Below are 228,461 nucleotides of genomic sequence, written 5' to 3'. Positions count from 1 at the left end.
ACTGCGGCCAATGGGAGTAGAAAATGTCCCAGCATCAGTGGGAGCAAACAATGTCCCATCTTTGGTATTGGGGGAATTATTAGTGGCCCTTTGTTGGTTTCAGTGGGAATAATAGTGCCCTATCACTGGGGTCAGTGGGAATAATAGTATCCTATTCTAGTGTCAGTGGGAGGAATAGTGCCATTTCATTGGTGTCAGTGGGAGGAATAGTGTCCCATCATTGATGTCAGTGGAAAGAATAGTGTCCCATAGTTGGTGTCTGTGGGAGGAATAGTGCCACAAGGGCTGGATAAAGGCAAACAAAGGGCCGCACTTTGGAGACCACTGCCTTAAAGGTACACTTCAGTTGAGCTTGTCTCTATAACACAGAAATGTATAAATGATTCAGTCTACCTGCCCGTGGTCTTTATTTCCTCTTTGATCACTGATCTAAAGTCTTTAGGTTTAAGTGCCAGGCATACACAACTCCTTCAGAAGTCTCTGCAAATTAATCACAGTCCCTTTAAAGTACTCACCCTTGGATGTTTTCATGCAATATTGTTATGGAACAAAGTTTTTTTTTTTTTTAAATATAGAGTATATTTCTTTTGATCAGTATATAAAAATGTAAGTGTGTTCTATGACAATAAACCTAAAACCTTCCAAGAGCCTGAACAATTTACATAGTTACTGTCTACACAAATCAAATCTCTTCTTCAGTCTCGAGAAAGCATTTCATATAGAAATGGTTCCTGAGAAAGGGGAACACATAATGGGTGGTTGGTGCTATTCTTCCCAGAGGGGTTGTGAAAAGCCAGCATAATGGAATGCACAATAACGTAAACTGGATTAATTTTTTTTTATTGGCTCCGTTTCAGTGTTTTCTTGGTTTACAGTTATGTATATAAAATATCTTGCATATTTAGATGAAGTTTTAAGCATCATTGTTGTTTTCCTCCTTCGCATACATAGATGTATACAAAACCTCAATGTGTGAATTAAACCAATATTGCCTAAATATGTTAGAATATGTTATACTGACAAATCAGGTCCATATTATTACCTACTTAAATTAAGTGGAGAAATTGAAAGTGCATATAAAATACACAGAACTCTATTAGGAGAGTGCCATTAAAACCATTAAAGGATAAGTTCACCCTTGTGTTTTTTTTTTTTTTTTTTTTTTTTTTTTTATTCCAGCTTTCTATTTATTTTACACACACTTCACTGTCTCCATGGATGTTTCCCAAACGTATCTATTACTTCTACCTTACTGGGCAGACTATCGGCCATGACACAGGAAGGAGTTGACCAGCTGACATCATTAGCACATACACAACCTGCATCAGCTACACTCCTACCCACCCATCTCCAGGTGCATGTTTTTTTAATGAGATGCAATCAATCAGTGATCACCCTTCTCAATAAATACACAGGCATCAATCCCCCCCCCCCCCCCACCTTAACTTTAATCTTGCATAGATCATTCATTTTGGCATTTTGAAGTGTGCAGGAAATGAGAGATGAAATAACAGCCTGTGTTGGGCAGAGCCTGTAGTATTGAAAACAGGAGAAGTGTGCCCTGGGTTCTGTAAAGCTCAACATACACTATACAATCTGATTGTACAATCTCCTTTTAGATCTACCATCAACTATGTAGTGTAAGGGACTGCCTGATTGGATAGAGAGTGATTGGCTAGAGCAGTGATCCTCAAACTACGGCCCTCCAGCTGTTGCAGAACTACACATCCCATGAGGCATTGTAAAACTCTGACATTCACAGACATGACTAGGCATTATGGGAACTGAAGTTCCTGAACAACTGGAGGGCCGAAGTTTGAAGACCCCTGGGCTAGAGGGGCGTTTCCTCCTATTATATACATTTGGTAAATCTAAAGGAGATTGTACAATCAGATTGTATAGTGTTTGGCCACCTTTATGCACCTAAAATGACCTAGTTGTGCTTTCAGTGCCATTAATTGTTGACTGCACTCCGAACACAGAAGCAAATGCACATTTTCACGTGAAATAACGAATGACAAATGCTGCAAAAAAACCACACAACTCACAACACCAAAATGTCAAATGAGCCATGTAGCCCAGCCCAATGAAATCAACAGGCTCCCCTATGTGTGTCACAGGAAAAACGAGCCACAAAACATATACTTCCACTACACTAGATAGGGTGAATGGGATGTGTTAACACAAAAACAAAATCTATTCACATCGGTGTGTTTCCTTGCATTTCAGAAATGTTCTGCACCAAAAATCACATAAAAAACACACGCACAAAGCTCTGCTCTAAAAAAAAATCTGTAGTTCTGTAGCTTCTTTGGGGCGATTGGAGCCCATTCAAGTGTATATGCTGCCCTATATGTGATAAGTGTAACATGCTAACAAAAAAAAAACTTTTTTGATTTAGTTACAGCACTGTCTTTTTGGGTTTGTGTCTATCTGCATGGGGCATCTTGACTTGGCAATATTTGGCCATTCTTCTTTGCAAAAACACTCTAAATCTGTCAGATTGCGAGGGCATCTCCTGTGCACAGCCCTCTTCAGAACACCCCACAGATTTTCAATCGGATTCAGGTCTGGGATCTGACTGGGCCATTCCAAAACTTTAATCTTCTTCTGGTGAAGTCATTCCTTTGTTGATTTGGATGTATGCTTTGGGTTGGTGTCATGCTGAAAGATGAAGCTAGCTCCTCTTCATGTTCAGCTTTCTAGCAGAAGCCCGAAGGATTTGTGCCAATATTGACTGGTATTTGGAACTGTTCACAAATTCCCTCTACCTTGACTAAGGCCCCTGTTCCAGCTGAAGAAGAACAGCCCCAAAGCATAATGCTGCCACAACCATGCTTCACTGTGTGTATGGTGTTCTTTTGGTGATGTACAGTGTTGTTTTTGCACCAAACATATTTTTTGTAATTATTATGGCCAAAAAGTTCAACCTTGGTTTCATCAGACCATAACACATTTTCCCACATGCTTTTAGGAGACTTCAGATGTGGTTTTGCAAAATTTAGCCGCGCTTGAATGTTTCTTTTTTGTAAGAAAAGGCTTCTGTCTTGCCACTCTACACCATAGCCCAGACATATAAAGAATACGGGAGATTGTTGTCACATGTACCACACAGCCAGTACTTGCCAGATATTTCTGCAGCTCCTTTAATGTTGCAGGAGGCCTCTTGGCAGCCTCCCTGACCTGTTTTCTTCTCGTCTTTTCATCAGTTTTGGAGGGACGTCCAGTTCTTGGTAATGTCACTGCTGTGCCATATTTTCTCCACTTGATGATAATTGTCTTCACTGTGTTCCATGGTACATCTAATGCCTTGGAAATTCTTTTGTACCCTTCTCCTGACTGATACCTTTTAACAAGGAGATCCCTCTGAAAGCTCTCTGCGGACCATGGCTTTTGCTGTAGGGTGCGACTAAGAAAATGTTAGGAAAGACCTACAAAACAGTTGAACTTTATTTGGGGTTAATCAGAGGAACTTTAAATGATGGCAGGTGTGTACTGACTCCTATTTAACTGCTTGCTGACCAGCCAGCGCAGTTGTACTGCGGCAACATGGCTCGGCTGCGCGAATCTCCACCATCTTACGTCGGTAACATGGACAGCCACTAGGGGGCGCGTTCACGTACCCCCTGCTCGCCCACAGAGCCGATGCGAGTGCCCGGCGATCGCTCGGGGCACACCGAGAACCGGGATCTGTGTGTGTGGAAACACACAGTTTACGTTTCTCTGAGTGGAGAATAGACAGATCGTCTGTTCATACAGAGTATGAACAGCGATCTATCACCTCCCCTGCACAGTCCCATCCCCCTTTCAGTTAGAACACACACTAGGACACACTTAACCCCTTCACTGCCCCCTAGTGGTTAACCCTTCACTGCCAGTGACATTTTTACAGTAATCAATGCAATTTTATAGCATTGATCGCTGTAAAAATGCCAATGGTCCCAAAAAGGTGTCAGAATTGTCCGACGTGTCCGCCATAATGTCGCAGTCCCGATAAAAATCGCAGATCGCCGCCATTACTAGTAAAAAAAAAAAAAAATATTAAAAAGCCATAAAACTATCACCCATTATGTAGACGCTATAACCTTTGCGTAAACCAACCAATATACGCTTATTGTGATTTTTTTTTTTTTTTTACCAAAAATATGTAGAAGAATACATATCGGCCTAAACAGGAATATTTTTGGGGGATATTTATTATAGCAAACAGTAAAAAATATTGTGTTTTTTTTTTTTTTCAAAATTGTCGCTCTTCTTTCGTTTACAGCGCAAAAAATAAAAACCGCAGAGGCGATCAAATACCACCAAAAGAAAGCTCTATTTGTGGGAAAAAAATTGTCAATTTTGTTTGGGTGCAACTTCGCACGACCGCGCAATAGTCAGTTAAAGCGACGCAGTGCCGAATCGCAAAAAGTGCTCTGGTCAGGAAGGGGGTAAAATCTTCCGGGGCTGAAGCGGTTAATAGGAGTTTGAATGTGATTGCTTAATTCTGAACACAAGTACATCTCCAGCGCGAGGGTGTGCACGCTTATGCAACCACATTATTTTATTTTTACCCCCCCCCCGCCTAATAAGATTTCAGTTTTGTTTTTCAATTGAGTTGTACAGTTTATAGGTCACATTCCCCCTGTTTTCAATACTACAGCTCTGCTCCACATAAGCTGTTATCTTATCTCTCATTTCCTGCACACTTCAAAATGAATGATCTATGCAAGATTAGAGTTAAGGTAGGGGGAAATAAATTGTCTATTTAGTGACAAGGGTGATCGCTGATTGCATTTCATTTAAAAAAAATATGCACCTGGAAATGGGTGTGCAGGTAGGAGGGTAGATGATGCAGGTTGTGTGCTAATAAGGTCAGCTGGTCAACTCCTTACTATGTCTTGACCTATAGTCTGCCCAGGAAGTAAGGCAAAAGTAATGAATACATTTGGGAAACATCCATGAAGACAGTGAAGTGTCTGTAGAATTAATGGAAAGCTTTGATATTTTTGCAAAAGAAGTACATTAATGCTATATTGGTACATAAATGCAAAAAAAATCCAGCTGCCCTAAGTGTAAACGTGAGATCTGAGGTCTTTTTGACCCCAGATCTCACATTAAAGAGGTCCTGTAATGCTTTTATTCAATTACAAGGGATGTTTACATTCCTTGTAATAGGAATAAAAGTGATCCAAAAAATATTTTCAAAGGGACAGTGTAAAAAAAAAAAAAAAAAAAAAAAAAAAAAAGTAAAATAAATAAGAAAAAAAACACTTTAAGTGCCCCGTTCCACCGTGAAGTCAGCGTATACGTAAGTCACGCCCGCTTATGTAAACTATGCTCAAACCACACATGTGAGGTATCGCTGCGATCATTAGAGCGAGAGCAATAATTCTAGCAAAAGACCACCTCTATAACTCAAAACTGGTAACCTGTAGAAATGTTTAAACATCACCTGTGGAGATTTTTAAGGGTCAAAGTTTGTCGCCATTCCACGAGCGGGCGCAATTTTGAAGCATGACCTGTTGGGTATCAGTTTACTTGGCGTAACATTATTTTTCACAGTATAAAAAAAAGAAAATGGGATAACTTTACTGTTTTCTTATTTTTTAATTCAAACAAGTGTATCTTTTCCCAAAAAATTGTGTTTGCAATGACCGCCATTTTATTCTCTAGGGTGTCTGGAAAAAAAAAATGTTTGGCATTTCTAAGTAATTTTTCTAGTAAAAAAAATTATTTTAACTTGTAAACAAGTTTAAAAAGTTAGGCCTGGACCTTAAATGGTAAAAGTAGAAGGAAAGAAAGGCTTGATGTGTAATTACTGCTAATGAAACATAATCCACCATAGCATGTTTTCTGCATTGTTATATTTGTAAAAATAGGCTTCCTATAACTTTTCTTGGAGAAAGGTGGTCTGCCTGTCATGTGACTTTTGCTTTGGGTCTTTTCTCAACATTGCAGCTCTTGGGCATGTCCCCTGCTGCCTTAGCTACGTCCTTTCCAGAAGTGACGCAGCTAGCCTGCGGCCGTTGACATTGAGGGCTTCTGGAAGTGATGTACACATGTTGCTGATGGCTGGGAGGGATGGGGCTGGTGCTGGGCAAGACAGAAACTGGTTTACCGAAAACCCTGCTGGATGTCTTACGCAGAGACTGACCATGGTTTCAGGAAGTGCCTGTGAAGTGCCTGCGAGCTGCCAAATTGAGCTCAACAGGCAAACCATTGTCGGTACAGATGAGAAGACTGCTGGTTTCAGGAAGTGCCTGTGAAGTGCCTGCGAGCTGCCAAATTGAGCTCAACAGGCAAACCATTGTCGGTACAGATGAGAAGACTGCTGATTTTCTAGCTTAAGACTAGACAATCAACAAGTCTCCAAAATGCATAATATTAAAGGTAATGTTATTTAACATAGTAATCGGGGCAAATTTTGAGTGGAATTACACTTTAAGAACACTTATTACACAGATCTGGCTATTAGAATGTATTCACGATAAGCACCACCGCAACTACTCAAATTGTCAATTCTTAACAAGTCTATCTGGACCTCTTTGATGATCTTAATGTAGAAGAGTCGGTGCATCAAATTATTTAAAATTTTAGAATAATGGCTTCTAATACCAGATATATTTGGCCTGATCAGTGGAAGGTTGCGAACACACTGGTATGATTTAATACATTGACCCAAAGATTATCAAACTGATAAATAGTGTACCTTTGATAAAGGAATCTCATTCAGCACTCCTTAGAACGGAACACACACAAAAGGCCATTTTGCTGTTAAAAACATGAAAACTATTGGTCATTCCATCTGCTAAATGGCAGTGTAAATGTCTTTTTATTGCCCTCCAATCAACCAGAGAAGGAAATGATAGCAGTCCTAATTAAGTTATTTAAAGCAGAGTTCCACCCAAAAATGGAACATCTGCCCCCCCCCCCCCCATTGTCACACTTGCCACCTTTCGGGGGGGGGGGGGGGAGAGGGCAGATACCTGTCTAATACAGGTACTTGCTCCCACTTCTGGCGATAGATCGCCGCAGAATCTGCATCTACGCCATGTCCCCGGCCCCTCCTCCGCCCCCCCCCCCCCCCACTGTCTTCTGGGAGACACACAGGTCCCAGAAGACAGCAGGGACCAGTCAGGACGCGCAGCGCGACTCACGCATGCGCAGTAGGGAACCAGGCTGTGAAGCCGCAAGGCTTCCCTTCCTGATTCCCTTACTGAAGATGCCGGCACTTCGGGTGAGGACATTGCGGGCGCCCTGGACAGGTGGGTGTCTTTATTTTAAAAGTCAGCAGCTGCAGTATTTGTAGCTGTTGACTTTTAATCTTATTTTCTTTTTAGGCGGAACTCTGCTTTAAGCCTTAAAGTGATGCTAAACACTATTTATTTTGATAGGAAAAAGGTACTTGGATTTTTAAAATTTTTTTATTGATATACAGCGGGGGAAGTGGGCTGTGATTTACCACTGTGTATACGCCCACATGTATGACTCAATACACCGGGGGTCTCAAACTGGTGGCCCTACAGCTGTTGCGGAACTGCAAGTCCCATCATGCCACTGCCTGAGGGAGTCATGCTTGTAACTGTCAGCCTTGCAATGCCTCATGAGACTTGTAGTTTTGCAACAGCTGGAGGGCTGCCAGTTTGAGACCCCTGCTATATAGACACATGGGCTCCTCAGATGTGATAGGGAGGAAATGCTCTGCAAAGAAACTCACTGAAAACAGAGCATGTGCGGAGTTACCACCACAGCTGCAAAATCTCTAGGTGAATTGGGGGACGTGAACAGAAATCGGCCAGATGGATTTTCTGTTTGCCCTGTGCTCGGGTCCTCCCAAGAAATACCCTTCTGCAAAGTTGATAATTGCGCAATGGATACAGAATCTGATTGCAAAAGTTTACATTCTTAAAGAGAAATTGCCTTTAGCACTTTTATTTGCCCATTCCGGTTGGACTTTCAGCACCAAGCCTCTGTAGCCCAGTTGTGTAAAACTGCCTTGTGGTCTTTTGCGAATACTTTTTCAAAGTTTTTCCAGGTGCACATCAAGTCTTTTGGCTCACAAGGTTCTTACAGTGGCATTCTGAGTTGGGTGTTCTGTTTGGGCCTGTTAGCACAGTTATGTTTGCCTCATTGTTGCCTGCCCTTCTTATTCACTGCTTGGGGACAGCCCGTGGTGTATAAATAATCTGCCTGTGCTGTGTACTGTAAGATGAAGATAAAAGGAATTTTGACTTGCCTGAAAGTTCCATATTTTGAAGTACAGTGCAAGACACAATCCACCTTCCATTCTATTCCTTGGTTTAGTGGGGTAGGGTTATAGGGGAGGTGAACAGGAGCATGTCCTCAAACGTCTTGCCAATGTCCAGTCACCTGAAGATACACACCTTTTAACCCATGATGTATGAATATTCTGCCTGTGTCCTGTACTCTAACATCTATATTTCAAAGGTCAAAATTCTCTATTTCAGTCAGTGAGGAGATTCCTTTGAGATCATGATACTGTCATATATCTGTACATGAAAAATAAGTACATTTGAAAGTTTCAGTACTGTACTTTACCCTTACTGATATAGCGAAATTAATTGAAATGATTATGCATTTTCCTGGATTGTTGAATGGCAAAAAAAATATGTTTATGTCATTGACCATTGTTTAGTGGAGACTAAACTCCTCTGTTTGCTGCTGTGTGTTTTAATGAAGACCTGAAATACAAGTCAGTCACATAAGAAGCTACGATCAAAGTGTTTTATAGAAGGAACTTACAACATGTTTAAATGTTGTATACACCATTTTTTATCAACCAATACACCTTCAAATGCATAAAATGTACAGCGGTTAAGGCTGTTTGCACACTACTCTGATCTGTTACCACAACCTTTTATGGGTTGACTTGCATTGTGATAAGGCAAGCCATTAATAAAATGTAATACTTAAAATTTTAAAATGGCCTGACATTACACCCCTATGCAGGTTATAGAAAAATATTCACGTTTGTTTACCACTTCAGCCCCGGAAAGAATTTACCCCCTTAATGACCAGGCCATTTTTTGCGATATGTCACTGCATTACAACAATTGCGCGGTTGTGCGATGCTGTAACCAAATAAAATTGATGTCCTTTTTTTCCACAAATAGAGCTTTCTTTTGGTTGTATTTGATCACCTCTGTGGTTTTTGTTGCGCTATAAACAAAAAAAGACCGACAATCTTGAAAAAAAAAAAAACTATTTTTTACTTTTTGCTATAATACATATCCCAAAAAAAAATTTATTCATCAGTTTAGGCCAATATGTATTCTACATATTTTTGCTAAAAAAAAAGTCGTGCATATATTGATTGGTTTGAGCAAAAGTTATAGCGTCTACAAAAGCGGGGATAGTTTTATGGCTTTTTTTTTTTTTTTTTTTTTTTTTTGCGGTACTGCAACATTGCAGCAGATCGGACACTTTTGACGCTTTTTTTGGGACCAGTGACATTATTGCAGGGATCAGTGCTAAAGATACCCACTGATTACTGTATAAATGGCACTTGCAGGGAAGGGGTTAACACTAGGGGGTGATCAAGGGGTTAAGTGTTCCCTAGGGAGGTGTTTCTAACTGGGGGGGGGGGGGTGTGGACTGACTGGGAGTACCGAGAGATTGCTGTTCCTGATCACTAGGAACAGCAATCTCACTGTACTCTCCTTTTAGAACAAAGATCTGCTTTGTTTACACAGATCCCAGCTCTGCCTCTGAGGAGCGATCGTGGGTGGCTGCCGAGCATCGTGGCTGCCGGTCCCACGCATTGGCTCCCCTGTTGTGCAGTGGGCGCTCGCAGTCTCTCATGCATGAAACAGCGTACGGGTACATTGTTTCGCGCAATAGGACTGCCCTGCCTCAGTATATATGTGGTGGGCGGTCCTCAAGTGGTTATAGTCAACATAGCTAATCAGTCAAAGATACAGGCATAAAACTGCTGCAGACACAAAAGGTCATACCTAAGGCCTGGTTCACATGTGTGTGACCTTTTAACTCTATATATAGCATGTGTTTTAATGAAAGCTCTTCAAAGATGCAGCAAACGTGTTTTTGCATGTTTAGAAATAAAAATAAATGTACAGGTGTGAACCGGGTCTTATTGCCCTATGTGGGAGGGCATTTTGCAGTATTTTGTTAGTGCAGGCAAAACGCATGGACCAGAGAAAATCTACCATTAGAGCCCTTTCACACTGAGGCGCTGGAAAACTGCCCATAAAACGCTGAGCGCTTTTCAACCGATTTTACAGCGCTTTTCAAGCATTAGTGTGCTTTTTTTTTGAAGGTCACGTGACTAAAAATGGCTTCAAGAACCATTTTTGAGGCCCTTCCCATTCATTTTAATAGGGAGGGCCGCTTTTGAGGTGCTTTTTTTTTAGCACTCCAAACATGCTGCTTGCAGGAGTTTTTTCACCTCCCCGCCAGCGCACTGCTCCAGTGTGAAAGCATTCATTGATTTTAATGGAAATAGGTTTTTGTGAGCTTTTCAGGCGCTTTTTTTTGGCGCCAAAACGCTTGAAAAGAGCCTCAATGTGAAAGAGCTCTTAGTGTTGTTGCCAATGCATTGCATTGATTTAAAATAAAAATAATAATCCTGCAATGCTATAGGATGTGTTGATCTGTATGATACAAGTCAAAAGAAAAATACATGTTGATGTCTATGCATATGTAATGAGGAAAAGGTTCAGTAAGGAATAAAAAAATAGTGTTTTATATGCATGTTGCTGTCCATCATTACATGTACTATGGTGTGTATGTACCCAAAATAAACAAACCTGAGTTGTTGATCTAATATATTTGTAACCTAAAAACAGAAATAGGATATTTAAAATAAGACTTACTAATAAAATAGATATAGTAGTTGATTGTTTAAAAAAATAATTAGGTTACTTTTTATATAGTATGAGAAAGCAATACCATTTTCTTATAAAATGGAATAATATTATAGCAAACATTCTTGTTCATATCAGCATTGTTAAAACAGGTAGGCACACACCAGAAATAGTATAAAGGTATTTTTTTATTAAAATGAGAGAAGGTAATTTTGGCAATGAGAAAACCAATTTCTATTAGTAAAGTAAGGAGTGCCTTGAGTATGACTGTGTAAGGAGCATGGAAATGGAGCTCTGCTAATTACATCTCATTTTGCAAACTTACATTAGCAAACATACCTGTTAATCACCACAGCAAATGGCATGCCCAGGCCATAGAAAGTTCGCTAAGTATCACAGACAAACACAGATTTGCATCGTATTTGCTACCCCTGGCTGGAGAAAGCTTCAAGATAGTGCTTGCTTTTGCATTACAGAGCAGCAGATACTCCTCGCCAGCTCTCAGTGTACCACACTGGTGTTCACAGTCTCTGCACATGTACGAAGACTCAGTGGATACTAATCCTCTGAGGTGACTGACATATCAGCTGAGATTTTGATAAATCTAAAGTTGATTGTACAAAATTAAGGGTCATACCTGTTTGATTTTATTTTCCAATTGATATGCCCAATATGTGTGTAAACGGTTGAATCTGCAAACAATCAAATAGCAAAATTCCGTCTGGATTTTTGCATTGTTCCACAGGACTGAGATAATTTTGTCTATAGATACGATCGTATTTTGATTGTTGAGATTACATATTAGAAACAGATGCGATCAGTAACTTACTATGTTAAAGTGATTGTAAATTGTGTGTTTTTTTTTTTCTAATAAAATAACACGCAGGGCCGTCTTTAATATTGATTGGACCCTGGGGGCGTGGCCTGCGCAGCATGGAGTGGGACGTGTATGCCCTGAGCTCCGTCCAGTACTCCTGAATTAAATCATCCTGCACTGGACTAAACATCCAGCATCTACCTAAAAACCTACCTGGGGTCTCCCCCTACACCCTGACTAACCCCCAACGGTCTTCAGCTGCACGGCGGCTTGAACGGAGCGGCGATCTCCTGCGAGGTGACCGCCACATTCAGGAAAGTCCCCGCCTTCGGCCTACTCCTGGAGCCGGCGGCCATCTTGATACACCCAAATCTCCGGACGGCACTGTATTCAGGCCTTGCGGCCCACAGGATCACCCCATACAGCAGTGACAACCTCTATAAAGACACCCCAGACCCCTGAGGTATGTCACCGTCAAAATCGCAGAAAGCTGCAGCGGCAAAACTTGAACAGTACCGCAGACAGGAAAAGGAGGACATGGAGGAAGATGGTGCTCCTGAGAAGGTGGGGGGAGAATGAACGGCAAGCGACACTGACAGACTGCTTGAAGCGATCACTTTATGCAGAACTTCCCTTACAGCGCAAATTGAGGAAGTAAAGATGGACATTTCCCTTATTAGGCAAGACTTCCAAAAGCTCAGAGACCGGGTGAAGGAGACAGAGACCAGGCTGAGCACAGTGGAGGACGCCATTCCGCCCCTACAGACATCCTCAGACCGCATGCAACAGCAAATACACCAACTCACTAAGCAAGATGACATGGAGAACAGGCTAAGAAGATGTAATTTACGCCTTCTAGGCCTGCCAGAGGGGACCGAAGGAAAGGACACTACCACGTTCTTAGAACAACTCATTACCACCTATGGGAGAGAGGCCTTTTCCCCCATGTTCGTGGTGGAGCGAGCGCACCGCATGCCAGCCAGACACCCCCCCACAGGGAGCTCCTCCCTGCACATTTATAGCTAAACTCCTTAGCCATAAAGACCGAGATGCAGCTCTGAGAATGGCGAGAAAGAAAGGCAACATCCCAGTGGGGAATGTTAAAGTGGCCATCTTCCCAGACTTCTCAGCAGAGGTACAACGCTGCCGCCAGAACTTTATGGAGGCCAAATGCAGGCTGAGGAATCAACATTATAAATATTCCATGCTCTTCCCCGCCCGCCTTAGAGTGGAACATGATGGCCGTGCGTTATTTCCTGGTTGGAGCGCCGTGCCATCCCTGAAAGAGACGAATGATCAAGTCCCACGTATACAATTTAGACTTTTTTTGTACTCAAAATCATTTCTAGTGCAGTTCCCCCTTTTTTTTTTTTTTCTCAGAATCGCATAACTGTTCTATTCCCCGAAATCGCATGGAACTCTACTACCCACTTATGGCCATGGAACATTCCACGCCAAACACAGCAAGATTCTGCATGCGACATAGAACCAGCAATACCGCAATGTGAGTAGAGAACACAAACCTCAGATGCTTGCTATACAGGAGTCCTATTACCCCTACCCATTACATTACCAAAATCTTACATACTACCCAAGAACATGCTGACCAAAGGAGCTACGGAGATGCAGAGTCCTACCAGTTACATGCAGGGTGCAGCGAGAATTTGCCCCACACACCACTGGGAGTCGCTATTATGTTGACTGGAGCTTGATCATTATCCTTTGTAGAATACAGGGGTATCGAAGAACTTTGGTTCACCTTAACCTATTGATATGGGAGTCAGCCGTAGACTGATTCAGAATCCAGAGACTTAGCCAGTTATACTACCTTTTCTACATAACTTGGAAGATAGTGTATTTCCCAGCTGGAAAACACAAGTTAAGGGAACAAGCCCGCACCAGTTGGGAAGGGTGCAGGGCAGGGAGGGGGGTCGGAGTTAATTCAGTTACAGTTTTGTTGAACCCGATTGTGCATACAAAATTCAGAAAACCGGTAACACCTCGTGAAATATGTACATGTGAATGTTTATATATGTTATGTAAAACAACGTTACTAAATCCATGTCTGTGTATAGAGATCCTAAGTGCCACACACTCAGGGGAAACAATGCCAAATTTGACTGTGTTATTTGAGTCCAAAAAATCCCGTCCATGGCTTTTTTTAAATTTCTTACGTGGAATGTGAGGGGCATACGCGAGAAAGTAAAGCGTGCGGCAGTCTTCACATTCCTTAAGAAACAATATGCAGATGTGATAGCATTGACGGAGTCACATGTTGAGAGGAGCATTCAGATGTCCATGGGTCGGGTGGGCATTTCATTCTACACACACATCCCATGCTAGAGGTGTCTCAATTTTGATTGCTAAATCAGTACATTTTGAATTATGTGAGCTGTTCACTGACCCGCAGGGGCGATACGTATTCCTGGCTAAACTGTACGGTGAACCCCTACTCTTACTGGCTTATTATGTGCCACCCCCGTTTGATATCACCATAATTAAAGAGGGATTGTCCTTTATGGCCCATCACCCTACAATATCTGCAGTCTGGCTGGGTGATTTTAATACCACGCTAAAGCCAACCCTGGACAGGCTACAACCGTCTTCACCTACCCCGAACATACCCAACGAAACAAAATTTTCTAAGCTCATCTCCACCTGTTATTTAACAGACACATGGCACCACAAATTCCCATATGCATAGTCATACTCTTGTTTCTCGTCCACACATCTTCGTGTCCCGTATAGATTTCATACTCCTATCCCACAGTCTAACACCACGACTGCTAGAGGCTGTATTTTGCCCCAGAATACTTTCGGATCATAGTCCCTACTGGATAACTCTGAGCATCCCTATTAATAAACCACCAAGATCTTGGCGTTTAAACCCATTCTGGCTCTCACTCCTACCAGAAGATGATAAGCTGGCGAATAAATTGAAACTTTACGGAGAATGACAATTCAGCATCACCCTTTGCAGTATGGGAATCCTTTAAGTTATTCGCTCACTCAACGTTAATTACAAGCATCAATGGGATTAAGGCGATGACGGATTTGTCCTCCTGAGCGAGACTTTGCCACCACCCCGACCCCCACAAAGGCCAACATGCTTAAACTACAAACTTGAGTAGTCACCCAACTCCAATTTCAAAAAGCAAGACAAACTATTCTTCTCTAAACAAAAAATGTTTGAACATGGGGAGAAAGTGGGCAAGTTATTGGCGTACTTGGTACATAGCGAAGATAGACCCCCGGTGGTAATCACATTACATGGCCTTGGAGGACAACAAATTGCAGACCCACCTACGGTAACTTCTATGTTCAGAGACTTCTTTGCTGATTTATACAAAACAACAGCTCCCACTGAGACAGAATTGATGTCCCTCTTTCTTGAGGGGATCACTTTCCCCCAGCTGACAAAAGAACAAATTGACCTCTTGGAAGCACCCCTCACCACAGACGAAATTGCAACAGCCATAGCTAGTTTCGCCAGGTCTAAATCCCCGGGATCAGACGGACTCCCAATTGAATTCTATTCCCAGTATAGCGAAATGCTCACCCATAAATTACTAGCTCTATACAATCATCTCTTTGAGTCCTGTGCATTACCCCCATCCATGACGGAGGCAACAATAGTCCTCATACCTAAACCAGGAAAAGACCCGGGATATCCAGAATCTTACCGCCCCAAATCCCTGTTACAGGTGGACATCAAAATACTAGCTAAAGTTCTATCCATCAGGCTTAATCAGGTCATCTTATCATTAATACACACAGACCAAGCAGGCTTCATGCCTGGTCGTAACACCTCATTTAATCTCAGGAAACTATACATAAATATACAAGCCACCCATGAGGAAGTTGGATCGCGAGTCGTAGTGACTCTAGACACAGCAAAAGCTTTCGACTCGGTGGAGTGGAGAAATCCCTGGAGATGCTTGGAGGGCTATGGCTTCAGTCCCAAATACATTAAGTGGGTCCAATTACTGTATCAGGCACCCACAGCCAGGGTGGTAGCCAACGGGTGGCCGTCTTGAATGTTTGACCTCAGTAGAGGCACGAGACAGGGCTGCCCCCTATCCCCACTGCTATATGCCCTAGCGGCAGAACCCCTTGCGATATCCATCCGAGCAAACCCGGAGATCAGAGGACTGAGAAGGGGCTCCCTGATTGAAAAAATCAGTATGTATGCAGATGACACGTTACTATATCTGGCAGATTCAGGCCCATCTCTACATACTGCACTCCACACGATCGAACAATTTGCAATATTTTCAGGGTTGAAAATCAATTGGGATAAGTCTCAAATTCTACCAATTGACAGCTTCCCACCCCCGGCAGCCCAAGCCAGACTACCATTACAATGAGTCAATGTCATCAAATACCTAGGAATACATATATCTAGATCCCCTGCAGATTACATTTCCCTAAACATAGAATCTCCTCTCCCTGGTTAAAGCTAAAGTAAGGATATGGTCCCGACTCCCATCTGGGGACGCATAAATCTAATTAAAATGGTCCTACTCCCTAAGATACTATATGTACTATGGCATACCCCAATATACCTTCCCCTGAAACATTTGAAATCTTTAGAGGCCCTTTTAAAGCCCTTTGTGTGGGGAGCCAATAGACACAAACTAGCGTGGCAAACTCTTAAGAATCCAACTGACTTGGGAGGCACAGCTCTCCATGACTTCAATTTATATTACATTGCATCACAGTTGTCATAGCTATTCCACAAAGATAAGACGGATGGTGAGAGATTTCTTGCTCTCCTATGTCCAAAGTGGGCACAACACAACAAAGACTCGATATACGCAATAGCATCGGGCTCAGGAGGGGTGGAACAAGGGGAAAATAGGCACCACACTATCATTATAGGAAAATATGGGACTTAGCCTCTTCTAAACTCGAAATTCCACGACACAATGATTACACACCGATATGGCATAACAAAAATGTACCAGAATTTACCAAAATACAGGACACAAGTGTATGGTCCAAGCAGGGAGTATTTTATCTACAGCACATCCTAAAAGATGGACACCTCAAAACCTTCAATTCACTCAGAGAAGAATTTCCAATTCAAAACTGAATGTTTTTTAGATTGTTACAACTCCACCATGCGACACAATCTCAGTTTCCTGAATCCGTCCCACACCCTACACCCAATGTCATTATGGCAGTGATTAAGAATATTGATTGCACCCTGGGCAAACATTTTCTCCCCCCACCCCATCCCATGCAATTTTACTCTCCACCTACTCTGAGACATACAATAAATAGCAGCTAGACTCAAAATCTGTTTACTGAATCAGATCAGGCAGCGATTGTGATTGGTTGCCAAAGGTTACAGTGTATCATTACCGCTCACTGATTGGCTGCTAGAGGTTACAGCACACATAATGACTCACTGATTATTTGCTAGAGGTTACAGCACATGACTTCTGCTTGTTGATTGGTTGCTAGAGATTACTGTACATCAATACTGCTCACTGGTTGCTAGAGGTTACTGGACATCCTTACCACTCACCAATTGGTTGCTTGAGGTTACTGCATATCCTTACCGCTCAATGATTGGTTGCATGAGGTTAGTGCACATCATTACTGCTCACTGATTGGTTGCCAAAGGTTATAACCCATTATTTACTCACTGCCTGCACACCTTGGACTGGGGAGGTGAGGGGACCCATCAATAGACAGAAAACTCCTAGGGATCCCAGGACTCCTGGAATCGGTGGCAATGCTAGGGGGATTGATGGGATATTCTATACTGACCAGCAATGTAATGGGCAATTTTAAATGACCACCAATGTGAAGGGGGATTTAAACTGACCACCAATGTGAGGGGGAATTTGCACTAACCACTATGTAACATAGTCATAGGTTGGACTTGTCTTTTTTCAACCTCGCCTACTATGTAAAGGGGGATTTTACGCCACCCACCAATATAAAGAGGAATTTCTACACTGACACCAATGTAATAGCATTTACACCAACCACCAGTGTAAGGAGGAATATACAATGACCACCACTGTTAGGGGGGGATTTACACTGACCACCAATATAAAGGGGGATTTACACTGACCACCAGTGTAAGGGCAATTCTGCACTTACCACTAAGTTCCGTTTATGAAAAAACAAGTTCTTTCTGGAGTATTTTGTAGTGTTCAATCTTTGAGGGTCAAATATCTGTAGGAAAGCTTCTTATCCAGGTGCTGGTTTCTTTCTGGATAAGAAGCTTTCCTACAGATATTTGACCCTCAAAGATTGAACACTACAAAATACTCCAAAAAGAACTTGTTTTTTCATAAACTGAACTTTTCCTATCCAACTAATACTGGTCACAGCACAAGAGTCACTATTTATGATGGATAATTTGCACAATGTTGTATGGATTTGTATGATTTAACACTGGTCACTTTAGTGATGCTGCACTATGCACTTTTGTTGAATAATTGAAGCACCTTAGGTTGCAATTGTATTTTTAACAGTAAGGACTTGGCACCAGTCACATATTTATTCATTTTTGGCACACACACTTTAGGAATTATAAAGTCATAATAAAGAGAGTTTTTTTTTTTGTCTCCATAAGGGCAGCGCCATATTATTCCTGTTCTCCTTTTTTTCATTTTTTTCCTTTTTTTCTTTTTTTCTTTTTAACACTTTCCACCTAGATGATATTGTATCCATATCCATAACTACTTTATTACTTAATTTAAAGGGCACAATGCACCTTTGTTGAACAATTGGAGCACCAGTTGTTGTATTTTCACTTCTAATAGAAATATTCGCCACCAGTCACATTTTTATTCAATTTTTGAACACATACAGGTTTTAGAAGCAATTCTATAAGGACACTAGGCAATACATTCACTACAAAGAAGAAAATATCTTTTTGTCTCCATAATGGCAGCGCCATACTACTCCTGCTTTTTTACCATTTTCTAATACTTTCCACTTAGGTGGTATTGTATTGTTTTTAACACTTTCCACCTAGATGACATTGTATCCATATCCACAACTACTTTATTACCTAATTTAAAGGGCACTATGCATCTTTGTTGAACAATTGGAGCACCAATTGTTGTATTTTCATTTTTAACCACTTGACCACTGGGCACTTAAACCCCCTTCCTAACCAGACCAATTTTCAGCTTTCGGTGCTCTCACACTTTGAATGACAATTACTCAGTCATGCAACACTGTACCCAAATTAATTTTTTGTCCTTTTTTTCACACAAATAGAGCTTTCTTTTGGTGGTATTTAATCACCGTTGGGTTCTTTATTTTTTGCGCTATAAGCCCTCATGCACACAGGCTGTTAAAAAAACGTTATGAAAACGCCAGTATCTTTGCAGTGATTTTTTTAAACTTTTTTCAGCGTTTTTGCAATAGCGTTTTTGAGCGTTTTTGAGCGTTTTTCCGCGTTAGCGTTTTTGAGCGTTCTTTTTTTCAAATTTTTTTTTTTTTTTTTCACTGGATCAAAAACGCTAAAAAACGTTGGTGAATGACGTTTTTGAGCGTTTTTGAGTGTTTTTGAGCGTTTTTCAGCATTAGAGCGTTTTTACAGCTGAAAAACGTCTTTCAGAACCCACTGGTCCTGGGTTTTTTTTACAGCTTAAAAACGCCTATGCCACTTGCAGCTCAAAAACGCCTAGGTGGGCATGAAGCCATAGACTAACATAGACAGGCCTTTTTAAGCTGCAAAAAAAGCTCAAAAAAGCAGCTGTAAAAACGTCCGAAAATTCTGTAAAAAAATGCATTTTTCTTCGTTTCTGCTATAAAATTTTGCAAATTAGTAATTTTTTCTTCATATATTTTGGCCAAAATGTATACTGCTACATATCTTTGGTAAAAATAACCCAAATCGGTGTATATTATTTGGTCTTTGTGAAAGTTATAGAGTCCACAAGCTATGGTGCCAATCTCTGAAAATTTATCACACCTGAAGTACTGACGGCCTATCTCATTTCTTGAGACCTTAACATGCCAGAAAAGTACAAATACCCCCCAAATGACCCCTTTTTGGAAAGAAGACATTCCAAGGTATTTAGAAAGATGCATGATGAGTTTTTTGAAGTTGTCATTTTTTCCCACAATTCTTTGCAAAATCAAGATTTTTTTTTTCTTTTTTTTTTTCACAAAATTGTCATATTAGCAGGTTATTTCTCACACACCGCATATGCATACCACAAATTACACCCCAAAACATATTCTGCTATTACTCCCGAGTACGGTGATACCACATGTGAGACTTTTACACAGCGTGGCCACATACAGAGGCCCAACATGCAGGGGAGCACCTTCAGGCGTTCTGGAGCACCCAGGCCAATTCTGACATTTCTCTCCTACATGTAAAAATCATCATTTATTTGCTAGAAAATTACATAGAACCCCAAAACATTATATATATATTTTTTAGCAAAGACCCTAGAGAATACAATGGCAGTCGTTGCAACTTTTTATCTCGCACTGTATTTGCGCAGCAATTTTTCGAACACGTTTTGTTTGAAAAAAAAACAGTTTTGTGCTTTCAAAAAAAACAAAACAGTAAAGTTAGCCCAATGTTTTTACATAATGTGAATAATGAAGTTATGCCGAGTAAATAGATACCTAACATGTCACCCTTCAAAATTGCACACGCTCGTGGAATGGCGCCAAACTTCGCTACTTAAAAATCCCCATAGGAGACGCTTTAAAAAATTTTACTGGTTACATGTTGTGAGTGACAGAGGAGGTCTAGGGCCAAAATTATTGCTCTCGCTCTACCGATCGCAGCAATACTTCGCATGTGTGGTTTGAACACCATTTTCATATGTGGGCGCAACTTACGTATGCGTTCGCTTCTGACTGCGAGCACACGGGGACACGGGGACATTTTTTTTTTTTTTATTGTTCATTTTACGTTATTTATTTTAGTTTGAGGCTTTTTTCCAAAAAATAAATTTTTTGATCACTTTTATTTCTATTACAAGGAATGTAAACATCCCCTGTAATAGGAATATGGCATGACAGGTCCTCTTTACAGTGAGATATGGGGTCAATAAGACCCCACATCTCACCTCTAGGCTGGGAAGCCTGAAATAAAAAAAAAAAAAAATGATCCTGGCTCCGATCATAGCGGTGAGTCGGTAGAAGGGCGGCGAGAGGGGGGGGGGCGTCCCCTCTCGCCTCCCGTAAGAACAGCCGCTATGATCGTTCTTATGGTGTAGGGAATCGCCGGCTGAAAAAGATGATATCTGAATGATGCCTGTAGCTGCACCCATCATTCAGATATCCCCACACAAGGTCAAGGACGTCGTATGACGACATACCAAAAATGACACCCCAAAATAGATTCTCCTGCTCCTCCTGAGTACGGCGATACCACATGTGTGAGACTTCCACAGCCTGGCCACATACAGAGGCCGAGTACAGACGAGCATGGCCGAGCATGGCGGGGCATGGCGGGTATGGCGGAGTATGGCGGAGTATTGCACAGGATCATTGCAGAGTATTGCACAGGGTTGCAGAGTATTGCACAGGATCATTGCAGAGTATTGCACAGGGTTGCAGAGTATTGCACAGGATCATTGCAGAGTATTTCACAGAGTTGCAGAGTATTTCACAGGGTTGCAGAGTATTTCACAGGGTTGCAGAGTGTTGCACAGGATCATTGCAGAGTATTGCACAGGGTTGCAGAGTACTGCACAGGGTTGCACAGGATCATTGCAGAGTATTGCACAGGGTTGCAGAGTATTGCACAGGGTTATAGGGGGGGGATGGCTGAGCATGGATGGATGGATGTGACTGGACATGTCACTGAGCAGCGCTGTGGGCACTACACATCCAGCCCACAGCGCGGCTCCCATCCGATCCCTCCCCCTCTGTACCGATCGGTACAGAAAGGGAGGGAGGAACCGGCGTCATGACATGACGCCGGTTTGTTTACATGTGATCGCTCTGTCATTTGACGGAGCGATCACATGGTAAACGGCCGCGATCAGCGGCCGTTTACCGTGATCCGTGTCACGGATGTTCCCGTGTGCGCGCCCCAGGGGGCGCGCGGGAGCACTTTTCTGGAATCACGTCATATGACGTGATCCCAGAGTTATCCAGCTGCCCTGCAGCCGTCATTTGGCTATAGGGCGGTTGGCAAGTGGTTAATAGAAATTTTCATTTTTAATAGAAATATTCACCACCAGTCACCGTTTTATTCAACTTTTGAACACATACAGGTTTTAGAAGCAATTCTATAAGGACACTAGGCAATACATTCACTACAAAGAGGAAAAAAAATGTTTTGTCTCCATAAGGGCAGCGCCATACTACTCCTGCTTTTTTACCATTTTCTAATACTTTCCACTTAGGTGGTATTGTATGTGTAGAGGCAGCAGCCATATCTATAACTAAAACATTCAATTCATAGCGCGGATTTACCCCATAACCTACTAATGAAGAATTAACACTGACAACCAATGCAATTGGGGATTTTACATCAACAACCAATAAAGGATTTCTACACTGGCCACCGATGTAAGGGGGGGATATACGCTCCCCACCAATTTAAAGGGGGCTTCTACATGGACCACCAATGTAAGAGAGGATTTAAACCTGACCACACATGTAAGTTTGGATTTTTTTTACCGATTACCAATATAACGAGGAGTTTCTACACTGACCACTAATGTAATGGGGATTTATACTGACCACTAATGTAATGGGGATTTATACTGACCAATAATGTAATAGGAGCATTCACAGTAACCACCAATGTAAAGAGGGATTTACACTGACCACCAATGTAAGGGGACCTTCACACTGGCCACTAGTGTGAATGAAAGGATTGTACACCAAGCCCCAATGTAATTAGATTTACTGACCACCAATGTAACTGAGACATTTAGCCTGTGTTCACATTTGTGTCGGGAATGCATGCAAAATTGCTTTCCTGACACCACAGACATGTGCTGCCCTTTAGCAGATACACCGCAGTGCCATTAATTGTTAATGATACCTTCATGCATCTGCTGAGATGTGCACCAAAATTCAGGGTGCATTGGCACCGTTATTTTCAAAAAGTGTTCCACCTCCAATTTTCTTACCTTTGCAGAACAAGCTGTTAGGCTTAATGACCACAGTTCATTCCAGCATGCCCATGCCCCTTTACCTCCCCAGTGGGCAGCATTCAGCAGAAGTAATAGTGAATATGACCTCAGGGGGGCATGATATACATATTAATGTTGCCTCTATTTACATATCATTGCCATCGATCCACGGCTATTTACATATCAATGTTACCTCTATTTACATATTAATGCAGGTTCTTTACACAGGGTTCTTTACAGGGTCTGCAGGTGTCATCTTACACAGCAATAGGACAGAATTGAGCAGCATTAGTAACAACTTCACACTGAGATATTGGGACACAGCACGGGACTAAAACTTCAAGGGACAAGGGAATTTAAAGGGATAATTGGCAAGTATGAGGCAGCTGCTTTGGGCCCCACAGCAATGATGGGGCCCAGGGCAACTGCGCCTTTTGCCCTGCCTTAAAACGGTCCAGCAAACATGTCATACTTACCTGCTCTATACAGTGGTTTTGCACAGAACAGCCTGTATCCTCTTCATATAGGGTCCCCGGCTAGAGCCCCGGGCCCCTCCCTCCTGTTGAGTGCCCCCACAGCAAGCAGCTTGCTATGGGGGGCACCTGAGCCGAGCTGTAGCTCCATGTATCCACTCAAACATGGAGCTGTGGTTTGGCCCCACCTCCTCTCTCCTGATTGGCTAACTGAGTTTGACAGCAGCGGGAGCCAATTGGGAGGGAGAGTCCCGTACATTGCTGGATAAGAGGGGGCTCATGTACAGAGAAGGCTTTTTATCTTAATGCATGGACCAGCTGTGTGTAGGAAGGTGCTTAGCTAAGAATGGAGAGTGAGAAAAACACTAGCTGAAGCTGCACTCTGTAGCTGCCGCCTTGCAATATAGACCTGGTTAACTGCTATATCGGCAACAAGAGGGAGCTGCTGAGAAGGAAGATTTCAGTAGGCTGAGTTAGGCAGAACTGCACTGTGAGAACTGTTGTCCAGAGGAGAGAGACTACTGTAATCAAGAACTTTTGAGCTGCCTTTCCCAGAGAGAGATTACCTGGAGGACGGGAAAAAGCTGCATTTTCTCACACTGTACAGGACACAGCTTCCACTTGCCATGAGGGAGACCAGAGAGTGCACATCGCTGTCCAGTGTGCTGAGTCACCTGGGTGCAAAGTAGAGAGTGGACTAATCACAGTGTGTAACTGGCTGTGATATCACTGGCACTGGTGAGCTGCTGCTTTGGGGATTTACTCTCTGCTACTAGAGAGACTGAGCCATTAAGGAACTGACCATACAACCATCTACTAGTCTTATTGCTGCCTGCAGGCTTGAGTTGGACTATTCTCATGTGCACCAATGGTACAACTGGGTGCCAACGCTAGCCAGCTGAAGAGTTAGGACTAAAGACTGTCCTATTAAAACTGCTACACAGGGACCTTCACCGATTGCTTATGTTAAGAGGTACCCCTCCGGGAATATTGCAACATATCCTAGCCATTCTCCTAGAGTGCACTCAAGACTAGTATTAGTATAGTATTATTCACCTTGGCATAGTGATTTTACTGTCTAGTGGACTATTGTTGAATCGACCTCCTATGTGTTCATTTATGCTCAAACCACCATTTATTATAACCAGTACCAATACATCAAGTTCATTTACTGCTAAATGGTCTTGTGTCTATTTCCTGGTGCTAATTCACAGCCCAGTTAAAGGTATCTATGTTCATGTTCTTAGAAGTACTTGCGGTAACTATCATTGAAACAGGTGTGTCAGGAGCTGAAGGTGTTCTGGGGCAAAGAACCTAAATTACTAAGCTCCTTCGAGGGTAGCACTACATGTGCATGACAACCAATCAGCTTCTATCTTTCATTTTCAAAGCTTTACTGAACAAGCTGAAGATAGAAGCTCATTGGTTGCCATGCACAATTGCTCCAGATTCTGTTTTCTCTAGTTTTGATAAATTGCCACCTTTTTTGTCCTCAATGCAGCTGAGCTCCCTCCCTGCTGCTGCAACTGTCCCACAAACTCTGCGATGCCAGGGATTTTGTAGCTGTGTGGGTAGAGCCTGATGGGATTCTTAGACACTAGTTTCCAATCCAGTCTGCAACCCCTGTGATTGACAGCAGGCAGAGGGCGGATCTATAGTCAATACACATGCTTTTGTCTAAAGAATCTGCATACTGTGAATCATAAAGAGAGAGTGGACCTGACCGGGAACTAGCATCTCCGGTTCCCCATCAAGCTTCACCCACTGTCGGCACTACTGGTTGCTAAGAGGCTACCAGCTGTTAAGACTATGGCACCCTTAACAACTAGATGGGGAGGGTGTAGTGTGTAAGCTCCAGATCCCATTCATGTTCCATACTTACCTGAGCCCAATCTCAATCAAACAATGTGCACGAGAGCAGCGGCTCTCTCCCTCCTCATAGGCTGAGCCAGCAGTGGGAGCCATTGGCTCCCTCTGCTGTCAATCACAGCCAGTGAGGAGGGATCCGGGGACTCAGTCAAGCTGCACTCTGTGTCTCTATGGCCACACAGAGCAGGCTTAGGAACGAGCCCACGCGAGAAGGGGCTTGCTATGGTGGGCACTCAGTGGGGGAGGGGTGCAGCCAGGAGCTCCGGTGGGTGACATAAAAGAGGAGGATCGGGGCTGCTCTGTGCAAAACCATTGTACAGAAATGGTAAGTATAGCATGTTTGTTTACAATTATTTCCACACATTATGTTCACACAGATACCCTTTCTCCACACAGCCCCTCCCCTTTCTTTTATTTCCCCTCTTTTTCTTACTCCCCATGCCTGGGCTTTTCTACACCCTCCCTTCCCCCTATTTTTGCATATGTTGCCCAACCCCCTCTCTTTGGAAGAGTGTTCTGTATCCCTTGGTACCCCACTCAAACTGTCTTCCTTCCTGCAGGATCTTAACCCTTTTTTTAATGCCCTGAAAAGATGTGTGTTGTATTGCACTGAAACTGTATTTACTACATCATTAATTTAGTTACCTAGTGTATGGTCGCGTCTTTGTATGTATGCACCACTTTAATGTCCAATCACTTAGATGTATCTTCACTATCCACTGTACCAACTACAGTGAGCTGAAAAAAGTATTCATACCCCTTGAAATTTTCCACATTTTGTCATGTTACAGCCAAAAACGTAAATGTATTTTTTGGGGATTTTATGTGATAGACCAACACAAAGTGGCACATAATTGTGAAGTGGAAGGAAAATGATAAATGGTTTCCAAAATTATTTACAAATAAATATCTGAAAAGTGTGGCCATTCTTCTTTGCAAAATAGCGCAAGGTCTGTCAGATTGGATGGAGAGCGTCTCTGAACAGCAAATTTCAAGTCTTGCCACAGATTATCAATTAGATTTAGGTCTGGACTTTGACAGGGCCATTCTAACACATAAACATGCTTTAATCTAAACCAGGGATCCTCAAAGTACGGCCCTCCAGCTGTTGCGTAACTACACATCCCTTGAGGCATTGTAAAACTCTGACATTCAAAGACATGAGTAGGCATGATGGGAATTGTAGTTCCTGAACAACTGGAGGGCCATAGTTTGAAGACCCCTGATCTAAACCATGCCATTGTAAATCTGGCTGTATGTTTAGGGTCCTTGTCCTGCTGGAAGGTGAACCTCTGCCCCAGTGCCAAGTTTTTTGCTGACTCAAACAGGTTTTCTTCCAAGATTGCCCTGTATTTGGCTCTATCCATCTTCCCATCAACTCTGACCAGCTTCCCTGTCCCTGCTGAAGAAAAGCAACCCCACAACATGATGCTGCCACCACCATGTTTCACATTGGGTATGGTGTGTTCAGGGTGATGTGCAGTGTCACTTTTCTGCCACACATAGCGTTTTGCTTTTAGGCCAAAAAAGTTCAATTTTGGTCTCATCTGACCAGAGCACCTTCTTCCACATGTTTGCTGTGTCCCCCACATGGCTTCTTGCAAACGGGACTTCTTATGGCTTTCTTTCAATAATGGCTTTCTTCTTGCCACTCTTCCATAAAGGCCAGATTTGGGGAGTGCACGACTAAGGCCTCATGCACACAGGGCGTTTTGACGCTTTTAGCAGCATCAGACTTTTTTTTGCCAGCTTAGAAACACCTCTCCATGTTAATCTATGTGTCCATGCACACACAGACTTTTAGGAGCTGTAAGTTGCATAGGCTTTTTCTCAATATGTAAAAAAAAACCCAGGGCCAGCGCGTTCTGAGGACTGGTGTTAGAGCTGTAAAAACGCCTGACCCTGGTAAAGGCAGCTAAACGCTACCTTTCACATAGGATCATTCACGTTCACTAATTTTTGCCTTATCTTGTCGACTAGATTTCAGCCGAACAACTTTTTTAGGCCCCATTCGGCACTTTCTTATGTGTAATATCCAGTGACGTTTTTTTCCGATTTGACACGGAGTCACAGGACAGAGATCGTCATATGGGTGAGCGATTAATGATGGGCATGGTATTCGACAGCCTAGTGTACCGTACTATTACTACTCTTGTTTCTTATAACTGTTTTGTTCTGTATCGCAAGTTAATGCAATGTTTTTAATTCTGTCTTGTTCCGTTCTATGCAGTGTTACATCTAATTGTGTCTAAAACATCCCCTGATGAGCCCAAAGTGGCGAAACATGTTGGGACAATCACTCCAATGCTACTGCTGAGTGATCAAATTTTATCAACTGTTTAGAACTCTAGATGTATCCTTTTACATGTGCACATAACTTATATCTTAAAAAGTTTTTCTTAACTATGTCCTGTATGTAATAAAAAAATCTTGTTATTTTTTTATACATTTTGTGCAGTATTGAAATGACTTTTTCTCTGGCACCCCCAAAAATCCAGCCAAAAATCCCTCCCCTGTTCATACTTATTTACAGGGATGTTGGTGCCATTTCTTTATCACTGTCACCCACCCATATTGCCACTTTCCAATGCCTGTCCTAGAAGACAGAGAAAACTCTTTCTTTTCTGCAACAGAGGTACAATAATGGTATATTGGTACATAGGAAAGCTAGAATTTAGGAAAAGAATAAAAAGGTGAACTTAGCCAGTTAATACTGCTGTATTTAAATGTTAGAGGGAGTTCTTTAAAAACCGTATAAAGTATTTGCTGATCCTAACATAATTGCATGCATGCTGACCCTTTCCAGACATATTGCAATGAAAACTGGTATCTTTTATCACAGATTCCATTCTTTTTCCACTACTGAGAAATTAGGACTTTGTTATTGTGTATTGTGTAATACAAGAGTAATACACAGTACAGCAATGTATAGTGCATTCATAAATTACTTTGACCCCCTTCACTTTTTTGCAATTTTATGTTGCAGCCTGATACTACAGTTAAAAATAAAAAAATGTTCTCATTAATCTACATTCAGTACTCCATAATCACAAAGTGAAAACCGAATTTTAGAAACGTCTGTGAATTTATTAACCACTTGAGGACCAGGCCTATTTTTCAAACTTGTTTACAACTTAAAATCAGTTTGGTTTTTTTTGCTAGAAAATTACTTAGAACCCTCAAACATTATATATATTTTTTTCAGACACCCTACAAATGGCCGTTGTTTCAATACTTTATCACACCATATTTGCGCAGCAGTCTTACAAGCGCAATTTTTTGGGAAAAAAATACATTTTTTGAATGAAAAAAATAAGACAACAGTAAAGTTAGCCCATTTTTTTTTATATTGTGAAAGATAATGTTACGCCAAGTAAATTGATACCCAACTTGTCATGCTTCAAAATTGCGCTCGCTCGTGGAGTGGCGACAAACTTTGACCCTTAACTCCATAGGCGACGTTTAAAAATGTCTACAGGTTACCAGTTTTGAGTTAGAGGAGGTCCTTTGCTAGAACCATTGCTCTCATTCTAACAATTGTGGCGATACGTCACGTGTGGTTTGAACACCATTTTCATATGAGGACGTGACTTACGTATGCGTTCGCTTTTGCGCGTGAGCTCCGAGCTCGGCTGGACGGGGTGCTTTTAAATTTTATTTTTTTCCTAGTTTTTTCTGTACTTTATTTTTATTTTTACACTGTTCTTTTTAAAAAAAAAGCAGGGGAAAAAATTCCTTCCTGATCCCCCGAGAGGCAATCGGATTTTCCCTAGATCAACTTTACCTATAAAGGTTAGTACCCAGTTATATTATGTACATTTAGGAAAGAATTCAGGCCTTTGGAGGGAGTCTATTCCACATTTTCACAGCTCTTACTGTGGAGAAACCTTTCCGTATGGCGATGAAATCTTTTTTCCTCTAGACGTAAAGAGTGCCCCCTTGTCCTCTGTCATGACCTTAAAGTGAATAACGCAACACCAAGTTCACTATATGGACCACTTATGTATTTGTACATGTTGATCATATCCCCCCTTAATCTCCTTTTCTCAAGAGGAAATAGATTCAGTTCCTCTAATCTTTCCACATAGCTGATCTCCTCCATGCCACTTATCAGTTTGGTTACCCTCCTCTGCACTTACTCTAGTTCCCCGATATCCTTTTTGAGAACTGGTGCCCAAAACTGAACTGCATTTTCCAGATGCGGTCTTCCTAATGATCTGTACAGGGGAAAAATTATATCTCTTTCTGGAGTCCATACCTCTCTTAATACAAGAAAGGACTTTCCTCGCTTTGGAAACCGCAGCTTGGCATTGCATGCTATTATTTAGCTTGTGATCTACCAAAACCCCCAGATCCTTCTCCACCATTGATTCCCCCAGTTGTACTTCCCCTAGTATGTATGATGCATGCATATTCTTAGCTCCTAAGTGCATAACTTTACATTTATCAACATTAAACCTCATTTGCCACATAGTTGCCCAATTAGTGCATTGAGGTTGGCTTGTAAATTGGAGACATCCTGTAAGGACGTTATTCCACTGCATAGCTTAGTCTCATCTTTTAGCCAGTTTTCTATCCATTTACAAATTGATCTTTCCAAGCTTGTAGACTTTAACTTTGACACAGTTTGCCACACACGGTTCAAGTGTAAACGCTTTTGCAAAATCCAGGTATACCACGTCCACAGCCACCCCTTTGTCCAAGGTTTTACTTACCTCCTCATAAAAAGAAATCAGGTTTGTTTGACAACTTCTGTCTTTCATAAATCCATGCTTTGTTGCTTAAAATATTTTTTCCAGCAAGAACTCATCTATGTGGTCTTTTATTAAACTCTCCAGTATTTAGTATCTTCCCAAATATAGAAGTTAAACTAACAGGTCTATAGTTACTTGATTACTTTGATCCCTTTTTAAATATGGGCACCACATTGGCCCTGCGCCAATCCAGTGGTACCATTCCAGTCATTAACAAGTCCCTAAATATTAGAAACAATGGCCTTGAAATGACAGAGCTCAATTCTTTTAGAATCTGTGGGTGGATGCCATCTGGTCCAGGTGCTTTATCCACCTTTATTTTGTCTAAATATTTCTGGATCATATCACTTTTGAGCCATTGTGGATCATTTGGGGCTGTGTCACTACCACCCCCATTATGGACATGAGCTCCCCCATGCTCCTTTGTATACACAGAGCTGAAGAAAGTGTTTAATAAATTTGCTTTCTCTTTGTCCCCAGTCACCCACTCCAGATTATTTGGTAAAGGGCCTACATGCTCAGACCTGACCTTTTTACTTTTAATATATTTGAAGAATGTTTTGGGGTTTGTCCTACTATCTTTTGCAATCTGTTTGTTTTTTGAATTTTTGTGTCCTTGATTTCCTTTTTACATATTCTGTTATATTTTTTGTAACATTTAAATGATGATAGCGTTCCTTCATTTTAATATTTTTTAAAAGTTCTTTTTTTTATTATTTATAGCCATTTTAACTTTGGCTGTGAGCCATATAGGTTTTATTTTTAGTCTTTTAAACTTATTGCCCATGGGAATACACTTTGCATTGGGTGTACATACAGTCACTTTGAAGAATTCCCATTTCTGTTCTGTGTCCATTGATGCCAATATTTCCTCCCAAGTCCTGGAGAGCAGCCCTCATCCTGGGAAAATTTGCTCTCTTAAAGTTAAGTGTTTTTATCTTACCCGTATGTGTTTGTTGCTTACAGCTAACATTAAATGAAATCATGTTATGGTCACTGCTACCCAGCTGTTCTTTTATATGAATATTGGTAATAAGCTCTGCATGGTTTGAGATTATCAGGTCCAGCAGAGCGTCATTCCTAGTCGGGGCCTCAATAAACTGGACCATAAAATTGTCTTGTAATAGGTTTATAAATTTATGCTCTTTAACTATCCCAGCAGTGCCATTACTCCAGTCAAGTTCCGGGTAGTTAAAATCCCCCATTATTATTACTTTCCCAGCCCTTGCAGCCCTTTCCATCTGTGCAAGGAGCTGAGTGTCTCCACCTCCTCAAACACTGGGAGGTCTATAACACGCTCCAATGACAACCTTTATAGTACGCACACCCATGTACAGTTCCACCCATAATGATTTAGACTCCTCACACTCTCCATAAATTAGGTCCTCTTTCACACTCGCTTTTGAGATCACTTCTCACATAGAGACAGACACCACCATACCTCCGTTTTACCCTGTCTTTCCGAAAGAGAGCATAGCCAGAAATTTTAGGAGCCCAGTCATGAGAAGAATGAAGCCAAGATTCAGCAATACCAATTAGATCATAGTCCTCCTCATGCACCAGAGCCTTCAACTCACCTATTTTGCTTGGCAGACTTCTGGCATTGGTGAACAAACACTTTAATTCATTGTCACATTTTGCAAACGTATGTTGCATTTTTTTTATTTTAGTACAAATAGTAACGTTTCCAATGGATGTTTCTAACATAGGCACCTTCATATCATCTGCCATAGCCCTTCCCCCCCATCTTTCCACATTCGACTCACAAATAGGGGGTGACCCCTGTCTGCCCTGTTTATAACCTAATTCACCCCCCCCCCCACAATCCTAGTTTAAATACTCCTCCAGCCTTCCCAAAAACTTCTCATGAAAAAAATATCCCAAGCGTTGAACATCTCACGGAGCACTGTTCAATCCATCATCTGAAAATGGAAAGAGTATGGCAGAACTGCAAACCTACCAAGACGTGGCTGTCCACCTAAATTTACAGGCTGGGCAAGGAGAGCGTTATTTAGACAAGCAGCCAAGAGGCTCATGGTAACTCTGGGGAAGCTGCAGAGATCCACAGCTCAGTTGGGAGAATCTGTCCACAGGACAAGTATTAGCTGTGCACTCCACAAATCTGGCCTTTATGTAAGAGTGGCAAGAAGAAAGCCATTGTTGAAACAAAGCCATAAGAAGTCCTGCTTGCAGTTAGCGAGAGGGGGACACAGCAAACATGTGGAAGAAGGTGCTCTAATCAGATGAAACCAAAATTGAACTTTTTGGCCTAAAAGCAAAACGCTATGTGTGGCAGAAAACTAACACTGCATGTCACCTTGAACACACCGTCCCCACTGTGAAACAATGTGGTGGCAGCATCATGTTGTGGGGATGCTTCAGTTCAGGGACAGGGAAGCTGGTCAGAGTTGATGGGAAGATGGATGGAGCCAAATACTGGGCAATCTTAGAAGAAAACCTGTTAGATTCTGCAAAAGACTTGAGACTGGGGTGCAGGTTCACCTTTCAGCAGGACAACAACCCTAAACATACAGCCAGAGCTACAATGGAATGGTTTAGATCAAATCATATTCATGTGTTAGAAGGGCTAGTCAAAGTCCAGACCTAAACCCAATTGAGAATCTGTGGCTTGAAAATTGCTGTTCACAGACGCCCTCCATCCAATCTGACAGAGCTTGAGCTATTTTGCAAAGAACAATGGACAACAATTCCACTCTCTAGATGTGCAAAGCTGGTAGAGACATACCCCAAAAGACTTGCAGCTGTAATTGCAGCAAAAGGTGGTTCTACAAAGTATACGCCACACTTTTGAAAACCGTTTATCATTTTCCTTTACACTTCACAATTATGGGTCACTTTGTGTTGGTCTATCACATAAAATCCCAATAAAATACATTTACGTTTTTGGTTGTAACATGACAAAATATGGAAAATTTCAAGGAGTATGAATAATTTTTCAAGGCAATGTATATCCCAAAAAAAAATTAAAAAAGTTCTGGCAGGGGTTTGTTTCCTGTATCTCTCAAGTACTCTGGTGGTGATATCTATTGCTCAAGAATTGCAGCAGCAATTAAATACATTTCTACTTTTACTGATGTATTTTAATTCATTTTGCATTAATGGAAAATAAAACAGGAAAATTGGGTACATCCATGCTGTAAGAAAAGAAGTGATGCTCCAAGTTGGTGGTGGTGGGAGGGAAGTACATTCAGGAAGCCAGTGTGTGACTTCAGCCACTAGACTCTATATATAACTGAAACATAGCTATTGGGTAGACTGTAACTTATAGCACTCCAGGGCATTGAGTCAAGATTTCCCCTATTGGCAGTTTTTATACTATCTCTATAGTCAGGTATGTTGGGAAACAACATACTGTAGTAATTTTATTATATTACATGGCTCCCCCCATCCTATCTGCCACTTGGCCATTGTCATTAAGCAAGCCAAATGCATCACATTTCTTCCTCCAATGCCATCACCCTTATCCTCATTACTTCTTTCTGTAAAATCTTAACCTCAGTTTAAATACTAAATATTGGGCATCCTTACTAAGCTACTCTTCAGATTTGAAGTTTTAATCTTAAAAAATAAACTGTGAAGTTGAACTCCTATATACTGTACAATGGTTGCATTCGTAAGGCCCCTTTCACACGGCTTCCCGACCGGGTCGGCCGGTCAGTTTTTCAGGCAGACCTGATTGGATGCTCCATTCAGCCCTAAGGAACAGCAGATGTCAGCGATGCCATGTCCACGGACATGTGCTGCTATCCGATCCAAACCTGAACGCAAAATCCAGACAGATGGAGACCCTATGTTCCATCCATCTGGTGGATCGGATGGGGTCAGATAAAAACGGACAGGTGGTCCATTTTAATCCCATCTCCCCATAGAGGACAGCAGGGCTCTGACAGGTCTGTCTCAGCACAGTGAGCGGAGACGGACCCGTCATCTGCCTGCTCAGCGGGGACCAGCAGATCGATCCCCCGCTAAGCAAAGTCGAGTCTGTCAGGCGGACTGCTTGTTTGAAAGAGCCCTTAAAGTCTTACTAAACCCACAACAGTAAAATCAGTCTGTATATGCAGTAAAGCATGCTTGTTATACTCACTGTGGAACCTAAGGGGTAATCTTCTGCATTGTGTAAAAAGGCTGCTTGATCATGTATGCCCAGATCCTCCCACTGACTCCAGAACAGGTCCGGATGAGACAGTATACAAGTAAAGGCGCAAAGAACTGGAAAGTTATAAAACCATCATAATTGGCAAGCAGGTACTATATATATAGTGTTATCTTGGGAGAAATGGAATGGTGTATTTAGTCCATGACAGTCTATGTTGGAGACATGGGGAAAACAACCTAATGGTATGGGATTCCCCTTGTGTTTTTTCCGGATGAGACAGTTACTGGAGTCAGGCTGCACATGCTCAGTTTGGTGTGTATTGCTAGAGAGTTTTTTTTCTTGAGAGAGTGCATGTGATCAGCACAGGGCCAATCAGCCCTGTCCAAACAGAGGGTTAGTGGTCCTGGATCCTGATGGGACAGCTCCGTATGAAAACTCCTCCTACAAGCTTTACCAGGAACTGATAGAAGTCACAAGACTGCTATATATTGCTGATGAGAAAACTTATTTAGCAGTTTATATTTACTAAAATGATTCAATTTCCATGTTCTGTGAACTGTGGGAGATCAGATATAGTGAATGCAGGGTCCTGGGTTTAGTAACACTTTAGGAGGCAAAGGACTGAGTATGGGCTACAATTCATAGCATTATGTCCACCATCTTCTGGCTGAGCTAGCAAAAAAGGAACATGCTATCCAGTTGACAGTGTGAGATGCCTTGCTAAGATAAAACCGTCCTGCTGGTACTTTCCTATATCTTACAAAACTGCACAATTCTTCTGCTGATGCTAACTTTCCTCTTGATTACCTTTCTTTCTACTTTTGATGTATTTTGGGTACAAATGAAGCACAGTGGACTTCCGCTGCCAACTAAGGTGTGCCTTCAAATACAGTCAATGCTTTAGATTAGCTTTGTTTTCTGTGTTTTTTTTTGTTTTATTTATACTAGTTGAAACAGTATATATGGGAGAACACATAGTCAAACACAGTGGAATTGAATAACCAAAGGAGTACTGTAGAGGAATATATAAATATATATTCCTCTACAGTACATCTTTGGTATATATATATATATATATATATATATATATATATATATATATATATATATATATATATATATATATATATATATATATATATATATAAAATAAACATTTTAAAACTCTTTAGAAATATACCTAACACATAGTAAAGATTATTAGAAGAATGATGGTAAGTAATTGGTATTGGAATATCAGTGGTTTTGGTGGTTTCTATTGGCACCTCTACAGAAAGAGCCTCAGATTCTCAACAAAAAATAACTATTCAACACGACTATGCCCAAAGACTAAAACAGATTGGAAAAAAAATCAGTACGATTTTGAATGAAAATGTAAATAATGTATATATAATATCAAATTATCTATGAATTTCAAGCTCACACAAAGTCTTTAATGATTGGCTTCAAGTAGAATAAAATTTAGGCGCCATGCCATGCCATGCACAATGCCTATCATTTCTCTTTCACACATTAATTTCATTTTGTGTCTCAGCTAATTGCTCACTTTGATTTTAGCCTCTACTACAGAGTTGCAAATGGGAAAAAAATGACACAAGCAAATTTGATGATTAAATATCCTTTTGTTTACAGTTTTCCAAGGCATACAAGCCACAATTACGTTTGCATATGAATCTGCATGAAGTAATTTGTTTATAAAAAAATATCAAATTTCCACTTTTTGTTGTAAAAGTGTTACATATAAAGAAAAGAAAAAAGAACAATACTTGAACAAAACACAGACTTTTATAAAATTACACTACACAAAAAGGCTTTGGCAAAATGACAAAAGTGATATACTCATGTAAATATGTTGTCAGATTTGATATTCCATCAAGTGCATGTGCTTGCACAAATGTGGTTTTATCAAAAAGTTCAATACTTGTGAAATTTCTAATAACGGCATTTGTCATAGCAATGGGGGTTATTTACTAAAGGCAAATCCACTCTTTACTACAAGTGTACTGGAAGTGCAGTCACTGTAGATCTGAGGGAAAGATCTGAAATTGAGGGGAAGCTCTGCTGATTTTATCATCCAATCGTGTGCAAGCTAAAGTTCTGTTTTTTATTTTCCTAGCATGTCCCCTTCAGATCTACAGCGACTGCACTTCCAAGTGCACTTGTAGTGCAAAGTGGAATTGCCTTTAGTAAATGAAGTAACAGTAAATAACCCCCAATGTATTTTAGAATTAAAATAAATATTGCAAATGTTTCAGTAGTAACAAACCAATTTTGAGGTTGATATATTCAAATCTCTGGAGGCAGTGAACTGTTGTATGTCTCTGGATGGAAGCAAATACTTTGGGAAGTACTAGATAAACTGTAGGCAAAATAAGCTACAGCTGACCCAAGCATTAGTCCAGTCATGTACGACACAGTCATAGTGTTTCCTGCAGAATAAAAGAGAAAATAAATAACTAAAAGCAAACAAACCATGCACACAATGCAGCTGCACAATAAAAAGAGTCCAAAGTTCATCTTCGTATTGCCAAAACATTCTGCTTTAGTATTGGATAGTCAAACAGGTTAAAGTGGTAGTAAACTCTCCTCTGTGATTTTTACCTACAGGTAAGCTTATAATAAAGTTTACCTGTAGGTAAAATTAATATCTCCTAAACGTGCACTGTTTAGGAGATATTCCGATGAGCAGCAGCCGGTGATGTCACCGGTGCACATACTCTGAAGCAACAACATACCCATGCCGTTGCTTCAGAGCTGTGTACCATGGCCGAGACTCCTGCGTGCAGACACATTCTGTGGTAGTGACGTCATCAAGGCATGGCCAATTGAGTGGCTGCAGTCCGTGAACCTGAAAGTAAGACTTTAAAGTTTACTACCGCTTTAATCAAACAAAAGCAACATTATTTTGTTGAATAAGTATTCATATTTCTAAGTCAAGACTTGTTAGAACCACCTTGTTGGCTGCAAATTCTCTTGCTTATGGGCAAGGTGTCATCGAACTCTGGAGAGGTTTTAAACAATATCTGAATCTTGCAATTTAGGGCATGTGCAAAAGTAATTAAAATATGTTTTTGAAAATTGCAGAAGGCATGGGATTTGCTGCTGAGTGCACAGCTCACTCAGTGTGTGGACTAATTCCTCTAGGTCCATAATGTTGGGTAAGCAGGTTAGAAGTTCATGTAGCACTGAACATGGAGGGGGGTGGTCAGCAGTTAGCTTTATCAGGAATGTAGAGGTCTTTAAAGGAGGACATGGAAATAACAGACACACACACACAAACTTTCATAATGAGAGATTTGTGGAAAAATGTGTTTGCTGTAACTCTTGCAATACCCTATACAGCAGCACCAAAGACAATGGGGGGGGGGGGGGGCAGGAATGGAAGCTAATCAACTGAGATGCATGCAAATGTGCTGACAAAGAAGAAACTGGGGAGAAGAAGAGAACAGAGTAAGCAGAGCCTCCTCAGCCTGCTGCTGCTCCTTCACAGTCCAATCAGCAGTAGCCATGAATTTCAATGTTTGCTTGGGGTTTAGTGTTAAATCTGTTACTACGAATTTTACCTTTTTTTTTTTTTGAATGAACCCTTTCAGGTTTATAACACAATGTGCTAGTATGCACTGCAGGCTACCACATTATGACAGATTCAGCTTTTTTTTTCGAAAACTGACAATTTTTATTAATTTTCAGAAATTTCCAACAGAAAATATAAGAAAACGCACACTGTTGTATATAGAATATATCTGACAAGTTATCAATATAGTCAGTGATAAAGCTTGGTCAGGACATGCAAATTATATATCCATAGACAGTCTGTGATATCATCAGGTTGGTTGTATAGGATTTGGAATTGCTGTAGCACAACAGAGTTCAACCTGCAGAAGTACTTGTGGGCGTGTGGAGGAGATAAAGGGCATAGTGAGAAGGTTAGAAAAGGTCAGAAAAGCGAAAGGGAGAGGAGATAACCAGATGGAAGTGGGGAAGGACAACCAACCGCTCCAGTTTTAGCTATTAAATGGTGCCCTCCAGCACTTAGTTGTCACTGCTTCCTATGCTTCCATCTTTACCCAATATTTCTTCCACGTTCATACTCTCCAGCTGTTTGAATGGCCGGCCGCAATTATGTCACTCCCACGCAAGTGCACAGGATGCTATGCATTTAGGGCACCCTTAGTGTGGATGCTACTGCGCATGCACCGGTGATGTCATCAGCCGTAGATTACATTATTATCTTCTAAACAGTGCAAGTTTAGAAGATACAGTACCTAAAGGTAAGCCTTAGTTTACCTGTGGGTACAACTTTATAATAAGAGTTTACTACCATTTTAAGAATATGTTATCTATATAAAATTTGGGTTACATCTACATTTTTTATTTCAATATTTTTTTTTTTAAGTATTTCAAAATATACAGTAGAGTATGACCAGAAACATTTGGACAAAAGCAAAGCATTGTTAATTTCTGAAGCTGTCATCAACAGCATAAGTCCATTGTTCACTATTGGTTTACATCTGCGTTTTCAATAAAACAGCATCCAAGCTTCCATAGGTTAAATGAAACCAATTCATACCTGCTAGCTCTCTTTGTTCTGGCACTACTTGTCCTGATGCCAGTATCATAGGTACACTGCCAAAATACCCATTGGTGATTCCCATAAGCAGGGAAAAAATGCATGGCCAAGCAGGGTGACTAAAGGTTGGCTTCCCACTTGGATACACACACATTATGAAAAGTGGAATAAATACAGCACGAGTGCTAGAACATATGAGGAGATTAACACCGCTCCAGTTGTATGGCACAGCTGCCAGTATCTAAAAAGAACAAAACAAAGGGAGAGTTATTGAATCTATAGCATTTATTCCTTTGTGTACATATGGGTAGTGATGAATAGTATCTATACTGGTAAATACTGTAATTGTACTGTAAAACAATAAAAACTAAACTAACATATTCTGTTACTATTGTACCATACTAATGAAAGTACTTTTAAAAATATTCAATTTAGATATAAAATATAATTATCTTAAACTGATATAAAATATAATTATCTTAAACTATGCTGTTAGAGATAAGACTTTACACAATCTCCAGCTTATCATATAAATAAACAGTATACACACTGAGTTATACTGATAGGATCACCAATTAAAAGAGTTAATAAAATTGAATATCTGATTTAATCTTCAACATGCATAGTCAAAATATTGTTACCATTTACAATTTCTGCTTTTTTATGCTGTTTGTTGTAGTATATATCCTGAACTTTTCTTTTTATTACAATCACCTTGTCCTTGACATTGACAGGAATGTATGTTTCAGAATGGGCATGCATATAAGCTTTTAGTACAATATGATTTTATATACAGTTGTGCTCATAAGTTTACATACCCTGGCAGAATTTATGATTTCTTGGCCATTTTTCAGAGAATATGAATGATAACACAAAAACATTTCTTTCACTCATGGTTAGTGATTGGCTGAAGCCATTTATTATCAATCAACTGTGTTTACTCTTTTTAAATCATAATCACAACAGAAACTACCCAAATGACCCTGATCAAAAGTTTACATACCCCAATTCCTAATACTGTGTATTGCCCCCTTTAACACCAATGACAGCTTTAAGGTATTTGTGGATGAGGCTCTTTATCTTCTCAGATGGTAAAGCTGCCCATTCCTCTTGGCAAAAAGCCTCCAGTTCCTGTAAATTCTTAGGCTGTCTTGCATGAACTGCACGTTTGAGATCTCCCCAGAGTGGCTCAATGATATTGAGGTCAGGAGACTGAGATGGCCACTCCAGAACCTTCACTTTATTCTGCTGTAGCCAATGACAGGTCGACTTGGCCTTGTGTTTTGGATCATTGTCATGTTGGAATGTCCAAGTACACCCCAAGCGCAGCTAAATGGCTGATGAATGCAAATGTTCCTCCAGTATTTACTCTTTTTAAATCATAATTACAACAGAAACTACCCAAATGACCCTGATTAACATTTTACATACCCCGGTGATTTTGGCCTAATAACATGCACACAAATTGATACAAAGGGGTTTGAATGGCTATTAAAGGTAACCATCCTCACTTGTGATCTGTTTGCCTGTAATTACTGTGTGTGCATAAAAGGTCAAAAGCCTTGTACACACGATCGGATTTTCTGCAGACAAAACCTCAGACTTTTGTCCGAGGGCGTGTGCCTGGATTTTGTCTTGCATTCAAATGGCAAGGAATTGTCGGCCAACAAACACGAACGTAGTGACGTACTATGTGGTTTTTCAGCTCTTTAGCGCCACTCTTTGGGCTCCTTCTGTGAGTAGAAGTTTGGTGAGTGTTGATTCGAGCTTTTCATTTCGTGCTTTTTAGTTCGTTTCTGAACGGCCGTTCATCAACCTGGCATGTTGCGGAATCGGAGGAGATAACGTGTTATTTATTATTGGCCTTGGAGTTATTGCTTTGACCCAAGTCCAGTCCAGGAACAGGAGGAGGAGGATTTCTTGGACCAAAAATTGGTTGCTTTATTATTGGGGCCAATTATGTCATATACCTTTGCTGCAGGAGCTCCAGGAGAATAATCCGGATGATTTTCGGAATTATTTCCGGTTGACGGACCCCTGCTTTCACCAACTCTTGGCATTGCTGACCCCCTATATTAAGAAGCAGGACACGTGCATGAGGCTTTTATTTTATTTTTTGGTTGAATAATAATGATTTGATTTGTTATATTTTCTTTATTTTTGGATGCATAGAATGCACTTTTTGGTTAGGTTCTATTGGCAGATAGCATGTCTAATTTGATTTGTTTTCTTTTTTTAATGCACAATAAAAAAATTGTGGAGAATAATACTTGGCTATGTGTTTTACTTCAAATGACAGTTTGGGAGTAAGCAGTTACATTTAAAAAAATACAATGTAAAATTGACAAGGGACACCAACATAGTTGTATCTTTGATCTTAAAAACTACAGGAAAATGGTGTTGTGGTAACGTGCCCAAAAAAAAAAAGCATAATAATATTATTCTTGATATCACTAGAAAAAAAAGCCTTTGAAAATTTGTTTGCAATAACTCAATCAGCAGCAAAGAAGCTTCATTATTATCCATTAAAGAAGAAGAGAGTGTGCGCTGCATTTTGAGATTTCATAATTTGCCACGTCACGAATGTTAATTCTCCATTATGATCGCTAGTTTACAAGACCAACCACTTCTGGCTCGTCCTTGCTTCCGAGAATGCGTGTTTGTACTTTGGACTTTTGTCCAACGGACTTGTGTACACACGCTTGGAAAATCCGACAACAGACATTTGTCCGTGGAAAATTTTAAAGCCTGCCATCCATTTGTCCTCGGAACATCCGACAACAATTGTCCGATGGAGCATACAAACGGTTGGATTTTCCACCCACAACCTGTCATCACACATTTCCTGTTGGAAAATCCGATTGTGTGTACGTAGCTAAAGAGTTTCTGGACTCCTGACAGATCCTTGCATCTTTCATCCAGTGCTGCACTTACGTTTCTGGATTCTGAGTCATGGGGAAAGCAAAATAATTGTCAAAGATCTGTGGGAAAAGGTAGTTGAACTGTATAAAACAGGAAAGGGATATAAAAAGATATCCAAGGAATTGAGAATACCAATCAGCAGTGTTCAAACCAAACCACGGGCAGGTAGACCAACTAAAACTTCAGCCACAACTGCCAAGAAAATTGTTCGGGATGCAAAGAAAAACCCACAAATAACTTCAGGTGAAATACAGGACTCTCTGAAAACATGTGGTGTGGCTGTTTCAAGATGCACAATAAGGAGGCACTTGAAGAAAGATGGGCTGCATGATCGAGTCGCCAGAAGAAAGCCATTGCTACGCAAATGCCACAAAGTATCCTGCTTACAATACATCAAACAGCACAGAGACAAGCCTCAAACCTTCTGACACAAAGTCATTTGGAGTGATGAGACCAAAGTTGAAGTTTTTGGTCACATCCATAAACACTACATTTGGAGAGGAGTCAACAAGGCCTATGATGAAAGGTACACTATTCCTATTGTGAAACACAAAGGTCGATCGCTAATGTTTTGGGGATGTGTGAGCTACAAAGGCACTGAAAATTTGGTCAGAATTGATAGCAAGATGAATGCAGTATGTTATCAAAAATACTGGAGGAACATTTGCATTCATCAGCCAGGAAGCTGCGATTGGGGCATACTTGGATATTCCAACATGACAATGATCCAAAACACAAGGCCAAGTCGACCTGTCATTGGCTACAGCAGAATAAAGTGAAGGTTCTTGAGTGGCCATCTCAGTCTCCTGACCTCAATATCATTGAGCCACTCTGGGGAGATCTCAAACATGCAGTTCATGCAAGACAGCCCAAGAATTTACAGGAACTGGAGGCTTTTTGCCAAGAGGAATGGACAGCTTTACCATCTGAGAAGATAAAGAGCCTCATCCACAAATGCCACAAAAGACTTAAAGCTGTCATTGATGTTAAAGGGGGCAATACACAGTATCACAGTATTAAGAATTGGGGTACGTAAACTTTTGATCGGGGTCATTTGGGTAGTTTCTGTTGTGATGAAATTATGATTTAAAAAGAGTAAACACAGTTGATTGAAAATAAATGGCTTCAGCCAAAGACTAACCATGAGTGAAAGAAAAGTTTTTGTGTTATTCAAATTCTCTGAAAAATGACCAAGAAATCATAAATTCTGCCAGGGTATGTAAACTTCACAAGTGTACCATTTGAATTATGAATACTTTTATATTTTCAGTTTTGTTTACTCTATGATCTATTTTATTGTATTTGATGTTACCCATTCGGTAACTTATTACAACTAACTATTTTGATTATTTAACTTTTAGGGCTTGCTCACAGTGGAACGCAGCGCAAGAAACCAGCTTCCGCGTTTCCCAAACCGTGTCCAAAATGCACTGGGTGTGCAATCTGCTGCGGGTGTCAATATAATCCTAATGACACCCCAAACGCAGTGCATTTGCCTGCACCAGATCGCACGGTACCCTGCAGTACCATGCAATCCACTGCAGTGCATTTTTGAAAAGTGGTACATTCACTACTTTTGGAGCAATCCAGTGCGATTTCAGCTGAAAATTGAACTGCACTGAATTGCATGGAAATTACACAGGAAAGCAGACCGCATTCTTGTGTGATTCAGGTGTAAATTGGCCCTTATCATTTAACAGTGTACTTTGGCTTTTAATATTCCATAAATGCACTCTATTGAATCATTGTATGTATGTTTCCAGAAGAGCCACTAAACTAAGAAAGGCATTGCAAAATTGTCAAAGAGCAATTCTAGGCATTTTCAACAAATGAAAGTATTTAGTAAGCTACTAAAGCAGCCCATAGATTAGTCATTTTTTTGTCGTTCAACCAGCGGGCTGAGCAGAAAAAAATTACCCAATTCCCCCATCTACACATTTGAGGTAGATGGGAGAATCCTCCCCTCTAAGTCATTGTATTCTGACAGCGGGGAGACTTCCTCACCATCAGAATACGCTGCAGGCTATAGCTGGTGGGTGGCACTAATCTAGTGGAAATTTTTTAACGGGATGGTTGTACCCTGCTCATAAATGGATCAAAATTTGGCAAATTCCTGTCTATTGCTGGACCCTGAAAGAGCTGAAGCCCATATCTCATAATGACAAAAGAAACTATCATGTTTCCTGGACTTGTATTTTTCATTCTCATATTGTCTGCCGAATATACTCATGTTTTTGTATACCGTATTTATCGGTGTATAACACGCACCCCAATTTAAGGGGGAAGTTTCAGGAAAAAAACGTTTTTTTCAAATAAACCACTTTGAAGCAAAATAATGGTCAGTGCCAATCAATGCAGCCTGATTAGTGCCCATCTGCAACCTCAATGCAGCCAAATGCCCATCTGCAGCCTCAGTGCAGCCTCTGTGCCCATCTGCAGCCTGATCTGTGCCCATCCAATGCAGCCTGATGCCAATCTGCAGCCTCAATGCAGCCTCTGTGCCCATCTGCAGCCTGATCTGCACCCATCCAATGCAGCCTGATGCCTCTATGCAGCCTCTGTGCTCATCTGCAGCCTGATCTGCACCCATCCAATGCAGCCTGGTGCCTCTATGCAGCCTCTATGCCCATCTGCAGCCTGATCTGCACCCATCCAATGCAGCCTGATGCCTATTCACAGCCTCACCATCTTTCATGCAGTGCAGGAATTTAGGAGGGGGACGAGCGCCGCCGGAATCACTGAGCCGTCATCTTGTGTTTACAGTACTCGGCTCTCACACACACGTTCCGCCTCTGCCATCGCCATTGGACCAGCTCCTGTGATTGACAGAACACTGGTCCAATTCCAGAGACGGGACGTGTGTGTGACGTCAGAGCCGAGTAAACAAGACATGACGGCTCGGTGATTCCGGCGGCGATCGTGAACAATGACGGCTCTGTGATTTCGGCAGCTATCTTGAACAATGACAGCTCAGTGATTCCGGCGGCAATCGTGAACAAACAATGACGGCTCGGTGATTGCGGCGGCGCTCGTCCCCCTCCTTCTCCGAGGTACGCTATCGGTGTATAACACGCACTCCTGATTTTCCCCCTATTTTCAGGGGGAAAAAGTGCTTGTTATACGCCGATAAATACGGTAATTATCACTACTTTGCTGTCACTGTTTGTGAACTGCGTTCAGCCTTGACACCAGTGATGCTAACTTAGATTAGATGTCAAAAACCTTGTACTTCAAGTAGAACTATAGGCAATTTTTTTTTTTCATTTTGGATAGAGTTATGCCCAGTAGACAAGATCAGACTTTCCGACAACAAAACCGTGGAATTTAGTTCGAAGGTTGTTGGCTCCAACTTGTCTTGTATTCACACGGTCACACAAATGTTGGCCAACAATTACGAACGTGGGAACGTGGTGACGTATGAGACCTATGACGAGCTGAGAAAAAGGAAGTGCTAAAGCCAGCACCTTCTGCTTGATTCCGAGCATGCGTGAACTTTTGTGCATTGGACTTGTGTACACACGATCGGAAATTCCGACAACAAAGTTTTGTTGGCAGAAAATTTGAGAACCTGCTAGCCAACATTTGTTGGCAGAAAGTCCGACAACAAAAGTTCGGTGGAGCATACACATGGTCAGACTTTCAGCCAACAAGCTCACATCCAACATTTGTTATTGGAAAATCCGATCGTGTGCACGGGGCATAAGGGAGGGTTATAACCCTTTTTTTGACATCTGTGTCCCATTTAAGTGATTTACCTTCACTTCCTGTCCCATACCCCAAAACAGAAAATGAAAGAATATCCCTGCAAACTAAGGGAATTCTTTGGGCCCCCCTAGGTCAACAAAACTGGGGTCCCCACTGCAAGATTTCCCCTCTATTACTTTTCTAGGGACAGTCCACAATTGGGAATTTTCTTTTACTTTCATTTTCAATGATAATGGTACCTTCACTGTCTGTCTCATACCCCAAAACAGGAAATGAGAGAAAATCCCTGCAAACGAAGGGAATTCTTTGGGCCCCTAGATCAACAAAACTGGGGTCCCCACTGCAAGATTTCCCCTCTATTACTTTTCTGGGGACAGCCCACAATTGGGAATTTTCTTTTACTTTCATTTTCAATGATAACGGTAAACAGGACAAATAGAGAGAGTGAATCTCCCTAACGAGGGCACAGACAGCAATAAAGATAGACATATGTTCAAATCCATCTCCACTCTATCCAAAACAGGAAAAAAAATTGTGTTTAGTTATACTTTCAGTGCTTCTAATTTGCATACCATCTCCACAATACAATTGCACTAAAATATTGGTAAATGGAAGTTAAACACTGCAAAGAAGGATCAACTTTGTCATAGAGTATGTGAAGAGGAAGAGATGCCACAAAAATAGGCAAGAATGATTTTTGGCCATTTAACCACTTGCTTCCCCTCCCATAGTCAAATGACGTCCACAGGAGGGCTCTCCCATCCTGGGCGGGCGTCATATGACGTCCTCAGCTTCCCGGTCGTCTAGAGGGCACACGCGCGCCATGTCGCTCGGGAGCCGATACGCATTCCCGCGATTGCCGGTAACAGAGCAGGGACGTGGATCTGTGTGTGTTAGCACACAGATCCACGTCCTGTCAGGGGAGAGGAGACCAATTGTGTGTTCCCAGTACAGAGGAACACTGATCGGTCTCCTCCCCTTGTGAGTCCCCTTCCCCTACAGTTAGAATCACTCCCTAGGTAACACATTTAACCCCTTGATCATCCCCTATTGTTTACCCCTTCCCTGCCAGTGACATTTTTACAGTAATCAGTGCATTTTTATAGCACTGATTGCTGTATAAATGTGAATGGTCCCAAAATAATGTCAAAAGTGTCCGATATGTCTGCCGCAATGTCACAGTCATGATAAAAAACGCAGATCGCCGCCATTACTAGTAAATAAATAAATACATAAAAATGCCATAAATCTATTTTTTTTTACCAAAAATATGTCGAAGAATACATATCGGCCTAAACTGAGGAAAAATTTTTTTTTTTTTTTTTTAATTGGGATAATTATTATAGCAAAAAGTAAAAAATTTTGTGTTTTTTTAAAACTTGTTACTCTTCTTTTGTTTATAGCGCAAGAAATAAAAAATGCAGAGGTGATCTAATACCACCAAAAGAAAGCTCTATTTGTGGGGGAAAAAATTATACATTTTGGGTACAGTGTTGCATGACCGCGTGATTGTCATTCAAATTGCGACAGCGCTGAAAACTAAAAATTGGCCTGGGCAGGAAGGGGGTGAAAATGCCCTGTATTGAAGTGGTTTAAACTAAAAGGTGGGAACACAGTATATACCAATTACCAGTCTATAGCTGTGTTAGGGATAATATACAAGTGTATGCACAGAAAATGAGTAGCTATTGAATTGATTTAGCAAGAACAAAGGGACAGTTTAAGCATGATAATTGCATTATATAATTATATAATATGGAACACCAATTTGGGGGACTGGTGAACATTTGACCTCGATGACACCCTTGTTGCCCTAAACAGCATGAGTTTATTGTAACACACCTTTTCACTTACATTTGCTAAAAACAAGGGGTTGTAGGAAATAATTTGTAAAAAAAAAATTAAGTACTTTATTAGCTAAACAGGAGGACTGCTGCTATGTGAAAATCATATGGACTTACTCAAAAAAAAAAAAAACTAAATATAAAAACAAAAAAATATATATGTTATCATCAGAAATAATTATCAGCTCCCTTTAACAAATGAGAACAATACTTTTCACAGTTTTGTATTTTTCCTGGATCAACTTTCTTTACAGCTCTCTGAACAAGGGTGATGGGTATATGGGTGGTTATAGATCGCCCAGCAACCGTCATTGCCTGTGGGTTTCAACATACATTATTTGTTCAGGGGAAATAGAAAAGGACAAATAAAAAATGATGTATCTATGAACTGTCATCAACAGTTGAGAACATTAGAAGCCAGTGTCTTGGGGGCTCAGACATGGTGTTTGATTAGGAAGAACTCTGAAGATTTCTGAAAGAAATGCAGGATGAAGAAAAAGGTGAAGATCAAAAGGGATGGATTAATGATATGTAAGAGAATGTAACAAAGCTTGTAGACAGAAGACTGAGACTGAAAGCAGTGGGCAGAGAGGAATTAACTAATTGCAGGAGACCAGGGTTCTTCAATAACTCTACAACCCCCACAAATAGGGAAGTGAGAGGGGAAAGAGGGATTAGTTATGTATGTATGCCATACTCATTTCTGCTCATCTTATTTTACCTCCTTTGTTATCTCATGGTTTCTACTATCTGCTGTTTCATCCTTTAGATCCTCCCACTTCTTTGATTTGACATAAAACTGTACTTGTCTTATTTCTGCCATCGTAGTCTGGTTTTTACTTAAAATAACATTTACTGTTGCTAACAATCTGCCACCTTGAACTCCACAATCCTTTTGAAGGATAATGTTTCATTAATTTAAACCTCAAAGTCACTTCTTAACCACTTTAAGACCGTGCCTATTTTTCAAACTTGTTATTTACAAGTTAAAATCATTTTTTTTTTTTGCTAGAAAATTACTTAGAACTCCCAAACATTACATATATATTTTTTTCTAACACCCTAGAGAATAAAATGCCAGTCGTTACTGACATATAATCACACACATAGGTTGGACTTGATAGATTTGTGTCTTTTTTCAACCTCACCTACTATGTAACTATGTATATATTGTTAGTTAGGTTGGTTGTTTTGATTTCCATGCATTCTCATGTTTATTGCTTGCTGATGTGTGATTATCTTCCATTCACTTTAAATAATTCTCACTTTAAAGATATATACATATGGTCTGGTCCCAGTTTCTTGGTGCAGCAACATATATCTGGTCATCCCAGCTGCTGACTCCTGACAGCTCAGTACTGAGCACTCCCGTGTTAATTTATGACTGAAGGGATCAGGAAACAAGATTGACATGTTTACATCTCCTCTGTGAATAAACATGGAAGCGATCAGTGCTGGGCAGTAGGGGAGAAGGAGATTGAGTATCCTATCAACTGTCCTCAAACTTTTTCTCTATCTCAAAAGCGAAACATCCGATCTGTTTAGACCCTCTAATATTTCCCCAAAGACCCCGGTAACAGTACTGGTTAAAACAATAAATAAATAAGTAAACACCCCTCACAAGTATTACACATGCACATGTGCCTGTGCACTACACCCATTGTGGTAATGCATTTCAAGTGGGTTGTATACTGGTGCCGGAACACACAAACTAAGGGCCCATTCACAACTATGAACACACGATTATAATGCACATAACCTGTGCGCTGGGGTGCAATGTGCACATGCACTGCAGTGCATTGTTACAACACTTTGCAGTGCTCGTTTTCCTTCTCTTCTTTTAGCTTTTGTTTAAATTCTCATTTATTCAACTCTATGCCCAGCAGCACACTGTTATTGCGCTCTGTGATGCATTGCGTTGCCATAAAATATATGCATGCGTCATGTTATCGCAACACACACCAATGCAGCACACGCACAGCACTGTGGATCTAGTGTTGTTATAACAGGGTGTAAAGACAATTTCCAGATTTTAAGCATACATCACTTATTTATAGTTTTAACATTGCCTTAGATTTTCACCATTTTGCAAAACTGAAAATGTACAAATATTTGTTATTTATTAACTCAATACAGTTGTATTTCTTTATCGTACATCATGGGACACAGGGCCTTAAGTAATTACTTAATGGGTTATGGGCCTCCTTCAGGTGATGGACACTGGTATACCCAATACAGAAAGTTCACTCCCTATATAACCCCTCCTCCTTCCAGGAGCACATCAGTTTTTTTGCCAGTGTCTAAGGTGTTGGTCACGAGTGAAGATGTGCTCTGAGGAGCTCCAGGAGGGATCCATGCTGGATTTAAAAAACCTCCACAACTGGATCCATCCAAGCTACTGAGGCCACAGGATGGTACCTGGGCCTTGCATAGAGGAACAAGGTTTTTCCTGTAAGCCTCTCTTTTGAGGGCTGGACCCCAGGACCCAGGACTCTTTTTGGTCATGCTACATTTCCTAAAGTTGCTCCTGAGGGGTGCTATACAGGTCCAAAGGAGTGGAACCCCTATTAAGGAACCCGGGCTTTGAAGGTTTACTAACGCTGCCTGCCATGATGGGTGAAATTTGGATCTGTCTGTTTTCAGCAGTATCCTGCAGCGAGGAAAAGGTAAGGGAAAAAGCTTAGGAACTGTAAAAAGTCCACCTATGCCTTTTTCCTCCATATGAAAAACATTGTAATGCCTTAAAATGTCAGCAGCTCTGTGTCCAGCTTTAAACAGCATGTGTGTGTCCCAGCAGCAGGAGGGGGTTCTTAATTGTTCTTAATTGTCCTCTCCCCCCTGGGGTAACTAAGGGGCTGGGGGTACAGCAGATTGTTATCTATAATGGCTAATGGCTCCTGTGTAAAACACGAATTGCCTCATACTGCTGAGAAAACACTACCCCCCCTCCTCGGAGGGGTGCGGTGGCGGCTTCCTATGGCTATTACTTTAAAGACTCACATTTTGTTGTCAGACTGCCGTTTAATAAGCCTTGTTGCACCCCAGCCTGTATATTTCAAAGACTGCTTGCATACAGAAAGCATAGAGATTCTGAAGCGCCAGCGGCGATCACAGACCCTCCTCTTCATCGGGTCTGCATTGCAGACCTGAATGCCGTGCCGCCCGTGCGCGCACGGACTAAGGTTCATTAAAAAACAACAAGGAGGAGGGCAGGTACTGGAAGGGGCGTGGCTTAAGGCAGGCAGCGCCGTATGCAGGAATCAGCTTCAACGTGGCACATGGCGCACAGCTGAGGATGCCTATCAGGTTTACACCTGCAGTGTGTTATAAACATACGCCCTCATTGTCAAAAAATCTCTTAAGAGCAACTGAAGAGAAGAAGTCTGTCACACGGGACACAGGAGCGCTGGGGCATGTAAGGGATTATACAGGCATTTCCAGTACAGGAAATACATTGTTACTCAGCATCAAGCTGATCTTTATGGTGAAATTGTTTTTTTAGACTATTGCTCAGCAAGTAGTACATTTTTACTAGAGTGCCTCTGCTTTTGTGCTTAGCACTATGGCTTCTAGAGTTACCACAAAGGTACCACAAATTCCACCCCCAGGCGCTGGGAACTCCAGTCATGCCTCCACACTGTCATCCTCTCTGGAGATACCAGTTATGGCAAGCCAGGGTGAGTCATTGGAACCAATTGGTGGTGCAACTACTTTTCACACTTCAGCCCCTGTATACGTGACTGAAGATGCATTTTCCTCTGCCCTGCTGGGCCTAGAAGGAAGATTAGCGGCTTTAATCGCATCCTCCATCCAAACGGATAGGAACCGTGCCAGATCTCCCTCCCCACCTCAAACCCTCTACCAAGGGAACAGTGGGCACAGGATGAGGTATTACCCTCAGGCGATCACGTAGAAAAACAAGGCGATTATTCCTCTGCAGAGGAAACAGTTGATGAACCTTTTTCACTCTCGCAATCTGAGAGATTGCTGGTACAAACTCTTACGGAGATGGTTCGTTCCACTTTCATGCTACCCCTAACAGAGTCAGCTGAAAGTTTGGTTTCTTCCTTGGGTTCTTTGAAACCCTTACAGCCTTTTCATGTGTTTCCGGTCCATGCATTACTAGAAAAGCTTATGCTGAATGGGATCACCCAGATAAGTATTTTTCTCCCTCCAAAGAGATTCTCAGTGCTCTATCCCATGGAGGAGAAATTCACCAAAGAATGGAAAGTACCAGTAGTTGACGCTGCGATTTCCAGTATGAACAAAAGTTTAACTTGTCTAGTAGACAATGCACAAATGCTTAAAGATCCAACAGATAAGAAGTTGTAATTCCTGTTAAAATCCTCTTTTTCCTTGGCAGGTGCAGTTGCTCAGCCTGCAGTTTCAGCACTAGGCATCTGTCAGTCCCTAAGGGACCAGTTTAGACAGGCCCTTAAAGAGGTCCCTGCACACAGGCTCACGATTTGGCCGAACTATCAAGGGCGCTATGTTTTGTCTTAGACGCCATGAAGGACTCTATTCACCAGGTGTCCCGCCTTGCGCTTGTGCTGGTCCAGGATATATATATATTTTTTTTTTTGGTCAGCCGAAGCACCTTGCAAAAGGCTTCTGACTAGTTTCCCTTTTCATAGGGATCGACTATTTGGGGAGGATTTGGTCAAACATCCAAATGATTTCTAGTGAGAAAGGTACTCTTTTGCCCAAAAAGAAAGTATAAACGTCCTTCATTTAAACTCACTCCTTCCCTTGCGTCGGGGGCATCCGCCTCTAGGCAGTGGCAACGGCTTCCACTGTCAGACTCTAGAGGAAAGCCTCAGGGTCAGGCTCAGGCACAGAAAATTCACCCCCTGTATACATGACTGAAAATGCGTTTTCCTCTGCCCTACAGGGCCAAGAAGGAAAATTAGCGACTTTAATCGCATCCGCTATCCAAAAGGATAGGAAGCTTGTTAGATCCCCCTTCCCCACCTTAGACCCCTTATCAAGGGAACAGTGGGTAGATGATGAGGGGTTACCCTCAGGTGATAAGGAAGAAAGGTATACCGATTACTCCTCTGCGGAGGAAACAACAGTAGATGATCTTTTTTCAGTCTCGCAATCTAAGAGATTGCTGGTACAATCTCTTACAGAGATGGTTCGTGCCTCTTTCAAGCTACCTCTAGCAGAGTCAGCTGATAGTTCTGTTTCTTCTTTAGGTTCCTTAAAACCTTCACAGCCTTTTCAGGCATTTCCTGTACATGCACAGAACAGCAAGGTTTGGGGTTTTATTCAACAGACCCATTCTAGATCTAAAGAATCTAAATCAGTTCCTGAAGATCTGCTCCTTTCAATGGAGCCAATCAGGTCAGTAGTTTCTATCCTACAAGGATGAGAACTTCTGGCATCTATCGACATCAGGGATGCATATCTGCATGTCCCTACATTTTCCGCTCACCAAAAGGTCTTTGCGGTTCAAAGTAGAACAACAGCATTTCAGTTTGTAGCCTTGCCCTTTGGGCCAGCTACAGCATCTCGAGTGTTCACAAAAGTGCTAGCCCCACCTCTAGCCAGCTTAAGGGCATAACAGTCTTGGTATAACTAGAGGATATATTGCTAATAGACCAATCAATGGCTCGTTTGGAGCATTACAACCAATTACCTGATAAATCTAAGTTGGATTCTCAACCTAGAGAAGTCTTCCTTAATACCGCTAAATAAGCTAGAGTATTTGGGTCTGATCATAGATACAGCCCAGAAAAAAGGTGTTCTTGCCTCAGGCAAAAATTAACTCCATACGAGAGCTGGTACTGATGGTCAGGTCGAAAGGAAATCCCTCAATTCGCCTTTGGATGAGGTTGTTAGGAAAGATGGTGGCTTAATTCGAAGCAGTCCCTATGCCCAGTTCCATTTGAGACTGTTGCAAAACAGTATCCTGTCTGCTTGGAACAAAACGATCCAAGCTTTGGACTTGCCAATACGGCTGTCCCCAAGGGTGTTCCAAAGCCTCAGTTGGTGGTTACTAACCAGAATCTGCTGAAAGGAAAATCCTTCAGACAAATTATCTGGGAAGTAGTAACGACAGATACCAGCCTTTCAGGCTGGGGTGTAGTACTAGAGAAGACGACTGTCCAGGGACAGTGGTCAAGAACCAAAAGAACCTTACATAGTTACATAGTAGGTGAGGTTGAAAAAAGGCGCAAGTCCATCAAGTCCAACCCATGTGTGTGATTATATGTCAGTATTACAATGTATATCCCTGTATGCTGCGGTCGTTCAGGTGCTTATCTAATAGTTTTTTGAAACTATGAATGCCCCCCCCGCTGAGACCATCGCCTGTGGAAGGGAATTCCACATCCTTGTCGCTCTTACAGTAAAGAACCCTCTACGTAGTTTAAGGTTAAACCTCTTTTCTTCTAATTTTAATGAGTGGCCACGAGTCTTGTTAAACTCCCATCTGCGAAAAAGTTTTATCCCTATTGTGGGGTCACCTGTATGGTATTTGTATATTGAAATCATATCCCCTCTCAAGCGTCTCTTCTCCAGACAGAATAAGTTCAGTGCTCGCAACCTTTCCTCATAACTAATATGCTTCAGACCCTTTATTAGCTTTGTTGCCCTTCTTTGTACTCGCTCCATTTCCAGCACATCCTTCCTGAGGACTGGTGCCCAGAACTGGACAGCATACTCTAGGTGCGGCCGGACCAGAGTCTTGTAGAGCGAGAGAACTATTTTATCTCTGATATTGATCCCCTTTTTAATGCATGCCAATATTATGTTTGCTGTGTTAGCAGCAGCTTGGCATTGCATGCCATTGCTGAGCCTATCATCTACTAGGACCCCCAGGTCCTTTTCCATCCTAGATTCCCCCAGAGGTTCTCCCCCCAGTGTATAGATTGCATTCATATTTTTGCCACCCAAATGCATTATTTTACATTTTTCTACATTGAACCTCATTTGCAATGTAGTTGCCCACCCCATTAATTTGTTCACATCTTTTTGCAAGGTTTCCACATCCTGGGGAGAAGTTATTGCCCTGCTTAGCTTACTATCGTCCGCAAATACAGAGATGGAACTGTTTACCCCATCCTCCAGGTCATTTATGAACAAATTAAATGGGATTGGTCCCAGCACAGAACCCTGGGGGACCCCACTAGTCCCTTATCATCCCCTCCAAGAGTTTACATAATATTGATGTTAGGCTAACTGGTCTGTAATTCCCAGGGATGTATTTTGGGCCCTTTTTAAATACTGGTGCTACATTGGCTTTTCTCCAATCAGCTGGTACCATTCCAGTCAGTAGACTATCAGTAAAAATTAGGAACAATGGTCTGGCAATTACTTGGCTGAGTTCCCTAAGTACCCTTGGGTGCAAGCCATCTGGTCCCGGTGATTTATTAATGTGAAGTATCCTAAGTCTAATTTTAATTCTGTCCTCTGTTAACCATGGAGGTGCTTCCTGTGATGTGTCATGAGGATAAACACTGCAGTTTTGGTTACTGAAGCCCCCCGATTCCCTTGTGAAGACTAAGGAGAAGAATAAATTCAATACCGTCACCATCTCCCCATCCTTTGTAACCAGATGTCCTTCCTCATTTTTTATGGGGCCAATATGGTCTGTCCTCCCTTTTTTACTGTTTACATACTTAAAGAATTTCTTGGGATTTTTTTTTGCTTTCCTCCGCTATGTGTCTTTCATGTTCTATCTTAGCCGTCCTTATTGCACCCTCACATTTCTTGTTGCATTCTTTATAAAGTGTGAATGCTGATGATGATCCCTCAACCTTGTATTTTTTGAAGGCCTTCTCCTTTGCTTTTATATGCATTTTTACATTGGGGTTAAGTCATCGAGGACTTTTGTTCGCTCTTTTAAATTTATTACCCAATGGGATGCATTGGCCCTTATTTAATATGCTCTTAAAGCAAACCCATCCCTCCTCCGTGTTCTGTGTTCCTAAGATTCTATCCCAATTTATGCCTTCTAGCAAGGCACAGAGTTTAGGGAAGTTGTCCATCAACACCCTAGAGATTCGGGCAGTGCGTCTGGCTCTGAAGGCCTGGACTTCCAGGTTAAGGGACTGTCCTGTCAGGATCCAATCCAACAATACCACGGCTGTGGCCTATATCAATCACCAAGGGAGCACCAAGAGTCTCACAGCGCAGAGAGAGGTGAACCATATTCTAACTTGGGCAGAAAGGAATGTTCTGTGCCTATCAGCAGTCTTCATTTCGGGAGTAGAGAATTGGCTCCTGGACTACTTAAGTCACCAGCAGTTATTCCCAGGGGAATGGTCTCTTCACCCCGACATTTTTTGGGCTGTTTGCCAAAGATGGGGGACTTCGGACATAGATCTTCTAGCGTCCAGATTCAACATGAAGTTTGTCAACTTTGTGTCCAGGACAAGGGATCCGCTCGCATGTAGAACATATGCGTTGGTGACCCTGTGGGATCAGTTCTCACTGATCTATGCATTTCCCCCTATTCAGTTGCTACCACAACTTCTTCAGAAAGACGGTAATTCTGGTAGCACCAGCATGGCCCAGAAGGTCATGGTATGCAGAAATCATAAAGATGGCAGTGGAGGATCCATGGTTCCTTCCACTAAGGCCAGACCTGCTCTCACAGGGGCCGATATTCCATAATACTTTACGAACGGGAAATTTAACGGCCTGGCTATTGAAACCCACATTCTGAAGAAACGTGGGCTTTCCGGGTCAGCTATTTCTAATTTGAATAATGCAAGGAAGCCAGCTTCCAGAACTATATATTATAGAGTCTGGAGGGCTCATGTTTCCTGGTGTGAATCCAAGGGTTGGCGCCCTCGGAGATAAATCATAGGCAGAATTCCTGCCTTTCTACAATTTGGCGTAGAGATGAAATTGGCCTTGAGTACTATTAAGGGCCAAGTCTCAGCCTTATCGATCTTATTTCAAAGACCGCTGGCTATGCATTCTTTAGTCCGGGGTTTTATGCAAGGGGTGATGCGGATTAATTCACCAGTTAAATCACCTTTGAGCCCTTGGGACTTGAACTTAGTTTTGTCAGTGTTACAAAAACAGCCATTTGAACCGATACAGCATATTCCCTTAGTCCTTCTGACAAGGAAGCTGGTGTTCTTGGTTGCTATATCCTCAGCAAGGAGGGTTTCGGAATTGGCTGCTCTTTCGTGTAAAGAGCCATATTTGATTATTCATGAGGACAGAGTGGTGTTACGCCCTTGTCCAGACTTTTTACCAAAAGTGGTTTCAGGTTTTCACCTGAACCAAGATATTGCCCTGCCTTTGTTTTTTCCAAAATCATGTTCCAGGGAAGAGAAGTCACTACATTATCTTGATGTGGTGAGAGCAGTGAAAATCTATTTAAAGACAACTGCTCAGATTCGTAAGACTGATGTCTTATTTATTCTGCCAGAGGGTCCTAAGAAAGGACAGGCAGCGTGAAATCCACTGTCGCTAAGTGGATTCGGCAAGTTATAAATCAAACTTATAATTTATGGGGTAAAATTCCCCTTTTTCAAGTTAAGATGCACTCTACCAGGGCGTTTAGTGCTTCTTGGGCAGTGCGTCACCAGGCTTCCATAGCTCAGATCTGTAAGGCCACAACTTGGTCTTCAGTACACACATTCACAAAATTTTATCAGATGGATGTAAGGAGGTATGAGGGTATCGCCTTCGGGCGCAGTGTGCTGCAGGCAGCAGTATAAGTCCTCAAGCCTGGGTGTACCCTGTGGGTTATGTCTCCCTCCCCTCAAGTAGCATTGCTATGGGACGTCCCATTAAGTAATTACTTAAGGCTCTGTGTCCCATGATGTACAATAAAGAAAATAGGATTTTTATAACAGCTTACCTGTAAAATCCTTTTCTTGGAGTACATCATGGGACACAGAGGTCCCTCCCCTCTTTGGGATTTAAGTATGTTGTTTTGCTACAAAAACTGATGTGCTCCTGGAAGGAGGAGGGGTTATATAGGGAGTGAACTTCCTGTATTGGGTATACCAGTTTCCATCACCTGAAGGTGGCGCATAACCCATAAAGTAATTACTTAAGGCTCTGTGTCCCATGATGTACTCCAAGAAAAGGCTTTTACAGGTAAGCTGTAAAAAAAAAAAAAAAAAAATCCTATTTTTTTAGATTTATTAAGATCATTGTGTGTCATGTTGTCTTTGTGTGTGCTAATAATAATTTTAGTGTATTTTTATAAAAAATATTATTTTGATAAACATCACGTGATGTAAGTCAGCAGTACCAGCAAAGTTCAATATTAAACATCCTATGGGTCCTGTATATGGTTTGAGGGGTATTTTAAAGGACTTTCAGAGCTGTAGATAAAATGTAATGAAACATAATAGAAAAATGAAAAATGGAAAAAATGGTCTGGCCACCTGAGTTTAAAGTGGAGAGCAGTGCCTGGCATCAAAAGGGTTATTTTTTTCTAAGGTAGTGGCCTGATATAAGTGTGCAGATCAGGTGTTCTTATTCAACTTGCTTTCTGTATGCTGCTTTTTCCAAATCAGTGACTCAGGAAGCACTGAAAACAGAGAGCCAGGCAACTAAAGTCAGCAATGGCAGTCTCCATATTTCTCTCACATTTTTTTAAAATTAAAACCACTTTCTGCATTGCTGCCATTGTAATAAGGGGGTTATTTATATTGAATTAATTTAATGATAAAGGAAGGAAATTAACAATTCTGTTCAATCAAGTTAAATATTCTTAAACATTCAGAAAATATAGCTGCAAAGTAGTCTACAAAGTTTTATACAGTTTTAACTACTAAGAAAGCTAATGTTATCAAGCAATAATTTAGCTTCAGCAAGATGATGTATGATGGTACCAGGTCACTATATGTGGCCTTGCGTGCCTCCTCTCTAGTGAAAGGTATTACAGTGGCCAATTTAGTGGAGAAGAAGGCTCAATACGCCGACAATGTGGTTCTGTTTTGAGATGACTCCGCCACGTCTCCCAGGCCTTGTCCATTTTAGATCATATCTCTACCTTCTCTGGGCTGCATGTCAATTGGCACAAATCCACAATTCTGCCCCTGGGCAAGAATGTATGCCAAGCTGTCTTCGCCTCCACGCCTCTTCAGAGGGTGTCTAGGGTCAAGTATTTGGGACTCACCATTACTAACTCAGTTTCAGACTACTTCCGGCTGAACATGGCACCTGTTATATCAATTACTAAGCAAAAAATTGGCATCTGGCGGAACTTGCCTCTCTCCTTGATAGGAAGAGTGAACCTACTCAAAATGAAACTATTGCCATTATTACTATATACATTGAGAAATATTACATTACAAATATTTTCTGGTAGGACAGTTGGTGATGGTTAATAGGTGGCTCATTGGTCCGTATGATGACGCTGCAGTTGCTGTAGAGGTGGCAGTGTTGAGTTATTATGAAGCACTGGCCCATTTGGTTTTTCGATGACCCAGATCACCCTATGATTTAACCACTTCAACGAGGTCAGTTCTTCCGTGCCTGGGTAGTTGCTCAGAGTGAGGAATTCGGGGGCCCCTTTCCACCATGGCCCCATGCCCGTCTGTGGAGGAATCTCAATTTGCCCCAATTTTTTGCTTTTGAAGATCCAGTGGTCTGAACAAAATTTGGGATTAAAAAGCTTGGTGATGTCTCCACAAATAGGCAACTGAAAACCTTTGACAAACTGAAATCTCTCTACCACTTGCCAAACACCCATTTCTTTTGTTATATACAGTTAAGACACGCATACCAGAAGCAATTTAAACATGTCAGTGCTCCCTTTTTGGAGTCTGCCATCAAATTCATGTTGAGGGATTATGACCTTCAAAAACTGTTATCTAACATTTATAAATTCCTCTTCCCTGAGGCTAATTGACTTTTAACTGTGTGTAAATCTAAGTGGGAGTTGGTGGTTCCCGATCTGGACACAGAAGACTTGGAGGGTGTCATGGATTCACACTTTACCAGGCTAATCTCAGCCCGTGATCAGCTGATCCACTATAAATTTCTGTATCGTTTGTACCTGACCCCAGCAAAGATAGCCAGAATTTTTAACTCGGTCACCTCTGCTTGCTGGCAAGGTTCTGCAAGTGGAGCTGACTTCATGCACATCTTCTGGGATTATCCTGGTATACAGAACTATTAGAGGGCTGTTTTGCTGTGCGTGCAGGAGGTGACCACTATCCCTTTAAATCCCTCTGTAAAACACTGCTCGGGTTGGAAGATGATCTGGCCCCTACTATGGCTATACGAACCTTAATCACTTTATTATGTTTTTATTCTAGGAAATGCATAGTTTTGTCTTGGAAGAGCACTACGCCCCTGTCCATAGAGTCCTGGAAGGCTTCAGTGAACAAGACTCTGCCCTTTTAAAAAGCCACATATTTGAACAGGGGGGCGCTTCTTAAATTTGATAAGATCTGGGGGGATGGATGGCTTCACCTCTCACTGTAACATTAAATTTCATCTTTGTTTGAAGTTATCCTTTCTCTCCTATTAGCGGTTACGATATGTATCTCATTACCTTTGAAGGAACGGGTACACAGTCGCTCTGTGCTAAATGTATGGTGGGTTTCGTATCTCATATCCCCTAGACAGAGCGGGTGTTTTTTTCACATGGATCCTTATATTTTGGTTATGTATGTAATGAGGGGTTGAGGGAGTGGTGTAAGTTGAGTTGACAAGCTTCCTGGGCAATGTTCATACTGGTGCGTGGCTCTGCTTATTAGTAACATGGGATGAAGGACAAGCTGAGTTGCTCTAAACAGATAGTCAAAAAGAATGAGCATTTGCCAAGTTGAAATTACTTATAGGTAGGCACAATCTGATCCACTATCTGACACTACAAAACAGGACAGTTTCAGTTTCCTTGTAAATGTTTGGCTTTCTTACAAAAAAGGCTTGATTGGTAGGTTTTAATTTTCACCTAGCCTTCCTTTCACTTTTTTCAACTGCCTCGCGCTACTTTTTTCAACTGCCTCGCTTTCTACAGTCAGCAGCTTCTCTTACAGCTAAAACCAGCCATAGATGGTTTGAATCTTAGGCGGTTCAGCAAGGAACAGGTGAGATTCGATCCATTTAGGAGCAGGCTGATTTTACCCAAGGCGATCCATTGATAGACTTGGGTACAACCAGCATGTCCGATTTCTATCATGTCAGATTGCCAGCGGCTATAGCCACTAGTAGCAATCACCGTGTTCTCCTAGCAGGGATTACCCCCCCCCACGTCGCTGAGAGTCTGATGGTCTATACACACGATCCGAAAATCGGACGACAGATGGTCCGACTTTTTTTGCTTAATAGTCGCAAGTAGAAATTGAATAGGTTACTAACGTCACAAAAATTCTCGTACGACAGAAAAAAAAATCGGAAGTGATGTCATGTGTTGTAATGTATTCGTATTGTATTTTTGGACGACAACTGTACTGACGAAACAAAAACCGTACGATCTGATATCATATGAGGAAAATTTTCGTGCTTGTCCGATTGAATAACATCGGATGAATTGTCGTGAACTGGATGAATTGCTCTCGAAAGCTCTGTACTAACGATCCGATTATCGTACGATTGCGTCAAAATCTGTATTTTTTGTCCGATTTTCGGATTGTGTGTACGAGCCATGAGCCAGCAACTACCTGCACAGCCCAGCGCTCCAATGAGTGGTGGAGGGGTAGAGCAGAGAGCCAATGACTGACAGTCACCAGCTCTCAGGAACCTGAAGTGAGTGATTAGCAGTGTTTGACTGCTCAGTTCTCGGTCTTAGAGTCAGCGGGGGACAGATGCTGCATCCACCTAGGTGAGTAGAGTTTTATTTTTTTATGAATCCCGAACTTCCCTTTAATGATAATATGTTCTGTAGATGATGATATGTTTAAAGTCTTTGCAATTTTATGTTGAGCTAAGCAGTGAGGCTGCGTGGAAGTGCAAAGATATATGAGGTAACGCTGCACCTCCTTTAGTTTAAGGCAGCGATAAGAAAGTTAGTTTCATTCTAGATTTTTAAATTTGCTCTATAAAGTTGTATATAGCTTTGTTAATAGAAGAGAAAAAGCCTGCGAGGTTCTCCTTTGTCATTTCCATCCATACTTATGAGGTGCATTCATGCATGAGACGTCATTTCAACAGGCTCCCTAGGGGTATCCCTACATGCCTAAAAGACCATACTAGCAATAGTTGGTCAACATCCAGGGTGAGTGTACATCTATGTGGGACACCCAGCTTGAACACCATTGCACAGGAGATGTCACTTTGTTTCATCACCTAATGGGACTTTATAAATTTTTTGTGTGTTCTGCATGTTTACATGAATGTGATCAACCCTAAGAGCCGGTTCACACTGAGGCAGCATGACTTGCAGCGTAACTGCCTCAGGCGACCTGCACACGACAGCAGCAGCGACTTGCAAAACGACTTCAGTATAGAAGTCAATGCAAGTCACCTCAAGTCACCCCCAAAGTAATACAGGAACCTTTTCCTAAGTCGGAGCGACTTGCGTCGCTCCTATTAGAACGGTTCCATTGTACAGAACGGGACACGACTTGTCAGGCAGCTAGGTCGCCTGACAAGTCGTCCCAGTGTGAACCGGCTCTAAGTGCAGTGCTTATTAGCGAGTTTTTTACTGCAGCTGGAGTCTGATGATCAGTTCTTTTATCCAAAGGCGCTAAGGTTTATATTTTTCTATGCTATTGTCTTGCAGGTTTTTTTTGGGGGGGGGGGGGTTGGGGGTTTGCTACCGCTTTAATGACCTCACAGAGGCAGGAGATTCAAACTTTTGAAAAAGCTCAAATATATAAAGTGGTTTCCTGTATCCATTTATATTCGAGAAGGCACTGAACTGAAATTTTAGTGTCATACATATATATGAAACAGCAGAAACATACAATGAATTATCAGGTTGTAAACAGAGGAAATGCTAAAGACACTTACCTTTCCTACAAAGTCTGACAGGTTGAATACTGCCATTATGAGAATAGGAAGCCACTCTCCCATTGTACAATTCCTAATTTCTGACTCCAAACCAGGAAAAAGGCACAGGGTGATGAAGTACGTCACAGATATAGACAGCATGTATGCCCAGATTACCTGTAACACCTGATAGCGGTGAAATAGCATATCTGCAAAACAAGTGTGATACTTTATTATTATTTTATATCTATTAATGGCATCATGTATATGGACTAAAGCAATTTAAGTTTATTTTGCAAATAATAAAACTGACTTGTCGGAGCTGTTTCGAAGTGGCACATTAGTTTTGTTAAGGGATAACATCATCTCTTTATTAATTGTGTACATTGAACAGACCAAGCAAATTGTGATATTAATCACAAAACCACCAAAACAATCTTATCCTTCACAATAAATACGTGGGACTGTGGGAGATTTTCTTCCGGGCTTGCATCCCTGTTTTTTTCTCTACTAAAGTGCTTTCACTGCCCAATATTTCTTCTAGGTTGGGAAGGGTCCACCCAATTCAGATGGTGGTCTGAACATAACCTTTGCGACATCCACTCTCTCCTTAGTCAGGTACCAGAGCTTGCATTACTTTCCCAAATATTTGTGGCTACCAGAATATTTTTTACTGAAACTGGGCTATATATGTATAAGTTGTAAGCTGCACTCAGCTATCAGAGAAAAGATGCAACATAAAGGGAAAGATGTCTAAAAAGATTTTGTCTAAGACTATAGGGGGGCTTTTTTGCTGAACAACCAGACCTCATAGAGCATTTGGCATCATGCACACTGGTCGCTTTTTCTGCTGCTCCTAGAGGCATTTGGCTTTTTTTTTTCTCTGCCTATAGACATCCCTGCATGTTTGCCTAAGTGTCCATGCACATATAGGTGTTCAGAGGAGTTTACGGGCAGGGACATTTAGAGGCAGAAAAAAAAACAGCCAGTACATCTAGGAGCAGCAGAGTTTTGGCAGAAAAAACACTTGATGCGCTTAAATGTGTCTAAACGCTAGATGCATCTAAACCTAAAAACAAAAATGTAACATTTAGCAGATTTCCTGTCTTTAGATATGGTTGCTGGATTAGCTTTCAGGCTGACCTAAAGGCAATGGCTGCTTAGGGTGCTGCAAGCTTAAGCGGGGGGGGGAGGGCACATAAAACTCCACCAACTCCGCTGTAGCTAAATTCCTTGTCTGCAACCACATTTAGTGTATTCTGTTGTAACATGTAAATAATCAGATGCCTGAAACTGCAGCCAATTAGGAAGTTTTGATACATCCATGTGACAGTGTCAGACCTTTCCTGATTGGCTACAGTTCCAGAACGTCTGAATAGGTGCTATTTACAATAATAGAGTACACTTACTGTACTGCAGGACCCCCCTGCTGTTTAATTCACTTCAGCTGTCATGTATCTAAATGTTGTCTAGATAAAGTGCAGCTGCACACTCAGATTCTGAGGTCATTTGCACCTTTTGCATGGCTAGTACAGTTCATGCACCTGAAAAACAGAGGCTGTAAAGTGTTTGAGACAAACCGCCCCTTGTCATAGATAGATTTGTCCAGCCAGTAATACAGGCTGGTGTGAAATGATTATTTCTACTGGCTTTAGTAATGGAGGGCTGCAAGGCAGGATAGCAGAGAAGGGGCTTCTACTGCATTTTTATGGTTTTGCCCATACCCGCCATCAAGTTTTACCAGAGCCCAACAAACAATCAGTGAAGAATGTAAGAGAATGCTGTGGTAAAGAAGTAGAAAACTATTATATGCAGTGTCACACATACATTTTTAAATGCAGGGAAGACAGATTCCACGAACAAAAGGTGACAGTCCTAGAACCAGTGGACAGCAGCTGTCATAATCTACACCTAGCGCTGGCCTGGAAGGCAGGCATGACCCGTCTCATCTTAAAAAGTAGGGAGAAGTGCACTTTGGCATCACCACCTTGGGATGTGGATTAGTTTACTTTTGTTTTTCTAGGCTACAAACATTTGTAGCAAGTACAGAAAATACCAGTCGATCTTGCCAGAAATGCAGCATAAACAATGTTATCTCTCTTTTTTTAAACTACTAGTCCTATCGATCTACCATGCAATGGAGATAAACAAAGGCAGACATGTTTGAAGTCCAGCCTATGTCCTTCCATAAATACCATTGAGAAATGAGTATACACACATAGGGAAATGAAGTATGTTTTTTGCAGTATTAACAGGTAGGCATGCTGCAATATATTAAGTGTTTGTTTTGAATTTTACCTATGTATTAAAAATTCAAATAACAGTACAGTGATTTGATGTCAGGAGATTAACGATAAAATTCATATATTAGAAATACAGTATAACAGATGGGATGCTTGGGAACCAGCACTTGCATGAACTTACTGGCTTGCCTATAAATTATTGATGTGCTGATAGTACAGGATGAAAGAAAGGATTTGATGTTTTCCTTAATTTCAAGTCACAAATTGATTTCAAATATCCATGGTTTTGTGAATTACCTGATGCCTGGCAATTGTCAAAAATATGTCCATAAGCTTGGATCGTACTGATCGTACAAAAGTCTTCTGGGGGCATCTAATTCAGCTAAAGTGTCAGAAAACAGTTAAGCCAGACTAATTACAGTGAATTTGACTAAAATGAGGGGCATAGCAACTGAGAGCAACTCTTGCTATAATAGACTCCATGCATTAGACAGTAACACAATGGGAGTTATGTACGAAAGGCAAATCCACTTTGCACTACAAGTGCACCTGGAAGTGCAGTTACTGCACTTGAAAGTGCACAATGTAAAGACTAAAATGTACATTTGTAAGGCTCACATGTACTGGATGTCAAAAGTCCGTGATAATTTCTATCAAAATGCTGCAGATGGTTTCTTAGCATTGACTGTTCAAGAACTACACACTCAAAAGCCCACAAAACCATCAGTGTCTAGCTGGCAAGATTCTAATCTTTGACAAAAGAGACAAGACATGGTTGAATGCTTTTGTGCTTAAATGAACAGTACAATGAATTTCTCTGTCAAAACATGCATTAGACTAAAACAATCTTGACTTTAAGTGCTAGTTCAAACCAGATGCAGTTCCGTGAGCTTTTTTCTGCGCTAAAAATGCATGCAGTGTTTTCCATGTATTTCAGTGGCTCTAGTTCACACCATTGCAGTCAGTTTCCGGTGCAGAAAAAAAAGTAGAGCGTGCTGCATTTTTTTTCTGCACAGAACTGTACTGGAACCTAGCAAATAGTATCAAAAACGCACTGGAACTGCACTGAAACTGCATGTGGTGTGAACTGTAAGTAAAAACTGATCCAGAACGTATGAGTGCATTTTTGTGGTGTGAACTGGCCCTAAAAATGCATGCACAGTGTTTTCCATGTATTCCAATAGCTCTAGTTCACACCATTGCAGTCAGTTCCAGTCAGTTTCCACTGCAGAAACTGACTGGAACTGACTGCATTGGCGTGAACTAGAGCCATTGGAATACATGGAAAACACTGTGCATGCATTTTTAGTGCAGGAAAAAAGCATACGGAACTGCATCTGTTGTGAACTAGCCCTAAGGCTGGATTCACACCTATGCAGTTTTAGTGCTTTTTACATTTTGCAGATTTGCACTACAGAACGTGTTCCATAGGAAACCATGGTAAATGGACTGTAGTTCAAATCTGCAAAATGCAAAAAGCACTAAAAATGCATAGGTGTGAATCCAGCCTTAAGGCTGGATTCACATCTATGCATGTTGCTTTTGAGCGTTTCTGCAGTGTTTTTTGCGGTGCTTGCCACGTTTTTGCACAGCTTTTTTACAGCGTTTTTGCACAGCTTTTTTACAGCGTTTTTGCGTTTTTTTTTTTTTTTTTTTTTTTTAGTTTTTTTTTTTATACTGTATACAGTGTAAAAAAAAAAAAGCGCAGCAAAAACATTGTAAAAACGCTGTACTTGCGTTTTTGATGCTGGTCCATTGAATTCTATTACATGCAGAACGCTGTATTTTACATGAAAAAAAGTCCCCAACCCTTTCAAAAAACGCAGAGACATAGGAACCCATATTAAAAAATTCCCATGCATTTCTGCAAAATGCAAAATGCATCAAAAAACGCATTAGTGTGAATGGAGCCTAAGGATTAAGGCTGGATTCACACCTATGCATTTTTAGTGCTTTTTGCATTTTGCAGATTTGCACTACAGAATGTGTTCCATAGGAAATCATGTTAAATGGACTGTAGTGCAAATCTGCAAAATGCAAAAAGCGCTAAAACTGCATAGGTGTGAATCCAGCCTTAGAAAAGCAGTGTTGCTTTGTAAATCTACAAATTTATAACTTAGAATCCATTTAATATTTGTAAAGTTGTATAAATAAAGTTTAAAATGACCCTTGCTATTCCTTTTGCTACTCCATCTAACAGTGTCAGCATACAGAGGCTGTTGCAAGCCTGCTATTGTTCCCTTTTTCATGTCACAGCTCTCTAGCTATTCTTTGATAGCAGCTTTGAAATGTAAAAATCCACTTTACCTCTAGGGGGTTGACATATCATGTGCCAGTGTTATAAGCCTGCCTGGATATACCCCGCACCCATGTAGAGGGTGTGTGGCCATCAGAAACACTGTATAAATCCAAAAAAGCACAAATGGCAAGCACATCAAAGATAGCTGATCTCAAGTATTTACTAAGCTTAGTTGATACAACAAAAAGTGTAAAACCACCAATGTTTTGGAAGTGACAGAGAATGTGCTAACAAACCAGACACACATACTGAACTATACTGTATACACTATATTACCAAAAGTATTGGGACACCTGTCTTTACACGCACATGAACTTTAATGGCATCCCAGTCTTAGTCCGTAGGGTTCAATATTGAGTTGAAGGTTGTCCACAAGGTTTAGGAGTGTGTCTATGGCAATGACTGACCATTCTTCCAGAAGTGCATATGTGAGGTTAGGCACTGATGTGCACGAGAAGGCCTGGCTCTCAGTCTCCTCTCTAATTCATTCCAAAGGTGTTCTATCGGGTTGAGGTCAGGATTCTATGCAGGCCAGTCAAGTTCTCCACCCCAAACTCGCTCATCCATGTCTTTCCATGAACTAAACTGCAACTTAATTTATAGCATTTGCTTTATGTGTTTTTCTGGATTTGTGGTTGATATTCTGTCTCTATCATTTAAAATAAACCTATGATAAAAATTATAGATCCTTAATTTCTTTGTAAGTGGGCAAATGTACAAAATCTGCAGGGGATCAAATAATTATTTTCCCCACTGTATATATACACACATACCAATAATTGAAACGCAACACACATGTGTACCAAGGAATTTAAATGCAAATCACCAGAAAGGACCAAAATTCACAGTAGATTGTTTAAATTTGTTTACAAAAAGGGGAACCTCAGACAACAAAGAACTATAAACTTTTCAAATAAGCATTTAGTTCATTTAAATAAGCATTTAAGGACATATTATTTACATGTGGCTTTCCTTATGTCAAAAGTTATATTGGGGTATTTGCTGTCTGGTCTGTTGGTTGCCACTACAATGTTACTACAAGACATGTGCATTCGTTTTCGTCCGAATTTCAGGTATTTTCGTTATCGTTTTAACAAACGATAATGAAAGTGCAGAATCAGAAAAACGAAAGATCCGACATAAACAAATGCATTATTGTCCTTTTCGTTGCTATAACAGTTCGATATAGATAGGAGATTCGACATGATGATGACAATAACAATCTGTGTCCATCAAACCCGTGGTTGAATGTGCCTAACCTTAACTCTATTAGTCCAAGATTATTCTACATAGAGAGAAAAGATTCAACATATAGAGAAAAGATTCGACGTAGGGAAGAAAAGATTTGACGTAGGGAAGAAAAGATAAATAAAAATAATGATGATGATGATGATGAATGTTATTGGGTGATTGTAACCAAAGAGGAGGAGCAGTAAAATAGCTAGAACTAAGTACACACGTACTTTGGCTTATGGTGTCTGTTGTAAGCTCTAAGAAGATTCGACGAAGCAGGTAAACTATACGGCATCGTACAGTTTAGCTGCTCCGTCGAATCTTCTTTGAACATTCAACAGACACCATAAGCCTTCAATGACAGATTCAACCTTAATTTGGATTTTCGGACGAATGCAATTTTTAACGAAAAACAAAATAAATAAAAACGAATTTCGGGAGTAACTAAATAAATTTATTTTTCGGACGAAAACGAAATTCCAAAACAAAATATTTCAGCGTGCACATGTCTAGTTACTACAGCTAAATGAAGGCTGTAAAACTGGAAATTTCATGGGAAGGAGCAGGAATATCACACATAAAAAAAAGTATATAAATAAAACAGGGGGACATGTTTATATGCCTTAATTTTACCAATGCCCAATTTTTAAAAGATTTAGATAACAATGACACGGAGAAGCTTGATTATGTGATGGCCCACATAAAATGGATGGTATTCAAAATCGGATGGAATTGAATGAAGTAACCTCTAATATCAGCTATACACATAGTCATTTTCAGACAATATCAACAAACTTTTAATCACAGAAAAACAAAACAAACTGCTGCCACATGGATGACCTGACCCACCTTCTCTCTGAACCAGCTTTAGAACTCATTCCTTGTCCAACTGCAACATAATTAAAAAAAAAAAAAAGATCCTTTACAGCCAGGTTGAGAAATCAGAAAGACTTTATTCAACATAACAGCAATAAACCAATAGTATGCTACAAAAAGTTTATTTTTAAGCATACTGTTGGTTTATTGCTGTTACTTTGACTAAAGGCTGTCTGGTTTCCGGACCTAGTTGTTAAGAATCTCTTTTGTACTTGAAAGTTTCAATCACAGAACTTAGTAAACAATACAAATCACAACTACAGTATGAAAATGAGCAACAATATAAACTGTTGTGTTAATCTATTTAGTGTGATCTTACTAAGGTAGAAAAAATAATTAGATTTCTGGTAAAATACCATTGTATATCTGATAAAACATAAAGTATGGTATCGCTTACCTTTGAACTTGGGCCAGCTGCTTTTTACTTTGGGCACTGGAACATCGAACCTGACATACGTTCTTCTAGCTGTTACATCTGACTGAAGCTCTATGCTATTTTCAGCTGCAGCACTTTTACTCTCCTAAAAGACAGTAAAGCACTTAATTATGAATTATAATATTTATAATGCATACCATGTGTAGAAGATCATCAATGAAACAATACAAGGTTTCTAAAATGGTGAAAAGTGAAAAATAAGGATTTTCTACACTTCAGGGTCTATTTATTAAGTTTTTCACATGTTTCACACCTTTTTCTGATTGGATTCATTTGGAAAAATGCGTGAATGCTAAGTGGAGATTTTGTGTAATTTATTTTAAACAAAGTGTTTACTTTCTATGTTATCTACAGTACACACCTCTTGTTTATTCAACCTTGTATAGTAACAAATTAGCAGTGCTACATATTTATAATTAGCATGCAGAAGCTGTCAGTTTTTTTAGCCTGCACAAATTATCTTCACTTTTAAGTAGGGCGGGAGGGTATGGCAAGCTGCATCATTTTCATCACAAGTCTCTGCACAACTTTTGCAGAGTAGTAGTGGAGTATCTGGTGCTGAAAGAACACCTGTATCTGGTACTGTCAGGTTGAGTGATCTGAGCCCAACAGTACAAGTATAGTCCCGACTGGATGATGGAAAGAAAGAGCAGGGTGGAAGCATGTGATCAAGTAAGAATCACCACTGCAGGGGGGTGTCACTGACCAGTGCCGGGGAAAATGTGCTGCAACCTGTAGTTGGGACCTTGTGTAAAAGGGTTTACCAGTGGGATGCCTTCCTGTAGCATTTGCACACTACTGTAGAGAAACAAGTCTACAATTTAAATGACAGGTAACCTGGAACTGTTTTCAACACCTACCATGTGACTGGTTGATGTTGCCAGCAACCCTTATAACCTTTTGCCTACAATTCATGATTTATAAAAGGGAAGCCCACTTAAGTCACAGTCAAGTCTGCTGACCAGAACTTTTAGCACCATGATTAGGCTTAGTAGATCACAATGCTTGTGTTCATTCTGTTTGATCATTTAAGATATAGTTGTTAGCCACTTACAGACCTGCCATTAAATTAGTATTTATTTCTAAACCATTTTACCTTTAAATATGATACTTTATGCATATTTTCTCTGGATTATTATAAAAGAGATCTCAAATGTTTAGGTACCTTTAGAACTACGCTGCTTTTGATGTTGTCTGTAAATATTAATGCAAACACTTACCTCTTCTACATAAGTATTTTGATGCACTTGGTAACGGAAACTTGGTTCCATTGGGTTCTTCAACATGTTTTTAGCTAAGCTTTTATTTGTATAATATTGAACAAATCTCGTTCTTCTCACTAGAACATGCAAAACAAAGCAGATAAGCTCCAGGGCAATTGAAATTAAAAAGAAGATGATGGTACTCTCTTTTTCATCCGGTAACAGCAGCTTGGTGAAGATCCGGCTGAGTGAGATGATAACTCCTGCAGTACCTGTAATAAGAAATTAAATATCTGTTATCTTTAGTTAGAGTGTTGACAATCTACAACAGAAAATATGAATTTTGATACTGTAGAAATGTCCATTTTGCTCATCTTTTTCCTTGCACTGACCATTGTAAATATCTGTAAAATGCATGAAAGTATGTCTTTTGCTTGTGAATTCTTCATAACTGGAGGTGAGGTAAGGGTGTCTCTTTTGCGTAAGCATATTTGCACAAAAAGATCTCCCTCTGCCTATTTCCAATCTCAGAGATTTGGAAGGTATTAGGCAGTGGAGCTGAATACAAACAGCACAAACAAGGGTGCACTCACCGGAGTTTGTCCCACTGTTAAGCAAACCCTGCCCCGTACACTCCTAAATAAGCCCGGACAGACCCAGGATAAAGCTCCATAAGCACCACATGGCTCCACATACCTTATTATGTGTGGAGGAATACCGGTCTGTCAGATGCCACAGCCACTCTGAGAAAGAGACAGAGTCTAGAAACATGTCAGTGATGATGTTTGAACTGTTAAGCTGTCAGATTGAGCTATTGTGTAAGTTGTACTCACCCTTTCACCCACAAGTGGTTGTGACCAGAAAACAATTGTATCCAGGCTGGAGCAATTTTCACTTCCTTCTATAAGCTAGCTACCATGGGCAGCACAGTGGCTAAGTGGTTAGCTCTTCTGCCTGGCAGCACTAGGGTCATCGGCTCAATTGCCAACCACTGCACTAGTTGCCTGGAGTTTGCATGTTCATGATTCCTCGCAGATTCCAAAGACATGCTGCTAGCAGCTTAGGCTCCTGTTTAAACTGACTACTATGTGAGTTAGGGACCTTAGATTGCAAGCTCCTTGAGGGCAGGATCTGATGTAAATGTACAATATATATGTAAAGCAATTGTTGGTGTTATATAAATACCTGAATTAAATAAATGCCAGTTTTTTTTTATTAATACAAATTCCATCATACAATACAACAGTTATGATAATTGTAACACATCTTCTTAAACACCCACCCCCCCCACCCCCCCAACCACATACATGAAAAAAAAACAGATTGAGGAAATATACAATATTTTTGTCCATCTATCTTTTGGATGGATTGAAAAAAAAAGGGGGTGCCATTCTGTTGAAATTCATTACCAACATTATATTCGTGCAACACTTCAATAATAAAGAAGGGAGCCTCTCGGTACCCTATTAAGTGCATAGGATCCATTACCAGCTTTACATCATCGTGAGTTTACCAAACACACACAAAAAATTTCAATATATTAATCTCTTATACCACCATATTTAAGTGTCTAATTTATGTGTTTCCAGCAACATTTTTATTCTCCCTCCCCTTAGTTATTCCATTCTTCATATCCATAAGGTACCCATGTCTTAATCAACTTATTAAGTGCTTTAATCATGTGCTTTCCAACTAATATATATTCCATCTTTATAAATTAATCCAATCCTCTCGTGATATTCAAACCTTCCATCCAATATTCCATCCCCCAAAGAAAAAAAAAAGAAAAGAAAAAACAACCCCACCAAAATTAAAAAAAAAAAAAAAATAATAATAATAATAAATATAAACAAGTTTCACCTACCAGGTGCATCTATCGAGTGGCCTTATCCAGAATAAGGCCAAGTCCCATGCGGGGGATTTTAATCCATACCAATTTCTGAGGAGTAGTGTAACCAACCTGCCCATGTGTCTTTAAATCTATCAAATTGATCTTTAACCGTATGTACCCATCTCTCTGCTTCTATTATTTTTTCCACCTCCCCTTCCAGTCCATTATAGTGGGACATCTTGACTGTTTCCAAAACCTAGTTATCAGCTACAAACATCATTCAGATATTGTCTTTTTCAGCCGGCGATCCCCTACACCATAAGAACAATCATAGCTGCTGTTTCGCCGCTTGAACGTTCTTATGTGCGGCGAGAGGGGATGTCCCCCCCTCCTGCCACCCTCTGGTGCTTCTACCGCTTCCATCCGTGAGTCGGAAGGCAGGATCCGCCGGAGTCTCTATGATCGTTCGGAGGCAGGCACGATGTTATGATGTCACGCCCAGCCTCTGCATTCAAACAAATGGCGCCGCCTTGGCTGGGAAGCTGAGATCTTTTTTTTTTTTTTTATTTCAGGCTTTCCAGCCTAGAGGTGAGATGTGGGATCTTATTGACCCCACATCTCACTGTAAAGAGGACGGATCATGCCATATTCCTATTATGTTTACATTCCTTGTAATAGGAATAGAAGTGATAAAAAAAAATAATTTTCTTTAAAAAAGTTTTAAACTAAAAAAAAAGTAAAATTAACAATAAAAATGTTTTTTTTTTTTAAAGAACTCCTGTCCCTGTGTGCTCGCACGCAGAAGCGAACGCATACTTAAGTAACGCCCACATATGAATACGGTGTTCAAACCACACATGTAAGGTGTCGCCGCGAACGTTAGAGCGAGAGCAATAATTCTAGCCTTAGACCTCCTCTGTAACTCAAAACATGTAACCAGTAAAAAAATTAAAAGCATCGCCTATAGGGATTTTTAAGTACCGAAGTATGGCGCCATTCCACGAGCGTGTGCATTATGCAAAAAAAATGGGCTAACTTTACTGTTTTGTTTTTTTTAAAGCACAAAACAGTTTAAAAAAAAAAAAAAAAAGCGTTCAAAAAATTGCTGCACAAATACCGTGCAAAATAAAAAGTTGCAACAACCACCATTGTATTCTCTAGGGTCTTTGCTAAAAAAATACATCTATATAATGTTTGGGGGTTCTATGTAATTTTCTAGCAAAAAAAATATGATTTTTACATGTAGGAGAGAAATGTCAGAATTGGCCTGGGTGGCAAGTGGTTAAAAAGCATCTGTGGAAGTGCCATGGGTACTGTATATAAGTACCCATTAACTGTATATATATATGGTTGCTGAAATGGCGTTAAAGTACCTACAGAGGGGGGTTATTAGAGTTGATGAGAACTTTTTATAATACATATTCGTAAAGCCATCAGGCCCCAGACATTTGCCAGACATTGGCAAGGCTGCAATGACTCTACCCAACTTTTCAATGGAAATAGTTTTTTCCAGGGCCGCAGACGGGATGGCCTGTAGGTCTGAGGCCTTAAGGTATTCCTGAATCCTACCTACCCATTCCCCCTCCGTGGCTCCTGCAGAAAGTGAATCTATGTTATATAAAGATCTGTAAAAACTATGAAATTCAGCTGCTATTGTATGAGTGTCTATCTGTTTATTGTGAACCATTAAAGAATGGACATGGCGAGAGTCTTGTTGCTGTCTTAATTGTCTAGCCAGCAACTTACTCCCCTTATTCCCCTGTTCATAGAAGCGATGAGCAAAATACCTATGTTTGTTTATTTCAACTTTCTGATCTAAAAGTTGAGTTAAATCAAACTGGAGGCTCTCCAGTCTCTGCGCATCGGCGGAGTTCAGTTGAGCTTTATGTTTAATTTCAAGCTTATGAATTTCTTCTAATAGGTCTACCATTAGGTCTGTCTTTCCTTTTTAATATGTGCACCCTGTAAAATCAATTCCCCTCTAATAATCGCAATGTGGGCTTCCCACACCACCTGATTGGACACCTCCTCAGGAGTATTGAATTCAAAGTATGAAGCCAATGTATGAGACAGAGACTCCATAGCCAACTTATCATCTAAAACAGATTCATTCAATCACCACGTTCTCTCCACACTACCGGCCAACACCAAGCCAATGGTTAAGCTTATGGGTGCATGATCTGAGGAACGAACATGGTTCAAATAGAACTGGTCCACCAATAACAAATCAATCCTTGAATATGTTTTCCTTTGACAATTATTTTGCTTTCCCCATTACTCAGAATCCAGAAACATCAGTGCAGCACTGTATGAAAGATGTAAGGGTCTGTCAGGAGTCCAGAAACTCATTGACCTTTTATATACACACACTAATTACAAGCAAACAGATCACAGGTGAGGATGGTTACCTTTAATAGCCATTCAAACCCCTTTGTGTCAACTTGTGTGCATGTTATCAGGCCAAAATCACCAGGGTATGTAAACTTTTGATCAGGGTCATTTGGGTAGTTTCTGTTGTCATTATGATTTAAAAAAAGTAAACACAGTTGATTGATAATAAATGGCTTCAGCCAAACACTAACCATTAGTGAAAGAAACGTTTTTGTGTTATCATTCATATTCTCTGAAAAATGGCCAACAAATCATAAATTCTGCCAGGGTATGTAAAATTATGAGCACAACTGTACTTCTACTGTGTCAGCAGAAATATTTCCAATAGGTCTAACTGGTATACTGCAATTGAGGTACAAATCTTTGTATATTTTCATGTGTGGTCTCACTTTTGTCTGTAGAAATAAAATCCCACATGTCTCATTGGTATTTATGTATGTCTGAAGAATGAAAAGCCCAAGCTTGTCCCAATATTTTTCTCATGTATCGGTCAATGCAGAAAGCTTGAGCATTATTACTCACAGCACTGATGGTCATATTACATGACACACTTCCTAAACTAATAGTTGCCGAATGATACATCACAGAAATCAAACCGCACTCACTAAGTAATGTATACTATATTTATTACAGTGGATTACCATAGTAAGGCCTTAGGAAGGTATTAAACAATGTACTTACTTTCTCCTGTCATCACACCTTGTGTGTACCGCTTCGGTAACATTCCAGCATAGCCATAAAAGCTGGATTGCTGCACTTAGAAAAACATAAAATAGTTATAAGATATTGTGCATATGAAAACAGAAAGCTTTCGTACTTTTAAATCTTGTTTTTGCATATGTTTAGCGTTTTTGGTCAAATTAAAAAATATTTTTTTAATAAAAAATCAAGAAAATCAGTTTGCGTGTTTGACACCCTTACATGCTATGTTTCAGTTTACAACCCCTGTACTTTATCATACCCAGGTATTGCCAAAACCAGGGGTGCACCAGAATACAAATAATGACTTCAGCTTACAAATTAAGCTCTGGTTCGCTCCTTTAACACTTCCCACACCTCATTTTTGATCAGAGATGGGGTCTAGTGTCTGCTCCAACTCTACTTCGTAAATTAATTGCAGATCTGGAACTTGTATACCTAAAGAATGCTTAATGTTTAAACTTTTGTCTAGTCCTGCTGGATAATGAACACCTCCCACAACTTCTCTCAGGCCACTTTCGCTGTAAACCTAATCTATCAACTAGATCATGCATTTTGCACTAAAAACTAATAACACTCTGTTTTTATCACATTAAGTAAAACTATTGATATATCCATGTCCATGAATTTCCAAACCTCTGCATCTAAAAGCTGCTGTCTAGTAGATAATTTAAGCCTCGTACACACGATCGGATTTTTGGCAGGGAATTGTGTGATGACAGACTGTTTGCCTAAAATCCGACTGTTAGTACGCTTCATCAGACAATTGTTGTCCAACTTTCCGCCAACGAATGTTGGATGGCAGGCAAGTAAATTTTCGGCGGACAGCGGTCTGTTGGCAGATTTTTGTATCGCGTGTACACAAGTCCATCACATAAAAAGTCCAAAGTACAAACACGCATGCTCGGAATCAATGCTCACCAAACACAAAATTAGTAGAAGGTGCCCAAAGGGTGGCTCTCAAGAGCTGAAATTCCACATAGTACATCACTATGTTCGTGTTTGTTGGCCGACAATTGTGTACCGGTTGTATGCAAGACAAGTTCCTGGCACACGCCCTTCGGACAAAAGTCTGACTCTCTGTTGGCCAACAATCGTATCGTGTGTATGAGGCTTAAAGCTGCATTCCAGCTGAAGTTTTTTTGTTTTTTTAAGAGGCAGTAAGCTATATATTTATTTCTACTGTGAATTGTTTTTGTATTTAATTTTGTGATGTTCACATATGACCATTAGAATTAAAAACAATTTGAGTAGTGCTGAAGAATAAATATGAATTATACAGAATATTATTAAAGCATTTTTTTGCCCTGTTTGAAAAAAATAAAACCTGTAAAATACTGTAGCTGCTGACTTTTAATAAAAGGACACCCACCTGTTCAGGGGTCCGGCACTGTGCTCAGCCAAAGTGGTTCTTTGGGTCTCCGGCATGTGGACAGCCAACTGTGATTCCTTGTGGCTTCATTGTGCATGCCTGAGCCTTCTGGGAACTGTGACTAGTTCCAGAGGGTTGTGGTTGGCGGGGGGGAGGGAGGTGAAAGGAGAGCTTCCTGTCAAAACCAGGTACCCGCTCCCCCCTTAATAAAAAAAACAGCAAGAGGGAGGGAGGAGGGCATAATGCAGAACTTCCCCTTTATGCCCTGTACACACGGTCGGACATTGATCGGACATTCCGACAACAAAATCCATGGATTTTTTCCGACGGATGTTGGCTCAAACTTGTCTTGCATACACACGGTCACACAAAGTTGTCGGAAAATCTGATCATTCTAAACGCGGTGACGTAAAACACGTACATCGGGACTATAAATGGGGCAGTAGCCAATAGCTTTCGTCTCTTAATTTATTCTGAGCATGCGTGGCACTTTGTGCGTCCGATTTGTGTACACACGATTGGAATTTCCGACAACGGATTTTGTTGTCGGAAAATTTTATAGCAAGCTCTCAAACTTTGTGTGTCGGAAATTCCGATGGAAAATGTGTGATGGAGCCCACACACGGTCGGAATTTCCGACAACAAGGTCCTATCACACATTTTCCATCGGAAAATCCGACCATGTGTACGGGGCATTAGAGTGAAGTTCTGCTTTAAGGCAACATTGATTTATCTCTACAGTGAGGGGAAAAAGTATTTATCTCTACAGCAGGGATCCCCTGCTGATTTTGTATGTTTGCCCACTGACAAAGAAATGATTAGTCTATAATTCTAATGTTAGGTTTATTTTAACAGTGAGAGACAGAATAACAACAAAAAAATCCAGAAAAACGTATTTCAAAAAACGTATAAATTGATTATAAGCACTTCAGCCCCGGAAGGTTTTACTCCCTTAATGTACAGAGCATTTTTTGTGATACGGCACTGTCGTGCGACGCTGTACCCAAATCAAATAGAGCTTTCTTTTGGTGGTGTTTGATCACCTCTGCGGTTTTTATTTTTTGCGCTATAAACAAAAATAGACCAACAATTTTGAAAACAAAACAATTTTTTTTACTTTCTGCTATAATACAGATCCAAAAAAAATATATAAAAAAACAAATTTATTCATCAGTTTAGGGCCATATATTTTCTTCTACATATTTTTGGTTAAAAAAAAAAAAAAAATTGCAATTGGCGTATATTGATTGGTTTGCACAAAAGTTATCAGGTCTACAAACTGTGGGATAGATTTAGGGACTTTTATTTTTAGTTTTTTTTACTAGTAATGGCGGAGATCTGCGATTTTTAGAGGGACTGCGACATTGCGGCGGACAAATCTGACCCCAAATTACACTTTTTGGGGACCAGTGATATTATTACATTGATCAGTGCTAAAAAAATGACACTGGCAGGGAAGGGGTTAACACTAAGGGGCGATCAAGGGGTTAAGTGTGTTCCTTCAGCAAGTTCTAACTGTAGGGGGGATGGGCTTACTGAAACATGACAGAGATCACTGTTCCCGATCTCCCGAAGATCTCTGTCATGTCACTAGGCAGAACAGGAAAATGCCTTGTTTACATAGGCAGTTCCCCCTTCTGCCTCTCCTCGCCGCGATTGCGGGCCGCCGGTGGACAGCGAGTTTGCGGGACCCACGGGCACGCTCCCATGGCGTCTGCCGGCTAACCTGCTTTTGACGTACAGGTACGTCAATTTGCGAAAGAGAGCCGACCTACTGCAGTATATCCACATGAGCAGGTCGGCAAGTGGTTAATGAGTGAAATAAGTATTTGACCCCTTCGCAAAACATTACTTAGTACTTGGCAAAACCCTTGTTGGCAATCACAGAGGTCAGACGTTTCTTGTAGTTGGCCACCAGGTTTGCACACATCTCAGGAGGGATTTTGTCCCACTCCTCTTTGCAGCTTTTCTCCAAGTCATAAGGGTGTCAAGGCTAACGTTTAGTAAATCGAACCTTCAGCTCCCTCCACATATTTTCTATGGGATTAAGGTCTGGCTAGGCCACTCAGGACCTTAATGTGCCTCTTCTTGAGCCACTCCTTTGTCGCCTTGGCTTTGTTGCCTTGGCCGTGTGTTTTGGGTCATTGTCATGCTGGAATACCCATCCACGACCCATTCTCAATGCCCTGGCTGAGGGAAGGAGGTTCTCACCCAAGTTTTGATGGTACATGGCCCTGTCCATCGTGCCTTTGATGGGGAGTCCTGTCCCCTTAGCAGAAAAAAAACCCCAAAGCATAGTGTTTCCACCTCCATGTTTGACGGTGGGGATGGTGTTCTTGAGGTCATAGGTAGCATTCCTCCTCCAAACTTGGCGAGTCGAGTTGATGCCGATTTTGGTCTCACTGGACCACAACACTTTCACTCACTTCTACTCTGAATCATTCAGATGTTCAGTAGCAAACTTCAGACAGGCCTGTACATGTGCTTTCTTGAGCAGGGGGACCTTGCGGGCGCTGCAGGATTTCAGTCCTTCATGGCGTAGTGTGTTACCAATTGTTTTCTCGGTGACTATGGTCCCAGGGGCCTTGAGATCATTGACAAGATTCTTCCGTGTAGTTCTGGGCTGATTACTCACCGTTCTCATGATCATTAAAACTCCACGAAGTGAGATCTTGCATGGAGCCCCAGACCGAGGGAGATTGACAGTTATTTTGTGTTTCTTCCATTTGCGAATAATCGCACAAACTCTTGTCACCCTCTCGCCAAGCTGCTTGACGATGTTCTTGTAGCCCATTTCAGCCTTGTGTAGGTCTACAACCTTGTCCCAGACATCCTTGGACAGATCTTTGGTCTAGGACATGCTGGAGAGATTGGAATTGGATTGATTGCTTCTGTGGACAGGTGTCTTTTATACAGATAACAAACTGAGATTAGGAGCACTCCCTTTAAGAGAGTGCACCTAATCTCAGCTTGGTACTTGTATAGAAGACACCTGGGAGACAGAAATCTTGCTGATTGATAGAGGATCAAATACTTATTTCACTCATTAAAATGCAAATCAGTTTATAACATTTTTTAAATGCGTTTTTCTGGATATTTTTGTTGTTATTCTGTCTCTCACTATTAAAATAAACCTACCATAGACATTATAGACTGATCATTTCTTTGTCAGTGGGCAAACGTACAAAAATAAGCAGGGTAATAAACACTTTTTCCCCCTCACTGTAAGCATTACAAAATAATAGTAACTGTAGGGGCTTTGGCAATCTAACTGCTCAGAAACCCATACAAAACAAACTAATCTATTCTGTTTTTACAACTTTTCTGCACCAGAGCCGACCAAACCCCCCACCCCATCCCCAATTATTTACGGTTTTCTGTCAGCCCATGACCTTACCTACATACACTTTATTTTATCTTCATTTTTTTCTGAGGCCATGGTAAAGCATATAGTAGCATTTTGCATAGCAAAGCCCCTTTGGCGGGAGATTTTTTTTAAAGGGTATATAAACAATGAACACAATTAAAAAAGTTTTGGTATTCCTATTTGATAAGTGCAAAAAAATTACCTGTTGATCTTGCCCAAAATCTTGAGAGCTGCAAACATCTGCTCTCTGCCTGTGCAGACTGCTATTACAGTGCCTTGAAAACGTATTTATACCCCTTGACATTTTCCACATTTTGTCATGTTACAACCAAAAACGTAAATGTATTTTATTAGGATTTTATGTGATAGACCAATACAAAGTGGCAAATAATTGTGAAGTGTTAGGAAAAATTATAAATCGTTTTCAAATTTTTTTACAAATAAATATGTGAAGTGTCAATACTTTGTAGAACCACATTTTGCTGCAATTACAGCTGCAAGTCTTTTTGGGTATGTCTACCAGCTTTGCACATCTAGAGTTATATGTTTGCCCATTCTTCTTTGCAAAATAGCTCAAGCTCTGTCAGATTGGATGGAGAGCATCTGTGAACAGCAATTTTGAAGTCTTGCCACAGATTCTCAATTGGATTTAGGTCTGGACTTTCACTGGGCCATTTTAACACATGAATATGATTTTACCTAAACCATTTCATTGTACCTCTGGCTGTATGTTTAGGGTCCTTGTCCTACTGGAAGGTGAACCTCCACCCCAGTCTCAAGTCTTTTGCAGACTATAACAGGTTTTCTTTTAAGATTGCCCCGTATTTGGCTTCATCCAGCTTTCCATTAACTCTGACCAGCTTCCCTGTCCTTGCTGAAGAAAAGCATCCCCACAACATAATGCTGCCACCACCATGTTTCACAGTTGTAATGGTGTGTTCAGGGTGATGTACAGTGTTAGTTTTCCGCCACATATAGTGTTTTGCTTTTAGACCAAAAAGTTCAATTTTGGTCTCATCTGACCCAAGCACCTTCTTTCACATGTTTGCTGTGTCCCCCACATGGCTTCTCGGAAACTACAAATGGGACTTCCTATGGCTTTCTTTCACAAATGTCTTTCTTCTTGTCACTCTTCCATAAAGGCCAGATTTGTGAAGTGCACGACTAATAGTTGTCCTGTGGACAGATTCTCCCACCTGAGCTGAGGATCTGTGCAGCTCCTCCAGAGTTACCATGGGCCTCTTGGCTGCTTCTCTGATTAATGCTCTCCATGACCAGCCTGTCAGTTTAGGTGGGCGGCCATGTCTTGGTAGGTCTGCAGTTGTGCCATACTCTTTCCATTTTCGGATGATTGCTTGAACAGTGCTCCCTGAGATGTTCAAAGCTTGGGATATTTTTTTATAACCTAACCCTGCTTTAAACTTCTCCACAACGTTCCCCCTGACCTGTCTGGTGTGTTCCTTGACCTTCATGATGCTGTTTATTCACTAAGGTTCTCTAACAAACCTCTAAGGGCTTCACAGAACAGCTGTATTCATACTGAGATTAAATTAAACATAGGTGGACTCTCTTTATTAATTAACTTCTGAAAGCAATTGGTTCCACTAGATTTTAGTTAGGGGTATCAGAGTAAAGGGGGCTAAATACAAATGCACGCCACACTTTTCAGATATTTATTTGTAAAAGAAATTGAAAACAATTTATCATTTTCCTTCCACAATACAATTATGTGCCACTTTGTGTTGGTCTATCACATAAAATCCCAATAAAATACACTTAAGTTTTTGGTTGTAACATGACAAAAGGGGGGTGAATACTTTTTCAAGTCACTGTAGGTCCATTATTCTCAGTTATCTCTGAGGACTACAGATCTATGCTCCTCCATGTTATAAAAGGAGGAGAAGGTCAGAGTCATGTAGTCCTGCATTGATTTGTTGTCCTGAGTAACCAAGATGTAACCCCTATCCACCATAAGACAACTTTTAGTTTGTCTAACCCACGTTCTAGAGATCATTACCAAAAGTGTTGATAGTCAGGCTACCCATTAATGTTGCCCTATAAGATAATGCACATTTACAAATAATAACATTCAAATTAATTTATATCATTTACCTGTGCATCCAAAGGCCACCACACCAACAGCAAAAAGGTTAACTGCATAAGACTGCTTGAATGTAAAGAGTTCCAGCCAAATATCACAGATGCCAATAAATATTAACGGGCTCAAAGCAAAAATATAGCCTGTGATTTAAATACAATAAATAAAGTGTCATGATAGAATAAATGCATCAACATTTATGAGCAAAATATACTAGTTAAAGTGATTTGTCAAAATCACCAGCAGCCATTTGTAAAAGTAAACAGTCTATTTGTTTCTCCAAAACAAGTAATCATAAATAGCGTCCTTCAGCAAAAAGTTAAACAGCTCACAGTTCTAGCATAAAAGGAACCACACAAGTGGCTCACTGCTGATCTCTTGGTCCCATAACTGGGGTAGGATTCCTCAGTGTTTCAGGGTGTTGGACAGGCCACGGGGGTTCAGCAACAAGAGCCCGGGTTCCAAGAACATTTACCCTTACTCACAGCTTGTGATCTACTCCACTCTGCCTCTTTGACACAGGTGCCACTTCCATCCTGCTGCTTTTCAAGCCTCCCTTGCCTGTGGCTTATCCCCTTCAGCAGTCCTGGTAGTCAGGGTTTGAAGGTTTTTTCACATCCAAAACTCTTCGAACCTCTGAGATTTTGGGTCCCTAATATGGACTTATCAATCCAGAGAGTACAGAAAATCAGTCCTCTCTAGCCAAACGTCCCTCGGAATACCTCATCTTGCATGGGTGACAACCCCTGAGTACCCAGCAATATCTCAGAAGCTGTCCTCCTTAAAGGGACCACAACTCAAATATTGGGAAAAAATACCTGCCGTCCAAGACACATTCCCATTGTCCTGTACAGATTGTAAGGTTAGAGGTTATTTACCTTAAAACATTCTCTGCATTAAGGTAATAAACCTTCCAAGATTACCTCCCCCAAGCCCTCCGACAATACTTACCTGAGCCCAATCTCGATCCAGAGCTGTGCCTGAGAGCAGCATCGCTGCTCTCTCTCTCTCCTCACTGGACATAGAGGCAGCAGCGGAAGCCATTGGCTCCTGCTGTTGTCAATCAAATCCAATGGGGAGGGAGTGGGGCTGAGACACACTTTGTGTGTCTATAGACACACACAGCCCAGCTGAGGAGTGAGCCCACATGTCTGCCTCCATATGAAGCGCTTGCTATGGGGGTAAACATTTAAGAGGAGGAGCCGGCAGGGGACCTGAGAAGAGAGGGTTCAGGGCCGCTCTGTGCAATACCATTGCACAGAGCAGGCAAGAATAACTTGTTTGTTATTTTAATTATTTCTTAACATTCATTCTTAAAATAGCCACTTACTCTTTATCAGTATCAAAAAAATTCTATGTTCAGGGCCTGGTTTACCAATAGACACAGTAGGTTTTTGCCTACACACTTCAGAGGCAAGGAGGCTGCATTTCTCTGTATAGTTATCAGCCATGCATTTTGTGCCATCAGCAGCAGAATTACAACCTCAGTTACAAAAAAGTTGGTACGACGAGTAAAATCTACATAAAACAGAATGCAATGATTTGCAAATCTCATAAACCCAAATTTTATTCACAATAGAAAATAGAAAACATATCAACTATTGGGAGAGGAATGTTGTCTCATTCTTGCCCAGTTCCCTCCTCAGCTGTAAAAACGTTTTGATGTCACCCGCATCATATAGTTGGTGGAGGTAAATAAGTTCAAATTTAGACCATTTATAGCCATCCTCGAGATGAAAAAATTCTTTCAGACACAGGATGAACCATAATGGAGTATTGGGGGATAAGTGAAGGGGGCCATTTGTTATATGTTTCAGACAGATCCCTAAGATACGTTTAGCAGATTTAAGCATCACTCTACCTCCCTCTGTAAGGACGGACCTTCCCCCGGAAGAAAAAGTTTAGCAGGGTTTCCTAGGAAGTAACAAAGGTCGCTTCCATCGCCACAGTTGCATTGTTTAATTGCGGAAACATTCGCCAATGTATATACACCAGCTGTGATGCAAGATAGTAGAGGCGAAGGTCAGGTAACGCCAGTCCTCCCCTTTCCACCGGTAATTTCAAGGTCTCCAAGAAGACTCTGACTGCCTTCGAACCTCACAGAAAGGAGCTCAGCAGTGAATTAATATATCGAAATGTTTTTTTCAGACTACAGGCATACCCCACTTTTAAGTACACAATGGAGTTTATTTACTAAAGCTGGAAAGTGCAAAATCAGGCTCACTTCTGCATAGAAACCAATGAGCTTCCAGGTTTTATTACCAAAGCTTAATTGAACAAGCTGGGGTTAGAAGCTGATTGGTTTTTATGCAGACGTGAGCCTGATTTTGCACTTTCCAGCTTTAGTAAATAAACCCCATTGTGTACTTAAAAGTGGGGTATGCCTGTATAGATCAGGGCATTGGAGAGCTCATATAAGAACTTAGGCAAGAAAATTATTTTGAATAAGTTAGCTCTACCCAACAGTGTGAGTGGTAAATCCTTCCATTTTTGCACACTGTCACTAAAAGTTCTAATTATGGGCCACAGATTTACGTCTACAACCGAATCCACCGGTAGTTGAATGTTTATCCCCAGATACTTAAACTGGAATGTGCCAGCAAGTGGATATTGGGCGGGGAGTATTAAATATGGTTGTGGGTCTAAGAGAAATAGCGTTGACTTGGACCAGTTGATGCGGAAGACTGTGAAGTCTCCAAATTCCTGTATTGCCGAGAATGCGGTGGATAAGGATGTATCAGGGTTTCCCAGATATAAAAGCATATCATCCGCGTACAATGATACACGTATACAATGATACAAGTTCCTCCAACCCCCCAACTACCAGACCTTTAAGACCATCATGAGTCCTAAGTTTAGCAGCCAGCGGCTCGATAGCTAGTGCAAATAGAAGAGTAGACAGGGGGAACCCCTGTCTCATTCCTCTATGTATCTGGAAAGTGTTCGATATGAGTCCATTCACTCTAATACTGGCCTTAGGGCCATTATATAGTAGTTTAACCCAAGAGATACATTTTGGCCTGAATCCTAACCTAGTTTGAAGGGAGAAAAGGTAACCCCATTCAACCGAGTCAAACTCTTTTTTAGTGTCCAGAGATGCTATTGGGGTGTGTAATGATAGGGGACGCTATGGATAATGTGACTTAATGGGTTAAACTAAATCTTGTGCATATACAAAATAAAGTGCATAGTACTGATTTAAATGCTATAACCTTTCATGATTAATAATCCAGTACACCATAAATCACCAGGCTAGTGAAAGGTATGGCCGTCCCGCTTGCACTGTGTTGATTGGCGTGCGTTCCACTGCCGTGGTGAGACAAAAACCTGGAAGTGGCTGGAAATGACATGAACGGGATGCGCCTCAACGTACGTTTCGTTATCACAACGTCATCAGGAAGCGCTTCCTGATGACGGTTTTTGTCTCATCACAGTGGTGGAAAGCACGGCGATCAACACAGCGCGAGCGGGATGGCCACGCCTTCCACTAGCCTGGTAATTTATGCTGTATACTTCCAGTGCTGAGGGAAGGCACCTACTAATGCAAGGGGCCATTTGGCACATTTTTAAGTAAATTTTTATCTAAACTGTATTACGCTATGGTCCTTTTTTTTCATTTTTTAACTGTCATTGCGGTGAAGTATTAACAAGATTCCAGCCACATCTCCTCTGATATACCAGCAAGACCACAGACCCACACTGACAAGCCTGATCTGACCTTCTTTTTAGTTAAAGAGGTCACGGTGGTCCGGTGAGTAGGAATTTCACTCACATCCACCGGGTGATTTTCATGAGGTTTTGCCACTGGTGATGGTGTAAGGATTGAAGTTGTATCACAAAAGATTTATGGTGTAACAAATTAAAAAGAAAGAATTGCGCTAGGTGCGTTATGTATATGAAAAAAATTATTAAAAAGAAGGGGAACCGTGAAGGATATCCTGCAGCTAAGCACTATAACCCAGATATAGGACAGGAAAGATATACATAAAAATAGGAGTGCAGCACCGGATAATAAACCAATAATAAAAAAGTGTATAATGTGTATCATTACAATGTATACAATAAATCTATAATGTATCATATGTGAACATAATCAAATTCATAAACCATCCAGTAAAAAATAGTCCATATGTGATTACTCCATAAACAAAATGCGTGCATTTAAACACAAAATGTGACAATAAAAAGTTCATGAGTGAAAGTATCCAAACAAAGAAATTCCCAGTACAAAACCCTGGGTTTATGTTTTCCACCACTCGTGCTGCCCGTCACCTTACAATAAACAATGGAGGCTTACCAGAAAGCCTGCGACCTCCCTTATTCAGGGGGGTCAAATCAGGCTTAGTAAAAACAACAGGAACACTGCTGAGATCTCACGGACTTCCCTCACAGGTGACCGGCTGGCATGAGTGAAGAGCACCTTCCATGGCACGTTCACAGGAGACAAATGCTGTACACCGATGGATAAACACGACACTGGACCAGATCAAACCAGCAGGGCATCTACAGGCCCCCAAGGAGGCAATATTCCGGCCGAGTGTGGGAGCCAGGTCACAGTAGAACGATTGGACAAAAACTTTTGTTATTCTGAAGAAATCACTGTTTGTGATTTTGTTGTTCCTTCTTTGGAGTTGTTCCTTCTTTGGCGGTCTTCCATGTCTCCTAATTTGTCAGTGTGGGCATTGACTTCTCTCTGTATAGTTTTCACCGTGCCTTCTAATGGGCGGACTACATCTTCCAGATCACTGATTCTTTGCTCAGCTTCTGTGGCCCGCTCCCTAATGTTCTGCACATCTTGCTTTAGGAAAGACATTTCAGCCCTCATGCCATCTATGTGTTCAGTCAGGGTAGACTGGAAGGTGTGTATAGCCTCCATAATTTGTTTCAGAGAGGGCTCTGAGTTCCCCGCTATCAGTGCTATTTCCCCCCAGGTCTTTTTGGGATAGTCTGTCCAGTGAGAAGCCCCTTCTCAGCTCCTGAGCCCCGCAGGGCAGCGGGCTTACCTTGCTGGGGTCAGTGGGTGAACAATCAGCTCCATTCGGCTGTGCGCTGCTGGGACCCTGAGCCTCCTCCTCGTGGTCGCCACCATCTTGAGATCACCAGGCATAAGGGGACAGACGGATTCCATGGGTGCTGGTCCGTATTTCACCATATCAATTAGAACTGCCAGCTATGTGAAGTGTTAGGCGTCCGGTGTGGTGCAGGATCGGTGTCTCTGACACTCAGGATATTAGAAGGAGATTTTGTTCCTTCACAGCGCTGCTCACATGTCGGCCGCTGGCTCCGCCCCCCGCATTATAGGACTTTAACTTGCATTTTTGCATGGCATGGCGAACTGTTTATTTCTGAGCCCATGCAGTGATGTCCATCACAGAATCATGTCTGTTTTTAATGCAGTGCTTTCTGAGGGCCACAAGATCACAGGCATCCAATATTGTGTTTCGGCCTTGTCCCTAGCGCATAGAGATTTCTCTGGATTCTCTGAATCTTTTGATTTTATTATGTACTGTAGATGATGATATACAGTATCTCACAAAAGTGAGTATACCCCTCACATTTTTGTAATATTTTATTATATCTTTTCATGTGACAACACTGATAAAAAATTACACTTTGCTACAATGTAAAGTAGTGAGTGTACAGCTTGTATAACAGTGTAAATTTGCTGTCCCCTCAAAATAACTCAACACACAGCCATTAATGTCTAAACCACTGGCAACAGAAGTGAGTACACCCCTAAGTGAAAATGTCCAAGTTGGGCCAAAAAGTGTCAATATTTTGTGTGGCCACCATTATTTTCCAGCACTGCCTTAACCCTTTTGGTCATTGAGTTCACCAGAGCTTCACAGGTTGCCACTGGAGTCCTCATTCATCCCTCCATGACAACATCACGGAGCTGGTGGATGTTAGAGACCTTGCACTCCCCCACCTTCCCTTTGAAGATGCCCCACAGATGCTCAATAGGGTTGAGGTCTGGAGAAATGCTCCACCCTCAGCTTCTTTAACAAGCCAGTGGTCGTCTTGGAGGTGTGTTTGGGGTTATGTTGAAATACTGCCCTGCAGCCCAGTCTCCAAAGGGAGGGGATCATGCTCTGCTTCAGTATGTCACAGTACGTGTTGGCATTCACGGTTCCCTCAATGAACTGTAGCTCCCCAGTGCCGGCAGAACTCATGCAAATCCAGACCATGACACTCCCAGCACCATGCTTGACTGTAGGCAAGACACACTTGTCTTTGTACTCCTCACCTGGTTATCACCACACATTCTTGACATCATCTGAACCAGATAAGTTTATCTTGGTCTCATCAGACCACAGGACATGGTTCCAATAATCCATGTCCTTAGTCTGCTTCAGCAAACTGTTTGCAGGCTTTATTGCATCATCTTTAAAAGAGACTTCTTTGTGGGATGACAGCCATGCAGACCAATTTGATGCAGTGTGCGGCGTATAGTCTGAGCACTGACAGGCTGACCCCCACCCCTTCAACCTCTGCAGCAATGCTGGCAGCACTCATACATCCATTTCCCAAAGACAACCTCTGGATATGACGCTGAGAACGTGCACTCAACTGCTTTGGTTGATCATGGCAAGGCCTGTTCTGAGTGGAACCTGTCCTGTTATACCGCTGTATGGTCTTGGTCACCGTGCTGCAGCTCAGTTTCAGGGTCTTGGCAATCTTCTTATAGCCTAGGCCATCTTTATGTAGAGCAACAATTCTTTTTTTCAGACCCTCAGAGAGTTCTTTGCCATGAGGTGGCATGTTGAACTTCCAGTGACCAGTATGAGAGAGTGAGAGCGATAATACCAAATTTAACACACCTGCTCCCCATTCACACCTGAGACCTTGTAATATTAACGAGTCACATGACGCAGTGGAGGAAAAATGGCTAATTGGGCCCAACTTGGACATTTTCATTTAGGGGTGTACTCACTTAACTTGTAAACACAGAGTCTGAAAAAAAGGGGCAAAGTCCTTAAGTGGTTAACCGCTTCAATACAGGGCACTTTTACCGCATTTCTGCCCAGGCCAATTTTCAGCTTTCAGCGCTGTCACACTTTGAATTGCCTGGTCATGCAACACTGTACCCAAATGAAATTTTTTCCTTTTTTTCACACAAATATAGCTTTCTTTTGGTGGGATTTAGTCACCGCTGGGTTTTTTTTTTTTTTTGCTTACAAAAAAACTAAAAAAGATTGAAAATTTTGAGAAAAAAAAAGTTTTTATCAGTTTCGGTCAGAAAATGTTGTAAATAAGTAATTTTTCTCCTTCACTGATATGCGCTGATGAGGTTGCACTCATGGGCACTGATGAGGAGGCACTAATATGCAGCACTAATGGGCACCAATAGGCAAAACTTATGAGCAATGATAGGTGGCACAGATAGGTGGCACTGATGGGCAACACTGATGGGTGGCACTAATGGGCGCTGAAAAGCAGCACTGACTTGCATCACTGATGAGCACAGATTGGCCTCACTGATGGGCACAAATTGGCATCACTATTGGGCACGGATTTTTTGTCACTGATGGGCATGGATTGGTGTAACTGATGAGCACAGACTGGTATTACTGCTTGGCACTGTTGGGGCTGCATTTTTAATCAGGGCACTGATGATTAGTGCCCTGAGTATCGGTACAGGTCTCCCCTGTGAGATGCCGCTGATCGTCTCTCCTCGCCTCACACTCGGTCAGTGTGAGGCGAGGAGAGCCTATAACCGGCATTTCCTTGTTTACATGCGATCTGCTGTGATTGGACACAGCTGATCACATGGGTAAAGAGCCTTGTCATTGGCTCTTTACTGAAATCGGGGTTGCACAGTGTCCCATATGACATCATCCAAAAACAACAGAGCATCCCTCCCGCTGGCGAGCAGGAGGTAGTTAAACATTTGATATTTTTTCTATTGTGATTAAAATGTGGGTCTATGAGATTTGCAAATCATTGCATTCTGTTTTTATGTAGATTTTTCACATAGTCACAGTATTCAAAGCCAGGTTAGAATTAGCAAGAAAAATATAATAAATAAATAATATATAAATAAATGCTTTGGTTACGTAATCATTTATAAAAGGGGTCTTCAAACAGCGGCCCTCCAGGTGTTCAGGAACTACAATTCCCATCATGCCTAGTCATGTCTGTGAATGTCAGAGTTTTACAATGCCTCATGGGGTGTGTAGTTCTGCAACACCTGGAGGGCCGTAGTTTGAGGATCCCTGATTTATACTGCCGACGTACCCTCCCTTCCTGAGGCCAGTCACAGGAGTGGCCCTTACCAGGAGAATTTCCAGCATTTAGATAGAGTGGCGAAAGGAAGATAACCATGTCCAGTTTTCATGCGGACTCTGTCCCCCCTAAGGGAGATTTACTCTATTCACAACTTAAAAATTAGCTTGGGCTTTACATATTAACAATAAATTCAATCTTTTAATGCCTTGCTAAACTAATTAAGATGCTACAGTTTAAAATAATCAGTGATTAACCTATAAATTACATTTTGAAACATAATCTGCAGTGCTATAAGTGAGATAATACAAATACAAAAAATAAAAAGCAGTGCTCATAAACAAAAATCACCCAGTGATAAACAAATCAAAGTGATCCCCCCTCCCCAAGATATCACAATTATCACATGTCAATCAATCAACCAAAACGTCTATAACATCTTCTTTTTAACTATCAACTATCTCTGTGCTGTGCTCCCCACCAACATTTCTTTCTTCACCATAACTCTGAAATCAGACTCAACATTTCAGAAAAGTAACTGTGCGCATTATCATTTTATTTAAAAGGCATGTCTCCTAAAATACCACAGTTAACCATAAATTATAAAGTATTCATGATGCATTTATTATTTAAATTGATTTAACTTCCTTAACCACCTAAGTCCCAGAGCCGTTTTCTCTCTATATCATCCTTGAGTCACAAAGCAATTTGTATGTTTTGTAAAAGTATTAGTTTTGCATCTTGTACCTTTTGGCTGACCCTAATGTGCTTAAAACTGTTTCTTTTTTTTGGACAGGCAGGGCTTTAATTCAGTGTTAGATTTGCATACATCTTTTTTTCATTTCACAGGTTTTAATTTGGAAGAATTGTTGAAAATGTTGAGAAAATGCATTTTATGCATCCAAAGTGTTATAGGCGGTCTGCCAACCATTGAGAAAGTGCACATTGGAGACAAAATAGTTCATATTGTTATGAACTCCTAATCACAGATAGATGATAAAAGGTGGGATTGTAAATATATGTCTGAAGAAAATGCAGAACCCATTGTGGCCATAGTAATTTATTGGTTTTATTAAAGTAGAATTATAGGCAATACTTTTTTTTCATTATGGATAGGGTAAGGGTGGGTTTTAACACTTGTCACATTGGAAAGATTTACCTTTACTTCCTGTCCCATAGCCAAAAAAGGAGTTGAGAGGAAATTCCTGCACTTTAGGAGAATCCTGTGGGGGCCCCAGGTTAGCGGAACTAGGGTCCCCTTGGAAGATTTCCCCTCTATTACTGTTCTGGGGACAACTCAAAATCAGAAATGTTCTTTTACTTTCAATGATACTGGTAAACAGGACAAATAGAGAGAGTGAATCTCCCTAATGGGGGCAGGGGTAGCAATAATAACCTACCAAATAGGTGTTCTAATCAATCTCCACTCTGTCTAGAATAAAAAAAAATACAATAAATTGCCTTTAGTTATACTCTAAGATTTTTCTTTTAGTAAGCTGCTAATGATTTATATATGGAGTGATGTAACATAGCTATATACAGGCAGCCCTGGGGCTACAAACAAGGTTCTGTAAGTATGTTCTGAAATTGAATTTGTATGTAAGTTGGAACAGGTACATTTTTAAGTGTAACTCCAGCCAAAAAAAATAATTTTTATGTTTTTAGCATAGGGAAGGGTTAACACCCCCGTATTATTTGTTTAGCTGTCTGTGCCCATGTTCATAAGATTTCACCTCAGTTTCTATCCCTGTGACAATTAGATTTGAAAATTTTGGGTTGTTGTGGAAACAAGCATTGGTGATAAAGCTTCTGTGGAGACACCTTTTTCTCATGATAACTCTTACAGGAGTAAATTCCCTTCCTAGGGGTAGATTTCCTCTCACTTTTAGTCTCCCTCCGTTTGTAAGTACGAGTTGTATGTAAGTCAGATTTTTGTAACTCGGGGGCCTGTAGTGTATATGCAGTGATATAGTTTAAATATATATAGTTAGTCTGGTTGAAAAAAGACACAATTTCATCTAGTTCAACCAATAAAGGGGAAAAAAAATCATACAATCCCATATACACAATCCTATACCCACAGTTGATCCAGAGGAAGGCAAAATGGAGGAAGAGGATGAAAGGCTAGGTGAACAGAGTGTGTGGAAGAACATGAGGAGAAAGAAGTTATGACTGGTAGGCTCCCAGATGAAATCACATGGCAAAGTGCATTTAGGTCTTGCCTCAGCCACACATATGACGATTACCCTTTCTTCATGAACTATAAGGATTGTTTCCTAAATCATGTGTTTCATAGTCTTTGTATGCACTTAAAGCAGTACTAAACTCAAAAACAAACATTTTATATACTGCAGCTTACCAATCCAATACCAATGGCATAGTTCACACCAGTGCAGTCAGTTCCAGGGCTTTTTAGTTCCAAAAAAAAAAAGTAGAACATGCTGCATTTTTCCTGCACTGGACTGTACTGGAACGCAGTAAAACGCATCAAAAACACACTGGAATGCAACGGAATGCACCTAAACACACCAAAAATGCATAAAAAATGCACTGGACCCTAGTATAGTGGAAAAAAAAAACAGGAAAAAAGAAGAAAAAAAGCACCTGGAATGCATCCGGAAATGCATCAAAAACGCACCAAAAACTCACCGGAACGCATCAAAAACGCTTTAAAAATGCGCATGGAGAAACGCACCCGGAACAGATCTGGAGTGCATTTTTGTGGTGTGAACTGGCCCTTAGGCTTTTTATCTTTTATTTTCACCTGGTGATCTGGCCAGTTCCACACTTTCTATCTTAGGGTGTCTCCAATATGTATGAAGGAGCAACAGACACCTCTGGACAGTAGGTGGTAAGGAATCAATTGGAGATGGAATCCATGTGAAATTTAAAACAATAGTAACAATATATAACAAATATAAAAATTATAAAAACAAAAAAAAAAGTTATCATCAACCTGCTGGTCCCCTGTTTGCATCTGTTTCTGTGTTTGAGGATTGTATCTGGTGGTTTATGAGTTGTGTCTGTGTATATGAGTCCAATCACTTTTTTCAGTACTGAATGGATTTGTGCATGTATGTGTTTGTGTATGTATGGATGTACTATATATATATATATATATATATATATATATATATATATATATATATATATATGTTTATATATATATATATGTTTATATATATAATTCTATATATAATTTTCTTTTTTTTTCTTTTTTTTTAATAATTTTTATATTTGTTATATATTGTTACTATTCATTTGATAAACAGTGTTTTTAATCCCTTGTACGATAATGAATTAACATTAATATTTATTTTTATTTTTGTTTTTAAATGTTTTTCCATGATATTCGTTACGATATCCAGGTTTTGGATGATTGGTGGTGGATCGATTGGTTGTCCCGCCTTGTGTCTATAAAATCCCTGTTCTATGCTGGACCTTGAGCGTGTTATCTGAGGAAGGGGTTAAACCCCAAAACATGTAATCGTATACTACTCAAGCTCCGGCACATGCTGTGATACTCATCACATGCCCTGCTCTGATTCATTTGATCCATTAGGAATTACCAATGTCTGCCTGCGGTCAGAGCGTGTGACGTGGCCGGGGAGGTGTCCTGAGGTGTCTGGACACCTTGCAGCTCAGCCTCGTTCCCGCTGCCCCTCCAGCATCCACCTCTGGTCTCACCGGCCGCTGAAGCCATTCTGCCATCATCCACTCTGGTCATACAGTGATCGTGATTCCTGAATCTGTGCCCAGCCTTTCCCATCCCTGATGTAGCCTGGCTTTGGTTATGGTCACCACTCCCAGCTTTGGAAAATTGTTTTCAGGCTTCCCATTTTTTGGTCTGCAGCCCCCTCTGCCCACAGCCCTCACGGAAGCCTGACAGCAATTTCTCCACCACCTTTGGCTCCATTGCTGGCACTATCACAGAGAGTTTGGCCATTCTGATGATTTTTCCCATTTGTACTGTATTGGTTACATATTTTATCAGCAATAAACTGTTTTAAATTTCACATGGATTCCATCTCCAATTGATTCCTTGCCACCTCCTGGATCTGCGCTTCCCAATTCTGTTGTTTTTGTCTGTTTATCATTTGGTCATCTGATTGCAGTAGCAGCAGTCCAGTGTGACTTTTATAATTACTTTGGCTCCTTGGTTTACTTTTCTGCGCTTGGTGGATAACTCTGGATAGTAGCATTGTCCATCCAGGATGAGAGTAGTAGTAGTTTGCTACATGAACAGGATTTTGCTTATACATAACCCAACATTTGCTGCTCTCTAGAACTTTTATTATTATTATTATACAATATTTATATAGCGCCAACAGTTTACGTAGCGCTTTACAACTTGAGGGTAGACAGTACAAATACAATACAATTTGATACAGTAGGAATCAGAGGGCCCTGCTCACTTAGAGCTTACAATCTAAGAGGGAAGGTTAAGAGATACAAGAGGTAATAGCTGTGGGTGATGTGCTGATTGAGAAGATAAATGTACAGTTGTTAGGTGGGGGCCAGATAGGCTTCTCTGAAGAGATGAGTTTTCAGGGATCGTCTGAAAGTGGATAAGGTAGGAGAAAATCGGACGGATTGGGGAAGAGCATTCCAGAGGATGGGGGAGGCTCTGGAGAAGTCCTGAAGGCGAGCATGGGATGAGGTGACAAGGGAGTTTGAGAGCAGGAGGTCTTGGGAGGAGCGAAGAGAACGATTAGGTTGGTATTTTGTGACTAGGTTAGAGATGTAGCTAGGGGCCAGGTTGTGGATGGCTTTGTAAGTTATAGTTAGTATCTTGAATTTAATTCGGTGACTGAGTGGCAGCCAATGGAGGGATTGGCAGAGGGGTGTAGCAGACGCTGAGCGGTTTGTGTGGTGGATGAGCCTGGCCGCAGCGTTCATGATGGACTGAAGTGGGGATAGCCTATTTAGAGGTAAACCAATGAGGAGGGAGTTGCAGTAGTCAAGGCGGGAGATGACCAGGGAGTGGATTAGAAGCTTTGTGGTGTCATTGGTTAGGAAGGGGCGTATCTTGGAGATGTTGCGAAGACATAGGCGGCAAGCTTTGGATAGTGATAGAATGTGGGGTCGAAAGGTTAGTTCAGAGTCCAGGATTACACCTAGGACCTTGGCGTGGGGAGATGGGTTGATAGTTGAGCCGTTGATCTTGACAGGGAGATCAGGGGAAGTGGCACCTGAGGGAGGAAATATCATGAGCTCGGTTTTGGATAGGTTGAGTTTGAGAAAGTGATGTGACATCCAGGCTGATATGTCTGCTAATAAGTTGGTAATGCGTGAGGAGACAGATGGAGAGAGCTGGGGGGTGGAGAAATAGATTTGGGTGTCATCAGCGTAGAGATGATATTTAAAGCCGTGGGAGGCAATCAATTGACCCAGGGAGGTGGTGTAGATTGAGAAAAGGAGAGGTCCGAGAACAGAACCTTGGGGGACCCCGACGGAAAAAGGAAGAGGAGAAGAGGAAGTAGAGTTGTAAGTGACACTGAAGGAGCGGTGGGATAGGTAGGATGAGAACCAGCGAAGAGTACAGTCACGGAGACCAAAGGAGTGGAGTTTTTTGAGGAGGAGGGGGTGGTCCACTGTGTCAAAGGCAGCAGAGAGGTCCAGGAGAAGTAGTACAGAATAGTGTCCATTGGCTTTAGCCATTAGTAGGTCATTTGAGAGTTTAAGGAGAGCAGTTTCCGTGGAGTGTTGAGGGCGAAAACCGGACTGAAGGGGATCAAGAAGTTTATTCATGGTCAGATGGTCGCTTAATCGGTTGTAGACCAGTCTTTCAAGAAGTTTGGAGGAGAAGGAGAGTAAGGAGATGGGACGTAAGTTGTTGAGATTGGTGGGATCCAGTGAGGGCTTTTTTAGTATGGGGGTGACTAGCGCATGTTTTAGAGAGTTTGGGAAGATGCCACAAGAGAGGGAGAGGTTGAAAATGTGAGTTAGGGAGCGTAGAATCGAGTCAGAGGGTGAGCGTAGCATTTGCGAGGGAACAGGATCCAGGGGGCAAGTGGTTAGATGAGTGCTAGATAAAAGTTTAGCAACCTCAGTAGTAGTAGCAGGGTTGAATGAGGGAAGTAATGATTGTATCTGTGGACATGGAGTGTTGCATGGGGGAGGTTTTTGCGCATTGGCGATCTCCTCATGAATTGTATCAATCTTAGTTTTGAAGTGATTGGCAATCTCCTGGGCAGTGAGTGAGTTGGTGGGTGGAGGCAGTGGAGGACAGAGTAGAGTGTTGAAGGTGGAGAAGAGTTGACGTGGACTGGATGAGAAGGTGTTAATGAGTGTGATAAAGTAGGTCTGTTTGGCAGTGTGAAGGCAGGAGTAGTATTTTAGGAGGGCAGATTTATATTGTGTGAAGTCTTCCTGGGTCTTAGTCTTATGCCACAGGCGCTCAAGAGCGCGGCTACGTTTTCTGAGACTTCTGGTGTCATCTGTTTGCCAGGGTTGTAGCAGTCGGGGCCTAATTCTGCGTGTAGTGAGGGGGGCCAGCTTGTCTAGGGAGGAAGACAGTGAGCTGTTGTAAGCGAAAGTAGCTAGGTTGGGACAGGACAGGGGGGAGATTTTGTCATAGAGGTGATCAGTAGCAGAGTAGAGAAGAGAAGGGTTGAGGTGGCGAAGGTTTCTGCGTGTAACTGTTAGGCGGTTGGAGGGAGAAGAGGTGGAAGACAAGGAGAGAGCAAAACTAATAAGGTGGTGATCAGAGAGTGGGAGTGGATTGTTGGAAAGGTTGCACGGAGTGCACAGATAGGAGAAGGCAAGGTCAAGGGTGTTGCCATTGGAGTGGGTAGGAGCCTGTATCCATTGCTTCAGGTCAAGCGATGAGGTTAGACTGAGAAGTTTAGAAGTAATAGTAGTGTTAGTGTTGACAGGGATGTTGAAGTCCCCAAGAATAATTGTGGGGATTTCAGAAGAGAGAAAGTAGGGTAGCCAGGCAGAGAAGTCATCAAGAAAGGCTGATACCGGTCCAGGGGGCCGGTAGATGACAGCAATTCTTAGAGAAATGGGAGAGAAAAGACGAATGCAGTGTGCCTCAAAAGAGGAGAGTATCAGAGAGGGAGGTGGGTGAAGAACCTGATAGGTGCTGCATGGAGCTAGAAGGATTCCCACTCCACCTCCCTTCCGTCCACTTGGTCTGGGGGAGTGAGTCCAGAGAAGGCCCCCATGGGAGAGGGAAGCAGGAGAAATAGTATCCGATTCATGAAGCCAGGTTTCAGTAATGGCAAGTAGGTTAAAGGAATTTGTGATGAAGAGGTCGTGGAGGGCGGTGAGTTTGTTGCAGACAGAACGTGCATTCCACAGGACACAGGAAAAGGGGGGGCTGGTATTGGAAAGAGGAATAGAGACCAAGTTCTGTGGGTTGCGGCTCCTGCCAGAGGGTGTAGGGGGATGGGAGCAATGGGCAATGACAGATGATGGTGGCCCAGGGTTTGGGGATATGTCACCAGAGATTAGGAGAAGCAGGAGGGTGAGGGAGGTAATGTGGGACTGTGATTTATGTGAAGGGGCATGTTTCAGAGTACTGGAGGTTTTATCAGTGTATGGATGTAGAATGAGCGAGAGTTGGTAAGAGCAGTAGTAGGGGGAAGACAGAAGGCAGGGTGATATGTATAAGCAGGCGGGTGGAGAGGGGGGGTGAAGGTAAGAGAGTTTGAGGAGAGAGGTCAGGAGTGTCAGAAGTAGTGGTAGAGAGTGCATGTTACAGAGTGGAAGGAGAGCTTAAGAGAGAGACAGGGTCACCTGTAGTCTGTTAGCTGCTTTCCAGTGCAGATTGCTGTAATTGTTTGCTTCGTGCAATCGCTGAAGTGCAGAGAATGAAGTGCATATCACTTGTAGAAAGAATCACTTAGAGATAGAAGCCTTAAGGATAGAAGCCCCTGCAATGTGCACCCCCCAGCAATGTGCTGACCCCTTAAGGATGCTCAAATATATACTGTTATAGGGGTGGGGTTGAAGTTCGTTAATTAATCATGAGTGACTATAAGAGTGCCTGGCAATCAAAGTGAACTTTTTGCTTCAAAAGTCAGAATAGCAAGAGGCCAAGACAAGATCAACACATAAAACTTAGGTAAGACAGTCCAGAAAAACAAATAATGTCATGGTTGTTCGCACAGGGCAACAGATAGAGAAGGCCACATACCAGAGACACACACACACAGAGACAGCAGGCAGATTCCAATTTCAGTTAACGGTGGAAGATGTGGATGAGCTGACACATACCAGAGACACACACACACAGAGACAGCAGGCAGATTCCAATTTCAGTTAACGGTGGAAGATGTGGATGAGCTGACACATACCAGAGACACACACACACAGAGACAGCAGGCAGATTCCAATTTCAGTTAACGGTGGAAGATGTGGATGAGCTGACACATACCAGAGACACACACACACAGAGACAGCAGGCAGATTCCAATTTCAGTTAACGGTGGAAGATGTGGATGAGCTGAACTACAGGTTTCTATGACTGCAGTGTTATTACCCCTTGATTAATATAGTGTATTTATTTATTTTTCTTTCTAATGGCTTACATAAGAAATCTGCTATGATTAAAAACAAAGGGAGACTTTTTTTTATATTTTGCTAATTGCAAACGTTCTAAAAATCCAGGCCTACATATGGATCGTAAAACCTGCCTGACTATGCAGTGTGGCAATTCAAGCCTATGTATGTAAAATGTGAAATTACTGGTACTTGTAATTAGTCCCACCTTAGCAGCCAAGACCAACAATATTTCATCTGAGTGAACTCCGGCCCTTGAAATGTGGCCATTTGTGTTCACATGTCTATTGATTTTTAAATAATTGCTTCACTGACTGAAAGCAAAGATATGTTTTTGTTACTTACCAGCGGTGATCCTCGTGTGAGTAGTAAGAAGCTCCACCGTAGCATTATTAAGGACAACAGCAGCTAAAGCCACAATGATATAAGTCAGACTCATATCAAACACAATAGATGTGCCTGAAAGCAAATGACAAAAAAGTAAATCAAATATTTAAATAATAACCCATAATTCTTATTTATTTATGCCTAAGAAAGTATTGACAAATTGTAAAATCTAAAAATAGAAACAAAATGCATACCCCTAAAATCTTATGCCCCGTACACACAGTCGGACATTGATCGGACATTCCGACAACAAAATCCATGGATTTTTTCCGACGGATGTTGGCTCAATTTTGTCTTGCATACACACAGTCAAACAAAGTTGTCCGAAAATCTGATCGTTATAAACGCGGTGACATAAAACATGTACGTCGGGACTATAAACGGGCAGTAGCCAATAGCTTTCGTCTCTTAAAGCGGGGTTCCACCCAAATTTTGAACAATATCTGTATGTATTCTCTTCCTTGCCTAGATGCTGACATGCCATTTAAAAAAAATTAAATCGCCGTAATTACCTTTTATTTTTCTATTCTTCTTTGCACTTCCTGGTTCTCCTCCCGTGGGAGTAGGCGTGTTTCTAGCCTCTCCCAGTCTCCTGGGAGCTAGTCTCAGGCTTCCCAGGATGCCACTGAGCATGTGCGGGAACGAGCAGTGAATGCTGGGAGCACAGCATTCACCATATCCAGGAAATAAATGCTTGTGGGCTTCAAATGCCCACAATGAAGATGGAAACCGCCTGCAGTGAATAATATAAGTTATTCTTTCCGACGAAATCTGACACAGGCGGACATATTACACACAATATGTGAGTATGTAATGCTGAGAAGAAAATTTGTGAATGAACTCAAAAAAAAAAAAAACGATAGATAGGTGGACCCCTGCTTTAATTTATTCTGAGCATGCGTGGCACTTTGTGCGTCGGATTTGTGTACACACGATCGGAATTTCCGACAAAGGATTTCGTTGTCGGAAAATTTTATAGCCTGCTCTCAAACTTTGTGTGTCGGAAATTCCAGTGGAAAATGTGTGATGGAGCCCACACACAGTCGGAATTTCCGACAACAAGCTTCGATTGCACATTTTCCGTTGGAAAATCCGACCGTGTGTACAGGGCATAACTATTCACATATTTTTTCAGGCAAGTAAACCTGTAACATGACTTCCCCTTTTCCTTTTCTTTGTTTCTGAGGATTTTGAAATAGACGCTACCCACAATATACAGTATGTATATCAAGTACTGAAAACATGATACTGAACCCAATAAGAGCTCACTTACTTAAAGTATACCTAAAAGCAAATCTTTTTTTTAAGTTTTGGATAGAGTGGAGAGGGATTAGCACCCCTGTCAGTTTGTATTGCTTTCTGTGCTCCAGTTAAGGAGATCCACCCTCTCTATTTGTCCTGTTTACCATTATCATCAAAAGTGAAAATAAATAAAATACCCAATTTTGGGTTATCCCCAGAAAAGTAATAGAGGGGAAATCTTCCAATGGGGACATAGATCTGACAGAGGTTATAACCTTCCCCTAGGCTGGGTTCACACTTATGCAAATTGGATGCAGGTTTCCCCGTATCCAATTTGCATGACAGGAGACTGTGCCCATCTCTCAATGGAGCCGGATCATACATCTCTGGGGTGGCCGCGGTCCGTATTGGAAAAGGGTCCCGTGCGTCTTTGGCTCTGTTTCAGGCGCAAATTCAGGCCAAAATTCGGACCTGATTTGCACCTGAATCAGTGTACAGGGACGCACCGGACCCCCTGCTAGGACCTGCGGAGGCATTAGTGTGAACCCAGCCTTACTCTATCCAAAATGAAAATCAAGTTTTGCCTATAGTTCTACTTTAAAATATGGGACAGTATGAAAGCTGCGGATGTCTCTTGTTCCTACTTACACCCTTATGCCGCGTACACACGATCGGAAATTCCGCCAGCAAAACTCCGATGAGAGCTTTTTGTCGGAAAATGCGACCGTGTGTATGCTCCAGCGGAATTCCAGCCAGAAAAAGATTGAGAGCATGTTCTCTATTTTTTGGTCAGGAAAAGTTTCTATCGGAAAATGCGATCGTCTGTACAAATTCACACAAAATTCCTACACATGCTCAGAAACAATTTGACACATGCTCAGAAGCACTGAACTTCATTTTCTCGGCTCGTCGTAGTGTTATACGTCACCGCGTTCTTGACAGTCGAAAGTTCAGAGAACTTTTGTATGACCGGGTGTATGCAAGGCAAGCTTGAGCGGAATTCCGTCGGAAAAACCATCCAAGTTTTTTCCGACGGAAAATCCGCTCGTGTGTACGGGGCATTAGAATTATTTTTGAGAAGTCCATCTTTTTTACAAGGTCTGGAAAGTTTCTCTCTTTGTCCTTTGTCAATATTATGCAACTCTATATATTTTTCACCACAGATCAGTTCAAATACAATACAATACAGAAATATTTTGATATTATAAGATCAAGAACTATACGAGGGGTCTTCAAAAAGTTTCCACACTTTATTATATTTAAGAGTTAAAAAAGTGCAGAAACATTTTGAAGAACCCTCGTATATTGCAAATCTTAGGAAAAACCTCTGATTTCTGCCAGTGTTTCACATTGTCTTAGCTGAAGTACCAAAAGCACACATAATGCAGGCCTAGGCTTAAGGTTCTACTCCACCCTTGTAAATGCCCTGTACCAGCCCTGCCAGTGTATGTGAGACTGTAGGAACTATAGTCAGGAAAAACAATAAAATAGGAAGAAAAGAAAAAAAATATGTAAAGTCAGACACAGCCAGTGGGAGAAGAAGGGATCAGGGGAGCAACTGCTCTGTGTCATTTACGTATCTGAAGATTGCATGTTGAAATAATACCCATTAATGTTTTGGGATAAAAAAAAAAACATTTATTTCCAAAAAAATAAAAAAACTATTAATTTTCTGTTTCAATCCAATGTAATTAACAATGTAATTAGAGAGGTAACTAGAACAACAAGAATGAAAAAGAAAGTGGTTAGCCTGAGCGCAGACATCATTTATAAGATAATATATGATAATAATAATTTACAATTATACAGTAAGATCAGACATTTAATCCATGGGTCATCAATTCTTTGGGTCTTTCATTCTGAAAGCTAAAAACCTTCAAAAATTCTGTAGAAGTTTCTCCTTGTGTCCCATGTATTGTGATTCAAAGTCTGTCAGTTGCACTGTGTAAATTCCTACAGGAACATTATATGATCTGTCTTATTAAACCAAGTCTTAATAGATGGTGCTAATGGTGTTTTCCAATGCAAAGATACATTATTATTTGCCAAATTGAATAAATGTGGAATTAAACTGTTACATTAGTCTTTATATGAAACATTAGAGCCAATAAATAAATAGGCCCTGAGGTCCAGGAGCCACCAGAGGTCCTAAATATAACTTTCATTACAATATGTTAGAATAACCATACAGAACCACCACATATGTGCAGTTGTTCTTCTATATTACACCCCCTCCAATTATGCTTTGATGCATAAGCTATAGAGATAGATGTTATACAAGGTACCAGCATACAGCCAGTTTAAAATTCAATTGCTCATACTTTATGCTCCAAGGCCTGTGTAATTTGCTATGGTCTATTGTATGTGAATACTGCTTTCTCTGTCTTAAAGTGATTGTAAACCCTCACCTCAGTTTAAAATAGAAATGAAAGGCAAAATATTTGTGTATTTGTGTATAGATATAAAAAAAAAAATTTTAAATACTCTTTATTCCCTTTTTTATAAGTGATCACGTCCCCTCTGTTTTCAGCTGCATAAAAAAAATGAAAAAGAGGGGGGGAGGTTGGGACTTTGAATGAGGTGCGCAAGATGCAGCCCAATCACACTCACAGAGGTGCAAACATATGTATGTTTATTAAGAACCAATGATCAACATGGCATAAAAACGCATTGCATGCATTAGACATAAAATAATCGCATATAGACAATAAATCTATGTATATACAACCATGGGACATGGGTAGGTACAATTATGCATCTTATTCCCCCAAACAAGATAAAAGTCATGTGAAGTAAAAAACATCTGAAAATTGGTCAATGTGTGTTTGATGCATCAAAGGTAGGCCCGACGCTGTGTTTCATGGACTTCAATCCACTCTTCAGGAGCCAGATGCATCTAAATTCTATAACAGATGTATAAAAAGCAATATAGTTTCATGGGTCTAACAAAATCAGCAGAAAAAGGAGGAAATTTCGGCATAATGGGCTATGCCAAATAAGGTTACTCACATGACAGCCAAAACTGGGACCGTGCGACAAAACAAAGCCAGGGGTAAGCCATGTAAGCCAGCTGCATAAGAGCTGGGGGAGGAGAAACAGCAGCACACTGAAATTCCCAGAGAATGGCTGTGCAGAGGGAGCATGTCAGGACAAGTCTGATCATTGGAGGAGAGTAGGCTCCGTTCCCAGCATAGCTAGAGAACTGAACACACTGTTCTCTCCTTCTTAGTGTGGTCAGTTTTTAATAGAAAAGCAGAGGGACTGGCAGAAACACCAAGGATGTCTCACAAAGGAAGCAATAAAAAGAGAACAGGATACTTTTTCACATTTCCATACAAGTACATGGTACAGCAGGCACACATCTGGAATATGAAATGTTGGGTTTACATACTCTTTAAGCCCCTGTTTGGGTGTTTCGCTTCTTATGCCACTATAAAGTCAACAGAAGTATTGAAACTGATATTTTATGCTTATAGAGGACGTGTGACGTAACTCAGCCTGGAAAGTTTGAATTTCAAAACATCATCTTGAAATATTGAGCTCTGTAAACAACAGGCTTTTTAAAACAATGGCACTAACAGAGGAAAGCATGTGAAAAAGTGCCTAAAGCTCCATCTGCTGGTTAAGAGTAAGAATACAAAATATTAATATCTAGTATTTTAGATTTACCTAACTCAAAATATTGATAAATATTTAAAACATTTTATTGTTTTTGTCCTGATCATAATAAATAAAGACATAAAATATGTACATGGCTGTATACATTCCCTTTAAGTTGTTAAGAGAAGGAAAAATATTTGTCATGAAAGGGAAAACATATACAAACACATTCAATGCAACATTTAACACACCTGGGAACTTGTGGTGCAGATAGTCCACATCTGTAATAAAGCTGTTATATGGAAGGAGGAAGCCAACCCCAGCAAGTAACATAGCAAAGTATATTCCATGATATCGGTCCGCAGGCTCCGGATTTGAATCTTAATGAAGAAGAACCACAGTATAAAAAAGTAAGAGAAAGTATTTTTCTGTGAGCGTGTTCACCTATTAGTATGAAATCATTTAGTGTTTTATATCCAACATACAAAAAACAGAAATTGCTACTTAACCTAATTTAATAATCTTTTTGAATGTTTGATCTTTGTGTGTCAAAATAAAACATGCATGCTTTCCCACCGCAGACTTGTAGTCTGTAATGGAACATGAGCGTAGTCATTACCACACTTGTAGTTCTTTGACACTTGCTCCAGATCTCCAACTGAAAGTGCATACCTTTGTAGAGAAATACAGCTGGAGAAAGAGCCTGCAGGAGCCTGGAAATGATCCACTGATAGCGAGTGAAATTCTTTGTTGGCTCGTATGCAAAAAATATATAAATGCACATTCTTTTCCTGCAAATATGTGTACATTTATTATTTTTCTGTAAAAGGTGAACGTAGCAATTAAACCCAAATTCAAGGCAAATCTAAAATATACAGATGAAATATACAGTCAGGTCCATAAATACTGGGACATCGACACAATTCTAATCTTTTTGGCTCTATACACCAACACAATGGATTTGAAATGAAATGAACAAGATGTGCTTTAACTCCAGACTTTCAGCTTTAATTTGAGGGTATTTACATCCAAATCAGGTGAACGGTATAGGAATTACAACAGTTTGTATATGTGCCTCCCACTTTTTAAGGGACCAAAAGTAATGGGACAGATTAACAATCATCCATCAAACTTTCACTTTTTAATACTTGGTTGCAAATCCTTTGCAGTCAATTACAGCCTAAAGTCTGGAACGCATAGACATCACCAGACGCTGGGTTTCATCCCCGGTGATGCTCTGCCAGGCCTCTACTGCAACTGTTCCTGCTTGTTCTTGGGGCATTTTCCCTTCAGTTTTGTCTTTAGCAAGTGAAATGCATGCTCAATGGGATTCAGGTCAGGTGATTGACTTGGCCTTTGCATAACATTCCACTTCTTTCCCTTAAAAAACTCTTTGGTTGCTTTCGCAGTATGCTTTGGGTCATTGTCCATCTGCACTGTATAGCGCCATCCAATGAGTTCTGAAGCATTTTGCTGAATATGAGCAGATAATATTGCCCAAAACACTTCAGAATTCATCCTGCTGCGTTTGTCAGCAGTCATATCATCAATAAATACAAGAGAACCAGTTCCATTGGCAGCCATACATGCCCACGCCATGACACTACCACCACCATGCTTCACTGATGAGGTGGTATGCTTTGGATCATGAGCAGTTCCTTTCCTTCTCCATACTCTTCTCTTTCCATCACTCTGGTACAAGTTGACCTTGGTCTCATCTGTCCATAAGATGTTGTTCCAGAACTGTGAAGGCTTTTTTAGATGTTGTTTGGCAAACTCTAATCTGGCCTTCCTGTTTTTGAGGCTCACCAATGGTTTACATCTTGTGGTGAACCCTCTGTATGCACTCTGGTGAAGTCTTCTCTTGATTGTTGACTTTGACACACATACACTTTCCTCCTGGAGAGTGTTCTTGATCTGGCCATTTGTTGTGAAGGGTGTTTTCTTCACCAGGGAAAGAATTCTTCGGTCATCCACCACAGTTGTTTTCTGTGGTCTTCCGGGTCTTTTGGTGTTGCTGAGCTCACTGGTGCGTTCTTTCTTTTTAAGGATGTTCCAAACAGTTGATTTGGCCACACCTAATGTTTTTGCTATCTCTCTGATGGGTTTGTGTTGTTTTTTCAGCCTAATGATACCTTGCTTCACTGATAGTGACAGCTCTTTGGATCTCATATTGAGAGTTGACAGCAACAGATTCCAAATGCAAATAGCACACTTGAAATGAACTCTGGACCTTTTATCTGCTCCTTGTAAATGGGATAATGAGGGAATAACACACACCTGGCCATGGAAAAGCTGAGCAGCCAATTGTCCCATTACTTATGGTCCCTTAAAAAGTGGGAGGCACATATACAAACTGTTGTAATTCTTACACCGTTCACCTGATTTAGATGTAAATACCCTCACATTAAAACAGAAAGTCTGCAGTTAAAGCACATCTTGTTTGTTTCATTTCAAATCCATTGTGGTGGTGTATAGAGCCAAAAAGATTAGAATTGTGTCAATGTTCCAATATTTATGGACCTGACTGTACATATGGGAGCTGTTTTATATGACAAAGAATGTGTATTTCTGTCCATCCAGTATAGAAAAGAAACAAAATTTCCGCGCTCACAGACCAAAGGCTTGCAGCCTCCCCTTACTCACCCCCCACAGGGATGAGGTAAGCAAGAAAAGTAATATATGAATAGGGGCAGGTGGCGCTACCTAAATTGGATACGTAAAGTTAAGTGTTAGCTGAAAAGCTATATATACTGTGTACTCTCCTAAAAGTGGGCTAAACAGTGCATTTGTTCAGAAAAAACATATTTAAAAAGTGTATATGTGCCCAATGGGATTAGTATCCCGTACCTAAGGGTGCAGACAAATATATACAGGTATAGCAAAAAAAATATATATATATATGTAAAACAGGTATGCCAGAAAATTCATCAGTGGTGGTGACACCAATTGTAAATACTAAGTGTAGCAGTAACACAGCCCCCCTACTGATGTGTAAGGGGTTACCATAGACCAAATCGTCCTTCCGACTGTTATACTGGCTGGAGATGAGTCTATATTCAGTCCACAGCCAGTGCCATAAACTGGTTGAATATTCACACTATATCTCCACTGTGCACAATATGTTAAGCTGGTGAAGCAAACACAGCCCCCTTCTTCACCATAAAAACAACCAAGTGTAAATTGTGACAGCATATAAAAAAACCAAAAATGTGCCAAAGATATATCAAACGTGGCAAAAATGTAAAAAATACAAAAAAATTAATTAAATGATAAAAGTCAGTATTGTGAAAGTCCTAATTTGCAACCAATTCATTCAGGAGTTCCTGCGTAGAGTGACTTTAGTGATGGCAGCGATAAATATCCAGTGACTTAGGTGCTCCCCCTCAAGGGTCCCCACTCACCAGCTCCCCGCACCCCTGCAGGGGTAATAGGCATCTAATATCACCGATGTTGTCTTGGAATCCAATGGGGTTGTCCCTAGGGGGCTTCCGCTCCGGGTGTGGGTGTCCTTCAGGGTTTAGTTTTCTCTTTTTAAGTTCTCTAAGGGGCGATGACGATAGATTGAGAAAGACATGTCTTGCTTCCTGAAATGTGTTCAAACACATCGTCCTTCCGACGACACATTGCAGGAAGCAAGACATGGAAGCAAGACATGTCTTTCTCAATCTATCGTCATCGCCCCTTAGAGAACTTAAAAAGAGAAAACTAAACCCTGAAGGACACCCACACCCGGAGCAGAAGCCCCCTAGGGACAACCCCATTGGATTCCAAGACAACATCGGTGATATTAGATGCATATTACCCCTGCAGGGGTGGGGAGAGCTGGTGAGTGGGGACCCTTGAGGGGGAGCACCTAAGTCACTGGATATTTACCGCTGCCATCACTAAAGTCACTCTACGCAGGAACTCCTGAATGAATTGGTTGCAAATTAGGACTTTCACAATACTGACTTTTATCATTTAATTAATTTTTTTGTATCTTTTACATTTTTGCCACGTTTGATATATCTTTGGCACATTTTTGGTTTTTTTATATGCTGTCACAATTTACACTTGGTTGTTTTTATGGTGAAGAAGGGGGCTGTGTTTGCTTCACCAGCTTAACATATTGTGCACAGTGGAGATATAGTGTGAATATTCAACCAGTTTATGGCACTGGCTGTGGACTGAATATAGACTCATCTCCAGCCAGTATAACAGTCGGAAGGACGATTTGGTCTATGGTAACCCCTTACACATCAGTAGGGGGGCTGTGTTACTGCTACACTTAGTATTTACAATTGGTGTCACCACCACTGATGAATTTTCTGGCATACCTGTTTTACATATATATATATTTTTTTTTTTGCTATACCTGTATATATTTGTCTGCACCCTTAGGTACGGGATACTAATCCCATTGGGCACATATACACTTTTTAAATATGTTTTTTCTGAACAAATGCACTGTTTAGCCCACTTTTAGGAAAGTACACAGTATATATAGCTTTTCAGCTAACACTTAACTTTACGTATCCAATTTAGGTAGCGCCACCTGCCCGTATTCATATATTACTCTGTCCATCCAGTCCTAGGATTTACAGTGGAAGAAGAAACAGCAGCATAGTGATGAACTCGTCTCTCTTTCTCTCTCTCTCTCATTCTGCTCTCACCTTGGCTTTTTGTGCTGCTTCTCTCTTTCCCACTCAGAGCTTTGCTGTACAGTAGATTCCAAGATTCTGATACCAAGTAAGTCAAATTAAAGTCTTACATTGCTTGCATTTAAAAAAATACATTAATGTATTTTGTTTTGGATAGAGTAGAGAAGGATTATAACAACTGTCAGGTATTGCTATCTTTGCATCTGTTTACCATTATCACCGTAAGTGAAAGTGAAGGAAAATCCCAAATTTTGGGTTGTCACCAGAACAGAACTAACGAGAAATCTTCCAATGGGGACACTAGCTCTGGTTACCCTATCAACAACCAGGGGTTCCCTCACTTTGGAGGGATTTCCTCTCACTTCCTGTTTTGTCCATGGAACAGGAAGTGAAGAGAAATCTCCCCAATGAGACACAGATGACAAAAAATAAATTGAACATGGGGTCATAACCACCCATTAGGCTACCCAAAATAGTTTTGCATTTAGTTCTACTTTAGAGGATGACTATACCCACAAATTAAAATGCATTATATTGCAGTTTACAATCCTTGGAGTGATGGCCTCCTTAGTTTCCTTTTTTTTTCAAGCTAAGAACATTTACAGCAAATGCAGAAAATACTTGTTGGTCTTGACAGAAATGTCCTTGTCACTTCCTGCGAGCTGCTTCCTTTCTAGCTATCATCTGTAAACTACCAATTGCCCCGACCTTTATGTAATGTAGATGAAGAGATACAAACAATTTTCTAATTCATATCAGAAGAGCAGCCTAGGGTGACAACCATGACATCTTCCATAGATCAGTTGAGGAGTAATGCAGGTGACAACCATGGCTCCCTCCATAGAACAGTGGAGTAGTGACACAGGCACCCAGGGACAGGAAGGGTGTTATTTGCAAGACTACCAGGGGAAAATAAAGCAAAAGAAACTTGAAATAAGAAAATTATTGCAGCCACACACCAAGGACTAACACGCTGCAATATATCATGTTTTTTAATTTTGTGTTTAGATATATTTTAAGGGTGTGTTACAGAATACAGGCTGCATTAGTCTGTCACATCTGACTGGAGTTCAGCTTGAAAGGATTCAGTCCTCGTTTCAGAATAATGAGCGGAATATTCCATAATGTACTCTGAAGTCAGCCCTGCACCCAAAACAGCTGGGTTGTAACTGAAACAAAGACTTATTGTCCATCATTGATGCAAGATATAGAAATCAAAGCTTTATGATACAGCGCTCAGGAAGAACTAAAGTAGGGAAACACATTTTTGCCTGAGCTATAATCAACAGTTTTGGATGCAAATTTGTCTACATGAATAATTTGCATATCTCTGACCAATAGCTTATTCTCTTGTTTCTTAAACTGTTGTTGGAAGTGATAACATACAATATCTGTAAATTTTATTATGGCAATGCTGTACTTTACAGCTTTATAGCCTTATGGTTCTGGCCCACCCTTGGCGGACTGAATATCAAATTATTTTATATTACATTTTCAATTTCATAGGCAGAAATCCATTTGCTGCTCAACATACCAACAGATACTTACATGAATGAGTCATTACATTATGACAATCCACTATAATATGACCAGCCACCTAACATCGCGTATGTCTCCCCTTTGCCGCCAACACAGCTCTGACCCATCAAGGCATGAACTCCACTAGACCTCTGAAGGTATGCTGTGTTATATGGAACCAGGCCATCAGTAGCAGATCATTTAAGTTTTAAAAGCTGTGAGGTGGGGTCTCCATGGATCAGACTTGTTTTTCCAGCACATGCCACATATGTTTGATTGGATTGAGATCTTAAAAATTTGGAGGCAACGTGAACACCTCAAAGACACCTCCTTCCATTGTTCCTGTGGTCCAGTTCTGAAGTTCACGTGCCCAATGTAGACATTTTTGTACTGTGGACACAGGTCAGCATGAGCACCCTAATCGGTCTGCAACTATGCAGCCCTCTACACAACAAACTGCGATGCACTATGTGTGCTGACACATTTCTATCAGAACCAGCTTTAACTTTTTCAGTAATTTGTGCTACAGTTGCTCTTCTATTGGACTACATGGGCCAGCTTTTGCTTCCCACATGCATCAATGAGCCTTGGCCGGTCATGACCCTGTCTTTGGTTCACCGGTTTTCTTTCCTTGGACCACTTTTGGTAGGTCCTGACTACTGCAGACTGAGAACATCCCAAGAGCTACTGTTTTGGAGTTGCTCTGACCCAGTTGTCTAGCTATTAAAATCTGACCCTTCTCAAAGACACTCAAATCATTACATTTGCCCATTTTTTCTCATTTCAACACATCAACTTCAGGGACAATGTGCTTCAGGGACAATGTGTTTATTTGCTGCCTAATATATCCCACCCACTTCCAAGTGTCATTGTAACAAGATAATCAATGTTATGGTTGATTGTGTATTTATTCAATTATATACCTCTAACTAATTTCAGGGCGGCACAGTGGTGTAGTGGTAGCACTCTTGCCTAGCAGTAAGAAGGGTCACTGGTTCGAATCCCAACCACTACCTGCTTGGAGTTTGCATGTTCTCCCTGTGCCTGCGTGGGTTTCCTCTGGGTACTCCGGTTTCCTCCCACACTCCAAAGACATGCTGGTAGGTTAATTGGATCCTGTCTAAATTGTCCCTAGTATGTATGAATGAGAGTTAGGGACCTTAGATTGTAAGCCCCTTGAGGGTAGGGACTGATGTGAATGTACAATGTATATGTAAAGGGCTGCGTAAGTTGACGGCGCTATACAAGTACCTGAAATAAATAAATAAATAAAACAAATTTCAAGTATATAGAACCATATTATCATATCATATCATATCATTCCCTATCTGCTAACTCAGTCTGCCACAGTCATAGAATTTTAAAACAAAGCAAAACAGCTTTCCAGTTTGTTTTCCGAACCACTTGAAGACCAAGCCTTTTCTGGCACTTTTTTGTTTACATGTAAAAACAGTATTTTTTGCTAGAAAATTACTTAATTACCCCCAAACATTATATATATATTTTTTTTAAAGTAGAGGCCCTAGAGACTAAAATGGTGGATGTTGCAACTTATACCAATATCACAATTTTATTCGCACAGTGGTTTTTCAAACGCAATTCTTGGGGAAAAAATACATGTTTTCGAATTTTAATGCACAAAAACACAATATAATACCCAATTGTTTGGTAAAATCTAAAATATGATGTTACACCGAGAAAATAGACTCCACGCATGTCAAGCTTTAAAATTGCGCATGCCCATGCAACGGTGACAAACTATATACATTTTATCATCCACTGGCGAAGCTTTAAAAGCCTTTACAGGTTAAAACTTTAGATTTCCACAGTAAGTCTGGTGCTAGAATTACTGTCCTCGATCTGATGTTTGTGGTGATACCTCACATGTGTGTTATTATTATTATACTTATTTATTTATTTATTTTACTATGTCCCTTTTTTTTGTTGGAAATCTTTTTATTAGCGTATAAAAACATACAAAGGTACACAAATGAACACTGACATAAAGACAGTTTTGACACAGCTCCAGCATTAGACCCACACAGGGGTCCCAGTAAAGCATTACAGTGCAATAAAACATCAGGGAATGCAGAGGCGCTGTGGCAAGGTAAAACAAATAATGAATATGGCTCGTGCTCAAGAGATAGACCGTCAGTGCGATAGCCCTCAAATGAGATGGAACACAATGAAGGTTAATCAAAAATTTACCCTAAAAGGGGGTATATGGAATGCCTGGTTGACCTCTTAGTCAGCTATTGCAGTAGAAGGTTCTGCCAACCATTTAGCCCAAACTATCATATTATTTTGGGCAGCCTCTATGTAAATAAGTGTCCTTATAAAGAGGTAATACATTATGTACATGCTTTCCAAAGGGAGAGAGATGGCGGAGTCTGTTTCTTCCAACACAAGGTGATCGTTTTCCAAGCATAAAACAAAAGGAGGCCAATCGGGATTCTTTCGGCCACTCTGAGTACCAGCTCTTCCACCAATCCCAGCAGACACATTTTTGGAGATGGACCGATGGAGATACCTAGTATTTCATTCACCACAGAGAGTACTTGTGTTCAGTAGACACTGATTACAGGACAGGATCAAAAGATATGAATAAAATCTTCCGGGACATGGTTACAGCGCCAGCACTCTGAGGAAAGGGAAGTCCTCATTTTATGCAACCGGTAAGGGGTAAGATATGCCCTGTGAATGATCTTATACTGTATGAGGCGGTCTCTTAGGGAGACAAGAATTTTAAATGGAAAATCCCACATGTCCTCCCAATCCTCTGAGTCAAGTTTCGGGACATCATGGAACCAATGCTGACGAAGCGCAGATAATTTAGGGGAGGAGACCAGAAGGAGATGTGCATAAAGGACAGAAGTAGGTTTCTCTAAACATTCATAACGTAAAACCCTTTCCAAATTTGGTTGTACCAATTGTGTCACGCTAGGAGAGAGCTGACTTCTGAAAGCATGGGTCAACTGTAAATATCTAAAGAGATGTGAGGACGGGACATTATGGTGAGACATTAGATGGCCGAATGAGTATACGGAATTATCGAAAATGATATCCGAGATCAGTTTAATGCTGAATTTGGTCCACATTTTGGATTCAGGGAGTTTAGGGAAGTGAGGTAAGGTAGGGTTATTCCATAGGGGGGGTATTTGGGGAAACCGTAGATATTTTTCATAAGCTATCCCTGCTTTCCAGGCCCGAAGGGTTGTAAGCATGGAAGGGGTTAAATCATAGGGAGTTTTGGATCCACGGAGAGGCAGGTTTGACAGTGTCTCCACAGAGCGTAGCACCGCGGCTTTCAAAATCATAGCAGGTTTGGACTTAATCTGGAATTAGCCACTAAACCGCAGTGACCAACTGAGAAAATATTTATGGCAATCCAGAAATGCCAATCCCCCCTGCAAAGTGGCACGCATAAGGATAGACAATTTGTAACTAGGGGGACGTAGGCCCTAGAGGAAGGAAAAATTTTTTATTTAATTTAGGGAGGATCTTCATTTTAATAAGGTTAATACGGCCTAGGAGGGACAAGGGAAGGTTCTCCCATGTTTTCAGTTTAGCCTTGACAGTTTGAACAACTGGTTACAAATTTAATGGAATAAAACTTGCAGCATCCCTCGAGACACACACACCCCTAAATAAGTGAACTTGTCCACCCATTGCAACTGGAGAGCCAGCAGAGCAACACGCTGAACTTCTGGGTCAATGGCAAGCAATTGAGACTTGAACCAGTTGACCCTAAGCCCTGTTACTTTGGAGAACTCATTTAGGACAAGTAACCCTCCTTGCAGGGAGGAGTTAGCATCATTCAAAAAAAGCAGGAGGTCATCCAGGGCTACCCTCTCCTCTAGCCAAGCCAGTCTAAGTCCTCTTATATGCGGTGAGACGTGAAGCGCCTCAGCCACAGATTTCATGGCTATGGGAAAAAGCGCCAGGGACAGAGGGCAGCCCTGTCGAGTACCCAGCGATAGCGTAAAAGTAGGAGACAAGCGACCCCCCCAAACGAATGGTGGCTGTTGGAGAATGATATACTGTATTATTTGTAGCCACTGGATAAATACCAGAGGAAATCCCACCCTTCGAAGAATCTCCCACAGGAAAGGAATACTCTGTTCCTTTAATTATTTATTTTTTTTAATTACTTTTATTTTTATCACAGGGAATGTAAATGTCCCCTGTGATAGCAATAATCAGTTACAGGTACCTTTTACTAAGAAATCTAGGGTTCGCGGTGATTTGTGTGGTGTGATCGCTATTTGTACGCATGTGGGACCGGCGCGTGTGTTTGCCTTTGCGCGTGAATATGGGCGGGAAGGGGGCACTTTCACATTTTTTAAAGCAAAGGCCCTAGAGAATAAAATGGTGGGTATTGCAACTTTTTTATATCACATATTTGCACAAAGGTTTTTCAAACGCAATTTTGTTTGGAAAAAATACACTTTTTCTCATTTTAATGCACAAAAAACACTATATAATAACCAATTGTTTGGTAAAATATAAAAGATGATGCTACATCAAGTAAATAGATAACAAACATATCATGCTTTAAAATTGCATGCCTGTGCAACTGTGACAAAGTATGTAAATTTTATTATCCTTAGGCGACACTTTAAAAGCCTTTACAGGTTATCCCTTTAGATTTCCACAAGAGGTCTGGTGCTAGAATTACTGCCCTCGATCTGATGTTCATGGTGATATCTCACATGTGTAGTGTTATCGTTGTTTGCGCATGTGTGGGACCGAAGTGTGCGTTCGCCTTTGTGCGTGAACACAGGGGGTCAGGGGCGCTTCAAAATTTTTCTTTAAATTAGTAATTTTATTATACTTATTTTTTTACTCTGTCCATTTAAGTTTTTTTTTTATCACTTATTTTGTTATCATAGGGAATATAAATATCCCCTGTGATAGCAATATACAGGGACAGGTACTCTTTACTGAGAGATCTAGGGTCTCTCCTCTGTTCTCAAGAGATTCGGATCATACCAAGATTGATGTGATCTGATGCTTTTTTCAAACCACTAAGGATTTGTTTATATCCGGCCAAACTGGAAGTGATGAAATGCTCATCGCTACCGGTCTCTTAGACCATGGAGATGATCGGAACTGTTCCCCACTGTCGAGTTTCCCTGTGTATATTCTATACAAAATGTACTTATTTACTAGTAAAAGTGGTATGTATGCTGCCCTAAAATTTTTATCCAACCTCTATATTACTGCATTTGTCATTTTGAAGAGCCAATATAAAGGAAAATAGAGGTAAAAAAATCATGGGTAGTATGACCAACCTTGTTTAAATTCATACATATTATACACATACAGGTTAGTTACAAAAGCAATTCATAGTTTTTACTGATTGTGTTAAACTACAAAAATAATATCAATATAATAAAATTATATTTTATTATATAGGAGGCATCTAGCTATACCTGGCTCCATTAAGGTAAGGACTCCCTGTGTTTGGGCGTTTCCAGTTGTCTGTAGTTCTTCTTCTTCGAGCTGATAACTGTCAAAGCTAAAGCTCATAACAACATTGCCCTCTGGAGTCAGGGCTGGACTAAGTTCTTTATAGCGATCCCTTGCAACTGGCTGCATTTTTTTTTTGTAACCTGTGATACACAAAACAAAAAGATGAAGATTGTGATTGATGAAAATAAACATACATGCTAGAAGAATAATGTCAACAAGTATTCTTGTTATTTATCGATGACTAAAATCTTTACTATGACCAACCCCATAAATAAACAGTAAGACCTCATCTGGAATATACAGTTCAGTTTTGGGCACCAGTTCACAAAAAGGATATCGGGGAACTTAAAGTGGATGTAAACTCCACATATAGTCCAAATTAAAGTTGCTCTTTGTTTTGAACAAAAGATAAAAAATAAATGTAGACACACTGCAACAAGGGAGTCCATATAGTGAGAAAAAAAGGTTGGGAGGAGAGACTAAGAAGAGAAGCCTCAATGGTTGGACAACAATGGTCTGGTACCTCATCGTAAAATTGATTACACAAAAAACCCTACCACTAAGATTAAAAGGACTATAACGGGACCAATATGTATATAAAAATATCAAAGTATTTATTTTACTAAATTTTAAATATGTTAAACATGAGATATGTATACATATACTACAAACAAAACAAAACATCAAATTAGCAGTAAGATGCAAATTTTTAGTGTTGATTCTCACCAGCCCTACTACAGTAGGGAATGGGAGGTTCGCTTCGACGCAGGTTGTGTTTCATGAGACCTAGCCCGCTTCTTTAGGAAAGTATGTCAAACACTAAAATAAGAGATATTGTATACATCAATTCCATTTGATCAATCAGTATAGTGGCTAAATCATTTTGTTGCCACCTACCTAGAGCCTATACAGAAACATATCAATAGAGTCACAAGGGTCAAAAACAGATGATCTTCATATGGTCATCTGCTGCCACCTTTTGGTCCACGATATATGGCACATGTAAATCATGAGAACACAGAGCTCCCATAGAGCCTTTCATATAAATATCTGAAAAGATATATTACATGAAATGACTGATTATGTATATATCAACGCCCATAGAAACAGCATTCTATGTAGCTTGGCAAGGCAGAGGGACAAAGTGGTGTGGGGCCCCTTATGGTTACAAGCTACGGCCCTAGTCCCTATTTTAGAACTTTATATCTAATGAGGTCACTTATACTACCTACAGTTGTTTAACAGAAAAAAGGGGAAAAAACACCCACCCACCATAACATATCCTCATATAGACAGTCAAAGTATATTCAAGACATAACGTAACCAGAATGCTATAGGGTTGAAACACTTACCCAGTATTAGGTTATGATCAATGCATAGCGACACATAGAATTAAGTGTGATTGATTTAGCCACTATACCGATTGTCAAATGGAATTGTAATTGATGTATACAATATCTTTTATTTTAGTGTGCGACATACTTTCCTGAAGAAGCGGGCTAGGTTCCGTAAAACGCTACCTGCGTCAAAGAAAACCTCCCATTCTCTACCGTAGTAGGGCTGGTGAGAATCAACACTAATTCCGCATACACACAAGCGGACTTTTCGACCGGACTGGTCTGACGAGCTGAGTCCGGCGGACAATTCGACCGTGTGTGGGCTTTATCGGATCTGCAGCGGACTTTTTCAGTCAAAAATCTGACGGACTTTACATTTGAAACATGTTTCAAATCTTTCAGACGGACTCGAGTCCGATCGAAAAGTCCACTCGTCTGTATGCTAGTCCGACTGACGAAAACCGACGCTAGGGCAGCTATTGGCTACTGGCTATCAACTTCCTAATTTTAGTCCGGTCGTACGTCATCACGTACGAATCTGTCCGACTTTGGTGTGATCGTGTGTAGGCAAGTCCGTTTGTTCGGAAAGTCCATCGGAAGTACGCCGAAAGTCCATTGGCTAGACCGTCGGACCAGTCCGGTCGAAAAGTCTGCTCGTGTGTACGCGACATAAGAAGAAGCATCTTACTGCTTATTTGATGTTTCGTTTTGTAAAGTATAATGTATACATATCTCATGTCTAACATATTTAAAATTTTGTAAAATAAATACTTTGATATTTTTTATATACCTATTGGTACCGTTATAGTCCTTGCAATCTCAGTGGTTAGGGTTTTTTTTGTGCAATCAATTTTAGGATGAGGTACCAGACCATTGTTGTCCAATCTTATGAGACTCTCCTACCAACAGTTTCTTTCTCATTTTATATATATATATATATATATATATATATATATATATATATATATATATATATATATATATATACATATACACAGTATCTCACACAAAAGTGAGTACACCCCTCACATTTTTGTAAATATTTTATTATATCTTTTCATGTGACAACACTGAAGAAATGACACTTTGCTACAATGTAAAGTAGTTGTAGCAGCTTGTATAACAATGTAAATGTGCTGTCCCCTCAAAATAGCTCAACACACAGCCATTAATGTCTAAACCGCTGGCAACAAAAGTGAGTACACCCCTGTCAGAAACCATGAATCAGACCGAGACAGAAGTACAGTTAAATCACACTTGTTTAATAAGAAAAGTAAATAGAACAAACATAGTCAAAACGTGGCTAAAGTTCGGTAACCGGAACAGATAGTCAAACAAGCCAGAAAGTCAGGAAGCCAGAGAACAGCGTAGTGGAACAGCAAGCAGGATCTGGTGCCAGAAGGAATGTCAGCCAAGCAAGTCTTTAACAGGAACGCAGGAGATAGTCTCTGTGATGTTGACCAAGGTGAAGGCAGAGACCATCTGGGCTGGACGGCTTAAGTAGGCAGGACTGACGAGCAGGATATCATCAACAGGTGAGTCACTTTGGAGAGATGGGAGCTGGCAATTAGCCGACACCTGAGCGGCCAGAAAATGTCCAAATTGGGACCAAAGTGTCACTATTTTGTGTGGCCACCATTATTTTTCAGCACTGTCTTAACCCTCTTGGGCATGAAATTCACCAGAGCTTCACAGGTTGCCACTGGAGTCCTCTTCCACTCCTCCATGCCCACATCACAGAGCTGGTGGATGTTAGAGACCTTATGCTCCACCACCTTCCATTTGAGGATGCCCCACAGATGCTCAATAGGGTTTAGGTCTGGAGACATGCTTGGCCAGTCCATCACCTTTACCCTCAGCTTCTTTAGCAAGGCAGTGGTCGTCTTGGAGGTGTATTTGGGGTCGTTATGTTGGAATACTGCCCTGTGGTCCAGTCTTTGAAGGGAGGGGATCATGCTCTGCTTCAGTATGTCACAGTACATGTTGGCATTTATGATTCCCTTAATGAACTGTAGCTCCTCAGTGCCGGCAGCACTCATGCAGCCCCAGACCATGATATTCCCACCACCATGCTTGACTGTACGCAAGACACACTTGTCCTTGTACTCCTCACCTGGTTGCTGCCACACACGCTTGACACCATCTGAACTAAATACGTTTATCTTGGTCTCATCAGACCACAGGACATGGTACACGTAATCCATGTCCTTAGTCTGCTTGTCTTCAGCTAACTGTTTGCAGACTTTTTTGTGCATCATCTTTAGGAGAGGCTTCCTTCTAGGACGACAGTCATGCAGACCAATTTGATGCACTGTGCGGCGTATGGTCTGAGCACTGACAGCCTGACCCCCCACCCCTTCAAACTCTGTAGCAATGCTGACAGCACTCATACGTCTATTTCCTAAAGACAACCTCTGGATATGATGCTAAGCAGATGCACTCAACTTCTTTGGTCGACCATAGCAAGGCCTGTTCTGAGTGGAACATGTCCTGTTAAACCGCTGTATGGTCTTGGCCAACGTGCTGCAGCTCAGTTTCAAGGTCTTGGCAATCTTCCTATAACCTAGGCCATCTTTATGTAGAGCAACAATTCTTTTTTTCAGATCCTCAGAGATTTCTTTTCCATGAGGTGCCATGTTGAACCTCCAGTATGAGAGAGTGAGAGCGATAACACCAAAATTAACATATCTGCTCCCCATTCACACATGAGACCTTGGCTAATGGCTAATTGGGCACAATTTGGACATTTTCACTTGGGGTGTACTCACTTTTTTTGTCAGTGGTTTAGGCATTAATGTCTGTGTGTGCGAAGCTATTTTGAGGGGACAGCAAATTTACACTGTTATACAAGCTGTACACTCACTACTTTACATTGTAAAAAAGTGTCATTTCTTCAGTGTTGTCACATGAAAAGATATAATAGAATATTTACAAAAATGTGAGGGTGTACTCACTTTTGTGAGATACTGTATATGGTTCATATAGGGGGTTATTTCCGAAAGGCAAATCCACTTTGCACTGCAAGTGCACTTATAAGTGCTCTGAAAGTGCACTTGGAATTGCAGTTACTGTAGATCTGAGCGAGACATGCAAGGAAAATAAAAAACAGCATTTTAGCTTGCACATGATTGGATGATAAAATCAGCAGAGCTTCCCCTCATTTTAGATCTTCCCCTCAGATCTACAGCGACTGCATTTCCAAGTGCACATGTAGTGCAAAGTGGATTTGCCTTTAGTAAATCAACCCCATAGTGAACTTAGTGTAGAGTTATTTACTTTAAGGACAAGGGGCCACTCTTTACGCCTGGAGGAAAAGAGATTTATCCTCCACATACAGTACAGAAAGACTTCTTCACAGAAAGAGCTATGAAAGTATAGAATAGACTCTCAAGAACTATTTTGGGCCAGCTCAGTAGATCTTCAAAATAGAGCTGGATGGATTCCTAAATGCTCAAAATACAACTGAATATTAACATTTATAGGTAACACTAGAGACTGTTAATCCTGGCAACATCCAATAGCCTTCTGTGGGATCAGGAAAGAATTTATGTTTTTTTCCGCTGGAGCAAATTGGACAATGTTTTACAGTTGTTTTTTTTGCCTTTCTCTGGATCAACTATGGGTACAAAGTTCTGTACTTGAAGGTTCTCAATTTAGTCTATTATTTTCTGTTGGTTGAGCTAGATGGGGTTATGTTTTTTTTCAACCTAACGATGCACTACTACATAGAACTATGTAGAACTTTTTGCCTGCATACTTGTTCGGGGCAATAACTTGCAGTTATTGAAACCATTGGCCTCTACTGCCCACTAAGGTTTTGGTATTTGACAGTGGATTGGCATTAGGTAAGACTTAGTGCCAGGATAGGCTCTATGTACAGCTTAGGCTTGGGAACAAAAGAGTTTCACAAGGACATGGGAAGCAATTAGGTAATGCCCGCACTTATCACATTTATCACTTTTTAAGTCAGGTCAGGTTCACTTGAAATTTGAGACAAAGCAGAACTGGATTTTAATTAATTTTTATAGAAGACATAAATAAAGGCAGACATTCTTCCTCATTAGTATAGTAGTATATGCTCAGAATGCAGCATTAAAGGGGTTGTAAAGTTAGAAGGTTTTTTATCTTAATGCTTTCTAGCATTAAGATAAAAAACCTTCTGTGTGCAGCAGCTGCCCCAGCACCCACTAATACTTACCTGAGCCCCATCTCTCTCCAGCGATGTCCACGAGTTCTTCGGCCGTCCGGGACTCTCCTCCTGTTTGGCTGAGGCGAAGCAGAAGTGCTGCTGTCAATCAAATTTGGTCAGCCAATCAAGAGAGAAAAGGGCAGGGCCAAACCGGGGCTCCGTGTCTGAATGGGCACACTGAATCTGTGACTCAGGTTGGGTGCCCCCATAGCAAGCTGTTTGCTATGGGGCCACTCTACAAGAAGGAGGGGCTAGAAGAGCCGAAGAGGGACCCGAAGAGAGGAGGATCTGGGCTGCTCTGTGCAAAATCCCTGCATAAAGCAGGTAAGTATAACATGTTTGTTATTTTTAGAGAAAAAAAAAAACAAGACTTTATAATCACTTTAACCACTTCATGAAAAATCACATACCTGTACTTCATTTTGTGGTTATACCGTTATTGTGGTTATACCGGGGTGATGCCTGCAGCCAGAGGCATCACTACAGTACCATATTTTAGAGCAGACGGTCGACTTTCAAGCGATAACAACTGATGCGGCAAATTGCTGCACGGCCGTTATCACAAGCAGTGGGAGGGGATGCCCCCCCTTCCTGCCACCTTCCACCCAGGTCTCCTGTCCCGCCGGGAGACCTGAGTGACCAGCTGGGATGTCCGCCGGCTGGCCGGAGTCCCGAACAAAGCCAGAAGTTTTTTCACCATTCCATGAGTGCGTGCAATTTTAAAGCGTAACATGTTAGGTATCTATCTATTCGACGTAACATTATCTTTCGGGGGGGCGTGGCCAAGATGGCGGTGTGAGCGGTGGCTTTTCTAGAGAGCTCCGCTCATCCGATTGCTAAATCCGGATCCATCCACCCTAATTGTCCTTGAATTTCACCCCAGCTGATTGGGGGGGCACCCTGGGACTCCCTATCAAGTGAGGAGCGAGGAGGATTTTTGTTCCCGGGCCACGATCGCCACCGCCGTTCGCTCCCAGCCTGCCGTGGACGACTAGGCCGAAGCCGCGGCCTTTCCTGATGGGCCGCGCGGCGAACCGGGAGCCCCCTGACACAATCGGTCCTGCTGGCGGAGCTAATCGGCTGCTGTGGACTGCGGATGAGGGCGGGTGAGGTGATTCTGGACTCTATATAGGCCGTGCTCTGGGCCTGGACTCTCCTTCCCCTCCACGTGTAACTAGGCTGCAACCACGGCCTTCCCTGAAGGTTCGGAACCGTCGGACTGCCTGGAGGAGACCCTGATCCTGGTGGCCTGGAGGAGGGGGCCCTGTGACGGTTGGGGACATCTCCCTGTGAGGAGGAACATTTCCTGGAGCGCCTTCACCCCCTGTCCTCCTGAGTGTGGGGGGCACCGGCTGGGCTGACTATTCCGATAAGCCTGTGGAGGCCTAAGGCGGACAGCTGCTGCACTATACAGCTGCAGGTGAGAGGAAGACTGTTAAGGGGACACACACTGCACCATACCTATTGCTTGACTACCCCCTGACCCTGCTGACAGGCTCCCACAGTCAGTTGCTGACTACTGCCCGGCTTGGGCCCCCTAACACCTGAATGAGACGTAGGAACTCCAGCGCTAAATATAGTAAAGGGGGTAAGAGGTTGACTTTTCCACCACAGTTGGACTCCCCTCAGACGCCCGCCTGCCCCTCTCCGGAGGATTTTACTACGCGCAGCGCCCACAGAGCCTCGCAGACGAACACTATGGAATCGGATGACTCTTGGCCCCCCTGGCTGGCGGACGTCATGGCGGCCATCGCCACTTCCCAATCCACATTAACAACTAAAATTGAAGCTGTCAAGCTGGATATGGGTCTAATCTGCCAAGATATAGATAAAATCAGATTGCGAGTCACTGAGACGGAGCAAAGACTGAGTACCACCAAAGACACCGTTGCGGAACATGGGGTATCACTCCGTACGCTTCAAACCAAAGTAAAGGCCCTTGAATACAGAGCCGAGGACGCGGAGAACAGAAACCAGCGTAATAATCTTCGCATTGTTGGTTTACCAGAGGGGGTGGAGGGGAACAACCCTACCTCCTTCATAGAGGGTCTGTTGCGTGACCTGTTACCTGAGGCCCGCTGGTCACCTTATTACACGGTAGAGAGGGCCTCCTGGATCCCCTCCCCGCACCTTCATTCTCCGTCTCCTCAACTTCAGAGACAGAGACGAAGTTCTCCGCGCTTCTAGAAATGTCGGGGACCTCAGATTCCAGAACACTAAGCTGATGATCTTCCCGGACTATTCGGTAGAGACCCAGAAACTCAGGAAATCTTTTGACCAAGTTAAAGCGGCCTTGCGATCACGCAGCATTCGCTACAGTGTACTCTTCACTGCTCGCCTCAGAGTCCAGGACGGCGAGACAACTCGTTTCTTTACTACACCGAGAGAGGCCTCTGCCTGGCTGGACTCCCTACCACAGATTCGATGAAGGTCTACCTGGTAGGTGTGATATGACCCTTTTCACTGTTTACCCACCATAACCTGGGCCCAGGTCTGAGTTACCACACGAACTACCACATCGATGATTTAGTTTTGTTGCACAGGTTATGCCCAGTTCAATCTATGCTCTGTGCGGATTTGAAGAGGGATGCTCACTATCCCTATCAGTGAAATTTTAAGTTAATGCCCCTGCCAAAGAACTTGGTCAGGTGACCGTTGAGATATGCAGTTCCTTTACACTTGCTTGTTCTCTTGAGGACTGTTGGAGTTCTTGTTTTGTTTATCCTCCTAAAGACGGATCGACTTCACTGTGAGGCTGCATTATGGACTAATTCCCTTCGTCTAACCTTCTAGGTCCTCACAGCCTGCTGTATCATAAGCGGAGATCTCATGTGTGGAAGGCCGCTTGAACTGCTGCTTCCTCCCCCCGTGTGAAGTCTCAGGGGAGGCAGGCTTGCCTCTTTCACAGACCCCCTGTTGCAGCCAGCGAGCTGAATAAGTTTGGGATTGAAACCCGCCTCAGTTTTGGGGGGTTGGGCGGGGTGGGGGGTGGGGAAAGTTCCCCTAATGGGGCAAGTTTCATCTACTTTAGATATTGGTATCCTCTACTGTTTTTTTTTAGTTTGGTTTTGTTTTTGTTTGATAATTGTACCAAAATATTTGACTTATCAGCATTGCACTGTTTCCAGGTGTGTCCGTTTCGGGTCCCGGGGTCCAGTCCGGGAGCCGTGACCTGTACTACTCCTAACACTCTTATTATTCTTGGTAGACATGTCCTCCTTTAACATCATCTCCTGGAACACCAGGGGACTGAACTCCCCGGTCAAGCGTTCCCTGGTGTTCCAATTCACTAAAACTTATAACCCACATATATGTGTGCTCCAAGAGACACACCTAACAGGACGTAGGGTTCTGGCCCTTAAAAAACCTTGGGTGGGTCACCATTACCACTCTACGCACTCCACTTTCTCTAGGGGTGTTACTATTCTGGTATTGAAATCACTCCCCTTTCAGCTTCTGGACTTGGCCCTGGACCCTGACGGTCGGTATGTTATTATTCATGCTAAAATATACTCTCTAACGTGGACTATTGTCGGCTTACATTTGCCTCCTCCGGCTTCCTTGCTGGTGCTCAATCAGATCACCGGCAAGATGGCTGAATTTGCATCTGACAATAATGTTATATTGGGTGATTTCAATCTGGTCCCTGACCCGGACTTTGACAGGCTAACTCCTGCGGGACATCATTGCCCTGGGTTGGCTGAGTGGGCGGATACCTATGGCCTGACGGATGTCTGGAGGTGGCGTCACCCCCAGACCAGGGCATACACATGCCACTCGGCCTCTCACAGAACGTTTTACCGCATAGACTTGGTCTTCGCAGGGAGCCCGGTCCTCCCACGGGTCACGGACATACAAATACTCCCTAGGAGAATCTCCGACCACGCACCCTTATTGTTGTCCTTGGACCTTTCCCTGGGCACAGTAGAAAGGATGTGGAGGCTCTCCAGATTTTGGATTTCAGACACTGCAGTAGATTCCCAATTTAGAACGGAACTGTTTGACTTCTGGGCCGTAAATGTGGGCTCAGCTGACCCCACAGTTGTGTGGGATGCCTTCAAGGCCACGACGAGGGAACATTACCAGACCATCATTGCCAGAGTCCGTCGGGAGCGTAGGGTGGACTTGGTTAAGGCTGAGAGGGAGGCGAGTAGGGCAGAGGCTCTTTTTGTTAGTACTCGGGACCCTGTGCACTATTCGCATCTACAACTTATGACGAAGGAGGTGGTTCGTCTCCATACCTCTCTCACTCAGAGGAAAATGTTGGCTCAATCCCAACGGATTTTTGAGCAGGGAGAGAGGTCAGGCCATTTGTTGGCCTGGCTTTCCAGGGAACAGGCGGGAGGGATGAGCATTTCACATATTAGGGACTCCTCGGGACAGCTGATCCACACACCGGAAGGGATCAATGGCTGCTTTGTGCAATTTTATGAATCTCTCTACAGGTCCAGGGTAGACTACAGAAGGGAGGATCTTGTGGCATACCTAAAAGACGTAACAGTAATGTATCGTGACAAGCTTGACGCCCCAATTACGTCCTTGGAGATACTCCGGGCACTTAAATAGATGCAGACAGGGAAAACACCAGGACCTGGCGGCATCCCTGTGGAGTTTTATAAACAATATGCTTCAGAACTAGTGCTGATAGACTTCAGGGCCTTTTCTCAGCATCGACACGTCTCGAGAAACTCCCGGACACGATGAGCGAAGCGATCATAGTGGTGATCCCTAAGCCAGGGAAAGACCCCACGTTATGCTCCTCGTATCGGCCCATATCCCTTCTGAACGTGGATGCAAAGGTACTGGCAAAGGTATTGGCCAATAGGCTTAACTTAGTCATTACTGCCCTCATCCACAGGGATCAAACGGGCTTCATGCCTGGGAAGGGAACTGACATTAACATCAGACGCCTTCACACTCACATAGACAGGGCAGACGAGGTGACTAAAGGAACGGTGGCCTCACTCGACGCGGAGAAGGAGTTTGACTCCGTCGAGTGGGGCTACCTATGGGAAGTGCTGTCACGATTCGGGTTTGGCCCGGGTTTCATGGGATGGCTCCGTATGTTATACCATGGCCCCTCAGCTAGAATACGTACCAACGGATGCCTATCGGGAAAGTTCCAACTATTTCAAGCACAAGACAAGGATGCCCCCTCTCCCCGGGCCTATTCGCCCTGGCTCTGCTCTATTTAGCGGATGCCTCGTCCTCTTTGCAGACTGCACTGGATCTGATTAACCGATTTGGTGGATACTCAGGGATTCGCATTAATTGGGACAAGTCAGTTCTCTTCCCGCTCCATCCCTCAACCCCTAGGGTACCACACCCGCAGCTTAAATGGGTGGATGACTTCAGATACTTGGGGATTAAGATTAGCGCTAAAGTCCAGGACTACATGGACAATAATTTGCGACCACTCATGACGCAGCTTATGGCTAGGTGCGCTGCTTGGCGTTCCCTTCCACTGACAGGTTCATACAATTTAAGTTCCTACACAGGGCATATTTCACCCCACAGAGACTGGCGCGCATTTACCATCAAAGAGATCCCAACTGTCAGAGATGCAGGCAGGAGGTGGGCACGTTCTGGCACATGGTCTGGTCTTGTCCCAAAATCCGACCCTTTTGGTCAGCAGTTGCCTCCACACTGAGCAAAGTCATAGGCTGAAACTTACCGGTGGACCCCCAAATACTACTGCTCAGTCATCTGGAAGATGTTGAGGGAGATAGGTATAGTAAACTGTGTCTAACCTTCACACTGTACTACGCTAGGCGAGAAATTTTGCTGAGATGGAATATGGTAGAGCCTCCTACCCTGGCCTCGTGGAGAAGGTCGGTGAATATGGTACTCCCCCTATATAGATTGACGTATGAAAGTAGGCAATGCCCGGGGAAGTTCGACAAAATTTGGTCCTCCTGGGTGGACGCCTCCGGGGACCCTGAACCCCCTACCCCATAATTAGGACGTAAAGCACAGTGGAGGACATCCTACATTTCAGGTCTATTCTCCTTATGCCCGTTCCCCTTCATCCCCTTCCTTCCCATCCCTTCCCCCCCCCTCCTCCCCTCCCCCCCTTCTTCTCCCCCCCCCGTCCCCCCCACCAGGCTTGATTGAATATTGCTTTTTTACTTTACATTATCTAAGAGTTTATAAGGATGTAATGCCATAGGAGTATTGTTAAGCGAAACTTCTGACATGTACACAACTGGAATAGCTCATAAATAGTGGCTATCGGCTGAAGATAGATCTTACTATCATTATTATCACCACAATGATTGTACTAATTTTTTTTTTTTTTTTTTTTTATATTGTAATGCTGATTTGTTTAATAAAAATTTTCTGTTAAAAAAAAAAAACATTATCTTTCACAATCAGTGTTAATTTTGACATCAAATTTTGATTTAGTTTTAGTTATAGACTTTTGACTAAAATGCCATTTTAGTTTTAGTAGTATTTTAGTCATCTGGGATGTTTTCGTTTTAGTCGTATTTTAATCGACTAAAATCTCCAGTACATTTTAGTCAACTAAAATCGAATTTTAGTTAAATTTTAATGCATTATTTCTATAGAACTGCCAAACATTTACTCCTGGAGTAAAAATCTAATAGCATGTTTATTATTTATGGTATTAAGGTTTGAACATGCACTACAGATGCAGATTTAGCCGTTGTGATATAAATTTAATTTAGATTTAGTCTTTTGACTAAAATATAATTTTAGTTTTAGTCGTATTTTAGTCATCTGAATTGTTTTAGTTTTAGTAGACTAAAATAGTATTAATTTAGTCGCCGAAAATATTTTAGTAGATGAAATTAACACTGTTCACAATATACAAGAAAATTGGGCTAACTTTACTGTTTAGTTTTTTTTTTTAGTTTTTTTAAAAAGCAGTAAAGTGTATTTTTTAAAAAAATGCGTTTGAAAGACTGCTGCGCAAATACTGTGACATAAAATATTGCAATGCCTGCCATGTTATTCTCTAGGGCAGGGGTCTCAAACTGGCGGCCCTCAAGCTGTTGTGAAACTACAAGTCCCATCAGGCATTGTAAGGCTGGCAGTTACAAGCATGACTCCCTCAGGCAGGGGCATGATGGGACTTGTAGTTCCGCAACAGCTGGAGGGCCACCAGTTTGAGACCCCTGCTATAGGGTCTTTCCTAAAAAATGATATATAATGTTTTGGGGTTCTAAGTAATTTTCTAGCAAAAAATACTGATTTTAACTTGTAAACAAGTGTCAGAACTATGCTTGATCTTGAAGAGGTTAATGTCTCCAACAGCAGCGTAAAGAAAGTGTTATGAAGTATCTACAAAATTAAACTTGAACAAAGAACATTAACTGATAATGTAGATATGGCCAAGATCGACCCAAAAATGTACAAGGTTGAAGGTCTGATGAAAAATGTCTTTATTGCAGAAGCTGCTGTGGTGGAGGGGCAATCTTTAGAGTAGTATTTCCCAAGAGAATCTGTAACACATTACAGCAGTGGTCCCCAAACTTTTTGACACCAGGGAGCGGCTGCGTGGAATAAAATTATGCCAAGGCCCTGGGAGTGGGGGTGGGGGGTTAGTATGCGTTTTTTGTGTGGGCAATTTGTTGGTGTTAGTGCTTCAATCATCATGACACCATGGCTGATATGGTGTCAGGATGACTGAAGTGCATTATTTTCATTATTACATTGTAATAAAAAATGCAATAGTTCAACTCACCATAATGCAGAATCAGTGGGAGCCCTAAGTGTCACTTGTCACTGTCACCTGCCACCAGCTTGTCACTTGCCACCGTCGCCTGCCAACAGATGCAGCTTGTCACTTGCCCTGTCACCTGCCACCAGATGCAGCTTGTTACTTGCCACCGTCGCCTGCCACCAGATGCAGCTTGTCACGTGCCACCGTCACCTGCCTCCAGATGCCGCTTGCCACGTCGCCTGCCACCAGATGCAGCTTGTCACTTGCCACATCGCCTGCCAGAAGATGCAGCTTGTCACTTGCCATCGTTGCCTACCTCCAGATGCAGTGTGTCACTTGCCACGTCACCTGCCACCAGATGCAGCTTGTCACTTGCCACAACACCTGCCATAAGATGCAGCTAGTCACTTGCCACCGTCGCCTGCCACCAGATTCAGCTTGTCACTTGCCACCGTCGCCTGCAAACAGATGCAGCTTGTTACTTGCCACGTCACTTGCCACAAGATGCAGCTTTTCACTTGCCACCATTGCCTACCTCCAGATGCAGCATGTCACTTGCCATGTCACCTGCCTCCAGATGCAGCTTGTTACTTGCCACCGTTTCCTGCCACCAGATTCAGCTTGTCACTTGCCACCGTCGCCTGCAAACAGATGCAGCTTGTTACTTGCCACATCACTTGCCACAAGATGCAGCTTTTCACTTGCCACGTTACTTGCCACCGCATGCAGCTTGTCACTTGCTACCATCGCCTGCCTCCAGATGCAGCATGTCACTTTCCACCGTCGCCTGCCACCAGATGCAGTGTGTCACTTGCCACTGTCACCTGCCACCAGATGCAGCTTGTCACTTGCCGCCGTCACCTGCCTTCAGATGCAGCTTGTCATTTGCCACTGTCACCTGCCACCAGATTCAGCTTGTCACTTGCCATTGTTGCTTGCCACCAGATTCAGCTTGTCACTTGCCACCTTTGCATGCCAACAGATGCAGCTTGTCACTTGCCACCAGATGCAGCTTGTCACTTGTTACCATCGTCTGCTTCCAGATGCAGCTTGTCACTTGCCACCGTTGCCTGCCACCAGATGCACCTTTTCACTTTCCACCGTCGCCTGCCTCCAAATGCAGCCTGTCACTTGCCATGTTGCCTGCCACCAGATGCAGCTTGTCTCTTGTTACGTCGCCTACCACCAGATGCAGCTTTTCACTTGCCACATCGCTTGCCACCAGGTGCAGCTTGTCACTTGCCACAGTCGCCTACCTCCAGATGCAGCATGTCACTTACCTACCACCAAATGCAGCTTGTCACTTGCCACATCACCTGCCACCAGATGCAGCTTGTTACTTGCCACTATTGACTGCCTTCAGATGCAGCTTGTCACCTGCCACCGTCACCTGCCTCCAGATGCAGCGTGTCACTTGCCAAGTCACCTGCCACCAGATGCAGCTTGTTACTTGCCACCATCGTCTGCCACCAGGTACCGCTTGTAACTTGCCACATCACCTGCCACCAGTTGCAGCTTGTCACTTGCTACCATCGTCTGCCTCCAGATGCAGCTTGTCATTTGCCACCGTCACCTACCACCAGATGCAGCTTGTCACTTGCCACAGTTGCCTGCCTCCAGATGCAACCCCATCTCTTGCCACGTTGCCTGCCACCAGATGCAGCTTGTCTCTTGTTACGTCGCCCACCACCAGATGCAGCTTGTCACTTGCCACGTCGCCTGCCACCAGATGCAGCTTGTCACTTGCCACCGTCGCCTACTTCCAGATGCAGCGTGTCACTTGCCACCGTCGCCTGCCACCAGATGCAGATTGTGACTTGCCACATTGCCTGCCACCAGATGCAGCCTGTCACTTTCCACATCACCTGCCACCAGATGCAGCTTGTCACTTGCCACCGTCACCTGCCACCAGATGCAGCTTGCACTTGCCACCGTCGCCTACCAAAAGATGCAGCTTGTCACTTGCCGTCACTGGCCACCAGGTGCAGCTTATCACTTGCCACATCGCCTGCCACCAAATGCAGATTGTGACTTGCCACATTGCCTGCCAACAGATGCAGCTTGTCACTTGCCACATCGCCTGCCACCAGATGCAGCTTGTCACTTGCCACCGTCACCTACCTCCCGACGCAGCGTATCACTTGCCATAGTCGCCTGCCACCAGATGCAGATTGTGACTTGCCACATTGCCTGCCACCAGATGTGCATTGTCACTTGCCACCAGATGGAGACTGTCCCTTGCCACCAGATGTGGATTGTCACTTGCCACCAGATGCGGATTGTCACTTGTCAGATGCAGATGGTCACTTGCCAAGTGAGGGTGGAACAGCGCTGATGTGGGACGGGCAGTAAGAGATGTCATCTCTCTACTCAATGAACCTCAGTGTAATATTCGTGGTCAGCTGTGAGGGTGGAACAGCAGTGATGCGGGGTGGGCAGTGAGAGATGACGTCAACTCTCTGCTCATCCGCAGCACCTCAGACAGTGTTGTGTTCGCAGCCGGCTGTGGGGGCAGAACAGCTGTGATGCAGGGTGGGTGGTGAGAGATGATGTCACTTGCCACCAGATGCAGCTTGTTACTAGCTACCGTCGCCTGCCTCCAGATGCAGCTTGTTACATGCTACGTTGCCTTCCACCAAGTGCAGCTTGTCACTTGCCACGTCGCCTGCCACCAGATGCAGCGTGTCACTTGCCACCGTCGCCTGCCACCAGATGCAGCTTGTCACTTGCCACGTTACTTGCCACCGTCGCCTGCCTCCAGATGCAGCTTGTCACTTGCCACGTCACCTACCACCAGATGCAGTTTGTCACTTGCCATGTGACTTGCCAGCAGATGCGGATTGTCACTTGCCACCCCTTGCGGATTGTCACTTGCCACCAGATGCAGATTGTCACTTGCCACATCACTTGCCAGCAGATGCACATTGTCGCTTGCCACATTGCCTGCCACCAGATGCGCATTGTCACTTGCCACCAGATCCAGATTGTTACTTTCCACATTGCCTGCAACCAGATGCACATTGTCACTTGCCACCAGATGCGGATTGTCACTTGCCACCAGATGCGGATTGTCACTTGCCACATTACCTGCCATCAGATGCTCATTGTCACTTGCCACGTCACTTTCCCCCAGATGTGGATTGCCACTTGCCACCAGATGTGGATTGTTACTTGCCATGTCATTTGCCACCAGATGGACATTGTAACTTGCCACGTCACTTGCCACCACATGCGGATTGTCACTAGCCAGATGCGGATTGTCCCTTTCCAAGTGAGGGTGGAACAGCAGTGATGGGGGGTGGGCGGTAAGAGATGCCATCTCTCTGTTTGCTCACCGCACCTCAGTGTAATGTATGCAGCCAGGCTGTGAGGGCGGAACAGCGGTAATAGATTATGTCATCTCTCTGCTCGCCCGCAACACCTCAGACAGTGTTGTGTTCGTGGCCGGCTGTGAGGGCGGAACAGCTGTGGGTGGTGAGAGATGATGTCACTTACCACCAGATGTGGACTGCCACATCGCTTGCCAGCTTTGTTCGGCTCGTTTGCTGGATGGTTGCTCGGGTCTCCTGGTGGGATGGGAGAACCCCAGCAAGCCATAGAAGGTGGTGGGAGGGGGCACATCCCCTCCTGCTGCTTTTAATAGCAATCGAACAGCTAGTTAGACTTTCCAATTGCTATTGCAAGAGAGCTGACTGCCAGCTCTAAAAAACAGTATCGGGGTGATGCATGCAGCTGCAGGCATTATCCTGGTAGAAATACTTGAAGAACGATGACATACCAGGTGCATGACTGGTCGGCAAGTAGATACCTAGAGCTCCCTCTTGTAGGTGGGAAAAGAGTATTTCAGGATTTAAACAGTGAAAGAAAACCTAAATGTAGGCTACAAGCTGTAACTAACAGCAACAGACAGCAATACAAATGAAGTACTGTGGACTACATATATTGTCTAAAACAATGCTTCTCAACAACCAGGCTATGGCCAAGACCAGATCGCAGTTTCTCTACATCTGGGGCACCACCACCTTCTCTCTGCTGTGACAGTTATTGCATCAGGAATGGGGGTAGGGGAAATTACAATGAGTGGGGTTTAACAACAATGACCAGCAATGGGGTGGGAGTTCACTGACCAGCAATACAGAATGGGTGGGTTAAGGGGTTAATAGCACTAATCAGAAATACAAGGTGTGGGGGTGTGGGGGCATGGAGGGAGGGTTAACAGCACTGCCCAGCAATGAAGGTGGTGATAGTATTGTTGGTGGTGGGGGGTTAACACTGACCAGCAATACAAGCAATACAAGGTGGGGGAAAAGAAAAGGGATTGACAGCATTGACAAGGCGTAGGGAAGGGAGGTTAACAGCACTGCTACTGACCATCAGTGAAGGGGAAGAGGTTAATAGTACTGCTACTGACACCAATGCTGGGAGTTATTATTGCAGCCACTGACACCATTGCCTGGGGCTATTTTTACAGCTACTGACTGTGGGGTCAATTTAGTAAGAAATAAATACTGTAATGTGATATTTACCTCAAAAGTCATGTCCCCAAAAAACATGCAATATTTAACGAATGCAGTAAATATTTATGATTTCCATAAATATTTTATTTTGCACATACATTTAGTGTTATTTTTTATATTGTTTTATTAAACATTTTATTTCACAGGCTAACACTGCACCAGCAGGGGAATTTTCTGCGAATGAGGACAATATTGTGAAACTATGAAAACATTCTTCTAAAACTGTCCATAGATGGATTCCTCCATCCACACAAGTGAGTAGGATGGAGGAGTCCTCCCTGCTGTGCCATTGTATTCTGACAGCGATACTCCTCTGTCAGAATGCACTGATCAGCGACTGCAGCCAGCCGATCAAGAAATGTTTTCCAACATTCCTGTTCTAATGATTGACTTCTGTCGAACAGGAATGACCATAGATGGATTGAAATTCATCCAGTCCTTCCCAAGTCACCGAATATCAAGCCATTTATGGCCAGGATAGGTTTAAACTTTTGTGTAAACTGTCACACCTCTGAAAAGTGGTCTGATTTGGATTGCTTTTGAGAAGCGTTTGACAGGCAGTGAGGAGGTGATGTGACACCTCCTCACCACCTGTTTTAAAAGAAAAACATTTACTGAATTTATACAGGAAAATATACAGACAATACTGCATGTCAAGTACAGCAAAATACGAGACATATCGGAGAGAAGAATGAATAGGTACATTCCATTAAGAATGTAGCCCATGATGGAGGCCAAGGTACATTCATTGTAAATTGTACAGTAAAGCAAAACATAGACAAATTCCCGAGGGGTTGATCACAAAAGAGATCTTGAGCAGTCAAAAATTAAATAACCTCTAACTCAATTCACAGAGGTGAAAGAGAGGATGATCTCCTTCAGATAGTAACCTCCACATAGTAGGTAGAGGCACACAAAGAGAGGGAATGGAAGGAAAAGAAAAGAGGGAGCTTAAGGGAGAGAAGGAATAAGAAGAAAGCATAAGAGGCAAGAAGGGGGAATCCAAAAGCATCAACCAGAATGAAAGGAAAAAAAAGTGTGTGTGTGTGGGGGCTGGTTTGTTGGAGTTAGGGGGCTGATGGACGCCGTGTAGAGTCTATACCTCATGTCTGATTGCCCTGGGCATTTATTCAGGCTAACCAAATTTTGTAAAAATGTCTGGGCAATTCCTACCCTCATAAATCAGGAGAAAAAAAAATCCTATTGGCTCACTGGCCCCTTTTGCAGGTATAGCTATGTAAAACATTAAAAATAAGTGCCTATACTGTTTAAAATCCAGTAATACACTGTCTCACCCTGCTCTGCACATGCTCTCTATTCTCAGTACTGGACCTAAAATCAGTGGGTCACTAGAGACCGATCTGCTGACAGTCCTGCTGCTGAGGGAGGGAAGCAAAGTCAGGAATGACACAGACTGTGCAGAGGGAAAACAGGTTAGGGAGGGAGAAAAGTAAAGCAGGAGAGGTGAAAGGACAAACTCTGCTGCCAGGAAGACTCAAAAGAGTCAAACCTACAAGGATAGTGTCTTATTTCCCTGGTATTCTCTCCTTTCGCCCTCAGCAGTGGCAGCACTAGCACTGTAATTCTTCTGTCAGCCTTCCCCTGAGCCCAGACATATAATTAAGGCTAGAAATGCACACATTTGCAGAAAGTGACATATAGTTTTTGAGACTAAGGAGAGGGGGAGAGTTTTCAATAAGGAAGTGAGTGCTCTGGGCTTTAACAAAATAGCAGCCTCCAGCAAGAAGAAACAGGATCAATTCTGAAGGCAATTTACAGCACACACTAGTTTTGGCAACATGTTTATTAGTGTGGAGTGTATGTTCATTTGTTATGCCGCGTACACACGGTCGGACTTTTCGACCCGACTGGTCCGACGGACGCTGACGGACCAAATCCGGCGGACAATCCGATCGTGTGTGGGCTTCAGCAGACTTTTCCCGTCGCAAATCTGACAGACTTTAGATTTGGATCTTGCTTCAAATCTTTACGTCGTAACTCCGCCGGACCCAGAAATCCGCTCGTCTGTATATTAGTCCGACAGACAAAAACCGATGCTAGGGCAGCTATTGGCTACTGGCTATCAACGTCCTTATTTTAGTCTGGTGTACGTCATCACGTACGAATCCATCGGACTTTGGTGTGATCCTGTGTAGGCAAGTCCGTTCGTTAGAAAGTCCGTGGCAAGTCCGTCAAAAGTCCGTCGAAAGTACGCTGGAAAGTCTGTCGGACCTGTCCGGTCGAAAAGTCCGACCGTGTGTACGCAGCATTAAAAAACATTAATTGTTATCAAACTGTTATGGGTAAAGTTCAACTTTAATGAGGACTTTCCAGGTGGTTATGGTAAGAGGGGGAAAGCCAGCCAGCTTCCAGTGAAGCAAGATTTCCCACTGTGCACATAACACAAAACAGAAAACAAACAGTTTAATACAGCAGCTCGCCCCTTAATCATCAATCTTTTCTAGCAATAGCACTAGGGGGTCTAGTCCCAACTGCAGGTCGCACACTAAATGAATGACTCCCAGAAGAGTCACAGAGAAGGACAAGCCCACACCATATGGAGGAATGTACTAAAGGAAAGTAATTAGTTGAAAATTAGGAAGATCAAGTCCACCCTGGGTGAACGTAGTATACATATTCATAAGAAGATTTATTTGTTTTTTGCTATATTTTCTAATCGCTGTGATAACATAAGACTGAGAGAATTGGTGCAGCAATTTCTCTCTCTTTCAGGGATTTCTCTTAGTTTGCACTTCAGTCTACTGAACTTTGGTATTAAGAAGTTCATTATCTGGGAAACAAGGAAGTGAGAGTGAGGCTAAACTACTCACAAAGACACAGCATAAACTTAAAGTGTTACTAAACCCAGTAATATGAAAATAGTTCATCTCCCCCCCCCCCACAGTGTCCACAGCTTATAAATCTTCTTTTTATATTAAAATAATGCCACTATATACCCTTTTGGATGATCTGTATACCACGGTTACATCATAAACTGCACAGTTTCTCCAGTGCTGAGAGCTCAGGTAGGAGATTTCCACTACAGCCTGTACACACGCCCGTGGTTGAAGGAAAGAAAAGCGAATCATCTATGGCTTGGCTTAGCTGTGTTCTGAGATAAGGATTTCCCTGCTTTGACTACAGAACAAGATGAGCTCTTGGTTTTCCCTGTATTTAGACCAGGATTTGGCAACCCCCAGCATGTGTGCCAGACGTGGCACGCAGCCACATATAAGATGGCATGCGAGGGAAGCCTGGGACACCTCTCACACATCAGTAAAGCCAACTGGCACTTGCGGCTACAAAGAAGAAAGCACGGCTGTCTCTTTATTACTTTTATCCACTGATGCCTCTGTTCCTGCCCACCTCACTCGGCTTGCCTGCAGCCAAAAATGAAGCTGTGTTGAGGATGGCTGGATGTAGTGGGTGGTGCACTGACCTCCCCCCGTGGATGTTGTGCCCGGGTTGGTGAGTTCCTCCCCCCACCTTGAACTGTACTTAGCCTTGACAAAGGACATGCAGGAGAGCTGCTCCTCCCCACACTGCACACAGCCAGCTACACACTGTGCAGATTGGGGTTGTGTCTATAAAAGAAGTCGACCTCAGCTGTGTGCAGTGTGTGGAGGAACACCTCTGATAAGTGCCCTGCCAGCAATCACTCTATCCTCTGCCCTGCTGACCCCCTGCTGACACCATGCTTTGCCCTGCTACCCCATTCTATGCCCTGCTGGTGCCATTCTATGCCCTGCTGGCGCCATCCTATGCCCTGCTGGTGCCATCCTATGCCCTGCAGGCCTCATCTTATCTCCAGCTGACCCCATCTTTTGCCCCGTTGACCCCACCCTCTGCCCCGTTGACCTTGTCCTCTGACCCGCTGATGACTGTCCTATGTCCTGCTGACCCCATCCTATGCCCCCCTGACCCCTTCTTCCCTGCTCCTTTCTTCTTCCCTGCTCACCCTACCCTCTGCCCTGCTGACCCCACCCTCTGCCCCGCTGATCCTGTCCTTTGCCTCACTGATCCTGTCTTCTGCCCCATTGACCCCCTTTCCTATGCCACACTGACCCCATTCTCTGCCTCGTTGACCCCTATCCTCTACCTTGCCAACCCCGTCCTCTTCCCTGCTGACCCTGTCCACCTCCCTGCTGACCTGTTCCTCTTCCCAATGTCACGGAACGTCCCACACTCCGCTTGAGTGCTTCCGTCATATACCACTTCCTCCCAGTCTGTATACAGATATCAGATATTCCAACCTCTCTGAGTATAAAACAAGGCGACACTTGCTTGTTGCTAACATGAACTGTTTTATTTAGAATCAAAATTACAAGACTTTATATGCCGTTGGAACCTCCTCTAACAATACAACTGTAACCCAATTAACATAATTAACCACTTGAGCCCCGGACCATTATGCTGCCTAAGGACCAGAGGTCTTTTTCCAATTTGGCACTGCGTCGCTTTAACTGCTAATTGCGCGGTCATGCAATGCTGTACCCAAACGAAATTTGCGTCCTTTTCTTCCCACAAATAGAGCTTTCTTTTGATGGTATTTGATCACCTCTGCAGTTTTTATTTTTTGCGCTATAAACGGAAAAACCGAAAATTTTGAAAAAAAATGATATTTTCTAATTTTTGTTATAAAAAAAAATCCAATAAACGAAATTTTAGTCATACATTTAGGCCAAAATGTATTCGGCCACATGTCTTTGGTAAAAAAAATGTCAATAAGCGTATATTTATTGGTTTGCGGAAAAGTTATAGCGTCTACAAACTAGGGTACATTTTCTGTAATTTACACAGCTTTTAGTTTATGACTGCCTATGTCATTTCTTGAGGTGCTAAAATGGCAGGGCAGTACAAACCCCCCCCAAATGACCCCATTTTGGAAAGTAGACACCCCAAGGAAATTGCTGAGAGGCATGTTGAACCCATTGAATATTTATTTTTTTTGTCCCAAGTGATTGAATAATGACAAAAAAAAAAAAAAAATATTTACAAAAAGTTGTCACTAAATGATATATTGCTCACACAGGCCATGGGCATATGTGGAATTGCACCCCAAAATATATTCAGCTGCTTCTCCTGAGTATGGGGATACCACATGTGTGGGACATTTTGGGAGCCTAGCCGCGTACGGGGCCCCGAAAACCAAGCACCGCCTTCAGGATTTCTAAGGGTGTAAATTTTTGATTTCACTCTTCACTGCCTATCACAGTTTCGGAGGCCATGGAATGCCCAGGTGGCACAAAACCCCCCAAATGACCCCATTTTGGAAAGTAGACACCCCAAGCTATTTGCTGAGAGGCATATTGAGTCCATGGAATATTTTATATTTTGACACAAGTTGCGGGAAAGTGACACTTTTTTTTTTTTTTTTTTGCACAAAGTTGTCACTAAATGATATATTGCTCACACAGGCCATGGGCATATGTGGAATTGCACCCCAAAATACATTTAGCTGCTTCTCCTGAGTATGGGGATACCACATGTGTGGGACTTTTTGGGAGCCTAGCCGCGTACGGGGCCCCGAAATCCAATCACCGCCTTCAGGATTTCTAAGGGTGAAAATTTTTGATTTCACTCTTCACTGCCTATCACAGTTTCGGAGGCCATGGAATGCCCAGGTGGCACAAACCCCCCCAAATGACCCCATTTTGGAAAGTAGACACCCCAAGCTATTTGCTGAGAGGCATGGTGAGTATTTTGCAGCTCTCATTTGTTTTTTAAAATGAAGAAAGACAAGAAAAAACATTTTTTTTTTTCTTTTTTCAATTTTCAAAACTTTGTGACAAAACGTGAGGTCTGCAAAATACTCACTATACCTCTCAGCAAATAGCTTTGGGTGTCTACTTTCCAAAATGGGGTCATTTGGGGGGGGGGGGGGGTTGTGCCACCTGGGCTTTCCATGGCCTCCGAAACTGTGATAGGCAGTGAAGAGTGAAATCAAAAATTCACGCCCTTAGAAAGCCTGAAGGCGGTGCTTGGTTTTCGGGGTCCCGTACGCGGCTAGGCTCCCAAAAAGTCTCACACATGTGGTATCCCCGTACTCAGGAGAAGCAGCAGAATGTATTTTGGGGTGTAATTTCACATATTCCCATGACATGTTTGAGCAATATATCATTTAGTGACAACTTTGTGCAAAAAAAAAAAAATAAATTTTTCTCTTTCCCGCAACTTGTGTCGCAATATAAAATATTCCATGGACTCGACATGCCTCTCAGCAAATAGCTTGGGGTGTCTACTTTCCAAAATGGGGTCATTTGGGGGGGTTTTGAACTGTCCTGGCATTTTATGCACAACATTTAGAAGCTTATGTCACACATCACTCACTCTTCTAACCACTTGAAGACAAAGCCCTTTCTGACACTCATTGTTTACATGAAAAAGTTATTTTTTTTTGCAAAAAAATTACTTTGAACCCCCAAACATTATATATTTTTTTTAAAGCAAATGCCCTACAGATTAAAATGGTGGGTGTTTCATTTTTTTTTTTTCACACAGTATTTGCGCAGCGATTTTTCAAACGCATTTTTTGGGGAAAAAACACACTTTTTAAAATTTTAATGCACTAAAACACACTATATTGCCCAAATGTTTGATGAAATAAAAAAGATGATCTTAGGCCGAGTACATGGATACCAAACATGACATGCTTTAAAATTGCGCACAAACGTGCAGTGGCAACAAAATAAATACATTTTTAAAAGCCTTTAAAAGCCTTTACAGGTTACCACTTTAGATTTACAGAGGAGGTCTACTGCAAAAATTACTGCCCTCGATCTGACCTTCGCGGTGATACCTCACATGCATGGTGCAATTGCTGTTTACGTTTGACGACAGACCGCCGCTTGTGTTCGCCTTAGCGCGAGAGCAGGGGGCGATAGGGGTGCTTTTTTTTTTTTTGCTTTTTTATATTATTTTTAAACTGTTCCTTTCATTTTTTTTTTTAATCATTTTTATTGTTATCTCGGGGAATGTAAATATCCCCTATGATAGCAATAGGTTGTGACAGGTACTCTTTTTTGAAAAAATTGGGGTCTATTAGACCCTAGATCTCTCCTCTGCCCTCAAAGCATCTGACGACACCAAGATCGGTGTGATAAAATGCTTCCCCAATTTCCCAATGGTGCTATTTACATCCGGCGAAATCTAAGTCATAAAATGCTCGTAGCTTCCGGTTTCTTAGGCCATAGAGATGTTTGGAGCCACTCTGGTCTCTGATCAGCTCTATGGTCAGCTGGCTGAATCACCGGCTGCATTCTCAGGTTCCCTGTTGAGACAGGAGAGCCAGAGAAAAACACGGAAGACGGTGGGGGGGGGGCATTCCCTCCCACGGCTTGTAAAAGCAGTCTAGAGGCTAATTAGCCACTAGGATTGCTTTTACATGAAAGCCGACCGCTGGCTGAAAAGAATGATACCAAGATGATACCTAAACCTGCAGGCATCATTCTGGTATAACCATTCAAAGTCGTGAATGGCGTACCTGAAGACAAAAAAATGGTTAACAATAAAGCACAGTAAACGGTAAAGTATAAAAAAATTGCATACCTGAAAAGCAAACATGATAAAACATAATAACAATAAAACATTGCAGAATAGAATACAGTAAAAAAGAGCAGAACAATAGAGAGAATAGAGAGAGAGAGAACAATGAAACGACAACTATTTTTTTTTATTTTATATATTTTTTTTTTTTTTTACACTTTTTTTGTAACTAACTTTTATAACGGTAACTGGTTCCAGGTTCGGGTCTCTCAAAATGCGATGGCATCTTGGGAGACCCTGTGAAAGTGTGCCTAGTCTGTGCAATGCTGTACCCTACGCTAATACTTAACTAGTGAATGGTAGCGTTCAAAACATTCACCAATGCAAAGACCAGGATTGTCAGGACAGGAGGGACAATAATAGCGGGTGTCACGCCTATATCCGCGCTTGCTGCAGACACAACATCTTTTTTGGGGGGGTTCGTTGGGTAGGGGTACTCGGGAGGACATAAAGAAAATGCCTCTCATGCAGCCGACTGCATTTGGTTGGGGATGTGAATGGGGGAAGTACGGGCGCTGCAGAAGTGGTGGGTTCCCAATTAGGATTGGCGAATGCAGCAGGAAGGGCACTATGGGCACGACGGGCCTGTGTTTGTCTTCTTCTTGGTGGCAGCGGGACACTACTTGTGCTTGCCACCTCACCAGCTTGAACTGCACTTATGGGACTCGCCACGTCACCAAGTGTTACTGCAGTGCTGGTTTGACTACGACCGGGGTTTACTAGGCCGCTGGTGCTTGCCAGTTCAATAAAAAGCTACCAAAAAAACTGTTAGCGATCGCAGGGATCAGGCCTGACTCTGCGAACGCTGCAGTTATGCGTTAAGTGTTTTGTAAGTGACAGTGATCGATCGATACTGCACTTGAGTGGGCTGAGCTGGGCCGGGCGGAGGGGCAAAATGCAGGTGCTAGCAGGTATCTGGGCTGATCCTACTAACACTGCGTTTTTGGGAACCCTAAACTGCTGGGGACGCTAGTATAGATCTGATCGGATCAGATATTGATCCGTTCAGATACTATACCACTAAGGGAGGTGTATGCTGCGTGCGTGGGTGTTAGCGGTACTGGCGCTAACCTGACGCTGCTTGGGGCTGGTGCTTGCCAGTTCACCAAAATACTACCAAAAAAACTGTTAGCGATCGCAGGGATCAGGCCTGACTCTGCGAACGCTGCAGTTATGCATTTAGTGTTTTGTAAGTGTCAGTGATCGATCGATACTGCACTTGGGTGGGCTGGGCTAGGCCGGGCGGAGGGGCAAAACGCAGGTGCTAGCAGGTATCTGGGCTGATCCCACTAACACTGCGTTTTTGGGAACCCTAAACTGCTGGGGACGCTAGTATAGATCTGATTGGATCAGATATTGATCCGATCAGATACTATACCACTAAGGGAGGTGTACGGTGCGTGCGTGGGTGTTAGCGCTACTGGCGCTAACCTGACGCTGCCTGGGGCTGGTGCTTGCTTGCCAGTTCACCAAAATGCTACCAAAAAAACTGTTAGCAATCGTAGGGATCAGGCCTGACTCTGCGAACGCTGCAGTTATGCGTTTAGTGTTTTGTGACAGTGATCGATCGATACTGCATTTGGGTGGGCCGGGCTGGGCCGGGCGGAGGGGCAAAACGCAGGTGCTAGCAGGTATCTGGGCTGATCCCGCTAACACTGCGTTTTTGGGAACCCTAAACTGCTGGGGACGCTAGTATAGATCTGATCGGATCAGATATTGATCCGATCAGATACTATACCACTAAGGGAGGCGTATGCTGCGTGCGTGGGTGTTAGCGATACTGGCGCTAATCTGACGCTGCCTGGGGCGACGCATATCACCGCCGGGCGATCAGGGGGCTAAACCTTTATTCGGTAATAAACGGCGGGTGACACTATAAAAAATAAACGAACTAACCAGCGTCACCCATAACACTTATACGGTGATCAGTGGTGAAAGGGTTAACTAGGGGGCAATCAAGGGGTTAAAACATTTATTCGGTAGTATATGGGGGTCCCTGTCGCTATAAAACGCTGACGGCGAACCTAAATATTTACGTCCCTAACTAGCGTCACCAGCGACACTAATACAGCGATCATAAAAATGATCGCTTAGCGACACTGGTGACGGGGGGTGATCAAGGGGTTAAAACTTTATTAGGGGGTGTTAGGGGGGTATCCTAGACCTAAAGGGGGCTAACAGTAACTGACCTAACACTGTAACTGTCACAAACTGACACCAATACAGTAATCAGAAAAAAAAAAAAAAACCTGCTTGGTGTCAGTTTGTGACGGGGGGGGGTGATCGGGGGGCGATTGGGGGGGGGATCGGGGTGCTTTGTGTGCCTGGCATGTTCTACTGTGTTGTGTAGTGTGTTTTCACTCACAGTGATGTCTTCTCTCCTCGGCGCTGGAATGGAAACTACCGAGCCGAGGAGAGATGACATCATTTCCTTTGCTGCTGTTTAGCATACAGCAGCAAAGGAATGTTCCCATTGGCCGGCGGCGATCACGAGGGGGGGGCCACGAATGGATGGCCTCCCCCTCACCTCCGATCGCCGGGGAACAAAAGACGACCGCCTCGGGCACCGGGGGGGGGGGCGATCGGACCCCCCACCCGCGGAAGGCAAATCACGTACATGTACGTGATTTTGCCTGTCCGTGCCGCCTTGCCGACGTACATCGGCGTGAGGCGGTCGTCAAGTGGTTAACATGAGCTAATTAACTAAAAAATTTACCCAGACCAGATGACAGACTTGGCACCGAGCTTCACACAGTAGTATAAACACAATAGCTGGAGCTAATTACAATTAACAATACAAACAACAATCTCCCCCCCCCCACCTCAGCCTATTCATCAACAGTTCGTCTCCTAGCCAGTCCTGGAGGCTAATGTGATCAGCCCACTCAATTAACAGGTTGAGTTCAGAATCAACCAAACCAATAATAGTCTCTACATACATCCTGGGAGATATTGTGGACAAATATTACTGTCCCATTTTAAGTAGTCCAAGATATATTTTCTCATCCTGGCACAGGGTGACTTAGACATAAGATGTATTCTGAGTTCCACGGGCCCTCCTGTCACATCTCTCCCCTTTCGGCAGAAGACTAACACAGGAGGAGCCAGACGGGTTGACTCCGAAGTTAGTAAGTAGCTCCAGTCCTCTAATGCCTGTACCCACACAGTACCCCAAATAAATTGTTGCAAACAAAGCATTACTCACCCAGCCAACCTCTGCCTCTCTCAGAGAACATATCTGCCGCTGGGGAGAGGCCTGGACTGGCCCTTCTCCCTGGAGCCCTTTCTGCCGCTGGAGAGAAGACAGGGTGTCTGGGCTCACTCTGTCATGCTGTTGGGGATCTGGGCCCACTGCCCAGCATCCCTGGGGTATACAGGTGGAGACCGAAGTCCCATCCACCTTCACAGGAAATCCATCCTCTGTTAGTTGAGGGCAGAGTCCAGCAGTCCTCGGCCCTGTTGCCAGCCCTTCTGCTGGAAACCCCACACCATCTGTTCCGGCTAACTGTTGGGGAGGGAGGCCGACTGCCCCGCCTCCCTGGAACTCTGTAGTTGTTGCCGGTGCTGGGCAGAGGTTGGTAACACTCTGCCCTGTTGCCAGCACTTCTGCTGGGGACTCCGCATCCTCTGCTCCGGCTAACCGTTGGGGCAGGAGGCTGGCTTCCTCCACTCCCAAACTGTGTAGCTGCCATTGGGGAGGTGAACCGGCTGCTTCCTTTTCCATTCCCTCATCTGGTTGCTTGGACGACATGTCTATGGTACTGTCTCCCAGGTGCACTGATCTTTGCTGGGGAGGGAAGGCTGCTTCCTCCACCCTGGCCAACTGTTGGGGAGGACAACACACACCTCCTCTCCCTTCTCCCCCTGTATCTGCTGCTGGGAAGTGATTGCCACCTTCTCACCCTGGGCCTCCGAAACTGCCACAGGTGTGGGGCAGAGGTCTTGGACCCTCTGTCCGGTTGCCAGATCTTCAGCTGGAGAAGTTTGTTGTAACTCCACAGATACTGCTGTTGGTGCTGGGCAGAGCACAGTGAAGTTTTGCCCCAATAGCAGCTCTTCTGCTGGAGGCTCATCAGGTTGTTCTTCCTCAGCAGAAAAGTCTATTAAATCCCCTACCTCTATAACTGGTGTCTGTGGATAGAGGTTCACCATCTCCTGTCCGTGGAACTCAGAAGATGCCATCAGTGCTGAGCAGAGCGCAATGAAGTTTGGCCCTAATCCCAACTCTTCTGCTGGGGGCTCACCCGATGGTTCTTCCTCAGCAGAAAAGTCTATCAAATCCCCTGTCTCTGCAACTGGTTTCTGGGGATGGAGGTTCACCATCTCCTGTCCATGGAATCCAGAAGATGCTATCAGTGCTGGGCAGAGGTTAGCAGAGCTCTGCCCAGTTGTCAGCACTTCAGGTTTGGGGATGGCAATCTCCAGATTTTCCGCTGCAGATTCTCTGGCATGCTGCTGGACAGGCACATTCCTCCATCCAAGATCATCCCATGCAGAAACAGGATCATCAAGGTCAGTCAGCACTTGCTGCATCCGCCATAAGACCTCCGCCTCCATAGCTGCGGGGGCAGGTTGGCAAAGCACACTATTGCTCTGCCACATTGCCGACTCTTCAGCCAGGATTTCAGGGTTGTCAGCTGGTATTTCCTGATAGTCCCAGGCAAAGGGAGCCCAGCCCTGGCACTCAGCAATGTCTAGCAGCCATCTGTAGGTGATCTCCAGCTCCCATTCCTGAACGGCCAGAAACTCCAAATCTTCCTGTGCCCAGTGCACTTCCAAAATGTTCAGTAGCCCTTCTCTGAAATCCATGATTTCGTCCACCCGCCACTCCAAATCACTCCCAAAGTTAGGGTCCCCTGTCAGCTTCACATACAACAGTCCCAAGCTGCCGTAGCTTAAGCCCTCCGTTGGGCTGTTATCCGCTATCCAGGGACATGCTTGGGATACATGCCACCGGAGGGCTCTGTAGCTGTCATCCAGCTTTATCTCTGCCCAGACCAGCCTGCTTAATTCAGCTGTCTGCTTCTTGTGCGTTTTTTCTCCCAAAAACCGCACCCGCAGTCTGTACTGCGACCAGTACCTTTCCTCGATGGAGGGGAGAACTTTTCCCTGGTGTCGCTGCTCACGGGCTAGTGCTTCCTTCCAGAGTTTGCAGCGAATAGAGTCACACCATCCCAGCAGGACCTGCTCTGATACTGGTCCTCTGTGCTGTATCTGCATCTCTCGCAACCTCCTTCTGAATTCCTCATCCATGGCAGCTGGTATCTGTACCTCTCCTCTCCTGCTATCTGGACCTTGGATCCAGATGGAAGTTTGGATGTCCCAGACTGCAGGAAGCTTTCCCGCTGCTTGCCACCAATGTCACGGAACGTCCCACACTCCGCTTGAGTGCTTCCTTCATATACCACTTCCTCCCAGTCTGTATACAGATATCAGATATTCCAACCTCTCTGAGCACAAAACAAGGAGACACTTGCTTATTGCTAACATGAACTGTTTTATTTAGAATCAAAATTACAAGACTTTATATGCCGTTGGAACCTCCTCTAACAATACAACTGTAACCTAATTAACATAATTAACATGAGCTAATTAACTAAAAGATTTATCCAGACCAGATGACAGACTTGTGGGCACCGAGCTTCACACAGTAGTATAAACACAATAGCTGGAGCTAATTACAATTAACAATACAAACAACAATCCCCCCCCCCTCCTCAGCCTATTCATCAACAGTTCGTCTCCTAGCCAGTCCTGGAGGCTAATGTGATCAGCTCACTCAATTAACAGGTTGAGTTCAGAATCAACCAAACCAATAATAGTCTCTACATACATCCTGGGAGATATTGTGGACAAATATTACTGTCCCATTTTAAGTAGTCCAAGATATATTTTCTCACTCACCCTGTGCCAGGATGGCACAGGGTGACTTAGACATAAGATGTATTCTGAGTTCCACAGGCCCTCTCGTCACACCCGTCCTCTTCCCTGCTGACCCTGTCCACCTCCCTGCTGACCTGTTCCTCTTCCCTGCTGACCCTTGTCCTATGCCTTGCTGAACCCTGTACACTACCCTGCTGACCACATTCTCTGCCCTGCTGATTCCTGTCCTCTGCCCTGCTGGCCCATCCTCTGCCATGCTGACCCCTGTCTTCCACCCTAATGACCCCTGTCTTATGCCCTGCTGACCCTTGTACACTGCCCTGTTGACCCCAACCTTTGCACTGATAACCCTTGTACACTGTCCTGCTGACCTGTGCAAATTGCCCTGCTGACCCCTGATTTTTGCCCTGCTAACCACCGTGTTGAACCCTGTTCTCCACCCTACAGGCTCCTGTCCTTTGTTGACCCCCGTGCACTCCCATGCCAACCTCCCATTCTCTGTTATGCTGGCCTCTGTACACCGCCCTACAAACTACTGACCTCCAATCCTCTGCCCCCGATATTTTTTACTGCGCGCTCACATCAGACATGCTAGATCTGGTCCCGGTGCTGATTCGGGCGCACCAAGCTACCTGCTCTCACTTTGCACTAGTAAATGAGCAGCTATTGGGAACTGCTAACTTAGAGGTGTAGGGCTTGGGGCTAATCTGAGGTTTAACAACTTGCCGACCAGCCGCTGTCATTATTCTGCGGCAGGTTGGCACGTTCCCAAGATTCGTCGTAGCTGTATGTCGGTCCCTTTAAGCAGGGATAGAAGACGCGCATGCGCGCTGCACTGTGGTGGTGCCGGTGCGCGTGGCCAGCGGTATCTTTGACTGCCGGCCACGAGAGCCAGAACAAGGACATGTGTGTGTAAACATACAAATCCCTCTTCTGTGGGGAGAGAACAGACAGATCGTGTGTTCCTACTAGCTAGGAACAACGACCTGTCATCTCCTCTATTCGGCCCCATCCCCCTACAGTTAGAACACACACAAGGGAATACAGTTTACCTCTTGCTCACCCCCTAGTGTTAACCCCTTCCCTGCCAGTGACATTGACACAGTAATCAGTGCATTTTTATAGTACCGATCGCTATATAATTGTCAATGGTCCCAAAAATGCGTCAAAAGTGTCCGATCTGCCCGCCATAATGTCATAGTCCCATAAAAATCGCTGATCACCACCATTACTAGTAAAAAAAAAATAATAATATTAAAAATGCCATAATTCTTTCCCCTATTTTGTAGACGCTATGACTTTTGTCAAACCAATCACTATATGCTTATTGCTAATTTTTTTATTACCAAAAATATGTAGAAGAACACATATCGGCCTGAAATGAGGAAAAAATTAGGGCAAAAAAATGGGGATATTTATTATAGCAAAAAGTACAAAATATTGAATAGACACAGACGATGCTCATAATCTGACATCCATGCTGGTGCACAGCTCTCTTGTACTAACATGGCTCTCCACAGGCGTTCGCTTTAGTATGCCCCATGTAAAAGAGGACTAATATGCTGTTGCATATGCATGTAAATATTTATATATTTAAGGCTATATATACTGTATATGTATACAACTCACAGATTAGTAGTTCAGTGAATATACTGCACTAGGCAGCTGTGGGCTGGTACCCTACAAAGAGCAGGTGGGCCTGTGTCTGAGGAGAGCGCTCTGGATTTACACCGGGTGCAGTTTAGTGACTCTGTCATGACTGAGAGATCAGCACCTCAGTGAGTAGTGGGGAATGTACAGAACATACTGTATATTTGTCTTAGTTGCTGACAGTAATTGTGTGAGCAAACACAGAGCTGACTTGCCTGCAGTGACAGGGAAAGCTGGACCATTCATTGCAGAAATAAGGAGAAGTAAATTACAGCCAGAGGGTGATCAGATAAAATGAAAGCCAGATGGAGGCATGGAGGCACAGGACAAACAACTAACCTCTCCGCTATGAAAATGTGCTGTGGCTGGGCTCTAAAACAGGATGTTCAAGGCAGCTGAGTACACTTGAGGCAGAAATTGTTTTCGAATATGAAGATCTGTATATTTACAGAGGTTTCTGAAACGGAAAATGTTTAAAAACTTAAAAGGGTAACTATGGGCAAATTAAACATTTAGATACAATGATACAATCTGTCAATAGCATTCATACAAGAGTTCCCAGTAACATAATTATATTAATTTTTAACACTGCCGTTATGTGTCCACTTCCTTTACCAGGATGACAACACTGTTTATTCTGCAGTGAAATTGTGCAGCAGTGCTGTCACCCCATATGGTTTGTGGCAACCACTGTAACTGTCACTTATACCAGAGAAAGAAATAAAACATATATAAAGTAAAATAATGGGTGGCACAGTGGTGCAGTGGATAGCACTTCCACCTAGCAGTAAGAAGGGTCGCTGGTTCGAATCCCAACCACGACACTACCTGCTTGGAGTTTGCATGTTCTCCCTGTGCCTGCGTGGGTTTCCTCCGGTTTCCTCCCACACTCTAAAGACATTCTGGTAGGTTAATTGTATCCTGTCTAAATTGTCCCTAGTATGTATGAATGTGAGTTAGGGACCTTAGATTGTAAGCTCCTTGAGGGTAGGGACTGATGTGAATGTACAATGTATATGTAAAGCACTGCGTAAATTGACGGCGCTATATAAGTACCTGAAATAAATAATAAAATAAAAATAAATAAAACATATATAAAGTAAAATAAAAAGGTATCTACCATATGGCATCATTACAGGTAGTAAACCCATAAAGTTACCAGAATACAATATTTTTACTATAGCGCTTCTTTAACTAGCAGACTTTGTAGGTGCTACACGTGCAAAAAAAAAAAAACTCTATCATTGTACACAGGGCGTATAGCACTTCCAGTCTCTTTGCCCTAGTTCTGGGATCCCCCTCCAAGTATACTGATTTCTTTTCCTGAGTATATTGTAATGCCGGTGTTCTGTCGATTTGTGCCCTCCATCGAAGAGTACCCGTGAATGCGCATAACGCAAGGGCACTCCAGCTGATTTCCCGATCAGCTGGCTTGACGTGCCCACAGCGCATGCGCACATCGTAGAAGGCTTTTTTTTGATGGGAGATACCATTTGATGGCCACAAATGAATGCTATACAAACAGCGAAGGGACACAGTATTTGTTATATTGTGCCTCGCTGTTGCAGCGCGGGTTTAGAGTGTGCTTAAGGTGCGGTTTTGTCTGAGTGGCACAGCGGGTTTTGCCTGTGTCTAAGGGCGGGTTGCAACACAGACAAAACCCACCCTGCAACAGCGAGGCTCAATCTGACAACTACGGTGTCCCTCCGCTCTTTGCATTGCTTTCAATTGTGCCCGTGAAATGGTATCTCCCGTCGTAAAAAGCCTCCTACGATGTGCGCATGCGCTATGGTGACTTCACGCCAGCTGATCGGGAAATCAGCTGGAGTGCCCTTCCATTCTGCGCATGCACTTTTCGATGGAGGGCACTATTCAGTAGAACACCAGCATTACAACATACCCAGAGAAGAAGTCGGCAGCTCTAGCTGTCAAAAAAGCAGTCTGAATCAGTGTTTATGAACAACACTGATTATACAAAGATACAATGTAGTATACATTCGTATAATGATGACGGCTGGTCGGCAAGCGGTTAAAAAAATAAAATGTTCCCCTGTTTAACCCCTTATTAACCCTTAGTTTTATCTATACAGCCCTAACTTACCCCTTATGCCATGTACACACGAGTGGAATTTCTGACAGAAAAAGTCCGATGGGAGCTTTTCATCGTATATTCTGACCGTGTGTATGCCCCATCGGACTTTTTCTGACGAAAATTCAGACGGACTTAGATAGAGAAAAACCGCTCGTCTGTATGCTGTTCCAATGCACCAAAAACGACGCATGCTCAGAAGTAAGTACGAGACGGAGGCTATTGGCTACTGGTTATTGAACTTCTGTTTCTAGTCCCGTCGTACATGTTGTACGTCACCGCGTTCTGGACGGTCGGAATTTGGTGTGACCGTGTGTATGCAAGACTGCTTGAGCGGAATTCCGTCGGAACTGGTCGTGTGTACGGGGCATCAGTCTCCTTCTCTCATCATATTATTTTTCTGACAATTTTTTTTTTCTATTTTATAAACTATCAATATAAATTTTTTTGTTTTGTTTGTTAATATTTTTTACTTTAAACATATATATTACACATTTCCCATTAAAAAAAAGTGCAAAATTGGAAAAAAAATTAAAATTCATTTGTTTTTCTTGTAAAAAAAAATAAATAATTTGTAAATAACTTTGCAATGCATGTACCAGAATCATAATCTTCATGTTGCTTTTAACAGGACAAATTACAGAGTAAAATGTGCACATGTATTGTGCACTAGTACTATATATTTTTAAACTAACACTGCTTAGTTTTGCTGTGTTTTATTGTCTAAGGAATGAGAAAGAAAGGAACGAGAGGATTGAAAAAAATAAAAATAAATCATTGTTGCCAGACAATATCATAAAAAGCAAGCTTTGTTAATCCTTAAAGAAAAAAACACTATATTGTATGTATCAGCATGTTATCTTTAGTAATGACAAAGTTATTGCCAAACAAACAAGTCCATAGTAGAAATGTAAAAATTGCTCTGGTCCATAGGGGGTGAACAGGTGTGAGAGATGAAGTAGTTAAAGTACAATTTCAAGCTAAACTTAACTAGTCTTAAAAAATGTTCCCTCCCCCTCCTAACACCAATGATGACTAACCTGTGTAAGAAAGGTGTAAAAATGTACATACTTACCTATTTTTGGGTCACTGCCGTCTGGTCACATGATCACCCCTCTGTCAGACAGTGGCAGCAACAGGGGAGAGGAGTGAGCCCTTGACAATAAGGGGCGTCCATGATTCCGGCCCCCTAATCTAAGCACGTAATTAGAGCCAGAGGTTCTAATAGGCTTCAAAACAAGGTGGGCTTGGGGCGCAGAGCACTTTGCCCTGAGCCCACCCAGTTGTGTGTTAATAGGAGGGGGGAGGAGAGAGGAGACGCACAGCGGAAGCTGCCTTGATGCAGAGGAGGAGGAGATGTGATGGAAGCCTCCACCTGCTGGAGCACTGCCCGCCCCTCGACCTAGATGGGGTAAATGCGGGGCTGGATAACCGCATGGGGGGTGACCCAAACGACTGACAGTGTGGGGAGGAAGGGGGTTTGCTGGGCGACCGGGTAGGTGGTTGTTTGCCCCCCCCAAAAAAAACAACCCACCAGCCACCACTGCCTGGGTGTGGTGATGTCACCCATGGACTCCGATGGCCCATTCGCTCCCTCCTCAGCTGCATGCCACTGACTAACACAAGGGAGGCTGATCACATGACTGGACCTGAGCGGGCTGAACATAGATAAGTATATATATCTTTCTTATACAGGTTAATCAGCATAGTTGTTAGAAGGGGAGGGGACATTTTTAAGATTAATTAGGTTTAGCCTAGAATTCTACTTCCCCTCACTACCCCTCCAAAACCTGGTGGAACATAAAAACTTGCGTTGCATTTGTAAAGCAGGGTTTTCTCAGCAAATGCTATAGTCAGTTATAACTCATCTGTTAACCATTACTCGCGCAGCGCGACTCACACATGCGCAGTAGGGTATCAGGCTGTGAAGCTGCAAGGCTTCACTTCCTGATTCCCTTACTGAAAATGCCGATGCCTGCACCCGGGAACCGAGGGACAGGTCAGCTTCGGGTAAGGACATAGTGGGCGCCCTGGACAGGTAAGTGTTCTTAATTTAAAAGTCAGCAGCTGCAGTATTTGTAGCTGCTGCCTTTTAATTTTTTTTTTTTTCGGCGGAGCTCCGCTTTAATAGAACACAGAGTGAAGGGAAATGTGAACAGGTTTAAGCCAGTCATAGATGGATCGAATTTTAGCTGGTTCAGCAAGCTGCACTGTCCGCTGGTAAATCTTTCCTGTGAAGACCAGACGTTCAGGGAAGCAGCACTGAGAGAGTAGGAGACAGTTGCATTGAAAGCTGTAAATTGGGATATGAATTTTAACAAATAGTTTACTGGGAAAGGTTTATTGTATTGTTTTCAGTAAGTGTCATTTAAAAAGGGCTAGACAGAATCTGGAGCAGCTGTTTCTGCCAACCAATCAGCTTCTATCTTTCATTTTCAAAGCTTAACTGAACAAGCTAAAATTAGAAGCTGACTGGTTGCCAAGCACAGCTGCTCCAGAATCTCTACTCCAGTTTTGATGTATTAAAGCAGAACTAAACTGTAAAATTCTCAGCTCCACTTTTCAGTGATACAACAGTCACATCCCTCACCAACCCGTCTCCTTCTCCCTGGGCTATTTCCATATACCAGGTTTTTGGCCTCTTGATTGGCCTGTGGGAAGATTACATCATCACCCCTTCCTGTCCAGGCCAATTTTCAGCTTTCAGTCACACTTTGAATGACAATTACTCAGGCATTTTATATGATTATCATTTTTTTAGACTGCTAGAGCCTTCTTTTGGTTAGATTTAATCACCACTGGGTTTTTAATTTTTTGTTATATAAATGAAAAAAAGACCGAAAATTAAAAAAAAAATCCTTTTCTTTCTTTTTGTTAAAACATTTTGTAAATAAAAAAATGTATTTTTCATAAATTTAAGCCAAATGTTATTCTGCTGCATTTCTTTGGTAAAAATGACCCAAATCAGTGGATGTTATTTAGTTTGTGTGAAAGTTATGGAGTCTTCAAATTATGGTATATATATATATATTTGGAAATTTAGGTGTGATGTACTAACTACCTTTCTAGTTTATTAATAAATGTATAATCTATATTTATACATTTTTTATTTTTTACATACTGTCACCAGAGTAGTGCAGTGTTACCATAGTGACACTGTACTACTCTAGGGGGAGGAGGGGGAAGAGATCAGAGATTTTTTTTGTGTGATCGCTCACTGTAATAAGCAATCAGGATAAGACTGTGTAAAGGTTTCAGTCTAGAAACTTTGTGTACTACAGTGATTGGTCACAGCTATCACATGGTACATGGCCGCATCTGATCGCTTTGGCCAATCAAAGAACTCAAACTGTAGTAAATAATGACATAATTGATTACTACTGTTCAGCTGCTCTCTGTGATTGGTCATCAATCCTGCCTCTGTGTGCTCTAGAGATTGCGCACGAGCTGGCAATGTGGGAGGACGTACCAGTGCGTTCACCAGCATTGGCGCTGCTCCTGTCCATCCTAGAGCTGCACGATTAATCGTGAAGAATCGTTATTGCAATTTTTTTCCCCGTTGTGATCTTGAAAAAAGTATTTCCCAATTCCTTCTATGCAGAGAATTCTCTCTGCTCTGCTAAAGCCGACAGCCATCAAAAGAAAGGAAAAGAAAATGGGCAGTCTGCCAAGAATCACAACATTCTTTAGCAGTGGAACTTAACCACTTCCCGCCCAAGGTACGTCCAGGGACATCCTTGACGTACCTTCTATCTGAATGATGCCTGCAGCTACAGACATCATTCAGATGTCTTCTTTTAGTGCCGGCGATTCCCTACACCATAAGAAGGATCATAGCAGCTGTCCCGCTGCTTGATCGTTCTTATGGGCGGCGGAAGGGGAAGACCCCCCCTCTCGCTGCCCTCTGGTACTGCTACCAACTCACCGCTTCCATCGGTGAGTCGGAGACAGGATCCGCCGGCCCCGGATGGTGATCATAGAGATTTCCGGCGGACCAGATGTTATGACGTCACGCCCGGCCTCTGCATTCAAACGAATGCGGCGCCTCAGCTGGAAAGCCGAGATCGTTAATTTTTTTTTTATTTCAGGCTTCCCCGCCTAGAGGTGAAATGTGGGGTCTTATTGACCCCATTTCTCACTGTAAAGAGGACCTGTCATGCCATATTCCTATTACAAGGGATGTTTACATTCCTTGTAATAGGAATAAAAGTGATCTTTTTGTTTTTTTTTAAAGTGTCAAAATAAAAAAATAAAATTAACAATAAAAAACAAAAGTAAAGCGCCCCTGTCCCTGTGTGCTTGCACGCAGAAGCGAACGCATACCTAAGTCCCGCCCACAAATGAAAACGGTGTTCAAACCACACAGGTGAGGTATCGCTGCGAACGTTAGAGCGAGAGCAATAATTCTACACCTAGACCTACTCTGTAACTCAAAATATGTAACCAGTAAAAAAATTTAAAGTGTCGCCTATGGGGATTTTTACATACCAAAGTTTGGCACCATTCCACGAGCGTGTGCAATTTTGAAGCATGACATGTTAGGTATCTATTTACTCGGCGTAACTTTATCTTTTACATTATGCAAAACAATTGGGATAACTTTAATGTTTTGTTTTTTTTTAAAGCATAACCAAAAAAAACCTGTTTGAAAAATTGCTGCGCAAATACCGTGTGAGATAAAAAGTTGCAACGACCGCCATTGTATTCTCTAGGGTCTTTGCTAAAAAAACATATCTAATGTTTTGGGGGTTCCATGTAATTTTCTAGCAAAAAAAGATGAATTTTACATGTAGGAGAGAAATGTCAGAATTGGCCTGGATGCGAAGTGGTTAAGTAGAAACATTGTAACAATTTGTCCTTTAGATCAAAGGAATATACTTTGGTGTGAAAATGAGGGAAGTTTAACCACTTAAACACTAAACCTTTTTCTGACATTTGTTGGTTTCAAGTTAAAATCATTTTTTTTTGCTAGAAAATTACTTAGAACCCTCAAACATTATATATATATATTTTTTAGTAGAGACCCTAGAGAATATAATGGTGGTTGTTGAAATATTTTTATGTCACACTGTATTTGCGCAGCAGTCATTCAAATGCAATTTTTGGGGGAAAAAAATTACACTTTAATGAATTAAAAAAAAACAAAAAAACTAACCAGTAAAATTAGCCCAATTTTTTTGTATAATGTGAAAGATTTTACGCGCGAGAATCGTGAGAGAATTGTGATCTTTTTATTCTAAGCAAAAAAATCGTGATTCTCATTTTAGACAGAATTGTGCAGCTCTAGTCCAGCCGTTTATTTACTATGGCCAGACAGGAAGCGGTTAATGTTTTGTTTTTTTTTTTACTTATTTTTTTTCTCTACCACTTCATGGTTCTCCTGAAGGCCATGATGACCGGTCGCACAGATGCTTCCTGAGAAGGCAACGTCACCATGGCCTTCAGGAATTCCGCACCAAAACCATGAGATCTCACAGTATTGTCATTCCGCACATGCGTGAGATGAAGTGCATGAGGTCATGCGCTCATTTTGTGCATGCACCATATGAAATGACATTCACTTGCTGGTGGAAAAAAAAAAGCTTCTTGTGGAAGGTTGTTTTTCCCCCAACAGGTGCATACATTGTTGCATGGCACACAAGCGAGAGAACGTGCATGACGTTATGAGCTTCATATCTCACATGCTCAGTACCAGACATTTTAAAAGCAAGGGAACGGGCACCCGGGCAGCACAGAGGAGGGACAAAAATAGGTAAATATGATGGAAAAGTCACAAGGATATAGATAAGCATGATTGCTTTCTTCATACAATATAGGTGGAGGACCTCATGTGAAAATTATACAGGTACCTTCCCCAAAAATTTAGTTACATTATTCGATAAAGAAAAATCCCATCGCTCCACGAAAGAAACAATTGGACAAGGGGATTAATATGTACCTCAATATCAAACAGGGGAAAAATATATGAAACAAAAATTTTAAAAATGTATATACAATTTTATTGATACATTAAAATCCTATTGTATAAAAATCACATCATATCGACTACCATCCAATCACAAATAGGGGTTCATTCTTGTCTTCAATGTAACATATGGTAGCTGACAGAAACATACAATATTATTGGTGCTGTAATACTGTATGTTTCGTTGTCAGCTACCATATGTCACATTAAAGACAAGAAATTGGATCCTGATTATGTCAAGTGAAACGCGTCAATTTGTCTACTTTCACATCTTCAATGAACCCCCTTTTTGTGATTGGATGGTAGTTGATATGATGTGATTTTTATACAATAGGATTTTAATATATCAATAAAATTGTATATACATTTTTAAAATTTTTGTTTCATATATTTTTCCCCTGTTTGATATTGAGGTACATATTAATCCCCTTGTCCAATTGTTTCTTTCATGGAGCAATGGGATTTTTCTTTTGTGGATTTACGTATCAATAAAAATGTATATTCCCTTTTTCTTGAATTTTTGTTTCCTATATTTTTCCAATGTTTGATATTAAAGTGGAGTTACAGCCTTAAAAAAAAAAATGTAAAAGTCAGCAGCTACAAATAATGTAGCTGCTGACTTTTAAAGTAAGGACACTTACCTGTCCAGGGACCCTGCGATGTCAGCCCCCCAAAGTCGTCGGCTCGGGTGCAGGCGCCGCCATTGCAACTAAGGGAAACCAGCAGTGAAGCCTTCAGGCTTCACAGCCATTTTCCTACTGCGCAAATCATGCTGCACTTTCTGAATGGCCTAGTCGTCTTCTGGGACACACACAGGTCCCAGAGGGCAGTGGGGGGGGGAGGAGTAGGAGGGGGCCGATCCAGATGCAGAAATTACGTACAGCACTGTGGTGGCGTTAGGACGGAAGTACACATTTGTACACTTCAAAAAGGTACAAAATACCTAGTTGTATTTTTGTCTGGATCTCCGCTTTAAGGCATGTATAAATCCCCTTGTCCCATTGTTTCATTTGTGGAGCGATGGGATTTCTTTATGGAATGGTGTAAAATGATTGCTCCCCCCCCCCCCCCCGGTCATCAATAGCAGGTTTATAAAGTAAGGATGGGGGGGGCACCCTCTTTAACTCCTTCCTGCCTGACCCAGCAATGTTTTAAATAGTTCTGAACTCCTGGGGGGAGGTGGGAAGGATCGACTATCACGTGCCTCAGTGTCACATGAACAGTCCCGCCAGCTGCTGATCTTTAGTCCAGACGGAGAGCTGTTTCTGACAGTTCAGGCTCTGTGTTGGGAGCGCTCTCTGAGCACATAAGCGCCGCCCGCCCCGTGATACATATGTGTGGCGAGTGGGTGCTAAATCCCACCCTTTTTGCCACTGCGCATAGGTGTTGGGCAGTCATAAAGGGGTTAATACTACTTTAATATCATTTCTATATCTATATTGGACTACAGCATAATAAAAACATCACATATAGAAAGTGCACGTTGCCTCTCTGAGCTGAGTGAGCTGTGATGTGTCCATGTTGTGTATATAGAGTGTTGTGTACAGTGTATGTGGGATGGATTCTGTGGCTGTATATAGAGTGTATATAGAGTGTTGTGTACAGTGTATGTGGGATGGATTCTGTGGCTGTATATAGAGTGTATATAGAGTGTTGTGTACAGTGTATGTGGGATGGATTCTGTGGCTGTATATAGAGTGTATATAGAGTGTTGTGTACAGTGTATGTGGGATGGATTCTGTGGCTGTATATAGAGTGTATATAGAGTGTTGTGTACAGTGTATGTGGTATGGATTCTGTGGCTGTATATAGAGTGTATATATAGAGTGTTGTGTACAGTGTATGTGGGATGGATTCTGTGGCTGTATATAGAGTGTATATAGAGTGTTGTGTACAGTGTATGTGGGATGGATTCTGTGGCTGTATATAGAGTGTATATATAGAGTGTTGTGTACAGTGTATGTGGGATGGATTCTGTGGCTGTATATAGAGTGTATATATAGAGTGTTGTGTACAGTGTATGTGGGATGGATTCTGTGGCTGTATATAGAGTGTATATAGAGTGTTGTGTACAGTGTATGTGGTATGGATTCTGTGGCTGTATATAGAGTGTATATATAGAGTGTTGTGTACAGTGTATGTGGGATGGATTCTGTGGCTGGGATCTGCAGTGGAGAAGAAGGGTGGATGTGTCCTATATATCCGATCACACTCTCCTCCTCTACAGGATCTGATCATCTGTTGATTATCCCAGGTCTGATGTACACAGTGATCCTCCATAGAACACACAGCCCTCTGACACCCAACAGGTCCCCCATCATCAGTGACACCCCCACCCCCGCGATTTCCGGCCATCTGTCTGACAGCTCCTCTAATGATCCCGGACACACAACATCCACCTTACCAGTCCGGATCAGCACAATGGACAGCTCCGATGGTGATCAACAATGCACTGCACACCCCGCCTGCACGAAGGATCCCAGCTTGTTGTATGAAGGAGGACAGCAATCACATCCCTACCTACAGGCTTCCTCCCGTGCGCGCCCCCGCTGCTTCTTGTATGCTGTGCGCGCTCCCGATCTCCTGTCCAGGTCATATGATAAACCCAGCCTCGCTGTCTCCATCCTGAAGCCTTCCTCCCCTGTCTGTCTCACATGTACACCCCTCTATTCTCTGTGATACCTGTGTTCTCCATCCCCCCTCTCTCTATGGATGCCCCCCTATGGTATCTCATTCCTTCCTCTTTCTCCATTTCACTATTCCCCCTCTTTATGGATTTCAGCCTGTTGTTTGTGTTCTGATGTAACACCATAAAACAAAAATCCAATATATTACATCTGACCCATCTATAAAATGGTTCTAAAGGATTTGTTTCTTTTAACCACTTCCACCCCAGGCCAGTTCTGTCTTTTCTCTCCATGAAAAAAATCTTTTTTTTTTTTTTTTTATGCTAGAAAATTACTGAGAACCTCCAAACATTATATATATTTAGCAGAGACCCTAGAGAATAAAAGGGCAGTAATTGTAATTCATGTCACATTTGCGCAGCAATTTTTTCAAACGCAATTTTCTGGGAAAAAATACAATTTATTGAATTTTAATGCAAAAAAAAAAAACACATATAACCCATTTTTTTTTTTTTTGGTAAAATGTAAAAGATGATGTTTTGCAGAGTAAATAGATACCTAACGTGTCACACTTTAAAATCGTGCACACTCATGGAATGGTGCCAAACTTCAGTACTTAAAAATCTCCATAAGCGACGCTTTCAAATTTTTTACAGGTTACCAGTTTAGAGTTGGGCTACTTTCACACTGGGGCGGGCGTCGGCAGTAAACGTCGTTATTTTTAGCGGCGCTTTACCGTCGTTTTAGCGGTGCTAATCGAATAGAATGCATTAAGATAAAAAGCCTTCTGCCTTTACAACTCCTTTAAAGTCCACCATCCTAGAAGCAACTAGATTATACATAAGGCAAGTTTGTAGGGATAAACAAAAGAAAAAAACAATATTGTTCTAGGGCTGCTGAAATTAATCGCAGCATCGATGCATCGCGATTCGGTTGTCCCTGATGCGGCATCGATGCATGCGACCCGAATAATCGATTTCTGGCCCCGCCCCCTCCCGGGAGAGCGCTCCGTGCGGAAAGCTGTTATTAGTGTGTGTATATTCCGCTCATGTGACTCTCGGCTGCGCCTCCCTCCTCTCAGTCTCTCCTGATGTCAGCTCCGCCCACTGACTGGAGCTATCAGGTCAGAAGAGCGGCGGGCGGGGCTGACATCAGGAGAGACGTGAGAGGAGGGAGGCGCGGCCGAGAGTCACATGACCGGAATATACACATACACTAATAGCTTAACGCACGGAACGCTGTCCCGGGAGAATTCACTGCTGACCTCAGGAGAGATACGATGGATCGACAACCGGCGGCTGGAATGGAGATCGGGGGGAGATGGTGAGCAGGCAGATCGCCCTGCTCATTACAGGCTGCCACCGGCAGAGCAGCATGTAAGTACAGAGGGGGAGGGGGGGGGGCTGTGACACAAGTCCATATCATAAATTGTCTTCTATGTGCCTTCATCACACCACAACTCTGCATTATTGTCCGCAGTCTGTGCCCATCTCCTGTGCCATGTCCACCGCAGTCTGTGCCCATCTCCTGTGCCATGTCCACCGCAGTCTGTGCCCATCTCCTGTGCCATGTCCGCCGCAGTCTGTGCCCATCTCCTGTGCCATGTCCGCCGCAGTCTGTGACCATCTCCTGTGCCATGTCCGCCGCAGTCTGTGCCCATCTCCTGTGCCATGTCCGCCGCAGTCTGTGCCCATCTCCTGTGCCATGTCCGCCGCAGTCTGTGACCATCTCCTGTGCCCTGTCCGCCGCAGTCTGTGACCATCTCCTGTGCCATGTCCGCCGCAGTCTGTGCCCACCTCCTTTGCCATGTCCGCCGCAGTCTGTGCCCATCTCCTGTGCCATGTCCGCCGCAGTCTGTGACCATCTCCTGTGCCATGTCCGCCGCAGTCTGTGCCCATCTCCTGTGCCATGTCCGCCGCAGTCTGTGACCATCTTCTGTGCCATGTCCGCCGCAGTCTGTGATCATCTCCTGTGCCATGTCCGCCGCAGTCTGTGACCATCTCCTGTGCCATGTCCGCCGCAGTCTATGACCATCTCCTGTGCCATGTCCGCCGCAGTCTGTGACCATCTCCTGTGCCATGTCCGCCGCAGTCTGTGACCATCTCCTGTGCCATGTCCGCCACAGTCTGTGACCATCTCCTGTAGCATGTCTGCAGTCTCTGACCATCTCCTGTAGCATGTCTGCAGTCTCTGACCATCTCCTGTAGCATGTCTGCAGTCTCTGACCATCTCCTGTAGCGTGTCTGCAGTCTCTGATCATCTCCTGTAGCATGTCTGCAGTCTCTGATCATCTCCTGTAGCATGTCCGCAGGCTCTGACCATCTCCTTTAGTATTTTGGAAGAGAGCCTGGAGCTCCTCTGCTGTCTCTTTTTTTCTTAAGAACAGATAGAATAAAAAAAATGGAGTCCTCCTGACTACTTGAATTTTTTTTGATGAAAACCATGAGAACTTGCGGACTTGCGCTGTAATCGTGATGCATCGTGATGCATCGCGGAATCGAATCGAATCGTTGACTTGATAATCGTAATCAAATCGAATCGTGAGGCCAGTGAAGATGCGCACCCCTATATTGTTCACTAAAGAGGTAAGTAGGATTGTAAAGGAAAAAAAATAGTATATAGATGATTCAAGGAAACAGGAGTTGTAGCTGACAGAAAGGAGTGTAAAAATAGACAAAAAAAGGCTATTCTCTCCCATCCCCACCTCTGCACACATCTCCCTCCAGAGCCCTCATCACCCCCCCCCCCCCAAAGGAAGATAAAAACCTTGCATTTCGCCTACCCGGCCAAGCTCTAGTACCTCCTAACAGTGTAGGTGGCTCCGCTCCTCTCTCTCACTTGTAAAGAGATCATTGGTCAGAATCTGTGCACCCGGACACAGATGGGAATCACAGTGCAGCTTACCACGTGATCTCACACTGCATCTGCATCTGCTTTGTCCCTGCTGAAGGTGTAGGGTAGGCAGTGATTTTACCACCCCCCTGACAACAAGTGAAAACTAGGTCTAGGTGACACTTTTGCTGACAGCTTGACTTGTTTAGAGAAGCTGAACAATAACAGGCCTGGGGTGTATATGGGTATTTACAGTGCCTGGAAAAAGTATTCATGTTACAACCAAAAACATAAATGTATTTTATTGGGATTTTATGTGATAGACCAACACAAAGTGGCACATAATTGTGAAGTGGAAGGAAAATGATAAATGGTTTTCAAATTTTTTTACAAATAAATATCTGAAAAGTGTGTTGTGCATTTGTATTCAGCCCCCTTTACTCTAGTGGAATCAATTGCCTTCAGAAGTCACCCAGTTAGTAAATAGAGTCCACCTGTGTGTAATTTAATCTCAGTATAAATACAGCTGTTCCATGAAGCCCTCAGAGGTTTGTTAGAGAACCGTACTGAACAAACAGCATCATGAAGGCCAAGGAACACACCAGACAGGTCAGGGATAAAGTTGTGGAGAAGTTTAAAGCAGTGTTAGGTAGTAAAATAATATCCCATGCTTTGAACATTTCGCAGAGCACTGTTCAATCCATCACCTGAAAATGGAAAGAGTATGGCACAACTGAAAACCTACCAAGATACGGCCGTCCACCTAAACTGACAGGCCAGGCATGGAGAGCATTAATCAGAGAAGCAGCCAAGAGGCCCATGCTAACTCTGGAGGAGCTGTGGAGATCCACAGCTCAGGTGGGAGAATCTTTCCACAGGACAACTGTCAGTCGTGGCACTCCACAAATCTGGCCTTCATGGAAGAGTGGCAAGAGGAAAGCCATTGTTGAAAGAAAGCCATAAGAAGTCCTGTTTTCAGTTTGCGAGAAGCCATGTGGGGGACACAGCAAACATGTGGAAGAAGGTGCTCTGGTCAGATGAGACCAAAATTGAACTTTTTGGCCTAAAAGAAAAATGCTATGTGTGGCAGAAAACTAACACTGCACATCACCTTGAACACACCATCCCCACCGTGAAACATGGTGGTGGCGGCAGCATCATGTTGTGGGGATGCTTTACTTCAGCAGGGACAGGGAAGCTGGTCAGAGTTGATGAGAAGATGGATGGAGCCAAATACAAGGCAATCTTAGAAGAAAACGCGTTAGAGTCTGCAAAAGACTTGAGACTGGGGCAGAGGTTCACCTTCCAGCAGGACAACGACTCTAAACATACAGCCAGAGCTACAATGGAATGGTTTAGATCAAAGGATAGTCATGTGTTAGAATGGCCCAGTCAAAGTCCAGACCTTAATCCAATTGAGAATCTGTGGCAAGACTTGAAAATTGCTCTTCACAGACGCTCTCCATCCAATCTGACAGAGCTTGAGCTATTTGGCAAGGAAGAATGGGACAAAAATTTCACTCTCTAGATGTGCAGAGCTGGTAGAGACATCCCCAAAAAGATTAGCAGCTGTTTTTGCAGCGAAAGGTGATTCTACAAAGTATTGACTCAGGGGAGCTTAATACAAATGCGCACCACACTTTTCACATATTTATTTGTAAAAAATGTTATAAACCATTTATCATTTTCCTTCCACTTCACAATTATGTGCCACTTTGTGTTGATCTATCACATAAAATCCTAATAAAATACATTTACATTTTTGGTTGTAACATGACAAAATGTGGAAAATTTCAAGGGGTATGAATACTTTTTCAAGGCACTGTACATCCAGTTACCTGAAGTGTCAGAAGAAATTGACAATTATAAAGTACAGAGAATTCAATGAGAGTTCTATCCCATACCACACTCTACCAATCAAAAGTATTGTGATTCACTATAATAAGTAAACAGGCATGATGTGTGTTTTTGCGCTGTCCCGTTACCTTTAAACGAGTAAAGAGTGAACTTCACTGTGCTAAATATATACAAAATAATTTTTTTATGTAGAATAACCTTAAAAAATACACCTTTCTACAGTTTTTTTGAAGTACATCTCCAACTGCAGAAAACCACACGAATGAGCTGTCAGCGATGAACCCTTTCACAATTGTTGGCACTGAGAGCATGAAGGGGTTAACAGTTCTTGGCAAATAGGTTTTAGCGAGGATCAATTAAGTGCAGATCATAGGCACTAGAAAGAAAAGTTTAGGGAACACAGGCAGAGGGTGGCAAGGGTTAGAGAATACAGGCAGCAAAGGGAAACAGTTACCTAATGCACACCACTGGGAGAAAGGGTTAAAAATACACAATGTTAGAAGAAAGGGCTCAATAGTACAATGAGATAAAAAATTGTGAATTAATTTGTCTATTGTCATTACGTGATGAGGTTTGCGTATACAAAATTTTACCATTTGAACGTGACAAACAATTGCAGTCACACCTAAATAAATAAATAAATTTGTATTTTAATGTAATATAATTATTTCCTATGATATGAACGCCATCTAGTGGCCATAATGCCATATTTTTCCTGAAATATTTCAATCAGGAGAAATACCAGATCATGGCCAGTGGATGGTGCATACGATCATAGAAAATAGTAATATTACATGTAGCGCTGGTAGATTTGCAATCTACCGCATGTTAGGTAAATTTCGTAAATTGTGCGTTAGGAAGGTTAAAAGTTCGCCTCTGTTCCAGCTTGGCTGACGTTGTGGGTGTTTCCGTGCTGACCGGTGGGTGTCGCTGTTACCACTGGTCAGGGTTGGAAAGGCAAAGTGTTGAAGCGAATAGATGCTCCTCTGTCCCGGAGGCACGCTCGGTGGAGGTGGTCCTCCGAGTTGCATTCTGGGCGAGGGTATTTATGGGACAGATGCCATATTTTGGGGTTCGTTTTGCAGCCACCTGTTGGCCCTCCTGACCGACAGGTATGCGTTGAGGGGCTACCTCGTGGTCCTCCGATCGGGAGGCCCACGATACAACGGCGCAGGGGTGGGTCCAGAGGCTTGTCTGGAGCCTACCACTGCGGCCGAGGAATGGTCCTGAGCTGTCGGTCCTGTGTGACGAAGCTGGACAACCGAGGAGATCCCAGGGGAGGACCCGTCTTGGAGAGATCACACCGCATGCTGGTCTATAGAGGGGCCTTATGACTCGGTTGGAGGACGCATCCAAAAGTAACTATACAGCATAGTGTTGCCGGCTCGGCTTAAAGGTTCAAGCACTGTGACTGATTTTCACTATAGCAAATCTATACATCCTGTGGCAGAGGATCCTACGGATTTTGTTCCCAAACAAGTCTGTGGCGGAGACTTTGATTCGTGCTGCGTACTGGCTGCTAGAACGGTGAGAGAGGCCTATCCAGACAAGCAAGGAGTGTGTCCCATGAAGGGAGCGCATTTCAAACAGTATTTGAATTATACCAAGACATTTTGTCAAGAGAACCCTTTCAGAGAATATTTGAGTTTCTTCTGCGAGTTTCCTTTCTACCTCTTTCCTGCTACTTCCTAAGTCGTTTGTTTAATAAAGCATTGAAAACGTACTCCAGTGTTGGTGCGTGTGTCGTCCAGAAGTAAACTCAACGGAACCCTAGACCCGGTGCCGGTGAAACAGAGGGAAGCAGAGTGAAGGTAACAGACCCGCTTAAACCAGCAGCTCCACCGTGAGTTAGTGCTACATACACAAAATATTGTGGTTTCCCTTTTGGCTGTACAAATGTTTGTCACTTTCATACTGCAATTATTTTTATACGTAGACCCCTATATTTTAAACAAAAAGCAGCTATGATCAGGGAGGCACTCCAGGGGGCACTTGCCAAAGGCATGCATTTTTCTTTCACACAGATTTAAAAGAAACGTAACTGCTTTACCTAATTATCCAAAGTTTTGTATAACTGGGTAAAAAATAGAAAACACAGAATACCAGGAGAAATAATTTTACCCAATACTGCTTATGACTTATTACGTTGCACATTTTCAGTTACATCCTAAAAAAACCTTAATATTAACACTTCCTCTAGAACCCAAGCTGATCTAGACAATCAATAGCCAGATCAATTAGAAAGATTGTTTCCACGTCCCAGCTCCTAAGCCTGACATGTATCTGAAGGCAAGTGACTGATTTATCAGGGTAATACCGTAATGAACTGTATATACCACCAGTAAATATATGTTTAAGTAAGTAGTATCCATTATATTTCTGAGGGTGATGGTCTGCCTTATATTTTTGGCATCTTCACATCTTATCGTAGCTCAGCAGAATTATATTCGATTGGGATTATGTTTATATTCAAGATTTAGCTCTAAGTTTACAAGAATTAGGAAGTAGAAAGAAGGTATAGGGTGCTGGATCTCTTATAGCTGTAGGTATTTTCAGTCAGGTCTCAAGCAGTGTGCTGTCCTATGCCTTAGCTGACAGCCATTTAACAAAACAGACAGAAATAGCGTTGTGTTTTATTCCAAAACTGAATTTACTTCTATCAATAGTTCTGTAAACTGCAATACAATCATAGAAACTTTTTAATTACAATATGTATTACACATAGTTGCCAACATTGTAAAAAAATTTATAGGGACACTTTTTTGGCTGAAGTGGAGTCTTATTATAATTAAGGGGTGGGGCATGCTTTTGTAGGCGTGACATAGCAAAAAAGAAAAATGCGGCACGCTCAGCGTGCCGCGCCAAACAATGGGTGTGGTTTATGTGAAATAGTGGGCGTGGCTTATAGGGGTGTGGTTCAAATGGGGGTGTGGTTAAAATCCATACCAGACCTAAGGGCCTGGTATGCCCCCGGAGGGGAACCCATGCCGTTTTTTTTATTTAAAATTTGGCGTGGAGTACCCCTGCATGATTCATACCAAACACAGTGCCTGGTATTGGCGGGGATCCAAGTCGGATCCCCGCACCAGTGTGAACCCAGCCTCAATGTCAGCAATGCTTGTCGCTCATTGGGAAAGGAAAAAACATCTTTCCTTTCCTGATGAGCGAGCCAGCTCGGCGCTGGTTCCTGCGATGGGGCTCGCAAGGTGTCCATCTCGCCGTTAAATTGACTTCCTTTTCTAGTCCCGTCGTATTCAAAATGAACGGACTTTCAACGGACTTTAGAACAGACTTTAGTCCCTTCGTGCGTCGGCAAGTCCGTTCGTTCGGAAGTCCGTCGTAAGTCCGTCGTAAGTCCGTCGAAAGTCCGTTGAAAGTCCGTCGGAAAGACCGCCTCCCTCCTGACTCTTAGGCCAGACTTCCTGTCTGCTGGGCAGAGTTGTCTCCAAGGATGAGCACTGATCTCTATTCCTGGGATTATTATGAAGCCAGCACACAGGTGTACAATTAGCAAGCCTACCAAAATCAGGCATACACTGCTCATATGCACCTGTGACATGGGGTCGCATCTCCACATTTCCTCCCCCCATTTTGCACCAGAGGAAGAAATACAACACCCTTCTTCCTAAAGGGGCACTCCACCTACCTCTTTTTCTGAGAGTGCTTCCATGCGCACTTCTTCCGCACTGCCTAAGCTTACATTTCTTCTCACCTCCCCCAGATCTACACTCCCAAGACTGTAGGGGTCCTATTTTGACATCTGTCTCAAGTTTACCCATCACTTTTTGGGTTTCAGTTTCGCTGATACCTGCGTGGTTATCCCTGGCAACCGCTTTCTCAAAATTACCCAGTTCAAAACCACCAGGAACTCTGGTCCCATCGCTTGCTAGGACAGTGTCTGAGGAGGGACCACACACAGGGAAGCAGTTACTCTCTATGGGACCTTCCCACAGTCTCGCATCGCCCCCTGTTGTCCAACACTCCAACAGCAACTGTTCTTGCAAAACATGTTTGCCAACACCTTTTTTCAATACATCTGACCTGTCCAACAGCGCTCCAGAGTGCCTCTCATACCCAAGCTTTGTATGGAGCAATCCAGCGCACTGTGAGTTAACTTTCCACATTAACACCAAACATCGCATTAAATGATTCAAGCATTTGCGATTTCTGCACAGTACAGCCTGCAATATCCAGCTCCAATCAGCCATACCCCGTGGTACCAGTTCTCCAAACACAGGAGAGGACAGCAGAATATATACTGGCTGTACACTCCATGATGCTAACATTTCATTAAGCATGTCTGTCACAAAATACACATTTTCTCTTTTTTTCATTGTGGACACAATTTCCGTTGTGCTTTTAGACTCGCTCGGACCTTCAGTCATGAGAGGATTAGTCTCTGCAACAACCCGTGCACCTTGGCCTATAGGCTGTTCTGCAGACACCTCTCCTGGCACAGCAGCTATAGCATCCACTACTCTTTTAGCTGCAAAAGCTTCTTCCAGCATTGCTATTAGTCTCTTGGCCAAGTCATCCCAGTAGGTATTGCTCTGTTGGACTACATCGTCCAAATGAGACCTAAACAGACCAAGAGGCTCAAGAGCATCTGAAACACTGCTCTTGTCACACTTCTCAACATTAAACACATCACTTTGTTTTACCCTGCATTATGGCAACACATTTTCAACCACGCCATGTTGCTGTACCCCACCCTCATCAGCATATTTCAGTATTTGATAGAAGCTACAGAAATAAACTTTTTTTTGTGGAATCTGTTGATGACATATTTGTGTCCCTCGGTTTGCATGCCTGCTCTGACCATCATGAGGAGTTTCTCCTTGGGCTGTTATATTTGTTTTATATATTATCACCCAAATGGAAATATTCTGCCTCAAGAACCTTACCTATGCAATTCTCCTGGTATTTCCTTGTTTAACTACTTCAAAACCAGGCCAATTCTGACATACAGTGGGGACGGAAAGTATTCAGACCCCCTTAAATTTTTTTCACTTTTTGTTATATTGCAGCCATTTGCTAAAATCATTTAAGTTCATTTTTTTCCTCATTAATGTACACACAGCACCCCATATTGACAGAAAAACACAGAATTGTTGACATTTTTGCAGATTTATTAAAAAAGAAAAACTGAAATATCACATGCTCCTAAGTATTCAGACCCTTTGCTCAGTATTTAGTAGAAGCACCCTTTTGATCTAATACAGCCATGAGTCTTTTTGGGAAAGATGCAACAAGTTTTTCACACCTGGATTTGGGGATCCTCTGCCATTCCTCCTTGCAGATCCTCTCCAGTCCTGGCAGGTTGGATGGTACACGTTGGTGGACAGCCATTTTTAGGTCTCTCTAGAGATGCTCAATTGGGTTTAAGTCAGGGATCTGGCTGGGCCATTCAAGAACAGTCACTGAGTTGTTGTGAAGCCACTCCTTCGTTATTTTAGCTGTGTGCTTAGGGTCATTGTCTTGTTGGAAAGTAAACCTTCGGCCCAGTCTGAAGCCCTGTCACTCCGGAGAAGGTTATCCTTGCACTTGGCCACATTCATCTTTCCCTCGATTGCAACCAGTCGTCCTGTCCCTGTAGCTGAAAAACACCCCCACAGCATGATGCTGCCACCATCATGCTTCACTGTTGGGACTGTATTGGACAGGTGATGAGCAGTGCCTGTTTTTCTCCACACATACCGCTTAGAATTAAGGCCAAAAAGTTCTATCCTGGTCTCATCAGACCAAAGAATCTTAATTCTCACCATCTTAGAGTCCTTCAGGTGTTTTTTAGCAAACTCCATGTGGGCTTTCATGTGTCTTGCACTGAGGAGAGGCTTCTGTCGGGCCACTCTGCCATAAAGCCGCGACTAGTGGAGGGCTGCAGTGATGGTTGACTTTCTACAACTTTCTCCAATCTCCCGACTGCATCTCTGGAGCTCAGCCACAGTGATCTTTGGGTTCTTCTTTACCTCTCTCACCAAGGCTCTTCTCCCCCGATAGCTCAGTTTGGCCAGACAGCCAATTATAGGAAGGGTTCTGGTCATCCCAAACATCTTCCATTTAAGGATTATGGAGGCCACTGTGCTCTTAGGAACCTTAAGTGCAGCAGAATTTTTTTGTAACCTTGGCCAGATCTGTGCCTTGCCACAATTCTGTCTCTGAGCTCTTCAGGCAGTTCCTTTGACCTCATGATTCTCATTTGCTCTGACATACACTGTGAGCTGTAAGGTCTTATATAGACAGGTGTGTGGCTTTCCTTATCAAGTCTAATCAGTATAATCAAACACAGCTGGACTCAAATGAAGGTGTAGAACCATCTGAAGGATGATCAGAAGAAATGGACAGCACCTGAGTTAAATATGAGTGTCACAGCAAAGGGTCTGAATACTTAGGACCATGTGATATTTCAGTTTTTCTTTTTTAATAAATCTGCAAAAATGTCAATAATTCTGTGTTTTTCTGTCAATATAGGGTGATGTGTGTACATTAATGAGGAAAAAAAATTACCTTAAATGATTTTAGCAAATGGCTGCAATATAACAAAGAGTGAAAAATTTAAGGGGGTCTGAATACTTTCCGTCCCCACTGTATATCCAGGCTAATTCTTCTCACATACATGTAAAAAATCAGTGTTTTTTGCTAGGAAAATACTCAGAACCCCCAAACATTATATCTTTTTTTAAGCAGAGGCTCTGGAGAATAATATAGTGAGTGCTGCCCTTTTTATGTCACACAATATTTGTGCAGTGGTTTATCAAGTGTAAATATTCAGAAAGAAAAAAGTACACTTTCGTGAATTTTAGTGCACAAAAACACAACACAATACCCAGTTTTTCTGTAAAATATAAACAATGATGTTATGCCGAGCAAATAGATACTGAACATGCTATTCTTTAAAATTGCATATACCCGCAGAACGGTGGCAAACTACGGTACCCTAAAATCTCCATAGGTGACATTTTAAAAGTTTTTACAGGTTACCGGTTTAGAGTGATTGGACATATACATGCCCAGTGTGTACTAATGAAACTAATTTGGCTACTAAGTCAAAAAGGAAACATCCTGAAGACTGGGAGATGCTTCTGCTTCTGGAGGCAAAATGGTTTCCTGACAGGACACAAATCTTTATCTTCCACATTGGCCATTCACAAGTATTTCTAATCTTCCAGAGTATTTTAAGGTCATATTGAAGACATCATATTTTCAGGACTAGGCTGTCTCCAGAGCTGGGGGGATGTCTTCTGGGTATCCTGAGTGAATCGGAAATCCCAGTTGACTACAGGATATCAATAACAAGGAGCCTATTTCAGGCTCACAAACATATAGCACAAAAATGGATATCACCATTTTCACCTACAATAGCAGAATGGAAAACACAAGTAAGGGAAACCCTAATTAAGGAAAGATATACTTTTTTACATAGAGGCTGTCCAGGAAAATTTGAAAAGATATGGAGAAGATATGTGAATGATAAGAATGATATTTTGGATGTATGATGAGATGGGAGTAGGTAGACTTGTGAGTAATGGGGAGAGGGGGGGGATATAGGGTTGGGTTTTTATTTTGGTTTTGGGTTTTTTTATTTATTTTTTTTTATTTTTCCTCTCAATACGTATCTGTGTTGTATGTTGTTTTTGTTGTTTTATGTAAAAGTAATAAGAAAAGATTTGATTAAAAAAAGAAGACATCATATTTTGTCAATTACATTGTGACAGAAGCCTTTTCTCAGCTCTCTGACTTTTTTTCACCACAGCTTTTATTTAACTGAACACAACATGGAACAGTTGCTCATTTTATCCATATTTCCCTGCTGGCTCATGTTCCAATCCTGATTAACTTGTGCCAGATGTAGTATACCAATAGGCACCACCAGGCAAACAAAATCTTGCAACTAAAAATTACTGAGCAACCTATTATGAGAACAATTAACAATCTGTCATAACACCAGCTTCATATCTGGTGAATAACTCAATCCTAAATAATGTGCAGTCACTGTATCATAATGAGAGAGCAGGAAATAAAGTCCGAGGTTATCCAGACAAAAGATGTAGGATTATCATATTTAACAAGATAAAAAAGCCAACATGGGATTCAGTCATACAAAGCTAAAATGTTATTTATGGGTGGAGTTTGTTTATCATACACCAATATGTCAAACTGTTAATGCCCAGAGCGACGTGCTGACGTCACTGCGATTCTCGAATCCTGGAAGGAAAGTTGCTTTGATCTTGCCGGCTGGTTTGTTTCAAATGCGAATACATGTTTTTCTTGCTCTAAGTGCAACCTTGTATGCTCTAAATAAAGTTCTTAAGGCTTTTTATAGTATGGCAAGCTTTTTGTATTTTGGAAATCTCCTGTGATATCGTCACCTGGATGGTGGGTCCAAACGTGAAGGATATCCCGCTCACCAAGACATATGACCCGTACACATGGTCGGATTTTCCGATGGAAAATGTCCGATCGGAACGTGTTGTCGGAAATTCCGACCATGTGTGGGCTCCATCGGACATTTTCCATCGGATTTTTCGACACACAAAGTTGGAGAGCAGGAGATAAAATTTTCCGACAACAAAATCCGTTGTCGGAAATTCCGATCGTGTGTACACAAATCCGATGGACAAAGTGCCACGCATGCTCAGAATAAATAAAGAGATGAAAGCTATTGGCCACTGCCCCGTTTATAGTCCCGACGTACGTATTTTACGTCACCGCGTTTAGAACGATCGGATTTTCCGACAACTTTGTGTGACCGTGTGTATGCAAGACAAGTTTGAGCCAACATCCGTCGGAAAAAATCCTAGGATTTTGTTGTCGGAATGTCCGAACAAAGTCCGACCATGTGTACGGGGTATTAGAACCACATCTGAGTGCCTCCACCCTCTGTGATAGATATTAGGTGCAGACTTTGCACAAGTCAATAGAAGCAATAAAATCCTGGACTGCCGCACACTGAAGACATTTTTATTGCATAATCGATTAAAATCCAACGATAGCCATTACATGGGAACAGAGTGTAGCAAAAGCTAACGCGTTTCACGTTCAGAGGTGCTTCCTCATAGCTGGATGGTGGGTCCACATGCTCAAGAGGTTCCTGGGATGGTTAAAGGCCCTGGCTGGGATTAGAGCCACAAGTGTCACTGACCTTCTGTGATAGGAGGTCTGTGCAAGCTGGTAAGCAAGCACTTTGCTAATGGTGGGGTTGATAGTCAAAGGATCAGCGGATGCTGTCAAAGAACCTTTTTTTCATTACATTGGGACTTTATCTTTATCACTGGTGTTTGATTTAATATCATTTTTAGCGCAACTCTGTATATGAATGTCTATTTAAATATAGGACTCTGTGGTTTTCCACTCTAGGAAAAGGGAGGTTAGGGAAATACTGGTCTATCTAAGACATCCCACACTTGAATGTCTTTGGGATAGGTTTTCCAGTCGCAAATCTGACGGACTTTAGATTTGGAACAGGCTTCAAATCTTTATGTCGTAACTCCGCCGGACCCAGAAATCCGCTCGTCTGTATGCTAGTCCGACGGACAAAAACCGACGCTAGGGCAGCATTTGGCTACTGGCTATCAACTTCCTTATTTTAGTCCAGTGTACATCATCATCAAATCCATCGGACTTTGGTGTGATCGTGTGTAGACAAGTCCGTTCGTTAGAAAGTCCGTCGGAAGTCTGTCAAAAGTCCATCGAAAGTCCGCTGGAAAGTTTGTCGGACCAGACCGGTTGAAAAGTCCGCCCGTGTGTACGCGGCATTACAGTTTTACACAGTGGTTGTTTGGAAGAGGTGAGGGAAAGTGATGGTATAAGTATGAGAATTACAAACCAGATCCTAACAAAGATCAAATACCAAACAACATGCGGCAAACTGCAGAGACACATCAATTTTATGCCTACTGACTTTACAAGCCATTGCACATTTTGCTGAAATATTTGACATATTAAATCTCACCTAAAGGTCACAGTTCCACACTTTTCAGTGTTAGTGATAACATTTCTGTATTCTAATTTGAAAAATGTTCTTGGAATAGAAGAGCAGCAGTAGAACAGGTTGTCACTTTTAATTCTATAGTTTCATATACATAGTCTCAAACATGCGTATGTAAGTGATGGTATTTAAACAATCCCATAGCTGTCCACTTCTTTTCAAAAAACTATTTTCAAACTGGAACTATGTTCAAACTATAAAGTCAAACATTTGATGTCGGCTGCCAATACCAATAAGACCTAGATCTCTGTTTTTCAGAGTACCCCCTGAAACATTTTGTACATACTGTCAGAGAAATAGCAGGAGCCAGACTTGCCAGTATCGGAATTTTCCTGTGCGCCTGCGCGGCAGAATAGTGCTTCGGCGCATGCGGGTGCACGATACAGCGGGACGGCGCAGGAGTGCGAGCTCTGAAGCGCGCATTAACGTGACACCACCTTGCTGGCCTATAAAAGGCTGACTAGCCCCTTGTCTAATTGCTGGTTTGTCTCTCAGCTTCCTGTGTTCCTATCTAAAGTTCTACTAACCTGTGTTTAACTGTTGTGATCCGGATTGACCCTGACCTGCTCTGATCTTCTCCAGTACTTTTACCCCGGCTTGTCTAAAGGATTCCTCTGCTACCTGCCTTCTGTGTTTGACCCCAGGCTTGTCTAAAGGATTCCTCTGCTACCTGCCTTCTGTGTTTGACCCCCGGCTTGTCTAAAGGATTCCTCTGCCACCTGCCTTCTATGTTTAACCCCTGGCTTGTCCAAGGACTTCTCTACTTACCAGCTCCCTGTGCATGACCCAGCTTGTTGAAAGGATTCCTCTGCTGACCTGCCTCCTTTGCTTGACCCCCGGCTTGTTTAAAGGACTTCTCTACTGGCCTGCTTTCTGTGTATGATCCCGGCTGGTACTAAGGACTTGCTTCTACTGAACTTTCTGTGTCTAACCCCCAGTATCCTCCTAGACTCAGTCCCAGCCACTATCATTGGGTCTGTTGTGTTAGAGCCCCGGTCGGACTTCCTACTCCAGTTTGGTGTAAAGCCCATTCCTGCACGGCATCTCTGCTCTACGGGAGTCCTCCACTCAAGACCCACCTACCTGCTGGTAACCCGTGCCTCTCTGTGCCCTATACACTCTGTATCACATTCAGGGGTAAAGTGCGCACAGCTGCAAGGGGAGCCGCTCTCAGCATCTCAGCCTTGGTGAGTACCCTGACACATACCTGTTGATTCTGCTAGTAGAACCATTGTATAAACACTTCCTTTGATATAGTGACAATGCTATTCATTCTGTAATAAGATCACAGCAATTTTGTTACTCCAGCTGCTCAGATTAAGACAGTTGAATAGCCAGGTCTGCCTACAGCCCTTTGACAGCACACTGCTTTTTCTGCAGGAGCCAAGGAAAATTATATAAAGATCATGCTATGTCCCTCCCACCCCCTCCAGCACTGTCTAGCAGGTGGCAGGAGAAATCCAGCTTCCCAGCTGCAATTACCATTCAAAAACTGTAAATAACATTTAGGACATTTAACATGCCAGCCTGCTTTGTTTTTAATCTGAAAGGAAAATTTTTTTAAACTTTAGGTCTTTTTAGTTCTGGTTCACTTTATCCAGTGGAGCTGCTGTTTTGTTGATAGGCAAATTTAGTTGTGCTCTCTGTAATCAGTGTAGGTGTGTTGTTTATTCTGGCATGTTCATTGTTTCACCTGCTACAGGTTTGATTGCTCTCTTTGTTTTCTAAAGAACTGTGGATCTCTCTGGAATGTAGGTGTGGAGCAAGGCAAATGGACATCATGAATATTTATAAGGCCCTGGCCAATCCCTGAGAGTGTAGCCCCGAAGGCTGCTTGGAGTCTGTACAAATACTCTGAGACACAGATTGTCCAGGTCTTTTCCTGTAGGAGAGGAACTTCTTGCCAACTTATGCTATCCAGCCATGTGTTAGCAAGGTGCTGAGGCCTCAGGTGGGTGATCTGAAGGTCTGCTTTGCTGAAGTTGCAGAGAGATGACTGAGGGACTGTCATCTGAAGATCTAGTCTGCTATCACAGGAGAAAGGGTGTCACATGGATGTTGGAAGGAGGCAACCAAATTTCCAAGGACATTTTGTAAGTACAGACTGCTGTGAGAGATCTTAGAGACTGTGGGTAGCTGCTACCCCTCTGGTGCTAGACACTCAGCTGCATGTGCAAAGGGGACATTGGCTGGTGTCCTGAAGACCTCAGTCCATGAAGGGAGAATTAGGAGAATAATTACTCAAAAGAAGATGCTTCTGTGCCTTTAGTTACTACTACTACAAAGAAGAGCTGCACAATTCTAGCTAAAATAAGAATCACGATTTGTTTTTGCTTAGAATAAAGATGACGATTCTCGCGGCGTAACATCATCTTTCACATTATACAAAAAAATTGGGCTAACTTTACTGTTTAGTTTTTTTAGTGTATTTTTTCCAAAACAATTGCGTTTGAAAGACCGCTGTGCAAATACAGTGTGACATAAAATATTGCAACTAGGGTCTCTGCTAAATATATATATATATATATATATATATATATATATATATATATATATAATGTTTAGGGGTTCTAAGTAATTTTTCGGTAAAAAATACTGATTTTAACTTGCAAGCAACAAGTGTCAGAAAAAGGCTTAATCTTTAAGTGGTTAAACTACCCTCATTTGCAGACCGAAGTTCATTCCTTTGATCTAAAGAACTACATGTTACAATGTTTCTCTTTATCTCTGTTTTGATAAACTTGTCAGGCTGCCTAGATTTTTTTATTTATTTTTTTTGTCAGCTGTCAGAAGTGAGCAGAGAACTCTTTGTACTTGTTACATAGAATCAGGGAAATGCTGTTTTAAGATTGTGAGGAGAGTTGAATCGTGATCTTGATTCTTTAATGATTAATTATGCAGCTCTACTACAAAGCCAAGTCCTCAGTCTGCTTTTACAAGGACTTTGCTTACAGTTTTACAGAAGGATGTTTACTGTCCTCATTTTGTACATAGTTATTTTTGAAGTATCCCACTCAGTTCCCCAACCTTATCTAATTGACCCCAAAAATAAAAACACTAAAGAAAAAACATCCCTGAACTGCTTATTGAGCCGAAGAGTGACTGTGACCGTGTGTCTGGCTGTGGGAAAATTACTGGGAAAAAGAATAAGGGCACATTTCTAGTGGCTCCTATGGTGGTAACGCTGAACATACTGTATGTCCAATGATAAAATATATAACTAGCAACCTAACTGAGTAAACAAACTATATACAATATATACAAAATAGGAAACATGGATCAACAGGGTAAATTGAAGATGTAGAGAACAGAAAGGGTGGGGGAACCAGGACTGGGATCTGGAACAAAAGGAGCAGATAAGAGGCAACAGGGTACAGGATGCAGGGCAGGCACAAGATCAGGATCTAGACTAGGGATAAGTCAGCAAGCAAAATCAGGCTATCAGGTAAAACACTGAAGCAAAGGGTACCAGTAAAAGAGGGACCAAATACCCTCCCAGCAGCCACCATCAGGTGGCGATTGATTAGTGGGATCTGCTGATTGCCCACTGGTGGACCAGGGAACTACAACCAGCCATTCTGGGCAGCACAATGTCCCCAAGCAGGTGATCCAGATCCTGGCACTCCAATTGCTACAGCTGCTGGAACCACACCCTTTTTTATTGAGGGCCTGGCTTGTCCATTCTTTCAGATTATTGATTCTGAATGATCTGATTAAATTAAAAAATTCAGACTTCCACAAAACCATGAGATCCCCCTAGAATACACAGTGCCTTTGAACCCAAGCCTTATCTCTACTGACCAGCTTCCTGTTTGCTGAACCCCTCCCAAACCCTCTAGGTGCACTTATGTTTTTAAGGGTACAGGGCTGCTTTAATGGGATTAGATAAGGTACACAGCCATCAAGAGATGCCTGTTATTCATACATTTTAGCTGTTAAAATTAATTTACTGTTTAAACAATAAGGTTAGACCTTAGTGTAGTAAGTACTCACTGTAGTCAGTGCGTAATCATGCATCAATAAAATATATATTTGATTACCTTTATATGAAGAGTGCAGGGACAGTCAACCCTTGGCACCGCATCCCATAAAGAAATACACATAGAAAAGGGGAGTGGGGTAGAGTTACCCCAGGGACTTTAAAGGTGCTCAAGTACTAAAGTAAATAAAGTAAAGAAAAAGTGTATGCAACGTCTGACCATATAAACAATCTTTTATTTTTTATTTTTTTTTTATAATAACTTTTTATTTTTAGAACAAGACATTACATGGCATGTCCAACAGTGCAAATCATGTAGACAATGGCCTCGCAGGGTCATATCAGTAACAATATTCAATATGTGGGTTGAACAAACACATACATTACTATTAACTTAATATAAGGTGCTAATCTAGGGATAACTCTATGGGACCCGCTAAGGGGGTAATCAGGAGCTCTGGAAGCCCCATATTTTCATGAAATATGTAAATGATATGGGGCCAGCCTAGGGGCTCGCGAGGGTGTGTTTGAGTTGAGGGGCTCTCTGGAATGTGCGGGGTACATAGTCCGGTGGCCCACGCCCGGGGCAGGAAGGGGGGGCTCAAAACCTCCATCAGTCCGCCTCCCGCTCCCACGTAGACCCCCGTGACAACAGTGGTTTGTTCATGTAAAATTTATCTGGCTCTTGGAAATCCAGAGATCTCCCCCAGCGGATTTCGTTTCTATATTGAACGGCCCATAATTAGCTATTTCGCACGAGTTTCCCTAATATTATAACAAAATAACAGTAATAAATAGAGAGACACAAAAATAAGAAGGAAATAATAAAAAAGAGAGGAGGAGGGATACAATAAGGGGGGGAAGAGGGAATAGGAGAGGGAAGGGGGGAAATGGGGAGGGGAGAGGGAATGGGTCAGGTTACCTGCAAATATTGGTAAGCTTCCTCTGCCTCTGCAACGGACCCCTCGGAGCTGGGTTCAATATTCCTCGGGTAGGTCAGGTTTTAGGGTCTTGCCTACAGGGTTGAGTTTTTGTTAGCCTAAGTACTCTGAGAGTAGGGTCTGCCAGTTCCAGTAGTGCAACGTCCAGACTAGACGACACTGTGGTGGAGTCTGAGGTGTATTCAGCCCATGACATCCAGATGTCATGGAATCGGTCCTTGTGGTCTTTATTGGTCGCCACCCAATCCTCGGCCTCTCGGATCTCACTGACCTTTCCGATCCACTCAGCACGTGTGGGGATCGTGTGTTTTTTCCAATGGATTGGGATTAGGCGCCTAGCCGCATTTAATAAATGCGGCAGCACACTTTTCTTGTATTTTCGTAGTGAGATCGGGGGGACCTGCAGGAGAAAGTGGGTCGGGGAGAAGGGGATTTCTATCTCTGTCACTATTTTGATTTGGTTTCGTATATCTTCCCAGAAGGATTTAATTTGAGGGCAATCCCACCATATGTGTTTCAGTGTACCTCTCTGTCCACATCCTCTCCAGCACAGCTCGGATGTGGAAGGGTAGAAGCGGGCCAAGTCCGCAGGTACTCTATACCAATGGGATAGTAGCTTAAAGTTTGTTTCCTGGGTCTTGGACTCTATTGAGGATGAATGAGTAAGCTGATATAAGTGAGTCAAGCCTGTCTTTGCAAATACGATGCCCAGGTCCTTTTCCCATCGTCTGATAAAAGCAGGTGTGGTGTTAGGGAATGAGGAGCCTAGTAATTTATAAAGTTCCGAGACCAAGTGTGGTGTAGGTTCTTCTGCAATAAAGAGTTTTTCAAGGTGGGTGAGAGCCGAGGGGTCTCTAATCTTATGGCCTTGTAATTGGAAGAAGTGATGTAATTGTCTGTATTTCCAGAAGTTCAATGGGGTACCCTGTCGGCCTGTAGGCAGAGATTCGTAGCCCAGGAGTTTGCCGTCTTTCATAAGTTTACCACAGCTGGCGTCTCCACCCTCTATCCACGATTCAAAAAAACCCATTTGTTCTCCCGGAGGGAACCATAGGAAACCTCCCAGTGGGGCCAGTGGGGACACCGAGGGAGCCAATTTTAGCAGCGGGTTAATCTTATCCCAGGTTGACAGTACCTGGGTTGTCAAGGGGGACGTTGTCTCCGACAATCCTCTATGCTCTCGGGACAGCCAGGGAGCATATGATAAATTTCTACCCGCTAAACATTTCTCTAGAGGTACCCATATCTTAGAGCAAGAGTGGAAACGTCAGTTGAGCATCCTCTGTACCGCTATAGCCCAGTAGTATCTTCTAACGTCTGGAAGGCCCAGGCCTCCGTTCTGTTTCGAGCGCCGTAGGACTCGTAGGGCTATCCTAGGTTTGCGCGCATTCCATGTAAATTCAGACAGTATGCTAGATATTTTATCAAAAAAAGATCGGGGTAGTCGAATTGGTAGCATCTGTAGAAAGAACAGTATGCGTGGTAGGATGTTCATTTTTATTATGTTCACCCTTCCCAACCATGTGAAGGCCGTCTGTGTCCATTGGGATAGGTCTTTCTTGATGGTAGTTAGCAGTGGGAGGTAATTCGCGGTATATATGCTGTTAAAATTATCTGTGAGTTGTATACCGAGGTATCGAATAGCCGACGTGGCCCAAGTGAAAGGAAAGGCTGATTTAAGGCTCGTTGTTAATTGGGATGTCATGCAAATAGGAAGGATTTCTGACTTTGAAAAATTAATTTTAAAATTAGAGAGAAACCCAAAGAGCTTCAGTTCCCTCATCAGGTTGGGCAGTGAGATCAGGGGGTTTGAAACATGGAACAGGACATCATCAGCATATGCCGAGAGTTTATGCTCCGTGTTACCAACCGTAAGACCCTTAATATCAGGGTTAGCGCGTATTGTGCAGAGCAAAGGCTCCAGCACTAAGGCGAACAGGAGAGGTGATAGGGGGCACCCCTGTCTCGTGCCATTTCTGATGGGGAAGCGAGCTGAAAGGGTTCCATTTACCTTGACTTGTGCGCAAGGTGTCGAGTATAGTGCTAATATAGAGGATAACATTCTCGGACCCATCCGCAGTGATCGAAGCACCTCCGTCAGGTAAGACCAGTCAACGCGATCGAACGCTTTTTCAGCGTCTGTTGACAATATGAGGTAAGGCTGTGGTTCAGGGCGGGCACGGGCCCAGTGAATAAGGTGTACCGCCCTGATAGAGTTGTCTCTGGCTTCTCTACCTGTTATGAATCCCGTTTGGTCTGGGTGGATAATGTCAGGAATAAGGTATTTAAGTCTGTTTGCTAGTGTTTTCGCTAAAATTTTTATGTCCAGGTTAAGGAGCGAGATTGGCCGATAGCTCGAGGGGACGGTGGGGTCCTTGCCCTCTTTCGGGATTACAGTGATGTGTGCCAGAAGTGCCTCTGACGGAATGGTTCCTCCTTCTGCAATAGAGTTAAAATACTTGCACATGGGGGTCTCCAGGTAAATCAGGAAGGCTTTATAGTATGCCTTAGTGAACCCGTCAGGTCCAGGGCTCTTCCCATTGGGCAAGGAGTTCACCGTGACACGAAGCTCATTTAGGGTAATTGGGGCGTCTAGGTCTGAGGATTGCTCCTCTGTAAGTGTTGGGAGTCTGGCTGCAGTCAGGTAGTCTCGGATCGCTTTTTGTCTAATGTCCCGTGATGTAGGGGAGGGGTCAGAGTCTATGTTGTACAGTTTAGCGTAATAAGCTCGGAATTCAGCAGCAATTTTAGATGGGTGTAGAATCGGTGTTCCCGAAGCGCTATGTAGTTTATGTATATATGTCTGGGCTTGACGTTTCCGGAGGGCCCGGGCCAACATGCAGCCGCATTTGTTTCCGTGTTCATAGTACCTGTGTGCCATGAATCGGAATTGTTTGCGTGTTTGACGATCGAGTAGGTGTAGGAACAGTTCGCGTAGCTCTGTCAGCTTTTCCAGTTCCTCAGGGCGTCCGTTGGCTTTGTGCCTGAGTTCTGCTTTTTGGAGTTCGGTGTGTACTCTCCAAAAGTCTGCCTGTCGTATCTTTTTAAGTCTACAGCCCTGTGAAATTAGTGCCCCCCGAACCACAGCCTTGTGAGCCTCCCAAACCGTCCCCTCACTCTGCTCGCCTATGGGGTTCTCTGCAAAATAATGAGTTAGGGTATCTGTGATCTCAGCCATCACCACCGCATCGTCCAATAAATTTTCATTAAGTCTCCAGGTCCGAACTCCCCGCGTGCCTGATGGTAAGGAAAAGGCCATCGTCACTGGGGTGTGGTCGGAAATGGAGATGGAACCAATGTCTGCAGACTGTAATAGTTCAAGGATATTTCGATCCACATAGATGTGGTCAATTCTTGTGTATACGTTATGTACTGTAGAGTAATAGCTGAAGTCACGGTCCAGTGGTCTAAGCGCCCGCCAACTGTCGGTAAGCAGGTGGGACTGGATAGTCCTGCGGAAATGCTTCAAAAATGCGTAGGAGTGTGAGGGTCTCGCATGAGAGGTGTCTAGCATTGGGTCAGGGCTTACGTTAAAATCGCCCCCTAGGATTAGGAAGCCTTCTCTGAATTCAGCCAAGCGGTCTAGTGTATTGTCTATGAAGGTAAGTTGATCTGCATTCGGAGCGTATATTGTGGCGAATGTATATTTTTGGCCAGCGATGTTGCCCTTTAGGAAAACATATCTCCCCAAGGGGTCCGTATCGTGATCTGTCGGCTGGAAAGGGCATGTCTTGTGTATGGCGATAGCTGTCCCTTTAGATTTAGGAGTCGGGGATGTGCTAATAAACCATTGGTTGAAAAGGTGAGTAGGCAATTTGGGAAGAGATTTTGGCGTAAAGTGGGTTTCCTGGAGGAAAACCACTTGAGTTTTCAGACGTTTTAACTCCCCCCAAAGCTTACTACGTTTGTGTGGGGAACATAGTCCCCGTACATTATATGTACTTACCCGTAGGGAGGCCATGGGATGGAACGTGGGTGTTCAATGTGTGTGGTTTGCGAGGGGCCCGTTGCAGACAGCAAGGTGGAGCAACCTGTAGTGAAGGGGGGGGGTAGGAAAGAGATGAGAGGAGGAGGGAGAGAAGACAAAACATGTATGAGAAGAAGAAAATGAAAACATAGTCATAACCGTCAAAACAGTATGGATGATAGCATCCACGCATGTAAAACAACTACTAAGGGTCATGTCGAGGAGCCCCCCCCAGAGAAGGGAGGGATTCCAGGCCATGACCCCTTATCCCAAAGGGGATTAGTGCCCATAAAAAGCAGGGCAGCCTACTAGGGGGTTAGTGTGCCGTCTAAAAGAGAGGGCAGGAGGTCCTCCGTCTCCGTCCACCGCATCTGATATGGTGCGGTTAGACATGGAGAAAAATGAAGAAGCTTCAGGGAACTCAAAAATGTGCAAACCATCAAGTAGCCTTACGGCTAATGTTAAGGGGGTAATCTAAGTGCAATATGTATAAAAGAAAAACACTTGGGTATGTATAAAACAAGAAAAAAGAGAGGGAAAAAAAAAATCCCAATAACAGTTCGTTTGACCCAGAGAGGCATGTTCGCTAGTTCCCGGGTAAGGACATTCCCAGCGAGGATTCAGAGAGATGTCGCCTGCGATTCCTCCTGCGATTCTGGTTTCTGGCGGGTTGCCACGGTTGGTGAGTAGGTAATTTGGCGTTTCCCAGTTCTGAGGAACATCTCCAGTCAGGAAAGTCTACCGGGTCCAGATCTAGGGAAGTCAGAAAGTGCGGGAGGTCATCTTTGTTACGAAGAGTCATGGTTCTACCATCTTTGGTGACTTGAAGGCTGAAGGGGAATCCCCAGCGATACACCAGGCCTGCATCTTGGATAGCTGTTAGGAGAGGGCGTAGTGCTCTACGTTGCATAAGAGTGCGCCTCGAGATGTCCTGATAGAAGGCCAGGTGTGCACCATCAAAATCAAAATAGGGTTTCCCCCTCATTTTTTGCATGATGCGGTCTTTAAGCGTATATTTATGTAATTTACAGATGATATCTCTTGGGTTGTTTGCATCCTGGGATGGAGGCTTCAAGGCCCTGTGCGCACGGTCTATTTCGATCGTAGCAGTGGCAGGCAGTCCTAATATTTCCTTGAAGACTCCTTCCAGAGTGGGGATTATGTCCCTGGGCCCAGTAGCTTCAGGTAGGCCTCTTATCCTGATATTTGCCCGTCTGCTGCGGTTCTCTGTGTCGTCTAGCTGACATAGCAGGGCCTCGATCTGTTGGCCCTGTATGTTACACTTGCCCTGAAGCTTAGAAATGACAGGGAGAGTTTCCTCAAATTTCTGTTCCAGAGTTTCAAGTCTGCCTCCTAAATGAGTTGTATCCGCTTTGAGCTGAGCAATATCCTCCTTAAAAGCTTTCTCTACCCTGTCAGCAAAGCGTTCAAGATCAGCTTTCGTGGGTAGGGACATAATATGGCGCCTGATATCTGCATCTACCAGGGGGTCCAGGTCAGCGGAGTCACCGTCTTGGGAAGTGGGGGAGCCTGGAGAGATCAGGGGGACTGAGTCACTCACCGACCCTGGAGATGGAGCGGGAGAGTCATCTAGTTGCTGTGACTGGCCAGCGGAGGTCTTTGCGGCCTTGTTAGCACGCTGTGTCTTCCCGGTCGTCGCCATCTTGGAAGGCTCGCGGCCTCTCCCAGTCTGCCCAGTGTAGAAGGAATCTAGCTGGGATTGCCGCGATCGGTCAGTCCGTTGTGGCTGGGAGGATGCCCGGTGTCTCAGGGACATATTTCGCTGCGGGTGCGGGTGTTACCTCCGCTGTGAAGCTGGTAATGTGCTGCGGTGGAGCGGAGCTGAGAAGGCACACGTCCTCACTCCTCCATAGTCCGGACACGCCCCCCAACAATCTTTTATTTAATCTATTTAATACATAATATCAAAAGTTTAAAAACACGTCTCTCAATATTAGGATCCAATTTAACAGAGGCAATGAAAAAAAACATTTAGTGAATACCATTCGACATGTTTCGCTCATTTGTGAGCTTCATCAGGAGTTCTGGTACATATGTGGTATACTAGAGGTAAGAGAAACAAAGTACATATCAAGTAATGAAAAAATGAAATAATATATAAATAAAGAGCACACAGGTTAGAACAATTGTTGCATACATGAATACAAAAATTCAATCACCAAATTTTAAACAAGTATTGATAGTATAATCAATTAATTAATATGAAAATAAATAAATCACAATGACTATATATGAAAATCCACACAGTAAGAGACACCACTGCTGAACTATTAAATAATCATAATCAAGACAAGCTTACCAAGCCAATTAGTAAAATGAAGATAAAAAAGCATTTGTTGTAGATAAATGAACGCAGTGAATAGCATTCACAGAGTTGGATGAGTCTCCCCTGTCCAGATCTCCCAACAGTTATGGTCACAGAGGGGCTACATGTAAATATAGCCTAGGCTAGGAAGTAGATAGAAAAGAATTATATATAATGTGTATGAGGTGAAAAATGGAGGTAGTTTATTAGAACACTTAGGATAAAAAAATCCAAAGGTCAAACAATAATTAGGTCAAACAATTATTGTTTGACCTTTGGATTTTTTTATCCAAAATTAAATTATTTCATTTTTTCATAACTTGATATATACTTTGTTTCTCTTACCTCTAGTATACCACATATGTACCAGAACTCCTGATGAAGCTCACAAATGAGCGAAACATGTCGAGTGGTATTCACTAAGTGGTTTTTTTCATTGCCTCTGTTAAATTGGATCTTAATATTGAGAGACGTGTTTTTAAACTTTTGATATTATGTATTAAATAGATTAAATAAAAGATTGTTTATATGGTCAGACGTTGCATACACTTTTTCTTTACTTTATTTACTTTAGTACTTGAGCACTTTTAAAGTCCCTGGGGTAACTCTACCCCACTCCCCTTTTCTTTATATATTTGATTAGTCCATATTGGTTACTTGCATTTATTAGAAAATAGCATTCTGAGAAAGGAATGGTGGGACAATAAATAGTTAATGAATTCAACATTTTGTAATAAAATTTTAGAATATGCAGTCTGTATGGTTTACATACAACTTGTGTTCAATCATTACCAATGATTAAGCACAAGTTGTATGTGTGAAATGCATCTACCTGACTGAATTCTAGTGTCCCTGGTGTCATCACGGTGATCTCTAAATAAAGGCATCTTTGGATGTGCAGCCATTCTTTTTTCATGTATTGTTTTTCAAAAGTTCAGTACCTACCTCATTCAGCTTTTTTTCTTCCTGAACATTACCATCTCTACATATAGCATTAGTGTTAATTAAAATATTCTAACCTATCTATGCACTGTTTTAAATGGTCTTGTTTAGGGTTTTATGAATATGTCCTATCTAATTTGAGCCCACACATGTTTTAGATTTCTTAGATTTCTGTGCAATTTTATCATACAGATAGTAAATTAAAGTTGTGTGACTTCCTGTCGACTGTTATCTAGATCTTTTAAGCATTAGGCACTGGAAAAGTTTTGTTTTTTTTTGTACATTCCTTATTTATAACAAAGGGTCACACAGTGGATATGGTTACAGAGTCCACATTTACAAAATTTTCTGGCTTACATATGTAGCCAAGTCCCGAGCCTCTCCAGGCCTAATGGTGACCTCCAGAGTTAGGGACAGCTGACATCCTTCTGTGTAGAGTGGGTTACAAGGCATGGTGCGTGCAATGTAAGGTAGAATAATGGGTGCCAGACACTTCTTGAATGCAAAGAGATTTATTTTCTCTTAAACAGAACTGTAGGAGAGAGGGTTAGGGCCAGCACACCCTTTAGTAGTTGCAATGTTAATTAGTAAACTCTTAGACTTATATAGGTATACAGCCATGCAGGGAAAGGCACAAGTTCAGTGAAAAATGTAGCGCTAAAAATATAAAACAATAAACATTGAACAATATATCAAGTATTGTGTGTAAATAATAAAAACTTTATGATAAAAATCAATCTCAAATATAAAGAATATAAAACAGAACATATATATAATTAGTAGAAACACAGGTGAGAAAGTTCCAAAGGTGAAACAATCCTATGGTAAACACACATGGAGTCCACCACGAAAAGTTGTTGCTCAGAAATGGGGTACAAAGGCCTCAGCAGGCATGTAGAGCATCAGGGATAGTGTGTCCTCCACCCAAGATAAGGGGTATACACTCTTACCGGAAATAGTGGACTTGAATGTCAGCGACAACGACCCAATCAAGGCAGGATAGCCTGATCAGCTAATTTCCAAAACGATCCAGGGAATCCAAAGAGCTCCAAGAACGAGTCCAGGGAATCGTATAGGTAACCGTGAGGCTGGAACTCAGATGTTAAGCAGCCAGACTGGAAAGCATAAAACTCTCACCTGAAGGTCTGATTACAAGATCACATTGTTGAGTCATAAAAAAGTTCACATTCTTCACTTCTCTCAAAAGTGGTAATAGGTTTTTATTATTTACACACAATACTTGATATATTGTTCAATGTTTATTGTTTTATATTTTTAGCGCTACAATTTTTCACTGATTTCTTGCATTGAATTTTTGTCATTTCTTATGTAGCAGCTGTTCATTTTTTTTCACTAATTGAGTTAGCGCAGTAATATCCCCTATCCACATGCAGGGAAAGGCACCCAGCCGGACACCACGTCTGCATGTGAAGAAACGCTGTCTCCTATGTCAACAATCTTGAACAGTTTCTAACAAAAGTTGTAATAAACTCTTTCACTTCTTCCCCAATCTACTTTTTAGATCTTCACTCAACTGAGCTCCCAGTCTATCACTTAGACCCACTGATCCACTGAACCTGGATCTCTTGAGCTCTTCCAATCTTCTCACTGAGTATCTTCCTCAACCGTCACCTCCGCTTCCCTAGCTTGGCACTCACAGACACTCCTCAAGCTTCACCCCACTGTCCTGCTCACTTCCTGGCTTGGCACACAATAATGCTCTGCAAGCATCACCTCCACTGGCTGGGTCCCTGGCTTGACATCTGCTGAAGTTTCCCAATTCTTCACCGTCCCCAGTTGGTGAGAATACTGCCCAGGTAATTGCTTCAGCTACTCACAGTGGTCCCTGGTAACAAGATGGATGGTCCCTTAGTGGCGACAGCTTCCCCTCTACCTCCGACCATGACAGGTTCTCCGGCTGGCAGAACCGTTACTTCTGGTTGGACTGCAAGCTACAATCCCAAATCTATGCTGCTCTCTTGCTTCTGGATAGGCCCTCAGATAGCCTAGCAGCCAGATGTCCCCGGGATAGGCCTCAGTTCTCTGGCCTAGCAGCTTTGAGGTGGGGGACGAAGCCCCACCCCTCCATGTTAAGGGCATGTGGCCTGGTATGGTTTAGGAGTAGGGATGAGCCGAACACCCCCCGTTTGGTTCGCATCCAGAAAATGCGAACGGACCGAAAGTTCGTCCGAACTTTCGAACACCGTTGAATCCTATGGGACTCAAATGTGAGAAATCAAAAGTGAAAATTTTAAAGGCTAATATGCAAGTTATTGTCCTAAAAAGGGTTTGGGGACCCGGGTCCTGCCCCAGGGGCCATGTATGAATGCAAAAAAAAGTTTTTAAAATGGCTGTTTTTTCGGGAGCAGTGATTTTAATGATGCTTAAAGTGAAAAAATAAAAGTGAAATATTCCTTTAAATATCGTACCTGGGGGGTGTCTATAGTATGCCTGTAAAGTGGTGCGTGTTTCCCGTGTTTAGAACAGTCCCTGCACAAAATGACATTCCTAAAGGAATCAAAGCAATTTAAAACTGCTTGCGGCTGTAATATAATGTTGGGTCCCAGCAATATGGATGAAAATTATTGAGATAAACAGCATGGGTAACCCCCCAGCCCATTACCAGGTCCTTTGGGTCTTGTATGAATATTAAGGGGAACCCCCGCACCCCAATCAAAAAAAGAAAAGGCGTGGGGCCCCTAGGCCCTATATACTCTGAAAAGCAGTATACAGGCGGTCCCAAGAAAGACAGGGACTGTAGGTTTGTTCTTAAGTTGAATCTGTTTGTAATTTGGAACAGGTACATTTTGTAAGTGTAGCTCCAGCCAAAAAATCTATATATTTAAGCTTTTTGGAAAACATAGGGAAGGGTTATCACCCCATGTAATATTTGTTTTCCTGTCTGTGCCCCTGTTCAGAAGATTTCACCTCACTTCCTGTCCCAAGGACATTTGGATTTTGAAAATTTGCGGTTTTTAGGGAAACAAGGATTGGTGATAAAACATCAGTGGAGGAAACACCTTTTTCCCATATTAACTCTTACAGGAGAGAATTTACCTTCCTAGGGGTAGATTTCCTCTCACTTCCTGTTGTCTCCCTCCATTTGTAAGTAGGAGTTGTTTGTAAGTCGGATGTTTGAAAGTAGGGGCCTGCCCTATATATTCTGCAGAAATTTGGGCCTTAGGTGTTGGTGGTACCAGAACACTGTAAGCCCTCACAGTTACTCTTGTTGGGCGCTGGAACGGGCCCTGCTGGGAAATATTATATCAAGAATTGTGGGGCGTGACTGGATGTGGAAGTGAGAGGACGTGAGAGGCTCCCTCTCCCTCCGCTCTGACCAGTTGGGTCGATGATCGAGGGTATGCAGGCCGGCCGGCGATGGATGAGAGCAGCTGAGCCGAGCCGAGCTGAATAGGTTCCATGGGATCCGTTTCCTTGTACAAACCTGGTGCTAGTGCAGGCTCTGTGGACGGGATCATAGGGGCGGTGTGAGAGGCCCCCCCTAGCCTGTCAGCAGCTGACGAAGAAACTGGCTCCAGCAGTAGTAGTGGCGGTGTGTGCGGCTGGCGGAAAGCTGTGATGCTGTGAACCTGGCCTCTGGGGACGAGCGTGCGGATGCTGGATGCAGGTGAAAGCCCTTCCCTCTCTCTTTTCCTGCCATATCTTCAAAACTTCAAACTGATAGCCTGAACTGAGCTTGCTTGCTAAGTAAATGTTGGCTGCGCTGAAATATTGATATACCAAAAAGAGAAACTGCTAATGCTAAGGACTCTGTACTTAAAACGCAAAGACAGCTCCCAAATCAGTGTGGGAGACTGACAGGGAGCTGGTTTATGGGACAACCTTAATAGCAATAGAATTAGCAGAACAGTGCCTCGGAAGATCACTTTATCTGTATCAGATGCAATTTGAACTATACTATCTATGGATAAGCTGGCTGTGTGGAATTATTGGCACGTTGTGAGATCTACATGTGCCATTTACCCTAAATAAAAAACAGTATTATGGGACAGTCCTAATTGGAACATAAATAGCATAGAGAAGTTGAGATTTGAAGGATTAACTACTGCAAACTGGTGCTGCAGCACAGGTGAAAAAATTGTCTATGTCTCTCTGTACCCTGTCCTCCCTTTTTGTACCAACAGACCGGAAAAAGGGAAGGAAAAGGGAAAGAATTTTTTTTTTTTTCCTTTGGTCTTTTGTTTCCTTTCCGACACTTTATTATGTCTGGGAAACGGGGAGCGGAGGAAAAAGTAAATCAGCACCAGCCACAACAAGAAGGGGCCCAGGTTACACGCTCAGCAAAGAGCCAGGCAAGCCAAGCAAAGGCTGCAGCAGCAGCGGCAGCGGCAGCAACAAAGCTTGAGCGTTTTGCTCGAACCTCCCTCTCACCAGCAAAATCCCAACAACCAAGTCAAATAGGAACCTCGGTGGCCAGGAAAAGCCAAGGTAGTGGCCAGGTATCAGCATCGGCGAACCCGGCAGTAGCACTGAGTACAAAAGAGCAAGGGGCGGGAAAATCCAACATTATAATTGTTGAAACCGTGACAATAAAGCCCCCCAATACAGCCGAGGCGAATATGGAGGAAGATCCCAGAAGAGGAGAGGGAGAGCCTACAATGAGGGACCTTTTATATGCTATAAATGCATGTAAGGAATCCATTACTGGCCTGGATACCCAGTTGAAAGGCATCAAAGAGGAATTAGCAGTGGTGGGAGGCAGGCTGAAAGAGACAGTGGAAAGAACAACAGCCCTGGAGGAAAGACTAAATACAGTTGAAGATGCGTTATTCCCATTTAGACAAGACATAATTGGGATGAAGAAACAGACAATCAGGCTGCCAAATTAGATGAACTAGAAAATAGGAACTGCTGAAGTAATGTAAGAGTAATAGGCATGCCTGAATGGAGCGAGGGATCTGACCCCATAGAATTCCTGGAGGGGTGGTTTAAGGAGACATTTGGGGCTGCATCTTTTTCCCCCTTTTTTGGCATTGAGCGTGCCCATCGAGTCCCCTTTAAACCCCGCCAGGGAAGCGAGTATTCAAGACCTCTACTCATAAAAATGTTTAACTATAGAGACAAAGTGACACTGCTCCAGAAGGCTAGAGAAATGGGAGAAATAATCTATAGAGGGAAAAAAATTTCATTTTATCAGGACTTTTCCCCAGACCTTCAAAAGCGGCGAGCGGCCTTTATGCTGATTAAACGTACGTTACAGCAAAATAAGATGGAGTATGCACTGCTGTACCCGGCCCACATGAGGGTATCTACAATGAATGGTATACACTTCTTTGATTCCCCATCGAGCGTTGAAAGGTGGTTGGAGGACAGCAGGAAAACACCACGGAATACAGCGGGACAAGAGACTAGAGACTAATTAGATCTCCTTTTTGTTTTTTTGGTTTTTTTTGCTCAATTTGTTTATTTCTCTGTCTTACACTACAGAGTTTGCTGCTTGTTTTATATAAAAGTCAGCTTTTAAGCACTGGGGAGAAGGGGAGGGAGAGGAAGAGAGAGGGGAAAACAATAATTAAAACACTGATTGAAGCACTAAGGAGAGAAAGGGGGAAGAGAAATGAAGAAAGAAAAGCATACACTAATTAGATTAAAATGGGGCTGGTTTGATAGATTTATTTAAAATAGTAGGCACAAGTATTAATGCACATGAATATTACTAAAAAGATGTCAGAGAGGGGGTGAGGGGGGTGGTTTGGGATCCTTGGAGTAAGGGGGCAAAGAGATGTATGGTAAAGGGGAGCACACAAGGAATGAGTGTAGTGTGGAGGTCAGAGATAAAGTCCCTAGGGTAGGCCCAGATGGGCTAAGAGGGGGGAATGGGGGGAGGGAGAAGGGGGAGGTAGGGAAAGGGAGGTACACCACAAATGAATAATGGAAGATATCACAAACACAAGTTTTGTTATATATGTTTTTTATGTTCCACCGCCGATAGGTGGGAAAAAATAGGGAATGTATATAGATATGTATCATATGCTGGTAGGGTTTTGGGGATAGGTGACACCCAGAAGGGCAAATGTGTCTTGACCCATTCTTTTTATTCTTATTCTTGGTTTAACCTAGCACAGCTCCTGGTTTGTTCCTCTCAATGATTAATGTGAAGAAAAGGGGTATAATACTAATGACATGGAACGTGAGGGGATTGGGGGATAAGGACAAAAGAAGTGCAATGTTTAAATATTTTGATAAAATGAAACCCCAGATAATCTGTTTGCAAGAAACGCATATGCGTCCCGACTCTGTCCACCTTCTGTACTCACGGAAATATCTGATACAGTTCCATTCTATGCACACTTCATACTCGAGGGGAGTTAGTGTAATGGTTTCCACTGATGTCTCCTTTGAGTGCATTCAACAGAGGTTGGACAAAGAGGGAAAATTTGTTCTCCTGTTTTGCAAACTCAATGGACTAGTATGTATTATCGCTTCAATCTATATCTCTCCACCATTCTCAACAGCCCCTCTTAGAAGTTTAGCGCAATTTATGGCCCTATATTCGGACATTCCGGTATTAGCACTGGGACACTATAATAATACCCTGGATAATTCCCAGGATAGAATGTCTTTGACACCCAGAGTAGTGAGACAGATAGCTGGTAAGACGGCTTTCGCCTCCTTACTTCTGGAACTGGGACTTTGTGATGTCTGGAGAGAGAGGCATGAAGAGGACAGATGTTATTCATGCTACTCTGCAACACATGACGGACTTTACCGTATCGACCTAGGTTTAGGGAATGAGGTACTTATGCAGCGGGTGGTGGACTCGGCCTATGAGCCGTGCCTATTATCTGACCACTCTCCATTTTGGATACGGCTGGACGTTGCTGGAACATCGAATCACCCATTATGGAAAGTGAACCCCTTTTGGTTAACCCTGTTCCCGTCTGCGGACAGAACAAGAGGGGCATTGCGGGAATTTTTGCATTTTAATAGGGGCAGCGGTAGTATGGGATACATTTAAGGCATTCTTAAGGGGATGCCTTATTAGAGAGATTGCGGGAATTAAAACTCGGTCCAGGGAATGGGAGAGTAGGGTCTGGGATGAAGTGAAAGAAAGAGAACAGGCTCTAATAATTGATCCATCTCAATCTAACCATGACTCCTGGATGGAGGCACAAGCAATGTATAATTCGGTTCTGCTGTCCGCAGCGGAGAAGAGGAGATATTTTCAGCAACAGAGCTATTTTGAAGAGGGGGAAAACACTGGCCGTCTTCTTGCCCTCATAGCCAGAGAGCAGCGGGAATCCACTAATATCTTAGCTGTGAGGGCAGAATCTGGGGAGAAGCAGACTCTTAGTTCGGATATTTTAAATAACTTTCAGCAGTTCTATAACGATTTATACTCCCCTAAAACTAGCTATATTCCATTTGATCTGGCGTGGTTTTTACAAACCTGTCCTTTTCCACGGCTATCTGAGGCGGACAGGGAAATGTTGAACCTTCCAATTTCATTGGCAGAACTGACAAAGGCATTGGAAGGGGCATCACACCACAAATCCCAAGGCCCAGATGGGATACCAGTGGAGGTATATTTTCACTATAGAGAGGACCTTTTATCACCACTATTGCAGGCCATAATGGAGGCAGAGGAAGTGGGCAGCCAACCAGATAGCATGCAATAGGCAATAATAACAGTACTTCCAAAACCAGGAAAAGATAGGCTTCTATTGGACTCCTACCGCCCAATATCTTTATTAAATTAAATGCGGACGTCAAGCTTTTTGCTAGTGTCTTGGCTAGGAGGCTATCCCAAGTAATCTGTAAGCTGGTTCATTGTGATCAGTCTGGCTTTATACCCACCCGTTCCATGGCCGATAACATAAAGCAGCTATACATGAATCTACAGTTGCCGGTGGGTAATCCGGGGGGTAGGGCCATTCTGTCACTGGACGCTGCAAAGGCATTTGATAGTGTGGAGTGGCCCTACCTCCTGGAAATATTGGAAAGATTTGGAATGGGGAGCAAATTTATAGCGTGGGTAAAGGTGCTTTACTCTAAGTCTAGAGCCAGACTGCGCATCAACAATAACCTCTCCTCTCCATTTGAGTTATATAGAGGTACCCGACAGGGATGCCCATTGTCTCCATTGCTGTTCGCCCTGGCGGTAGAACCTCTAGCCATATTGATCCGCAATGCACCAGAGGTGGTAGGGTTTCGTAGGGGCCAGAGGGAAGAAAAGATATCTTTATATGCAGACGATGCGCTTATTTATTTAGGCAACACAGCCGCCTCATTGCGAGCAGTGATGGAGATAATAGGGGATTTTGGAGGCTTTTCAGGCTTTACTATCAACTGGTCAAAATCAACTTTAATGCCCATAGATCGGCTGAAGGAACAGCTACCAAAGGGGGCGGAACAAATAGTTATAGTCAACAGCTTCAAATATTTGGGAGTGATAGTATCCCCAGATCCGGCTGAGTACCTTTAGTTGAACCTGGGTCCACTGCTGGTTAGACAGAAAGTGAAATGTAACAGCTGGTGTAAGCTTCCACTATCAGTAACAGGACAGGCAAATCTAATAAAAATGGTATGGGCCCAGCAGCAACTGTATGTCTTCCATAACTCACCAATGTGGATTTCAAACAAATGGTTCAAGCAAATCGATACATTGATGAGGGAATTAATATGGAAAAAAAGGCAGCTAGGATAAGTTTAGCTACATTGCAGTATGGAAAAGACAGTACCCCATCCCAAAATGTATTTTCTGGCATCACAGCTACAGCAGATGGCAGGGTGGGGGCGGGAAGGAAATGAGGACCCTATATGTAAATTGATGACCATATCAGATCCCGCATTAGAGACTGCCTCCCATATGGAGATTGACTTGCCAAGTATGAATGGTTTAGAACCCACGACTATCTTTCTCAAAAGGGTATGGGGGGAGATCCGGAAAGCGCTGAAAATAATGGGTGGGCTCCCCTTCACCCCGATATGGCATAATAAAAGATATCCAGAGGTACAGGAATTACAAGGTTACACCCCCTGGAAAGAAAGGGGGATCCGGTTCTTTGCACAGCTCTACGAGGGGGAGGTGCTAAAGACATATGAACAACTATGTAGGGAATTTCAGTTGAACCCCAGGAGTTTTTATCAACACCTTCATCTTCGTCATGCGATGCAGGCACAACAAACAACACACACCTTGACAGTATCAACATCACCTTTGTTGAGAGAAGTCCTTGTAGTAGACACTAGGAAAGGATTAACATCAAAAATATATAGGGAATTACCGTCCTCAGTTCAGGACCATGCCTCGTTAAAGTGTCGAAACAAATGGGTGGAAGATATAGGGGAGATAGATGGAAACCAGTGGGAAATGGCACTTGAATCTATTCCAGCGGTATCGCTATCCGCATCCCATAGATTGTCCAAAATGACACAGGTACTGGGAAGAAGTCTCCCAGTGTATTACTAGACTAGCGCAAGTTCCTGTCCCCCTAAACCCGGTTGTGTACCTGCTCGGAGCCATAGATGCAGAAATATTCCTAAGAGGAATGTACTATATGTTAACTAGATTGATGTATCTAGCCAGAAAACTTATTGCAAAATACTGGATGGCAACAACGGTACCCACGGGGAAGCAATGGATCTTGTATGTAAATTCTTTGCTTCCTAGAGAGCGATTGACGTATAGTCATAGGAGAGAAAAGGGCAAATTTGACACTATATGGCAATCATGGTTGGGGGACGCGGATTTAGCACCACATCAATTGGTAGTGGAAAGACTTCAGATGTAGAGCCATAGGGGAGGTGTAGGAAAGGGAAAGGCAGAGAGGAGAGGAAAAGAATGGCCTGAAGGAGTAGAGATTGAATAATTAAATAGGAAAGAGCATCAGTTGTGGGGGAAGAAAGGGAAAAATTCGTGCGGTGAATAGATATTAGGAGAAACAGGTGATGGATGTAGATATGGGGTTAGAGGGGGGTGGGGGGAGGAAAGGGGGAAAAAAAGATAGAGAGATATGATATAGAAGTAAAAACACAAGATTGACATAGAATAGTGCATGAATGTAAGAATAGGCATGTATATTCTAGGTGTAATGTTATATTGAACAAAATGCACGAATGACATGTTTTATGAGAATAACTCCTTAAAATAAAAGAAAATTCTTGATTAAAAAAAAAAAGAATTGTAATTACATGCCCCTGTTGAACAGGGTCAAAAAAATTGGGCCTTTGGTGGTGTGTGGTGGTGTTGCCACAACACTGTAAGCCCTCACAGTTACTCTTGGTTGGCGCAGGAATGGGCCCTGCTGTGAAATATTAGATCAAAAATTGTAATTACACGCCCCTGTTAAACAGGGGCAGAAGAATTGGGCCTTTGGCGGTGGTGTGGTAGTGTTGCCACAACACTGTAAGCCCTCACAGTTACTCTTGGTGGGTGCAGGAACGGGCCCTGCTGTGAAATATTAGATCAAAAATTATAATTACATGCCCCTGTTGAACAGGGGCAGAAAAATTGGGCCTTAGGCACTGACCCTCATGTGCCACTAGGTATGTATAAAATGCACATACACTAGCCCTGTCAATTGCTAGCAGGGGTTTGTTCAATAAGATACAATTTCCTCTTTTTCCTTTTTTCTATGGGATAGTCTTTACTACGTTGTTCTCGTTTGTCCTTAGCTGACACTACATCTTACAATAATAAACATTCGCAGTATCACCAGCTGACGGACGTGACGCCCTTTGTGTCTTGTCCTGGGTTGTGGACGCGTTCGGTCCCTTAGTGGCAGCGGCGGTTTCCGATTCTGGACCCCACTGGCAAATCATTCCTTCCCTTCCTCCCTCTGAAACTGCATGCTACTGATGCTGATTTTGCAACAATACGGTTAGAACATTCTTTGTAATACATTATGATGTCTATATTATGTAAATAGATTCGAACACCATAGTATGTTTGGTATATATGATGTTGTTTACTGTGTTTTTTGTCTTTTTCTATAAAATGTTTTTAGACAGATATACACCTCACCACCAGCCCCTGAAGAAGAGGTCTCAACAATTATAAAACCTCGAAACGTGTCGGGCTTTACTGTTAACCAGCTTTTTGCTGAAACAGCTCTTGTGGGGTTAAGTGTATTATTGTTGATCTGTCTTGTATACTTGCTGTATCATCATCATTTGTAATTTTGGCATCCACCTCTCCCCCCTTTTTTATTATCATTCGTTATGCTTTTTAACCTTTTGATAAATAAAATTACTATTTTTATACTTTTTGATGCATTATTTTGAGACTTCTGCCCTATAAAATCCCACTAAGAGGAAAACTTCCCATTGTGTATTGATATAGGGATGTGGGCTGGTAGTCTCTTTCCACAAAGTCCCTGTCACTACCTCATGTTTAGGCACTGACGCTGGTGCCAAAACACTGCAACCCCTCACAGATACTCTAGTTGAGCGCAGGAACAAGCCCTGCTGCAAAATATTACAGCAAAAATTGTAATTACACACCCCTGTTGAACAGGGGCAGAAAAATAGGGCCTTAGGCACTGGTGCTGGTGCCACAACACTGCAACCCCTCAGAGATACTCTAGTTGAGCGCAGGAACAAGCCCCGCTGCAAAATATTACAGCAAAAATGGGCCTCTGGGCCTTAGCCACTGGTGGTAGTGCCCAGAACCAAAAATGTTCTTACAAGCTATCAACATGAACATTGAGGAGGAATAGGATAGTCACTCAGCATAACAGGATAGTCACTCAGCGTCAGCATAGGCACTCTTGAAGGGATCTCACATTCATAAAAAAATTATTCAGTTACATCAGCATCAGGTGCTTGGTAGCTGGTGATCCAAGACTGATTCATTTTTATGAAGGTGAGCCGATCAACCGAGTTGGTGGTCAGGCGCACTCTGTGATCGGTTACAAAGCCTCCAGCAGCACTGAATGTGCGTTCTGAAAGAACGCTGGATGCAGGACAGGCCAGTAGTTCAATTGCATACTGTGTAAGCTCTTGCCAGTGATCCATCCTCAAGACCCAGTAACCCAGGGGATTTTCGTTTGGAAGGTCTCCAAGTCTGATCTTGCCCCTAGGTATTCCTGCACCATGTAAATCAGACGCTGGCGATGGTTGCTGGAACTGATCAGACCTTGGGGCTGCGGACTAAAAAATTGTCTGAACGCATCTGTCAGACGGCCACCTTCTCCACCGCTCCTTCTGTGGCTGACCGAAGCCTCAGCAACATGTTGTCCAGGACCAGGAATTTGTAACCTCCCAGGCTCTGGAAACACGTTGCACAAACCTTTCTGCAAGGCCTCCCGAAGATGTTTCATCCTCTGCTCCCTCTGCGATGGCTGGATAAGTTCCGCAACCTTACCCTTGTAACGTGGATCAAGGAAGGTTGCCAGCCAGTAATGATCCTTCACCTTGATACCACGAATCTGAGGGTCCTTTCGCAGGCTTTGCAGGATCAGGGAGGCCATGCAGCGTAGGTTTGCTGAGGCATTTGGTCCTTTGGGTCACTAAGGACGACATGATCCGCAGCCACCTCCTCCCAGCCATGTACAAGTCCATGGGTTCTGGGGACTGTAAACGATCCCTTGAAGACTGCTGCTGATGCTGAGTGCTAGGCTCCACCTCCATACTGACACAATCCTCATCCTCCTCCTCTTCCTGTGTGATCGGCGGGCCCGCGGGCCCGCAGGAACACTGTCTGGATAAAGAGGGCCTTGAGAGGTAAGGAAGTCCTCCTCTTCCTCCTTCTGTTCTGCCTCAAGTGCCCTGTCCATTATTCCACACAGCGTGTGCTCCAACAGGTAGACAAGAGGGACAGTATCACTGATGCATGCACTGTCATTGCTCACCATCCTCGTGGCCTCCTCAAATGGTCATGAGCCACTGACAAGGCGAAAAAAAAGCCAAGCTCCCCTGACCCTGTCCTTGTGCCATAGTCGCACAGGCACGTATTGATGGCCCTCTGCTGCGTGTGCAGCTGCTGCAGCATGGCCAACGTTGAGTTCCATCTGGTGGGCATGTCACAGATTAGGCGGTTCTTGGGCCGGTTGTATTCCTTTTGGAGGTCAGCCAGCCGAGCACTGGCATTATATGACCAGCAGAAATGCACACAGACTTTCCTGGCATGCCTCAGGTGATTCTGTAAGCCCGGGTATCTGCACAAGAACTGCTGCGCCACCAAATTAAGGACGTGAGCCAAACAGGGCACATGGGTCAAGTGTCCCTGTCGGAGGGCGGAGAGGAGGTTGGTGCCATTGTTGCAAACCACCATTCCTGGCTGAAGCTGGCGTGGCATCAACCACCTCTGAGCCTGCCCCTGCAGAGCTGACAGAATCTCTGCCCCAGTGTGGCTCATGTCCCCTAAGCACACCAGCTCAAGCACCACATGTCATCTTTTTGCGTGAGTGCTTGCATAGCCCCTTGACTGCCCACGGAGCACCGCTGGTTCCGAGGACAAATCTATAGAGGAAGAGGCCATGGAGGAAGAAGAAGAGGAGGGGGTGGGGGAAAGAGGTGTGTCAGAATCACCACTAGTAGCATTTTGGAGGCGTAGCGGATCGAGCTCCAACAATACTGCACCCTGTCCTGCATCCTTCCCAGCTTCAGACATATGTTGCAAACAGCAATGGTGCGATCTGCTGCACACGTCTCAAAAAGTGCCCACACCAAAGACATGCGGAGCTCTGCGGTGTGATGCAGTCGGTTGGCTGCCCTTAAGCTGGTCCCTGGAGGGCATCCTGCCTCATTGGAGATGTGCCTCCTCCTCCTCCTCTCTCCTATCAGGCACCCACGTAGAGTCAGTGACCTCATCATCCCCTCCCTCCTCGTCAATGAAGCAAATCTGGCAGTATGCTGCAGCTGGGGGAACATGACTGCCAGTTTGTTGTCCTTCTTGGGCACCCCCTCTCTCTGGGCTCACGTTACTGCCTTCCTCAAGCTGGGTATGATCATCGGAGCCTTCAAAACGCTGCGCATCCTCCTGCAGCATGTACACAACACTGTGGTCGAACAGTTTGGGGGACTCCTCCGTGCATGATGGTGGGGCTAGAGAAGGAGTAACTGATGACCTGGAGCCGATGGAATAGGCCGCTTTGGCAGCTGCATTGGCAGCCAAAGTACTCTGAGCCTGGGTGACAGAGGATGAGGAGGGGAAGGATGGCTTGGTCATCCACTCTACCAACTCTTCTGCATGTTGTGGCTCGACACGGCCAGCTGCCGAAAAAAAGGACAAACGTGCCCCACGGCCACATGCTGAGGATGCACCGTGCCCAGGACCAGCACTGTTGGCTGTAGACACAGAGCCTGCTTGCCCTCATTTAGTGGCCTGTGAGCGTCTGCCTCTCCTTGTTGGCCTTCCAAACATATTTTGATGTATTTGTAATGTATTTGAATAGGTACACCAGGAATGGCCTGCAGTGAGATGTAGCTGAAGAAAGCTGGGATGTATATATATATATATATATATATATATATATATATATATATATATATACTGAATATACTGCAGCTAACTGAATCAACTGCCTGCCTGTAGTATATTAGGAAGAGAACAACAGGAACGGTCTGCAGTGAGATCTAGCTGCACCGGATATAGTACTGAATATACTGCAGCTAACTGAATCAACTGCCTGCCTGTAGTATATTGGGAACAGAAGAACAGGAATGGTCTGCAGTGAGATCTAGCTCCACAGGATACAGTACTGATCTAAATATACTGCAGCTAACTGAATCAACTGCCTGCCTGTAGTATATTAGGAAGAGAACAATAGAAAGGGTCTGCAGTGAGATCTAGCTAAACTGGATACAGTATACTGAATATACTGCAGCTAACTGAATCAACTGCCTGCCTGTAGTATATTAGGAAGAGAACAACAGGAACAGTTTGCAGTGAGATCTAGCTGCACAGAATACAGTACTGAATATACTGCAGCTAACTGAATCAACTGCTTGCCTGTAGTATGTTAGGAACAGAACAACAGGAATGGTCTGCAGTGAGATCTAGTGAAACTGGAAACAGTATACTGAATACACTGCAGCTAACTGAATCAACTGCCTGCCTGTAGTATATTAGGAAGAGAACAACAGGAACGGTCTGCAGTGAGATCTAGCTGCACAGGATACAGTACTGATCTAAATATACTGCAGCTAACTGAATCAACTGCCTGCCTGTAGTATATTAGGAAGAGAACAATAGAAAGGGTCTGCAGTGAGATCTAGCTAAACTGGATACAGTATACTGAATATACTGCAGCTAACTGAATCAACTGCCTGCCTGTAGTATATTAGGAAGAGAACAACAGGAACAGTTTGCAGTGAGATCTAGCTGCACAGAATACAGTACTGAATATACTGCAGCTAACTGAATCAACTGCTTGCCTGTAGTATGTTAGGAACAGAACAACAGGAATGGTCTGCAGTGAGATCTAGTGAAACTGGAAACAGTATACTGAATACACTGCAGCTAACTGAATCAACTGCCTGCCTGTAGTATATTAGGAAGAGAACAACAGGAACGGTCTGCAGTGAGATCTAGCTGCACAGGATACAGTACTGAATATACTGCAGCTAACTGAATCAACTGCCTGCCTGTAGTATATTAGGAAGAGAACAACAGGAACGGTTTGCAGTGAGATCTAGCTGCACAGGATACAGTACTGAATATACTGCAGCTAACTGAATCAACTGCCTGCCTGTAGTATGTTAGGAACAGAACAACAGGAATGGTCTGCAGTGAGATCTAGTGAAACTGGAAACAGTATACTGAATACACTGCAGCTAACTGAATCAACTGCCTGCCTGTAGTATATTAGGAAGAGAACAACAGGAACGGTCTGCAGTGAGATCTAGCTGCACCGGATATAGTACTGAATATACTGCAGCTAACTGAATCAACTGCCTGCCTGTAGTATATTAGGAACAGAAGAACAGGAATGGTCTGCAGTGAGATCTAGCTGCACAGGATACAGTACTGATCTAAATATACTGCAGCTAACTGAATCAACTGCCTGCCTGTAGTATATTAGGAAGAGAACAATAGAAAGGGTCTGCAGTGAGATCTAGCTAAACTGGATACAGTATACTGAATATACTGCAGCTAACTGAATCAACTGCCTGCCTGTAGTATATTAGGAAGAGAACAACAGGAACAGTTTGCAGTGAGATCTAGCTGCACAGAATACAGTACTGAATATACTGCAGCTAACTGAATCAACTGCTTGCCTGTAGTATGTTAGGAACAGAACAACAGGAATGGTCTGCAGTGAGATCTAGTGAAACTGGAAACAGTATGCTGAATACACTGCAGCTAACTGAATCAACTGCCTGCCTGTAGTATATTAGGAAGAGAACAACAGGAACGGTCTGCAGTGAGATCTAGCTGCACAGGATACAGTACTGAATATACTGCAGCTAACTGAATCAACTGCCTGCCTGTAGTATATTAGGAAGAGAACAACAGGAACGGTTTGCAGTGAGATCTAGCTGCACAGGATACAGTACTGAATATACTGCAGCTAACTGAATCAACTGCCTGCCTGTAGTATGTTAGAAACAGAACAACAGGAATGGTCTGCAGTGAGATCTAGCGAAACTGGAAACAGTATACTGAATATACTGCAGCTAACTGAACCAACTGCCTGCCTGTAGTATATTAGGAAGAGAACAACAGGAACGGTCTGCAGTGAGATCTAGCTGTACAGGATACAGTACTGAATATACTGCAGCTAACTGAATCAACTGCCTGCCTGTAGTATATTAGGAAGAGAACAACAGGAATGGTCTGCAGTGAGATCTAGCTGCACAGGATACAGTACTGAATATACTGCAGCTAACTGAATCAACTGCCTGCCTGTAGTATATTAGGACCAGAACAACAGGAGCAGTCTGCAGTGAGATCTAGCTAAACTGGATACAGTATACTGAATATACTGCAGCTAACTGAATCAACTGCCTGCCTGTAGTATATTAAGAAGAGAACAACAGGAACGGTCTGCAGTGAGATCTAGCTGCACAGGATACAGTACTGAATATACTGCAGCAAACTGAATCAACTGCCTGCCTGTAGTATATTAGGAAGAGAACAACAGGAATTGTCTGCAGTGAGATCTAGCTGCACAGGATACAATTCTGAATATACTGCAGCTAACTGAATCAACTGCCTGCCTGTAGTATATTAGGAACAGAACAACAGGAATGGTCTGCAGTGAGATCTAGCTAAACTGGAAACAGTATACTGAATATACTGCAGCTAACTGAATCAACTGCCTGCCTGTAGTATATTAGGAAGAGAACAACAGGAATGGTCTGTAGTGAGATCTAGCTGCACAGGATACAGTACTGAATACACTGTAGCCAACTGACTCAACTGCCTGCCTGTAGTATATTAGGAAGAGAACAACAGGAACGGTCTGCAGTGAGATCTAGCTGCACAGTCAAGCATGGTGGTGGGAGTCTCATGGCCTGGGGCTGCATGAGTGCTATGGGCACTGGGGAACTACAGTTCATTGAGGGAACCATGAATGCCAACATGTACTGTGACATACTGAAGCAGAGCATGATCCCCTCCCTTCGGAGACTGGGCCGCAGAGCAGTACTCCAACATGATAACGACCCCAAACACACCTCCAAGACAACCACTGCCTTGCTAAAGAAGCCAAGGGTAAAGGTGATGGACTGGCCAAGCATGTCTCCAGACCTAAACCCTATTGATCCTCAAATGGAGGGTTGAGGAGCGCAAGGTCTCCAACATCCACCAGCTCTGTGATGTCTTCATGGAGGAGTGGAAGAGGACTCCAGTGGCAGCCCGTGAATCTCTTGCAAACTCCATTCTCAAAAAGGTTAAGGCAGTGCTGGAAAAAAATGGGGGCCACACAAAATATTGACACTTTGGGCCCAATTTGGACATTTTCACTTAGGGGTGTACTCACATTTGTTGCCAGCAGTTTAGACATTAATGGCTGTGTGTTGAGTTATTTTGAGGGGACAGCAAATTTACACTGTTATACAAGCTGTACACTCACTACTTTACATTGTAGCAAAGTGTAATTTCTTCAGTTTTGTCACATGAAAAGATATAATAAATTATTTACAAAAATGTGAGGAGTGTACTCGCTTTTGTGAGCTTCTGTATTACATTTTTAGCTTTGGGTTTAACACTACTTGAAGCTCCATTCACACTAATACATTTTTGATGCTTTTTGCACTTTGCAGAAATGCAGGGAATTGTTTTTTAACATGGCTTCCTATGGAACACATTCACATGCATTTGTGTGCCTCTGTGTTTTTGGAAAGGGTCGGGGACTTTTTTATGGCAAAATGCATGTAATAGACTTCAATGGACCCGCATCCAAAACGCAAGTCCATTGAAATCTATTACATGCATTTTGTGGGTGTCTTACCTACAATCAAGCATGGTGGTGGGAGTGTCATGGCCTGGGGCTGCATGAGTGCTGTCGGCACTGGGGAGCTACAGTTCATTGAGGGAACCATGAATGCCAACAAGTACTGTGACATACTGAAGTAGAGCATGATCCCCTCCCTTCAGAGACTGGGCCGCAGGGCAGTGCTCCAACATGATAATGACTCCAAACACACCTCCAAGACGACCACTGTCTTGCTAAAGAAGCTGAGGGTAAAGGTGATGGACTGGCCAAGCATGTCTCCAGACCTAAATCCTATTGATCATCTGTGGGGCATCCTCAAATGGAGGGTTGAGGAGCGCAAGGTCTCTAACATCCACCAGCTCTGTGATGTCTTCATGGAGGAGTGGAAGAGGACTCCAGTGGCAGCCTGTGAATCTCTTGCGAACTCCATGCTCAAAAGGGTTAAGGCAGTGCTGGAAAAAATGGGGGCCACAAAAAATTTTGACACTTTGGGCCCAATTTGGACATTTTCACTGAGGGGTGTACTCACTTTTTTTTGCCAGCAGTTTAGACATTAATGGCTGTGTGTTGAGTTATTTTGAGGGGACAGCAAATTTACACTGTTATACAAGCTGTACACTCACTAATTTACATTGTAGAAAAGTGTCATTTCTTCAGTGTTGTCACATGAAAAGATATAATAAAATACTTACAAAAATGTGAGGGGTGTACTCACTTTTGTGAGATACTGTATATTGTAACTTTCCATTTCAATTATTACATGTGGTGGCTGTATCAGTTTTCTTTGTTTGTTTTTCTTTCTTAGTCTTTTCCTCTCTGTTTTCACCTTGTGATCTGGCCAGTAACACACCTCCTATATTACAGTGCCACCACTCTGGATGAAGGAGAACAGGGGCACATTAAACAGCATCATTGGTAGTCTGTGGGGAGGGAAGTGTTAGATGTACTATAGGATTTGGGGACAAATATTTTACATAAATAATTAAAAGATAATAACTGTAAGCACCCCTGTTAGTGTGAAGTGGCCTGTCTCATCTCTGTAAAATGACTTACTGACTGGATAACCATATGGATGAATGAGTGTACTATATGAAACAGCAATTAACCCATCAAAGCAGCGCTATTTTCAGTCCTCAATGCTGACGGATAAAACAAACTCTTTGTAAATGCAAGCAAAACACATGCAGGCAGGCAAATTCCAACAAAGACACAGCGGTTGGAGCTCGGACTGGATTCCCTTATATGAATAGTAGATTTGATGAGTGCACCTTTCACCATCTATTGGGACACCTTGTGCTGTACACAACCCGTAGGGGTTCAAACTCACTGGAGCCAAGAGGTTAACAAGCCTTGGATCAAATCCTCTCTCTGGTTACTCCCAAAGTCCTCCAGGGTTGATAATCAGATAACAGCAACAATGTTCACATGTAAAAAAGAGACCCCGAATAGTCCAGTACCGTTTTGATAATTTATTGTAAGCCACAAATAAGAGAAAAAAACGAATAAAGTAAATACACTGTAAAAATCAGTGGGCGCAGTTCCTTACAAAGGATAGCCTTCTAGCTTTCAGTTGGTTGGTAATAGTGGATAACTCAAACTGCTTCTCTCAAAGCACAAGGGTACTGGTTGCAGACTGAATAGATGATACACACTCACAGCTGATCAGTCCTTCATTCCACTAGTATACAACTACAAGCTTGGAGCGCACTGCGTGTCAACCAGGCACAGCTGATCCGCACTTCCTCCTTCTTGTGTGTGAAACTTCAGGCTAGAAGCACACTGCGTCCTCACATGATAACAGTTGCCGTGGTATCGTGCTCTGACCAGTTTCGTCAGGAAGACTTTTTCTTTTTTTTGAAAAAGTCTTCCTGACGAAACTAATCCCCAGCAGTTTAGGGTTCCCAAAATCGCAATGTTAGGGGGATCAGCCAGCCCGGATACCTGCTAGCACCTGCGTTTTGCCCCTCCGCCCAGCCCAGCCCAGCCCACCCAAGTGCAGTATCGATCGATCACTGTCACTTACAAAACACTAAACGCATAACTGCAGCGTTCGCAGAGTCAGGCCTGATCCCTGCGATCGCTTAAAGTTCTTTTGGTAGCGTTTTGGTGAACTGGCAAGCATCAGCAGCATAGTACACCCTGGTCGTAGTCAAACCAGCACTGCAGTAACACTTGGTGACGTGGTGAGTCCCATAAGTGCAGTTCAAGCTGGTGAGGTGGCAAGCACAAGTAGTGTCCCGCTGCCACCAAGAAGAAGACAAACACAGGCCTGTCGTGCCCATAATGCCCTTCCTGCTGCATTCGCCAATCCTAATTGGGAACCCACCACTTCTGCAGCACCCGTACTTCCCCCATTCACATCCCCAACCAAATGCAATCGGCTGCATGAGAGGCATTTTCTTTATGTCCTCCCGAGTACCCCTACCCAACGAACCCCCCAAAAAAAGATGTCGTGTCTGCAGCAAGCACGGATATAGGCGTGACACCCGCTATTATTGTCCCTCCTGTCCTGACAATCCTGGTCTTTGCATTGGTGAATGTTTTGAACGCTACCATTCACTAGTTGAGTATTAGCGTAGGGTACAGCATTGCACAGACTAGGCACACTTTCACAGGGTCTCCCAAGATGCCATCGCATTTTGAGAGACCCGAACCTGGAACCAGTTACAGTTACAAAAGTTACAGTTACAAAAAAAAGTGTAAAAAAAAAAAAAAACACAAAAAAATATATAAAATTAAAAAAAAATAGTTGTCATTTTATTGTTCTCTCTCTCTCTATTCTCTCTCTATTGTTCTGATCTTTTTTACTGTATTCTATTCTGCAATGTTTTGTTGTTATTATGTTTTATCATGTTTGCTTTTCAGGTATGCAATTTTTTATACTTTACTGTTTACTGTGTTTTATTGTTAACAATTTTTTTGTCTTCAGGTATGCCATTCAGCTGCAGTGCGGATTTATTTATCTTGACAGCAACAGCGTTTGCTCCCACAATATATAAAGCCGTGACTCCAGCGGAGGTGATATATGCCGAAGCATGGGGGCAGCAGGGGCGGAGGAGCGATTTGCTCTTACCTTTTGTGGGAGGATGCCCCCATGCTTCAACATATATAAATGGTGCATGTATGCCCATCATTAGAAGTGGGTGGATGAAGGGAGGTATTCTAATGGTGGGCATACCCACCGATCAATCTCTTTTTTTCGTTCAGCCCACAGGCTGCATGAAAAAAAAAGATTACAATGTATGCCCAACAAGGACCAGCAATGTACTGGTATGTTGCTGGACTTTGCGTGGTTATACCAGAATGATGCCTGCAGGTTTAGGTATCATCTTGGTATCATTCTTTCATGTAAAAGCAATCCTAGCGTCTAATTAGCCTCTAGACTGCTTTTACAAGCAGTGGGAGGGAATGCCGCCCCCCCCCCACCGTCTTCCATGTTTTTCTCTGGCACTCCTGTCCCAACAGGGAACCTGAGAATGCAGCCGATGATTCAGCCAGCTGACCAGAGAGCTGATCAGAGACCAGAGTGGCTCCAAACATCTCTATGGCCTAAGAAACCGGAAGCTATGAGCATTTCATGACTTAGATTTCACCGGATGTAAACAGCGCCATTGGGAAATTGGGAAAGCATTTTATCACACCGATGCTTTGAGGGCAGAGGAGAGATCTAGGGTCTAATAGACCACAATTTTTTCAAAAAAGAGTACCTGTCACTACCTATTGCTATCATAGTGGATATTTACATTCCCTGAGATAACAATAAAAATGATTAAAAAAAAAAATGAAAGGAACAGTTTAAAAATAAGATAAAAAAGCAAAAAAATAATAAAGAAAAAAAAAAAAAAGAAAGCACCCCCTGTCCCCCCCCCCTCCTGCTCTTGCACAAAGGCGAACGCAAGCGTCGGTCTGGCGTCAAATGTAAACAGCAATTGCACCATGCATGTGAGGTATCACCACGAAGGTCAGATCGAGGGCAGTAATTTTAGCAGTAGACCTCCTCTGTAAATCTAAAGTGGTAACCTGTAAAGGATTTTAAAGGCTTTTAAAAATGAATTTAGTTTGTTGCCACTGCACATTTGTGTGCAATTTTAAAGCATGTCATGTTTGGTATCCATGTATTCGGCCTAAGATCATCTTTTTTATTTCATCAAACATTTGTGCAATATAGTGTGTTTTAGTGCATTAAAATTTTAAAAAGTGTGTTTTTTCCCAAAAAAAAGCGTTTGAAAAATCGCTGTGCAAATACTGTGTGAAAAAAATAAATAAACACCCACCATTTTAATCTGTAGGGCATTTGCTTTAAAAAAAATATATAATGTTTGGGGGTTGAAAGTAATTTTCTTGCAAAAAAAAATAATTTTTTCATGTAAACAAAAAGTGTCAGAAAGGGCTTTGTCTTCAAGTGGTTAGAAGAGTGGGTGATGTGTGACATAATCTTCTAAATGTTGTGCATAAAATGCCAGGACAGTTCAAAACCCCCCCAAATGACCCCATTTTGAAAAGTAGACACCCCAAGCTATTTGCTGAGAGGCATGTCGAGTCCATGGAATATTTTATATTGTGACACAAGTTGCGGGAAAAAGACAAATTTTGTTTTATTTTTGTTGTTACTAAATGATATATTGCTCAAACATGCCAGGGGAATATATGTGAAATTACACCCCAAAATACATTCTGTTGCTTCTCCTGAGTATGGGGATACCACATGTGTGAGACTTTTTGGGAGCCTAGCCGCGTACGGAACCCCGAAAACCAAGCCCCGCCTTTAGGCTTTCTAAGGGCGTAAATTTTTGATTTCACTCTTCACTGCCTATCACAGTTTCGGAGGCCATGGAATGCCCAGGTGGCACAAAACCTCCCCCCCCCAAATGACCCTATTTTGGAAAGTAGACACCCCAAGCTATTTGCTGAGAGGTATAGTGAGTATTTTGCAGACCTCACTTTTTGTCACAAAGTTTTGAAAATTGAAAAAAGAAAAAAAAAAATGTTTTTCTTGTCTTTCTTCATTTTCAAAAACAAATGAGACAACTTTTTGTAAATTTTTTTTTTTGTCATTATTCAATCACTTGGGACAAAAAAAAATAATATTCAATGGGCTCAACATGCCTCTCAGCAATTTCCTTGGGGTGTCTACTTTCCAAAATGGGGTCATTTGGGGGGGGTTTGTACTGCCCTTCCATTTTAGCACCTCAAGAAATGACATAGGCAGTCATAAACTAAAAGCTGTGTAAATTCCAGAAAATGTATCCTAGTTCGTAGACGCTATAACTTTTGCGCAAACCAATAAATATAGGCTTATTGTTTTTTTACCAAAGACATGTGGCTGAATACATTTTGGCCTAAATGTATGACTAAAATTAAGTTTATTGGATTTTTTTATAACAAAAAGTAGAAAACATCATTTTTTTTCAAAATTTTCGTTCTTTTTCCGTTTATAGCGCAAAAAATAAAAACCGCAGAGGTGATCAAATACCATCAAAAGAAAGCTCTATTTGTGGGAAGAAAAGGACACAAATTTTGTTTGGGTACAGCATTGCATGACCGCGCAGTTAGCAGTTAAAGCGACACAGTGCCAAATTGTAAAAAGTGCTCTGGTCAGGAAGGGGGTAAATCCTTCTGGGGCTGAAGTGGTTAAAGGAGAAGCTATCTTGTAAATGTTGTAGGCACTTCAAGGTGTATGTGAAACCCTAAGGCCCTTTCATGCGGGGCCAAATTTATTTTGAACAGTAGGTAATCTGTTTCTGCAGAGCGGACACGGACAGAGCATACTCTACTCTATGAGCGGCCAGGAATAAATGGATTCTGCTGTACATTTATACGTGACTGCCCTTTGATCCTATACAGCGGACCAAATCAGACCAGAAGTAGGTGGGTGTAAATGGACACAAGTCCGTTTACACACGCTGGTCCTTAGGGATGAGCCGTTGAATCAGGTCCTCCTGGGACAATTCATGTGGAAGGGGCCTTACCTTGTAAAACTGCCCATTAGTTTAAAATAGTTTAAAGGAGAAGCATGGCTAACACTTATTTGGCTGTACTTCTCCTATGGATCACAGGAATGCAGTTTGTTCTGCACTCCTTGACACATTTTTAGCTGACAGAGGGCTAAAGTCTGATGTCACTCAGCCGCTCTGGGCTCTAGATCAATTCCGACTTTACAGTTGGGTTCCACCCATATACCTGAACCAGCAGCTGGCTCACTCTCTCAGCGAGCAACCGGGAGATTGAGCCAGCTGCTCCCACCCCCTCCACAGTCCAACGCTTCAGTAAGTGCTGTATGGACAGAGCAGAGAGCCAGTAACTGACAGTCACGGCTCTCTGTTCAGAGAGAATGAGAGAACTGAGCGATCAGCGGTGTTTGATCGTTTGATTGCTCAGTTCTCAGTGCAGAGCCGGCGGGGGACAGATGCAGCATCAGATCGATCCAGCATCCACTTAGGTGAGTATAAATTTTTTTTGGGAACCCCATATCCCAAAATGTTTGTATGTTTGTATTTATACATACAGTAAATATCAAATTCAGTGATAATACAAACTGAAAAGGCAGCGCTGTGTGAATATAAATATTGTCCAAAACATCTACAAATAGAGAATATCATCTGGAATCTCTTATATATTTCTGTAAATAAACATGTAGAAAAGATACAATGTTGTAGTGAATCAATGACATAAGTGAACTGTGATAAAACCCCCAGGGTATGAACCAGCACTTCAGTCCACTTATAAATATTCCTTTTGCTAGAAACCTTCTTCCCAATAGTGCCTTCAATGTGTGTAAAGCACCACCAACAACTGGAAAGTCACCCCCCGCCTTGCCTTCTTAATACAAGAAAGGCAGGCAGCATTTTAGATCCAATACTGTCACACAGAACTCCCATTGCTTTCTCCTCCGGCTCCTGCAGCTCAATAAATCACTCCTTCAGGCACTGTAAACATAAGACGAAACATTCCCTAGTGTAAAACTATTCAATTCCATTGATTTAAAAATAGACATCTACTTGCAAGCACCAAAAAGCAATTGGCATAAAACAGATAACCGCCACCGGGCAAGGATTCTGTGAGCCGGCCACAAACACCATCAAAACTTCCACGGTCCTGATCGGAAGGTCCATTCATCCCTATTGATAAGCAGTGTGCCCTCAATGGGGCTACACCACAACTGCCCCACAACCATGTCCAACGCATGCGGCTGCAGCACAATGGGAGGTTCGTATAGCTTAAAACGTGATGCTATTGCCAATTAGGGTTTGTTTACATTTGTGGCAGGCTTTGACGCTCCTATGAAAAGTGATCTTCAATGGATTGCTTTTTAGAGGGTGGCTGACAGGCGTTTTGAAGGCGATATGTAGCCTCCCCAGCACCTGTTTTAACCCCTAAAAGCTTCCACCACTGCAACACATGCATTGCATGCAGTTGTAGGACAGCTGTTTCACTACTCTTTTCACTTGAATGGGTTGCGTTCAGTGGCTGTCTTGCCTGCTGATATGCAAACACAAAAGGCAGTGCTATAAACTAAAATAACACAGTACAAATGTGGAATAGTGCTATCATACAGTGTATATATATATGAATGAAAATGTAAAAAGTCCCCAATATATTGCAGCTAGATTCTATATTAATTCCGTGGTTTGTGAAAAGAGACTTTCCAAAAATGAGCTTTTTTTCAATTTTCAAGATGATAGGCTGTCACCAAGACTACCACACGTGAAAAAGCGGGGGGGGGGGGGGGTGGTCGGGGTACCACACAACCACACATCCCCTTAAAATTCAATTCTTCAATTCTTACCAGAATCATCTGGATCAAAAGCATAAACACCATAGGCTTGGACTCTCCCTCCATTTAAGGAGGAAAGCTGCACCAGAAGGTTGGATCACACAAAGATGAGCTCAATCCAGGCCAAAGAAAAGATAAACTCTATAGTGTAATCCCATTTTAAACAATTTACCCTTTCAGGAATTGCACTTAAAGCGGAGCGAAAAAAATTAAGTCAGCAGCTACAAATACTGCAGCTGCTGACTTTTAATAAACTTTTAATAAACGGACACTTACCTGTCCCATGGTCCGGCGATGCAGGCGAACGAAGCCCCGCTCCTCTCCCCCTTCTCTCTACGGTGCCGACATTGTCACTGTGGGCGCCTGGCTGTGGCTTCACAGCCGGGCATGCACTGCACATGTGCGAGCTGCGCGGCTCGCTGTGACTGGCCGGGCAATCATTTGGGACCTGTGACGTGCCCCAGATGATTGCCGACAGGGAGGGGGGAGAGGTGAACTTACTTCCGGTGCTGCGGTGCCCTGGGAGGAAGTGGGAGCTGGAACCCTCTAAAAAGAGGGTTTCTGCTCCCCTCTCCCCCAAAAAAATTACATGCCAAATGTGTCATGTCAGGGGGTCACCTTCCCTTAAAGCAGAAGTTTCATTTTTGGATGGAACTCCGCTTTAAGAAGTGGAAATTGTTAAGAAGTGCCCGCTATCGAGAAGTACCCGGGACAAACGGTGCATGCGCCACGCATGCGCTGCATGGAACAGCACAACAGCTGATTTTATGATCAGCTGTTGACGGCGAGATGGCGCCTGCGCACAATAGCCGACAGAATACATTTTTCTGTCAGATTGTGCCCCACGCTCCCGGAGTGAGTTGATGTGGGCGAGGGGCTGGTTTCTACATGTTGTGGGTGGATTTATAAATGATGGGCAGTTGGGGGTGGAATTTGCCAGTGCTGCAAAACGAAGAATAACATAAACAGTTTTGTTTTGCAGCACTGGGAATCTTAAAAAAAAAAAATGTTTAACCTGTTGAACTGGCATCGATTGGGCTCGCTGCTTGTCCCAGGGGTGCTCCATGGTTGGAGGCGTTCGTTCACTCCGCTGGGCTCGGCGGAGTCGCCTGTGGGTCGGGGTGCCTTGCTGGCACGCTGCCGTCTCCCTGCATGGGCTTGTGATCTCCCTGCAAGACACACACACTTCTTTGCAGTACGATTTGCAATATTTTTTTGCATTCCAACCATATGAGGAAATGCTAAATATTTTAATACTAAATATTGTACTCTGGTTATTTATTAGAGCTGATACAATGTTACACAAGAAAGTAACAGCAGAAGCTGGGTAATAAAGAGTAATAAATAAGAGAATAGAAGGATAACATAAGGTGTTTGAAGGAAAGGACTCCTGGTTGTGATGGATCCCTGCAGGAATCAATGGATATGAAGACTGATCAGAGCACACTTGTATATGTGCACTACACTGCACAGACTAACCAAAACTATGGCAGCGCACTTCCTGGAGACACTTCTAGGAACACGCCCTCTCCCGGCGCCCCGCCCCTTCCACAACTCTCGGTAGCTTCTATAGCAACAGCTCTCCGCAGCACAAACTTGTGAAGGAACCGGGACAAGCTCGGAGCTCCGCGAATCTCAACCACCCGCTAGAAGGAGTGAGGGGAGAGGGCGGGACCGGCAGAGAGCGGCGGACTATGCGGGATAACGGGTGCTGGCTTTCTATGCGAGCTCTTCCATAAATCCAGTCACTACAGATCCAGCTTCATAAGAGTCGGTCGCCTAGCAACAGAGTCACTACAACTTCCCAGAGCGCTGACATTCCCTATGTGTTCACATTGAGGGTCTGCGATTAGTTCTGTACAATGGATCAGGTGAGATACTGTTTATTTCTAAGAATTGGAAGCTTTATGGTGGTAATACATGCTTTGATTTTCTTATCCGATTAATGTGCGATCTGATCAAAACAATGAAACCTGCAAAAAATCAAATAGCCATAACTTCTCTTCTGATCAATTTAGACTTGATCGTATTCAATCCAACTAAATTGATCGGTTAGGGTGGAATATTATCGATTGTTTTGCATCATTTAGCAGCACCAAGATACTTTGTTCTTTAATTCGATAGCATTTCGATCGATCAGATTATAAATTTACATGGTGGAAACAGAGGAGTGTTCCATAATTTATGATTTTAAAATGATTGTAAAGGTAAAAAAAAAACCAACCCCCCCAAAAAACAAACATGTCTATACTTACCTTCTTGGGTCCCCCACCAGCGCTCCTTACCCCTCCTCTCCGTCCAGTGCCCCCCTGGGAAGCCACTCGTGCGTTCTCGCTTCTAAGCCCTGCTGCGTCCATTGGCACAGACAGCGAGACTTGAACCTCCCACTCCCACTGGCTTGTTTTAAAAACACAAGTTTTTTTACCTTCATGCATGAAGGTAAAAAAACCTTCTGTGTGCACCAGCCCACCTAATACTTACCTGAGCTGCTTCTCGATCCAGCATGTCCATGAGAGCCTTGCCTTTCCAGGCACTTGCACTCCTGTTTGGCTTTTGGCAGCAGCGGAAGCTATTGGCTCTTGCTGCTGTCAGTGAGCCAATCAGGAGGGAGCGGGGCCAAGCCGCGGCTCCGTGTGTGGTTGGACACACAGAGGCGCAGCTCGAGAGCGCACCTACTTGGGTGCCCACATAGCAAGCTGCTTGCTGTGGGGGCACCCAGCAGGAGGGAGGGGCCAGGAGCGCCGCCATGGGACCCAAGAAGAGGAGGATCTGGGTTGCTTTGTACAAAACCATTGCACAGAGCAGGTAAGTATAACATGTTTATTATTTAAAAAAAAAACAAGGCTTTAATATCGCTTTAAAGCAAGGAATGGATTAAGGTAAAAAATGTTTAGGCTTTACAACCATTTTAAGTTCCAATCGTACCTTACTGTGAAAGGAAAGCCTAATGGTGGCCATACACACTTCAATTTTTATCTGATTGACATGCTCTTCAATCAAAAAGACTGAATCTGCAAGCAATGGAAAAGCAATAACTTCCCTTCTGATCGATTCAAATTCCATTTCGATTGGATTTGATCAAATTGAGTTGATCGGTCAGGGAGGGGGTGGATTATCAATCATTTTGCATCATTGGGATACTTTGTTCATAAATATGATTGTATTTTGATCGATCAGATAATAAAACTACATGGTGGAAACCAAGATGCGATCAATAAATTACAATAATAAGTTATGATTATATCTTAACTATTGAGCAGAATCCACTTTCCGGTGTGTGGCATATCAATCAAATGGTTTGACTATAGATCGATTATTCTTTACACAGGAGATCAATCTGAAAAGAAAAACGGTCATTTGTCGAAGCATGGACTTACTGGATTTGATCACACTCGGTCGGCCAGTGTGGAATATTATTGATCAATTTGCATCAATCAGCAGCACTGAGATACTTTGTTCATGTATACAATTGTATTTCAATTGATCATATTAGAAGCAATCAATAACTTTAGATTGTAAGTTCCAATTCTAGCTTAACTATTGATCAAAATCTATATTGGTCAAATGGGTTGTCAACCCATTTAGATTGATTATTTCTATAGGAAAAAAATCAATTGAAAACGAAATCGATAATTTATAGAAGGATGTATGGCCACCAGTAGTGTGTATTCAGAATAGGTTTCTTACCCCCAATTCCTCCAATCCTGTAACGCATCTCCCTATACTGTACAGTGTACTGCTCCTATAACTGCACTGTAATGTGTCTCTGCATGACTTTACTATAGAAAATACATTGTATATAAAGGTCCTTTCACATGGGCGATCCGATCTGGTCCGCCTGTCAGTTTTTCAAGACCTGACTGGAAGGTCCATTCCTTCCTATTAGACAGGCTGGTATAAAGGGACCTGTGTCCATTTACATCCGCTTACCCAGGGCTGGCCCAAGACATTGTGCTGTCTGGGCCCAAGACTGAAATGCTGCCTCCCCCCCAAAAAAAAATCACACCCACTAAAACGCCCCCACATCTATTATTATATATCATGATAATTAAAACTAAAATTACATTTCTCAGAAAGTCAGATTTACACAACAGCACCTTGTCTATATGCAAAATTATATGACATACCATTATGTTCAATTCCAAGGGGTGGGCTAGGTCAGTATAGGGGCAGGCTAGGGTAGTATATAGACAGGCTAGGGTAGTATATGGACAGGCTAGGGTAGAATATGGATAGGCTGGGCAGTATAGGGGCAGGCTAGGGTAGTATATAGACAGGCTAGGGTAGTATATGGACAGGCTAAGGTAGAATATGGATAGGCTGGGCAGTATAGGGGCAGGCTAGGGTAGTATATAGACAGGCTAGGGTAGTATATGGACAGGCTAGGGTAGTATATAGACAGGTTAGGGTAGTATAGGGGCAGGCTAGGGTAGTATATAGACAGACTAGGGTAGTATAGGGGCAGGCTAGGGTAGTATATAGACAAGCTAGGGTAGTATAGGGGCAGGCTAAGGTAGTATATGAGCAGGCTAGGGTTGTATATGGACGGGCTAGGGTAGTATATGGATAGGGTAGAGTAGTATATGGACAGGCTAGGGTAGTATATGGACGGGCTAGGGTAGTATATGGACAGGCTAGGGTAGTATATGGATAGGCTAGGGTAGTATAATGGCAAACTCCTGCTGTATAGTGCTTTTTAAACATGATAGGTTATGCAACATTTGGCCATCCAGCAGATCAGCAGCCACTACTACAAAAATTGATGGACACCCTTTGTGTCCTATCACACAGAACTAACTTATATTACCTCTCGGTTGCTCTCTCAGTCTTCAGTGCCTAGCCTCACGCATGCACCAGAGCAGAAGAAGGCAGGCTGGGTGTGAGGCTGGCAGCACCCCCCTCCCCCAGTTCCACCCAATAGAAATGCAAGCCTCGCAAGCTGTGCCCAAATATCGGCTGCTGGTGGAGCCGATGGGGAAGGGATCTTTCATTGCTCTTTGACACCTGTGGGTACCCTGCCACCAGAAGCACACACACCTGAGCTCTTCATGTGGGCTCGGGTGTTTAACAGCCAATGTTAGACTGTGTGCGAGCACCCTGCAACAATGAGTATGCGTGTTGAGGGCAGCAGGGCGGACATTTTACAGGGCGGTGGAGCTGTCCGGGGGTTAACCTGCCCCCCCCCCCCAGCCCAGTCCACCCCTGGATGATACACCAAAACTGCTGTAAAAAAAATCTTGGGCGTCAATTTGCCACCCCTCTCAAAGTGCCACCTGGGTCCAATGGACTCAACGGGACACATTGTAGGGCCAGCCTTGCGCCTACCTCCAGGTCTGATCAGGTTCACTAAAAAAAATTGGAAAGGACTACACCTTCTTCCATTTAGGTGGAACGGATTAGAGGTAGTCGGGTGGAAATTGATAGCAGAGTCTGTATACTCTCAGCCACCCATAGAGCAGAATTCATGTCTGCTCTGCAGAAACTGAACAGACACAGATATGTCATTTTCCACTCTGCTCCAATCAGCAGGAAATCAGCTCACAGATCCCCTGCTGATTGCAAAAGAATCCACCCTGTGTGAAAGCAGCATAACAGACATGATACAATAAAGCTTTATTCTAAAAAAAAAAAGTAACCTGACGAGTTCCATATTACTCTCTTTCAGACAAGGACTAAGGTTGCACTCGCACCTGAGCAATGCCACGCTTCACTTTTTTTTGGTGCTGCCGAGTTTTACTGCAGTCAGAGGCTCAGTAGGAGTGATTCCTTCACTTTTTGTCTGGTTAAAGCAGAACTAAACTGTACCACAAACTGAGAATGCTATTTAATTATTTAAAGCAAACTCATCATCCATTTGTTTCTGTTATAACATTTTGTAAATAAGTAATTTTTCTTCTTCACAGATGTGCACTGATGAGGTTGCACCAATGGGCACTGATAGGCTGCATTGGTGGGCACTGATGAGGCGGCACTGATAGGCACCGATGAGGAGGCACTTGTGAGCAGGCACTGATAGGCAACACTGATAGGCAGTACTGAAGGGCACTGTTTGGCAGCACTGGTGGGCAATGTTGGGGCTGCACTGATCATCAGAACACTGATGATCAGTGCCCTGATTATCAGTGTAGATGTCCCCTGTGTGGATTGCAGCTTATCGGCTCTCCTCTCCTCATGCGCTGTTAGCGTGAGGAGAGGATTGCCAATAACCGGAAAATCCTGTTTACATTGTGGTCAGCTGTGATTGGATACAGCTGGTCACATGGTAAGGAGCCACTGTGATTGGCTCTTTATCCCGATCCATGATCAGCTGCATCTGGAGGACACGACGAGCTTAGATCACAGCTGATGCACGCCGCAGGGGGCATCGCGGGAAGCACGATCACAGGAGGTCATCATATGACACCCTCCTGGCAATGTGCGACCGCTGTAGCCCTCATTTGGCTATAGCGTGGTAGTGAAGAGGTTAAAGTTGTTGTAAATCCTTACATATATCCAGTGAAGGGACTGTCCTCAGGTAACACAAACAGATGAAACAAATCCTCCCACATAAGTTGTTTCTTTCTATCTGCAGTTTTCTCTTCTCTTCATCCATTCAAAATGCTGAATTTTTAAGCTTGTCTAAGAGTTAAAAAAAAGGGGGTGGAGAGCTAAAGTTACACCTTGCTGAGCTCAGTGAGGAAAGCTCTGAGAGCTGATTGGAGGGAAGAGACACCCCCCCTTTCAGCAGCATGCAGGAACAGAGCTGAGGCTACCAATCAGCTGGAGCTCCCTCTCCTGTCACCATTTTTCTCTTGGTGTCAGAAAAAATTGTCAAAAGCGACTAATGCTGATAGCAGAGGAACGAAGCAGCAGACAGAAATGACACTGATGCCGCGTACACACGATCGGACTTTCTGGCATACTTGGTCCGGCAGACTTTCCGACGGACTTTGTCCGCCAGGTGCGCCGGACTTAAAAACGGACGGACTTGCCCACACACGACGGACTTTCGCCGGAGTTACGGCGGACTTTCAGAATGAACGGACTTGCCCACACACGGACAAGTCCGTTCATTTTGAATGTGACTCAGGTACGACGGGACTATCGGCGAGATTGACACCTTGCGAGCCCTGTCGCTGGTCATACCAGGCCCTTAGGTCTGGTATGGATTATAAAGGGAAGCCCCTACGCCGAAAAAACGTCCAGCCCGGCCGGTCAGGAAAGGGGGTGGGGACAAGCGAGCGCCCCCCCTCCTGAACCGTACCAGGCCGCATGCCCTCAACATGGGGGGTGGGTGCTTTGGGGGAGGGGCGCCCTGCGGGGCCCCCCCACCCCAAAGCACCTTGTCCCCATGTTGATGAGGACAAGGGCCTCTTCCCGACAACCCTGGCCGTTGGTTGTCGGGGTCTGCGGGCGGGGGGCTTATCGGAATCCGGGAGGAATCCGGGAGCCCCCTATAATAAGAGGGCCCCCAGATCCCGGCCCCCCACACTATGTGAATGAGTATGGGGTACATGGTACTCCTACCCATTCACCTAGGGAAAAACTGTCAATAATAAAACACACTACACAGGTTTTTAAAATAATTTATTAAACAGCTCCAGGGGGGGTTCTTCCTCCGGCTTCAGGGGTCTTCCTCCGGCTTCGGGGGTCTTCCTCCGGCTTCGGAGGTCTTCTTCCGGCTTCGGGGGTCCCTCCGGTTCCTCTTCTCCCGGCGTCCGGTTGGTTCTTCTCCGCTCTCTCTGGCCTCTTCTCCCGGTGTTCCAGTTCTTCTGCCGGCTCCTCCACTGTCTTCATGCCGCTCTTTTGCCAGCGGAGGTCCGGACTTCTGGGCTTCTTGTCTTCTTGCCTTCTTCCCTCTTCTCTTCTCCAGATGTTGACATGACGGTCTCTCTGCTGTGACGTATATAGGCGGAGACCCCGCCCCCCCTTATGACGTCACAGTCCCTGGGCATGCTGGGACTGTGACGTTTTAGGGGGCGTGGTCACCGGGTGATGTTGACAATGCCCCCTAAAACGTCACAGTCCCAGCATGCCCAGGGAGTGTGACGGCATAAGTGGGCGGGGTCTCCGCCTATATACGTCACAAAGGAGCGCTCAGAGAGCAGTCCAGCCGGAGAGAGCGTCATTTCAACATCTGGAGAAGAGAAGAGGGAAGAAGACAAGAAGTCCAGAAGTCCGGACCTCCGCTGGCAAAAGAGCGGCATGAAGACAGCGGAGGAGCCGGCAGAAGAACTGGAACACCGGGAGAAGAGGCCAGAGAGAGCGGAGAAGAACCAACCGGACGCCGGGAGAAGAGGAACCGGAGGAACCCCCGAAGCCAGAAGAAGACCCCCGAAGCCGGAGGAAGACCCCCCCCCCGGAGCTGTTTAATAAATTATTTTAAAAACCTGTGTAGTGTATTTTATTATTGACACTTTTTCCCTAGGTGAATGGGTAGGGGTACCATGTACCCCATACTCATTCACATAGGGTGGGGGGCCGAGATCTGGGGGCCCTCTTATAGGGGGCTCCCGGATTCCGATAAGCCCCTCGCCTGCAGACCCCGACAACCAACGGCCAGGGTTGTCGGAAAGAGGCCCTTGTCCTCATCAACATGGGGACAAGGTGCTTTGGGGTGGGGGGGCCCCGCAGGGCGCCCCCTCCCCCAAAGCACCCACCCCCCATGTTGAGGGCATGCGGCCTGGTACAGTTCAGGAGGGGGGGGGGCGCTTGCTCGTCCCCACCCCCTTTCCTGACCGGCCGGGCTGCGTGCTCGGATCGGGGTCTAGTATGGATTTTAGGGGGGACCCCACGCCGTTTTTTCGGCGTAGGGGGTTCCCTATAAAATCCATACCAGACCTAAGGGCCTGGTATGCCCCGCGCTTGCCGCAATAGGAAAATTTGTTTTTCCCATTGCAGCGAGCGCGAAATGCAATACCCTGCCCTTGCGTCGTATCTGGTCTGTTGGACCAGCATACAGACGAGCGGGCTTTCCATCGGACCAGCACACAGACGAGCAGACTTTCCGTCAGAAACTGAGTCCAATGGAAAGATTTATAACATGTTTCAAATCTAGGGAAAAAGTCCGCCGGAAAAGTCCGCTGGAGCCTACACACAATCGGATTGTCCGGTGGACTCTGGTCCGCCGGACCAAGTATGCCAGAAAGTCCGCTCGTGTGTACGCGGCATGAGTGCTCTTAATTGATGAGACAAGTACACATGATAATGTGAAGAAATATGCAGAAACACTGCGCTAACTAGTAAAGGGGAGTGAGTAGCTACATACAGTGTGACAACAACAATACAAAAAATGGTAAAAAATGTAGCGCATAATATGCAAACAAAAGTGAATTAGTGATAATGAAGGGTAATGGAGTCCAGACAACCATAAGTCCTTCAAAATAGTTCGGCGACCGGTAAACCCATATGTGACAAACAAAGTTCAAATTATCCAAGGCAAAAGAGGGGAAGAGATATAGTGTCCAACTGTGTGTTGACACAGATGCAATCACTCCAGATGATGGATTTTCAAGGGCTGGCACAGATCTTGTTGGTCAGTGGGTAAAGGGACATCAAGCAGGAACAACATCAATGAGTAAGTGATAAATGCATACTCTTACCGGATCCAGTGGACTCCCCTGTCAGCGACATGGAGTCTTAAAGGCAATGTGCCCCACAGGGCGGATAGGAAGATGTCCAGGCAGTGGTAACTTCTAAGATGTAGGGATCACCAAGATAGATGGTCACTACTGGAACTCACGATTGGGATCTTGAAGTTGAGATGTAACACTTATAGCGAAAACTGGACATTCACTCCCATCAGGATAATATGTGGAGAAAAAAATTGTGCTTCCACATAGTGCAGGTAAAAATTGTATTTTTATTTCTAAAACACCAAAAATATAAAACGTGATCACAATAAAATCGAGGGCAGCATGGAAAATGGTGTAACAGCCCGTACACCATTTTCCATGCTGCCCTCGATTTTATTGTGATCACGTGAATGTCCAGTTTTCGCTATAAGTGTTACATCTCAACTTCAAGATCCCAATCGTGAGTTCCAGTAGTGATCATTTATCTTGCTGATCCCTGGAGTGTCTGTGGAGTACATCTTAGAAGTTACAACTGCCTGGACATCTTCCTATCCGCCCTGTGGGGCACATTGCCTTTAAGACTCCATGTCGCTGACAGGGGAGTCCACTGGATCCGGTAAGAGTATGCATTTATCACTTACTCATTGATGTTGTTCCTGCTTGATGTCCCTTTACCCACCGACCAACAAGATCTGTGCCAGCCCTTGAAAATCCATCATCTCTTCCCCTCTTTTGCCTTGGATGATTTGAATTTTGTTTGTCACATATGGGTTTACCGGTCACCAAACTATTTTGAAGGACTTATGGTTGTATGGACTCCATTACCCTTCATTATCACTAATTCACTTTTGTTTGCATATTATGCGCTACATTTTTTACCATTTTAAGTACACACGATAGAGTAATATGCTTTGTTTATGTTTCATGTTTGATATTTTTTTTAAAATTCCAACTTATTCAATAACTGAGATTTCAGGAATATTAAAGTTGATCTCTGAGATAAGCAAATATTGTAAAAATACAAGTCATTTATATTCTCACTAAAATCTCAGTGTGCTTTGTGTATTTCTTCCAGAGCTGTGCAGCTTCCCATAATAAAGAGCAGTCATTGCTGCGCCCTCTCCCTGTGCAGGGTGACGGCTCTACTCTCTGCCCCCTATGTTCAATTTCTGCAGGCAAGCCTTTAGTGGGTGGGGCCTGCTGAGTCCCTCCCACAGCTCTGCTCTCTGCACAGGTTATGTTCAGCACAGTGGTGATGTCACTGCTATTTTTAAAATGTCATCTCTTGGTTTGCAAATTAGGTGCACACAAAGTGGATTTATATCCTTTGTGGTCAGTAAGTAATGTATGTAAGTGAAATTATTTGGAGTCTGGAGTTCACTTTTAATTCTGGACTAAAATTTCACTTTAAGTACATAGTATTCTGTAGATCACAAAGTGTCTATAAAAGAACACACGTCACACTGAAAAATAATTTTTGGGATATACTTTATGAATTTTTCTGTGATATCTTTTTGAACAGCCTGCACACTACAACAGACAGAAGCTGCCAAAGAGGCAGGCAAGATTTTTACCGCAGTTACCAGAGGTAAGACTTGCTTTTATTCTTTGTCTCCGATTCCATTACTGTACACTGCTTGTATTTGATTTGCCGCACTGACTGAACTGAGCTTTGTAGGACTAGGATATAAAAGAGGACTCATCTGTGCAGCTCTAACAGCTAATCAGAATCCTTGTCTCATTATTCAGTCACGCACTTTAAAAATGAAATAAATTGTTGCTCCTTCCAAAATCATGTTACTTGTAGTGCACTTTCATACACCAACCTCTAACTTTTCAAGTGAACCAATATGACATACGCAAGTTTTTAAAAGAAATCTGTTTCTTACCGTAATGTTTCTATTTCCTGGCTCCCCCTCATGTCAACATGCTAATGGGTTAGCTGTGCCCTCACATATACTCAGTGAAGTGAATAGCCTCAGATGATACACAGAGATGAAACAAATCCTCCTACATAGGTTTTACTTGTTTATCTGCAGCACTTCCCTACACCCCTTCAAAAGGGCAGATTGTGTTAAAATCCTTCTTCATCTGTCAGGAGCACAGAGGAGGGGGTGGAGAGGCTGCAGTTACAGTATGTGAGAGCTGATTGGAGGAAAGGAACACACCCCCTTCACACAGCAGGAGAACTGTGCTCTGAATAGACAAGCTGTGTGCTAAGCTCCCTCCCCAACACAAATTTATCTCATGTGTCTGGAAAACTTCTCAGAAGTGACTTATGCTGATAACAGAGGAACAAAGCACCAGAGAGAAATGACACTTAGAGCTTTGGAGAGAGAGCGAGATAAGTGAAAATATATGTGCTTTGTTCAGATTTCATGACAGAGGTTTACAACCACTTTAAACGCACTGTGAATGCCAGTTACAGAGCATTTATGGTGCATTAGCGGTGCATTTCAATAGACGTGAATAGAGTCAGTTGCCAGCATCTGCTAAGCTCTGCAGGCAGTGTTATTTCTGTAGCAACATGAGGCAACACTAATGCTGCTGTGTCTAAACCTTTATCCACTCTCCATGTTAACAATTGTGAAAGTTGTTGATAGGGTTTTGTGAAGTTGTAAAAATGCAACCCAACCTCCTGTTTTCAAAGCCTACATAAATGAGGCCTTCAGCTTAGTTCACACTGACAGCGGAGGGGCGGTAAAAACAGGCAGTTGATCTGCATTTTTATCTATAATCTTTATTTTGATAGATTTCACATTTTTAATGACATACAAAAAGAATTGAAAGAACAATTAAAAACTTGGTACATCAGCACATTAATATGGGTTACACAATTTATTACAGCCTAACAGTTTTCAGTTTTTACACTCAGGGTCAATAAGGTTCATAAGAGAATGTAAATAAAAAAAATTGGTGGGTTTAAAGACAAAAAGATGGAGATCGCTTGGCAGGCCAGGCGGATCGCCACATCCAGATAAAAAAACAATAAAATCCCTGTCACTTCATTTGATCAGCATTTTTATCTCCAACCTCCCTCCCAGACTGCCCACCTGTAAATTTACATGGCGGCTGCAGGGGCGAGTTCACATTGCCATGGCCGATACTTTTGTTGAGTAAATTGTAACCTGGCATGTCAAGTTTGACAGGTGGCACCACCTGTTAAACTCGCCCATTGAAGTCAATGGGACCATGCCGTAACCACATGCCAAATGGGCCTATGGTGGTTGTGGCAAGGAAGTTCAATATAAAATCCCCATTGGGATCAAAAAAAAATTCCCAGGGAATCAAAAACAGTGCACATCTGTGGCAGTATTGCCTTCTGAACACCTGTAAACCAGGTGTCAACCCTAATTTGAAAAATAATCCACTTAGATAGCTTTTCAGAGGGCGGTAATGTTTACGGTCGCGTGAAAGGGGCCTTAAGCCTAAACTTCCCTCAGGTCCCTCAGGTCCTTTGGGGCTCATGTGGGCAAAGCTGATCAAAGCTGATTAGATATTATGCTGAGGTGAGCCAGTGAGATAAGTAATCATAAATACTATAGGGGCATATTTATAAAGCTGTGAATCTGAAATTCACCACACATTCACTGCAGGTGAATCTTATAGGCACATGTGTTTCTAATGACCGTGATTAATTAACCACCAGTGAATGTTTGGTGAAAGTTGCTGCTTTATAATATGCCTCTAAAGGGTCTATTTAGTAAAATTAGGTGGACAAATGTCATAAGCATTTGCCCACCTGTCACAAAATCTGGCTATATTTTTCTTAATATGTTGATTTCCTATGATCTTCAGCTCCATCCAGTGGTATTTTTTACCGCTTTGTGGTCGCTAGATAGAGCTGATGATCATAGGAAATCAACATATTAAGCAAAATATGGCTAGAATTTGTGACAGCTAGGCTTATGACATTTGCCCACCAATTTTTTCTAAATAGCAAAATATGGTAAGAATTCGAAAGAGATGGGTGAATGCTTTTGACGTTCGTTGGTCGATTTTTGAATCCCTAAGTGTTCACATGAGACTACTAGCAAGAACCGATTCGATTTCACCTAAATTTTTGTAGTCTGGGTCAGAAAAAAATGCAGATTGATTGCTTACCATAAAGAACATTTTCTATTATGTTTCTGTTTTATATTTGTCATATTATGTTTGCCTCTTAGCATACAGTCAGCGTCTACCTTTCCTTTTGTTAGGGCAGGTTGGAACATGCAAGAGAGACACTAGCTGGTTGTTAAGAAATAAAAATACTGTTCAGTTGACACTCAACATAAAAGGCATTTATGAATGAATGAGTTACCAAGATGCCAAGAAAAACCCAGTTCCTGATGTCATCTAATGCCTCATTTACACTGGCACCAGTGGCGTCATTAAGGGGGGCCAGAGGGGGCCCTGGCCCCCCCAACATTATGCTGTGCCCCACCATGTGCCCCCTCCAATTAAAACACCATTTGTTTCTTTATGTAGCAGGTGCCCCGCATCTTGCTTGGGTTTGCGCCGAGTGGACACAGGCTCTCCTGAGAGGCAGAGCATCCCTGACAGCTCCTGTGGGGGATTTCTTCACTCCTCTGCTCGCTGACACTGTGCAATGCATAATGCAAGAGCCGCTCGCATAGCCACGGCCGCCTGATCTGCTCCACCAGTTAAGAGTGGAATACAGCTCCTCCTCCTCCTCCCACCTCTGCTCCTCCTCTGTCTTCCCGCCCACACTATCCCGGCATGCAGCTGTATCTGAAGAGAGGGGATGTGTGGGCGGGAATTATGAAATTCAGCAGCTGCAGATTCCTGGCTGTGTCTATGATTTCTGAGCTTCCAGCCTGGACCTGTGGGTGAGTGTACACTGCAGTACACTGTAATCACTGAACTGTCCTATCTCTATCCCTCTCCCTTCTCTCCCCCATCTGTCTCCCTCCCCCCCCCTCCTGTTCTTCCAAGACCTTCACAAACTTAGATGGTACGAATTTCTTTCTCGCAACCACAGATTGCAGGACAGAAATTTGCATGATTCCCCCATTAGCACAGTCAGTGCTGACAGGGGAATATCCCTCCTGCTGAACAATTGTATTTTCCTGACAAACAGTGATTATCACTAGCGGCTATAGCAACCGCTAGCGATAATCATAAGAGAATCCGGCAGGCTGGTTGTACCCAATTTGATCGATCAACTTGGTACATTCAGCCTGCTCATTAATGGTTTAAATATCAGCCAGTTCATGCTGAACCAGCCGAGATTTAAACTGTCTATGGCTGGTCTTATCTCTTAGGCAACCTGTACATTGATCACTTTTTTTATTCAACTATTAGGTTGAATGAAAAAAAAAAATGTTCCAATTCCCCCATCTACACATTCCAGGTGGATGGGGGAATCCTCCCACTGTGGAGGCAGAACTACCAGGGTTGCTGTCCTGTCCCTGCTATTGACAGCGCTGGTCTCTGTCTCACTGGCTCCCAGGGAGGAGCCAGTGACGACATCTATTGTGTTTGTGTTTGAGCACAGCAGATGCGGTGTGAGGAGGAAATTCGCTGTAAGCGTCTGACCGTTTACAATAAGCGCTAGTTGACCATTGAAATGTGAGTGTATTTGTTTGCACCTTACATCCTTTGTCGGTTTTTAATCATTGCGCAATGATGCATTTCTCTTGTTTCATGTGGGAATCCATATAAATGGATAAGCGAGAGAAGCGGCAAGAGATATCAACTGAACACTATTGATAAACTGACCGTTTGGCAGGAGTGGTTTCTTGCAGAAAACAAAGGGAAACTATTGTTTGTTTTTTTCATTTTTAGCCCTCATTCACGGAGCCCGCCTCGGTCCGCCGGCTCAGCGAGAGATCAGTCCGTTGATCTCCGCTGAGCCGGCGGATGACAGGTCCCTCTCTGATCACTGAGCAGGGAGGGGCTTGTCAGGCGCCGCTGCTGCCTATGGAGGGATCGGATGAAAATGGACAGCATGTCCGATTTCGTCAGATCTCACCCGATCCTCCAGCGACGGATCTGGACGTAGGGCCATCTGTCTGCTTTAAGCGGATCGGACGGGGTCGGATGTCAGCGGACATGTCTCCGCTGACATCCGTCGCTCCATAGGCTAACATGGAGCGCCCGTTCAGGTCCGCCGTCAAAACTGACAGGCGGATCTGAACGGTCCGATCGTGTGAAAGGGGCCTTACTCTCTGAATAGATTAACATCTGTGGCTAACCTGGTGTGATTGAGGGTAATTAGTCCCCATCATCAGTGCTTTGAAGACATTTAGTATCACTATATTATATTTTTATTTTTGTATATAACTTTGTATTTAGTTTACTTGCACTGGGCACATAGAGGGATATCAGTCCCGTCACTATTATCAACATCACATTAGTAGTATTTTAAAAATATTATTTGAAGTTTTAACTGTGCCTTAATAGAAGGTTGATTACAGCACTATTGTTTTCTACATTTATCACTTCTGAATGTCCAGGGTACAAAGGTACATAGAGGACCACAGAATCCATTTAGATCCATTTCAGACCTGACGCTAATGTGCAATTGTTTATATCATTGTTTGTCCTGGTTAATACATATGAGTAAGCTTTCGTTGGGGCACTTCATTCATGTGTTTGTCACAGCAACCTGATGTATTAAAAGTATTGGTTGGAAAAAAAAAACACCTTCATGTAAAGCAGGGGTAGGCAACCTTTGAGAGGTGGTGATCTACCTGAACAACACTGAAAAGATCAAAGGTCAAAATAAAAAACTAGCAAAGCATGAAAAAATAGTAAGGAAAACGTAGAACATTATAATAAAACGAGTGTCACTGTAAAAATATAAACTTAGCCTACCTTACAAGTGGACAGTGTCAGTCAGTAGAGTAGTGGACATTGTCAGTATTTTTATTTTGTATTTTATTTTTATTTTATTTATCATTATTATTTATTTTTTATTATTATTTTTTACAATTTTATTTTTCTTTATCGTACATCA

At 42.9% G+C, this 228,461-nt stretch overlaps 2 protein-coding genes across 5 annotated transcripts in view; one reads left to right on the top strand and one right to left on the bottom strand.

Moving 5' to 3' along the window:
- Positions 1 to 35,551: 35,551 nt before the first annotated feature.
- On the bottom strand, positions 35,552 to 159,427 carry SLC29A4 (solute carrier family 29 member 4). Of its 3 annotated transcripts, none has more exons than XM_073633109.1 (12): positions 158,884 to 159,034; positions 148,649 to 148,766; positions 115,462 to 115,641; positions 104,117 to 104,245; positions 98,982 to 99,095; positions 81,914 to 82,042; positions 75,045 to 75,119; positions 70,160 to 70,413; positions 68,901 to 69,024; positions 61,874 to 62,061; positions 38,520 to 38,760; positions 35,552 to 36,378 (listed from the first exon to the last, which is right to left on the bottom strand). In XM_073633109.1, the coding sequence occupies exons 3-12, from the start codon at positions 115,625 to 115,627 to the stop codon at positions 36,236 to 36,238; spliced, it is 1,563 nt and encodes a 520-aa protein (XP_073489210.1). In that variant the 5' UTR covers positions 115,628 to 115,641; positions 148,649 to 148,766; positions 158,884 to 159,034; the 3' UTR covers positions 35,552 to 36,235. The 3 variants fall into 3 exon arrangements, with proteins under 3 accessions (XP_073489210.1, XP_073489209.1, XP_073489208.1); XM_073633108.1 differs by having other exon boundaries at positions 158,768 to 158,965; XM_073633107.1 differs by lacking the exon at positions 148,649 to 148,766 and having other exon boundaries at positions 158,884 to 159,427.
- A 54,068-nt stretch (positions 159,428 to 213,495) lies between these two features.
- DNAH7 (dynein axonemal heavy chain 7) overlaps positions 213,496 to 228,461 on the top strand; it is a 607,644-nt gene continuing 592,678 nt past the window's right edge. For both annotated transcript variants that reach the window (XM_073633106.1, XM_073633105.1), the window contains exons 1-2: positions 213,496 to 213,814; positions 223,020 to 223,085. In XM_073633106.1, coding sequence (XP_073489207.1) covers positions 213,806 to 213,814; positions 223,020 to 223,085 — 75 coding nt within the window. In that variant the 5' untranslated portion in view covers positions 213,496 to 213,805. The remainder of the gene's footprint in view (positions 213,815 to 223,019; positions 223,086 to 228,461) is intronic.

The sequence above is a fragment of the Aquarana catesbeiana genome, linkage group LG06 (assembly GCF_042186555.1).
Source record: "Aquarana catesbeiana isolate 2022-GZ linkage group LG06, ASM4218655v1, whole genome shotgun sequence".
Taxonomy (NCBI): domain Eukaryota; kingdom Metazoa; phylum Chordata; class Amphibia; order Anura; family Ranidae; genus Aquarana; species Aquarana catesbeiana.
The sequence above is the reverse complement of the archived record's forward strand: the minus strand, read 5'-3'. Positions and strand labels throughout refer to the sequence as shown.

Bases quoted from the DNA above. Each gene is read 5' to 3' on its own strand.
- SLC29A4 (XM_073633107.1), bottom strand. From the start codon at position 158,959: ATGACCTGGACAGGAGATCGGGAGCGCGCACAGCATACAAGAAGCAGC. The intron at 82,043-98,981 runs GTAAGTAACAAA...TTTAAATCACAG, and splicing joins TCACACGAGGATCACCGCTG to GCTATATTTTTGCTTTGAGC. The intron at 69,025-70,159 runs GTAAGTGTTTGC...ACTGTCTTTTAG, and splicing joins AAAATACTTATGTAGAAGAG to GAGAGTAAAAGTGCTGCAGC.